Here is a 254,403-nt window from a genome sequence, read left to right as displayed (position 1 = left end):
TCATAAATCTGTTTGTCCAAGAAGCTGCTTGAGTCATGGGGAGCACAGCCAGACTTATTTGTGTTACCATCGCATTCAGCTGATTTCTGTCCACAGAGTAATTTCCAGGTTATTGTTTGTACTCAAGAGGAGATGCGTGTACTCTCTTACCTGTGTTCTCTTTTCTAAGGAAAATGGTTTTCTTTTCACTCTGTTCAGAATGGAAAGTTTCAAGCTCCCAATTTTTTAAACAAAGCAAAGCTCCTCAATTTTCCGGCCTGAGCCAAGTTAGATCTATGTAAATGGCTAAAGCCACAAGAATACCGCATTCTGCTGGTATACTGCTGCACCAGGCTGGACCTATCAAACCTGCATAGCCTAACTATCTTTTCTACAAATGTCCTTGAAGTGGGATTTCTATCTTTTTCATAATACTTAAGATATTTCACTTTTTGCTGCTCCTCGTTACTCACAGCAATTTTATGTACTGCTTTCCATTTCTCCTCTGGCCAGGATGAAAGTCGCTGATAATGAGAATGAGGACTCTGCGATCCTTTCTCACAGCTGATGCTCCCAGTTCCACATGTGGCCCTGGGACATGTGGCCAGAGAGATATCTTTTGCAAGCGCACACTCACAGGGATGCCCAGATATTGGCAGCACGTGTGAGAGAATGCATTTGAAAACAAGGTGCATAAACCCATTACTGGAAAAAAACTGCAGTATTGGGGACAAACACCTTCCAAGAGCTGATGAGTCCTTGGCTGGAGTGGCAATGATGTGTTTGGTTGATATGCTCTTACTTGTCTTAGCTAAGTCCTCTAAATCTATTAACTGACCCTTTGTCTTCAGTGTTGGCATTACCAGACTTAAGTATGGAATGAGGTAAAATGAGTTGCTGACACGTTCAGACACTGATCCATTATTGAAAAATGTGCCTCTCCCTGAGTCTGATTGGTAGTCATCATGCATTTCAGAGGTAAATAGCACCTGTGGTCAACATTGAATCCAGCCAGCAGGAGCAAAGAGTGTTTATTAAATCAGCAAATACGTTGAGGTAGTTCCGGCAAAACCAGATAAATGAGTTCAGTTGTCCTATGTGGGGCCTCTCTTGAGGTCCTCTCTTCAATGTGCTCCTAGAGCCCTGAATTATTATAATGACCCACATCATCTGTTGAATTTGAAAATTAATATTTATCTGTATTGACTTGTTGGTAGTTATGTCACAGGCAGATCCTCGATCCCATTTTGACAATGGGAACTGAAAACAAAAAAAGGATGGCTTAGATCCATTTGATAAGACTGTCATCTTCAACGGTACTTGTGTTTGCATTTTTAGAATGGGGAAAAAGTCTTGCCATACTGGAGTGGAAACCTCCATCCTCCATTTTAGAGATCTAGGATGAAGGATGCTAAAGCAAGAGCACGTCCCACTGTATCCTGGCTGTGAACATAAACCCTACCCCCTGTAGTAGGAAAAATCACAGTTCCGACCAGTTAGCAGATAGCAGTTTTCTATGTGTATTAACATGGAAGTAAAGTCTAAGGAGATACATGTCATACCTGCTTGTACATGCATGCATGCATCGCTAGAAGAATTGATTTCTGCCTTCTAAACACTGTATTTAAAATAAGCAAGCAGAACTATAGCATAGCTACCAAGTGGCTTAGTGAACAGCATATCAGAAGAGCAGAAGAGTATCACAGTTCTCAGTTCAATTCTCATTTGTCGTAGTAGACTTTGAGTGACTTTCATCAAATTGCTTCATCTTCCTGTGTCTCATATTCTCCACTTACAAAAAATCACGATAAAGAGATCTTTTACAGCATGTTTGAGGCAAAGATTTGCTGTCAGTCTGTACATAACTTCATTAGGAAATATGTTTTTTCAAAAATGAGCATTCAAAGCATGTAAAAACTGTAAGTTCCTGTCAAGAAACAGAAAAAGTGGTTTCAGAAATATTCAAGACTTTAATAGCACTGGAGTTCTTGTGAGGATGGGGTTAGGAGTAATTTTCAGGCCCAAGGTTTTTTGCAGTGCAGGACAAGTTACAGAAGCTCCCTTATTTCTTCATGACTATGATTTTTGCTTTGTTTTGAAGCTAAAGATGATGCCTGTGGTGGTAATCAAGTGTCAGAGTATGATGCGCTCAGGGATGAAGGTGGCTGTCCCAGGGTACTCAGAGATCAAATAGCATGGCTGATGGCCTTCATCAACCAGTACAATTTGACATCTCCAGTGAAAGCCCACCTATGGTCTAAAAATCAGCAGTTTAGCAAGATGTCATGATGGAGAAGAAACAGTGCTCTTTTCATGGTGTTGCTGTGTAACCCCTATGTCACTGCCCCTGTGGCATCGAGCACCCTTCTGGTCACCTTAAATCATGCAGAAGGGGTTCAGAGTGATGATGAGCATGCAAATGTGATGACCGGCAAAGGTTAGCATGGGCAGGAGGACAGGTCAAAGGGAAGTAAGTTAAGGAATGGCAGAGAGAAGGTGGAAAGGGGACAGGAAACCTATGTAAAGCAAAGAGTTCAGGTTGTTGTTCCCTTAATTAGGACGGGAGCTCACTGCCACAAGCACTCAGTGAGTCATGCACAAGATAATCGACCTGTTGTAAGTGGCAGATTTGGAAGAGACCAAGCTGCAGACCACAAGCCAATTCTGGATTACTGAGGGCCTACACCTAATATGGGTGCCGATCACTCCAGGATTACACAGTTCTAACACACCAAAACCATGCTGCCTCATCTACAACAAGACCCTAAATGAGAAAGATAGCTGGACTGATCCAGCCAGGTCACTCACGGAGGATGTAGCAATAGCATTTTAGGCAGCGAGGGTAAAATTTGGGTGAGTAACAGAATTGGCTTTTGTCATTACTTGCAATGAAACCCAGGTGACTCATCTACCCTCAACAATTTATTTCCATGGTACTCTCAGTGTCATTTTTGACTGTGAAAGGTTAAAGTGAATAATTTATGAACATATTCTAGCAGCTCAGCCAATGGATATTCTTCCAAGCCTGGTTTCTTGATGTGACAAAAATGGAAAATGAAAAACCACGTTCTGATCAAACTAGAGCTTTATTCAAAATTTAACCTAAGCCCAGGAAAATTCAGTTCAAAGTTCTCCTCTGGTCTGGAGCCAGTGATTCAAACTTAATGTCTCTGCCTGTCAGAAAGGATAACATATAATTACCTACCTCACTAGGGCATTGCAAAAATTAGTTACTATTTGCATAGAGTGGTTGAATAATTTAAAAGTCTCCATCTCTGCTTTTGTGAAAGACTGTCTTTCTATAGCAAAATAAAGTATTAGTAATTTCAAAGTGGTAGTAGGAGAGAAGGCAGTCTCCAGAGCACAGCTTGAGTAATTCAGTGATGCCAGAAAGAAACAGGCAGGTGCTGGAGAATAGCTGGGACATGTCATGCAGCAGGACCAGTCAGCCTGCTTCTGTAGCAGGCCTCCTCTTGCAGGATCTGGGACCACCTATTTGTCGTTCAGATGGAAAGTGTCTTCCATCCAGTGAAGGCATGCTACACAATATTTTGAGAAAACAGAACCGGTAATTAAAGAAAACATCAGGAAGTTGTTTGGTTTTTTCTCTTTTCAGTTCAACTGCCCTGCACTTCTGTCTCAGCTTTCCCTCATTTCTTAGATAACCATTCCTAATGGCACCCCTTTGCCCTCCCAGCTTTCAAGGGATGCCTGTGCCCCAACTGCAGTGAGAAGATGCACATCCTCTGCTCACCTCCCAGGATTTTGTGCTGCTTTCGCCTCACACAGCAGAACTGCAGTGACAGGGAAGCTGTAATTTGGCTTCGGGATTTAGGTTGCACTTATCAAAACAGTTCATTTGCATTCACAGTCTCACCCTTGATTACACCTGACATTTTAAGTCCATTATGTTTGAAAACGTCTTGTCTGTCGTTTGCAAGATAGGAGAAACAGGGTGTGCTGGGTTCCCAAAAATTGCAAGGCAAACATCTCTTCTGTCCACATGCTTCTTTAATTCACCGTTAGTTTGCACTTCCATCAGCTATAATGGGTGTAGCACATCAGGACTGTGCAGAGCTATGCAATAGAGACCTGCTCTAATTATTTTTTAAGTGCTATACTGCAGTGTCAGCAACTGTGATGGGGACCCCATGCACTATGCACCACACGCATACACGCCAAGGACGCTGTTTCTGCATTCGGTTCTTTGGGGTAGGGTCTTTCCTGTTGGGGTGTATCCTGGCTGTACAGTGTCAAGAAAGATTTACTACATTTTTTTTCTTGGATTGTCTGCTTTGAATGGAAGCACAAAGAATTCAAATTGTAAGGCACTTCTGCTATGAATTGAGTTATTTAAAACTCTGGTACTCAGGTTTCCTCCATCTTTAAAATAGGTGGCCCTTCATCCACATGGGTGTCACCACTTGTTTTGTCCAGGCGAGATATATTAAACAAGGTTGCAGATGCAGTGCCTTGGATAGCTTTGCAAGAAGAAACGGAATGATGGCCAAACCTGTAACAATCTCAGTGTAGAAAGATTTTTTAGTTATATTTTATTGCCTGAGGGTTCATTAGCTACCTAAACACCCTTAAATCCCTACATAAAGGGTGGAGGAAGGAAGGAGGAGATCAGAATGAGATTGCCCTGAAGTCAGGGTGTTGAGGAGTCTGCCTGAGGTCTGGGGACACCAGCTTGGTCTCCTAGGCTTGTACTGTCTGCTCAAGTGTGGCCCTTTGTGATTTCACCTGCAGAGCCGCTTGGGTCTGTAAAAGAGAAAAAACATAGTAAATACAGACATTTCCTTTTTAATTCCTGGGGAAGACTCACAGATATGGTTGGGGTTGATCATAGCACACATCTATCTGTATCAAAACATCCTTCTGGCTAGGAGTTTCCTGACCGAGATAGGCACGTATCATCATGTACCATGGCATAGTGAAGCATCCCCATACGAGCGTGAGGTTTACCTCATGCACACAGTCAATGTGCTTGAACAGTTGTATTTGTGCTTTGCTCTTCAGTCCAGGATTTCTGGAAGAAATGAGAAGATGAATAAAACAGGGAAGCGAAAAGGGTCATATGGAGGAGAAAAAGTGAGCTGTATGCTAACCCTGCCAATCATTGGGGAATGTTCTTTCCTATTTGCATAAGTATTAGTTTTATTATTTTAAGTCATTGCTTCTCTCTCTCTACTTACCTTTGTTTGGGGTTGGGATTAATTAGCATAAGATTTTACAGAATATGAATTGCAGCAGACTTCTGCTTTATTCCACAGCTGGGGTGACCAAGACACAAAAGAGCAACTTCTCATTGATATTTCTGGGAAAAGATTCAGAAAGGATTTTAACCTACATAGTTTTCATCTGTAACAGGAACTAAAAAAAAAAGGATTACATTAAAAGAAAAAGATGGCCTTCTCTACCCACCCAATCTTTCAACAGTTCATTTCAGTTATTTGTATAATGAAAGACAACAGTTCCAACAGAGAGGGCAATGTACTATGAATTTTCCACTTCTGCGTATATACCCCCTGTGGTAAAATTCGTAGCAATGACAAAGAAGATACTAAAAAAGAACAACTTTTGGTGTAGATTTTTTTTACATTCAAAATATAATTTATAACTAAAATCCCTTTGAACCTTATTAAGAAATTCCAGCAAACATTGTTGCTTCAGTTTCCCACTTACATCAGCCCAAAGGAATAAATTAGAAGCATATAAATGTCCATGTCTCCATTCACATGAGAGCCCTGGGTCTGCAGACATGTAACCAATGGACAATACAGTTGCAAAATATCTGTAAAAGCGCCTTTCCAAAAGCAACAGCAGCTTAATGTGTTCTCACTAATAAGTATTTGAAACTAGATTTCAGAACTAGAAGGTCTTTTCTTTTGAAACTGTGTTGGTTACACAGAGATCTGTGTGGCTGGTGGAAAAGGACATGGAAGCCCCAAATGCCCCATTCCATAAAAGGTCCCTTTATCTCTTCCCTTTCTGAAAGATGATGTTCCTTTTTTTTTTTTTCCCCAAAGCCATTTTCTCCCTCTTTTTTCTATCTACAAGTGAAAAGTGCACTCATTTAAAGCCATAACATCTACATCACTTCATTAAAAGTATATTAAAAAACACACACCAGAATTACATTGTGCATAATGCAGTCCCCATCACATTATAAAGTACCAGTAACAAGAAATATTGTCATCAGCGCTGTCTTATATTCATTAACCAAATACTGCTTGAGACAGTGCTCAGATTTTCTTCATTTTTCTATTACATGATCCATCGGAATTTATTTTCTTGTGATTATGGAAACAACTGAACATTACACCCATAAGTTCTAGTAGCTTGCTCCATCATTTTCTTTTAATAGGTTTCAACAGCAAGGAGAAAATTAAACCAGGGAAATCTTGTAACAGAAAATGAAGAATACCTGATTAGGTGCATACAGCAAGTACTGAGGGAGGGTAGCTGATTTTAAGCTATGCCTGTAGGGCACTTTCACCATTTTAGTTCCTAGGCACAGAGTTTACCACTTATTCATATTTTGTGGACACCTTTCACACAAAAGTCCGACTACTCGCAAGATAGTGCTTTGATGCACACTTATCCAAAAGGGAACAGGGACTGGGGTTGCATTTTATCCAACAGACGAAAATGGACATAGACTTCAGCACTCAAACTCCAGCTACAGCCAAAACTAGACCTCTGACACCTGGCTGTCACTGGCTTGAAGGTACCTGGGTCTACCCCGTCTGGCACTGGGCATTGCCCCATGCCACAGGGTGCTCCTCTCTTGGCTGGGCTAAGTGATCGTGCACTTTGTTTCTGCTGAAACCTAGTGAAATCTGGGAGCTGAGGGTGCTTCTGCCCATGGGAAGGGATGAGCTCCCTCCAGTCGTCATTCCCTGAGCCTGCTGGACGTGCACTTGGATGGGAGAGAGCGCAGCACAGAAACCAGCAACTGACACTGAAAGCAGTGGTGGCAGCTGTTGCACCGTCCCTTTCCATGCCCCTAGAACTTCCATAGTGGTTGCTTACGAGTGGGACAACTGCCCTTGGGGATTCAGCTTCCAACAACAGTGTCTTAATCAGGAGGCTGCAGCTCCCTGTGGAAGCTCTGCCACCTTGCTGGAAAAGAGTTTAAGATTAACCAAAATGTGGAGGATGCAAAAGTCTGTAGTGTCAATGGGGCATTCAGCTAAGAAGGTGCCTTTGATTCATGAGGACTCTCAGGACGGCTACTCTATTTTATGCAGTAACTGCAAAAATAAACAAACACACAAAACCAAACAAAACCCTACCAGTGAGCAACTCCTGCTCTGCTCTGGGTTTTTTTTTAATAAGGTACAGAGATAAGGTGCCTTCCCTCATGACAATGGTCTAGACGGCAGACGGAGCTTCTGCCCTGTAGCCCCTGGTCAGTGCCTAAGGCATTGGCCGACTCAACCGATGCAGCAGGATGCAAAATTGACTGATTGTAGGTGACTTGCTGCTCCCCAGTCAGGCTAGAATAGATGCTATTAACTCATCAGTGTAGGAAGGGTAGGTACACAAGTCTCTCCTCAAAGGCAGAGAGGTTCTTGTAAATTAGGTGCTGCAAAGGTCATATTTAGCTTTTGTCCTGTTGCTACTAATCTTTGGGGCCTCTCCGACAGCACAGAACTACCTTAAAAGTGGTTGCAAGTGAAATTTAAGTTCCCTGTGAGTAGTTGCAGCAACATAAAGAGGCCTGACACTAAAAGAGAGCTAGGCACAAGGAGAAGACATATATGCAAAAGCTCTGCAAGTAATGAAAGGTTTCTTTGTTTCCACCACAGCAGCTGGAGATGAACTACCACTGTTCAGTTGCTTCCAGGGCAAAGATAGCCTGGTTAATCTGAGCTGCCCTGAGTCCACATCCCAGATGGAGATATCGTGCTGTAAGAAATCGAGATGTTCTGTAGAGGAGAAAATAGTTCAGCTACAGTTTGACCTGTCTCCATAATAGCAACTATATGCTGATTTTTCCCTCTAAAATTGTCAGTATTTTAAGACCTACCCAGAATCATTAAATGAGCAATTTGGGCTTGTAGCTGGGAGGAACAGGATCCTACCTGCTTCATGCAGAAGGAGCACTAGGCTGTTTGTTGCTGGCAAATGTCTCGCAGAAGAGAAGGACATGATGTCAAAGTGACAGAGCTGAAGGTGGTCCCTGGTCCAGAAAAACATGCCATAATCTAACTCCGATCAGCTCTCCTCTTTAGGAGACAGTAAAGAGGAGTTTGTGCTAAAGCAGCTTGCTACTGTACTTCTCAGATTGTCAATCTCACTTTGAAGCCTCTATGAGAAAAGAAGCTGCATTTCAGTGCTGCTGACTAAGAGACAGAAAGAACAGCTCACGGATAAGCAACCTCATACTGAGAAGGTTTTTGGCCACTCCACTGGTCTAAGACAGATTGGTCTGAAGCCCCACAGAGACCTTGCTCATCAGCAAGGCTGTGACCAGAGTGACCTAGGCATCCAAATGCCGCCATATAGCCAGCTTTGGAGAAGCACAATGTCCTGAGATCAAGGGGGCACAGTGCATGTTTTTGTGAGATTTCCCACCCTGTCCTCAGATGCCGCAAGAACTCCCTCCCTCTGTCAGGCACGCGTCTCCAGGAGGTGTTCAAGGACCATCTATGCAGACGGTTTCCTCACAGAACTGCTTTGCAATCCGGGAGATCTTGCTCCTTTCTTTATTTTCCCCAGTAGGGAATTATTCATGCACATTACTGTGCCCATGTATGAAAAGGAAACATTCAGTTCAGAGCGTACATGCACCCTTTCCCCTGCCACTGGCATGCATGACCCACTGTTTCTTTTAATCACACGTGACCACAAGCTGTTTCCCAAATGCTGCTTTTAAAATCAGCTTGTGGATGTGGAGAAATACAGGGGAAGCAGCACAGGCAGATTTGCTGGGAGAGCTATGGCTGCCTAGAGGTGTCCCCCCTTATCGCTCCTTGGCAGAGATTGTCCTCCCTAGCACCTAATGGAGAAGAAACCAGACTTCAGCACAGTCCCCTCTCTTCTGCCTCCCTCCCCTGTTGCAGCTGTAGCAGTATCCTGCTCTCCACTCTGTTGCTATGCCAGCTTCAGTCAGAGGTTGTCTGTATGGTAATACACTGCCAGTTGTGGATAGCAGCACTACTTTTATAGCATAACACAGAATAAATGAGCAAAATAAACTGAGGATGAGCATATGTTGCTGGAGGACTGCAGGGTCCTTCCTGGAGCAGCGTAGCACTTGTTGCTTGGCCAGATGACCTGTGCCATGTCTGCTTGCTTTCCCTGGGCATGGGTTTACTGGCCAGAGTTCATTGGCCACACCAGCACATTCACTCAGCCTGCAAGGAGAACATGTGTGTGTGTCCATGTGTCCCTGCCCTGGGGCTTTTGGTTTCCAACCTAGTTACAATACCTCGGGATGTTCTTCTCATACCCTGTCCCCGCTGTTGGTACAAGTCGCTCCTACTGATCTCTGTGAGTCTCGAGCCAGCACCTGTGTTATATATGAGAATTAGGGCTCTCCCCTACAGTCTCAGGAGATTGTGGCCGCTGTGATTTAAGGGCTTATTGGCACCTATGCTGGTGCCTTTACCAGACGTTACTGTCCCAGTGGCAGAGGCAGTGCACCTTTCCCAGAGCCCCAGCAGTTCAAAACCCCAAACTGACATAAACCACTCCTGATTTCAGCTTGCTCACAGATTTTGAGCAACAAACTGCAGTGAGTGAGGAGCAGAGGCGCTGCCTGTTCTGCTGCCTTAGCCGGCATGCAGTAACTCTTGGCAGATGGCTGGGCATGATACCACCTTAAGCTCTGCTCCAGCATGAATCCTAGCCCCATGATAGCAGCAGATACACGGCAAAATCATGGAACTTGTTTTGTTAAAAACTGACAAAAAGTAACATGTGCAATACAAAGACCAGATACATCCAGTGCCTGATTTTAGACCTCAAGCTTTCACACCCACAAAGGTGCACTGGCTCAGGCCACAGAGGTGGCAGGACATTCTCTCTTCTGAACTCTGGAAGACCAGCAAATTCCTAGAAATTACTGCTGTACGTGTTTCGTCTTGTTCCTACGTGCCCCATCTTTCTGTTTTGCTTTTGCATGTCCATTTGCATTCCTTTATCCAGAATCTTTTTCCACAGTTGCTTACACATGCCAGTGTCCAGTACAGCATAATAGAGTTTGATTGGCCTACAATCAACTCTTCATAATAAAAATCACATAGTATTGTCTGATATGTTGTAAGTCATAGATAGCGGAGAATAATTTACTTCTTTTTCTCTCTCTCATACCAAGAAATTTGAGGGTAGTTTGGTACTCCTGCCATAACGCTGTGTGTCACTTCAGAGACCTTCAGAGGCCACTGAGTTACAAATAGCTGTCAATTTGTGTGACTCAAGAAAGCTTTATGTTGCAGTTTGGCATGTAGCATTACTGCAATCAGCATTAATTTAGCCTATAAACAGGTGCTACTTCCCATTCTTGAGGGATTTCTTTGGTGGGAGGAAATATATTAAAACCAGACACTCTTAGTTTTGCAATTATCTCAGAAATCAAGTTAAAAATACAGTTTTAAGGGTAACTCTTTACTGACAATGGATTTTGCATCAAACTGTCTCCTCTGTTCTGTGTATTCTCTTTTTTAATCAGTGGGGTATGGTATCACTTTCTGAGGTAACTGAGATTTTGGAATTAAACTCCTTCACAGTGCAACTTTCCAAATCCTCCTCTCCGTTTCCTTGTCCTTCCTACACTACAGGCTGGCTTTTCCAGCAGGTTGTGATCTTCAACAATCTGATGATACACTTCAGTGGCACAAAGCCTCAGCACCACAAAATTCAGATATAACCTTGATGGTGTGAAGATGTATCAATCTCCTTTTAAGAAAAAACGTTAAACTTTGCACCAAACAAAACATACTTAGCTTGGAAATTCATACTAAAATAAGAGAAACAAACCTCTGCCCCCCCAAGAGTGCTGTATTACTTCAAAGCTGCCATTACCTAGGGAAACAAAGGAATTATGTTTTTCTCCCTCATTGCACAAAGACTACAAAGGCATCTCAGTGTGAGATGCTCTCTCTACAACACTTCTGCATGGGGCATTGGTAGACCTTTTTCGACCAATTCCCTCTTGAATGGCACTCCTGCAGTTTCTAGGAAAGGTGTTGAATCAACCCTGGACTTTAAGAAGTAACCTTGCTAAGTGCAATGCAGTAAGGTGAGGTAGGAAGGAAACTTGTCTTCTGGACATTTAGTCAACAAGAGCAATACCGTGAGAGGAAAAAGCCAGACACCAGTCATTACAGCTTAGCATTATTCAAAGAGTGAAGTAAAGCTGGAGAGTTAGCCAAGAAGTGAAGTCATGCTGAACAGCACAAGGTCACCTTCTAAACCAAAGCCTTATATGACACCATTGCTAGAATGCCCCATCCAGGTGGGGTGGTTCTGCACCCCACCATCCTATCAGAGGTGGTTTTTCTCAAGTCCTATGCAGGTTAAGCTTTAAAAAGCCTTTTACCCACAATGAACAGGACTAAGCTGGTCCATGAGTACTAACACGACAGAGCTTTTCAGAGAAAAGTTTCCAGAATTTCTGTCTCACTTTTGGAAATGACTAGGCTGTGTCAGCTAAGACTGTGTCCCTCCTTTCTCCAAACAAGTAAATACAAACAAGTTAGCCTGAGGCATCCTTGCAGCATGGAAAAATCTCATCCCCATATTTACTGTCTGACAAGGCTAAAATAATTTTTTGTATCAACTCTAGCAAGAACCTAACCAGTAGGATATGCCTTTGATGACAAATACTAAATAAAAAGTCTATCAAGCAAGAATGATCTATTAACTTGTCTCCCCTGCAACTAGGGTGAACATTCAACATAGAAATGTCTCATACCCCATTTTTTTCTCAGTTTTCTCTGTGCTTAAGTCAGCTTGTGGTTTGGGTTGGGAGCAGCGTAGTCCCAATGTTAGAGGTACACTGGCCAAAGCTGTCCCTATAACTCAGGCAATACCATCTGGCCCTGCTGTTCATCTCCGTTAATGATTTGGGGGTTTTGCTGGTGGCTGAGCTGAAGGAGCATCACCTGAATGAACTCATCACTTCTGCTACTCTCTGCAGCACCAGGCAGGATCCTGCTAGATCTGGCACTCACTAACAGACTCAGCTCAGTGCTGACTTCCACCCCCAATCCATCCAAGATCACAGATCCTCACCGAAGACCAAAGTCAGCAGGAATCCAGGATTTTATTCCCTCTTACAATTAGTTAAGCTACTAAACCAATTCTGATTTTGCGTGTCTTCCTGATATCCCCCCAACATTACAAGCAAGAAAGCTTTTGAAAAAAGGATCTTTCCCATAGTTATCTTGCTCAGTGCCCACCAGCTGTCGGAGGCAAAGAAATCTGTATCTCTATAGCTTCAGGCCACATGGCTTAGCACAGCAGTCAGTTTTCCAAGCCACAATTATAACGATTACTAACTATTCATTACTATTATCTGTCACTAGACATTAATTTGGGGGCAGAGCTAGTACATTAGAGTGTTTTGGAGGATACTAATGGTGTAATAGTAGGGGAGGGGAACTGGTGCTACAGTAACTGAAGAGAGAGGAATGAAGCCAAAATGTTGTAAACCAATAATAAATCTAACAAACTGATACAATCAAGTGGAACAAAATTCAGTTTAACTGGCTTTGTATTTGCATTCATGATCAAGGTCTCATTTATGCAATTATTGTTTGTAATATTGTATTGATCCTTTTGCAAAGGAAAAACTGTACTGATTTTTTTAAGAACAAGAGAATAAAAAAATAAAAAAATGAACATTCTTGTAAACAGGGATGGGCTGGAAGTTTTCAAAAACATTTCACTATCCTGAAGGCTGGAGCTCAACTGTTTACCAGTAAAACTCACTCTGCTCATCCAAATCACTTATGAGAAGGAACTGGTTTACCGAAAATTCCTTTCCTTTGCCTTGGAGCTGTTTCCTGCATTCTATAGGCATTTGTAAATATGAGAAGTGGGCAAGATTTCTGGAAGCACTGGGTTCCTAAAGAAACTGATTATGCATCTGGGAGGGTTTTCTGAAGTACCTAAATAGCTTGTAATCTATTTCTATGGGTTTCAGCTCACTGATATGTATTTGAATCCCAAATGTTCTGGAAAATATACTGCAACCACCTCTCCCAGCTTGCAACATTGAGCATTTTATAATTTATCTTCATTTTAAAAATCCTTAGCATACTTTTAAAGAAAATTTATTTCCCCAAAACAGGCTCCAGGGATGAGATAAGTGCATTTCTGAGAAACCATAAGAGATCCTGGGCAGATTTGTCACAAACAGACTGTACTGGCTGCCTTTTCACAAGGGGAAATGGTACCAGTTTGTGGTTTCAGGCTCAGGGGGTCTTCTGAGGTACAGGGAATTTGTGTCCAGCCAGTATGCAGTGCTTACCACTGATTCCACAAAGTCAGCATATATTTTACAATTCTTAACATAGGTAAACTAGGCCTACATCAAACATTTATGCTATTCCATCAAGTCATAATGCCAGTCAGTCTGTCAATCATGCCCCCGCAAAGATTTATTATACCTTTTGATTGTCAGATACAAGTGAATTGAAAACAGAGGCTCCTAAAACAGTTTCATTGCTCTTCTTCTAAGTAATCAATTACTCCTAAATTACTTAATAAAGATATGATTTTATGATGTCTCTTTTACGGTCTCCCTCTCTGCTCTGTCCAAATGCTCAAAATATACAGCTTCCCTATAAATCCCCCTCCTCCTTGCAAGCAGCACAAAATGATCTTCAGCCAGCAGCTGAGGTATTGCTTCCAGCACAGAGCAATCCTGATCCAGCAGTGGGCTTTGATAGTCTGCTCTGATCCAGGCAGCCCTAGCAATCCCTCTGTGCATGGGAATTGCTGAATTTCAGATAGGGCTGTAATGAAGTCCATTAGTGTCAACATGCTCAGCAGCCCTTGACAGTAACAGGGACTGCAGTGCTCTGACGGCAATGAAATATTGGTACTTCGGTTAGGCATGAACAGAACATGCTTGATGGAAGATAATTGGTGAAATAGTCATAAACCAGCATGTTATCAGTAATGGACAGATGAAAAACTGAACTTCATATTGTTAGGATGTGACCTCCCTCTGCAAACAAGGTCATAGCTCAAATGGACCAATTCTGCCAAGTATCTGGGAATAACCTTGTATTGATGGAGGGTGTCATTTCTATGTTAGTTTAAGCTGAGCAAAGACTGTATTGCTGCTGAAAATGATGTCTTATTCCCTCTTCTGACTTGTGCTTTCAGGTCTCTGTGCCTGCCTTGCAGTAATGCAAGTAAAAGGGCAGGAAAACACAAGGGGGGGGGACACCCCTTCTGACAAGGGGTTGCTTGACGCAGAGCAGTAGCGAGACTGCCTGCTGAGGGGTCAGCCTGGAAGGACAGAAGTCCTCTGCTGTCTGTGGGCCGAAAAAGATCAAATACACAGAGAAGAATCTTACTGAAAGCTTTCAAATTGGTAATAGCACAAATTAGGGGATGCACTGCAGGAGCAGCGCAAATCTCCTTTAAGCAGTGAGCACTCCTGCATTTTCTAGGGGATGCTGGATAGGCAGAAGTTGTCTTAGCAAAGTAGCAGAGATGCAACAGCAGCATGTAGGCACCGAACTTGTCTGCTCTCAATAAATGGGAGCCAGTCAAGCTTGGTGTCTGAAACTCAACCATCTTGTGGTTTTGCCTGGGAAAGAACAACAGGTAAAATCCGAGCTACGCTTAGGAAGTGTGATGCTAAATTATTCTATAAAAAGGAAATTAAGCTATCTAACTCCTTCCCAAGTGCTGATCCAGGAACATGTCCAATTTCTGCCCTCCTTCTACTGTACAACTTCAGACCAGAGCCGTGTCTTTCCACTTCCTCGGTGCTCTGCTTTCTGGCTTCCTCGTGTTGTGCCTCTGCCCAGCATCCACACCCCCAGGGTGAAGCACTTGTGGGAGTTTAGTCCTGGCAAAGGGTCATGCAGAGCAAGCACGGGAACCATGAGCTACTGCCTCACAAGGGACCGAGTTAACACGTGCAAGCGGCCCCAGGAGAACTGCCTGCAGCACCTTTCTCTTCACCCGGAGCATCCCTGGGCAAGGTAATTTAGGAGCTGAACTACCTTTCTGTCAGCTCAGACCGAAGGCTGGTGCAGGGCAGTGTCATGGGATGATGTGACTCCGTGGGCTGAAGGCTGCCTGGGCTACCTGGGGTTTCATACAACCACAGGGACAGCCTGTGTCTGCCTAAGACTGGCTTTAGGACAAGTAAGTCCCACAGCAACAGCTTACAGGCCTCAGTGCCATTGGCACTAAGTTTGAACCTACTTAGCAGAACATGGCCTCTTTAGCCCTCTCCTCATCATGAAAAGATTGGGTGTTTAAGACACCGCCACAGGCATCTAGACTTCCTCCTTGACAAAAAAAGTTGACAGCAAATATCCATATTCTAGAAAGATCTCACAGTGGCTGAAACAGCAGCTCAGATGCTCACCGTACGTCAACACATGGAGCTCTTGTAGCAGTTGTTAAGCTTTCTGTTACCTGGCCTGCTTTGCTGTCGCTTGGACTTCAAGAGCTCGCTAAGCTTGCCTGTAATACATCTTCAACAAGAAACAAGGAGAAACAGGAAAGCAGCCGCAGTTGCATAGAAAGGTTGAAAGCCACAAGAGCAATGCACAGTCTCAGATGATGTTGCTCAATTCAAGGCATTCATTATCTTGTTCTGCACAACATTTTTCCTATTCCTACCTGCTGCTGCAACCACTGCCTCGTTCATCATTCAGTTACTGCACAGAATTTAGGAAAGGATGTTTATGAGGTAATCCATCTTTCTTCATATGCATAATAAAAAATAAATTAATAACTCCATTAATAAAGCAGCTACAGTATTTTAAGTTCTTTTCTTTATTGTTACTGTAAATCATGAATCCCCTCTGCCCAAATTATACCACTGAGCACAATTCTTACTCAGAACTCCGAACTTCCAATGATTATTTTTTCAATTTATAGCAACTTACCTTCTCTACCTACAGCTATTCTACTGACTGAAGACGCTAATTAGGAACAAAACATGCATTACGGCTTTTGGAAATCACATTGCTCCTTCAAAATTTAAGCAAAGGGTTTTTAAAGTTACACATATCAAGACAGTGGGTTAGCACTACATAGTTCTTCTCAAAAGATTGTGCAATTATTGCACGATCATCAACCTCCAGACTTCCATACCAACAGCTGGAATTGCTTTCACTATTACTTCCTGGCAAGTATTGTGAATGATGACTGCAGAAATCCTGCGACATTCAGAACTTTGGCATGATGAAAATTAATCTTCATTTTAGGAACACGGAAGCAAGCAAATGTGAATGTTAATGTAATTAAAAACTTGCCAGTTGGGGAATGTTGGGCATGAGGCTTGAACTTATGACTAACGTCACTTTTTCACAGCTGTGGTGCATGTGCGTATAGAGAAGAAAGATGCGCTGAATTCTAAAATATTTAACATTTGCAAATATGTATCAAGCTCCCTCTGTGTGGTTTGGTGTAATTCCAAATGAAGCTACCAAACCCACTTCTATCTTGTACTCAGGATATTTTACCTGCCTTTGCTTCTACATGGTGCATGACTGCCAGTCCCAATGCTAGAGCTGAGGGCAAACCAAAAATCTGGAAACATATTCAGTTTTTCCCATTGTTCTCTGTTTTGATTCTGGAATTCAGAAGGGGATTTCCCCTTTCTGATTTTCTTGACCTGTGGCCAGCAGGCAAACCTATTGCAGCAAAAGACAACATTTCACACATAATAACCTAATTTCAAGTACAAGAATTATATTTCTGGTAAAAACTCTATTGGTGTAAGACTGTAATGACTAATCTTATGCAACTGATCTAGGGAAATCCAAAGAACAACAAAATCGTTTCCATTTGTCCGTCAATATTCCTGATTTGGCACAAGAAGACAGTACATGACTGTGTCACAGGATGTGAGGTATTCAAACAGTGAAATACTTGGAAACACACAATGACCGGCACTAAATTTTTTTCCAGGTTAAGAGTTTCAGAGTCAATTGTTGCATACCCAACATACCGAACCCAGCCTTTGGATGGGCTTCTGCCTGGGAGAAGCTGCCATGTTAACTCCTTTTCATTTTACTTCAGGCATAAATGAATGGCAGCTGAAGCCACCCAACATTCAGTTCCCAACAGGGACAGGTCCATTACATTCAAAAGCAAACCATCTGCTATTAACTGTCGTTCAAGGTCAAAGGCATGCTGTCCCTGGGGTTAAATGTGTGGCTATACCAAATATTCCTTTCCTTTCCCCCAACCTGGTAAGACCATGAAGAGCAGGGTGGGTTAAAGGCCAAAGTGGCAATGCCACATCTAGGTGCTTTAGAGGGCCCCAGATTTTCAGTAGGTCAGGAATTTAGGTCATATTTCCTGATATACTTGCCTTATCGGCAGTGCCTCTCTAGTATTCCCTCCCAATCACAGCCTTTCCCCTCGAGCCATAGCAGAGAAGGAAAAGTGAATGAATCCTGCCCTTCGAGACTGTGAAATTGGGATGCAACTTCCCTCAACCACGAAAGAGCAAGGAGGTCTGCGAACCTCAGCCTCATTTTTTCTCTTCTCTTCTTTTCCCTTCTTTCCCTTTTAGGATGACGGTCAACAGGGAAATACCCACTGTCAGGTAGCCCAGGGCAACTGTAAGGCGCTCACGCCTTGTGGGGTCTTTTCTTCTCGGGAGGCTTCAGCACTTGCTCTGCCCCCCAAACCCCTTCGTCCACTTCTGTAAGGGAAGGGGGTACAAACTTCACTTCTTCAGAGAGGAGGCAGAGGGGAGAGGCAATAAGAGACTACTCCCACTGGTCCTTGAGGCCAGCCTTGAGGACAGGAGAGAGAGGACCGAGGACAGCCTAACCAGCCTTGCCGTCTGTTCAACTCACTCAACAGGCACCAACACATTGCAGTGGGATGTGTTAAAACGAAAACACCCGTCATCTGCTCTTCTAATGTGGTATGTTGTGGGATCCCTTATTCCGCCTCCACTCTTTCTTTCCCAGGAAAATGCACGAATGGGCTTCACCAACATGAAGGCCTTGTAAGACAGTTTACCCCTTGCTTAATGGATTTACCTCACCTTTAATGAGTTTCAGCACATCTTGCTTGATCTTTTTTTCTTCAGTTCATTAAACTGATAATGAAGATAAAGCTCAAGTACTAGGACTGTTAGAGAGCTGGTCATGGCTAAAGTGGAACACCCATTAAAACCTGAACTAACCACTGCAAGTAGGATTTCTAGTTGCACAACTATTAATTTAAGCATTTCACCATGCTACCGAGGTCCGTTTTTTTTCATGTACATAATAAAAACGAATCTATTAATCTTCAATGTGCATATCTCCAGAAATAAATGAACAGGAACGTTTTAATTTTCAATCAGCATTTCTGGTGGATGAACACAATTAAGTACCATCATATAAAATATCTGTGATAGCTTAAGGGTGCAGAGTGAAACTACATGAATAATAAAAAAGCCAGTGAATGAATCATAAAAACTTATATCTAAACCACATAATTCTTCTTTAAAAGAATAAATCAGGATTAACCTAAGCACATGCACATATTTGTATGTACGTACCTATGTGCTCAACCTACATTTCTAATCCCTTCAAAAACATCCATTTCTGTTTGAACCAGTGGGCACACATATAGTTGTGTGATGCTATTCCAAGCAGCAAAAAAATGCAGGTAATCAAAAAATCATGGTAAAATATTTATAGAAATTAATTTGTAAACATATAAATGCTGGTCCATTTCCTGTTACAAAAGCTGTTCCACAAGTCCCATTACAAAACCTTACTTTCCCTTATTTCCCACGTGCCTGCTCCAGGCAAGCTCCAAGGTCTCCTTGCATCCTAGGCACCCTTGGCCGAAGAAATTTCTGATTTAAGCGAAGATGGGACAAGGACTGGACTTGCAGAAGAAGTCAAGCAAGACACAGCGACTGCAGGGCTGCCTGGCCTGCCTAAGCCACAAGAGTGGGAGGAGAAGCTGAAACTGGTAGGGCAGGAAGATGAGGAGCCACTGGGTGGAGGGGAGAGGAAGGATTTTTACAAGAAAGAGGGATGCAAGGAGAAATAATCTGGAGGGATGAAAGCCCAGGACAGAAACAATGACATGGAGATGAGAGAGACATTACTGCTGGACAGAAGCATCAGGAGGTAGACAGGCACTAAAGACAGATTGCCCTGGGTGACAGGCAAGAGCGGGGCAGAGTATGGAGACCAGATGAAGATTGGATGGGATTCACCAAGCAAACATGTGGATCAAAGGCAAATGACAAGACCTGAAAAGATGTCTGTAGATAGGTCCCACAGAAAGAAGATGTGTTGTAAGGTGGTGGTGGTGGGGAAGGAAAAAAGAGATAAATCATATCTCTCAGTGCAAATTTATTTAGGTATCACAGCACATATTTAGAAAGGGTGGGATTAATTTGCCATTTCTGTTGAGCACTTGGATTAATTAATTTCTTTTTTTCTTTCTTTTTTTTTAAAGTATTTTGATGCATAGTATTTATTCTCTGCACACTCCCACGAACACATGTACCTATGGCACAAAGAAATGAACTGCTGAAAGATTATAAGTACTAGGTGAAAAAGTGTGAATGAAGGAGGGCTTTGAGAAGCAGTGAGTAACAACCAGCAAAACAAATACCATCTGCTGAAGAATATTTTTAAACCAATTTGTTGTGCTGGTTTTGGCTGGGATAGAGTTAATTTTCTTCCTAGGAGCTCATATAGTGCTGTGTTTTGGATTTAGGATGAGAATAATGTTAATAACACACTGATGTTTTAGTTGTTAGAATGTGCTGGTTTTGGCTGGGGTAGAGTTAATTTTCTTCACAGTAGCTAGTATGGGGCTAAGTCTTGGATTTCTGCTGGAAACAGCGTTGATAACACAGGGATGTTTTCGTTACTGCTGAGCAGTGCTTACACAGAGTCACGGCCATTTCTGCTTCTCACTCCACCCAACCAGCGAGGAGGCTGGGGGTGCACAAGAAATTGGGAGGCGACACAGCTGGGACAGCTGACCCCAACTGACCAATGGGATATTCCACACCATATGACATCATGCTCAGCCTATAAAGCTGGGGGAAGAAGAAGGAAGGGGGGAACGTTCGGAGTGATGGCGTTTGTCTTCCCAAGGAACCGTTACGTGTGATGGAGCCCTGCTTTCCTGGAGATGGCTGAACACCTGCCTGCCGATGGGAAGCAGTGAATGCATTCCTTGTTTTGCTTTGCTTGCATGTACGGCTTTTGCTTTCCCTATTAAACTGTCTTTATCTCAACCCACGAGTTTTCTCACTTTTGCCCTTCCGATTCTCTCCCCCATCCCACCGGGGGGGAGTGAGCGAGCGGCGGTGTGGGGCTTAGTTGCCGGCTGGAGTTAAACCATGACACTTGTTCACTGAAGACTTTTCCCAGTCATATTTATTATAAAATAGACTATGAAGTGATTTGTCTGGATTTTCGAAGGGAATGGCCTGGAAGCTAAATCATAACCAAAACTGTAATAAAAAAGATGAAAAATGTACAAATATACAGTATTAAAACTTGCTTATTACATTTTAGTATCCTCAGGAAGTTGTTTACTGCATAGTTCTTCTTTCCTGATGCTAGATCTACATTTTATTTTTCCTTTCTATCAAATCTATTTCACTCACAGTCTTTGTAGCTCAAACAGTTTCTCAGTGGCAGCAATTGTATTTCTCTACTGTCTCATCATCTGCTCCCTTTCAGGTATAGGTTTTACCTGAGACGATATAAAGCCAAATATGCTCGAAGATTGTTTCACAAGATCTATGGGAGCTGTAGACTTTCATTAAAGGTTTATTTATTCTACTGAATAGATGTGCTATTTCAACCATGTGAGAATAAAATTCACACATACAAAAATCAGTAAAAGGTCCACTAACTATTTTGCTCATTAGGAATGGATTTGTAATGGGCTGCTCAAAATAACTCTTTGCCTTCTTTTTAATAGTGTGAAGATGCTTAGATTGACAAGACTTTTGTAAGTCTTGTAAAAGACTAATGTCTTTTGTTGAATTAATTAAAGAATAATATTTCTATAAACAAACAAGATATTGATTCTCGAGTTGAACACCAAATCAAAAGTCCTTGTTCAAGTTGAAGTAGTGCAGGAAATGTTAATAAAGAAATTTTCCACTTTATGGCATACACAGCAAAGGAAGGCAAAATTTTCATTACTTAAAAAGGGAATCTATTAGTTCCTGGTTGGAACATACACACATACCTAATATTTGGCAGTGGCAAATGGCACAGTTTAATATTTAATGATCTTATGATCAAAATGTTTTTATGTCCTGTAAATGGTATTAATTATAATTCATTACTTTTTATATACTATTCTTTTTTTTTTACTTTCTAATGGATGATGATGTCTACCAGTCGACTGTATATATTTGCTTGGGTAAACCTTTGATGGCCAATAGAGATGAGCAGTGTGGTACAGGAGAGCTATTGATACTGAAAGTAGAAGCAAAGCTCCACCAGACTCTGCTCAAGTGGACAGAAAACTTCTTTAACACTCTCATCTGCTCATCCACTGTCAGAACAAATCATCTACATGTGGTGGGATATGATGGAAAAGGAAGAAAAACAAACCAAACATGGGAACAACTTATTTTCCTAGGTTTTGCTGCTGGTTATTCATCTGCAAACTTATCTCCCATCAAGTCCTTCTATGTGGAAGAGTCTTCCCTGGAGAAAGTTCTGCTGGAAGTGTTCCCCACTCCAGTGGAAAACATGTCCAGGAAAAGGAGTGTGCTGCCAGCCTACAGCTAGATTAAGAGTTCCCTAGATGAAGTATTCTTCTTAATATACTTCCAAGAGCTAAAATTTTTCTATAAGTGTTTGAAAGGAAAATATGAAAGCTACTTACCTTCTGCCAAAGTCAGTCACCTGTGGAGCTCTGCAGCTCTGACTTGCCAAACACTCACTTGTTCAACCTTGCAGAAATATCCCCTGACACAAAATCTGCCCGGAAAACATAATGGCTTTGGAATACAGTGCTACGCTCCTCCACAAATATCATTAAAGCCAACGGTCTATGCATCTCATCTCAGCAAATCCTCAACAGCAAACTGGGGGAGAAGTGTGGAAATGGTCTAACGATAAGCTCTCGGTTTGGTCTCCTCTCTACTGCTACTTCTTCTCTGACGAAGAAGTTATCTGTCTCACAGTTACCTTTGTTTTTTTTTCTCTAGCTGGCAAGATGCAATGTCCAGTGTGAGTGAGATGCTTGGACTGACCAGCTATTTGCAGATGGACTGCAGGAAAAGTAGGAGAATTGTCCCATACTGCCCCTTCACGCACAAGATGTGGCAAAATCACATCTGAAGCCACAACGACAGCACAGAAAAAACACAAAGCCCATGATGAAGAGTACTTGATATTTCCAGAAAGTTGAGGAGAAAACCCTAGCTCCCAATATCATGCACGTTATTGCTGAGCATACACACAGAAATGAGGCATCAGACAGAGAAGGGGGTTATGCGACACTCAGGACCCTGTGGTGCAAGATGCAGCTTGCACCGAATGCAGGTGTCTGAAACAAATTGCTCTAGAGGACTCGCATCCATCTCTCTCCAGATAAAATTTGATGGAGAAATTGCATTCCCCCCCCAGGGATGGCAGATGGGGGGGAAATATGGATGTACTTTTATAATTTTCACAAGGATCTGACAGTTATTAATAGTCAGTCTTTAGATTGCACTTTACATTTGCAAATTTCAGTACAAACTGTATTTAATTAATGATAAGTCCTTAAATACACTGGAGTTGAACTAATGCAGTTTAGAATGACTAAAGCATGCAGACAGAAGAATTATTAACCTTAATGAATCACATTTGGGACAGTGGATGGAATAAGTATTAGAAATATACTTGGACAGTGTGTGACAGGCTGGTAAGATAGAAATTTAGTCATCTGACACAAGCTGTTTTGTAGTCTTCCAGCTTTTGACTGTTTTCCTGGTAGATCAATAGCCATGAGGTAAGCTGAGATTGCAGTGTGCCGCGATAAGAAGAAACTCAGTGCTTGCTCGTGGTGCCACAGGCACTGGTTTTCCTTGTACAGTACCAGTACTGCCGGGGGAGTTACTCACTGATTCCTGGTGGTTTTAGCAGATGCAGAATCAAGCCTATAAGTAACCATCAAATCACAGTCCCTTTCTGGCTTCTGAAAAGGGGCATAGTGTAGTATTAGTAATTAATAAGTATAATTTTAATAGCGGTAATGTCAGCATAGCAGAGCCTTAATGAAAGACCTGAATGAAGACCATACCCTTTTCAAGCAGATCACTTTGATGATTTTGTGGTGTGAAATTACTTGGGGTGAAACAGTTACCGAGAGTGATTCTCTTCTGGGTAGAACAGCACTTCAAAAGCTTTGATCATCAGCATCCATTAGTTACAGGTACTGCATCCTCACAGAAACCCCACAACACACTGGCTCTGTGCCCTGCATTGCTTTTTGGGAAATACCAGACGCTATCTCAATACAATATATTTACAATTGCATTTTGAATATCTCTAGAGTGACTGGCACAGATCAGTTTTTTTGATAAAAGTGATTTTTCGATATTAAAAAAAATCTATCTAAGCAGTCTGCATTTAAATTTTCCTGTAATATATTGCTGTTAAACTTTCTGTGTCTGCTTCAGTGTTTATAAGTAACACGATTATTCCATGTCCAGATAAACACCATTCATTTTCCATTAAATTTTCTCATCCTTAACCCCTTGAATTGAGGGAAATGGCCCGCACAGCTCCTTCAGAGGTTGCTAGCAGAGGCTGCAGCAGAGGACCACGTCGTATGAACACTGATTACCCACCCTTGCACTCACCAGGTGCCTGAAGGGCTCCTCCCAGCCTTGCTGCTTAAGCTTGCTTATCTCCACTGAGGCAAAAGCTGGGTTTGACTGACGTGTTCCTGACTCCAGAATTCTTGCATCAGTGTGAAAGTCCCCAGAAGGTTGTAAAAAACACTTTCCCAACAGCACAGTTGTTACTTAACTGTACAAAAAGCAATGGCCTACACCAGGACAGCAGGGTGCAGGTATAATCATACTGAATACTGAGGTTAGGCATTCCTGTGTATCAAACATATATGCTATTACTAATAATATCCTAAAGTATTTTGATATTATTCTTATTTTTTAAAATGATCTGCCATATTAAAACAATGTTTATTCTTTCAGTCATGTAAGATATTGAGACTTTGCTCCTTTTTGGCCACAGCAATTAGCTTCCCCCTACAGAAGTAAATGAGACGAGGACACAGTCCTTGCTGTAAGTATAGGTAGCCTGGTAGCTATGGTAGCAAGCCTTTGCAAGAGTGAGCCCTGTTTTGGAAATAACGGTGCGCAGGTTACACAGAGCAAAATAAACACAGATTTGTTTACTAGTAACCTGCTGCGATAAACAGAAATGAAAAGGATTAGGTGTTCCTTTAGGAAACCTGTCTCTTCTTCATATTAATTACACTGTGAGTAGCTTATCAATCCTGTGTCAGGTTTCGTTTACAGTTTTCACAGAAAAAAAAAGAGAATTGATACAACAGAACATGAGTGTAAATACACTTATTTGTCTGCTCGGTACCTCTTTCAGTGAGTATTTAAATAAACAAATGAGGATACTCTCACCATTATGAGGCAAAGGAGAAGAACTAAGCTAAAATCACAACCGAAAGCTGTCAAACCCTCGCATTTTGCTGCTTGGGGAATGCATAATACATGTAGCATTTTCTTTGCGGCATCAGAAAGTCACGTTACACAGCTCACCTTCACTCACATTTTCCCCAGCGATGTTTGGGTTTAAGCTTTTGGGGGGACATGAAGAGTTCTAGACGTGTGAGCAGCCACACTCCTTGTTCTTTTGCTCAGCTGTAAAAAACATTAAAAAATAATCCGAATTGGTCCCCTATGAGACATTTGTGTTTCAGAGCCCCGGGGGAAACACACCTAACCCCATTCCCCAGCATGGCAGGAGAGGCCAGTACCAAGGTCGTGCTCATACACATACACTCGTACCACAGAGCGAGAAACGCGGGGGAAACTGCTTGGGTTTTATAAATAATGCAGCAGCGAACGGTTTTGTTTAAGGGAATGAAATGCCGAGGAAAGGCTAAAGAAATGGTTTGTGTTTGAAATAGAAAAGAAAGCTAATGCTTTATCAGACTTCTGTTCTAGTATATGTACAAAAACCTGGTCTTGCTCAATTTTGTGCATAGCTGTGAAAGCAGCCCCATTGGGATCCTTAAGACAGTAGTCGAAAAAGTCAGTGTGTAACACCGTAAAAAAACCTCCTTTCCTTCCTTTTTTTCTGTTTAGTCACTTAATTCTTCCCAAAGTCCCTCATCTTTCATTTTCTCCCTCAAGAGTTTATTGCTCTCTCCTCCTTACCCTGCCGCAGTCCAGATGGGAGTACCAGGGATCTCAGTGGCAGGTACTTCACTCACTAAATTAGGATCTTCAAACAGAAAACGCAATCTGTAATTTTATAGCAGTTGGCCCTGCTTGGGATATTAATCATGCATTGTTTGCGGGGGTTAGGACTTGGTGCTTCATCATAGATCAAACTCTAAAAATAAAAGTATCAGTAATAAAAACACCCTGGCCGGCCGGGATGTGCTGCTGAGGTTAGCTGTCGGAGGTACAGGGAGAAGCTGCTGGGGCCAAAATCCATCACCCTGAGGTGTCCCTGGCACGTTTCCCCCAACGCTCTCGACGTCACGGTGAGTCAGCCGCTGCTCCTCGACTGCCAAAACTACGTCAGCCGCCGGGGGTTAGTCAGAGAGAGACCAAGGGAGAAGGCAGTCCCTCCCCACATGCTATCATTACATAGGCTGTGGCCCTGAATACAGAGTGGTGCTGCGGTGGGAGTGCGGCCAGGCCCTCGGGAGGCTCTAGGAGCCCTGGGTGACCTACTTAGATGATGGTCCACAGCTTCACGTAGCCTGCTTGTTCCTAATTGCCACCCTCCTGCCACCTCTCTCCCGCCTGCGTCACAGGGTGCCCCAGCGGCTGGCCCCGCACCAGCCATCAGAGACACAACCCGAAAGCGGCATCCCGTGTCCGGGAATGGGCCGAGGTCCCGGGAGCTTCACGGCTTTGTGTTGTGCCGGCTGGCATGCCTGGGCGCACCGCCATCCCAGCAGGGCAGAGCATCCGTGCCCGCCACCCTAACGACTCACAGCCTCGCACCCCTGGTACCGAGGAGATGCAGGCTGATGCTTCGGAGACAAGACTAGGGAGGTGCACACCCAAAGCTCTGGAAATCCGATGGGCCTTAGCTTTCTACAGAAATGGCATTCCCCTAGGAACACCCGTATTATTATGGTGAATAACACAGCTCCCTTTTAGAAAGGCTGTGAAACGCAGCAGAGCAGGGTGTGTGTTTGCACACATACACTAATAATGTAAAACAGATGCTCAAAACCCAGGGTTTGATCTCATATAAACGTTTATAATGTTCCCTAGTTAGAAACAGGCAAGCTTTTCTGCTTCGGCAATTAAATGCATGTTTGGCTGCATTCCTATACATTGATAGCATCTATTGTTCATTACAATAAACAGCTGGGTTAAATAAATAAATAAAATAAAATGGGAAATGATTTCTCTGCAGCTCACTTTTTCTCCTATCACTTGTCACATGCAGCAAGGAGGCTTTCAAAAGTCCTGTACATGTTGCTGGTGTTATGTTTACAATTCTGAGAGCCTTGTTTAGTGCTTTGTTATTTTACGCATATACAGACATAAAATAGCAATATAGTGATAATGAATATTTATCACTTCTGTAGCTGGTTTCATTCACAAAAGTCCAGCTGCTTAATTTCTATTTTACTCATGTTTGAGGGGATGTTCTGGCACAGGTTAAAAAAACTGACCTGACCGTACCTTAAGCAGCTGGGTCCAGTTCTCCTAGATCTGGATCCAGTTCTCCTAGGTCTGGACTAACATTTATTATATATAGGAAATATAACATGGATTGCCAACAAAAGTTTTCTTGCCTTAAGTTGCCATATGTATCCACAACATATGGAATAAAGAAAACTTAAAGGGATGGTTAGAGAGCGCACACAGGAAAATGAAAAAATGTTAATCTAGCTAAAACCTCAGAAAAATCCAAATATTTCAAAGTAGAAAACTTGACAAGTCAGATCCTTTCAATGATAACACAATGTCATCAATGACAACTGCGTCCTGAGTAGACTCATTAAGGAGAATGCCCATAGAAGAATACTCATACCCTCTTTTTAGATGCAGAACAATCTGGTCATCAGGCAATAATCAGCCTGACAGTAATCACTCCAGCTAGCTGAGGGGACTTTTCATAGCACCATATGAAAGAAGCAGCCTTTTGATGCTCAGCATTTAGTCGTTGTCAGGGTGACTGGAAAAGAACTGCACATAGCGTGGGATAGAACAGAAAAAAATTTGTAAAACTTTTTTAATGGAAAAAAAATCAATTTTACAGACACAAAATATTATTTTTAAGTCATACCAATCTTGCCAAAAATTACTGTGAGCACTTGAAATAAAATGAAGTGTTTGGTTTTATCTGGCCATGAAAGAATACAAAATTTAGGGCAAAGCTGAAGTCTGACATGACAAAATGTTTACAAAATGGTTTTCTTTATTCCAGTCAGCTTTAAATGAGGGAGAAGAGGAAATGCCCTGAATGAAGGAAAAGGGGAAAAATAACAGATAATGATATTTTTGGGTGATTCATGAGCTGGGCCACTATTCAGATCTCATAGCTCCTAATCTGCAGGGATTTTACACTGTGAGCAGGATGGGCAGGTCCTGTGCGGCAAGTTTCACAGGTATCTAGCTGCAGATCAGGTGCTACCACGGTGCTGCCCCGCTGGCTGGGTGTCCGACCCCATTGCTGACCTAGTGCAAGATGACTCACATGTGAAGCTGTAATGACCCTATACCTTCCTAGAAAGGCATTTCCTTGACTTCAGGTACTAAATTAGAGCAAAGACATTGTGTTTAAGGCCCAGCACTGTAGTACATGGATTTGAATAAGTCATATATGTGAGTAGGACCTTGTTGTATCCCTGAACAGTGGTGAAGGGCCTTGCATTTTCCCATTCATATTTTAAAAACCTAAGACATGGTATAATATATCACCTAGAATTAGGTGATAAATAAAAGGGTAGAACTAATCTGTATTCTAATCTAAAACGTATCTCATTGATACACTGAAAAAATAAGCTTTCAAAGTGAAATGCTCATTTCCTCTCTGCCCTGGTCTGTCTCATGGCCGAGGTTGCTGCACGAAGTCCTCAAGGGCTGGTTTCTCTCCCTGCCTCTGCTGAAGAAGGCGGCAAGCCAAGCTCTTCTGCAATGGCCACGAACTGTGGAGTCACTACGGCCAGGGTGCTGAGCCGGAGCCCCCGACGTCGGCTTGCGCAGGCGCAGCAGGAGAGGCTGGAAGGCAGCCGTGCTCCTGCTGCGCTGGGGCCTCGCACAGAGAGGTGCCGGTGCCGTCAGTCAGTGGGACACCAGTAGTCGTGCAGGGTTCAGCTTCCATCTCTCTCTGCCACGCTTCTCCTGAGAGGAATGAGGGTGGCCCCTCTCTGACCCGAAGCAGCACGGCGAAAATCGTGTTTGTCAAGTGCCTAGAACTGTAGTCATAAATGTCACAGAAAGGCCCACAGAGCAAAGAATAACTCCTTTTTCAGAACGGAGCTTGTACAGCATTTGGTAAATAGCTCATTAAACAGTAAAAGAACACAAAAAATGGAGTGCCTGCTCATAAACCGGGTACCATCCGCTTTGTGTGCCAGTCAAAGCTTTGTGGGAATAAACTGTGCAGTCACGCAACAAAAGGTTGTCATTGTCCGCACAGGGGGATGACAACCCCCCACAATACCACTGTAGTTCTTTACTTGGCGAGTATTGTGACCCTTTAGCACTGCCTGCTGCATACAATTGCCTTATATATTGCCATTTTCTGACTCAGCACAGGACATGCAAACAATACGGCTCACTGAAGGAATAAACACTGCAAGAAGACATTTTTCACCAAAGTGAAAGGGAAATGGAAACAAGCACAGAGAAATGGTGCAAATTCGTAGGGTACCTACACGTGACGAGGGTCTTGCCAGGCGGCTGTCAATACTGTCCCCAGATAACATGTGCTTGCTGGGGGCTGAAGCCATGTCCAGTTCCTGGAGAATCGAAATGTCATAACGATTGATGAGGAGGACAGGGAAAGAGACTCAAGTTTGGTCAAAACAAACTCAGGTTACTTAAAGCACACGGTCTGTTTTCATTTTTTGGCTAAAACACCTCACTGAAAAATGTGTTATGTGATGACAGAAAGAGGGAAATTGCCATCTGCCAGTATCCAATACAGCCAACAATATTTTCCCATCCGAGCACCAAAACTGCTTTTGTGCCACGTACACTCCAGCAGTTGGCAATCGTAGCAGAGCAACAAGCTGCTTCAGTATTTTGACACACAGTTAAAGGAAAACAAACAGAAAAGAGGCAGTGAGAAGAAATTGGCAAGTGGTTAGAAACCGGGGAGTCGTTGAGCACTGATCTGGGTCTAGACCCCAGATCCTCCGTCGCTCTGGGATGAGAAGATCTGCTGGTTGGTTTGCTCCTTGCAGGAATGCAAAATTGAGCTTCCTTCCCATGTTCAAGGTATCCAGCTAACAGACACTGCAATCCCCCGCAACCCAACTGACCTAGCGTGTGTGGGGGGGTGCTCCTGAGTGACTGCAACAATTTGCTGCTTACCCCTGAGGAAGACCTCCTCAGTTGCAGGGCAGGAGAATTGCAGTTTGCTCTTCACAGGCAACTGTGGCATTCACTGGTCTCGCTGACATCAGTTACTGTGCATGATCAAGGGAGCCACAGAGGCCCCTGCAGTGTCATCTGTGTCTCTCCATCACTGGTGGTTGTGCAAGAAATGCAGGATGAGAGCAGGTGGAGACTCTGGAGAAGCAGCCTTTGCAAAGCCTATGGGTCAGGAAAAGCCACGTAGCTCCTATTGGCATAGATGATGGATCAATAGGTGCTATCTAGTATGTCATTCACATTTCAAAAACTTTTCTAATTTTGGGGCAATCTTTGTAAGACAAGCCTGCCTGGCCCTGCTGTTTCTGATAAATGCTTTAAGCAGCAGGTCTGGTTTTGTTTTGATTTTTTTCATGAGTGTCCCAGGGACATTTTTTCCAATGCTGGTGTTTTAATAGCAAATCTCTCTGAAGTTTCTTGTTTGCCTCTGCTGCTGACATCTCATCTCAGTAGATCAAGAACGTGTGTATGTGTCTGTGTCTGTGTACTGATATAGCCAAAGTGCCTTCAAGCATAGGGTGAACTTCCAAAGCTGCTTCTTTCTCCACTTTTTAGCTCTCTAATAATTTTTGTTTTCCTTTTATCTTTCTGTCTGTTCCTCTAGTGACTCAATGTGAACTTGAAATAATCTAAGCTAGTTTGGGCTGGGAAAAGACAAGTTACAAAAGACATAACCTGAAAAAAGAAAATATCACTTTTTTTTCTTAGATGTGAGAGAGGAAAATAGGGCCAGTTTTCACCTTCTTCAAAAGAAGATACCACTTGTTGCTTCTTTTATGCTTTTGCAGGTGTCAAAAATGTCTGAGGATTGCCTATCGCAGATCAAGGAGAAGGACGGGGTGTTAAGAAGGATGGTGGAGGTATTTTGGTTTCCCACAGCCTTTCTTTCTGTATATCCCATTTTTCAGCATCCTGCTGCAATGTGGCTTTTCCTGACAGATGATGAGAAACACTCATATGCACAGTTTCACTTTTCAGCCTAAATCCCTTCCTAGACATGAATACAAACTGCAGCTCTATCTGGGATTTCAAACACTATTGTGGAGAAACCTCCCATTGACACAGAAACCAAAGAGAAACTGTGTGTCTAGGAAAAAAAAGGTTTGCAGCTTACCTGAAGAGCCAGAATAATAGAAGCTTTAAAAATACTCCATTCTCTGTCATTTGTAAGCCTCATCTGGAGCTGTGTTTCAAACACTGTTGGTATATCTCCTTCTATTCCGTGCTTGCAAAGACTCCCAGAGCTGAGGCTAGCAAAGAAGGGGTAGTTTGCTGATAAAGCATGCTGTGGAGGGGATTCAATTACTTAAACATGGGCTTCTATTGCCTTTTGAGATGTTACAGAACATCTTGGATAGGGATGGGACTATTCTAGCAGGGACAGGAGTAGCAGGACACGAATGTCTCCTTCCCACAGGAGACCCCCACACTTCTGAGGGAACGGCTGAGTTTAGATAGTTTGTAGTACATAAAACAATGCAGGATGTCTGTCTGCGGAGAATGGGGCTGAGCCTTGTAGTCTGCACTATAGACAGCTGCTTTGAATTTTTTTCTTTCTTTCTAGAATTCATTTCCAACTGCAGTAGGCAATGTTTTCTGTGTTACCTCGAAGCATGTTTGTCTCCAGTAATTTTATGTCAGAAACCCTTAATTTTGGGCTAGGATTAATCCCACTTTGACTTACAAATGTCTGAAAAATAAGCACCTAACTCTAAGTTACTTGTCCTGATCCCTATAGTCCATATAGGTCCACGAACAAAGACAGGTACTCTCGACTGCTGAAGATGAGAAGGGAGAATCATTGTCTGAAACTACCTGCCATTCTTCACTAACTGCAGGAGAAACCCAGAGAATTTGCTTAGACTAGACCCTCACTTCAAGAAGTCTAAAATTAAATTAGAAGTATCCCCCACTTTGAATCAGGCAAAGACTACGAATAAAAACTTCTGTGCTCCACTTTTATGTTTAGTCCTAGTGTTTCTACATGTTGCAACAGAAGTCTCACTCTTCAAAGGCAATGTGAGCCCTCTGCTTATGCTTTGGGAAAGTCCACAGTTCTTTAATCCATTGTCTTGCTAACTTCATTATAACCACTAATAGCGAATTTAGATATATCAGTATAAAACCCTCCAGCCCATTAGTTAAGGGAGGTGCATTCACACCTCTACGAACACAAATAACACAATGCTGTCTCTGCAGCTGTTGATTAGACCTTGAATGAGGAAGAGAAAATTGGGTTTTAGATTCCTGGAATTATATGAAGAGCTTAATTTAAAAACCTAATCTATGAAGTGAACATCTACTTTCTATTTCTTGAGATGGAAATTACTTTTAGTGAGCAACATTAATGCCTGTTTATTTGAAGTGGTCATTCTGGCATGCTTCTTGTGATTTTAAGGTTTTCCAGACTATTAGAAGGCGACATAAGATACATGAAGGGTTGGGCAGCTTTTAAGCTTCCATGTTTTTCTTTATTTAACAGCACAGGGAGTGATTGTCAGAAGCTCCTGAACAACATAGGAACCCATGGGCTATCTTGAAAAGAGATACAGGACTGAAATTCACAGTTAAGCTATGATGATTTAATAAGTTTTGCTGCTGCTTGTCACAGGCCGGGGAGGCCCGTCCAGCCGGGCACGGCGGCTCGGCTGACACACAGGTGCCATCTGAACGCATCTCTGAAGCCTCAGCCTTCCTGGATCATGAGAAGCTGTGCAGATCAGCCAGACTCCTCGTTAGCTCTAAAAGTGGGACCTGGCATTCCGGTGTGGTGAGATACCAAATTCTACCCTTGACTGTTTAGGCATTTTAATTGAAAGGGAATTTGTGTTTTACACTTGTGAATAAATCTGGCATACAAGGAACTCTTCTGTCATAAAATTATGATCCTGCCACGGTGCTGCAATGCTCGTAGGAACCTCAGAAAGTCTTTTAGCCCATCTTTAAGCTCTGAGGAAAGATCATAGAGCACTGCTGATAAATGTCTGTCTGCTAGATGATTCTCAAAGTCAATAAATAAAAATGTCCCAAGTAATCAACCCAAATAATCATTGCTAAAATAGGGATAGGAATCAAGATGACATGATTATTCATAATACACCAGTTTTGAAAAGAAAGAATAAAAGTGTTTTGCCAAATATGTTCCATCTTGTGCAATGGCTGGAGTTCACATCCCTACAGTGATGTACCCACACCAAGTTACTTTGGCCCGTCAGCTTCATCAAGGCTTTGGGTCACCTCAATAAGTACATTTTAATTTACTCCCCACCCCCCTCTTTTTTTTTTTTCTCAAATGAGTCTACTGAGTGATCCAGATGCTTGCATTTGTGGTAGGTGGTGGGATGGAAGGCAGCACGTGTAACTAACAGACATTCACCTGTCTGTGATTTTACCTGTGCAAAAAGCCAGCACAGATCTTACGCTACACTTCTGTAGACTCCAGCTCTATGGCAGAGACTTTTAGCTACAGGGCACAGAAGTCTAATGCTAAACAAAGTGTTCCCAAACAGGAGCGGGAAAGACTCTGTGCTGGGTGAGACACCATCCACTTCAGTGACAGTTCAGTAGCTCCACAGATGTAGGTAGAGAAGAAAACGTTTACAACTCAGTCAGAGGTAGAAGCACTTCACAGTGCCAGATTATTCGTAAGAGGGGGTATTCTTATAGTATCTGCCAAGTGAATTTGGTAGGATACAATATTGAACATGGCTCAATTCACTTAGTTACCTGCCTAGTCTAACCATCTGGTCAGCTTTGTATTTTATTTGTCACTAACTTTTAGTCATGAATTGTTTATGCTCGGAAGCAAAGGAAGAGAGGAAATCACCTTGGTGCTCACACACTGACAGATGTGCCTCACCCCTTTTTGGATTTAGTAGATAGAAACTCAATATATAAACTCCCCTCTCTGTCTAATACCAAACTTAATCGTCCCTTGAGGTAAATATTGATCCAAGCTTTGTCCTGCTCCCTCTTCGCTTCCTGGATGAGTGCATCCTGATACCGCCCTCAACATGTCAAAAATTTGCCTGATACAGTCATTCATTTCTGATGAAAGTCGTCTTAAAAATGCACCATAAAAATAAATGCTGATGGTCAGTAGCTGGTTCTGGCAAGCAATTTCCACTCAAAGAGCAACTATCCGCTTAACTACAAACTTTTACAATAAACTCCCTGGCCATAGAAACTGGTTCCCAGTTTTCTCTGCAGCAGGAAGTCTGCAATGGTTGTCAAAGCAAATAAATGGGAGGAGATGCAAAGCAGCTAACAGCTTATACATGAAAACCTACTTCCAAATTTCCAGCAATAAACTCTTTCCAAAAAGGTCCTCTCAGGAAAATGGGTCTGTCATTTACTTAATATAATTATCTTGGAGCATGTCTTGATTTTCTATATTGATAAATGCTGTATTGGCAAGTGCACTTGAAAAACTAGTACAGAGAAACATGATACCTTACAGGAAACTATTACTAATAATGAAAACCTTTCAGAAAAAAAAAGAATAGCTGTAACATGTGCAAACACATTGTCATGTGGAATAAATGAACCCAAGAATACCATACATAAAATCTGGATAGGTCTGTAGGAAAATAATGTGTTGAATTGTAAAAATAATTTTTGGTGATACCAATTAGTTTTGATAGTAATACCAAGCAGATAAGCAGCTGAATCAAAATTATTCTCCTTCCCATACATTTTTTTTAAACATATGTAGGACGCCCTACTATAATAAGTATTTAGACACAAAATACGGCACTGTATTTTGTCAATAAGGCTTGACTGTACAGCCACTACACTACCAGTAAACAGGAACATGGACCTGAAGCCACCTGATAGCAGGCACTTGCTTTTGTGCCAGCCACACAGGGAACCTCTTCCCTAGCTGATATGTGTACCGTATCACTTTCTCTCCACCCCATTATGTTCCACGTGTCAGCTTTCGGCAGGTCCTACCTAAATCCCACCCTTTTCACAGGCAGACCAGATTATTCTTCCTCCCCATACAGTTCTGAGAAATCCAACTCCTCCTAGCTCAGAGGCAGCAGTGCTGAAAAACTGGCCATGGGACAAGAGTAAAGCATGAAGGACAATGTAGGGAGGCAACTGGTGTCAGATGTAGGACTGGAATGAGAAAGGACCCAGTAAATTAACTTCTTAGATATTCACTTGTGTTAACCTTGGCCAGCAGCCAGTTGCCCACCCAGCTGCTCTCTCACTCCCCCTCCTCAGCAGGGGGCAGGGGAACAAAATAGGATGAAAAGGCTTGTGGGTCGAGATAAAGACAAGGAGATTGCTTACCAGCTACCGTCACAGGCAAAGCAGACTTGACTTGGGGATAATTAACGTAATTTATTGCGAATTAAAATAGATTTGGGTAGTGAGAAACAAAGAAAAAAAATTAAAACAACTCTTTCTCCCCACCCCCGCTTTTTTCCCAGGCTCAACTTCGCTTCTTCACGCCCGACTCCTCTGTGTCCCACCCCAAGCAGCGCAAGGAGTTGCGCTGTCCCCAATGTGCCCACCCATGGCTGATGAGCTCAGCTGTGTCCTGCAGTGGGTCCATCGCAGAGATGGCTGGAACTGGCTGTGTCCGGTGCAGGGTAGCCCCTGGTCTCTTCTTACGGAGCTTTTAAGAAGACTTTCATCAGATAATAGTCCTCCCCCCCGCCTGCTGGCAACACCTTGCCACCTACACCCAATACAGACTGCAATTGGTTTTACTTAATGTTTTCAACCACTGAAGCTCAGTTTAACAAAGTGGTAAGGGGAAAAGAAGTAGGACATTGTACTGCATTGCTGTAACAAAGCAGCAATCTCTAAGACACACTGTATGGAAGATATCAGCTTATTCTTCCGTGCTGACCTTCATTTTCATTAATAGCCATAATGCAAAACAGCCGTTCAGCAGCCTTATACCACTATTTACACAACTTACCTTAAAAAGAGTTTAGGATCTCATCATCTGCTTTTTGATTAGCCTTACTGTGTCTTTGCAATCAGACCTGTCATCACCATTACTGTTCCCTGGCACAGAACCCAAAGTGCCATTTGCAAAGGCAGCTATGTCTCAATCAAGGCAGGGTGCAGCCAGAAAACAACAGAAAACAATACTACAAAGTGCTGAATTTGAGTTTATTATATGCAACATATGCAGAATCCCCTTGAGTCCTGCAAGATGGAGTCCTCCTAACTCCCTTCTGATTTAGTGCCTCCGCCTCCTAGAGCAAAAACAAATATCTATTACCTCTTAAATGAAGCAGATGAGAATTTCTTGGCTTTAGGGATCTTGAAAAATATACTCTAGCTTTCCCAGTGGAATATCTGCAACGGCTTATTTTTTCCTAAATGATCACTCGTGTACTGATGTATATTTACAGCACCTGGCTATGGAAATTTTTAACATAAACCTGTATCGAGTAGGAAACCAACACCTATCAGTATAAAGAGGTTTGCATGGATGCAAAGCTTTCCCTCCACGGATTTCAAGCATGTCTCATTTGCAGTTACTACAGCTTATCCCTAGGGACCTCCCCTCTCTATAACCCTGAAGGAGGTCAGAGGCTAGGCTGGATTAGCATTGAGACACATGGGCCAGTGTAGTCAGGACTATGCCTGAATGATTTTGATTTACAAAACTAGGTTGGAGATATCCATCTGCCTCCGGAGGAGTGAACAGCAACTGTTCAATAGCAGCTTGTCACTGCTTTTAACATTCCCCTTTCTGCGTAGGGGATAAATACATTATGTTGGACGTTGCAAGGTGAGTGCTTACAGTAGGGAAATACATTTTGTTTCTTTATAACATGTACAACTCTCTACTCTTGGGTGAGCTCTTGGGACAACATTACTTAATCCTAGTGAAATATGTTGCTGGATTTTTTTTCCTTTCAGCTACATCCTTCTCTCCAGCTCATGTTCACAAGCGCACCTATTTTCCTCCTTGTGTGTAGACTTTAGAAGTCAAACTCTATGTCCTTTGAGCTTCCTCTGCCCTTCTGGAATAGCTGTGCTTTCTGGTTCCTCTGGACACTTGCAAATTCCATCGTTTGACCAGAGGTAGGTTGTGTCCACCCTTACCTGGGTTTCCAATAACAGAAAAAGTATTCTGGAAAGAAAGCCTTCATTCCCACTGAAACATGCAATCCAACATCTGTTTAAAGAAAGAGAGGCTCCAGATGTTTGGTACAGGGTGCTATGGCTTTGAGTTGCAATCAAACAGTGCAACGTGGGAGAGAGGATCTCGCTTCCAGAGACAACTCCTCCTGATTCAGTCTAAATCCATCCTGTGCAGGCAATGCAGAGGAAGCACCACCTCCAGGCCTGACTGAAGATAATCACCCTCTGGCCTTCAGGCAATGGGCCTTGCAGAAGTAGGAGAAGACTATCTCCTGCCTGCAGGATTTGTACACTGTCTAACATTCGCACTGTGCTACCTCTCCTCTTCTTGCACATGCTCTCCAATGAAGATGGCTATAAAACAAAACACAGCTGCCCTTTGACTGAAATTTTACTAATTTGATGTCCTTCCCTGTTTTATTGCTGGTGCTAAAAATGAGCCATTTGTTGTGGCACTGATATTAGAGAGAGTTGTTCCTGAAGAGAAGGAACTGCTTATTTGAGACTTTTAAATTGTTCTGGCCAGGCTAAACCACCAAACTTGTTATAAAGCTTTTATGTAGACTATTACAACAACATTAGCATATTAATTATGCCTCTGTGAATTCCTAAAATGTTAATCCACCACATACTGCTAGTTAAAGAGGGCACAGCTATGAAGCTAGGCAGAGACTACAGTCCCATATCCAGCAGAGTTTTCCGTTACCTCACAAATAAATCAGCTTTCATTACTTTTTTGATACTGAGCTGAGAGGACTTCCTGCCTTGACTCACCAACACATAGTGGCTTGCCACACGTAGCTTGGCATCCTCAGAATTATTTCTGGTTTGCCCCAATAAATATGGACTCCTGGATATCACTGTATACTCTGATTCCACTCTTTCCAATAATGGTTTGATCTGGAATCAGAGGGCCAGGGAAAGCCTTCCACTTATCTTGTTTGGGCCCTGGATTAGGCCATTAGCAATTGCAGACAGGCTGATCTTGGATTTGACTTCTGTGTCATGTTGCATCCCAGTACAATGGTCTCCAACTCAAAAGTCAGTTTCAGTTTTAGGGTGCATTAGTGCTTAAGACTCCAATTTCATTTACAAATGCTTTATCAATGAACTTGTGAGAAGAACCACTACTGCCACAACCAGGTTGCAGTGAGCTGGTGTTGCTGAACCTCCTTTTTACTTTCCTGTTGAGGATGTGCCTCAGTGTCTGGTATGACCACGCAGAACTGCTGATGGCCTACAGGACTCCGTGCTCAGAAGAGGGAAATTTCCGCAGCCTGTAACTTGCATGTCCCTGAGGGATGTTTCCAGATCTGTGCTGGTGAGAAGGCTAATATTGCACCAGAAGGGAGGCCCAAGCTCAGGTCTGAGACTTGGCTTCAAGGTGCACATATAACATGGTGTTCAGGGACTATTGGTTCTTGCATTTATAACTGATAGGTGCAGAGAATTCACATCTGCTTCTGATTTGATTTTCTCATTTGGCTAATTATTGTGGCAGATTAGGGTGAATGCATGTCCCTAAGATTTGCTGGTTTACCATTCTGCGCATCCAGGTAATTTACCAAACCAGTAAACTTTGTGAAGAAAAACTCAAACTGCTGTGACTCCTTGCTGTAACATATATTGCAAGAGATATAGATAGAAAATCCAATTAGCAGCTCCATGTAACAGCAGCTTGGACTGCATAAGTTCTCACTCAAAATCTCAAAGCCTGATTAATCAGACTGCAGAGACAGGTGTATGTTAGAAGCTCTCCAGAACATACTTTGTCTCAATGTGCAAAAGATGGACTGACTAGATCGAAAAATACCACTAATGGGAGCCATGAAAGAAGAGAAAGTACTCATGAGAAGAGAGCGTCACTAACTATGTAGACTAGAACGGCTGAAGTCTGCAGAACAGAACTGAACGGGCTCTTTGACTTCCTGATCTTGGCCAGATACAATTTTTCATAGAATCATACAATCATTTACGTTGGAGAAGACCTTTAAGATCATTGAGCCCAACTGTAAACCTAAGACTGCCAAGTCCACCACTAAACCATGTCCCTAAGCACCACATCTACACGTCTTATAAATACCTCCAGGGATGGTGACTCAACCGCTTCCCTGGGCAGCCTGTTCCAAGGCTTGACAACCCTTTTGGTGAAGAAATTTTTCCAGTTTCTTCCATTGAAGAAATAATATCCAATCTAAACCTCTCCTGGTGCAACTTGAGGCCATTTCCTCTTGTGCTATCACTTGTTACTTGGGAGAAGAGACTGACACCCACCTCGCTACAACCTCCTTTCAGGTAGTTGTAGAGAGTGATAAGGTCTCCCCTCAGCCTCCTCTTCTCCAGACTAAACAACCCCAGTTCCCTCAGCTGCTCCTCATAAGACTTGTGCTCCAGCTTCTTTGGACACGCTCCAGCACCTCAATGTTTTTCTTGTAGTGAGGGGCCCAAAAGTGAACACAGGATTCGAGGTGCGGCCTCACCAGTGCCGAATACAGGGGCACGATCACCTCCCTACTCCTGCTGGCCACACTATTTCTGATACAGGCCAGGATGCCTTTGGCCTTCTTGGCCACCTGGGCACACTGCCGGCTCATGTTCAGCTGGCTGTCAACCAGCACCCCCAGGTCCTTTTCCTCTGGGCAGCTTTCCAGCCACTCTTCCCCAAGCATGGGGTTGTTGTGACCCAAGTGCAGGACCCAGCACTTGGCCTTGTTGAACCTCATACAATTGGCCTCGGGCCATTGATACAGCCTGTCCAGGTCCCTCTGCAGCCTTCCTACCCTTGGGCAGATCAACACACCTGCCAACTTGGTGTCGTCTCCAAAGTTACTGAGGGTCCACTTGATCCCCTCATCCAGATCGTTGATGAAGATATTAAACAGAACTGGCCCCAGTACTGAGCCCTGGGGAACACCAGTTGTGACCGGCCGCCAACTGGCTTGAACTCCATTCACCACAACTCTTTGGGCCTGGCCATCCAGCCAGATTTTTAACCAGCGAAGAGTACGTCCGTCAAGCCATGAGCAGTTTCTCCAGGAGAATACTGTGGGAAACGGTGTCAAAGGCTTTACTAAAGTCCAGGTGAACAACATTCACGGCCTTTTCTTCATCCACTAAGCGAGTCACCTTGTCATAGAAGGAGATCATGTTGGTCAAACAGGACCTGCCTTTCATAAACCCATGCTGACTGGGCCCGATCACCTGGTTGTCCTGTATGTGCTGTGTGATGGCACTCAAGATGATCTGCTCCGAGGTCAGACTGACAGGTCTGTAGTTCCCCGGATCCTCCTTCCAGCCCTTCTTGTAGATGGGCATCACGTTTGCTAACCTCCAGTCAACTGGGACCTCCCCGGTTAGTCAGGACTGCTGAAAATGATTGAAAGAGGCTTTGTGAGCACTTCCGCCAGCTCCCTCAGTACCCTCGGGTGGATCCCATCCAGCCCCATAGACTTGTGTGTCTAAGTGGTGTAGCAGTCGCTAACCATTTCCCCTTGGATTATGGGGGGGTCATTCTGCTCCCCACCCCTGTCTTCCAGCTCAGGGGGCTGGGTACTGAGAACAACTGGTCTTACTATTAAAGACAGAGGCAAAGAAGGTATGAAGTACCTCAGCCTTTTCCTCAGCCTTTGTCACTATGTTTCGCCCCCGCATCCAAATTTTTCTTACTTTCCCTTTCTTTACTCAAGGTAATGTGAAGTTGTATTTAGACTTGCTGGTAAAGAGCTCTGGGATCCTCCAATGAAGAGTGCTGTAAAAAATTCAAGGCGCTGTCAGACTGGGAATTATCTAAATCATGGGGAATTAACTAAAGAAGATAAAGCTATTAAACAGTCCATAACCCAGTTGTTTTAGAGGAAATGCTGAGAGATAAGTATTAATGGTTTTTTTTAGAAGATAGGAGAGTGAAGAAATGAAATACTGCTAATACACCTTTTGTCCCTTAAATAAGAAAAATGATGTGTCCAGAAAAAGCAGAATCCTTTTTCTTAGAAATAAAATTGCAACAATTGCTAGAAAAAAATCCCACATGCATGTTGTGCTCTCATAATTCCTAACAGGACTTGAAAGTATGGTTTGAGAATTCTGTATTTTTGGTAGAGATGCAATAATCTTTGCAAATTTGTGCCAATGTTACGTATTCGATTGCAAGATCCCCAGATTTAATATCGTGAGCATATTGCTTTAGGATATAGCTTTGCTTTGCCATAGAATGAGGAATATTGTTTCCATTGGTCAAACACAGCTGGTCTGATGAGAACAATGGAAAAACCAGACATGCACACATAGCTCCCATAAAATTTCAGTAGGTTGGCATACACAGCTCTACCCAAAGAACAGAGGAGGACTGAGTGAGCAGAATTATATCTGAGCTAATCTATCAAATAACAATAATTTTAAAAAATCACCACAACAATATTGTAGGTCCCAACTCCCTTATAAGCTCCTTCCCAGCAGATAAACTGCTTAGAAGAAATCAATCAAGCAGAACACCCCTGGCTTCATTACTGCTGCAACTGCTAAAGCAAATGCAGTCCTATTTTAAAAGCATGTCTACTATAGTACTTGCTCACTTTAAATCAACGTTCATTTCCAGATCTTCTTTTGGCTGCACTCAATATTGTACTAACACCATAGAGTTATACCATTTCTACATAAGCCTTACAGTTTGAAATGGTGTAGAGAATCCTTATTAACACCTTATGGGCAAGATAACCACAGTTCTTTGCTTAAGCCGTTTATCTGAGTACCACGTTCCACTTCTTATGATGGGATTTAGCCCCAAAGCTGGCTGAGTGCCTCTGTTTGTGAATTCCACAATACGTTTGGAAAAAAAAAAAAGAAAAAGTAATATATCTCTTCTCACTTATTCAACTGGTTTTAAGATCATAGCCAAAGGACATATTTTCAGTCAAAACTGTGTGCGATCCTGCTGAAAGTCATAAACCTCCTTAGCTTTAATAGTTCTGCCAGAGTACCCTTATTTAGCTGCTATGAAAGCATAACGTAAAGGCACTTATTGGGAAGCAAAGTTTATGTCTGGCTCTGTTCAGCTGAAGCAAGCCCTTGGCTCAGCACGGGTAAATTGCTCTCTCTGCATGTCAGCCCCTCTCTGCCTGCTGGCACTGACATTGCTCTGCTCCTTAGCGCTGCTGCGGTTTTGCTGCTGCTCCTCCTCCTCTCCCTACAGCACGTGGAAGACAGGAACATAGAGACTGTAACAGAGGAGACGTACAACCGTAAATGCCTCTAATCCAGGTTGTAAAAGACGCAGAGCAACCAAAATCCAATTTAAGCACAACACAGAATACAGGTCCTGGAGCACTTTGGAGCCCTCTTTCTTCGCTGCATATGAAGTCTCAACAGGCAAGCAGTTCCCACCAGTGTCAGGGGGAGCTTAGCTCGTAAACTGCCTGCTCAAGACAACAGAAAAGCTGAATGAATTGTGGTCACATGGTTGACACACTAATAACTAGCATTTGGTATAGCCTGACAGTACGTTTAGTCCCCCTGATTTCCCTCTGGAGGTACCATACAAGGCTGCCGACATCAAACTTGCTGGCTGCACCCTGGCTTGGTCATAACCCCTGAGCAAGCAGACTGTATATAAGGAACCGACTGTACCTCTAGGATGCATGGGGTGGTCCTGCTCCTTCTTTGTTCATATGTGATGTAATTTGCTTTTCTGCCTGCTCCCTGTGCTCCAGCTTGGGGGAAAAGCAGCTAGCAGAGTTTGCCTTCTCACCCTCCGAGATCTGAATGCAAGGTCTAAAGGCAAGCCATTTCTGCAACGCAGGGTAAGAGTGCTTCTTCCCGCAACCCTCAGTCCCAGAATGGGGATGTATCACTTGAAAGGTAGTCCAGCGCTTGGAGCATGTCTGTTCAGGAACTACAGACGGAGGGAGAATAGCCTCAGCATTTGCAGAATGAATTTTTTTTGACTACTAAATGAGAATATATTTAGAGTTCAGTTATGGAAAGGGTGGGGGAATCTGATGACGAAGAGACAAAACTGACACAAAGAAGGAGAAGGATACAGCTAATGTATTCATAATGCAAGCCTTAACTATCTCTCCTGGGACAAACTGAACATGAAGCTACCCAAAGCAAAAGAACGAAGCCAATTTGCATAGTAAGAATGGGAAGACCTAAGCATACAGTGGTGTTTCATCCACTTTCAGGGCTCGGGGTGAAGCTGTGGTGTGCTGTTTCCACTGGTGGTTGCCAGTTTCAAGTTTCTCGTGGAAGGAAAGACAGAAAGAGGGGGAAAATGAGAGATGTATCCAGGGAGAATTGTTTTTTTTTTCTTCCCCCTCTACAGTCCTCAGCTTGCAAATGAGCTTCCTTCAGCGACATGTGCCCGTTCCAGGCCTTGCTTTTGCTCCAGGCTGGGAGTTACTTGGCAGCAGATCAAGCAATCAAGCACACTTTCATTAACTCAGGGCTGAGCTGCCTTGCCATCACTTTTAACCTTGTGCCCTGACACAGAAGAGCTCCCCCCTCCCCATGTGCCCCAGTGGCACGAAGACCTGCTGCTTGGCACTGGGGAAGATTCATACAATTAGAGGCTGTGTTCAATAAACACGATGGAGTGGAAATGGCCTAGGTATATTAGTAACACTGCCAATATAGGACTCATGGAGAACAGCAGTTTTATCAACTTCGAAGCAAACAGCAAAAGCTGTCATTAACGGAAAGGTCATCACGCTGTCTGCATAGTGAGCGATGTGATAAGTCAAACAGTTTAGCATTTTGAGAATGGTGCCCAGGAGAAGACAACGTGTCTGGCAACCAGCGATGACCTTGTTACTGCCTGTGGCTTCCCACCATGGAGCTGGCATCACTGCTCCCCATTTTCTCAAGGCGAGGCCACAAGAAAGCCTTAGAGAAGATGGTCAGGACCAGGGTAACACACTGCTGGTGAGACACATCCAAGATGAGCTTGACAGCCAAGCACAACACATTGCAAAGCTGAGAGTGTGTTGCTGTGGTACTCCATAAGCACATCAGCAAGAGTTCCCCTCAATGCAGTGCCAAATTAAAGTGCGACCAAACCCAGGCTAAAAGTCTTTGCATGTCGTAAGAGTGCCTTATGCCTACAAGATACTATTTAGACCTACGCTAGATCAGTTCATTGCAAATTTCAATCCCAGCTTGGGCTGCAAGTATGGAAATTGCTGTGCATGGGTAATACATAGAGATTCTCCACAAGTCTATACCTTGTGGCATCTTTTGCACTTGTATAAAATGGACCGTTTCCGATCTGGCAGCATTTTACCCATCATTTGCATGAGTACCGAGGACTACAGCAGAGATCAAGTCAAAGAAGAATCACTTTCTCTCTCATGTGTGATTCAATTTCCCTCAGGTCTTTCTCGTTCTCATCAAATAGCCTTTAGAATTCTAATTTCTGTTCCACTTTAAGGAATCAAAATAAATACTTCATGGCTCATGATACTCTGTGGCTCATTTTCCAACTATTTGCTGTAATGAAATTAGAGTCTTTTTTTTTTTTTTTGGTAATTGTTGAAAGCTGATGCTTCTAAATAATGGATAGACCAAAACATAAGTCTTAAAATAATTACTGCCATAATAGCATTTGCAGTGTGCAGCAAACACCTCCCAGCTGTAGCCCATCCCTCCTGCTTGCCTGCATGGTTATTCTGACCAGCGCCAGAACCTTCTTCTTTTCAGCATGGAGGGCACCGAAACACCCTGACTTGTCGCCAGTCAGGTTTATTGATGAATTAGAGTATCGGAAAATACGTTATGGGGATCAATGAATGTGTCTATTTCACGTGGCCCGTTTCTTCTCTCCCAGCCAGTCCCATATAGACTATGTTATCTCTGGAAAGTATACTGCCAGTGAGGGCTAGTGTGCAATGCATCTGATGTCCTGATAGTGCATACTCTCATTAGGCAAATCCCAAGGATAACTCAGAAGCTAATGAGAATGGTTACAGATGCATTAAAAAGGTCACTGATAAGAATATAGTCACAAATCACCTAATTAGGAGGGGAAAAAAAAGTCCAGGCAAGCTCTTCTATATTTCTGTCTTGCAAATGACCCTTTGCAGCCAGCTGCCAGCAATTGCTTTTCTTTCCCCTACCTGTATGGACGGCTGCCAAAAAACCTCTCTCAGCCTTGGGACCTGAGAAGAGAGGAAGGAGCAGGAACACCTGCATTCTGGTATTTTGATCCAGTATGGACAATTCATTTGTGATTCTGGGCATATCTCTTCAGGCCTGCTTCTCCTCTACCCTGAAGGGTTGCTCACATCCATCTACTTCCCTTCCAAGTCCGTCTCATTCTGCATTCATTTTGTGTCGAAGGACATTGATGGGGGTGCTGCACTCACTACACTGGATGGAAAGAAAGGAAGAGAAACATTAATGGGGTTTTCAGCAAATCAAACCTCAATATATGAGAATTAGGGTCAGTGAAACTCACTTCTCACACCACTAAGAAATTCTGATTTCTCCAGGTTCTGATTGCTAGGTTAGAACCAGGACAGAAAAATAGATACACTTGTGTTCCCTATGGGACAGAATAAAGATTACGCTTCAATCTGATGAAGGGAATAGGGTGGAACCCAAAAGTACATGATTCTGTCATTCTATAGGAAATGTAAAGCTGACATAATCCATTCCAATTTCATCAAACCCTCTATATTTCCACCAGGTCAAAAAAAAATCCTTCAACTTTATGAAAACAAATTGTTTCAATTCAACCAAGAGTTTTCAGCTTAGCTGAATCAGCACTTTTTTGAGAAAAAAATGTGCCTTCAGAAAAGTTTTGACAAACTACAAAGAGAAGGAAAATAATGAAATATCCTGCAACTGCAGCTGTACTAAGTACCACCTTACTGTTAAATGGGCAGGAGATCTATTCTACTCTTAATAGTGAGAATTTACCTGTGAATATGAAACTACTACAACCTTATTCTATTATGAGTTTGTAATACAAATAATTTGCAAACTAGTAACGATGTAGCGTACACATAGGTACAATAATATGTATACACACATGCAGAATACTATAAATAGTGAGCACACATATTAATCACAGTCATACCAATATATGCCTAGATACAAAACTGTTATATCAGTCCTACTGAACGTGTTTATATAAAAGAACTATATATATGCTAACTATTTGTAGCAGAGGATGATGCCTTGAAAGCAGAGGTTCTGTACAACCAGGATATGGCCTTAAAATAGAGATTTATCCTCCTCTCCATTGATATTCACTAAATAATCTTCACTCTTGCTCAACACAGCAAATTTCCCTACCATCCCCCATCCAATGAGGCAACTTCATTCTCTCTTGGCACTTTCAAGGTTAGTCTCTGCCTGAACAAATGATACCCATGGTACCTTTTCCCAACTTCGACAGAAATCATCTTGTCCTTCATGATCAGTGTGCAAATGTGTGCGCACTAATAAATAACAACACTGCTCATTCGGACAGCGTCCTTCATAGAAGTGCTTTCCAATCCAATAGAATTAATAGCAACATCAAACAAAACCCCTGCCAGCTGGGATATAAAAGCTAAAACCTACACTGACTGTCTGAATATGAAAAGAAATCAAGGTAGGGAATAAACATGGAAAATTTACTCATACGTTTCTGAAAAATTTAAGTGGAGATCCTTTATGGCCTGGTAGCCAACTGCATGGGCAGCCGTGTTGAAACACAATCTTTTTTGGGTGTCCTGGTGTCAGGTACCCCCTACCCACACAGGCACAGGGCATCATCACATGTGCTGCGGACTTGCTGGTGGCAGGGAGTGCCCCTGAGAGACAGGCCTTATCTGGTCCTTCAGGTCGTCAGGGACACACAGATCCTGCCCCAGAGTATTAAGCTCTTAAGCCCTGCCTTGGAGGCAGGGATGGGAAAAAGCAGCAGGGACAATGCCCACGGGAGATGCATAACAAACCATTTGCTGAGGTCTGCTGAGGTCCAGAAGCGTGGATCCGCAAGACTTTCAACTCCTGCTGTAAAGTGACTGGGTGCTCGGTTTGATACCTGTACCCCCGAGGCTTTGGCAGACGATAGCCCTGAGGGTCTGCAAATGCACGCAGCAGCTGCCCCGAGGTTTAGGTCTGGCCCTGCTGCTGGCTGCAACGGAGCTTTAAAGCAATAGGAAAAGGAAGTTAACAGGTAGCGAGAAGCAATTCAATGTTAGCAGTGCTTCAGAGCCAAAGTCCCAATTGTAATTGAAATGAATCAGTAGTCTCAGAAGAAAAGTGGGTATTTTTTCCATTTTCAAAGATCTCCATGCGTCTTGGATGTACCGTGCATTTTAACTACCAAGTACACTATTTAGCTGGAAAAACTGCAGAACAGAAGATTACCTTTAGAAATATCATGTTTGTCTTGAATGCCAAGTGCCACAGTTAGTGCTGCTCAGAACTGCAGTGGCTTGTTGGAGTCACAGCCGCCAAAAATCTCCGCTGCAGTAAACAGCTTGATGATAAATGAGTAAACAAGGCGGCCAGCCCAAGACCCTGAGTGAAGCCCATCAAAAGGTACTAGAGAAAGGGAAACGCGATGGAACAGCAGCTTGAGAAAGCATAAAACATAAATAACAAACCACAGACAAGCTTGAGTATGTTTGGTTGCTAGTCTTGAATGCCCCTCTCCCCACCCCCACCGACATAAAAATATAATACAAGATTTTAAAGGTGTAAAAAACACACTCCCAACCTGTGGCCCAGCTTCTCCAGTCACCTCCCCAGCCTCAGCAGCAGCTGCTGGCCGAGGGCACACCGCCTTAGGGGGCAGGGGGGGCGGACAGGGTGATGGAGATGGCAGCTCCCAGGGACCTGCCGTTCGCAGGGAATATGTCAGCAGCAACTTGCTTGGCAGACTCTGAGACACCAGGCATACGCATAAATAGCTCTGCATATGCTTATTTCTTGTTCAAATTAAAAGATAAAATAAAGGAGGAAGTTCATTGGTGCAGAATAAGACAAAGAGTGAACGATCACGCCTGACAGCCACGGGTTTGTGGAAACTTCGTGAACTGTTGCTCTGAGTTACTTGCGGAGGCTTGCACCCACGTCCCTTCACCGTTACTGTGCAGCTCCCAGCTGAGTTAATTCCAAGATGCCCCATTTATTTTCTGTAGTTTTTAAGAAAACTGAGGCCTATTTAGGGGAAGAGGTTCCTACTGATTTTGTAAATAACAGAAAAGGCCAAACACTGTCTTCTGAGGTTTGGGAAAAACACCACTGTATATCGGAAAATTCAGACTGTGATCTAAGTGTTCTTTCCTCTCATTATCAAAGTCAGCATATGTGCCTTGGTCGTTTCTGTAAAGGCTGTGTAATCAAAGCTTTTTGCCTGGTTTTGGAATACAGATGTGTAAGCCAAACAAAAAATCTTCAGGGTGTTTTTTCATTCTTTTTTTTTTTTTAAGGATAGATGTTTTAAACAATATTACCAATAAGATTGGCATAAGTAAGATCTCTGTCTTGCAGCTGGCATGCCATAGGAATGATATATTCTGATTTAATCTGTTTGTCCAACTTGCATGATTCTAGCTAATCAAGTAGAAAATAAACAATAGTAATAAAAAATTGCAACTAGAACATCAATCCTTTCAACTTACTGCTTTCTCCCTTCCTAAAACAGTATAGGAGAGGTGAGACCACTTATTTATTTTAATGCATACCTTACAGTTTGAAGGAAAAGATATGATTTGCTTCTGGCTCCAAAGGAAAAAATATTTTACATTGATAAGACTCTTGCCAGCAGGAACAAATTCAGACTGCACATTAACCTTAGGCCTGCAAAACACTCGTTAAAAAAAAGGATGTCATGTTCATCATGTGTGAAGAACGCCCTATTCTTCAAACTGAATCACGCTTATTTTCACAGAGTGGTCAATATTTTATCTGGATTTGCCATATTTAGCGTTCCCAGAATGAAAATAGGTATAATAGAAAATCTTCTAATTGTCACAGATTCTGTGCAAAGCTACAATGGCTGCATGTCACCTTGATAAGCAGCTTATCCAGTACAAGAGACCTGCGTTCACAAATTAATGTAAATTATGTGAAAGCACCAAGGAGTGGAACATGGGGCTATTATTTGCTGAAAGGAGTGACTCACAGTGCTGCCGCTGGAGTAGAGCACAGAACCGTGCTCTTCAAAATCCATGCTTCGGTTTCATTTCACAAAATATTGTAATTCCATTTTCTAATGAAAGTAGCTCTGGCCTTCAATCCATTGGTCCCACCGTATAAAAAAATGTATCAAATACAATTTAAATTAATATTTTATTCCCTTTTGTTCCCCGTGGCCTTTCCTTTCTGGAGGTAGCTCCACTCGGGTGTGGCGTGCAGCAGCAGCCTTCTGTGGACACTGTCCCACGCGGGCTGCAGAAGCACCGTGCCATGTGAAGGCAGAGCTCCTGCCCGCCGCGCAGGCTGTGGAAAGGGCCCCACTCCCATTTTATTACTCCGTGGCAGGACACGCACAGGTTCATCCCAATGTCCTCTTGCCCAGGGGGTACAGTCGGTCGTGGGCTCCCCGCCCTGGGGAACGCGCAGCGGTCGCCAGTCCCCAGCCCACAAGGCATCTTACAGGCTTTTGGGCTAGCCCCTTTCACCCTAATGCATGACAAAAATGAGCCTGGGGGAGTTTTGTATCCAGAGAGGCTCAGCTTGGGGCTTCCCGTCGTTGCACAGGGCTTTGCCCATGGAGCACCGAGCTCAAATTTTGTCCAACACAAGCTGTATATTGGAAGAGCTCTTCCAAGCACCAGCCCTCCAGAGGTGGCCAGAGCCGTCATCCAGGGAGCTAAATTAACCAAGGCTACTTGGTACTTCTTTTTATTTTTTCAGATTCGCTTTGCTTTTTTTCCCTGGATTACAAAAACTGTTGGAAAACACTCTGATCACAGTAAAGTCATGCTTTACAGATGTTTTGTTTTTCTTGTTCCAGTTGTCACTTATTAAAATAGAAATGCCTTGGAGTTTCATAAATGCACTCGATGCTCAGAAGCTGCAAGCAGTTCTCTTCCCTCTTCTGTTTAGAAATTCGCTAACAGCTGGAAAGTCGCTGCCTTTGCTTTTAAATTGAAGGCAGAATTTAACTGCGAATGAGACAGTGTTTATTAAGCATGATTTGTCACGATCTTATAAGAAAAAGCAAGTTCTAAATCAGCATGTTCCAGCAAAACTTTAAAGTCTATCCATACTTGTATCTTCTGCCCTCAATAAGAAGCACCTTCACGTTGCTCTCAGTTTTAAATGCTTCTACCTTTATTTTAGGATTCAGCTCCAGACTGTCCACAGCCTCTTCATGGAGTGGCTACAGATCAGCCCCAGCTTTTATCTCATTTTTTTGCCCTCCAGACCGGACCTTGCCTCTGTTCCTGCACTTAGACATGTCAATTCTGGGTCAAGAGGCTTTTTCTGGTAAACTCTTGTCAACTGCACAGTGCTTTTGTGCCTCCTCAGCTCTCCCATCTGGCCCACCTTTTTAATTTCTGTGTTATCATATTTAATTTTAACTTTATATGATTCAGCCATGAAAAAGCATTTTATAGCACAGTCTATGAGACAGACATTTCACAAAATAAAAAGCTGAAGCGCATTTCTCGGGAAACAAAAAAAGATGGCATGGTCTCTATTTAAGTTATTTGCCATTTTTAAAATGCTTTTTCCTCTGCGGCAAAAACTTCACCCACTCTTGTATTCCAGCCCACGGCCACTGTGAATAGTTTGGAGCACCCACACGCACATTCAACTTCCACAGGTCTAATCACAGAGTCCTTTTCGCCGAGTGATTTTCAGATCAACCTAGATGGAAAAAAAAATAATAAAAAACACAGTCGATTCAAATTCCGGGAAATTTCCAGGTGGTTCTGCAGAAGTCGAGTCAGGCTCGACCGCGAGATGAGTACTGTCACAGAGACATGATGTTGTACCTACCTCCCTGGCATCAGCTGCCAGGGCTTTCCAGTCTTTGATCTTTGTGCACAAATTCCCTGTGATATTGCTGTGAACAGCTGGCACCAACGAATCCGGCTTGTTACTTCATTTTTATACCCTAAACTGTTTTATCTTTTTACCAATGAATGTAATTACTGACAAATCGGCTCAGAAAGTAACGGCAATCACTCTCTTGCACAGTGGGAGGAGAAATGAAAGATAAGATCGTTTTTCTCCTATCTGTCTTTTTAATGACCATGAAAAAAGCCTCTGAAATTAGTTGAATGAATCTTGGCACTTCTTTCTTGGCTGAGATCATCATTTCATGGTTAATTATTCTGTATCTAAATTGTCTTTGGTTGCAGCTTCCATGAACTTTTATTACTTTAGCAATATTCCTGTTATCAAAAGTCTCGTTTCTGTTTACCAGGGTAGTAATACCCACACTCAGGACAATGTCTTGGCTTGACTTTGGACTGTATAACTTCGGGGCTTCTTTTATGCGTATGAGATAGCAGGTCAGGTTACATATTTGTTCTAGCTGCATTATAGCTGTTAAGCAGCGTTAGTACAGGAACAAATGAACTTTCCTTTCTCTTAAGGGTACAGTTAACTTAAAATGAAAATCTGAGGAACGAGTTTGGGAAGCGGCTGTCTCTTCTTTTTGTCCATCGCGGTGCCAGCTGGGCTTTGCCATTCTTTAAAATACGTTTTTCTCCTCTACTGCGGGGAGACGCAAATTGGAAATTTTGTACAAAATATAATGAAATACTTAATCTGAAAAACTGAAAGTGCTTTTTTCTCTTTAATGTCTTTCAGTTAAATGTTATTTGCAGTAATAATTAAAAAAAAAAAGTCTAGTAAACCTGTGATTTTAAGCTGTGTGTCTCTAAAACATTGCATGCGGAAGCTTATACTTTCGTATGAGTACTAATGAATCGATGTCAAAACACGCTTCACACAACAGCTAATAATACAAACATTCTCTGCCCCAGAATCGTTTAGCTTTTGAATTCAAGTTGAATGAACACAAAATAAAAACTAAAAAGTCCAGTCATTCTCCCCTTCATTCAGAAGGGTTTATTTCCTTGGCGTTACAATTTGCTGTGGCATTTCAACGGGAAAAAAAATAATTGTCCGTGCGAAGACAGTAATATTGAGTAGCTGGGACAGGCTCTTGTTCTCGAGTGCTGCTCAGGAAGGGCTCTTACTGATTTCAGGTGGATTCATGGCTCATGAATGAACATGGATCTGGCCAAAGGCCTGTGTGACCATAGGCCCTCCTTGACCCTCAGACGGTTTTCCTGCAGCTGCTGTCCTGCAGCTTTTCTTGCATGTACAAAGAGGACCAATAAGTTGTCACGGGCTGGTGTCCCCCTACCAGGGAAGCACGAGGTGGCTGTCACTTATCCTTGACTGAATTCAGAGGAAGCTGAGGGCACTCCATGCGCTGTAGGTTCAGGCGTTTAATCAGCTTTCCTCATGACTTACAAGAGAAAATGTTTATCAACACCTGACACTTAACGTCCCTACCCTGCACACACTCCTGCACGCATTTGTCTAAGAGCTCCTTGGTCGCTTGTCAGACGCCAGCAGAGACTGTTTTGACAACATAGTTATTCATGATGATTCCTCCAAATGGAAACATTTTACAGTAAAGTTATTCACGCTTAGGGTGAGATTTCTGAGCACAACCAACGCGACCGATGGATGCTACTTGAACCACTAAGTAGCTATTCACTGAATGACAATAAATGGGTTTAAATCTGACACTGTAGCAGGGCGGAGTAGAGACTTGAACCTGGATATTTTCCCTTTAGATGAGTTTGCTAACCACTAGGTAGCTGGCTGTGCTGGGCTAAGAAATACTCTCAATTTTGGAGCTAAATCTGCAGGTTTCTAGATGGGTAGAACAGGAATATAACTTTTTTTCATGAGATGAGGTAGCCTTTGTCAACCCAATCTCTACAGCAGAAAACTGCTTCTCAGGTGATTCCTGTAAGGAAACAAATTGCATGGCTAATGTGACTGTGACGAAGATAGTACAAGAGTAGTATACCAGCTTAGGAGCGCTGCTCCTCTGAGTAGCACAAACATTAGGGTGTCCAGCAGACCAGACAGACCCGTGCTGAGATGCACCCATAGGCTACCCGAGGATGCGCCTTCTCACCATGTAACTCCTAACTGTTCTCTGAACAAGCTTTTTTTTTTCTCTATGTGAAAATAATAGCTTTTTAAAAATGTAATAAAGTAATGTAAAAATGCAAAATTTTTAAATGTAAAAAAGTAATAAAGACACTACTTTTTAATCCTGTGCATCTTCAGAGTGCAAATGGACATCAGCAGCTCAGTGCTCCACACTGAAAAGTAAACAGATTCCGAGAGGAGAGAGCCAGCTAAAAATACTGTTAAGATAAGAATAAAGTAGCCATACATGCACATGATGGCAATTAAAGGTTTCTAACTATCAAAAATGCAAAGTTCTGGAGCAGCTCTGCCGACAAGTCCAGACTGAAGAAAAATGAAGCAAACAAACAAAGAAAAAAACCCTACACAAACAAACTAATGTTAGGCTATTGAGCTTCATTAAGTTAACAAACTCTAGCCGTTAGTACACAGAGTTGGTCCTTTTGTTGGGTATATTGATATGTTTTGGCTCACCAGCTTTCCTGTCCTTAGAAACAAGCGAACTCCTAGTTATTTCTCAATATTATTCACTCTTCTTTTCATTCCTTTTCTTCTTTTTGCTATAGGCAATTAGAATGGGCAAATGAGTGTTACAGGTGTCAGGTACAGGGATAGTGCTAAAAGTCAAGGTAATACAGAGAATGTAGCTTTTAAAAAAAGCTGTCAAGAAAAAAATCATTCTTTGGAAAGGAAGGAGTATTTAAAAATAAAACTGAAACCTTTCGCTGTGCCAAAGTTATATATAAAAAAGCTTTTTTGGCCACTTTCTTCTCCCCCCAGATACACGTCGGGGGCCTAGCTGAAAATGCAATACTAGTATCATGAGAAGACTCGCCTGGGCTGTTTTGCCTCAGAGTGAAATGTTCCCACTGCTAGAAGGCATTTCCCCCAGGTAGGGCCCTGCAGGAGAGCTTGCCACGGCGGATGCGAGCGAGCAGTTTCAGGGTTCGCAATGTTTTCCTAACTGGAGAGCAACTTGGGAAATCCCCACGTGCCCTGCCTGCACAGCGAGGCAGGCAGATGCAAAAAAGCCTTGTTGTTGGTGCTATTCATGACCCTCGGGAGACAGAAAAGGATATGTAGCAGGGAGCAGTGGGCAATCTATAAATTGTCCTGTGTATAAAGCCCCTGTGTTCAGTGTTTAAGCACCACTAAGCTACATGGTGGGAACATAGCTGGATAGGAGTTTGTTTTCCATGCTGCAGAGTATCTGAGAGCGTGCTGGCTTGCCGAGTTGCCCTGCTAGTTCCTACAAATGGGAATTATTTTCCCACTTGTTCAAATTTCAGGGTCTTTTTTTTTCCTCATGGACACACAGATGTACATACCGTCATTGAAAGGCAACTGAGGAACGTGAGGTGAGAAAAACACAGCTCATGACTTTTGGGTCTCTTCCCTTATTCTGTCAAAGGAAAAACTCACTCAGCCAAGAAAGGGAACTGATAAACCTTTGAGCCTGCCTAATTCATTCAGCCCATCAAAAAGCGAGGAGATACACACACAGCCCCATTCATCCTGGTGTCCTTGCTGTACATTAATAAGAGATGTATTCACCCTTTCAGGGGCTCTCAGTACATCCTTTCATTTTGGACAGTGCCTCATTCACCTGCTCCTGAAGTGCATCATTCCAGTAATATCAATCTAGGAGGCCATCAGCCCTGCATACTGGATCATTTCCAATTAAAACAGCAACATCTGCGTTGTATGGGAAGTAAAAACGCTGGAAGGCTAAGGAGGCCAATATCTAACTTTAGCTATCAGAGGTGAACGTAACCTAATTTAAACGTGATGAAATTAGACCGTTTGCCCTACTTTTCATGCATTTAGCGTTATCTCAAGAATACTGATAAGGATGGAGCGAACACCTGAGAGCAGCTGGCAAGCAGCATGGTCACTGTGCTGCACCACATACAAAGTCTGCTTTCAAATGGAAAGCTCGATTTATAAAAATGAGAGATAAATGAGCTATCTGGCTCTCCAGCTTGTTCAGGTGGGAAAGGGAGAATGCCAGCATCCTGCCTTCTAAATCACATTCCTTCTTCTGCCTCCGCTAGCCTGCTCTGGCTGTATATTGAAATAAACTCAATACTGTTCATCATTTTAGGGGAGAGAGTTGCTCTTTGAGAGGTGTTGCTGGGAAAATTGGGATGCGAGGAATTATTTATTTGCATTTTGCTTTTTAATTAAATGAAGCTAGGAAGAGGAAAGCATTGCTCCTTTTGTCAGGCCATAAGTAACGAAGACATTGCTAGTTCCACCTATTGGTAGAAAAGTAAAAACGATTTTGCTTACTTTCTAAAGAAAGGAATTCCAAGAATTTCTAGTGCCATCTATGAGTGAATACAGAGAATTGCCAGTATTCCCACCCTTGTTTTACACACACACGAATATAATACAGAAGTGAATGTTGCTCATCTTGCCTTCTCTATGTCCACACAAGATCTTTGTGAATAGAATCCTCTTGCAGCTATTTAATACATGCACTTCAATAAATCCAACTGGATTTAGGAAAACTTTAAAACTAGTCCCCATAGTACAAGGCACCAGCCAAAGCTGCTGACATGCAGTGTGCCGTCACGATACCAAATTTTTAAAGGATAGCATGAAGGAGGTACCCAGGCTCAGGTCTCTAAACTTCCTTAATCACAGTGATCTAGGGTCAAAATCTGTATTTGACCCAGAGGACACTAAAGAGGAATATCTTCTTTGCTATAGTTCAGTTTTTTAGAAACACATCCTAACACAAAACCAGCTGAAAACGGCAAGAGCTGCTGCAAAATCCAGTTGCCGTCCTCCACTCACCCCTAAAAAGACAAGCACGATCTGCCTGGAATTCCCCCCTGGATCTTTCTGGGAAGCAATTTAAAACATCAGAATGATAATTATCTTTCTGTGATACACTATAGGTTGAATTTAAAATGCTATTGAAAACACCTCATTAGAGACTGTCAGAAGAAGGGATGTGGGAAATCACATACTTTAACATTTCCTTTTTGAAGGTTCCCAAACGTACCAATTTCAAAGTGCTCAACTTATCCCTGTGAGAGACTTTTCTTTTTTATTTCTCCTCACCCCTTTTTTCCTTTTTTCTCTCCAAAGAGGACAGAAGCAAAGGAGAAGTGTCAACCCAGAAAATAAAGACTGGTTATATTGGATTTCATTAGAGAAAAATATTAAGAAAAGGACTACAAAATATTTTGAAAAACATATTATTTTCCCCCAGGGAAAAAGTTAGGAGTTCACATTAAGGCAATATTCATTTACAGAACCTTCTCAGCACAAATTTGCAACAGAAAATGTTGTAAATGTTGTCATAAAAAGTGAAACACCAAGAAAATATCTCCTGGCTTTTTTTCCTACTATTGTTAAAAAAAAACCACCAAAAGTGCAAGCAGCTCTTTGGGGCAAAGTGTTCCAGGCAAACCCCCCGCACTAGGAGGTGTGAATTTGTAAGCTGCTTGGCGCAAGGGGGCTGCGGAGCCTCCACCTCTGGAGCTGCTGAGGGACAGGTCAGAGGATGATGTTCACCCCTGGTCTTTGCACAGCTCAGGGCTGGCCGCCCAGCAGCCTGTGGGTAGGATTGGGCTCCTAAGGTGTACTGGCCAAAAGTGGACCAAGCAAACTGGGAACGTGTCTCTGGGTGTCTAGCAGGGCGGGATGCGGAACCAGGTCAGATCCAGAAGTGTTTCCTAGGCTGACTGCAATGCCACGCAGGCACGTGTGTTGTTCTGGCTGTTAAAGATCTGGCTGGGAATAAAAGTGACCCTGCAGAACACAGATGTCATTGCTCCCAAGCAGCAGAGCCCCTTATTAAGCAGAGCATGTTAGATTAGCTCAGCTTTACAGTTTCCTTTCAGTTCTCTGCAGGGACGTTTTTGCAGCAGTACAAGCAATGTGTGTATTTTCATGTCAAGGTTTGATGTCCATATTGGCCTAAGTCAAATAAGTACAACTACCTGGGCCAGATGACGACCTGGGTTTTCATGTGTGAGTAGACAGCATCTCATTGTGCTCTGGGGAGAAGCACACAGGAGTAAGAATTGTAACTTCGGCTCTGACTACAAATTATTTTTAGTTTTAGGACAAGGTTCAAAGAAAAACCTCATGGATTATGACACAGTTTCTATGTTAAACAGTAAAGAAAGTGTATTATTTGTATTGTGCTGCTTTCAGTTGCTCTAGCAAGTAGAGGTTAAAGCGGGAGGTTTTCATTAGCTGGGGACTTGCATTCTCTTGACATAGGGTTCATGATAAAAATACAGCTAAACGTGGATTACCAAAGGAGCACTTAACCCAAAAATGACACCCAGAAACTGAGAATCGCAGCAAGCAACGTACATAATAGTGCGTTTCTCATCAGTGGGAGGCATCAATTGAAAATGTGAAGGGAATAGAGGGTGATGTTACAGCCATTGTATTTTCACTTAAATCTTTCCCTCTGAATAAGAATATTTTCTGCTAGTTTTAAGACAACATTTGGTTTATAGTAGGCTTGAATGAAGTCAGGAATGTTTTCCAGAATCAAGTGCAAAGGAGAGATAAAAATCTAACAGTGGCATTTTCAAGGTAATACATTTTACTTCAGAGAATATGGATGTATAAAAATATAGAGAGATATGCATTTGGTTTCCAGTAGCCAAATGTCAGCAAATGACTAAGAAGAGCATGGTGCAACAGAGTCCTGGACTGAGACCCTTGTTTCAAAGCAGGTGTAACACAGTGAGTAAGGGGCTGCATCTCGTAGGGGTTAGTGCTATGCCACGGTGTTGTAAAACACACCCTAAGAGGTATTGTCCTGTTCCAATCTTTCACTTGTCCCCAAGATCCTTCACATTTCTGTGATGTATATCCAGAGCACGTATTCCTAGATTTTATCTAAGGCCAATGGACACAATCCTTCTTCCATCTGGTGGAAGATCAGTTGGGAAAGTATGCAGGTACCTCCGAATTTGGGCCTTCTGCACATGCCCTGAGGCAAAAAGCTCTTCTAACAAATCCATGTGTGTCAGTAATTAAAATGTAACTGCAGATAAATATTCCCCATGCACACAGACACTATTGCATGCCTCATCTTTTTCTAAGTCATGTATTACCAGACAGCAAAAACTTCTTTACCCCCGATTTATCTATTTTTGCACATGTCAAGAATCTGTGTAGATACACAGTGAGAAGCAATGGCACAACTGCTTGAAAATTTATCACAGGATGTGTTACTGCAATTTCAGCACATTTCCAAGCAATAATGATAGGTAGGTTTTACCCAAAGTCCTCCATCTGACCTGGTTGCCTGAGGAATTACCTTTCTTTCTGTAAGATACCACCACGGGAAGGACAAGGTGTAGTCCCTCAAATGGAAAAGAATAGGAGGAGCTTCAATTTTCTAGACACACTTTTTTTTTAAATGTTGGTGAGTCTCTGGTGGTTTGGGAGGGTGTTTTTGCCCTTTTTTTTTTTTTTTTTTTTTTTTTTTTTTGCTTTAGAAGAAGCAGAAAGGATGCACTTCAGTACTAGGGGAAATTTGACTATGTGGTAATTTCATGTTTATAGTTTACATACTGCTATTTGTGTGTATGCTTAAATTACATAAATAAAACAAATGAGAAAAGAGTTGATTAAACAAAACAAAAAAATCACAACCATATTTGAAAAAAGCCAGGAGAGATCTTTAGGAAATACACTCCCAGGCAGTGACTACCACGCACATTCCTATGTGGGAACTGAGCCCAGAAGATGCCCTTTGGTTTTGCCCTTGAAAGTAGTGAGTCAAGGGAAGGAAATTTCAATTAACTAGAAAGCAGAAGGACAAGTTTCTAGAAAATTCTTTTGAGAGTTATGAAAATAGATCCTTATTTTTCTCTTCTTTATTACTAGACACTGGCTGCATTAATATGGACATATAATAAAATCAACCAGAAACACAAATCTCTACTAAAACAACCCAGAAATCCAGAGCAAATCAAATGAAAAATTTGATTGAAAAACAAGGGAGTTAGGGGAAGGATTTGAAAGAGTTAAACCAGTTTGTCTTGTCTTTCTCAATAAAACATTTTGGTTTAGTCCTTTCATATTTTCACCTGTGCATAGCATTTTTTAACATAAATTGTGAAAATACGTCCACAAAATTGTGTAATAACGCCAAAACTTCACAGAGCAGGTTTCATACAAAAGGCCTTCTTTGGACCCAACTGGTGGGTTTTTCCCCCCTTCATTTTAAAGTAAAAAAAAAATAAATAAAAAGAAGCTGCAAGAGAATTATTTTAATTAATTTCCTATATTTCCAGCTATCAATTCACCCCCCGGCAAGTTCCTTGCTCAGCTCCACTTACGAGCTTTCATTTTTTAAAAAAAGGTGAAATAAGATGAGAATTTGAAAATTCATAGAAAATAAGGCTGCCTATTTGACTAATGCAAACATTCACATTCAAAATCCTGGAATTGATCAGCATATCAATTTGTTCCTGACACTGAGGTTAGTACCTGAAACAATGGTACCTCCCCCACTTGCTCGCGATTCAAACGCAACGTGTGTCATACCTCTGCGCACGTTGTTCTCCTGCTCGGGCTGAAAAGGATGAGCAAAAGGAGTCTTATGAGTCAGTGCCTTCCCTGGAGAGCCTTCAACTGTAGCGTTATAAAGGTAGTAGTTTTGTTAATTCAATCTCATGAGTATTTGCCTTCAGCCACTGATGATGGTAGGACGAGTCATTCCTTTCATAGTTTAGGAAATCTACCTTTTGCATCAGCAACGGAGTCAGTTTTTGGGGGGGAGTTTGGCCAATCTGGTATTCACCAGGACCAATTTCCTCCTGGTTTCATATCCTTACCTACGTGGCTGGTTTGGCTCACTCTCCTCGCACAGCTGAGAGTAATTCAGCTGCCTGCCATTATTACCATGGGCTTGTGGTAGGTTTGTATTTATAACCTGGTAAATCACTGGTGCTGGGGCAAAGAACGTGCTATTTCTGCTGTTGCGAGTATTTCCACAGCACGATGCAGTTTGTGCGGCAACGGCTGAGATAGAGCGGTGGGGTGCTCATAAGAGTACAGCTTGCTGCCCAGGCTAAGCTACCCCTCTGGCAGCACTAACTGGGTTGCCTTCATGGCTTGTGCCATGCAAATCCTTAAAAGTTAAGGTCCCTACCCATATCTACGAACTAGCTCATCTGGTGGAAAAGGACAAAATAAGCGCCTGCTGGTATAAATCAGAATGATCTTGTTATTTTCACCGGTATTAAGGGAGTTAACATTAGTTTGTAACTAGTTGCAAAACTGGCCTTTAAGGTGTAATTGATGACACATAGCAGCTGCTGGGGAGGAACAATAGATATGCCCTCCCTTCTTCTTTATGAAGAAGCTCAGTTCTTTAAAATGCTCGACAGATAGAGATGACTCCAAAGAAGTCAGCGCGCATCATGTTTTAAGATCTCAGATATTCTAGGGGTAGGTGATAATTTTATTTTAGCTTCAGCTGTCAGCATTAGTTAATTCTAATGCTAAGTAACGTTGCTTCACTTGCATTCCTTGGGTATAAGGAATACGATGTTTCACACTGGTCTGTGCTACTTTTTGCTACCTGTGCTCTCAAGTAATTCTCAAGGTACGCTTTGTATTTAAAAGGCTTCTCTATACATCTAAGGGTGTATAGTGTGTGTTCCTCTTCAAAACAGGTTTGATTTATTCCCACGGCTCGTGCAGCTGAAAGAGCAGAACCAGCAGCAAATAGCTACATCCAGCTCAACTTGTTGTATAATATTAAAAGTTTGTTCGTCATTTACTCCCTGCAAACTTATTCCAAAAAGTTAGACAAAATTTTACAGAAAACAAGTATTTGTATTGCTAGCCAAGCACATAGAAGTTGGAGTTTGCTCTGTCTGCTGTAAATGTCATCTCCAAGGGCTATGAGAGCTGATTTTAAGAGATGTCTGACACTCCAACATCAGAAACTAATGCTGGGATGACTTTTTGGAGTCACCATCCTCAAATGTTTCCTTTCCACAACCCATTTACGGTGACAAAACAGACAGCAAATCCTTTCATTTCAACAGCTTCTGGCTTCAGCACTGCTATCTCAGCAGGATGTGAAGACAAGATAAAAAGGCCAGCAGTGACTTTGCCTGTAGATGGGTCAAAGAAATTTTTCATGAAAACAACTTTCATTTCATCCCTAAGACGAAGTTCAATGACTGCAGCACAGTCAGGTCCCAAGCTATTACACATGTAAGTAAACAGCTCAGAGGTTAATATACAGCTGAGAAAACCGTGTGTGTGTGTGTGTGTGTGTGTGTGTTCCTTCTTGTTTTTTTTTACCTTTTCCTTATTTTATACATGGTTTTCAGCTGAAAAAGGATTCAGAAGTGTGCCTCTACAGACACATGGCAGAAGCTGGACTTCTGCTCCAAATGTCTCTACTGTGGGTTCTCCCTGTGATTTAATCTTCAGGAGGGGAAGCCAAAGAAGATGCAAGATTTAGGTTTTGTAAGACCTGCCACCACCTTTTCCTGGCCCATCCAGAAAAAATAGAGTACGGCAACGAGCACTGCACTAAAGTAATGCAGAGCAACACAGGACTGACCCAGCCTTTCCCAAAGCAGTACAAAATAGTTCAAACAAGAGCCTAACATAAAAGCCATGTTTCAACAGAGGTAAGTTTCAGAAAACAAGCTTGAGATTAGATAAGTGAATACCCAGCTCTCGCTAGCTGAAAGTGAAAGACTCGGTTGAGCACTTGCTGAAACCACGGCACTGCTGGACACTGAAACCAGCAGAGGAAACGGCCGGCACCAGTCGGATTCCCTGCCTGTGAGTGGCTCCCATTGAACAGCCCAAAGAAGTGGGATCTTTTATGGGTGGAGTAACAGTGGTGCAGAGGGATGAGCAAGGTCTGCCTCCTGCCACCCTCCAGCAGGCAGCTCACTGATCCCCTGAGCCCCAAGGTCTGTGCAGCATCGAGGCAGTCATCGGGGGTTTTGCAGGGCACCTGCACTGCAAGTGCCCTGTGCCCAGGACTTCATATCCAAGGCATAGAAAGGGCAGGTGGCCCACCATTTTCTGTCCCTTTTTTCCCCTCTGAGTACAGCTAACTGCATCAGAAGGGAACACAGATCATTTCCACCAGGCCAAACATGAGCAACAATGTGTATTTGGAAAGGAATTTCAGATACACGCTGAAGTGAAGATGACCTTGCCTGATGTGCTGTCAAACATGCGGGAGCTATCTCTGAAGAGCCCATCTGTAAAAGTGGCAGCCTATGTCAACGTCTTCACTCCTCCGTTTCACAGCAGAACCACCATAAGGATGGCAATTAGTTCAGGACAACATGTGCATGCGTTGAGCATGCACGTACATTTTGCTTCAGTCAAGTAAGGATATTTGCTTTACACCAAACTACTTTGTAACAACAATTTGTTCAGGACCACATTGCACCACCAGCACTGCCCCACAAGCGATCTGGGGAGGTAAAGCTGAAGATCTCTTCTCAAAGACACAATGTCTGAAGAACGACAAAACCATTTTTCTGGATCACCAGAGTGGAGGTCTTAGACTGGAGCATTTTTCACCTGCAGAGACTTCTCTGCACCACCAAAGAGGAGCATTTTTATATATGTATCCAAACATAGACAACAGAGTTGGGGAATTCTGACCTGAATACACAGACATGTTGCCAGTGTTTTCCTCGCATTATTAAACAGCCAGGAAAACTGCTTTTTATCCATTTCTACATGTAGATAGGAAACGTGGTTCTGTCAGTGAACTCATTACCAAAAAAATTATTCCTTGTTTCAAACAGAATAGGTTATTACATGACTATATTGCGGATACCTCTGTTACAATCCTTTATCATGTTTGTTTGAGCATTCATAGCCAGTTCTCCATCTGAGAACTGTAGTAATTTGCACAGTTACTAATTAATCAACGTACACAAATTACTGTGTCTTGAGTCCCTTAAGAAGAACAGAAGAAAGGAGGTAGCAGCTATCTTTGCATCACAGTGGCTCAGGCGTATTTCTCTGCGTGCTGGGCAGTTTCCATTTACCAGAGAGCATTTTCCTTTCAAAGGTAGACTCCAGAAAAGTACTCTTTCAGTTGAGCTCACACTCTGCAAATTTTCAATGTAAGCTTCAGAGAGGATATCTGAGTCACACGCCTAAGATACGTGGCCTTGAATACTTTCAAAAGAGAGGTGTCTACATGTGTCAGATCACAAACTGTTCAGCCAGGAACTGTTGGCATCAAAACAAGAACTTAGGTTTTACTAATCTAGCACTTCCACCTGGAAAAAGAAACAGTGAAAGAAATTTGAAGACCACCAGCAATGTGGAAAAAACAGACGAGCCTGTGTGGTAGCTCAAGGGAAAGAGACACAAACTTGTTTGAAGTAAAGGCTCGACAGGGCAGGAAGAGAAAGAACCCTGCAATCACAGCAAGATGCTAGGTGCTTGTACAGCAGTGGAGCCTGTCACAGCCAATGGCATGTACCACCAACGTAAAGCTGATAGTGACAAAACCCATACCTAACGCACACAATAAGGCCCAAAGGAAATTTTGGCTCCTGCAAAAAAAATATACAGCTTTTGGTCCACAAAGAAAACATTATCCCATTATCCTCTTGTAACTATAAATCTTCATAGCTCAAGAGAAACTAACACCTGCATAAGAATGGGATTACAAAGTGTTCCTTATGCGGTCAGGAGAGTCCGTAGCTTTTTAATCAGCTCTTTGCTATTTGCAATATAGGTAAAGTTCTAGGCCACCGGCTTAAGAGTTAGAAAAATAACAGAAATATTTCTTAAGCTGGTGTTGAAATCTTTAAGAGTTTTGTGCAACAGGAAAACCAGGTCCCAGGAACAAGGGAGTCCCAGCAGCCTGTCCATCCGCACAGGAGGTGACCCCCACTCAAGAAACATTCGAGTCTTTTGGGTGGTACCAGGGTTCATGGCTACAGAGGATAACAGAGCTATGCAGGGCATGCGTTCATAGTTTGTCATTAGCACCTAAACATTGGCTTAAAACTGAAGCTCTATTGTTCTCAATTAACTATTGCATGAATGTTTAAAGAAAAAAGAAGGCTGGAGTACACCAAGGTCCATAAACAGTTCTCCATTAGCTGAAATCAAGTTTCGTTTCCAAGATTTGCTGATGACACTGAGCTATTCTGGGTGTACTCCAGAGAGAATTGAAGAAAGGTGGAAAACCAGATTAAATATACGCAATTTGAACTGTTTCCAAATGCTACTAGGTACTGAATTGAGTACATCAATTCAGAGGAGACACCAATGCATTTTAATAGACAACTTAGTGATGATCTCTGAACAATCTATCTGTAGCCAAAAACAAACGAAAAATCTAAAAGGAAACAAAATGTTACAGAATAAGGTAGAAGAGCATTCTACTAATATCTAGCTCATCATGCAAATTATGTTTACAGACATATAGCTGAGGCAGAATTTGAAGGTATCCCTGGAGAGCCTTTTGAGTCCCACAAAATTTTGTGATGATTTAGACCATCTTTTTAAAAGGTCCACTCCAGTAGCTATTACATGTGGCTTTAAGTGCTGACCATATAAAAGAATGGTCTTGTTTGGGAGGGGTAGCTGTCAGCACACAACACAAGATTTTTAAAGAAATCAAATTATATGAGTAGCTGCAGCATACTTTATGCCCTCGCTCTGCAAAGCACTTAAGTGCAGTCCTCTCTTTGTCTTCAGAGGAGTGTAAACAACCAATGCTACCTCAAAAGTTTCTGCTACCCTTTCAGCCTCAGGAGGGTTCAGAGGGCCTAGGATGCTGAAAGAAGAGATGTGGGAAAGGTACTTAGAGAAGAATTTACTTTGTCATATCTCACCCACAAAGGTAACGGCCATAGAGAAGGTTCAGCCATTTGCATGGTAAGTTTATAGTCCTTAGGTCAAGGGAGATACGACAAAGGTTTACAGGGAGGAATCCTCTTTAGGATGGGTCCCATTTAATATCTGCATGAGTGACCTGGAAAAGATGAATAACATGCTTATGACATTTGCAGATGCTGATTAATTAGAAAACGAGGCAAAGAGCTAATATGCAAGTGAAAGACAGTAAGAAAATTAAATAATGGTGTGGTGAGGCATAGGCATATAGTCAACACACACATATATATGTGTGTGCACGTCTGCCTCCAAACGTAGTGAAGGAAATTATTTTCTAAATGACTGTTTTTATTGACATTGGACTCATTCTGTTGAATGGCTAAATGAAAACACTTTTCCATCAAATGCAATCATCTAACATTTTTTAGTGCTGCGGGCAATGCTGTTGATCTAGTTCTTTATTTCCACAAAGGTGATTTCAGACCAGATTCCTGATAAATTTGTTTCCTCCTATCTTCTGTTTTAGCCTTTGTATATCTGTGTTGTGAAAGCAGCGTGTGAAAGCATTTCAGGTAAATTTCAAATAGAAAAGGGTAAAAGTACGAATGAGCATATTAAAAACTATTAATTTGTACCTGAGAAAACAAAATTTTGGTTTGAGACACATCCTGGAGATGACCTTGTGGCGAGAGGAGGGAGTGGAAGGGTGTGAGTTCTCCACATGAGCAGCACTTGCAGAGACAGTCAGGGAGCTGGCTCTCTTTGCCAGAAAAACACACCCAATGCTTTCGAGTCCTTTCCCTCTGACTGGCTTCCAGATGGGGCTGCCCGGCTGGATGAGATAGCAGGGGAACGGCAACTGAGGCATGAACACCTTCCCACCTGCCTGAGGCTGGCAGGAAAGCTCTTTTCTTTGCAATTACTCTGTGACCTGTGGAAAAAAAGTTTTTCATCTTTCATTTCTGAACACCGGGAGTCAGGGCCATTTGCAGTCAGAGCAGGGTCAAACCACTGAATTATTGCTCGCTTTCCATCGTTTCCTTCCTTTGGAAAAACAGCTCTGCTCCTTCTCACATACTGCTTGAAAAATCCTTCCCTGGCTCATGGGCCAGCCCATCCAGGACACCTGCAGCAGGGCCACGCTCGGTCATGGCGCAGAGGTGCCTGCCGTGCTGTGCCGTGCCGTGCCGTGCTGTGCCGTGCCGTGCGCCGGCCGGCCGGGGCATCCCTGCCCGGGGCCGGGGGTCCCCCAGGCAGGCGTAGGAGAGGGCTGGCAGCACCAGGCTGTCCCAACGGCACGTAGGAGGGTGGCACATGATCTCCTAATGCTACAGAGATGCAGCAGCATTCACGGGGTTTGGGCATCTCAGTAGGAGACCAAGAGATGGAAACCAAAGGACAAGCCGTGTGTTGAGTACATGAGACCTGAGACCTGACCGCCCCCTCAAACCCCTGCCTGCCGGCCTCGCCCTCACAGCCGTTTAACCGGACGCCCACCCCCAGCCTCCCCGCAGCCTCCCCGCGCTCGGATTAGCAGGTGTCAGGCATGTCTGCGCAGGCACAAGGACGAGGTGGGGCGACGGTGTCACCTGCAGACAGCAGGGAGAAGTATCAGGAACACTGAGCTACGCTGTGCACTCACTGCCCCACATTTTACACTCGGATACACTGTACCAGGCAGACCTTGGTAAGCTGAAAGTGTCTCACAGATTTGACTGGCGGCAGATTTTTGCCTCCTGAATATTAAAGCTAACTATGTTTAGGGTTTGGTTTTAGGGTTTTTTTCCTTTTTCAGATGCATCGGTCTGCAGAGAAGAGGCTCCATAGGGGAAACCAGCAACCCTCACACACACACATTAATTCAGAATGGGTTGGACAAGTTGCTTCAAAGGATTTATTTTCTTTAAATCTGTCTGCTTATAAACCCAGACATGTATTCTAGGTGTTAGCATTCCCCTGAGACAAGCCATTCCCCAGTTTATATGGGGCAAATGAATCTCTCAGCCCCCCGAGGACTGAGCCAGAAACTGCTGGTAGCAGTACGTGTGCTGCTGACCTCCTGCTTCTCCCCTGTTCCTCACCTGGGGGCTGCTCCTCCAGTGCCCTCTCTCCAATGCATCTCCCGTGTGTAGTAGGAAATGTAGGAGGAGAAGACGCAACTCTGCAATTAGCCGGGTGGCGAAGCCAGCTGACGTGGTACCCAGGGCAGCAGGTCAGACAGGCTGTGAAGAAAATTATATTGGTTTTGCTGCACTCCGATGTGCCCTGCCTGCAAGCCCAGGGTCATATAGCACACTGGGTGGCCTATAGCACATCCTATCCCACATCACAACTCTGCTGTGTTATAAATGTGAAGAAGAGCCTGCAATTCCCCTAGCATCATTGCCCCAGAAAAACATCTTGGCCTAACGAAGGTCATTCAGACTTTTATTAGATGGCATGTGCAGCTTTGCAAGAAAGGCTGCCGATTTGATTATAAGAAGCAGAATTAATGTGACCTTGTTAGCCTATTTTCAAGATATCACAGCTCCGAGGAACAGAAAGACATGTCAGCGTGGCACTCTCATAGCTCCTTGGGTGTCAAATAGCTTCAAGCTTCTTTCAGAAGCCAACAGAAAAGCACAAACCACCGTCCATTAGCAGAGAGACCTCTGATATCATCTGTGTCTCTCTAATAGTCTCAGACTGTGGCAGACAAAAGCCCCAACCTTTGCTCTGGCAACAGGAGTAACTGCAGGAAAGCCTTTGCGTGCACCTATATCCAAGGCTTGGCCTTCTAGGTGCCAGTGAGAGAACGGGCACGAGGTGAACGGGTGGACAGACACTCTGGGGAAACACCACCTCAGCCAACAGGAGTCACAGCTCTCCCCCCGCCGCTGCCGGGGGGTGCCTGCCCACCTGCCCGCCCCCGACACCCAGCCAGGCGCCCGCCCGTGAGGCTGCCCGTGCAGGCTTCAGGCATCGCTGCCTGCTGACCTTCCCCCTTTACCAGGGGGTCAGCAAGCACACCTGCAGCAGAGCGGGGCACGTCCCTCACCCCATCCACCGGCGTTCACAGCGTGGCATCTTATTGCAAGGTTACGTTCATCATCCCACTGGTGTGCTGGTGTGGCAGAAACGGAGCAGCTGCCTGCTGGAAGGGAAAGGAAGGTATTGTGTTTGAGTGAATAAATTTAAACCAAAGTGTTCGAGCCCAAGTCCAGTAGCTCATTTATGATACAATACCAAGATGTCTCACAGGGATTTGTGCTCCACTTTCCTGTGCCCGCAGCCCATGACGCAGTGCAGTCTCTGCCTCCCGGTGCAGCCAGACCCCGACTGCGGGAGCCGAGTCGTCGCGGTGCATCCCCAGGCACAAACGGATTGGCTTCGTCTCGCTACGTAAACAACAGCAATCCAGGAGCGGTATCTCCTACCACTGAAAAAGCAGCACTGATGTTTGTGAATGAAACCCCTGAAAGGGAAATGTTTCACGGTTGATTTGTGACACAGTCAAAGGTCTTCTCTGCTTTGAAAGTTATAGGTCTTAACCACTGTTTGAACTCTGTATGGTCCTGGGAGGTACCCCAGAAATGTGGTGATTCCCTACCTCTCATAGCTGTGGCACGCCACGTTTCCATCCTTCCTTCAGCAGGGATGCTTACGATCCATGCACCACATTTGCATTACCAGCCATCAGGCTATGGGGAGCTTACTTAGTCAACTAAATGTCACATTCAGTGCTTGCAAGTATGCCTAATTAAGACAAGTAGAGCTGAATGAATTGAGGAAAAAGTTATAAACTTAAGCTGTTCTGATACAAAACATCTGAAGTTGATCTGGGATCACACATCTGGATTATTATACTTGTTTTTAGAATATTGTGAATACTATATGTTGGGTGCTCCAGTAAAAACCCTTAACGGGAGAAGTTGTGACTCATGCTGGTTTTCAGCCGTGCAACATCCGAGGTCAGAAGTTCCCCCAGCACCACACCTCGGACATGTTCGGTTAACTCTGAGATCCCAGAGGCCAGATGCAACAATTCACACAAACAAGAGATAGAAAACAAAAGCATATATCATGTTTAGTACAGCGCATTCCAGGCAACAGCTGGCCAGATGCATAATTTTCCAGGAGAGCGTGAAAAAAGGATATTCTTTGGGAGGACTTGATAAGGCCTGTGCATACTGTTCATGATCCAGAGTCTTGCTCGAGCTTCTAGAGCAGGCCACAGAGTCAGGGTCCAGGTCATTTGCCTGACACTGCTGTTGGACTGGTCTGGGGCAAATCGACCAGCATCCATCCCTGCCGTTTCATTGTCCTACAAAACGGATAGTGACCTAGCATGTCCCACGGCATTAGGAAACCGAATGTTTTACCAGGTCTTTCTAGGACCAAAACTCAGATTTTTTAAAAAAAAATTTCAATTCTTTTTAAAGACTTACTAAGGGAAATTTTTTTCTAAGTAATGAAAAGTGACCGATCAAACATAATATTCCTCCACAACCAGGCAAAGTCGGAGCACAGAGCGAAACTGATGATTTCTTGAGATTCTGCCTTCTTGTGGAGCAAAAGACTCTGAAGACTGTTTAATTTCAGTTTCCCTGTAATTAAAAGCATGTTCAAATAAAGCCCAGGACACATGTACCTTTCCATTTGCAAATCTATACGAGTTACATGCGAATGTGAAACACGCAGGCCTATGCTATTGTCTGAGCTGAGAGTCATAGAAAAAGTGAATGTAATACCTGGCACAAGGAAAGTTGAATGAATTGTCATCAAGCCCTTCCTATATTAATGATGTGATAAACTGTCAGCAGCAAAGAGACAAGCTTTAGCCCCAAGATCCTTCAGAGAGGCAGGGTCCTCTGGCACAGCCCCGCCATGTCTCAGTGTAAGCGCTGGAAGCCCCTTGCTCATGCTAGATGAAGGCAGCTTGCATCTTCAGATGTACTTCTTCAGATGATCGCTGAAACCAAATTTGCTCCTTGGAAAACATGCACAGGTTCCCATGGTCCCAGGAAACAGTGGACTGCCAAAACGGATTGCCTCGGCTGACCTGACCCAGCTCTTTTCTAACAGAAAATACATATTAAAGCTCTGTTAGGCCAGTTTGCTAACTTCTGCAAAAGTTAAAACCTCATGGCCTACCCCATCTAACACATTGCATGGGCCCATAACTGCACCCCCACAAATGCTTGCAGGGTGAGCAGGCAAGATGATTTTACCCACAGGTATTCCTGCAAAAGGTGACCACAGTGTCCGGCTAAACCGCCTGTGGGCCGGTTCTGCAAAAAAAACAGTGAATCTGCACAATATTTTAACTCTCAAGGCTTTTGCTTGCTTCCTCAGGCATGAATGCTATCACGCTTACTGTTTTACGGAGATGAGGTGTACCTGGCTGTAGGGAAATAGATAGGAGAAATAAAGGGCTCTGCTTCAAGCTTAGCTAAATGCCAGGCTTTTTATGCAAAGGTGCAGCCTGCAGTACGCTAACTACACAGCCCTTAAAGGCACGTAGAAATCAGGCAGCAAAAAGCAATAAAGAAGTTACACGGCTTGCCAGATAGCCTTAAAAAAAAAAGCAAAAAAAGCTTAAAAGCAAATGGTTTTAGTCATAATTTTGCCTTGGAGCGAGATGGTAACTCTCCCTTGCAGAGAAGGTATTATCTTGGGCTTTGGAAGAGGTGGGATCTGGTGCAGGCTCTTTCACAACACCCAGGATTGGTTTCCTCTCTCTGGAAACAGCGTTAATCCGTCCAGACCAGGTGCCCCGGTTGTGCTAGGTGGTCTAAAAGCCCAGTTTCAGATGGGGACCCCACAGTGCCTGGAGACGTGGGCACCAGCGTGTCTTTCTCCGCTCCTCTTCTGCTGCATAGAGCAGAGTGGTGACTAGGCTGGGACCTGCCGCAGCCCTTGCTGTCCCTTGTCACCGGTGGTGTCACTAGGGGGCCCTGTTAGACTGCCCATTTCTTCTGAGCAAGTTTTTAATCTTCAAAGAAATATTGTAGTGTTAGAGATTGGGGCTTTTTTCTTTTTTTCCTTTTTTTTTTTTTTAATAAAGGAGTCTTACTTTGTGAGAAATTGTGTCATGAAGCTAGGAGTTTGCTCTGAGGTTTATTCCCTGTATTTAGAGAGAAAATCTGCAAAATCATACCTCTGGGCTCATAAGGGCTTTCTTTGAGAAGGGCTTTCTTTGTACACTGCTACAGATGATCTTTGCTCTAAAGCTAGTAAATGCATATAAATAAAAGAAGAGGGGCTTTGAGCAACTGATACTCCAGTTTGCTTTAGTAGAAAGCTGATCCGGAGGTTTGCTACGATTTGGCCCAGTGCCAGGAGGAAAAGGAGAAGTTTTTTTCAAGTGGAAAGGCTGGAACATTTACATGGACCCCCTACATTTACCTGGGCCTGCAGAAGGACAACATACCAGCTTTGCAATTCTGTCATGCGTTACCTTTCCTCTTCCTCCAAGAGGTTATTTGTGCTTCTGTGGAAGAAAGGTGTCCTGGTTTTGGCTGGGATAGAGTTAATTTTCTTTCTGGTAGCTGGTATAGTGCTGTGTTTTGGATTTAGGATGAGAATAATGTTGGTAACACACTGATGTTTTAGTTGTTGCTGAGCAGTGCTTACACAGAGTCAAGGACTTTTCTGCTTCTCACCCCACCCCACCAGCGAGGAGGCTGGGGGTGCACAAGAAGTTGGGAGGGGACACAGCCGGGACAGCTGACCCCAACTGACCAAAGGGATATTCGGGGGATGTGACGTCGTGCTCAGCGTATAAACTAGGGGAAAAGCTGGCTGGGGTCTGCTACTCAGGAACTGGCTGGGCATCACTCAGCAGGTGGTGAGCAATTGCATAGTGCATCACTTATTTTGTATATTCTTTTACCATTATTATTATTTTCCTTTTTTTTTCCTGTCCTATTAAATTGTCTTTATCTCAACCCATGAGTTTTACCTTTTGTTTTTCAATTCTCTCTCCCAGTGAGTGAACGGCTGTGTGGTGTTTAGCTGCCTGCCCAGTTAAACCACAAAAAAAGGCTATTGCAACATTAAAGTTTTTCATTGCAATCCTTTCCAAATCAAAAAATCAAGAGTGTTTATATAGCAAAGGTTGTAGTCACGTGTACAGCTGCAGCATGAAGGCATCTCGGGAGTGAAAGAGTTTGTAACTAAAAACCCCACACAATCACACCCCTCAGCACTGAGGAGCTGGACCGAGGCTCTGTGTTTCATTCTGCGTGCTTGACTATGCAGTGCTGTGAATTTACAGGTGAGCACAGAGCACCAGCACATTTTGCTGAACTGCTTTTGGGTCTGCTGGGAGAAGGAAAACCTAAAAAATCAGAAAAGGAGAAATCAGTAGTGCCTGGGAGAAATAGTGGGACAAGAGGAGATGCTGAGTGGAAGAGGGTGATGCAAGCACTCAGAAGTTACTGATGAGTTATTTCCTGCAAGCGGCCACCTCTGCTACCAAAGAGTGGTTGGTGCCGCATCAGTTAAGGAAAACCCAAAGACCGGTTAGGTTCTTCAGCAGTGGGCTGATCTTCTCACAGTCTAAACACTTGATAACTGCTGTAATTAAAGATTGTGCATGCTCCAGAAGACCAAGCCCCAACACAAGTCAAGAAAATGAGAAAAACAAATGGGCAAAGAAACAACTCTAGCCCACACCTCTCCACCTTATTCACAGAAATCGTAAACAGAGCAAGTCTTGGTCCCCAGCAATGTGCCACAAGGAAGGGGAGGGAACAGAGAGTATATTTGTCCAGCTGGCACAATACAGATGGAAAAATTATGCAGCCTAAAATGCTCACTGTCTCTGAAAGGAGAACAAGCCCCAAACAGCAGAGGTCTGTCATGGCACCAGTTCTTTTACAGGGGACAACTGAGCGAGGGGTAGGTTTCCTCCATTTGCGTCTGAACCAGCAAGCCCACCAGTGACATCTGCTAATGCTAATGGAGGGGAATCCATCCCGGGGACTGCAGAAATGCTGATGTGTGCTCTTCAGATAGCATAATAACATCAGTCCCTGTAAGAGAAAGAAGCCCAGCTTCTCAAATCAGATCATTTCAATTCTGAACATCTTGACTAACAAAAACATAAAGGGGCTGCCCAAGATCCACAACAAAACCCTACGCTTTTTCAAGCCATTTGACTTCCACAGTGCTGGGATTTCCCTGGGCACTTGCTGAGAGGCTGTCACAAAGGCTCAGGCAGGATGGTACTTTCAAGCTGACAAGTACAGGAGATTCCGGAGAGCAGTCTCGGATCCACAAATAAGCAAGGGCTACAAACAAGCATGTGAGGTGCCACATGTTAGACTAGGCAGCCTCTAGGATCCCTTCCTTTCCTGAGGACACAGCTTCCAGCCAAGCGAGAGCTTTAAGATGAGCCCATGACCACCTTTCTGATTAGAGCTGGCATTTGCAGGGCTTTCCAGGAGTTATTTTCTTGTCCTAGCCTTCCACTTGAATAAGTTACACCATCGCAGTAAGTGATAGAGCCTGCAGCAGAGCTGTAAAACCCGCTGTCTGAGAATCCCCATTGCTCCAAGAAAGGTCCTGCAATTACAAGTGACAAGGCAATTTGGTACCACAAGAGGGATGTACCACTTCTAGCAGTTCTCATGATTACAGGGGATCAAGCGGCACGTCCAGCTCCTATCCCGGTGACAACGTTCCCTCACAAGCATTACAGGAGCAACAGCAGTCACTAAAGTCAGCAGATATAGAATCATAGAACGGTTTGGGTTGGAAGGGACCTTTAAAGGTCATTTAGTCCAAGCCCCCTGCCATGGGCAGGGACATCTTCAACTAGATCAGGTTGCTCAGAGCCCCGGCCAACCTGACCTTGAATGTTTCCAGGGATGGGGCATCTACCACCTCTCTGGGCAACCCCTGCCAGTGTTTCACCACTCTCATTGTAAAAAATTTCTTCCTTATATCTAGTCTAAATCTACCCTCTTTTAGTTTAAAATCATTCCCCCTTGTCCTACTGCAACGGGACATGCTAAAAAGTCTGTCCCCATCTTTCTTATAAAGCCCCATTTAAGTACTGAAAGGCTGCAATAAGGTCTCCCTGAAGCCTTCTCTTCTGTGACTGGCTGTAAGCTGAGCTATAGGAAAATGTGTCACCTTTCAGCCACTCTTCTTAAAGCTGAGTGTATGTCCCCTGTTAAGAACCAAAATGATACACACAGCAGGAATAGAGATTAAAGAATACTTAATGCAAGAAAACCTCCCAGAGAGGATGTTTTCTCTGCCTGCATCCCTTTCTCCAGCAGTGGCACCTCTCATCCCAGGAATAAATCATCCACATATTTCTAAGCACTGAAGCAAACACAAGAGCTTTTTACACCTATCCCAGCGCTCCCTTCTCCATACAACAGTTGTTTCCAATTACAGCCAGCTTCCATCAGCATCTCTCACCCTCCTTGCTTGCAGGAATGGGTTTGGATTCTGACTTCATGTTTTCACCTTAGTTGTTCCCTGCGCGGTGGGGGAGGAAAGGGGAAGGAAGAGAAAGTGAATGTAAGTGAATGTCAAGAACCTGCTTTAGATAAAATATTCAAGTCTTACAGTGAATAATACATGGGAATGGAAAACATTTACCCAGCTACTTCCAAGCCCAGTGCACTGGAGCCGAGGACTGTACCAGCCTGGCTGGCAGCACCTTACGGAGGACCGAAGGAGGCAAAAAATTTTGCATTGCTTCTGTTGTTAACTAAATTCCCTTTCACCAATCCAACAGCAGACAAGGACACAGGCTATGCACGCAAAAAAAAAAATCCTTTATGCTTCTGCTCCACCAGCATAGGTGCCGTGCTCTCGTGCAGAAAAATGACAGGTGAACTTCTGCAGAGGTTTCAGGGCAGCCTCAGCTGGATGTTAGGCTGCTGCACGCTGCTGATCGGCAGGGAACGGCTCCCAAAATGATTAATAGAGATTTGCCTTGCAGCTGCCTTGTCGCCCACGTTCTGTGCTCCTATATGTCCCCCCTCCTTCTCCCGAGCTTCCGGGTGGCCATAGCAACATCCCCAATATCGCCCGGAGCGCCAGCTCTTCTCTCCTTTCAAGCAGCCTCCACTCTGGGAAACAATCCTCTCGAGTACCAAACCTGAGCACCTCACGCTTATAGCTATTTTATTCTCTGACCATTTCACAGCAGGCTGGTTTCTGACATTTACCAGGTGCAATTGGCCCAGCGCGTCCCCCTCTGCCTTCCCCTGCCTGTTGCCAGCGCCGATTGCTGCTGATGAGCTTCACAGGAGAGTAATGCTGCGACAGACCAGCCTCAGTGTGCCTGCTGGCAGCATTGCTTAGGCACCCTCTCGGTAGCCTCTTCTGCCACTCATCGAGGTGACGTCGCTGTCATTGCTGCAGGGCTCAGCTCTGCTTCTGGCACCCCGGAGGGTCAGGACTCTCCTCTCTTCGTTCTTCTCTAGCCAGAGGGTTGGCTGGACTAAAGCCCAGCAAGCCCCTTCGTTGAGAGCTGCTGAATCAACCTGGGCACCATCTGTAGCTGGGAAATGGGCATCCAGCTCCACCAGATGGGAAATGGCTCATCTAAGCACATATTGTAACCTGGGCAGTTTGAGCATCCCTTCGCATGGGTGTCACACTGCGGTGGGAGCCGCTCATCTCCCCGCTTTTACAAGTTACAGATGTTTCCTTTAGCGTTATTCTAGATTCAGGCACAAGCTGCACAGAGACTGAAAAATAAGGAGCTCTGAGGGATTTTGTGACCCCCCCCATTTGCTACCTCAGGATACACACGCACTCCTGTTGTCTCAAGACACCACGAACATCTCAAAACCTCTCCTCAGAAATCATGAGGAGGCCACCCCGGAGGGGAAAGGAAAGAGGGAAGGAGAGGGAACACAGAGGCCATCCCTTCCCTCGCACGGGCTCCAGGAACACGGACCCCTGCCCGCGCGCTGTTCGGCAGTTAATTCAGATAATGGCCGTGCCAGGCTGAAACTGCTGCTCTGGATCAGCTCTCTTCATTGCATTTCTCTTTCAAATTGCTGTTTGCAGAAGTGTTCCAACAGGCTTTGCTTCCAATGCACTTACTACTGTTTAAAAAAAAAAAAACCAAATCTGCCTCTAAGGCATCTACAAGCATCTATACAGCTTGAAGGAAAGATTTTGTTTAGTTTTTAAGCCCTTTGGTGCTTTCAGATCGAATTCATTTATGCAAGGAGATAAAAATGTTACTTATTGCGGACCAGCGTGTTTCCAGACAGATCTAATCATCATTAGCCTTTCTGATTACTAAGTAAACTAGCTTAAGTATTGATCATAAATCTATGATATGGCTTGGATTTATTTTAACTTTGCACATTAGCATCAGCTGCTGCGAGATGCAAATACAATAGATTCGCCTTTCTATTGCTTGTCAGAATATTGTACATGTGCTACTTCAGTATCCCAGGCTCAGATATTGCATTCCTCCCCTGGGGTCTAACAAACAAGAATTTCAAGAGGGCAGAAAATGAATTTCTAGCCCAAGGGAAAACATTTGATGAAAAAAGTTGCATTGTTAATATTTCTCATGGAAAATGAGATGAAAGTGGGGATGAAAAAAATAATGCTGGAGTGGTTTTAGCTCTAAGTGCCACTGAGGGCCTGATAAGAGCTGTGGCTTGCCAGTTTTGAGCCCAGTCTCTTCTGTGCCCTGGCGCTCCCAGTCGGGCTCACACAAGGCATGCCTCACTGGGCGTAGGGTAGGAGGAAGACTGCTGCTCCCCGTGGGCCATGTCAGGCAAGGAAGGCTGTCTGGTAAAACCTAAAATGTAATTCAGGAAGCATTATAACATCTGGATTAACTAAAAATCATTATTTTTATTGGATGTATTCTTTTCTATAATGAGAAGTTCTTTACTCCTGTGGATAGCAGGCACTATCCATGAGAACTGTGAAAGCCTGATTTGTCCAACAGAAATGTCAACGGAAGTCATTTAGGTCAGCTTTCATAATACCACCTTGTACTTTGAAAACAGCACGCAAAGTAACCTTCCTGTTTTATCCAGAAGGAATCAGTGGCAGACAGGCCAGGTGGATCTCAGGGTTGGACAGCAAGTCATTTTTAGTGCACAGATCTGCTGCGCTGCTGCTCACCGCTTCATCACAAGAAGAGGGAAAAGATGTATCAGTGCGTTAAAGAGTCCCTGCATGCACTACGGAATTCCCTCCTTGAGAAGGAGGGATAGGGGCTGCAGAAATCCATCTTTATGGTTCCTGGATTCATTAGGAGTAGCAAAATGATGTGCAAAAAAAATCACATGTAAAAGCCAAGCAGGCCCAAAGTGCCAAGAGATCTTTCTGGGGTTCCTGGCGAGGCAGCGTGCAGCTGAGACAACCAGCTTCTCCAGCTAATTACCTTAATGCATTTTCAAGGAAGGGGATAAAATGTCACGATGACATATTTTACTTTAGCTTTACTTTACGCAACTTTACTTGCTGCGTGCTGCAAAGCAAAAGAAAAATAACTCCCTGAATTCACAGTAACCTTCTTCAGAAACCTTTTGGTTTTTTATGCTCAGTTGCTGCAAAACCGAAGAGGTTAAATAATGAAAATGCAGGAGAACTGCCTGCTTCACTTCTCATCTCTGCTGGGTGGCCTTCAGAACAGGCACAGCTACGAGCTAAATGCTCTGTTACGGTCAAGACCAGACCCAGCAGCTCCCTTGTGCTCCTCCGCCAGCTGCGTTGCTAGTGCTCACATCAGCCAGCTGCTGGGCTTTTCCCTCTGTCCTCAGCAAGCAGCGGCAGAGGCGCTCCAAGGAGCAGGGGGCCTCCTCGGGTGTCACCCCCTGAGCTGATGCTACAGCAGCGTTAGGACTCAGGACGGCTGGCAGTCTCAGGTGGCAAGAAGGACGTCTCAAGCCATCTACTGTGCGCTTCTTCAAAGGGCTGGATGAATGAACCAAGTCCAAGCATTTTTTTCTTTTTTTTCTTTTTTTTTTTTTTTTGGTTAAATATGGGCAGAACTTGGGGGTATTCAAGGAGGATATCCTGTCCCTCCTCTTTCCCAAAACTGTCTGCTTACCACTGACACAAACATGCTTTCCCTGCCTCACTGGCACACACAGATGCTTCTCCCAACCCTTCGTATCAGACTCCCTCTGTGCTCCAGACTGTGTGTGCACTGAGAGCGGCAAGAAAGCGAACAACATTCCTACAATAAATTTGACCATAAGAATAAGTCTCCATGAAATGAGAAGGTTTTTAGCAAAACTTACTTTTTTAAAAATTTATTTTAAAAATAAAAATACTCCGTGGAAAACTTTCCTTTAAAAAACAAATAGACCAGTTGAAAAAGAACTGAAGTAATTAGGTAGAAAGTAATTAAAATATCAAAAGCTTGTTAGGTGACACTTTTGACTGGACTATTGTGAAAAAAGTTTATAGCTGTTTAGGAAGGGCCAACAAGAGAAAAATTAGTTTGGTGTACCAATGAATCCTTTTATTTATTTTTATGTCTGTATTCTGACAGGACACAAGGATAAACTTAGAAGTCTCTACTTAGTAATGAAAGAAGCAGCATGAAACACACGAGAGGTCTGCTACAGGTCATCTAACAAGGAACATTAGGTAGACAGTTTCAATTTATTTTCTTTCTTTTTTTAAATGCTTTTTTTTAAGCCGTTAGTTGGAGACTTTGGTAGCCTTTTCATTTCCCAACAGAAAGCTATAAAACAGGCAAGAGGCTCAAGGGCTTCTGGGGATACGATGGCAACGATTTTCTGGAAAGGTAAAGGGAAGAGGGAGTTTCAGAGGATGGGTAGCTCTCTAAAGAAAGAGTATTAAAAGCACACACACATGCTATGCCAGTGTGGAGGAAGCATAGCAGGAGAGCAACTTGGCTCTGCAACTGAAACTTGAGAAGAGTAAGAAAAATAGGAAATAGGGTAAGTTATTCAGGAGAAGCATGACAGAAGAGCATGAATTTATAAGGGTAAAATCAAAGGCCAAAGACAGAGAACAGACCCAGAGAACAGCAACATTAACAGGAAAGTATGTAAATTAATATATTAGCAAGACAATAATGATCACTTCTCAGTGGGAAGGGAGCAGCTGGCACTGAGGATCAGAGCAATTAATGCCGCTTTGCTTTAGTATTCACTGAAAAGGATCCAGCTAGGGCGCAGATGGGCAGAAGAATAACGCCCAGGGAAGGGGTGGAAGAGCTAAGATGATACCAGAAAAGGAGCACGCCAAAGAGTAGTCTGGTAAGGTAGAAAACACCTAAGCTTATTTAACTGGCTAGACCTGAGGCAATGCACCCAGGGTGCTCGTCAGCCTGCGGGGGAACACGTCAGAACCACTAGAAGTTTTTCTTTTGGAGAAAGAATGGCACTGGATAATGGGAAAAGAGACAAGCAAGATGTTCATCTTAAAAAAATGACTGAAATATCCAAGAATAATAGAGCAAGTGGCTTCAATTTCAATTCCTAGAAAAGCACTGGAACAAATTATCTAATTATATGTGAACATGCAGTAAGCAACCAAGATACAAGCAACCACCATCACCAACCCATTAAAAATGACCACATCAAATCAATCTAGTTTTTAACCCATTGCCTTGCCAGGATGTAAAATCTAGGAGAGGCCTGGGTTTTTTGGGTTTTTTTTGTGATTTTTTTCCCCCCTGTTGTTTTGGTTTTGAGGTGGGTTTTTTGTTCCACATTCAGCCAGGTTTGGAAAGGAGAAATAATCTGATGGTTGCCGTGTGAAATGAACCAACCTCAAGGGTCTTTGGGAATACAGGAGTTTAATAATATGCCATGAAATGAGATCTCTTTAAGGTTTATCTTTATTTATTTATTTTACACTTGCTGTTTTGTATCTTTGGATATCCAGACCACACGAGCTGGCTGCCCGCTGCGACACGAGGCCTACAAAGTATTTCTTTAAACCGCACGGTAAGAGTAAGATTTACACGGCACCCTGGGGTTCACAAATGCCACATGAATGTAAGTACACATTTCTGCGCGGCCATGAAAGTGCACTGCAGTGGCATCCAGAGCTGTTTTAAAAATAATTATCTGCATTAGTCATGGGGTTGAGCAAGGAACGCTTTTATAAAGGCAGAGTTGTCAGCCTCCACACGCACGCAGCAGAGCGTGGGGAGGTGCAGGCAGAGATCTAATCTATTAAACCAGTTGATAAATACCTTACACCACTCAGCATGAAAAATTAAGCTGTGAACTATACGACATATGTGAATTATCTTCTAATTTTATTAGACAGGAGCTCACAGTACAACGTTACTGAGAAGGCCGTAAAGCTTGGGTTGCAACTCCCAAGAAGTAGGACTCTGCTGCACAACTGAACAAGGGAATTCAGTGCCTACCGTCCGTACCACGGGTCTTCAGGGATATCTGCAATTTGTTTCGTACAAAAAAAAAATTGTTTGAGAGCTCTTGGACATGAATACTCTACCTCCTCCTCCAAGTTTTGCCAGGTCTTCCCTCATGTAGATTAAAATCTCCTTAGCTAAAAAACCATATCCACCACAAATGAAACACTGCAACAAAAAGTACTTTTATCAATATATTCATTATGACTGCAGAGGAAACTTGTTAAAAAACCTACACCCAACCAACCAATCTGTGATGCCCTTCCTAAAGGAAAACCACTAGCACAGATGAGTTGACTGGGATCTCATGGGACACATCCAAAATGCCCCAAAACCCAACACAGGGCCAGAAATCCAGGGGGCAGGACTGGCCCATTACAGGTCACCAACACCCTCGGGGTGATTTGCCCCCAATGGCTCCTCTGCACCTCCTTCAAATCGTCCCCTCATGGAGAGGGGGGGTCTCCTAGGACAGGGGCACAGCACGCCAGCCCTGGGGCAGGGACCAGGCGGTCGCTGTGCCAGGGGCCGGTGAAAGAGCCTCTGAGCACTGCAGCTGCCTGAGGAGGGACGTGTGGGCCTGGGGAAGTTCAGGTGAGAGGCAGGAGGCCGAGAGACTTTGGGGATCCATGTGAGGAGAAACCTGGTGAGTGGCTGGAGGCGTTTCGCTGCGAGGGAAAGGGGCCGGCTTGCGGGCTGCGGTACCAGCCTGGGCAGGCAAGGTATGAGTGGCAGGCGACCTGAGTGGGGGTCTTGGTTGCCGTAAGTGATGGGGACATAACAGAGGAAGGTAAGAACACCTGGAGGTTGTGGGCTGTGGTCCAGATATCTGGTTACTTCCAAGTTATCAAGAGACAGAAAATAATCAGTTAGATTCCTCTCCTCTTAACCATCCCCGTCATGTTACTTTGGCCCAATGCACCAAGTTCCCCTCATCTAAATAAACCAAACAACCGACGACCACCGGCCACTGAAAAAAACCAAAATGACCTCAGCTTTCTAATTGTTCCACCCCCGATAAATAAGAGAAAACTAACAACGCTTTTCAACAAAAACTCTAAATTATCCTCTTTTCCTTTAGCAACCACCTACAACACATGCAGATAACTGGTGGCTGCATTGCAGACACCATCTGTTCCAGCACAACAGCAACTCACCCACTTCTACCCACTCGGCATGACCAGAATTTAACACTGCATGCTGTGTGCGCAGGGGAGGCACATGTGTGGCGAGTGATGGAGGAGAGCAAACTAGGATAAGGAAGGGACAAGCACTGCTAGAGGGGGAGCAGGGTGCAGCTGAGATGAACCCTTCTCTTCAGGAGGACGCTGAGTTGGCTACACTCAAGAAGGGGGGGAAAATTCATCCTGGGAGAACCAAATGTTTCACTGTCCTGTAAACTCCTCAGTCCTGATGCAGCCACCCAACCCTATTGCTACCTTTCCACCAGTTACAGCCAGTAACACAATTTAGTGTGAAACTTCTCCGCTGCAGAACTCCTATTTTTCCACAAGTAGGGCATCCCATGGAACATGTGTAAATCATTCTGGGAGCTGGCATCAGCCCTGGCATCTTCCCTGGCATGGGCAGAGGACCACAACTTAGCCTGCAAGTTCAGTTCCCTGATCTGACAGTTTTGCTCTGTGGCTGTGAGCACTACACAGCCTCTGCACCTAACCTCACCCATTCGGAGAACAGATATAAATAACGGCATCTCACACGATTGTAAACCAAACTTTGCTTGGCAACAAGATACAAGATGTTCACAGTACCTTGTCCATTGGGGGCTATACAAAAAATGTATTCTCTTTGGCAAAATTTCAGCTATTGCTACCTTTTTTCCCCCATAAATAGGGAATACAAGAAAGCTAGCAAGATCCTTGCATTAGACAAGTAGATTTTCTTTTGGTATGAACTTCTTAAACAATCAGTGCAGTTCCATCAAGATCCTGTTTCCATGAAGCAATAGGATCACAGTGAGAACAAGTTTTTTGCCCACGGTTTTAATTCTCTTTCCAGAAAGGGCTCTGCACTATGTGGGCTTCCTCTCAAGGCACGTTGCCAATGCTTTACTTCCAGTTTCTATGACTTTCTTCTTTCTTGCTTGCTATACTTGGATAATCCAGGCTCCATGCAACACCGCTCCCTTTGCACTTGGATGCTTCAGAAACTCTTTCAGTTCACATGGCTCAACTTCTGCTCCTAAAATGTCTGCTGAAATTATTTGTGGCATCATTTCTATTATTGAGCAGTTATTAAAACAGAATACATTTACTTGTTTCCCTATTCAGCCTGGCTAGAAGGATGTCATACACCTGCTTCCTTATATACCATCGTTTGGTTGATTGTGCACGTATAAACAGTTTTCTCTCTTCTCTGAACTAGCTTGAAAGCCCTTTGGAAGTGGGATTGCATTTGGTAGTTATTTGCACAGCATCAAGCGCCCTAATTGTATCAGATGACAAACTTGAATAATAATTGGTTTGATTAAAGAAACAAGACATGATACGTAAATCAATCTGTTTAAATATATGCTGAATGCAATCACAGCTACATAAAATATTTTATTTTTCCTATTCTCTGCCATCTAAACTCCCTCAAGTACCAGGAAATCACTTTTCTAAGTCATTAGCCTTAAAAAAGTCCTCAATCTACATAAGCTTGTAATGACAAAAAAGCAAACAGTTTACGCAGATGGCAATAAAGCAAGCAACATTCAGTGTTAATTGAACAAGTAAATCTATGCATCTATTACAGTAATCCGCAAAAGCAAACACTATGCATATAAATAATAAAACCGGGTTATATACAGATTTTTTCAACAGTGTGAATCAAGTTTTTACTTTAGTACAAAGATTAATGTGGCATAGTAGAAAAACGCACTCCTTATTTATACATGATTTATATTACCTGTATTGCCATCTTCATTTTAGACTCCCCCCTTTTTAATTCTGTTTATGGTTGAGATACCAAACTGAATTTATGCTTTCTCTGCCCTTTTTGGAGCTACTTTTGTTATTCACTTATATGTTCTATTTTTTATATATATGTATATGCACACATACACATATCTCTCTCCCTCTACATATATACACATCCCCTTCCTATCCACTTGATAGAGAAAGAGGCAGTATTTGAAAGTGATGCCATTTAAGCAAATCTTTAAGACTCCTTCTGTAGTAGCAGTTGCTAAGATGGGGTTTCTTAGTTACACAGCTCAGGAGCTTTTAACTATTTTCCCCTTTTTTAACCAGGCCAGTTCTCAGTACTCACTGTTGTATCTGTCAAGTTGAGTAACAGAGGACAAACAGGAAAATAACAACACGACCCGCATCAGGCCATGGAAGAACAGATGGCTTTACAAGAGGGAGGAAACCTTCCCACTCCAAAGGGGGCTCAGGCTGGCTATCGCACCCCCCGCCACAGGGACTGCAGCCGAACTGCCTGTTTTCCTTAGTAAAAATCTAAGGGAATGGGGAGAAGGAAGAGGAGGAAGCAGCTCCTTTCAAATTGTCATCCTCCTGCTTCTGCAGAAGGGTCTAATCACACTTTGGTCCCATAGGCCTTCTGCATAGCATCTAGGCTCTGTTCGGTCCTCACTTTACTTGAGCTGGCAGTTCTGCTTCTCCTTAGTTCCTGCTTTACTCTTCAAAAGTAGGCACGTTATTCACTGTATAAGGAAGAGCTCCGACAGAGAGGTGGCATATTCCCAGCTGCGTGCCTGAGACAGCTAGAAACTCTTGCCCATGCTCTGACATCTCGTTTGATGCAGCAGGCAGAGCTACAGAAGCAGCAGAGGTGCAATGTCACAGTAGATGTACTGCGAGCAACTCTCACAGAGGGCAAAAATGATATTCTCTATTCAAAATGCAAGCGTCCTCGGCAATATGATTTCTGAGGAACACTTCAGCAAAGGGAGTAGATTTTCTTGTAATAGTATTTCTTAAACTAAAAAAAAAAGCCCAGCAGCACAGGTGAAAATAATACAGCCATGACTCTTCTGAACAAAAAAAAGACACTTGCAGCCTGTCTGGATACAGCAACAAGTATCTTCAAAGGCAAAAGGCACTTCAGTTTTCGGTGTGTAACCAGAAGGCTGGAATCACTGTATCCTTTTGGGCTAAGTATTGTATATAACCAAGTTGGCCCCTTTTGAAACCAGCACGCTTATGCTAACTTGGAATCTGTATAAATGAACGTGAAGCTCAGGAGCTACACTACCTTTAATAATTCGTATCAATTCTTCTGAACATGCGTGAGCAGAGCTATCCAGATTAGAGCTGAGGACCCACATACTCAAAAAGGACAACAAATCGCTTTGTAGTTTGCAAGCAGTAATGTTCAGTATTTAATTTTAAATGAGAATTTATCAGGTCTAAAAGCTCAGGTCATTTGTACTGACACAGAAAGCTCCAAAGGCCAAAGTTAAGCATAAGTAGGACCAAACCCATTAGCAATCAGTACTCCTATGGTATTCTGTGGGGTACATTGATGTATACAGTGCTGTTTTTCACACCCCCCTCCATCTCGGTATTACCACCAGCATTACTGACACCTTAGCCCACACCATTATGTGTGCCAATGCAACCTGAGTGCCCCGATACAACTACCCGCTATGCTTGAGACACAGAGCTAGCACTCAGGAAACTTTTTCTATCAGTGCCAAATAATTTGTTTTTTAAATTGTAATTGATGCATGGAAGAACTAAAGGCTCGCTTTATGGACAACGTTGCATCTTCTGTGGGTGGATGCTAAACTCAATGAAACAGGAAAAATAAATCAGAATACCTCTGCTGTAAAGTACAGGGTATTGCAGGTGTCCAAGCTCCCCAATAGCAGTGTCAGACTAACACATGAGAGTGCACGTGAGTTACACTGAGCCTGGCCTTTTAGCATGCTCCAGTGAAATACTGATGTCCCTCATCCCTAGAGATGGACCTGGGGAACTGAACTGGCTCTGAAGCCAGAGATCAGCAGCAGTGATCTCAGTCTCCCCAAACACCTTTCAGTTATTCCCACACGGTCCTTCTTTTTAACAAATGAAAAACTTCGAATTTTGTCATTCAAATGAAAAGACAAGCTTTCTTAGCAGATTAGCTTTTGCACATGCTACTATTGCGTATTTATTTTTTTAATACATGGAAATCAATTTAGTTACATCATACCAGGACTGACCAAAAAAAGAAATTTAATCCCAGATCAAGATGAAATTTGATGTTTTATAATTTTTATGCTATTTGTTAAAATATTTCACTTCGCGTCCCGTTAAGGAACATAAGCTAAATTGAGTCACTGCTTGAAAATTTTTATATTACTGAGATATGGCACAAAAAAGGTATACGTGGAAATAATACATATATTGGGAAATGCCCGTTTGACATACATATTTCCCAATTGTCTTTGCCTGACATGAGTTACATAAAGACACCTCTTCCATACTCTTGGCGGAGCACCCTGTTCCTTTGTGGGGTTGCTGGTACCGTAAGGATCTTAAAAGATTGCCTTGTGCGTAGGAATGGAATACCTTGGTGCTTTACATTGTCTGAAATCACCCTTAACACTAGGCACATTAAGGCCCTCTTCTCCCCACTAGCAATCAGCTGTGCAAGTCTTGACCATACAACCACAGGCTGGGAGTCTAATTCTGCCTTATCTCCCCCAAAAGGCGCTTCTGCACCCTGTCCTGCTAACAAGCTGTGAAGACACTGTAAGCTGTTTCATATGGATTTTCAGCAAAACCTTCATCTTTGTAGCTTTCTGTCCTGGTTTCAGCTGGGATAGAGTTAGTTTTCTTCCTAGTAGCTGGTATAGTGCTGTGTTTTGGATTTGGTATGAGAATAATGTTGATAACACACTGATGTTTTTGTGGTTGCTGAGTAGTGCTTATGCTAGTCAAGGACTTTTCAGCTTCCCATGCTCAGCCAGGTGCACAAGAAGCTGGGAGGGAGCATAGCCAGGACAGCTGACCCAACTGGCCAATAGGATATTCCATACCATATGACGTCATGCTCAGCATATAAAGCTGGGGGAAGAAGGAGGAAGGGGGCATGTTCAGAGAGATGGTGTTTGTCTTCACAAGTAACTGTTACGCGTGATGGAGCCCTGCTTTCCTGGAGATGGCTGAACCCCTGCCTGCTGATGGGAAGTGGTGAATGAATTCCTTGTTCTGCTTTGCCTGTGCACGCAGCTTTTGCTTTCCCTATTAGACTGTCTTTCTCTCAACCCATGAGTTTTCTTACTTTTACTCTTCCGATTCTTTCCCCCATTCCATCAGGGGGGAGTGAGCGAGCAGCTGCGTGGGGCTTAGTTGCTGGCTGGGGTTAAACCATGCTACTTTCTATTCACGTATAAGAGATTCCAACCCGCATGCACAGCCCATGTCTGAGCTGCCCAGATGGTTGTTTTTGGTCTTGTACATTCTTTCACCAAGATTTCATTGAATTCATAGCTTCATCATGAAGAATTATTGGCTTCAAGCTTAAAAAGACTAATCAGTAGGCAGAGCCATGTCTTGTAAACAGCAAAAAGTGCTTACTAACAACCATCCCAGCTCTTAACCGACTCTCAAACATATTTTAAGGTCAATGCTCTACCCATCCGGTAGCGTTGGATTAAATCTTCATTGTGTTTTCTATTTTGAAACTTATAAACTTGCATTTTACCTACACATGTAAATGGAAATAATTCAAGAACAGCATCCCTGGGCTCTGGTTTGTTGTGAAAACATGACAACCAGCCTGGAGCAATAGAGGGTATAGAAGATACGACTACTTGGACACCTCTGGGGAGTACCGTAAGGACATGGGAAATCCCAAAAGGTAATCTGCACATTTTATACATAGTAGCAAAAAAGAAAATCTATGCTCAGACAGTTGTTTATGCGGCCTTGTATCTCATGAGTGCAAAGGTTTATTGGTCTAACTAATCGAGACAATTGTCTTTTATAAAAATTGTTCCAAGTGAAATATTCCTAAGAATTTGTGGCTTACTTGGTGGCTTTACTTCTCCAGCAAGCTATTTATGAAAGAATTACACACTGTATCTATATGGAGCAGACACTTTCCATACGTGTTTGCTTGCTTAGATAAAACTCAAGCTGCAGCCATGTGTGATTTTTTTTTTTTTAAAGATTAAAAAGGTCAGTAACTTTTTTATGCAACTTTTATTTTCTTCTTGAATAAAGCCACAGTAAAACCATATAGCCAAAAATGCTTTATTTCACCATTAGCCATATAACCAATAAGCATAAAACGGTGGTTGTAATATTTTTGTTCAAAACACTTCCAAACCCCAAGAAAACTATACTGAAAACGTTAACCAATACTTTATTCCTATAAAAATAAAAAAGAAAAATGATACATTCATTTCAAGAAGTGTCTACATTTTTAAACAATAAATTAAGCTTTGTAATATCAACATCAATTTACATTTCAAATGATTTAAAAGAAAAGTACAGCTTAGGATACAAAATAAACTCTTTCCTTACCTTCCAAATACATCAAATACATTCTTTTATTCCTTTAATGCACTGGCACCTAAGATCTCAGAAGAAGAAACTACAGAATGCTACAGAAACAACCAATTAAAAAAAAAAAAAAAGTAGCCAGAGTCACGGAACGGGTATTATCTTCCAAGCTTTTTCTACATCTCTGATAAAACCGCTAACTGAACATATATGAAAATACAAACTTAGTGACTAGAATAGTGGAATCTTTTGCAAAGCTTTGCAAAATAAAAAAAAAACAAACAAACAAACTTTGGCTTTCCCAACTGTTATGTAATTTATTCCAGTACTATTAAGCACATTTCTGTATCAGTTGCAACGAAGGTCAGTTTTAACCAATCATCATTTGTTATTATGAACGTCTGGCAGATTTTCAAAGCCATGACAGGACTGTCCCCATTATTTATCTTGTATTTCTCTACTAAGGTTACACAATGAAGTGTGAAAACCTAAATAAATCATGTTTAGTACTCACTGCACAGGTCACTGGAATATAAACATTGATACTTGTAATTTATTTTGCAAAATCTGGATTTGAAATATATTTACATTTGGCGCATATACTAATTCCCCACCTAATTTCTACAGACAGTAATTTAATTTCTATTAAAAACTAGGAAAGCAACAGTTTTACCAGGTTTTCATTCATGTATGCGAAGCTCTGAATTAGAAGAACACTGATCAAGAATAACTCAACTGCTACCATGCTAACCTGCTGCTTAATTGAAGCAAATGAAGCCCACGGAAATCAACACTGCTGGTCTGAGCTTTTTTCTGGAATGAATGTGGGGCTTCAATGTTCTTGCAAACTTATATAGATATACCTGATCTTACTTTAAACTAGACTGCTCAGGTTAGATAATACAAGTACAACCCCGCTAAGGTCAATATAGACTGCTGATTTACTGAGCAGGCTTTCGGTCTCTTCCCTAAGGAAGGAAGCCCTTTCTCCTTCCATTCTGCAGCAAGGACTTCGGAACCACAACCGCAACCAACCCTTCACAAGAAAGTTGAGAAATTAATCAGGCTGTTAGGTGACTGTCGATTTTTCTGTGCTTTAGTGGCCATACTGCTTACTAGTTGAGAACTAGTTTGGTTTATGACTACATAAGATGCAGCCACAGCAAAGATGATACTCACTTCTAGCAGCTTGCTTTTTTTACAGAGAAACTATTTTTTCCCTTGTAAAAGGTATATAAGCATGTTTTGTACAGATTTTGGAAAATAGTCCTCCCTTACTTAAAGATTCAGATTTTGATTTTTTTTTTAAAGCATCAATTTTAGCTTAGTACAAGCAGCTCCAAAGACTTCCTATTTACAAAACAGTTATTCTGCAAAAGGCTGATAGAAATACGATGCTAGACTGGTTTCAGTTGGTAACTGATGTTAGGTAATGGATTTACTAGATCTAGCAAAGCATCTCTTTCCTCTTGGCATACGTGGCAACCTCACTAGTTATCCAGCCACATTCGAGTTCCATTTATGTCTCAGAAAAAGACACCAAAGGAAAACAGCCAAAATAATTTTCAGAAGGAGAAGATTTCAGTTTTGTTTAATGTTACTTAAAAGCACAAAGCAGTAAATGAGAAAAAAGTTCAGCTTAAAATTATTTTCTGGGTCAGTTTGACAAAAATTAAATCCCATGAACAGTGGGGCTCTTTAGTAAAGAAATTGCTCCAAGAGAAATGATGCATTTAAAACATAGAAAAGTGTTCTGCAAAGGGAAAAAAATCTTGCATTTCCTACCCCTACCTTACCTGTTAAAAACATTTTCATCTTCACAAAACTTTTTTTTTTTTTAAAATAAAACCCAGATCTTATCTGCCCTGAACAAAATATTCCTACATGCTTTTTCAAAATATCTTTATGATTTTTACCACTGTTAGCAGCACTGTTTAAATTCCTCAGAGAGGAGCTCAGTTCAGGCTGGTCTGAACACCACATTGCACCTTCAGCAGGTGTAATAACATCATACCTTAAGCAACAGCAACATCACTTAGCCTGTCTACGACAAAGCCAGTTAGAATCACAGAATCATTAAGGTTGGAAAAGACCTCTAGGATCATCGAGTGCAACCGTCAACTCAACACCACCATGCCCACTAAACCATGTCCCTAAGCGCCTCATCTACACGTCTTTTAAATACCTCCAGGGGATGGCGACTCAACCCCTTCCCTGGGCAGCCTGTTCCAAGGCCTGACCACTCTTTCAGTAAAGACATTTTTCCTAATGTCCAATCTAAACCGCCCTTAGCGCAGCTTGAGGCCGTTTCCTCTCATCCTATCCCCAGTTACTTGGGAGAAGAGACCAACACCCACCTCACTACAGCCTCCTTTCAGGTAGTGGTAGAGCATGATGAGGTCTCCCCTCAGCCTCCTCTTCTCCAGGCTAAACAACCCCAGTTCCCTCAGCCGCTCCCCTCAGACTTGTGCTCCAGGCCCTTCACCAGCTTCGTTGCCCTTCTCTGGACACGCTCCAGCACCTCCATGTCCTTCTTGTAGTGAGGGGCCCAAAAGTGAACACAGTATTAGAGGTGCGGCTTCACCAGTGCCGAGTACAGGGGCACGATCACCTCCCTGCTCCTGCTGGCCACACTATTTCTGATACAAGCCAGGATGCCGTTGGCCTTCTTGGCCACCTGGGCACACTGCCGGCTCATGTTCAGCCGGCTGTCAACCAGCACCCCCAGGTCCTTTTCCTCTGGGCAGCTTTCCAGCCACTCTTCCCCAAGCCTGTAGCGTTGCATGGGGTTGTTGTGGCCGAAGTGCAGGACCCGGCACTTGGCCTTGTTGAACCTCATACAACTGGCCTCAGCCCATCGATCCAGCCTGTCCAGGTCCCTCTGCAGAGCCTTCCTACCCTCGAGTTTTACAGTTGTGGGAAACCTCGAAGTGTTTTTATGAAGAAAAACAATGACAACTCAAGAAACGACATCATGAAAGCCAAAAAAACAGAAGTTCAGCAACTAATAGTAAACTGAAGTGTTTCATTAATTTCTATTAAAATCAATGCTTTAATATTTAAAATAAGAATTTCATTAAAGATTCAAAACCTGCAGCTAAGCTCTAAAAACCACACAATCTAAGACTCTTATCCAAGTAGCCTGCAACAAAATTAGGAGAGTCAATAAAGGCACATTCTAGTCCCCATTCCCACAGCCACCTCTTGAGATGAATTCGTCTTTTAAAAAAAAACAGAACAAAAACCCAATAGTTAATGGTCTTTTAACTACAGCCAAAACTAAACAAACAGTGTCAAAAGTCCACACAATTTGCTTTTTCCATTACATTCTTGGTCCTCAACAACTGCTCTTTGTATCAGTGGTCAAATGAGACCACTACTGTCACAGGGTTAGTCTGAGCTGAAAAATGGTTAAGTCTATCAATATCATGTTCTACTCCTTCCTTTTCATGCAGAGAAACTTACTTTTTTGTTGGTTTTTTTTTTTGTTTTTTTTTAAAAATGACAAGTTTTAGTGATTGTGGATACTATTGTTTGAAGTTTGTACAGCTACTGAACTGGAACATTAAATATGTTAAAGTACACTAAAACTAAATCATATTGCATTAGATTGCTATATTTAAACTGTTAATATAATACTATTGTTAAAACAGACAGTCATCTGAGATGGCTTAACACTATCAGTGTCAGAACTTAAATGCAAGAGAATCCATTTAATCAAAACATTATGTTTTATATAAAGAATTCATCATTCACTTGGCTTTCAACTGCCTTTGAACAAAGTATTTCATGACACAACTTTACCTTCTATATAGTTTCAGTTAATAAATGCTTTTAACCAAGTAGACTAATTGCAGGTTACCAATCGAAATACAAACATTTCCCAGCGCACGTTCTTTTTGGAAAGGCTTTATATGAAGGAGTAAAATAAACTTGCACTTAAATGCTACGTTGCAGGATAATAAAGCCATTATCAGTGAAATAACTATGTTTAAATTTTAATCGATTGAATATGAACCATGTGTGTCTATTTTCAACATTTTCAATCAGTGGACCATTTATGCATTTAGTCTGACACATAAGAACAACTATCTACAGGGAAGAACTTTTGTTGTAAAACAGGATCATATTTTGCTTGTAAAAAAGCAAATGCATAGTTCCTTAGATATTTCAGAACTACAGTTCTTTTGGAACATATATATTTATTTTTAACCAAGTATTGCATAGTAGAAAAAAGGAGGGGAAAAAAGAGAACCAACCGTTAAAAAAATGAGTGTATATGAAGAGCTATTGCTGAATCCTTAGGTACATTTTGATCGCATATAATTTAGTACCAACACCTAAAAGACAGGATTATTGAGAGCAAAATCCTGGATTACAAAATGATATTTTTTCTTTTTTTTTTTCTCTTTCTTTTTTTGCAAAACACCACCACTGTTCAAGGTTTGGTTGTATTTTAATGATTCATATTTCATACATCCTGCTACACAAAAGGCATTCCTGGTTTACGGCATCATTTTTCTTATTTTCAATACATGGTAAGATCTCTCCCTCCCACCTCCGTCTCAGAAGTGTTCCCCTGTGATAGTTCTGAAGAGACTCTGCATAGGCATTTTAGTTACTTCCATATCAAATATAAAGCCACTTAGTTAAAATTTATTTAATTCTAAAGAATAAATGTTACTGTATTTCACAGTGATGAAAACCTCGAATACTTATTACTCCCTCTTCATCCACTGCCATGCTAGAAATTTTGAATACTTATTGTCATGGTCACACAAGCACAGGCAAAATCAAGGTTAAACTGTTTATGAAGGTTATACAGAATCTTGACTTCACAGCATTTTCTGCTATTTGTCAATTGCTTGACAGTTAAAAATTTTGTGTTAGGAGTTTTAACTCCTACCAAAAAAAAAAAAAAATAAAATCAACTCTGTCTTTTTAATTTCCTAATTCTTGTGGAAACAAAAGCCAGCATTAAGAAGATGTTTTCATAATTATGCTTTCACTGCGAGATCAGATCTAAGGCATACGTTATTCAGTGCAAAGTCATCACACACTACAGAGAGAAGACAAAAACCCCTTCATTCTCCCCTATAGACCCTACAGGTACATGTGCAAAACCCAGCAAGACTGAAATAAAGATGGACACAATGTACAAGATACTTGCGTAGTTAATATTTGCTCGATGGTTTAAAAAAAAAATCAAATATTACAGAGATTATTACATTATATCTTTGAGTAGTCTCAGTGGCCAGCAATTTCAAACAAGTTATTAAAATCCAAATAAGAGTTCACGAATGGCATTACCGAAACCGTCTAAGTTTACCAGACCAAGAGCAGCATTTGTTGTCACAATATGACCATCATCATTTAAACACACACACACTAATGTAAGTCAAGCCTATACCATGTATCTTCCGACTGGAGTTATATACGGAATAAATTTACAGTGTTTTGGTAAATACATATTCAACATGAAGAAACATAAATAGGGATAGGAATATATCAATAACCTTGAACACAAATAAACTGTAAGCTTAATCAAGTACTTCCCTGAAAGAAACAGATGTCACAAAGAGATGCTCTAAATATTTTTCTTACTATTTATTTTCTTGGTTTTTTCCTCCTTGCCTTTTTCACTTCTTGCCAAACTATTAATTGCAAATCACGCCAACTGCAAGGGATGACTTTGAGATCTGGGCACAACAAAACTTAAAACAGATGTTTTACAGAAAGGCACACGCATCATAAGAAAAGGGAGCTTGTCTTAACCACCCACCCAGCAGGCACACATCCTTTAGTGCCACTACTCCTCACGTGGGAAAGAGCTACCAGGTTTTCTCACTGCTCAATATTCTCTCTAACAACAGCAGGCAGTCTGCACTTGTACAACACTTTTCCACAGGCATTTTTCAAAAAATCTTCCCAAGCAACATGTGCATGTCCAGTATCATTTTACATTTGGAGTCACAGACAGATTAAGTGACCTAATGCAGTTTAGCAAGTTAAGAGTGAACCAGAGTTACGGTCTCTTGCCTTCCATCTGTGCCCAATCAAGCAAGAGGATAATGATCCAAAACATTACAAAAACTTCAGCGAAAGTGAAATCTGGAATGCAGTATACAAGAATGAGCAGAAACCTATTCACCCTTCAACCTAACAAAGCCAAGAAGCTTTCCATGTTGCCAATTACCCTGGGTGTTCCAATTAAAACTCTTTTGATAATGAATAGTAACCAGGTATCTTCTTTACCTAAAACTAATAATATAATCTTGAAGGACCAAGCCTACAGAAGACAAGAGTCAGCAATTTAGCACATCCTATATTCACTTTTCAGCTACCTCCTGGGGAAAAAAACACAACCTTCTGGTAACATGAGAGATGCATATTGTACAGCTGTGGCAGTTTCTATAATGAAACTCCAGATATAAATGATAATATCCATAATACAAACCGTAATTCTAAAATATATCTGAATATGTGTGTGTATATATATATATCTAAAAAGAAAATGATCTAATTTTCTCTTTTATACACATATAAACATCTGGCTAATATGCCCCATAAAAATTTTTCCTTATTTAGGACTAATCTTTTAAATAACAGAGTTTTAAACAATCCCTTAGAATATTTTTCTTTAAACACTATTCAAAAATGAAGAACTATCTCAGGGTAATCAAAAAGCAAACACAAAATAAATTAACATCATACAAATGTGGTTATACTGTTCAGAAAGTCCAATTCTCCCATTTGAAATGAAATGGAGACCAGTGTACCATAGGGTGAATTATTCATCAATGTACAAAATCATTCTCTCTTTCCATGTAAATCTTCATGTGAATTTAGCTGCATTTCCATAAAGCAAGAAACACAGCAAATCCGCAGAACTCTTGCAAAAGGGAGTTGTGTTTCACTGGATAAGAGCAGTTTTTGCTGAAGGTCAGCAAGTCAACATTTTATCACCATCTGAACACTAGCAACACCTGTGCCCTAGTAAGCTTCATACCTTGAATTAGCAGCAATGTATTTGATGGGTTCAGTAGTAATTTTTCTTCCAGTATTGGATTAGACTACTTTGCATATACAGTAAGTCAAAAGTCTAGTACCTGTGTGCAACATTAATCCACATTTACATTTGAGAACTCATAAATACACATGGAAACAAAGGTGAAAGAATTAAACCTCATTTTAAGTTAAAATGTTTTCAGTCCACATGTAGAAACAGCAGTGAAAAACAAGTATAAAGGAGATGGACAGCAGAAACAGAAGAAAAGGAGTACAATAACCAAAACTGTAAGAAGCAGGTCACTGTTAAAAGGGCAAGTTGCAATTAAAATTGATCAACAGAAGATGTAGACTGTACCATCTGCATAAATCCTTAAATGCAGCATTATTTTGCACATCACATACAGTAGATGTGATTTCTAAGAAGCATATTATAACAGCTGGCTTACTTACTAATAGATTTATGGTAACCGAATACTTAATTTCTCCAGCTTTTAATGTACAGTAGGTTATGCATTAGCCTTTAAAGCTCTTTGTCAGCCTTTTAGAAGTCAAGGTTACATTTCCATGAATATTTAGCGTCCCAGTAAGAAAGTTACAAATATTCACCTTCAATGAACTTCATACAATACAGATATTAAATACCTTCTTAAGCTGAATCATTTCAATACTATTAGTTTTCTTTTTGCATTTTCAAAAGAAACACAAGGACCTTTGTAACTTCCAAAGTGAAGGGTGTTTTAAGGCAGTAAAAGATATGTATTAAGGTTTCCATGATTGTTTATGGTGTCTATGTTAATAAAGCATATTACACACAATTGCTCTCATATATTTATCTACATGACTTCATTATACTGTACATGATTTAGCAATCTTCTTGAGAAATTTAAAGTGCCACAGTTCAAATGTGCTCATCTGTCTTTTCATGGGCTTCTAGTCCATTCTAGTTGCTTTCAGAAACAAGCCCTTGCTTTACTTAAAGAGCAGTCTTTTTAGGGGAAAAAATAATTCATCCTTCACTGCTGTGCTAACTGGAATCCAGTGGTCGAACCAATCCTTCTTTGTAAACACGAAGAATAGCTTCACAAACAAATTTGTATTGACTCTGTATAAGAAAGAAAAAACAAAAACATTTATGGATGATTAGTTAAACTCCTGATTATACAGTAGTATTTAAGAGGACTAACAGTCCCACTGCTTCCTTTTCTCCTGGACAATGACAGGAGAGGAGATACAAAGATGGAAGGAAAAAATCCAACTCTCCTGGCTGTGTTCACAGTAAACAAAGGTAACATTTACTCTTCTTTGAAGGACAAGCATTAAAAATCTCACACCAAGGAAAACACAATCCCCAAATTTAAAAGAACACATGCTTAAATCTCAGGGAATAGGATGTATTTGTAAAAACTATGCAAATTTATATGATTCTTCTGACTTTAAGTTCAACTAGTTATTTATGTTCTTTATACATCTCTTTTTTTTTTTTGGTACTGTTATCTGATTATTACAAGTACTCTAACCTTGCCAATCCTGCATTTACATGTTACAGGACACATTTAAGTTTCATGACCAAAAACTCATTTAAAGTTACCATATAGAATATATAGCTCCAACTGCCTTGCTAGAAATTTTTTTTGCTTTAAACTACCTACACTATTGCAGAAGATGCGAGTTGCTTTATTTTCAATTAGTGCTCAGACCACACATTTCCTTTTGTAACAGAATGGGATCAAAACCTTTGGAATGAATATTTTTGAAGAGTAGCAGTCACATTAATTTTTCTGTCACACAACATTTCGAGCTCATTTAGTTCTTAAAGTTTTCACAAATTAGTGTTTCTTTTCTGAATTATGCTATTACGAAGAGTATGTCTTCCATGATCTTGTGATGCACCTATTTGTTAAAAACAATTAGCCTGTGAGCCTCTGTCTGAAAAGTGATACAAGGAAACAGTCCTAGCAATAGGACTAGTGCAGAACTAAAAATCCACGTAGCCTGAATAAATTTTTATGACTAACATAATCCCAAGAACACAAGATGATGGAAATTTAAAGGAACTTACAAAAATCAAAGCATACCTCTCCTCTGAAAGTACTTTTCACTATTGTCAAAGCCCCAAAATGAACAAAGCTTTCTCCAAAGCTCCATGTCATACATTCAGAGAAGCGCAGCTTCACATTTTCTACATCCTTTTTTACACCTTTGAAATGTTGTCCCAGCTGCCCTTGTATGTCAGCTCTCATCAACTCTCCAGGAGCATCTGGAAACATTCCCCCAATATCTCCCAAAGGACAGAGCTAAAAGATAACATTTGGACTGTGAAAGACCTTAGATTGCATTTAAATATCAGTAGTTAGGAACATTATTCTTGTCCATAACCTGCAATACATTTTCTTTTAAGTACAGAAAAACTTAAGGAAAACTGGGGGATGGAAATTAATTTTCTGCATCTCAATTTTCCTGCCTTTTCTTTCAACCCTTCAGTCAATTACTCCCACCTTCAATATCACTCTGTTCTTTTGTCTTTATTTCTTAATTACCTTGACTTTTCTCTTCATTGTTATTGTCATTTGCATATTTCTACTGCCTGAACAAGCCATGTGTGATATTTAGCTCTCTGTTCAATACTTCTGTTAACTCCTTTGTGTGATCAAGTTACTGAACAAATAAGAATGAGCACTTCAGCATTGCTTCCTCTGACTCAGACTCTGATTATTTGTTTTCTTTGCTCTTATCTGTTGCATGTATTCTTACTGCTCAGTCAGCTGATAACTAGTTCTATTATGTATGTCCTAAAGCACTGCTTTCTGTATTGTTTAGTATCTCTAATTTCTCTTTAATGGAACATAATGGTTAGTTTTTCTTTTTTTATTTTTTTTTTTAAGTGAAAGGCCATACAGTTACACAAATTTTGTTGTAGCTTTATTATTATGGTCGAAGCTTTTGTTTTGCTGTTCCTGATGACCAAATTGCAGGTCTTTGAGAAACTACAGCTTTCACATGATTAACAGCAGAAACTAAACAGACCAGTTCATAGCTCTGATGAGTCCATTCTTACTTACGCAGTATGCCCTGTCTGATATTAACTCACAACATGCATCTGGCTATGTGTATCATCTTAGAATTAGAGCACACACACAATCCCCACAGGGCAGCTGAACATGCTTCAGGCAAGGCTATTACAACTAAACAATCCCTAATGGCTTCTCCCAGAAGCCCTAAGCTGAATATCAAACGTGAGCATTGGGGCTAGCTGGAATGCAGGCATGGGAATGCGATAGAGCACCCAGGATAGACCAAAATGTTAACATGCAGCTCTTTGATATTCTGCTTTCTCACAGTTGAGTGCTTGCTTCTGCATCTCATTTACAGTACAGTATGCCAATTCTGCTCATTGGCTTTTCACAACAGTATCTGCATACTTCAGGAATAACAAGTGAATTTAGTTTCACAGTATTGCTGCTACAGATCATCCCTCTCCTGATTGTGCTGATGGTGAACTGTGGAACACAGCAAGCAAGGTAAAGAATCCTCTTTTAGATACTCAGTTTTCCACACTCGGGGTCTGATTGTCAGTGTATTTATCACTATTCCCCATATTCTTCAGTTACATCAAACTGTAGAGTGCAAGGACAATTCCTGCTGATTTCTGTTGTAACAGGAGGGACTCGGCCTTCTGGCAAGCTGAAGTTTACTTCAGGTTCTCATGTCTGATTCTCAAAAAGATGACCACCTCTAGAAAGTTTAAGCCTGAACTTGCTCGGTTCATTTTAGCAACTGAGGGGCGTAGACAGGTACAACTCCAGAAGTCAACATTCAGCTTCCTTAACCTTGAAGCTAGTGTTTCTCATCTCGTGACATCTTTTGTCATAAGCTCAGCTTCCATTTTTGCAAGGAACAGGCAGGGGACTATTCAGACAACTCCCTCCTCAACCATACAGTCGCGATGCACTTCCAGAGAGCGCACTCTTAGTGCAGTGAAGAGTTACGACAAGAGTCCAGCAGCATGCATGAGCAATCTCTGCTCACAGAGCACTCTAATGTTACACAAGCAACCATAATCCTGACACTTTCATACCCTTTGATAATGCAAGACTTTTTCCCCATCTAGTCAACCATAATGCTAGCTCCTGCAGTCATTAACCTGTTAATGAACAGAATTTGTTTTTCCAAGTTACCTTCTTCCTTCCCTTGATCAAGTGGAAACCAAGGCATTTTCTTTTGAAGATAAGAGACAGAAATGCCCAATTTAACTGTTGACTTTCTGGGTCTGAACCCTTTTACTTCCATTTGTCATAGGGCATTTGGCTCTCTGAGATAACCCACGCTTAATATTCTGTCATTCAGCCTCTACTCAGGAAAGTAGAGCCTCCCATCCTTCATCCTTGGTCTCTAACGTCAACATGTTCATTTCCAAAGCTGACACAAAATTGCCCTTATGATCTCAAACTGTCTTTGAACCAATTCTATCTTAAAATCACCTTCCACTTTCATACTTCAGTTATCGATACTACCCAACTTTTCCTGAATTTCATTCTTGCCCTTTGTTTTTCCAGACTGGACTAGTGGCACAATTTAAAAAAATACATATATTGTTGCTATTGAATTTCTACTCCTAAAGTGGCCTCTTGAAAAGCCACTTCCTCTCTTCAAATCATGCCACAAAACCTTTGATTTTACCTCCAGTTTAATAACTTCCTATAAGGCTCTGCACTAGAATGAAAAGCAAAAAATTATTCTAGCTTCTTGCAGAGAATTTAGACAAAGGACCATGAACAGATGATTTGGGCAAGTCTGACTGTGTGCATTCTAACTACTTGCAATGAATAGAAATTAATTATCTTTTAACAGCAACGTAAAAAATATTTACAAAAAAGTTGAATACACACCTCACAAGCAAAGCAGCCTTTGCCACCACGTTATGTTATACTAAATGTAGGAACCATGAAATATAATGGCAACTGAAGACTCATACAACTAGACAATTTAAAAAATTTTTGGATCTGTTTTAAAACCGGACAAGTGCAGTATATATACAGAAAATGAGGCTTCCTCTCCATCACTTACTGATGTTTGCACCATCATAGCTCGCTGGTCTCGCATTTTTCGTACAATATCCAGCGGATAAACAGGTTGGTTTCTTTCAATTAAGCACATGGCTGTTTCCATAGTGACCAATACACCAGTGCGACCAATTCCGGCGCTGTGAAATGTAACAGAAAAATAGTCTATAAAATTAGGTTTTCGCAGTGCACCAGATTCATATCACAGTCTTAATACTAGGATACTAAATAGACTTAGAAATTACAGGAAGACGTTAATAAAACTAGAACAGAGTGTAAAGCTTATCCTTAAAGCAACTTCAGTAGTATTTCCTGCCAATTATTAAAAAGAAAAGAATTTTTATATAAAACTAAAACCTCACTTAAAGTAAATGGATTTTTAACAATTATAACTGCTTACAAATCTAAATGTACTGGTTTGGTATTTTTGACTAAAAAAGGTAAGAGCTAACTGACTGCTTTTTGACAGGCACTTGAACAGCAGAAAAAAACTTTGCAATACCATTCAAAATGAGGTTACAACAGTGGTAGAGGATAAAAATGGAGAAGAACTTACATTGCAGATTATCAGCTCTGTGATAATTACATGACTAAGCCATTTCACCACAAGGTTGCAGGAGAAAGAGAGGGAAAAGAAACTCATCCTTTAGATACAACACCAGTGCTTCTGTCTTCAACAGTGAACGCTGGTGTTGCACAGTTTAACATTTTCATCTAATCCAAGGAATCTCCTGTCTTGCAGACAAACTTTTCAAAGCAAATGCTTATTCTAAGGCTGAAGCAAATCCATAATCAGAATTTTAAAACACAAGTACCTGCAGTGAACAAGGACTGGCTCATTCTCTACTCTCTTTGGCCTCATACAGGTCACAAACTCCAAGAAGTCCATGGAGTCATCAGGAACACCATGATCAGGCCAAGCAACGTACTGGAGATGGGTGACAGTGTGCTGTTGTTCTGTCTAAAATACAGTAAGGTTTTCAAAAAGTGTTCAGTGTTATGACTGCTGTATTGATGTTTACTAGAGACAAGTCATACTTTTCACAGTAAGCATATTCTGCAGATGCTATAAGATGCATATGGTTTAGAAAATGTTTGCCATTTTAAAATTCAGAGTAAAGCATGAACATGTAATTCTTAGAAAGCATGCAAAAGGCATATAACATTTTCTCAATAAATGAGGTATCAAGTTTAACTTCTGTGATCTAAACAGATTTTAATTTTTTGAATTTATTGATTGTTGACCTATTATACCTTGACATCAATGACTGATCTGAGGTAAAATGCTACAAGACTTATGTATAATAGTACTATACAACAGCTTAGAACAGGTTGGAAGAAACAGCTGAAACCAGTAGAAGAACTATTGAGAACAATATCACAATAACAGGGTCTTGGGGCTACACAATCTACTCTAAATATGTATGTCTGTGTGTAGTTACAGATTCAGTTATATTATAAAGTTGCCTGCAACATTTGCTAAATCTGGTTTCTGTTAAAAAAACAATGTATATATTGTTCATACATACATGTTCATTGTACATACATGAATCACTTCTGTATGACCCATAGAAAGATACTTTTCTGTATGGAAGCAATATAATTAGTTAAAAGATTTTGTTGTATGAAGAGCTCTTTTTTCATTGAATTACACCTAAAAAACTGGTTTTACAGAAGTTCTTTCAGTTTAGCTTTTTGTTAACTTTGATTATGAAATCACTCAGTCATCTTTGCATTCAGATTGGGCTCAACCGCTATGTTACAAATGTAACCAATGATTAGGGTGTGAAGGAAAAAACGTAAGATACTCCTGAGCTCTGCTGCATCATGCAATGAAGATCTCACTCCTTACAAACTGAGACAAGTCTTCATGTTCCTTTATTTCTTCCACACGTTTAGCAACTGCTAAACTGTTAGCTGCATTTATCAGTCCATTATTAGACTTAACGTTTGACACCCTACTGAAATAAAAATCTCCTTTATCACTGTATTAGTCTATAAAAGCTGGCCTCTCCTTAGTGGTCCACGCAAGAATGTTTTCATGATGCTAGTGACTTTAAGAGGTTTTTTTCCTTTTCTCTTAAGTGCACAACTACTGAAATATATGACCTGTTTTGTTTGCTTTCCTCTTCCACTGGAAGAAGTGGTTGCACTCCCAGGGAGCAGGCTAGTAAGATACAGAAGACAGAATAACTACTGCCTATGTACCAAGCAGAGTCTTAGGAAATGCATTTATTCCAGTCAAAGTAATTGTAGAAATTTACAATTGCCTCCAGGGACATGAAGATAACCAACACAGCTCATACTCTGCTTCTTAAAGGCAGAGCCTGAGCAATCACAATTAAAAGGTCTAGCATAAGGCCCAAGTGGACAATGTAATCTAACATTAAAGACCAAGCTCGCTGTAATACAAATTGCATTGGGATCTATCATCCAGGTCATCAAAAGACCCCCACCATGACCGGGATCCGTGCGAGAAAAAGCATGGCCTTTTTCTACTCAGCTTTGCTGCCTTTATGTAGTTGAACTTGATCAAATGATTACACCTTAAAGTTTTCTGACATGCCACAGATTGAAAAAATACAAAAACATGACAAGAAAATGTCATTAAAAAGTCCTCTTTTGCAAATCTGCGCATGCTTAATCAGAACCTCTTCAAAAGGGAAAGGAGGTAACACAGCAATTACATGTAACAGTTTCAACTGATTCTTTTTAATCAGAGACATTTGAATTACAGCATTCAGGTGAAACAAAGACTTGATTCATTCTAAAATTATCCAAGAGTGAGTATCCAGTCACCTTCCATATGCATCAAGAACTTCAAGCCATGCATCATGGATAAGTGCCAGTGGCACACCCGAGAACCACCGACAGTGATCTGTAGCATCAAAAGCCATTTTACAAGCTCAGAAAAGAGGAAAGAGCTAACTTAATTTTTACTTATCAGTAATTCAGGCTCAAATATAGCGAGTTGCATTTTTTTTAAATAGTTCATAGACATTAAGCACAACAAGCATGTTACATAAGACTTATTTGGAGGAAGAATACACTGTAAGAGCATGCTGTTAGTCCTCAGAGCTGCTTCTTTTGGTGTGACCATCTTCATTTTCTGTTATGTGCCCTATTCATCCCTAGAGACCAACATAGCCGTTTGTTAATTATTCCAGGTATGCCTCAAGCTTCAAGTATAGTTTTCTAGTTATTTGTGTTTTGATATAATCAGTTTTCATTCTTTTGGTTGAGCTCCCCTGAGATGATTCAAATTGCTAAAACTTGACCATTATATCACTTCGCTTTTCAAAATGCACATGTATTTTAAAATACTTCATTTTTTAATAGTAAGTTAAACCTATTGTAAACAGTAGTTATATTCATATATGTTAGAACTATTTTTTCTAATTCTAATACTTTTATGTCTCATGCAGAAAATGCCAAATCAGTTCTCTGATGAAGGCCATATTTTTTAAGCTATTTTTAGTGTGTTTTTTTTTTTAAATATAAAATCTTCAATTCTTTACACTTATAACGAAAGTCAGCTTTTAAATTCAGAAAATGTCAGCCAAATACCACCACACATGGAAACAACTTGCATTAAAAGACTAAAATCTAGCACTCATACATTTAAAAAAGTGCTATAATTATAGTTATTTGTCCCACAGTTAGTGCCACTGTACATGTCCTATTAACGATACTTATTTTTAAACACACTATTTCTGCCAGACCCTGCTTCTTTGTATAAACCTGTTCACGGAAAGTAAGAGGTAGCTTCTCATTATACTCAAGTTGCTGTCCAAAGAATTATTCTCTGCAAGTCAGTTTAAATCCTTTCCACAAATTTATTTTTTTTGCACTGAGGTTTTCAATGACAGTCATTATTGTAACATCCTAATGACTGATAAATGTAGAATTTATCTTTACAAAATTGGGCTTATAAGTCTATAAGTCTACTGGGCTTATAAGTCCTGGTTTATATGTCTAAACTTACAGAAAGTGAGACAGCAAAAGTTGCTCATGGCCCGGTTGCTATTTTTGCCTAACTTGACATTATACACCTTGTTGTTCCAAAAATATTTAATGTTTTTTGCACTCACATGGACTGATTTATGTATTTGGTATTTCCACAAATCAGCTTAAATATGGTGGATTCAAAAAAATGAGTCCAAACAACTCACAGGCTCCAGTGACACTTCTGGATTATGTAATTTGCCTATTTTATCATCAGCCATTTGGCCAACATTTAGCTGCTTCATGGCGTTGACCCACATTCACTTGGCAAGCAGCTACAGAGGTCTAAGGCATCATACGTGTCCCAAGGTATTTGTTACTGTCCTTCTGATAATGGTTACTGTTGCTGCAGCAAAGGTGTCAGCCAAAAAATAAAGATGTACTTGTACCTACCCCTCCTGTGCAAATTCAAGACATCTTACTGCAAAAGCAACTTCATTGTGGTTAAGCTAGGATCCTAGATTTTGCTCAGAAACACAGGGTAAAGACACATGATCTTTTCTAATAAGTCTGCCATTGGGATTGTAACTCCTGACAAAGTATAGGGCTATCAGAGGTAATGCTTCAAGTGGCTGCTGTGACACCTGCAAAACAATCTCATTGTCAAGACCTTCAGCCACAAAAATATCCATTCTTCATCTTTCTGCAGTTTGCAGCCTTGCTTATTATAATTACATCAAAAGGCAGGCTTCCTCGTTTCATTTTCCTAAAATGACTCTCCCTGGTTAGTAAAAGAATCAGGTGTTCTTCAGAAAAACAACACACACAGCTTAGAATGATAATATTCATATAGAAAGAAGGAAATTTATGCTTGAAAGGTCAACCTTAATTTTGACTTTTCTTAAAATCCAAACAATTGATTTTGATTTTGCATTTCACCTTTTCATTTGATGTCCTTTTTGGTCTAGGTTATAATATAATCTTCAATAAAAAAAAATGAAAAGAAATTTCACCATGTGGAACTACATTAACCTCAAAATGGTCCTATTATTTTCTATGCAGGAAAAGATATGCTCTTTGCTAGTAAGCATCACAAATATACCTTGAAAGCTGAGACTCAGTGATCAGGGTTAAAGCCTAGTTTCTGAAGAGTAGATACTTTGGCAGTGGCATTTGGCATTTCTTTGGACCACTGTTCCCACCTCATTATGCTTCTGTGCACCCTTACCATAACGCTTTTAATCTACTATTGAATAGTAAAGAGCTGAAGAACAAAGCCAACTTGTTTTCTTCTACCATTTGACAGAACAGAACATGTTCAGTGCAGGCACTTTTCAGAGAAGCCTTTAAAATACCTCTGCAGTGAGACAGGTTTGTTCAAGACATTTATAACATGGTCAAATTTATATAGATTTCTTTGGAAAGAGAAAATACAAGGTCGTCTTTAATGTGCAGAAGTAAAAGTTTCAGTGAACTAATCTAAGAATCTTTAACATGAGCAAACTCAACATTTCCCCCCACAAACTGTTGTGTGACATGTATCTGGCAAGTAAGACAAATGGCATGGAAAACCTCAGTCCAAACAATTAAGATGTGTAAAAATTGCAGAGATTCTATTTTCAGCTGTTTATAGCAGAAAGTGCTGGCAGTATACTCATTTACATTGCTACCTTTGTTTCATCTAATATCAATTTAACCCTGTCACTAGAAGGCCTACATGCTGGTCATTCATAAACAGAAAGATACCAGTCATTCTTCATCTTGCAATTTCACCTCCTCCCTTCAGCAAACAGCAATATCCTTCCTTAGCAAAATGAATTTATGCTTAATCTTCAATTTGTTTGAATTGCTGCATCAATTTATTTTCTTTGTTTTCAAACCATCCCCTCCATCATTGTGATGTCCATGGAAAGTGATAGCTTTTAAATTAAAAAGAAGCTTATCTCCCCAAATTCCTCTATTTGCATTGTCATTGTGTGCACAATTATGCTAAACAGTCCACATTATGACACAAGCAATTGTCTTAATTGCCTTGACCTGGGTTGTTTATAAGGTGTAAGTGCTCTCTCATGGTGCTCACTCCTCATTCATTATAGCAATGGTATAACTTGTCTTTAAAGGACGAAATTCATTTATTTTTTAAACATCTTTAATTTTTTTCCTTTTTGTTTGAATGATTTAGTTTAGTTAATAAAACTAATCAGGTGGGAGAATGACAGAGCACTTTGGAAACAACTAACAAGGTGTGGCAACAACTAACATAAGATGTGTCAGAATAAAAAAAAAAACAACTTTGCAAAATTACAGTTCTTCAAAGTTATGTGAGTAATATGCTTCAGCAAGTATCATCTCCGCAGCCTTGCTAAGTTCCATGGATGGGTTCTAGTCACACTTAACTGAAATTAAGAAAAATGCTTGTTTAAACAAGGGAAAGCAGCAAAAAAGTTTTTTCAAAACATAACTGGATGAAATTGGTTAGATTTAATGGGCAATGATACGTTGCAAGGCCATTATCTTAAAAGAAACTGAATGAAAGTTTGCTTCAGGCTTCCCATGCTATTTTTTCAATGATTAAAAAGAAATATTTATCCTGTTTTACAAACTGAGTGATGAATTTTGCCCTCTCACTACACAATTTCCTTCCTTTGGTCTGTTTGTTCTGAAGCTTTTTTTTATAAATAATAATTAAAAAACCCCTAAAAAACCAAACTTAGTGCTTTATTTGCTTTTCTTTCATTTTGCTACAGGATAGCTTTCAATCTTGGACTTGAAAAGAAAAGGCAGGAAATTAATCCTTATTTCATTTCATGAAGCCTGGAAAGGTTACAAATATTTCACACATTTGCAGTCATTTGCTGACCTTCAGTTACAGGAAAAGAAGCACCCAGTTAAACTGCGTCAGAAAAATCCTAAAAAGTTTCTTGTTCCTCAAGTCTTCTGAACATATATGAACAAAAGGCCAAGGGCATCATTTCGTAAACTTCTCTTTTGAACTATTTTCCCCTAAAGGCAGATTTGAAATCTGTGCAACTTAATTCACAGGAAACTCTTTCACAAATATGCCTTTCCAACAGAAATCAAATCTCTTGTGAGTTTGGAAGCTTTATCCATCTTACTATTAAAAGCTACTTGTCTTCATAAAGATCAGTCCAATGATGCTCACATTAGTTCAGGGAATAATAAAACCTTGGTTTGAATTCAGATGACTTTTTATGTATTCTTCAAAGAATACCACAACAATATCTGTGAGAGGTAGTACATATAAAGCTTTCCAAAGTCTACTCAAACACAAAATGCCTCCAAAAGAATACATTTGGTCAGCTTTAAGAAAGCAGCTCAAGTGACATATAAAACTAGGAGATACTTCAGTGTTTCAGAGAGTTCTTTTGCTATGTTTTAGCAAGCTACAAAGGTTTTTATTTCTGTCTGAAACACCAAATGCACACAGAGCTATCAATTATTAGGGTCATACTTTTACTGTATGGGACAGCTCAATGTTGAGTGTTCTTTTGAATGTAGCCACTTCATTTAAGTGTACAAATAAACTTGCCTTTAAGGAAAAAAAAAACCCCAAACCAAAAAAACCCACCCTCAAAACAACCTTCCTCTCACCACAACACACACACATCCACCTAGGACTAGCTTTAGCATGCTTTTGTCTAAGCTAGATGAAATCTATGCAAGCATACACCTTTGCATTAGAAACGATATTCTCAACTGAGAGTTATCATGAGACAACTTACACAGTTGAAGATCCCTGTAATTTTCACATCTGTTAACATGTTTACAACAGCACACTATATTCTCTTTATCTCAAAAAGAATTAACTTGTATTAAAAAAAATAAAATTGACTGCCCTGTTCTCATTAGGATTTTGACTTATCACACGCTAGTAAACAGACGCCTGAAGTGAAAACACATACTGAATACAGTCACCAGTGAATTTACGCAAAATTATCTACCAGTTTGATAAATACTAACCAAGAAAAAGAACAAGTATTTGAAAAGAGTAAACTGAAATTTACAAGAAGCTTCGCTAACCAAAGTTAATTGGCAATCAAATAATTTTAGTGACAGGGGCTAAAAGTTTGTCTACATATACTCTGCAGTACTGCTTTAATGAGGTTAATTTCTTCTGTGCTTACATCCAAGTTTATCACTTACAGATTAATTGGCTGAAAAACAGAACCAAAAATCATGCTGCTCCCTGACTGAATGGTTTCTCATAGCTAGAAACTGAAACACTGTACACCATCTTAACTGAAAGACCTTGAAGTACTGGCATCTTACGTTTATGAATACAAAGGAAATCTTAATCACATTAAAACAAATCTGGATGCACTGTCAAGTGATAGATTCAGTCACAAATTTACAAGACTAAAGGATTGGTCATCTTGCTGTAAGAACATCAACGAAATGTTACATTTTAAAACAGATATTTCCTTTTTTTACTACTAGCAATTCTAGTAACAATAAAATTTAGTTAACTATGCAGAAGTTTAAAAGATTGACTAGAAAGTCAATCAAAAGATTGGAACTGTAAATTAGCATTTGGTCAGTACACAGTGATTTCTTACACACGTCTCTTATGATAACAACAAACCCTTCATCTTTTTAGAAAATACTTGTGACCATAGAATTTTGGAAAAGAGATGAAGAGGGAAATGTTTAAGAAATGTAGGACAACTTACAAACAAAAGCCAAACTTCATTCCCTAGATGCAGGTTGTGAGAAGTTTAGATGTGATCTGAACACAGATTTCACAACACAAGCTGTTATGCAAGAAGTATTCTTCTTTCTCTTTGCTTTATAACCCTTCCATTAGCATAAAGTATTAACAGCTAAGGAATGTAAGTACTTTACATAAACTGAGCACATTTCAATTGAGATATATAAGGATTTTTTTCTTTTTTAGAATCTGACTAAAGACAATGAAAAGGAGCTGTTGAGGTTCTGCATCTTCTCTCAAAACAACACTATTACGATTTACTTCTTTGCTGGCTGTTCTAGCATGTATGTGCCATTAACAAAGTGACCCATATTTCATCCTGGAAAGAGCACAGTTACTTAGAAAAAACTCTCATTGAAAATTGAAATACTTGTGAAGACTCAGTGACTGCAAAATTGTTTCCAGAAAAGCACTAGACTTCTTTATGAAGCTTATTACAGTACCTGTACAGCATAATGTATTAATGTATTACAGAACTTCAAAAAGTATGTTTTTGAAGAAGCTCTAAAGAAATAATCATACTATGTTGACTCATATGATATATACATATTCTTTTTATAAAAATACGTATATTATATACACACACACGTATACATTCACACATAGAGATGTACATGCTCAGACACAGAGTCCATATCTACCTATCTATACATGTATTCATTTAGCTTACTTGGGGATAATTAAAGATAACAGGCATTTACCTCAACATTTGTAATCACCATTTCTCTAACAACATAAGCAATCGTGCAATCTTCAGAGTGGCATCGGACACGAAAGCTGCCGTATTCCATTACATCTGGTGGATCAGGCCAATACTGATGACATTTGGTCTGTAAAGAAAATTAAGCACACATCAAGACTTTATACAAGCATTTCTGTTTACAGCCTCCCCTGGAGGGAGGTTCAGAGAATTCAAGGAGCAGTATAAAATCTATTCGGTTTTGTTGGTGAGGTGTTTGCATCCAAATTGGAAAATAACATGACAAAACAGGCTAAATTCTCTATAAACTTGTGTTTTGATCATTTTAATAAAAAATCAGGTAAACTGGATGAAGATGCTTTCTATCTGGTACTGAACTGCAATCGTTAAAATTACTTCTCAAGGCATAATGTAGGAGGAGAAACGCATGGATTTGTTCCATCTTAAGAAAAGTGTAGGGGGGAAATTTGTAACTATCTTCAGCCACCTAACAGCAGGTTATAGGGAAGACAGAGCCACACTTTTCTTGAAAGTGAACAATGAAAGTAAAGAGGTGACTGAAAAAGAATGCAAAAAGGGAAATTCTGATTAGATATTGGCAAAAAACTATTTCAAGTAAGGATGGTCAAGCACAGAAACAAGCTACCCTCTGAGGCTGTGGAATCTCTATCCATGGAAATAATCAAAACTTAACTGACATGATGCTTTATAACCTGCATGAACTTCAAAGCTGCCCCTGCTTTGAGCTGAGAGGAGTGGACCAGATATCTCCACAGGTCCCTTCAAACACAAATTATTCTTAAGACTCTGAAGCAAGATCATGCTGGAATACAAAAAATAATGCAAACCAGCCTGTCCCCCCCTATTCCAACACTGCAGTCTCATGGCTGAGGGAAAGAGCAAGGCGGGCTCCGTTTCTGGAGGCCCTAAGAGATAACTCATTTTGCAGAGAGAGAGCGAGCGCACGCAGGAAAAAGGAACACCCAACAGCACTGTCACCCCTTAAGATGCACTCCCTAGAAGTTCAGCCTGCCTGGTACTTGTCTGGCTGCTTCCATAAGAACAGTTTCCCTTCTCTCCCTGAAAGCAAGTGGTGAAGGTAATGAAGCGACCCTAGCTGTCTTCTGAAGATTGCTTCCCTAACTCGGGTATTAGTTTTCAGGCCACTAAGAGCTATGCTTCAGTTTTTGACAGGAATTCACTGAATGAATTTCCACTTGATCGTAAAGATTTTTGTGTTTTAAGGCAAAAATATTTTTAAAAACACAGAATAAAGCTTATAAACGTTAGTAGCAAGGACACTATATAGAAAGTTATTGCAGGCACAATAATCCGCAGTAACTTGGTTATATAATGAAATTTTCTAGGGAAAACTGAGCTCAGAAACTGGAAGAATGGACAAACAACTTTAGTTCAAGTGCGTGTCATTTGTCAAAGAGATGCGTATTTCTTTTCTATGTCAGATGTAAGACTGAAGACAAAGATCTTCTCTTAAATGACTAATTGTATCTAAACGCTAAAGTTATAAGCAAAGGCCCAAAAACATATCTACTGATGCAGGAAAGTGTAATTTGCCCTCTGCCTCAGGTCTCATGCAAGGCCATAATGGATTAACCTTTAAGCCTACCAAGGTGTGACAAGCAAAGTCATATGTGCATACAAATGCACCTGATGTATTGCATATGCAGTTTGAGGTACACCAGAACACAAGTGAGAGCTGAAGTGGAATCCAATATTAAAATTACACCCATGAAATACTCTACCTTTTCTAAAAGAAAAGAGATTAATCAATTCCGCCTATAAGCATGAGGCACCATTTTCTCTCCTGTCTTCTGCTGCTGATAGTAAGAGCGTGATCTTGAGACCCCTACCACTCTACTGCTGAAATTATAGTCTTCCTTTTTCTGGTTCACCTTTTAAAGGCAGAGAGATAGGCATATCTAGTCAGTGTACGTGTAACTTTTGTAGAAACAATCCTAATGCCAATATCTATTCCTCATTTTAAAAGGTAAGCTTAGAGCAGCGCTGATGACAGAAGGTTTGCCACATCATTTCCCATCTAATCAAAGGCTGAAACATTGTAGAATAGACTGAACTTGAAAAAGTATTCCAGTGAGATACTAGTTCAGTGAAATCCTTGTCCGCTGAAGTCAGGCCAAGTTTGCTCATCAACATAAAGGTTCCAACGTTTCATCCCAGTAATTTAAATATTGTCATCTTCCACTTCAGCCACTCCAAATAATTGCCTTCATGTAACAAATATAAACCAAGTAGTTTCCAAGTGCAAGTCCAACGGACTTATGAAAAAGATGTACTAAAGAAAAAGTCCAGCTGAGTTATAAGAAAATCCAAGGCAGTCATAAAAAACCATCTTGACACAATTCCCCAGACACTGTACTTAAAACTTTATTTAATTGTGTGTGACCAAAACAGCTGAGCTATAATTGTCCTCTTCACTGCCTATACATTTTAAAAACAATTGTTACTAGCTCCAAAAGAAACCCAACAAATTGATATTCCCAACATGTTTGTATTTCAGTTTTAGTTAATTTGGATTCTTTATCAACTTATCAACATTGCTTGTGCCATCTATAACATTTTTCGTCTATAACTCCTTTTTTAAACTAATACAGAGTGGCAGGAGCTGGAAATTTTGAAATGTTAAAATTTCTTAATTCTGCCTTTCTTAGGGCTCAATTTTCAATGGCTTGAAATCCAAATTTTAACCATTATGCCTGAAATTTTTATTGTAGTAGTCTATCTGAAATACTTTCGCCTTTAAATTTAAGTCAAAATAATGCATCCATTTCTAAAAAATGAACACTACTGGGAGGGTGGGGAAAGCTTTTTATCCTATAATAGAGAGATATTGTAGAATGTAAAACCTCCAAGGCTTGGGAAGAGGTTTGGCATTTGGCAATGGGGATACTCTGGCGAGAACATACATCTTTTTCTATCCCTGAAAATTCACCTACAAACTGGGCAAATGTAAAACATCTCTGAAAGTAAACGAAACTCTGGTGTATAATGCATAAATGTACCAGCAGGATGGTTAGAAGTTAGCGACAAATCGCCTTGAAGGTTCCAACTCACTGGGCAAAGTACAGATCAGAAGTAACCTGTTTTTCTCCTCAATACAAGGAAAAGAAAGCAGGAAGCTATTTTGACTGCAATATAGTTGAAAGATGAAGGAAGCATTTTTGTGTCAGATGATGTTCAATAATGTCTGTCTCCATAAATAGCTACATAACGTGACCGTGGTTAAAATCTGTTGCTTTTCAGCATTCACACTTCTGTCATACATTTCAATGAAGAATTACATTGGTGCTTAACTGTGCCTACTTACGTCTCAATCATTATGCTGTTTAGGGCCTGAAATACTCGCAATCTTGTTTTCCAAAAACATTGTTTTTTGACTGGGATGCCAGATAAATTTGATAGCATAGATCACATAGGAAATACAGATAAAGGCTACAGTGAAGTCATGCAAAAGTCATCATCTTCTCCACCTCTTAAAAAAACTACTCGGTTTTCAGCTTCTAAAACTTCAAAAGCAATCCCTTTATGTACATTAATCATCTAAAAACTTCATCTTTAAAACTACAAAGGATACGTTAAATCAAAGTACAACAGAACACACCAGATATTTCTTTAATTTTCACCGTATAATTCTGAAATTAATGGAGTGCTAGAATTTATTTAATCAGAATTAAAAGAATTATCAGAGCAATTCTAGGAAAGAACCTACGATATAAATAAAAGTAAGCAGGCTAAATTCTGACCACCAGCATGTTAAAAATAGTAAGTACTACAATGGCAGACTCTTATTTGAAGCCAGACTGCAAGTTTTTGTCAACCTGCTCAACACTTCCAGACGTCTGCCGAATCATTAGGAGAACAATTGCAACATGGAGTCCAGTGTTCAGGGGCAAAAAAAGACAGCACATAGTACCTGGCTGATCAGCAAAATGGACTCATGCAGTGATTTCTGTCTATCAGACTGCTGGTTTGTTTTCAAAGATGCATTAAAAAAAAAAAACACAAAGTTGCAGAGTATCTCTTCCTCTAAGTAATTCAGAAAGCCTGGCCTTCAGAAAAACGATTCAACAGAATAAACTGGCCTATTTTAGGGTTATTTAATCATAACTGTGGGAAAAAAGTTTAAAGGCACAGTACATTTCTTCAGCGTACAAAGAACCTGAACACTTACCCGTCCTCGTTCAGTAAGAGTTGTTAACATGATAATCAGTGACAACTTGTGATCCCAGACTACTTGCCAGAAGTGTGCACATGTGTGTGGAAGAGGTCCCTGAGTAGCAATGTACCTGTTCACAATGCCCACAGAAGGAATTTCCATCTATAAAGAGAAAGAAAAATCCTATGTAAAGTTTGCTCTCACTACTCAACTACTAATTTTCTTTAATTCAGCATTTCATTCAAACAGACTCAAGGGAAGATTAAGGCAGCAAGCTGAGTAATAAGAAAATCAAGATCACAATTAGCTATGTGAAAAATCTTTAAATATTTCATTTAAACTAGGTGTATACTATAGATCCCATAGTCCTTCATGCTGAAGGAGGAAGAGATGATTAATAGTGAAAATGTATTTGAAAACTTGAAACTGCAAAACTTTCAAAATTTTCTGTAATATTAGTAAGGAATAATGGCAAGGTATATGAAAGGTACACTAGTAAAAACTGTTTATTGCCTGATACTAGGCACAGTAAGTTAATAGTCGATTCTGTGATTTAGGTGTTTAACTTAAGTATCTGACACAAACATATGTATATTTTACCCTCTTCTCCCTGTCTCCCACACTACACACATGATTAGGGCAATCAGGGCTCTGGTTTATCTTCTGGACCCTTCATAGCATAGTTGGTAGGCTATAAGTGATTGTAGAGAGGAAAAAGGCTTAGTTTTAAGCTATAGGAGACAACCTCAGCATTTGCAGTATAGGGAAAGGTAAAACAATTTTTACTGTTTAAAGACCCTGCACATATCACAGTATATACGACATGCTTGCATCTACTGTGTATCAGGATGGCCGTTTGTTTCACAAGAGACACTTCATCTTTTACATTATGAATCTTCACATCTTTTACATTTACAAATCCCCAAAATATAAAATGAAAAACCCTGATCCTTAAAAAAGCTAAATTCAGTCTGCTATTGTAATATAGAAAGTGGGCAAATGCAGGTCTCTGTAGGACTTACATTCACATAATTTGCATTAATGTAATCTTCATCTCCTTGCAATATTATCCTTGTGGCATCATCTGCACACAAAAAAAAAAGAAAAAAAAAGAGGGAATCAAATTAGCAATGCTTCTCTTCTATTAAGTCAAAATTGAGGAATTGCAGACACACAGACAGCAGAATACAAACCAAAATAGATAACCTTTTAGAAAATAAAATGAACAATTATACAACTTTGGTTATATAATGAAATCTTTAATCAAGAAGTTCAGTACAACAGTTTTATAAGCTATCATCTAGAGGATAAAGCAAAATAGGCAGGAAGTCTATACTTAACACTCACAAGGTAGAACATCTTTGTATCTATTCTTGTCCATATTCTGAGGTACCTTTGCACATGTAACAGCCAATCCTGGTTTCTTTCTATAAAGTTGCTGCAAGACAGAATGAAAAATGGTAGGATTTTGAGGGATGTGATTATGCTATACGCACACTAAATAGATTCACATGAAAATACAAAGACTGAAAAAAATATCATAAGTTATTTTCTTTACTCTTTTTCCTAACCATCTGCAAAATTCATCATACAAAAAATTTTTGTATTTTTTAACATGACAAGAATTTCTGTTATTGCTACCTCATTTCTAGAAAAAAAAAAAGAGGAAGCGTAAGAGTCATTGGTATAAACTGTTTCCCTGCAAGCTTGCCTTTTCATATAAAACTGTGTGCCAGAAGGAAAACAGAGGTTGAGGGTGGAAGAAGTGAGCAATAAAAGACATCAGAAGAAAAAAATAGCTGCAGACTGATATTTTTTGGAATCAGCTGTAATACAAAAAAATTCAAACAAACTTCTATTCACTGGACTAAAACCACCGCGTTCAATCCTGCAAAAACAAAGCTTCAGTGCATCACAGTCTCTTAATATGTAACTCCCCTTCTTTTGGGCCAACCCTATCTTGCAAACTTTGTATGGACTAAATGTAGGCATATAAGTGTATAACCAAAAATAAATTTTAAGGTCAAAATGCATTAAGTGCATCGTACAAGACAACAAAACGTACAGAGGGAGAAAAACAACAACAACAAAAAATGAAGAAATGCAATTATACAACTACAGTTTTTCTGTATTAAATCTACATGAAAGCAGTTCATAACTGAGTTATTAACCTGGCTGTGCCAGAGTTTTATATACTTCATTGAACGCTTACCAAACAGCTCATTATATCTTACATGTTTAATGAAGATTTAGAATATGGTTCCATACATAAAATGGAATGAAACGAATAGGATGCTAAAATCCCCTACTTTGGTTGAGAGAAAAAGAACAACACAAAAAGTTTATTCTACGTGAGATTTACTGAATCCTAAGACTCTCTATCACAGCTCACCACATTTTTCAACTTGAACAGCATAAACAAGCCATGTGAGAACTTGATAACATATGTAACCAAACAGCTTCTATCAGTTATAACTCAAGTTCCATTTTACTAGAGCCAAGTTGCAATTTCTGCTTTTTTTGGGAGATAGGGAAGAATAATTTAACGTTAAGTAACAATTCTGGAGCCTCATTATTTTTGCCTGGCAAAAAGTCATTTGCCATTCACAGACTTAAATTCTGCTTAAATGGAACAAGATATTCTGGAAAATTTGATTATTCATAGTCTACTGGCTAATTATTTAGTATTTTACTAATGTGAATGGAGAGTTTGAAAGCCAGCAAAGCTGATGAGGTGACACTGCAATTGTCTCTGCTTCTGAAGATCACTAAACAATGAAATCAAAGAAAGAAGGCCACTAAGCTGTCCCCTAGATTATTAGATTTCAAAAAGGTTTTGCGCTTTTTTGTAACATCAGTAATACCCTTTTATAAACACTGTCAGGAAAAAAGTCATAAAGGATCAAATATCCTATGAAGATTATTACAGGAAGTTTGTGCACAAATTTAGTCAACAACTTTGACAATTAACAAAGCATCTGTTGAGTTACTGTTTCGATGGCCAACACACTCATTGCTATTGCTGCATTGCAACCAGTGCTGTGGATTTTGGAAAGTAGCTATGAACCATACTCTACAATTCCTTAAAAAAAGGGGAATCTTAACTCTCAGAAATCTTGGAAACAAAGCAAACCTCATAAAAAGACTGGTTATGCAATAAGCAATACCACAACTCTTCAGCCACCACCATTAAATCTTATGGTATTTGAAAAAAATAGTGAGGGAAAAATATCAAAATGCGGAAAAATTAGAATTATATTGCTGTTCTACAAGTTTTCAGCAGAAAGGGTTACTCCAGAACTCAACAATGTGAAATTTATAAATAATCATAACCAGTGTTTCTCCAAAGTTACTATAAATGTTTGGGTCCAAAACAGCAAAACAAGCACAAATATACATACACAGTACTCCCTTGCCATTAGAGAAGCAGCCAAATTATCTTTTTGAATTTCTTATGCTAACACTGAAAGAAGTAATTTGATAAACTATAAAAACATTTTATTAGTCAGTTTTCTACGACATTCCTTGCCAACACGTTGAAGAACATGACAAACATTAATTCATTAATCTATACAGCAGTTCTTCAATGCCTCATCCTATATGCAGGGGAATCTCATCTATGAAGTAATCTGCCCAAGAAGCGACCATCAGTGTTTTAGATCACCAGTGAGAAACACCACAGAACTGGACATTACAAATGTCCTGCAAACAGAAAATAGCATTCTAACACTTTCATATCGACCTCTAAGAGAAGATGATGAGGAATGGTCACGTTGCTCCTGTTATTCCATGAAAGAAGGCAACACGTGAGAACTTGAAACTCTAACTTAAGGTATAAAAGATGTTTTAGAAATGTCACTGAGCGGCATGGAAAAAGAAAAAAAGTACAAGACTGACCTCTGTCAAAACCCCACTATTCTACTCAATAAAATAATTAAGAAAAAAATATTAATTAGTAAGCTTTGGGTACTTGAGCTAGAAACATGTTAATTAAAATACATTTTTCTCAGCAGATGATGTTTTATGCAAGACTGGTAACTCATTCTTCCCTAAGTAGTGAAGGGTGAAACTGATGGGCGAGTCACATTCTTGCTCTTTTGAAGTAAGACTGAACAGGAACAAAGAGATTTGCAATTAATTAAGCCCTTACATTACTTGCTGGTCACAGCTATTGGTCTATATTAATGGCATTTGAGAGTTGAGTATTACCTACCTCAAACTGAATAAGGACAGTCCCACTCTCCAGCCCTTTCCTTAGCTGCTCGATAGACTCCTCCAGTGTATCACCACCATATTCGGAACAGATAGGAAGAAGACATTCTGGGAGATTGTGGGAATCAGCTTCGTCTTCTGATTTAGGCTCCACAAACTGTTTAACTACTGAAAGATGTATTGAAAATTAAAATCAGTTACATACAGCATTAATGTGTTTGCAACACATATTAAAATTTACCAGCTTGCAAGAACAACAAACTTTGCAAAGACAAGGCCTCAGGAAAGCAAATAGCAACACATTTAACTGCATTTCTTTATGTATATATATTACTGTAGAAACCACTAAGAGTAAAATGTCCTTATGACCGTTCAGAAAATGAAAGTCCTCAAGGTGCCTATCTATGAAGGCAAAGAACTTTACTTCCAAGCACAAAAAGTTTTTTGCTGCAACCTTGTCTTACACAATTAACTGCTGAATAGGCTAATGAATCACAACATCCACCACGGTAAAAAAACAAATGAATTTTGCCTAAAAAAGTTTAGAGCATAATTAATGAAATATCTCTATGTAAGTTCGGACCCCCAACAGCAAAACGAACACAAACATACTTACATTGTACTTCCTTGCCATTAGAGAAGCAACTGAATTTTCTTTCACAATTTCTTACACTAACATTGAAGGAACTAACTTAATAAACTACAAAAAAATTTATTAGTCAGTTTTCTATGACATTCCTTGCTAATATGTTCAAGAACATGTCAAACTTTAATGAATTAATCTACACACAGTTCTGTCTCTATGCAAGCTATTGTATCACCTAATGTGTCCAGCTGTGGTTATTCTCTGCAACGATCAGAATTGGCTCCTACCTGCCAAACTTCAGAAAATGGGGAGCTGTTCATACTCATGCCTATACAAACGACTGGCATGGGGCCACAGGTTATCTTTAGCTAAGAGCAGACTTCTCTTATCTGCAAGTAGGAAGGGGACTAGAAAAGTTAAGGGAAGACTAAATACTGCGTAAAGCCAGTGGAAAGGCCTACAATAATAGGACTGTTCAGGGAAAACAAGACCAAGAGCCTGTCTTCCTAGAAGCACAAGACATTTTAAGTAAAGTAAATGCTACAGAAGCACATATCATTTAGGCAGTTTTATTCCCTCCTGTTTCCTAGTGATGCATAATCCCTTCAGATTTTTAAATCTTAATGTAATCAGAAACTCTGTGCAAAGCCCTTCCATAATCGTGTGTGTTAAGGTCTTACCATAGCTCTTAAGCAAAGTAAATAATAAACTAGAAGTTTCACATAATCTGAAAGCTCTTGGGATCTGCAGGTGTTTAAATATGGAGAAAGCAATACCAAGCCGGATGGGTTCCCCATATTTTAAAAATACAGGCTTAAGACGTGCATATTTCAGAGATCCTCCCCGGTTTGCTGGCAGCAGTTTAGCAAGTAGCCAGCACAGGTCAAGCTCAGTATTGTCACAAAATGCCTATTACAAGAATGAAAAGTAAGAAGAAAAAAAAAAAGAAGCAGCAAGCTTATTTGACTTGTTTCATTGTACAATTGTGTTGGGGAACAGCCCATGTGTATTTGCAAACCCACAGTTGGGGATTTGTGAAATTATGCTATATTTACATAAAAAAACCCCCAAACTTTTGCAAGGGACTATTTGTTCTCATAGATTTTTAGACTTAAAAAAATAAGAAGAAATTCTAACTTGATGGATTCTTTCTTGCAGTGGTAAGAACGTATACAGTTAAAACTATTTGTACTACTAATTTAAATGCAGGGGAATCTACTTTTTAGCACAGACCTATTCCCAGTGCACTGAAAACACATCTATGTAAACAGAAGAGGGTATAACACCAAGCATAAGAGCAACAGTCTCAAAAACATTAAAAGTGAATAAAATTAGCCCAGTTACCTTTCCGCCTGACCAAAAGTGCAAGCTCTCTTGTGTGAGATTCTCTGCTGGCTTTTATGAACATGACCACCTGGTCATGTGTGTGCTCTGAGATATCTCGGCCATTAATTAATACTATCTGATCACCTTCATTCAGTTTTGGAATGCATTTATCAGCCTGTTTCAAGACCAAAAAAACACATTAATGTCATTGTATCCAGTCACGTAAGCAGGAACACATCAGGATATTAAGTTCATCATGTAAGCAAAGTCTTTAGAGTTCTCCTGACAAGGTTTCATCTTCTGTAACAGAAGTTCTATCAAAGGATTCAGATCTAAAACTGTCTTTCTTGCTTCAAAGCCTCTCAATGAAGATGAGAAACAGCTCAAACAGCATATTGATAGCTATAAAAATAATTTGTATTTATCAAACAGCCATCATCAGATTGCTCTTAAAGATCTAAATTTCAGACTCCAAGCCTCTATAATCACTGGTTATAGCCATTTGCAAATGAATTTCTGGAAAAAGTGCTTTGGGCACATAAGATAACACACTTCAGTTTTTATGCAGTGAATACTGAGAAGTCCAAACATGATTTTGATGAACATAACATTTAAGTAACATGACATTCCCCAGGCATGCACTTTTTAAAATTTAAAGAAATCCATACACATTTCATATTTTTATTATTTATCAGATTCTTGTTTGGTGTATATCAAATGATATCTACAAATAGAAAACATTATTCCTCACTTCAATTCACTGAAAGTTTTAACAAGAAGATGCAGGTAAGTACTCAACCTATGATGCTCAAGTACCCTGGCATTTGTGACAAATTCTTTTGCTACCTGTGCTGCAGAGAACACTGAAACAAGGTTTTCCCCATCTCAAATGAAAACTTACGTTATGTCTTGTCTTAGATACAGCAATTTAGATTAACTGCTGAACTCTAGGGTTTGTTTGGCTTTTTTCTGCCACGCTTCTTAGTACGCTTAGCTCCAAGTCCAGTGAAAAGCAATTCAAGCTATGGCCAGAATATGATCATGATGCTACAAAGATGATTAAGGGACTAGAGCATCTCTCGTATGAGGAAAGGCTAAGAGAGCTGGGAGTGTTTAGCCTAGGGGAGAGAAGGTTCAGGGGAATCTCGTCAATATATATAAATACTTGAAGGGAAGGTGCAAAGAAGATGGAGCCAGGCTCTCTTCAGTGGCGCCCAGTGACAATACCAGAGGCAATGGGCACAAACTGAAACACAGGAGGCTCCATCTGAACGTCAGGAAACACTTTTTTATTGTGAGGGTGACTGAGCACTGGAGCAGGTTGCCCAGAGATATTGTGGAGTCTCCCACCTTGGAGTATTCGAAAGCCATCTGGACATGGTTCTGGGCAACTGGCTCTAGGCGACCCTTGAGCAGGGGGGTTTGGACAAGACGACCTTCAGGTCCCTTCCAACCTTCTGTGATTCTGTAATGTGAATGTGCAGGATTCTACAACCTTTGAGTGTCAAGTAGTGCAACAATTTTATTTTCATCGCTGTCCTAATTTTTATTTTGTCTAGGAAGCACCCAGCTACACAAGACTGATATACTTATATATACACTCCATTTCATTTGTTATATGAATGAGATATAGACCTTTACTGTTATTCTCTATTCATAGTTGTTCCCTGTATTTCCTCAATGCCAGCACAGATACCCTGAACTTTATTAATCCAATGTTATTAGCCCTATCAAAAAACCATCACCAACCCCCAAATGTGAACAAGATGTTCTAATAAGCCCAATCCTGGTTATGCCTTGCACTGATGGCTCCTAAAGTAAGTTTATCAGTGATGTACTACATTACCAAGTGAAAAATAGGAAGAGATGGAAAGGAGAAGTGATAATGACAGAACCAACAAAAAGAAAAATGCAGAATAAAAAAAAATAGAGGCAAGGATATGAGGAAGAAAATAAATTGGGAGCCACTTGTGTCAGAGAATAAAGTAAAAGGAAAGAAAACTTAAGACATGTATAAGTGCCACAAACAGACAAAGGAGAAGAGAAAGAAGAGAGAGAAAAGAAAGATGTATGCAAGAGGAAAAAATTCCAAGCAGAAAAGATGCTTAAAAATTAAAAAAAGGAATAGTTTCCCCCAACTTTTTCCAAAGAAATAAGGAAAGAAAGTAACGAAGGATAGGGAAGATTAACAATGATTAATAAAAAAGACAAATGTAAACAGAAGAAGAATGGGAATTAGGAACAGCCGTGGTGTTCTTCAACACTGATTTAACTAGGTATTCACAGCTCCCTAAAAGCTCCCTTGCCATATTTTGTACAATTTATAAAGGCAAGACTGAAGAATGCAACTATGAATGATTGATTGATTTAATCACTCTGAAATGTTATTGTTTGAGATATAAATTAGTCTCTAGTGATATAAAGACCATATCAGGTCAGTCTAGGAGAGCCAAGAAGTCAACAAGAACAAGGAGGGAATGGTTTCTGATCGCCTATATTTGCCTATAATTTAGATTTCTTGGCTGGTTGCTGGCTATTATTCTTTATTACAGATGGAGATTAATATCTTTGCTCAAAGAAACGTCATTAATCATGCGACAGGTTAATGCTTCAGCTCTCTTACTTGAATCATCTGACTACATAAAATATATCTTGAAGGAGAATTAATTCCTTCCATGTAAGCATAATTTGTAGATTTTTCAGATACTGAGCTTTTCCAGACAATTAATTATGTCAAAAGCTTCCTGTCCTATTGACACACCCAATGTTTCATTTTATGCTAATCACCTTGTTATTGCTCCAAGAAGCATGCATACTATTTTTTCAGTGAGAAGCTCTATTACATAAAACCATCATAACCTCTTTAGCACCTTAGGACATTAATACTGTTTGAAAAAAATCAGTATAGGACTTGAGTTAAAAAAAAAGTTGGTTGTTCTTTAGATTTAATGCTCTCGCACAACAATTTTGGCTACTCTATCCTACAAACTTCCCAGCATACTAGATTGCTGCTCTATTAGAGAAGGATTTTTAAAAGAACTTTAGGCTGTGAAAGCGAAAATAGTGCTTTATTTTGGTAAGTAGATTTGCTTCCCCTGCTCCACAAATACTACAGATTTTTGTAGCAAAGTGGGAAAAAGTGACCTACAAACCTGAGAAATAATGTTAGCAAATAATATTACCAAACATGCTGGTTCTGGCTGGGATGGAGTTAATTTTGTTTGTAGTAGCTAGTATGGGGCTATGTTTTGGATTTGTGCTGAAAACAGTGTTGATAATATAGAGATGTTTTTATTATTGCTGAGAAGTGCTTACACAGACTCACGGCCTTTTCATCTTCTCATGCTCTACTGACTGAGAAGGCTGGAGATACACAAGAAGCTGGGAGGGGGCACAGCCAGGACAACTGACCCAAACTGGCCAATGGGATATTCCATACCATATGACATAATGCTCAGTATATAAACTAGGGGAAAGCTGGCCAGGGGGCTGCTGCTTGGGGACCGGCTGAGCATCGGTTGGTTGGTGGTGAGCATTCATTTGCATCACTCGTCTTTCTTGGGTTTTATTTCTCTCTCTTTTTGTTATCTTCCTTTTCATTACATATTATTATTATTATTATATTATTTTATTTAAATTATTAAACTGTTCTTATCTCAACCCATAAGTGTTCTCATTTTTACTCTTCCGATTCTCTCCCCCATCCCACTGGGGGGGGAGCGAGCAAGTGGCTGTGTGGTGTTTAGCTGCCTGCCGGGTTAAACCACAATCTGAGAACAATTTACAGGGTAATGAGTGAATCTAACGCAAGTTAAAATAGTGCAAATACAATGAAGGAAAGGCATAATTGAGCTAAAATAACATAAAAATGCATTCCACAGACTGCTTAACTTGAACTTTCAAATATCAGCTACATTTCATTAAACAGTCAAGAACAGCTGAAATTTAGTTTATGGAAAACAATATAATCAATGTTAATACTGCTATGCTCTAAAAATAAGTATAATTGTTTTCCTCTTGCTGTAACAGGATGTGATTTCTATAACACTGCTGTTGAGTATATTGTATTGTATAACTCTTTCCAGTCTATTCCCTGACCCTGGATAACTTGCTTGCTTGATAACTTACTAGGCTAGAGAGCTTATTGGTCACTTACATCTATGCCTATGCCCCTAACTGGAGACACTTAAACGAAGCCTGTAAGTTAAAAGTCCAATCCTTTTCCAATCCAAGAGAAAAAACCAGATCAATACTTCCCAGAAGACAATCCGAATCTGCCAAAGGAAATCACTACCTCTGGAGAAGCATCTTTCATTCTTCGATTGTGGAATGAGCCTGTTTGCCCTGTATTAAGTTCAGTATCTCAAATCACCCTTAAGAAGTTTGCTAGGTTGACTGTGAATTGTTTTAAGGACTGTTTTATTTTCACTTCGTGGATTTAAGTTATAATGATAATTTCCTACTACTCTTTTATTCAAATAATTATTTAGTTCATAAAGGAGTGCTATGCACTGCATAAGTCAAGCCACAAATCATATATGTGACAAAAACAACTTCTCAAACAACCTGTTTTAGCTCGATTTACATCATGACATGTAGATATCAGTCCTGTGTCTGATTATCAAATTTCAAAAGTCTACAAGATACAGAGTACATTGGATTTTTAGGATTAAGCCAGCAATACTTCCTATCAAGTTTGCACTGAAATTATTTTATGAGAGTTGGAGAGTTGGGAAATACACTTTGGAAGAGGGTGAGTGAAAAAAATTTGAGATAAGATAGCATATGCCCTCACAAATTTATGTAGTAATTATTTAGAAAAAAGTTACCAAGATGTTATATTACTATTATTATTTCACAATTCAACAGAAGAATTCAATGGCTGTACTGATTCTGATGAGCGTTCCATCTAGTCCATAAATATTTCCACAAGCAAAAATCCAGGGCAAAATAAGAACAGAGCAAACACATTCTGCACCCCCTCTCCCCTGCCAAGTACTTTCCCATCCTATAAATAGTTTTAGCCCTAAGGATTTACTCAGCCTATTATGGTTTGTCTATTCAGTAACTGCTGGCAGGTTTTCCTCCCAACTATTTGTCCTCTCCTGACCACCCACAAAATTATTTTAACCACAGCAGCCTTTGTTAAGGAGTTTCACAGGTCTACTATATTATGCATGAAGAACTACTTTACTAAGCCTGAAGAACCTGACTTTCACTAACTTAATTTGGTAGCCTGTAGTTTTTCTACTGGAATCCCCAGCTCACAATGCTCCTAATCTTGCAGATCTCTACTACATCTCCCTTAAACTACTTCTTTTTTCTAGGCTGCAGGAGCCCAGACTACTCACTTCTTTAATGAACAGTGTTCCATATCTTCAGTCATCGCTCTCGCCCCTCATGAAACATTTTCCACTTCAAGATGCACTTTTTGAGATTACAGGAGGGAACAAACACGCTTTCTACTGGTATCTTGTTTGGCTAACACTTCCAGATCTTTTAATCTGTGGTTTAAGAAACCACTGGTCAAATCAATTTCTAAAGAGAACAGCTCAGCTGCTATCTCATACTGGTTATGGGTTTCCAAATTCCTACATGTACGAACCTGTGTGAGTGGTAGAGGGAGTAATAAAGGGAGGGATTAAAAGTCTTAATTTACTTACAGGTGATCCTGGAGTTATTCTTGATACCACTAATGGCATTTTTTGATCTACACCACCCTAGAGGAATGTCAAGTAAATAACAACCATAAATATATCATTATAATAAGCATAAGCAGCATTTAAAACAAGTAATCACTCATTTTTGTTTTTATATAAGCTTTATGCTCTGTCATTATAGACAGGGTGAGTAAGATTGAATTTTCATCAGTAAAGAGTGGGGAGGATGCAGTGTCTTTAAATCTACCAATTTCCAGTAAACTAGACCCAGTGTCTTCGCTTGGCCATATATTTTAATAGGCAATAAACAGATCAAATGCAGCATTTATTCTAACCCTACCCTTCAAGCAAGCCTAATTCAACAGTTTAATTTGCAAGATGGACAGTGTTCTGCCCCGATTTTGATATTATGGCTACTTTGCACTATCTGCCTAAATGGAATTTCAGTGAGGTAATGTCAAAAATTTACAACAGTCAATTATCAATAGTAATTTCCATTTTCTTCATAAATTAATTTTCACCTTTCCAATACGATTTTTAATGGATATATTCAATTGGATAGCACAAACTATTTAACTTGTTTTATAATACAGAGGTCAAATTTTCCAAAAGTTGATACCGTAAATTAGGCTTCCAAGTTCATATTTAAGCAGCCAAATAGGCAGTCTGCTTTGGAAATGTGCCATGCCCGTAGGATATGCAACTAAAAACCACAGAACTAGTAAAGGCTTATTTCTGTAAATGTTGCTTTAGCATATAAGAATTAGGCTGCCATTTCTAAAAATTCTCAGTCCATAAGAAATTCCTGTAGAATATACTGCTTTCTCCAGAGCTTTGCATTAAAAATGAAAAATAATCATAAAGTCAAAGCATAGTATCTCTATAAAGCATTTAAAAATAACTAAAAGATTGCTGGTTTACCTTTAGATTAAATCCAAACTTCCCGTCTTCATCTGGTATGATACGCACCAAAAGTAAATCTCCCTCAATTAGGTCATTCTGCAATACATAGAAAAAACAAACCAAAACTTTCCTAATTTTTAAAAGAAAATAGCAGCAAATTAGAAAATAGTGCATCCAAATTTAGATGTGCTGAACAACGATACTCTACGTAAATCCACGTTTAAAATAGGAAGAAGCTAAGGTTACAAAATGATTGTAACCTTCTAAATTGTAAAAAATAGCAACATACATAACAGCAAGTATGTTATCTGTTTGCTCTGTCCTAACACTGTTACTCTCATCATAGCTTTCTCAACTGATAGCTCCTATTAAAATTTTCAACGTGTTGTCTTTACTAAATGTGACTTAAAAGGAAAAAAATGTTAGGTGCAACACATTTGAATCGATTCTGCTCTAAGGACTATGAAGCAACTACTTTTTGCCCAACTTTTCTTCTGTAAATGGGTGCATTGGTATCTTCTGCAAGGGATCCACAAGCCAGAAGGATTAAAAGTTGGCAGCAGCTACTGGACAGGCAGGTTAGGAAGCTGTTCAGCACCCCTCTAGAACAGGCTGGAGAAAAGGGAGGAATCATCCACTACTGTAATGCTAGCAGGGAGCAGCTGCTCTCTAGCCAGTGTAGAATTCAACGGATGATGTTCAGCCATCCTAAAGAGGAGACGCCTGGGATAAAGCAGAGTTGTGCCTGCTATCAAGACATACAGCAGCTTGAGTTATCTGATCTTTCCTTGGAGAAATAAGATTTAATCACGTATTCAAGTATTCCCATTCTACTAGGAACTTCTCCTGGAGATGCTTCTGGAAACCTGGACGCTGTGGAAATCAATGTAATTGGCAGGGTTGCCTATCATACTGCGTACACAATCTTGGATAAGTTTGAGTAGTAAGACAAGATTTATTCTTATTACTCCATAAAATATGCTTATCCTGGAATATAACCACACTTTTTGTGGATTCTTAATCTACAGTTCAAAGCTACATTTAGTACTAGTTTTGACTTTAAAAGAAGGCAATTGAACATACCTTATCGCAATAGTACTGACTGGAATCTTCTGTTGAGCTACTTTTTGTAATGTTGTCATAGGTTTCTAAGAACTGTTTATGGACCCCTTCCAACGGGTAAGAGCCAGAAATGTTACCAACTCCATTTGGAGATGAAGCCAAGGCTTTAGGTGAGGTACAGGTCAGAGAACTCCGCGTTGGACTGTTTCCCAATACATTCCTTCATTTAAAAAGGATAAATAAATATTACAAAGGTATCATTATCCAGATTTTAAAATTAAATAGTAAAACATACAAATGTACTGCCCAGTTAAAAGAGCAAGCCAACTTTATACTTTAGATTTAACACCGCTTCTTGAGGTGCAGGGTAACAGGACTGGAGTGTGATCTAAGGCTATCATTTGATCAGTTGACATCCAGAAGAATGGACAAAACAAAACTGGAGTAGCAAAAACATTTTCAGCAAAATATTTGGATGTTAGCCATGAAAGGCACTGTTGCAGTGGTACAAGAAATCACAGCAACATGAAGAGAGCTGAGTCCCAGGGGAAAGGCACTTCAGTTGCCAATCCTACCCATGAAAACCTTTTGCCATGATTCCACTCTCATTCTTGCAAAACACTTGTTTTTCATTCCTCCCTCTTATGAGTGCCATCTCAACCTTATCCCTTGGGGAGAAGGTGCTTTGCAGAAAAGCCATGGTAAATTGTCAGAGAAATAGGACATGAAGTGACAATGAAAGGTTTAATGACAGTTAATATAATCTGTCGCTGAGGTAGCTATAACCATGAAGAAGGACTCAGAATTAAATGGGGGTGCAGACCTGGCCTAGTGAGTCAAGAACCTTAAAATTCAAGGAAAACAAAAAAGGGTAATTAAATGAACACCTCAAATCTTAGAATTGGCCCAATTGCCTGGTCGTGCTCCAGGACCATTCAAACATTCATTTAGCTACATGCCCTCTTCTGAAGAGGATGAAATCCAGACTTCTAATACAACTAAACCCCTTCTTTAATTGGATCAAAATCACAGATACCACACATACAAACCGCTCCGTCTTTATAAATACTACACAGTACTTTGTGAAAACCTCTGTCCTGGGGAAAGCTCAGCTATAGCTCAGACTATTTCATACCACTAACACACAGCCCTGCGTACGGCAAAAACCGAGTCCTACTACTTGTATTACCCCACTGCAGACAGACCTTTCACTTAAGGTGATAGATCATCACGCTCAGTGGCTGCACATCTTGCAGGAATACTCTGCACTGCTACTGACAACCCAGCACTGCAATGAAACATATTTGATCCTTGGAAGTACACAGGCTCTTAGTTGTTTATTGCAGTTTATCCCTAAAAGCAACATCAAATTCTCACAGGGTAAAAGTAACAGAAGTATATGCAAGTAAACCCTGGCATTGAAATTTGTAAATTCAAACACTCATCTCTGCTCTGGTACTAGGTCACTACGTATGTGAGCTTTTCTGAACCATTTCCAGCAGCTGCTGCTAGCTGTCGATAAAGAAGTAATACTACACTATAGAGGAATGTAGCTTACGCTTTTAACATATGGGACTTGCACTGCAGCAAACTTTAATAATGCAGACACTTATTTCTCGGCTTGTGGAAATCTGACTGCAACAAATGTAAACATTCTGAAAGGTGCCATCAAGCAAACTTATTCTTGCCGTAGTATAACTGAACATCAGAAATATTATGTGTACTTGCCAATGGGAATGAAGTGTTTTGTGCAACATTCGCAGAATTTTCAGTTATTACAGAAAATATTTTTTTCAGTGTTCGGGAGATATTATTCACTTGGCACTCTCAATAATTGGAAAATACTTTGAAGTAGTGAACTATAATAACACTTAAAAGAATTATACTGTCAAAATTTGGTTTTTATCTGATAGCTTCCAGGACTCTTCAGGATTCCTGTGAAGTCAATGGTAAGCAAGTAGGAACATCGTATATGTAAATATATCCTAATAAGTTTTTCAGAACATAGTAATTTAAAAAAACCCCAAACATTTCACTTACAAGTTGAGATTACAGATCACAATGATTTTTCAGTGTAGAAAAAAAAATTAACAATACCAGAAAAATAGTTATTTCAGTTAATGCCTTCTGGCACTATATAAAGAGTTACCAGATAAGATTACCAGTGGACTTTTGCATCATTAAACTTTTACAGCAGTTTTTAACCAACTTTTTTGCTAATAGTGATTAAGGGTGTATTAGGACTTAAGACTTTCCGCATCCCAATTTCACAAATCTTTACAATCTCCATTGGTTTATAGATTTATTTGTGTCTTCTAACCATACAAGACCAGTACTTTGAAAAATCAATTCAAATTACGTATTTTATTATATATCTTAAAGCTAGAGATTCTATAGTAGAAAGTTCAAAGAACACTCACTTTGGTGATTCTTGTTCAGATGACCTGTTTAAAAAAAAAAGTAAATGAACATAAGTTAAATCTTCAGGAAAACAAGAACTAAACTCTAATTAAAAAAAAAAAAATGCCTGTATAAAAGCCAAAAGGTGCGCTCACAGTACATTAAGGAATACTTAATCCTATGCTGAAAGTCTGAATCAGACAATTATGGAATTTATAAAATACTCAAGAAAAATCCCAGGGCAGTTCTAACTGCTCACTTCCACTTTTGGCAGAAGGCCAACTACAGACAACACACATCTGCTACCGCAACTTAAACTACGTAGGAGTTTACAGAGGCAATTATTTAGCAAGACACACTACGTCATATAAGAAAGTTTTAGATGTGGATCACAATGACTACAGATCTCACCGACTGTATTTTGTAAAAAGTCAAATGTGGCAAAATCTTTATGTATAGGTAACAAGAAATAAGCATAGGCTGCTTCAGAAGCATGAATTTTCTTACACATTCTCATAATGCAAGAGCAGAACAGATGTTGACAGAGAACTTTAAGACAAAACATAACTAAAGCAGAAGTGGTTACACAGATGAGGACAAACTAGCATGGAAAAGAAATAAAAATTTGCAGTACATAGCATTTTCCAAGGCATTCAATTAGCTTCATTGGTAATCACCTGAAACAGTGAGCTAAACCATATTACATTAATTAAAACAAGAGCTGTGATACTAAGATAAATTTGAAAGTGAAAGTTACTAAAAAGGTGCGTGCAAAGCAAAGTAAGTTTAAGGCAGATGGGATAGCTTTCCAAATTTAATTAAGTAGTGACCAAAAAACCTGGAGTGATGTAAGTCCATGCTGGAAAAATACAAACGAAGTAGTTTGGTTTGAATGTAGAGTTGTTGAATTGTCAAATTATAGGAGGGAATTCACAGTATACAGTTAAATTTTCAATTATTGTTCTCTAAAATAACCTCAATACTAAGAATTATGTACTATGTTTCATCAAAACTACAGTAAAAATAGCACAGCATCAGTCCAGTTAAGTTTCCTTTTATGTATTCTACGATATGAAGAAACTCTTCCTTGAAAAGCAGAGCTGGTGAAACTTGATTCCCTAAGAATTTGTGGAGGTTTGGGTTGAGTGTACTTTTAATTTCTTTCTAAAGCACTAAACTTTTTCCTTTTTCTACTACAGTCATGCCCCCCTTCTGATTCCATTGACATCCACCCCCACTCTCCCACAGATACCTCTGGTTCTCCTTGTTTGCAATCCTCATAGTATTTTTACCCCGCTAAGTGCCAGCAGTGCACAGCAGATCCTTTGGGAACGTGCACTCACTTGCTGCCTGATCAGCCCACATCTAAGCGGAACAGACAACCATTGAACTTGTACTGTAATTGCTCAGTTTAAGTTTTTTTCTTCTGCCTAGTCACTGACTTTCACTAGTCTTGTAGAAAACTTTGCATCTTTGAAAACTCAACTCCTACATTAGATTTGACTGCAATTGTCCAGATGCCCTAAAGTGGGAACAGAGGCAGACAGGTAGTGCAATGACCTAAGCCTTATTTCCTTAGGAAGTCATGCTAAAAATAAAGAAACATTGAATTTATTTTTGTTTAAGCTAATGGATTTCCTTGTGAGGCAAAGAACAATGAAACTGTACATCTTTTCCAACGTTTTGCCACAGTAGAGCTACAGCTCTATTACCAAATTCTATGTGGGATTCACATTGCCATAAGTTAACCCCTTTCAAAAGCCTTCACCAAAAATTTAGACCCCATAAAACTGTGATGCAAGCACACTCAATGTCCCTATTTTAATATAATATCTCCCCTCTTTCCTCCCCAACAGAGTGAGGTCATTTGAGACAGAAAGCAAGAACTTGGGTTTCCATTCATATACTGTGTATAAACATAAAGCAAGTTTTTCATCATCTCACCAACACATTTGGATATAAATTCTTAGTAATATTTGCTGAAGGTTTATCTGTTGAGTTATTGCACTTTAATTCAAACACATCAGCTCTGAAAGAGTTACTGAATCATTCTGTAACCTTTTAAAATGGAAAAAGGTCACCAAAAATTTGACCTAGAAAGCGACCAAATTCAATGCTTAAAAGAACTCATCAGGGACAATGCAGCTGTGTCTTCCTAAAGTCCTCAGTAGCTCAGCTATAGCTGCAGAACTTTGTTCTCCGCAACTTAAATAGTATTTCTAATATTTAATTACTCACTGATACGTTAACATGAATAACTAGATGATCTTTTCTGGCTATATGGTATTCCACATTTTACTAACATATCTTCCTCATTTCACAACATCAGACAAGGACCATATTTTAAGTCAATAAAAGAGAACACTCACCAGACCAGCCATTCAACTTTTTCATCAAGAAAGAGTGCCCTTCCTTGCAAGGAGATTAAGCTTTCCATTGGTGCAGCTAATAAACTAACACTTTAAAACTGCAGGTAATTTCTCTTTCTTACTTCACAATATATCTAAAGTGATGCCATTTCAAACTTTCACTCACTATGAAGTGAGTCTGTCAATCATAATCTTTATAATAAGATAAAGATTAGTCAGTCTGTCAGTCATAATCTTTATAATAAAACTCTCTGCCCTGAAAAGAAAAAAATAACCCTCCTCTTCTGTCAGGAGGACAGAAAGGAAAGGTCTTAAGGAAAGACCCCTCCTCCCTGTTTCAGTGTGCCCTACCAGGGAATTCTGCTATTCTGAGAACTGAGGAATAAACTACAGCAAAGTAAAACCCCGAGAGAAAAGGGACAACTGAAACAATAGAACTGTAGCAAAATTCCCCCTTTACAAACAACTGAAGGAAACATCTGTAGGTTTATGCCCTTGTGGTGTTCTTGAAGTTCTTAAAGCTTCTTTTATTGTAACACCTGCAGGGCTGGGGAGACTGAGCGTGCCAGCACTTCCATTATCACCTCTTTTCTGAGAGCTTACCATTAAACCTGGGATTAGTATTCATAAGCCAAATAAGTAAAAGATATTTACAGCAGCACTTTTTTGCTGCCTTTTAGAGAAATTTATATACAGAATGACTTTTACAGTTAATATTCAGCAAAATGACTGTGTAAGAAGGCCACATAGATTCTTTGTACTGCATACGTAAGAGTACCATTACAGAAAAAACTTGCGGACTTCATGGTATACACAATTTTTTCAGTGATTTTCTATACATTCCAAACATCCACATTTGTAAGCTGCTGCTACCACCCATAAAAGGATACTTTCAGTTACTCTGTGTTGCCTCTATGGACCATATTCCAGTTTACCGACTTTCCATAAAAGTTTCATGTATTCTGATACTCTGCAACCGCTTGGCTTGCTGCAAAATTTGTCTTATCACAGATTTGCAATTCAACTTTGAGACTTTCTTTTTGGATGCAAAATGATTGTTTTTTTGAACTGGCAAGGAAAGTGTAGTACATTTTAATAAGGATATATATTTAAAAAGAAAGGTTTACATGTAAGCAAAATATATACATGTACTATTTTAATATATATTTGAGTGGAAGAGCACAGTAAAACTCATAGAAGTCTATTAGTAGTAGTCTTAAAACCGTAATTTGAAACTAATTGAAATGTTCTGAGATCCATTGCCTAGTATTAGAAGGACACCTTCCTTGAGAAAGACTGAAGTACATGAACAAGTACAATGGACTCTTGCGAAATGCAGCAGATTTTGTAAGACAAAGAATTGAACACATCTGTATACGATTAAAAATTAAGGGTAAATAACTTCATTTAAATTTTTTTTTTTTTAAATTATATGCAATTTTCTACCAAGAAAATAGTTACTAGGACTTCGCTGGATACATCTGAAGGGTACTTTAATCAACTGTAGTGCTTTAAAAATTTTGTTCACAAAAGGAATTTTGTATTTTAGTTAAAATAGTGATGTGTTCCCAGAGTATATTCACCAAATCTCACTATGCAGCTACAGTTTATTGTCTATCAAAATAGTAAGCTGAAAGAATTGAACAAATACAGCATATGTTCAGGAAATCTATTTTCAGTGCAATACCTTCACCAGATGATGCATCACACTTACACCAGGAGCGTATATGCACTTCCAGAAATTCATAGCATAGTGCAAGTGAATTTCCTTTTTGTATAGTAGTTCATCATTTCATTTCCTTCCCCTCCAACTCTGGCACTGTACACATTATGCCATCCATATCACCAGCAAAAGATAGTTTTACAATCTAAGTTAAAGAGGTTTATAGCTTTGCAAGCAGGTTTAAGAGAAAAGCTTATCCAGGAATATATTGCATTTATAACAAGTAGAATTGTAGACTCAAAGTAATTTAGGTTGGAAGAGATCTTGAGAGATCACCTAAACTCTTGTTCAAAGAACAGCCAACATCAAAGTTAGATGAGGATGTTCAGGTCCTTGTCATGCTGTGTTTTGAGGTCCTCCAAGGATGGAAACACCTCCACCTTTCTGTCAATGTGTTCGAGGACTTAACTAATCTCATTGTGATTCCCCCCCCACCCCCCACTGTCTTTTGAGCATTTCCCTTGCTGTAACTTATGTCCATTCCCTCACATGTTTTTGCTGTGCAACTCAAAGACGACTTGGCTCCATATTCTTGATAATCCTCTTTTGGCAGAGTAAGGCAGCAATGCAACCGACCCCTCCTCAACCCCTCCAGCCTTCTGGTTCTCTGCAAACATCATACACTCACATCTATGAATAACTAGCCAGATTTATCTCACCAATCAACGTATGACTTCAAATATAAGATCTATAATGTCTCATCTGTAAGTTTCTCTTACTGACTGATACTATACCTCATCACTTAAAAATGTGTTTTACAATAATCTTCTTTCTGAAATACAGGTTAAACAGAAAATTTCACAGCTGATCTCTTCTGTTAGGCCACTGAGTCTACGCTAAAAAACTACTAAAACACTTGTTCCTATGCAGTCTGCCGTTCTAAACCAAACAGACATCTTTGGTTTAATTAGAGAATAAGAGAAACTGAACACAGTTCAAGTAGCAAGACCCTCCACACTGCTTTATCACCTTACTTTTCCAAGCCAATAATCCAGTTATTTTTCTCCCTTAAAATAACACCTTATGTACATAGTTAAATTTAAATATTCTTACTCACATGTACCCTTCCCACTCAGAAAAGTGTGTTCAAAAACATGAAAACCGGCATTAAGAGGGCAAGCAACAGCTATATCAACACTCCAAACTACTCCACCTATAGTATAAAAACATTTTAAAAAAGCACAAGCCATTAAACCTGAATCAAAAATAAGCTCTGCTCCTCACATAAAGGGAGAAATTGGTCCTGCATAGGTAACATGAATAAGATTATCCTGAACCACAAAGAAATCTGTTTGTGTCAGTAACCCTTTGCTTCTAACACCTTCTTGTCTGAAAGAAACACCAGATTACTTTAATGAGACAACATTCAATTAAAGGGCAAGTGTGGGTGTTGGTAACAACACATGGTCTTCCCACAAAGCCAGATTAAAACCTTAAATCCATGAACAGGGAAAGAGTGGAGGATACTCTTTCCTTTTCATAGGGACTGGCTGAAAACCCTGCAGCTTCCTGCAGCTGGTTTCTCAGAGGTAAAGAGCATTAAACAACACAGTGGTTTTCATTTCTCGACATTCATTTATTCACTTTCATTTTTCGACATTCATTTATTCACTTTCATTTCTCTTTCACTGTGAAGTGTGAACCTCTGTATCACACCTCAGGCACCAGAAGATGCTTGAGAAAAAGGGAAGGAACATACAGGGAAAATTAAAGTTCAAAGCTCCTTAAATACTACTCAGTTACATTTCTATGTTTTCATGGCAAACCTTAGACCTTGGTATTTTAAGTTCACAAAGTGTTTAAGGTGCATATTATTGAAACATTTAAATCTACAGATTTTTAATTTACAACAAATACTTGAACATAAGGAAACAAGCAAACTCATTTTAGTAATTTCAATTTTCACTTATTTACTTGAAGATAAAGGGTAAGCTAGTTTCTTTCAATTTTTTTTCTCTTCTTGTAACAGCTCATCAGGGAAGGATCCTACACATGAACTACAGAGTGTGATAAGCACTGTTACATTCCCTATATATTAGCTACATCTTAAATTTATTTTTAAAAAAAACAAATGTCAATACTGAGAACCAGAACTTGCGCTGGGGATGGACAGTGCAGTCTTTCACAACAAAAACTGCCATCTGATACAAGATCAAGCATGTCAGAGTACACAATTCCAAAATATAATCAGCCTATTGCCCCACTTAAAGCCAAATTAGATTTGAAGGTTGATGCTTAAATTGAAGAAATTTTGGAATTTCCCACCTTGGTCCTGAAACAGTGTCACATACTTCAATATGACTATTTCATTTTTACTGTTGCCTTTTGCCCTCAAATGACACGATAGCATACAGATTGCATTAGTGTCACAGAAAGGCGTATCAGTAACAATGATTTGTTCCTCTACACCAGTGAGGCTTTCCTCATTACAAATTTGGAAACTTTAGTGGTACCTTTATCAAGATAAACTGCAACTGTGGTAATCTTCAGGTACCATACCAGGCTAAAAAAAGGGAAAATTGTGATCAAAAAGAGTGCCCTGCACAAGTCCATTAGCCTGCCTTTAAAAATAATCAGCTGTTTTAAGCCTGTTACACTGAAAGGGAAATATTTTTCTCAAAGGCAAGCTCTTCCAGGAGCTCTATCCAGGCTACCTATTAGGATGGCAAATGGTCAGGATGGGTTGATGCCAGGTAACCTGTTGGTATGACACAACTTTGAAAAAAACCAACCAAATTAATGCAGCTTTTCAGCAGAGATAACTTTAGAAATAATAAAGCCTCATAATATAATTTAATTTATTTTCTATCTTAAAGAAAAGCTGTAAGACTTCGTATTCATAACTCTTCCCTAATGTATACCTCAGTGTTTAAGGACATCTGAAGGTAAGATATGTGACTTCACAGAACAGAGAGGTTTTCTACTTTGCTTAAAATAAGAAATGTAGTAAGTCAGTAGCAGCAGTGCTTCAATGAAGAAAATGCAAATCTCTCAAGAAAAACAGCTTGAAGAAGAAAGAAAAACAGGGAAGCTGAAGTCAAGATTAGGGAAAGCCAATTTTAACTGAAAAACAGTTATCAAACAAGTGCACTTACTGATTAGTATGTTTTATCTCAATATTATTCTTGAAATCATTTTAAAAACAAAATAATAGTAGTAGCAAGTGCATATGTATGTAGACAAGGGATAAATATAGTGACAGAGTGAGTACAACATACAATCAGAAGATAGACTAGATTACCTGTTCTGAACTGGTGAGGCACAGCCATAACAAAAAGTGTGGTATAACACAGAAAGCAACCTATGAGACTTCGGAAGGCTCAGTGTGGGCTCCATGTCTGTGTTAGTGTTAATTTTTCAGTGGCAGTAGCAGTCGGATGAGTTGGACAGCAGCAGGGCAACAAAAAGGAGAAAGAACTGACAGGGGAAGCTTTCTTCACAAAGGCTGGGGAGCCCTGGGCTAAACAAAAGTCCTCTTGAAGTCCTCTTCAGCACTGTCTTTGATGACAGGTTTTGTATGCAGCTGTGATTTGAGATGGTTGGCTTAGATAGGCAAACCTATTCATGCCCTGTGAATAAAGCTCTATTTAATATAAGTTAATTTGGGATTAGAGCAATTCTTTGTCTATAATACATATGTAATAGACAGCTCCAATCTTTTCTGCAGACACTAACTGAGAGAGAAAAATTGCTTCTTTTCACTATGTCTGAGCCTCAAATTGTACTTGAATGTGAAAGTACCTTAGATAATTTAGGTAGCAGAAGCAGTCTAGCTGCACCAACATGAGACACAAGCTTGCCCTCGTTTTCTGTAGTTCACTTATGAGCATGGTTTGCTCTATTTTCTAATTTTCTTTTTGCCAGTCACAGCCTGTGGGATATACTTCATAAATTTCAGTTAGAAAGCAGAACGTTCACACAAAGTACATTTTTAAAACAATCACTGTATTCTTCAGAGAAACAATATAATAAACGACAAAATATTCTTGACTCTCATCTCCAGCATGCTTATTTAGAAGTATTTAACAGTAAACATAGTTCTAGGTGTTGACATGTCGATACGGTACAACATATTTAAAGAAATGGAAGAAGAAATGTTAATAACTGAGGTGTTTTATGCCCTCTAAACTAAGAGCTGTTCCACATAATTTGTTTTCTAAATTGCGTACTGTTTTATAGAAAGAAAATAGAACTTGATTGATTCCCTTAAGTGAGTAAACACAGCAAGGAAGAAAATCAGTTATTAAGAAAACAATTATACTTAGTATTGTCAGGAGGTAAAAAAGGGTGTATAGGGAAATAAGTGCAGGTGTATGTATTCTGCCAGCAGTGGTGGCTTCTACAGTTCTGGTACCCACCAAAGTTCCAAACGTGCCTTGATAGGATTAGGTACACAGTAACTCTTGTTATACAATGTTACCTATATATTTGTCTCAAAAAGCACTATACCACAACAGATCAGTTTGAAGGTAGGTCTATTTTGGACCACTTGTTTTGACAAAAAGGACTTAAGACATTACCCAGGGGCTGAAGTGAAACAGTTGAAAACTATCCCCCCCACCCATGAAATGCTGATGGCAGCCAGAAAAATAGAGAAGAGCCATATCCTATGCTAACTGCAGCTTGCACAGTCTTGAGCTTCAGATACAGTAAATGAAATTGATGTAAACATATTTAGTTTACAAAAATCTGCATGATTATAATTACGATTTGATGTCCCAGACACAACAATTCAGCAATTACAAATCAGCATCTTCAGACATTTGCTAGGAGCTCTCCAAAAATTTTCAGATTTTTTTTCATATCAAAGCTATTCATTAGTTATAATTAGCATTAACTAACACCTTTTTTGATTGTCTCAGATGGCAGGCTAGGCAGTAAAAAAACCCCTCTAAAGACAACATACGTTAGCAGGACTATGGGAAGCTACTCTTGGCTCTCCTCTAAGGAAAAAGAAAACCAGATTTACAATTTCAGTATTTTTCCATAACATGTTTCAGTTGTGTCAATTCAAATCTATTAAAGACCAGCATGGCAAAAATGGGTAAGTTAGCTTTATCAGTATACTGCAAGGTGATTTATAGTTAATATCTAAATATTCCTGAAGTGTGGCAAAAGTCCAGGACAAGTGTTTGTCCATATTTAATACTGAAGATATGCAAGTTAAACTTTTTTTTTTATAAAACATATTTAGTTGATAGGGTAAGATTCCCTCTTTCAATAAAGCATTCAGGGAAAGAAAGATATGACTGCACATATACACTTAATTTTACTTTACATCTTTCAACAAGGGGAGTGAGGCAAGTAATGACTACTGTAAGAATATAAAAGAAGAAAAAACGGAATGTGGACTAACAAACTGTTGAAAACTTCAATGTAGAGAAGAAACATTTTTTTTTATTTGTATGGTTACTGTATGCTTTACCTCAATTGTTAAAAAGGAAAGTGTTAATGACCATTTTACTTCACGAAAGTAACAGTCAGTACAATGGATCATTCATTCCATGCGCTACATTATCCTTCCAAAACACACACTTCAAACTTAAATTCATCAGAGTTATGCAAGCATTTTTTCCAGTTACCTGCAGAGTATCAAATATTATAAACATACCCAAGAAACCAGGAATGCATTAAATGCATAGAAAATTTGGTTTATATGAGGTAATAACAGTAATCATCTCCACAGTGAATGATATTACTCAGATACAGCATAGTCATTTAGTGCTCAGAAAATAAATGAATGTGCTATTTTCAAATTTTGAACATCCTATTTTCACTATCTGAGAAACAGCATAAAAGCAGGTTTTCCCACTCCATTCTCAGTAGGCATAGGAAAGGTGAAACAGGAAGGAAAGGGAAAAAACTACAGGGGAAGAAAAGAAAAAGGAAAATAAAAGAAAAAACCCAACAACGTACTAACCAGCAGGACACAACCTGCCAGTCACAGAACACAGCATAGTAGCTTAGTTTTCTGTCTATAGCTTCTACCCTCATCACCTCCTCTTATGGTCTGCTTCTCATTATTTTTACTCAGAAAATACTTTTAAAAGTGTATAATCTGTAAATGTTAAAACACAGGAAAGACATGGCTTCCTATCGATGGCTATTCGCAACATCTAGAGGCATCACTTTTATATATTATCAAGCCTATTACTGACACTACTAGTACTAAGGTTCATCTGACTTCCAGTCAGAAAAATAGAAAAACAATTTACAACATCACAGTGACAAACTCCAAATATGCATACATGTTAATTTTTCCCGTCTTTCATAGAAACCTCTCTGCTGTAATGTAGTAACAATACATAAATAATAATAATAATAATAATCAACAACAATAAATTAAAATTTGAAGAAAACAGTTTAAATCCAGAGTTTAAAGCTACGATTAGTAGCTGCACATTATCACAGAGGTAGGCGAGTCCTATCAGCTTCCATTAATGCACTGCTTCTCAAAATACATCTTGTCTTAACGTGACTAGAAACCATTTTCCTTTTGTAACATTACAAAGGAACCTGCATTTTAATACATAGTATTCTCCCCAGCTGAAAGTTTTAAAGTAGCTCTGTTTTCTTTTTGAGACTGAACAATTCAATAACTTGGTACATTACTTCTTAAGTTAATATTGTGTTAATCTGAAGTTACTCATTCAGAAGTACCTCTGTAAGATAAGAGTGAAGCCACACATAAAATGTAATATATAAGCAAACAAATAATCAATACACGAAGATAGGTGCTTCAAGCCCTGGAAGCAAACCTAGCAGTGGTTAGACTGCTGCAGGGGAGAACAAAGTTAGTCCTCAAGAAATACAGCAAAAATGCCTCAAGGCAAAAAGCAGAGACTGCTTTTAGACACGCAATCTACAATTCCTCTGAGGGAGAAAAAGATGGATGACCTCTAGAATTACTATGTTCTTGTGTTTACTCAAATGCAGTAACTCTTTCAACTGATGATGCTGAGCTGATGATGTAGAACATAAGTGAACTCTCAAAAGAGTTCAATAAGTCTTCCCCCCTCAAAAAAAGGAAGAGTTTATAACAGGTAGGAAAGGGATGCAGAAGCTACTAGGAAACAGGATATAACAGATATGAACAGGCATGCCTTAATAGCTTCTCTAATTTTACTGAGAACTCAACTACTGAGAATTGTTTAGGGATGAAGGGCTGGTTTGTTTTTAACTTGTCATTTTGTATCATGGCATTTGCAGTTTAGCAATTTGTCAAAATAAAGCTTATGCAAACATAAAACTGTTTGAACTCATTTTAATATTATTACTGATGATGATTGTTTTATACTAAAGCTGTTTGGTTTTTTTGTTTAGTGTTTTTAAAAAAATCAAAACAGGCAATGAATTGTTTGCAGAAGTCCTTACCTCCTCTGTGGACTACGGTTTTGAGAGAACTCCGAATCACTGTCCTTTGACGTTGGAGAGCCCTTATATGTATAAAAAACGTCCTCCGTTTCAGTAATATAACTAATTTCATTTGTAAGGTTATCTACAGATGAGTGTCGTGGTTTACGAATTTCATGACGTAGTCTAGGACTCCGCCTTAAAAATAAGGAACACAAACACAAGTTGGAAGATCAGAATAATTCATAGAACTTTTACCAAAGTGAAATTGCAATCTATGTCCTGAAATCTTCATGACAGGCCTACAGGTCTCACTTTAAATAATCAATTTTTAAACATTTTGTATGGTATACTAGGCAATCATACACTGCTAGGTTCAGTACACTGAACTGATTTGATTTTCCCCCCGCCTTTAAAATGCTACCTGTATTGTTAAAGTTCTAATCATAGGATAATTCAGGTTGGAAGGGACCTATGGAGGTTATCTAGTCCAACCTACTCCTCAAAGCAGGGCCAACTGAGGTCAGAGGAGGCTGCTTAAGGCTTTATTGAGTCAGATCTCAAAAAACTTGAAGGATGGAGACTGCACAGCTTCTCTAAGCAACCATTGCTCAGATGTTCTTGTGATGAAGCAGTTTTTCATAATGTCCAGACAGAGCCTCTCTTGTTTCAACACATACCTGTTGCCTCATCCTTCCACCATGCAACAGTGAAGAACCTGGCCTCATCCTCTAGCTAACCGCCTCCTAAGCATTGCCAGGCTGTTATTAGACATCCAGAAACCCTTTCTTCCCCAGGCTGAACAAGTGCAGTTGTCTCAGCCTCTCCTCACAGGGTAAGTGCTCCAGCCTCCTGACTACCTTGGTGGCTGGCGGCCTTTGCTGAGCTCACTCCAGTTTATCAGCATCTTTCTTGTATTAGTGGACACAAAAGCGGCTGCAGCATTCTAATAAGGTCTAATGAATGCTGAGCAAAAGGGGGATAATCACCTCCCTTGATCTACTATCTATGCTTCTGTTAATACCGCCAGGTTGCTGTTGGACTTCTTTGCTGCCAGGGCACACCAGATAGCTCATGTACAGCTTGCTGCCTACAAAGACTACCATGTCCTTTTCCAGAGATTGTACCGCAGACAATACTGTTGCACTGGCTTCTTCCTTTCCAGGACTTTGCATTTGTCTTCACTGAATTTCATACATTTCCTATTGGCCCCTTTCTCCAGACTATCAAGGTCCCTTTGGATAGCAGCCCTGCCCCCAAACATATTGACTCATCCCCCCAGTTTGGTGTCGTCTGCAAACTTTATGAGCAAGCACTCCATTGCGTCCTGCAGGTCATAAAGACGTTAAGCAGGACAGGTCCCAAGACAGACCCCTGCAGTACTCCACTTGTTATCGGCCTCCAGGTAGAGTACGACCCATTAACAACTCCCGTCTGAATTGATGATGTCCCAATCATCCAACCTTTTTTTTTTTTTTAAACCATCTTGTTGTCCACCCTTTCAGAACATAATGTCTTAACTTGGGTATAATATTTTGGCAGACAGTATTAAAAGCCTTGCTAAAGTTGAGGTGACACCCACTCTTCTCCTATCATCATATATATTCTCAGAATAAAAATGTTTAAGTATATATGTACACACTACATAATTATTCTGCTAGAGTACATACAATTAGAAAAGGTAGGAGGCTGGAAGGTATGAGAAAGGCTGAAACTGGATTTACCAATTAGGGGTAACAGGAGGTGATCGAGATGGAAGGCTTTTGGTCTCTAGATGCTCAACAGATAAAGATCGTCTCATAGATGGGTTCCAAACCATCCCACCTATAACTTTTCTGCAGTACTGGCTGTTTACAGACCTGAAAAGAAATAAAAAAACTATACGTGAATTATTTTGCATAGGAAACTTAAATGAAATAAAATATGCTTATGAAAGTCAATTTTATAATTCATGTGTTTTAAAGAGTCCCCTGTGCTTACACTTCCTTATTTATGCATTTGCATTCTCACAGAGGCATTTGCTGCCCTTCACTTGTGGTAATAAACTGTTTGTTAATCCCTGCTACAATGCTAATCACAAGCCGGGGTAAAAGTAATTTTTTCTGAGAGTTATTTTTAACCCAATTGTGTTTAAGAAGATGGAGGGAAAAACAGGAAATTCGGTATGTCTTATCGGCACTGAACCAAGAGCCTGATAAAACATGGTTCAAATACAGGCAAAAGATTCTAGATGTTCCCTGTTAAAACTCATAAAGGGGTAATAATTCACTAATGGCTTCACTGAGCACAAGACTACTTTAACCATCTACCTGCTGCCTCAGCAAATAAGAGCTACACCAGACCATTCTCTATTTCCAGAAGGAAGCCACATTTGAATGATGTGTTCCTTATAGGAATAAATCATTAGAGAAAGATCTGACATGAAAAGGGGGATCTCCAAGTCTGGACTGCTTCTTGTGACAAGAACCTGACAAGATAAGGGTTGCATCAGAATCAGAACCAAAGCTAGGAAAGCAATAAAAATATCTTACTGGTGGAATTATACAGCATAATGAAATGTTTAAAGTAGATTGAAATTGAGATAAACTAACTTTTATGCATCTTTTCACACAGCATTCCACAAGACAAGCAGAGAGATAAGTTGCTCATCCTCAAGTTTACAGGCCTAGGATTTCTCATGGAAAAGAAGCAATTTATGAGTTACAGAGAAACCACCTTTGGCTCACTAAGTCCTGAGCTGTACATAAGGGGTGGCTGGGATAGCACAGTATGTGAGAACTTTACTATAGAGCAGAAATATCTCAATTTTACATAGCACTAAAAAAAAAAGTTCTTTATCCTGTGGATATTACTCATGCTAATATCAAATCTTAAGTATGCTTTGCATTGTACTGCTTTTTGTTTATACAAGTAAAAGAAAAAGCAATCCAAAATTTTTTTTATATTCTGAAGTATTTTACATATCTTGTTCATGATTTTAAAGCAAATTCATTCCTTCATCTTCTACATATGTACTTTTAAAGCTTCTCCCAGTTTAAAAAACAAAGAGGGAAAACTTAATATTAAGTGTCTACATGTCAAAATCAGTTATCCACATATGTTTTTAAGCTTAGTAAACACAAAGTCCATGAACTCAGGAGAAGCTTTTGCCTGTATTATCCATTTTATTTCTGTAAGTCTTACGAATACCAACGACAAGGCACCGACTTCTCTCGTCTTCTACAAAAACAAAGAGTTCTTTCAAAGAAGCCTTACATGGGTGGAGCAGAAACGGAGAGTGGAAAAAGAGGATGTATTACGAAAAATGCATCTTGAAGAATTCCACATATTTTGCATTAATCAGTTTTCCTTTTTTACAAGTGTCTGTTCATGCATTTTCCAATGCAGGTGACTTTTGAGGTGCAACGTAACTCGTGTGATGGAAGCCAGAGCCCTAACCCCTAATCCTAACCCCAAACCCCTAACCCTGACCGCAGAATCACACAATATATTCTCTAGATATTTCAGTTAAGGTACATAACAAACAATCTCCTGAACTCCAAGTAGCTGCTCTTCAGATGTCAAATATGAGGATATTTCTCAGCAAACATACTGAGAGGCTGCTAATGCCTTTCTGAAAATGCGGTGTAATATCTTGAGGTGACAGTTCCTTGCTCCTGTCTATTACTGAGGTTATCCTTTGTGAAAAAATAGGTACATTTTTAGCTTTTCAGCAAGGAATGAGAATGTGCCTAGGACAGGTTATTCAGCATTCAGTCCAGAACCATTGAATGAACTTACCTCTCAGAATCTGGGAGATGTGATTCAGCCTGCCCTTAGAATAAGGCTTACAGGCAATTTATACAACTCAGCCGCCTAATTTAAATGGAATTCCACTAGTACCTTAAGCTAAGAGAATCTAGAAGGGCACAGAGATGTGCAAATAAGAAATTGCATTAAAGGGTTGCAAGAGTTCAACTATTTGAACTAATGCAATAAATGCTAGGATATCTGCTTCCCATGGGCGTAAAATAACATAGTACAAGAAAGCCACAAATTCCAGAGGAAAACTTGTGATACTTGAGGTGGTAAAACCTGAACGTGACCCCCTTCAAAGCTGACACAAGTTGGATGAAAAGAATTATTGAAGACAAGCCAATCTTAAAACCTTCAGGGTTGCATGGTGTGGTTTGTGGGGTTTTTAGGCATGCTTTTGGTTTTATGGGGGTTTTTTGTTGGTGGTTTTGTTTGTTTGTTTGTTTCACTCAACGCAAATTGTTGCTCCTTTTCATAAGAGAGAATGCAGAATCCTTTTTTTGTTGTGTAGCTTCCACATGAGCTCAGAGCCATCCTTGAAAAGGAATGTGGAAGCTCATGTTGTCTCTTACAACATTCCACAATCACAAACAAGTAGGAAAGTAAAAATTTTCAATATGACAGATGACTTCAGAAGTGACTTGTTCACACCTTTTCTTAAATCTTTTGAGAAAATAGTTTGCTGAATGACAGTGACCAAGTTGATAGGAACTACTGAAAGTCTTCCAAAATTACTGTTGCTTCTTAGGTACTTTAGCAGTCTCTGATAGTAAAGGTTGCCGAGTCATTTCTGCCTCACATAGATTCTAAATTTCACACTTGTTGCTGGCATAAATATGGGCATAGAATGCATTAGTACAGAGGATATTATTAAGCTGATGGAAGATATCACAATGAATAGTTCTCCCTAGAGATTCCATAAGAGCCTAAATAAGCAATTCACCAGAGATAATGCCTCAGAACATGAAATTACTTGAAAAGGAGTCTTTCTTAGTAACTCAGTTCAACAATGAGAACTATCCTGCATGCTACAGGTTATTAAGAAATTGTAACAGTAAAATTTGTCAAAAATCAAATGTTTGGTAAAAATTGGAATGATACTAAACTGGTTCCCTTTGGAACTCGTACTGTTTTCTTTCTTAACATTACAAGGGCTGTGCAATGCCTGTGTGTGCATGTGTATATACAAGGATCAGAATTTTGAATCTGTTTGCAAATTTGACAGAAATAAAGAACTCCAGGACATGACAATCCTACAAGCTTTGAGAAAGTCACCTCCTCAAGATCTTCACTATAGGAAGAACAAGTTCATATCACTCCATAGAGGAGCTAATTCTCAAAATACAGATCTGCAAAATGTTGGAAAATTAGATTACTGTTCGTACAACTACTTGTTTTCACTTGCTTCAGCTATGATCTAGTACCAGGTGAAAATATGGAATTCCACTCCAGCAGAAAACATAACATTTTATCAGCCTTCTTACTGCTGGACAGCCCTCATGGGTTAACTGCTTCATTTACAAGCAATACTAGTCCACTTGGTATGAATTTCTGCAGTGTCTGAAGAGACAGCACAGCATGAAAAGCCAGCCAGCCACCAAAGTCTGGGAAGCTATTTGAAGTATGATGACATAATTCAGAAGTTGAAGCTTATCCAAATAGGAAAGAGAGAATCAGTCCGAAATTAAATGTAAAGTTAAACTGTTAAGGGAACACACCGCAAAAACCCCACAAACACACACCAGCCACAAACAAAAAGAAAACAAAATACTTCTTCAAAGATCATCAGAACAAGCAGGTTTCTAGAGAGTCTACAGATACCACAGATGATCAAACGACCAAAGAACCCTCCAAAATCTCACATACAGAGAAGATAATGACATAAGACTTTCTTTTTCACGACAGAATTTTTTTCGGGGTGGGGGGGGAGTGGAGCCAGGACACAGACGAGATGATGATGACACACAACATGACACATCTGTAGCTGAATTGCTGATAAATGAAACAACAGAACAAATCGACATAGTGAAAGAAATCACTGGGACTGATACTTATAAAAAAAATTTAAAAGCCTCTAAGGTGAAACAGCAGAACTACTTGAGTATAACTTTAAACTAGTGGTTTAATCTACTCAAGATTTCAAAAAGACATTTGACAAGGTCCATTAAACCCATAAAAAAACTAAGGAGTTAGGGAATAGGGTCCTCACTTGGAGGAATTACCTGTTCACTTGTGACATAAAAGAGAATAGGAAAAAATGTTTTAGATTTATAGTGAAAAAAGGTCAGCAGTGAAGTCTTAGAGGGGTATCTGTTGGGGGCTCTTTTGTTCAACATATTCACTAGTGATCTAGAGAAAAGAGTGAACAAAGTTTGCTGAAGATATTAGTGACACAGGATGGCAAAAATAAAGGTCAATTGTGAAGAAATGCAGAAGGACGTTATAACGTGAAGTGACTAGATGATAAACTGGCAGATGAAGTTTGATGATGATAGGGCTCAGTTGGTGCAGGGAAGGAACCATCCCAACTTCATATAGCAAAATGACAGGCTCTGAAGTATTTTTGGGGAACTAGATCTTAGACACCACTATGAAACTACCAGCTCCATGGCTAGCAGAACCCAACGAGGCAAATAAAAGGTTAGAAGTGTCACAAAACTGGTATCTTGAATACTTGGATGGAACAAAGTTTTTCATCTCGATGTCAGTAATAAGTGGTTGGTATGACGCACTCCAGAAATTACTCTAATATATTAAATAGAGTGTGTATATGACACTAAGGGGTAAACAGTTCAAAACAAATCTGTTCTGCAAATTCTCTTATTGGATCATTAGCTACATGACATTTTTACTTCTAGTGTTTTTATATCTCAAACTGAAACAACAAGTTGAAACAATACCAGTAAAACATACTTATATTCAAATACCTTTTTAGGAAATTATAAGAAAAGTTCTATTGTAATGACACCATGCTGCAGAAACTGAAACCACAGCTATATAACTTGTCAAATGGTTCACATACAGACTGGGACACATCTGCGGGCAGAACTGAACTCTGCCACTCCAACCTGAGCTATCACTGACACAAATCCTCCCATTCCCATCACAAAGCAAAATATGCTTTCACACAATACTTACTTTGCTGGATTTCTAGAACCCAGGGTCCAATAATGTGACAATATCTTTTTTTCATGAGGTAGTGACTTCTTTGCCTGAAAAAATGTGTGATGCTCTACACAAGATTTCCACAGATTTTTGCACGCTCTGTAATTTAACATGTTGAAGGCAACAATATGCTCTCTGGATTCATTCTGTAATGGTAGGAAATACCATGTTTCAATATATATAAGTAGATCAAACACAGTAAAAAAGCTCATAAAACAACAATAAAATGCATTTAGGAAAACAAAAAAATCAGCTATAGTAGATTTTGAGCTGGAGATGGCCAAAATAGCCCTGTGACTTTATGAAATTCTAAAATGGACACTTTAAAAGTTTAAGCAATACTGAAAAATTAAGTTTTTCAGCTCCTAATCCTTACAGTGTTAATGAAATATTTATGTCCAGAGTGGTAAAGATTTTGTATATACGAGCGTAATATTAAACAGCTAAATATAGTTTCAGGTTTCCAGTCAGATCTTGACCTCCTATGATAAAACTCTTTTAAACAGTCCATTAAGGGTGCAATGTAGAAAGGAAAAAAAACACTCAGTCTTTGAATTCCAACTCTTCACATAAGGCTTCAATTCAATAATGTTCTTTCAAGAGCTATAGTATGCAAAAAAGCACCTGCTTGATAGTCTTTTAGAAGATCTTAACAGTGATCCGTCTTGGGGGAAAGAAAGTAGCTATGATGGGACTGAAGCTGCTGCTACTGCTGTTCAAATCCAATCCTGCTTTCTGGAGAGTAACATGAGGCCACAACGAGGATAGCAAAAGGAAACAGAATACAAAGCTTGTGCATCTTGGTGCAAACTCTTACTTGTAACTTCAGTGCCAAAGTGCCAGTGAAACACAGGTGTAACACAATTGTGCCACCCTTGTTTATGCCCTCGCCAACTGTAGCACTTGTTGAGCTATTTCAGATCCCAAGAGAGTTTTGCACAAGATATAGCTTTGGTTAGTTAACATAGATATTGATGCAAAGAAAGTGCAACGAAGAGTACAGCAAAGAGGAGAAAGGAAGATAACATGAGACCTGAGTTAATTGCTGTCACAGCTCAGCACTTCAGTGAACAAAAGGAAGTTTTCGATTTCATCTCTCATCTTTTCCAGCTGCTCTGAATTACGACTGAATTTTGACACCTCAGCATACAATTAGGCAGGCAACCATCTCAGTAAAACTCTCTTTCTAGCTCATACTTTGGAGAAAGTCAGGATTTGGGTTGCAAAGCCTTTTTATTAAAGGACTCAAAGACCTAATAAAGCTCTTCCCTACACAGTCCAGCAAGAACGATCCTACTACACACCATAAGTAACTACACACCATTTTGGCTGGAATAATCAATCTGTTTTTCTTGTATTCTTTTTATTTCCAGGCAACATTTTACAAATGCCGTGTATCAGAGATCAACGCCACATTCTGCAAGTCACTTTATGACTACTTCAGAGAATCTGTGACTGAAGTCACCGTTTTAGAAAACCAATGGGAATCTCAAGAGAAAGATAAAAAGGATTTGCCCCTTGATTTTACATAGGCACTGCAAAACATTAACTGATTGCAATCTTTCAGGCATGTTTTCCCTATATCTATTATAACATTTAAAAAAAATATTTTTTTTTTTTCCTTAAGAAGTACGGTTTGTTATTTGAGCCTCATACACACTGGAACCAATTCATCTTTGTCAGTTCACCACAGTTGCTTCTAATTAGCTTATATAAAATAAAGTATGCAAGCATGGTGAAATTTTAACTCAGAATTTCTTGCAATATAAAAAGCATACATCACTTAAAGATTTAACGCCAAATGGCATTTCTTACATACCCTCTATTGGCTGAATACCACTTGGAGCATTTTACACTACTCCAGAAGACAAATAAAAGGAAGTGTATAGTTATTTTTGTCAGCCTAGAATACTGGTCTTTCAGTTGCCATAAAAATTAGATTATTCAAACATCTCAATTATACTGAAAAGCCGTAGTGTAAAGATAAGGAATTAAGTATATGTAATATTCTGTTTTTAAATTTATTTAAATTTAAGGTTTGAAAAGAGTAATGAATCTTGCTCTCTAAGCCACAAGTACGTTCTTCCTAACCATTGTCACAGAATCTTCTTAACAGCTTCTAAGTGGGCTAAAAGTTTAATTATAGGATACTTATACTAGGATAAATACTTCCAGAAGTTTCAGAAAAACAGAGTCAATATTTAAATTAACAAAATCTTTTGTGAACAAAACCATATGGCTCACTAATAGGCCACCTTGCAAGTCATGCTATTAAATCGATGCACCATTTTAAATATGCAGAGCGTTCTAGCGGGAACCAAAGGTCTAGTGCCTATCATACTTCTCAACTCAAGTTCCAAAAGAATGGTATTTTAATCGTTATCAAGAAATGAGGATTAGAGAAAATTGTGACCATTAAGCTAAAGGAAACAATTCTCAATAGCTAAAGTGAGTCTCTTGCTATTTCAGCATCAGGGAAGAACTTTGATCAGATATATGCCTATTCCATTCACAGAGATTTTAAAAGTATCTACAGCATAGCAAGTAAAAACATATTTTAATATGCAGAAAATGAAGTTGTTTTTAAGCACTAGACAAACACACTGAATATAAAGTTTAATTGCTGGAAGCTTTAAAATGTTGCATGTAAACCAGCATAGTTCCTATTCCTACCTTAAATATTGCACCCTTCATTAAGTCTACATATCATGAGCTTTTATAGCATCAGACATTCACTGATTCAGTCTTGCTCCTCAGTCCTTATGCAGCTCTTCAGTAGAAACAGAAATATTGCATACTTCTACCAAGTAGCTGATCAACCAACTGAAGCAGTGGGAGGGTAAAAGAGATGAGTAGCAGGGAGACAGTGAGATAAGGTAAGTTGAGTCTTCTGAACAGGGGCATAAGGAAAGAAAAAAGGAGTAAGATAAATAAGGAGAATAAATCAATGAAACACGGTACATTCCAGATGACTGCAAATTCATAGCCATTGAGAACTTTCCGTAGATTTTTGCAAAGAAATCTACATGACATACAAAACCCTGAAATGTTATAGCACCGTCACCATCTTTAGTAAAATCTTGCCTACTAATATGTAGAATCTGCTCTGCTTCCCCCACCTTCTTCCACCTTCCTTACTTTCAGCCTCATTTACCTACTCACTCCTGCGCTTCCAAGCAAAAATCTGATAAATCCAAAGACCGACGTGACTTCAGTCATCTGCCCTCACAAACCCCTCAAGCAAGCCACCATTCTGGAGAAAACCCCTGGTAGTCCAGCTGCCCCCTCACTCCCATCGCACTGCGACAGCAAGCTTTTTAAAGCAGTAACACTGAAGTCCTGCAGGCATGCAGACTTACTGCCCTAAATTTCAGGCACAGGGGGCTAACTGACAAGGATGGATATACTTGGAGATTTAATAGCACACCTGGTCTGCTTTTTCATATCTACTGAGAAAGAGTAAAAAGGTCATGCGGTTGGCCTTATTTTTCCTACAGTTCTGTTGCTCTTTAAGCACGATACAGTGTGCATTACTGTAATCTCAGTGGGTTATGAAATAAAGAACTATGATCACTTAAGAGGAGATTAGTTAAAAGAATCAAGGGCCTTGAATTGTCATCATTTAACAAAAGCTTAATTGAACAAATTTTAATAATGCTGCCCTCTTCAAAGGTGACACAGGACTCCAGAAAAAGGAATTCAACTTTTGAAAGCAGTAGAGTCTCTTTATGCAATAAACACACATATTTTACAAGATCTTTGAGTCCAGCGACTGTTACATATTGACATTTTATTTCTCCACATTCCAAAAAAACCTATAAGCACGCTCACTTTACTATCCACTATTATCCACTATCTATTTACTAACCACTCTCAGAGTTCTTGTTCCTATATTTATTCTCATGGACACATTTGGAAATTGCTGTCAATTGCCAATATTTGTATACTTGAAGATATTTCAAATTTAGTAAGATTCCTTACCAGTGAATTTTTAATCCTCAGACCTAGAAGAAGGTAATACTTGTGAGTGTCATACAATTACACCGAGTGTAATACAAATACAATTACACTCACAAGCTAGTAGAATGGTTTGCCAACCACTCATTTCTTCATACAGTGAAATACACTTGAACAGACTGAGCCAAGTTTACATATAAACAATATATTTAGAAACTTACAGCTTGCAGAAAACTTAAGACCCCTCTATGGTGGGTTAGGACAGACTCTCTCAAAAGAGAAAACAGTTTCATTTGTGCATCTATGTGTGTAAGCATTAGTGCAGTAACACTACCTCTAGATACTAACTTTGTTTACACAAAAGCCCTGAAAATTAAGAATGTGTACATACATGCACATTCCTCAGATTTGGGAGATACCCACCAAATTGGAGGAGGGGTGGGAGAAAAAAAAAAAAAAGATGAAAATACTTTCCTTTGAGGTAAAAAAAGCCTCCCTAGCAATTTGTGTTCAGCAGACCCCCCCTCGATGAGGGTCAAGAGGTCTTGTAATACAGCTCCTAGCAGTTTAAGAACTCACTTACTACAAGAGCCTTCATAAAGTTTAGGTATAAGTTAACACTTACCTTTTGCTATCCGAGTTCTGTCCTCAACTGAATTAAAATATCTATATATCTGCTGGTCACTAATTTCCATATTTTCTCCTGTCATATTAAATATTCTCTGCTCTTCCTCAAAAGGTAGCTTAATTTATCTGTTCATATTGTGGCAATACAATACTGTAACCAAGGGGTTTTTTTTCTATTAAATAGCCTAATATTACAACCGTTCTGCAAAAAGCACACAGCATTATGAAGACTACTCTTAAATTTTCTATTGTACAACAGTTTTGTCAACTCTCTTTACATATTTTGCTAATGTCTAAAGTGCTCCATGTTGTACACAGCAGGAAATGCACTATCCCCCTTTCCAACCTCATGTCCTTCAGCTGCAGACCTGTTCTTTTCTCCAGGTACCTTCCTTTCTTCCAGAACTCTGAGCCCCATAAGCAGCTGTTTAGTAGATTCACTGCAGTGAGGCACTCTACTGGGCAGGGAGAGCATCAAAGAAAAGAGCAGCAGATGCTGGCAAGAAAAGGGGAATATGCTAGGTTACAAAATACTGGAGAAAGGATGAGGATCTGCATTTCCCCCCAGTCTCCAGGGGAGAAGAAGCCTGCGCGAGTAAGATATAGTCCAACAGGCTGAATGTGAAAAGATTCCATGCTGGAAAGGAAACAAAAATGGGAAACAGAGCAAGCGTAAAAGGACCACAATAGCAAGGGCAAGTTAACAAAACAGAATTTCAAAGGCAAGTTAACAAAACAGAGCCTTTTGTTGTCTTAACATTTAAGGCAAAAAAAAAAAAATTGAACATGAACACTTGAGCAAAACAAAATGAAATGAGTACTTACATGTTTTTGCCGTTGTTGTATAAAAAACTTTTTCCTTTTAAAGGAAATTTTTAATATGTTCACCCTAAAAGAAAGAAACAGACTATGAAATGCTAAACAATGTTTAGAGGGGAAAAAAAACAATGAAAAATAATACTCTGTACAGCAGCCAAAAAGATTATAGCTGTTAAATATTCAATGAATAATATGCAGCCATCTCCTGTACTGAGTGGCAAATAGGTGTCAAGAAACGCAAAGCAAAAATTTTAGCTAAGGAAAGGTCTTTTAAAAATTGAGATTCTTCCTCATTTACTCTTTAAATAGCTCACATAGCAATTCCCTCCCACCAAATCTATTCTTGCAGCAAAAACTTGATGACATCCTTTACTAAGCCACACAAATGTTAAATGTGTCAAGTTTGTATAACTTAAGAATCACATGACAACTGTGACTAAAGGAAAAAAATTTAAGACTCTACTGACACAAGAAGATTGGTCATACATCATCTGAAATTTCCCAGAGACTTCACAGATCTGGCTTCATAATGTGAAAAATATCATGTACTTGTATGAATAACTAACAAACATTGTAGTTAAAATCATAATTGTAGAAGGATGAAATGTAAGAATGAGTGTTAATATATTTTTCACTTCAATTATTAACATTGCTGCATAATTTATGTGGTAATTTTACACAGAACTGAACACCTCTTTTCTATATATACATAGTATGAATAAAGATTTTCTAAGGTAAGGATTACAGTTGGAATTGGTGCTCAAGCAATTTTCATTTTAATAATATGCTTACCAGTTTTGCTAAATTAAACAAACTTCTAGGTACCCACGCACCTTCCTACAGCAAAACAAGACTTGTCTAAAATACCTAAATTTTCCTGCAATACTTCAATAACTGAAAACTTACACATTTCGGAAAAAGGAATCTATGATCAGCTAGAATCATATGGATGCCTTGGGAAAGCTATTTAAGGTCTGATTAAGTAATATCTGCCTGGAAAAACACCATCTACACGCCATGAAAGGGTTTTGGAAGGTTGCTGCTAAAAGTCTCAGAATATTCTCATCAACTGATAATGTTTCACAGCACCTTGGATCTCATCAGGTATTAGCTATATTGAAGATCATCTCAGTTCTTACCACAGTTTTTGCATCACTCCCAGCAAGTGGGATAATGGCATATCATTCATTCCCCACTGCCCATGAGAGAGACGTACTTTAATTAATAGAGCAACGTTCCTCATTCGTATATTTGCCACTTACAAACAAGAAAGGTAGCCGAAGGAATAAATCCCCCCTCCTGCACAAAAGAGGTGGAAAACTGAATGTGTGTCCATTTCTGAAAATGCTTTTCTCCATCAATTACAGAACCACAAAGAAACAGGAATTTCATTCACAACATTCTTTGGCGACCAGGCAAATTGTTGTGCAGGTTACTAGAAAGTTTAAATCATATCCACCTCTCCTGTCAGGCCAGCTCTTGAAATACTTGTGCCATTTGACTTGCTACCTCAAATGGTAATTATCTGTACGGTTGATCTAAAAGTTCTGGATTCTGAACTTCCTGGTAAGTCATATAAACTTTCAGTTGCGTTTACTGAGATGCAACTCATTTATATATAAATCCTTTCTTAATCCTAGTGCTACTCCGCCTGAACTAGTACCAAGTATCAATTTTTGCGCTTCTGGTTCTTTCCTAACACATTTCTTGACTTAGATTAAACTTCACCAAATAAGTTTTTTGAGTCATTCTCAGCTTACACAGTCACTGGCATGGTCTGTTTTTACCCTAATGTAGAGCCAGCAGAAATGCAGGACACAGAAAACTAACCTTGCAGACTAAGCAAAAACCCCTCCACCCGACAACAACAAAGTAGCCAACATCCAAAAATACCAAAACTCTCTCAATTCCTCCCTCTTTTTCCTGTTCCTTTTTTTTTTTTTTTAAAAAAAAAAACATGATTCACTGCATGACCACATAATCCCTTCAAGTAAAATCAGGGCTTTAAGTCTCTTTATTTTGACTCTCTTCTAAGTAGAGCATCCCTCTCAATTCCATTCATTCTTCTTAAAGTACAACTAAACCTATTTAATTCAGTGACAAAGAATACTTGCTAATCTGACAGTTTTATTTAACATTAACTAAAAATCATTTGCAATGTTACGCCTACAAGTTGAATGAATGTTCGCCTATAGCACAATCTACAAAAAAATCCAAGAGATTAAGGTATCAAAGGATTTAGATTTAACAAGTGCTTGAAGATGCCACATCTAAAACATGATCTGAATAGAATGCAGTTATTCTTATTCTACTGGTGACTCAGCTGCCCTTATCACTCACCAATAATCTGTCCAGTGACTATGCAACATTCACAAATGATTAAATTTCATGGTTTACTTGTAAAACGCCCAATACTTGTAGCATATTAATAATGATACATCTTTGGGGTCCTGCCTTCCTATCATTCACAAGGGTCAAAATATATTTGTCACCTAGTGGGCAACAGAATTATTCATTTCTGATCAAATTGGCAGTTCTGTCCTAGGATTTATTACTAACGTGTCCCGGTTTCGGCTGGGATAGGGTTAAATTTCTTCCTAGTGCTGTGTTTTGGATTTAGTATGAGGAGAATGTTGATAACACACTGATGTTTTCAGTTGTTGCTGAGTGCCCTCCTAGTCCAAGGACAGCTCCCGTGCCTACTCACTGAGCTAGGTACACAAGATGGGAGGGAACATAATCAGGACAGCCAGCCCAGCTGGCCAATGGGGTATTCCATACCATGTGACGTCATGCTCAGTATATGAACGGTAGGCGTGATCCAGGAAGGACCGATTGCTACTTGGTTATTAATCGCATTGTGCATCACTCATTTTGTATATTCTATCATTATTTATTATTATTATTTTCCCTTTTCTGTTCTGTTAAACTGTCTTTATCTCAACCCACGAGTTTTTCTCACTCTTACCCTTCCGATTCTCTCCCTGTCCCACTGGGGGGGCGAGGGGAGTGAGTGAGCGGCTGCGTGGTATTTGGCTGCCTGCCAGATTAAACCACGACATAACAGCTGGTATTTTTGACTTGAAGCAAAAATGTTTCTGTAGCTGAAAGTCTTATACTTTGCCATTGGAAGATTCAGCAGGAAAGGTTCTGTCAAATTTGCTATGTAAGACTCTGTCGAGTTGTTTTTTAAATTTTAACTAGCAACGCAGAATACATTCCTCTACAGTTCCTCTGAAGTTTTCAAAGCAAAGAAACTGCATACACTGAATAGCATGTAATACACAACCTTAATTGCTGCTGATGTAGAGAGTGCTTGTATGGTTTTGCCATTAAGATAATATTTTACTTGCAAAATGAATTTGGAAATAATCACAAAACAGTTGAGGACCTCCAAGAATAACTTTCCAAGAGCATATAAAATACTGCATTAAATCCAGAGTTATTTTTTAAACCTGCCTTGACTTGCATTGCCTCTGACTGATCAGTCAGCTTCTTAAGTAGGTTGCTTTGATTGAAAATCCTCCTTTTGCCAAGGCAGTACTCTCTCACTGCCTCTGTTCCTGAAAACTTTTGGTTCCCTTTGACTACTACCATATGGCATAGTTGTATTGTTGTCATCCACTAATGCTGCACAGTATTTTACTTAGTTTTGGAAAGAGTGCTTTGATGGTGTTTGCTGCCACCTTGAGTTCTATCATGTTTATGGTGAAGCTTGCTCAGCCGGTAGGAAAAACTACTTACTACAAATGATGTTACATAAAAAACCTAAATACTATTTCAATTATCTGAATTGAAATTATCTTGCATTCTCAGGCATATACTGTTCTGTAAGGAATGTCCTTACCTGCACACCTTCAGCCCAACCAAGATACATTAAAACTCCAGGCATTACAGAAATATATCCTGCTTTGAGGTATAAAAAGAAATTGAAAAAGTGTACACTACAAATACAGCACAGGCTAGTCTGCTCCAGTAACTTTCCTTGTTTGCTTGTTTTCAGAGGGCAGGGAATGGACACCATGCCTGCATGAAGAATTATGACTAACTCATTCAAGAAGCCAGAAATAAAATATCAAAAATTTATCCCCTATGTAGTGAGTTTTTGCTCTTTTCAAGGAGAAGATATTTTTAGAGAGAGAGTAGGAAAGCTTGGAACAATTGCATTAGCTGTCAGCGAAAATATTGCTGCCTAAACCTCGTATTTTAGGGTGGAAATTATTTGAACTGAAAAATCTGTGGGTTTTTTTCCCCTCCACTTCTTTTTATAAATGAGAATAGGTTTTTGTAAATTATGTTTTAGCATCTGTGTTTTATTCCTCTGTGCTCTCCAGGAGTAAAAGTAGCACAGGAAGTCGTGTCTTGTGTGCTATAAAGCTCTCTTTCCCTTCCCTAAAAATCATATAGTCCTGGCTTTTAAAATGCCATCACTATGGTTTCCAGGATTACTATTATCCATTCATACCTTAGGTCACTAAGTCGGCACAACAAGACTTGCAGAAGACAGAAAATGTGCCTCCAGCTGGCAGTTTTTAAAATCTGCAGCTGTTTAAAGAAGCTGAGAGATTGACAACATAAAAGGGCAGAGCTCAGGGCAAAAAGATGAAAGATAAAATTCTTTTATGCTTTAGTGTGCATTAGAGATGGAAAAATACAAGATGTCACTGTGCTGTATGAGAGCATTATTGACATACATTTAGGATGGTTACAGTACATCCAAGTGAGTTGAAAGACAACTCAATGCAAAGAAAAAAGAAAAATCCAGAGACTGTGCAGTATATTTTCCACTAAAAATGAACTGGAATGTATTTTATTGCTTTCCCATAAGAAATACCTCTTATGTTGGATTCATAATTAAAGGATGGAATGACTCGAGTATTTAAGGAATATTGCTAAGCAGCACCTTTTTGTATAATTAAGGATCAAAAACCAAGTACAACGCATTAGAATGCACTTTTCTGTCATGATTAAGAAAATGTTCTCCAGAAAAACTGTTACAAATTATATGAGGAAATTACACATAACATGATAAAGCTAGACTTCATCAAGTATACAAAACAAATTCGTACTTATTTTAAAAAAGAAAGACTGGGAAAAATTCTTTCTGATCCAATCCGAAAACCTTAAGGAAAGGCCCACCTCCATATAATTTTTAACTCATGTTATCGTTTTTAGTATGGTATAAATAACAAAGCCCATAAATACTATAAATTATTATCTCTTAACTAATTTCTAATGTCATTCATGTTAGACATCTTGTGCACATTGCTTCTTCGTAGAGATTATTTTCTACAGCACTATCATGCATTCTAATGTTTTCAGTATCACAGAATAATGCAAAGGTCTCTCCCCTGGAGACTCCAGAACTTGTTAACATTATATAGCTTTGTTTGATGACATTTAAAAATTTGTCTAAATTATATTATTCTAGTTCCAGTAAATCTGAAACTCCAAATAACTCATTTTATATTTCTCTTCTGAGAAGCAAATATCTTCTTGCTGAATGACAGGATAAAATGATCAAACCATTAGCAGTTGAGCTTTACTAGTAATACTGATTTTAAAAAAAAGACATATTATTGGGTATAAGAGCAGCAAATCTCTAAGACCACAGGGTCCTCCTAATCATGTACTAAGACCTGCATGTGAATTAACTTGATCAAGACTTCACACAGTGCAAGGAGTCCAACAGTCTTATAGAACTAAAAGGTTAGGCAACAGGTTTCATTTTTATCTCAATGCAAGGAAATATCATGATACCCCATAAAGAACAAATTTACGTATTTTAGGCTTCTTTGGAATAAATGTTAAAGCAAATGGAAATAATATTGAAAAGACCAGACGTATTTCTTTACTAGTAAAGGAATTTACCAGGGATAGAAGCTTGTGCAGATGAGTTTTCTATACACAGCAATTCCACCGGATGCAATCCCAATCATGAGATCTAGATTATGAAGATCCTGGAAAAGAAAAATACTGTAAGAACACAGATGCAGTTTGTGTCATTCCCATTTATCTACTTACAAATTCATTTTCAAGTTTTCTATACTTAAATTGCTACTCCTGAGGCAAAAATTCAATCATATATTTGGATGTTTTTTCTCATGCATCTCCCTCCTTCAATGTAATCTACTAGGTATTTTAAACTACCATTCATTAAAACAAGTTGTTATGTTCATCTTACTATACTAGGTATTCTTTAGGTCAGTATCAGACTAAAGTTGCAAGTCCAGCCTTATTAATTTAACCATGGGAAAGAAGTTGAAGTACTTCCCAAGATCAGTCAGGTAAATGTCACAGAATTTTGGGAACTGAACACAAGTGTCCTGATTCTAAGCTGTTTAAAAAGACAAAGGAAATAATTCCTTTTTTTTTTTCCAAAAAGGTCTCACCAACAAAGACTGGGCAGGAGGTGACCACAATTCTGCATATGAAAGAATGTGAATGTACATGTGTACCTGAACATTTGATACACTAAACTGAATCCATTGTTACCTAAAACAAAACCCGTGCATCAGCTTAACACACTCAACTGGAAAAATGCATCCATAGATTTACAATCCTTTATATGTATTGAGATACGCAAGAGGAAACACATGTTTATGTTTGAGTTAAAAGAAGCAAAAGGGGGAGGGGAGGATGCTGAATAGTCAATTTAAGTCTAAACCCAAACTGATGTTACAGAAGTTACAAATCTTGGCTTCCTACTTCTCTGTGATCAACACGTACTAATACGTTATTACACAAATGTCTAAACAGAGCTGAACACATGCATAAATCTACATATAAGTATAGAAACCATTGGTTAAAACATCAGGTTTGACTCAAAAGTAGTTGACTATTTTGTAAAGGATGGCCAAGGGTAATGGATTCTCTTAAAGCCTTCAGTAGCTTAGCTGCTCCTCTAGGTGGTACTCTGTGCTCAGTTAATATAGTTTTCTTGTACGTCCAATCCCAATTTCTTTATATTAGTAAGGTACAGAAGAACAGAACAGATAGCATGTGCTCTAACAACACTGTGGAAAGCCTACAATAAATCCTTTAAAAATAGTTGAATAGAAGTGTGATACAGGCATATGAATGAATGAAGCTGAACCTAATTTGCAACGTGATTTATAAACCTCCAGTGAAATACCACAGCAGTACATAGAGAATGAGCATAACCTATTTAATACATAGTGCATTAACACTGAATACTGACGAGAGGAATACCAGTCCTATCTCTGAGAGTATAATAAAAGAAAATCATTAAGTAGGTAGCAGTCCAAACACACAACATCAAGGTAGCCCAGAATCAGCTGAAATTATTAATAATCCTCAGCAATCTGCTGCCCCACTTTGCCAAGAACTGCTGCTAGAGGAGCTGATTGAATCTCCATCAGAAGAAGCCCCCGAGCTGCCAGTTTATGTCAGCATATTACAGGAATCCAGAACTGACACCCCTTTATTTTGATACTTGGGGAGAAAACTGAGGTATTTCAGGAGATGAATTGCATATAATTTAGCTGCCCCTGCCATGATACAGCCAACCTAAAGCAGGGCAGAAACCTATTTAGCACTAAATTATTAGCACTTGGAGCTTATTCCAGGTTCCTGCTTTTAAAAATCAATACTGTGAAGAAAAAACAGCTTTAGGAAAAAAAGCTAAAAACCTACATGATTTAGCAGAAATAAAGGATTAGCTAAACACTTGATAGGGATTAATTAGGCTAAACTACTTTATTTTCGCTGGGAGCTTTGTCAGAACAAAGTTCATTCCCCACTCCCCTCTGCCCCAGTCCAAAACCTCCCATGTTATTTGTTATAATGAATTCTCTTTTGTTAAACCTAAAAAATCTGAAAACAAGATTTTGGACTAGCATAAAGAAAGAGGGTCTCCCAAAAGAAAGATGATGTAGATGTGCAGTTATTTCCCTTTCAAAACATCTATGCTGTTAAACTGCACAACCAAGAAATAACATGCGTATACTTTGCTTTTTACCTGTTTCTTTATAGAGGTCATCATAAAAAAAAATTATAAAGATAAAAATGATCATGCCAGGCATCTAGCTAGTTAAATACTGATTCACATTTGATTTCATTTACAAGTACCATCTGTTTTTTTGTAGATATAGAAATAATATTGATTCTACAAATTTCCTATCTTCGTCTCTCTGAATAATAATGAAAGATGAGTTAACATCAGACTAATCATTTAGCAGATGAGATAATGGTCCAGAATCAAAAGTAGATTAGGAATTCAAGAAATCTCAATACAGTTTTAAAGTATTGAATTCACTCTCCTGCGTTTCTTAATACTACTCCATTTTTGAATCCTACAATTTTAGCAGTTCAGATTTATCCTCAGAGAAAGCAGAAGTGTTTGCAGATGAAAACTGAGCTCATAGAAGTTTCATGTTTAGCAAGTTGCTAAAAAGAAAGCTCACACTCAACTTCTGCAAAATATTTAACTTCGTAGCATCAAACATTAAAATTAAGAAAACTAGATATTCAACTGTTCTTCATGAAACATTATCCAAAAGTATCCCACTCTCAACCACCAGTACAGGAGCATCAGCTTCTTTTGGCCATGAGTATAAAAGCCAGGTGTTACCTGGTTCTTCTGCCATACACAATCTAAGAGGACTAAGACTATTTTAGCAGCAAAGAGCTGAACCATAATGATCCACAGAGATAAAGCCTTTCAAAAAGCCACAGTTTAACCAGTCCCCGCTAGATCTGTTCAAAGCGCTGGGATCTGACAAAACTGAAGGGGTGATTTAAGAGAAGTACTAAGTGGGGGGAGGATATCAGGAGGCATGGCAAACATCCCTGCCAAAGCTCGGGTATAACGTGGTAGCCTCTGTGAAGAAGCAGCGTATTGAGAGGGAGGTATCTAACCTTCACGACAAACTTCAGAAATAGACTGTTTCAAACTTCAGAAAAGTGTAATTTACAGCCAACATGGGCTACCAGATGAGACCAAATGTTGAGGAGTATTCTTCTGCAGGACTGCTGCAGCACAGGCAAAGCACTCAGCAAATGGAAGGCTATCTACCAGAAGACAATGCTGAGAACGTCCACTCTGATATAATCCAGTGCTGTCACTTTTCCTGTAGGCCTTCAGGAGCATAATCAATGATAATGTGTTGGTTGAAAGGTTTGCCGCATGGCATTCAATCCAAACGACAACCTGTAACCAATGTTTCGGAAGTACAAAACTCCAGCGACAACCCATCACTGGTTAGACAACCTCTACTAATAACCCCCCTTCTTAGCTTCCATTGATTTACAGTTAGAGGATTTCCTGGATCAGAAGCTTTTTGTATGTTTAATGGACTCCAGTGAATCATTCTTTCACTGAACCGTCTAACTTCTCTTGATACCTATTTCACCTTGGTCATCCATTAAAATAGCAGTAATCCCCACAGTTCAATTGCAGCCATATGGAAAAAGTTCCTTTCGCTTAAACCTCTTTCTAGGGAGACTGAAGCTCTTTAAATCTTTTACTACCAAAGCAAAAAAAAAAAAAAAAAATTTGTCTGTATTCACGTTCTCCATGCTATTCACCTGCCACAGAAGGCTTTTCCTTAAAATATTCATGATTCTTATCCTTCTCTGTACTTTTCTTATTCCATTACGCACTTCGAGATAAGGAAGGGAGAGGAAGAACAAAACTCAACATTCAAATTATATCAAAACGCAGGTTTAAAAGGTGGCATGACATTTTCTATTTTGCTTTCTGCTTCCTTCCTAGCAGCTTCTAATTGTCTAATGTTTAGTTCAAGTGCTAGAAAAACAAACCACTTCAAATATTTTCATCCTTCAAAAAAATTGAATTGTGATAAAAATATTAATTTGGATTGAAACAGTAGCAAGACAGTTTGCATCTTAGCAGCCTGAAACAGAGAAGGCTTTGATTCAAATCTGTACTCTATTTGATTCAGATCATACAGTTTGGTGTCAGGCAGAGTAGGGGATCATGGCTAATATTCTGACAACCCATGAGCCCCAGATCATTAAATATGAAACAATGCACTGGGGGAAAAAAAAAAAGCTACATTGTTTAAGCAGATATCTCCAGAAGGTATTTCTACTCAGACAGAGCAGTCCAGTACACTGCAATGAAATTTCATTTAGTTGAAAATGTCTGAATCCACTCTAAACTATCCTCACTATTTGGCACTGACTGTAGTTCGGTGGCCTACAACTCAGAAAGGATGTTAGATATTGAAGAACTTTCAGAAACAGCATCCCAATAATATTAAGAGAATAGCCTTATGGTGAAAGTCTTGGAACTTAAGTTGGCTTATCAAAACACTAGGCTACAACAGAAGTTAAAAGGCATAGACTGATCAAGTTAAGTGCATATAGGAAAACCTTGAGTGTGACAGTAAAGGGTTCTTCAATACAGCAGAAAGGTGACAGAAGACCCGATGGACAGACAATGAACCTAGACAAAGTCAGATTTAATAAGATGCCCATTTACCATCTACAGGTAATCACCGTATTAGAAATTGGGAAGACTTTTACATTGTCAGAAGACACAAGGTAAGAAATTTGTTCACATATGCTAGATTACTTACCCATAACCAATGCATGTGAACCAAGATATCTGATCACCTTTAACAGTTGTCACATAACAGTTGCCTCTCCTGATACTCATATTAGATGGTATGAGCATAGGCAGTTCATATTTTGATGACTTCAATTATTTCCTTTCCTTTGTACTTTTCCCTATCCTTAAAAAAAGCCTCTACTATTTGAGCATTTATTTCATTAATATGAATGTAATTACAGTGACTTTATACAGGAGCACTTTAGAAATTCGTAGAAATCTAATGCAACACTCACTCATTTGTGGTAGCATAAAGAAAAAACAGAAGAAAAAACATCATGCTGAAGGAAGAAAATGACCTTTTCTATCCTTTCCATCATTACAGAAATTGATGATTTTTTCATTAAAATTCTCAGTGTCAGGATTATTAACAAATGTCAGAAAAATGTTAGGAAAAACAGTAGTCGTCTTCATTTAGGAAATCAATCATCTGCACTACACTTCATTAAGTTTTTATACTACAAGCTTTACGCCAAAATAATTTGCTATTAAGTAAAAGCACAAATGGTAACTTGCACACTAGGATGCAATTAAAAAAACAAATGTATTTTGTGGATTCGTCTCAGACAGCTAGTGTAATCAAACAATTAAATCCCAGTAGTCAGTGAAATACTAGGATAAGTTTCTTATCAATGCACACCCTGTATCTGAAAGATTTCAAAAACATTTTTAGTGGTCATCTTCCACGCTGTTAAATACTGCTTATATTTAGACTGGAGTCAGGGAATACAGGAATTAGAAAAACCACCCCTCTATATTCTTAACACAGTGTTAGAAATTCAGAGAAAGTGAACTCTTAAAACACCGGCCAACTACATCATAGCATTAAACAGAGCATTCATTTTCTTTCACGACAAGACATTCATAAAGTTTAGTAAAATTATTAAGTAAAATATATTGCAGCATTGAAACAATTTATCTTAAAAATACATTGTTACTCTTTTGAGGAGATCTAGCTTGTTTAGTTGAAAATCCAGCACCTATGTTACACAGAAATTATTGAAAAATTACCCAGCTCTTTAATTAAAAATAACACATGATGAAGTCAATACTTACATGCTACTGTTTCTACTGCTATTAAGTTCATGTAAAAAAAGGCATATAATTTTTTTTTCCAAGTGAAAAAAATCACAATGTAAACATACTCTACCACTGTGCAATTCCACTCCATAGAATTCAAGTGTTCGTGCTATATTTATGTAGCAGGACTCTGCTTCAGATTGCTTGAGGCCACTAGAAGAGGGGTAAAAAAAAAAATATACGGACCATAGTCAAAAATAAAAGACATGATATTATACTTATTCCACATACAGAAAAAACAGAAGAATCCCACATCCCAGTGTCTGACAAATAAACGTCATTAACTAGTGCCACAAGTTTTTCACTGGTGAAGGCCCTCCTAAACGCCTATTAAAAATTGAGCAAATTATACACAATAGCCGCAATTCTGGACCAGTTCTTTTTAGAAAAATAATTTGTATCTGTTTTGTTTAAAGGGATGAGGAAACGATTCCCCTATAAAAGCTTCCTTTATAACAAGAAACTGTATCTGTAAATATTCTATTTTCTGTAAAATATCTGTAAATATTCTCTCAGAAGGAAGTAATTTAGAAGAAAAACTAGAAGCAGGAATGTACTAAAAAAATAAGGAGGAGAAAGAAAATTAAATAAGTTAAAGTTATGAAACTCACCGAGGAAAAGCCATCTGAGTTTATCTACAATCTGTAAGTCCTAAAGTACTTTTTTCTCCCGCTGCTAGATGTGAAATGTGCTGCAAGACTTACAAGGATTCTATCTTCTGGTCTTCCAGAAAGCTTCTATACTTCTGAGAGTTTTTTGCCAAAGACAAACTCAAAAATCCCCACACCTCAAATGAACAGATTATGTATCTTCATGTAAGGGCTACATGGAATCTACTAGGAGTTTTAAAAACCAAAGAATCCAACAGTAATCTCTACCTAGCTGGTTCTCCCATAGCAGCCTACTAATTATTCATCTGAGAGGAATACAACGTGGCCTAAACAAGATTCCTTTAGGCATGACAACGAAAGTAGACCCGTCCAATAAATCGCAGGGCCAAGACCAGTCAAGAACCGATGAGACAAGAGGCAGCTCTAACCTGGAATCTGCCACAGCCTATTGACATTGTGCTGTGCCCACAGCGATCCTGGTCTCACAGCACAGATCAGCAATTCAGGCACTACAGTGTGTTCGAGTAACTGCAAGAACAGAGGCTGAGGGATGCGTGTAATATCTACACACATTTAAGTAGAAAGGACATCCGGTATCATCCTATCATATCTGCAACTAAGTGCAGGTAAAAACAACTCTTTGCTAGGTGAGCTTCCAAAATGACATGCATAAAATTACGTTAATCAAATGCAATTTAAATACAACCTGTAAAAAGCTGACATAACATTGTGTTAAGAACTCCAGATACAAAGGCATTCCACATAAGGCAGTAATTCTTGTTTTTAAAAAGGGCTTTACCTCAAAAGGTGGACATCTATTACTTCCAGTTAATATCCATCCTTTCAAATTCCAGGCCTTCGACATACTATGCCCTGAAACAGCCACGCTAGGAAATATTACATCATGCTCCATGAAACTGAAAGTTACCCTGAACTGGAAAGCCATTGTCAGCAGTGTGGCTTGAGGATGTCACAATATTGGAAACAAGAGCAAAGACAAAAAGAGAGCTGTTTGTCACAATCCTGAGATAAACTGCTTATTCAGACCTACATCTACAGTGACTGCTGTCACCTTGATTTTGAAAACCATTAGTAGACCTTATCTCTTTCACTGTGTCAGAAAGGTAGAGAAAAAACCACAAAATTACCATTTTATTATACAACAGGATGCTGAATATGTTTGCAAGAGGACCTTATTTTAATTTTTAAAATTTTGATCAAGAGCTTTGTTCAGAAAGATGGGGAAAGTCTGTTGCATACCAACAAGATATGCCTGCAAATTTTAATTTTTAATTTGCATACACCATCTACACCAGACCAATCAAGCCTTGTGTCTTGAAGGGACAACAAGAAAAAGTATCTCAGCACAGACTTAGTTTTTTTTCTTATTGTTGTTATACCTCCCAAATCAATTAGAGATGAAATGAAACCTTGAGGTCCCTAAGCAGGTGGTGGTTACTCAGTGAGATAAACAGGCAAGAGGAAACCAGTCTCGGTGTCTCCTTCCAATTTTTATAGCTGTTGATACCCAAGGGCTAACAAACATCATCTGGAATATAAGCATCATATTAAGTTTCAAATGCATCCTTCTCCTCAAACTGATCGCTAGGTCTAGCAAGCACTATGGAAACATTACCAATTTGGAAAATATCCACATCCTAAGACCTCGGGCCGCTTATGTACTAAGCAAAAAACCAGTCGTAAAACCTTGTTAGAACAAACTACATACAGAAAAATCCCCCTATGGATTTAGGGATGAACACAGAAGGAGAATTTCTGAAGCTATACCAGTTCAATATGACAACAGTTGCTTTCTCAACAGCTACTTACTGTCTACTGAATAGTGTCTGATATGAACATGTTCATAGAACTACTTTCTCAGATTTTGCAAAACAACATAAAAACCAGCTAAAAAAACCTAGCATTGAGCTACAACATACAAGACATAGCATGGCTTCTCAAGTCTATATCGTGTTACAGGAATTTCAGCCTTTTAATTTTTCTTTGTGAAAGTTTCCCAAAGGATAGACACTGTGAAAAAGGACAGATGTTTATAGGGCTGGCTTTGCAATCCTGTAATCTAAGAATACCAATTTAAAAGAGATAATAATTTACAGATATCTCATATGGTCTACAGCAAACATTACTTATTCCAGATCAGCGGAAATCTCATTCCAAAACAACACTGTTCTCCTCAAAGTGTCAGAAGATAAATTCTCCCTTTCTGTCTTTCCTTCTCAGAAGGCCTGGTGAACACCAGAACCATTCTTGCCAAGTATGCTACTGGCACTGATCTAGTCAAAACCATGTCTCAGACGTAAGTATTCACTATGAATGCCAAAGGAGGATGCAAGAAATACTGCCAGGATATACAATAACTTGTCTGCCGCTCCCTGCACTCCAAAATAAATAGGCCTGAAGAGCAAGTTTCAAAAAAGGTGTTAAAACAATAACAAAACATTTTTCCCAGTCCAGTCTACTCAACTATTTTTATTCAGAACTTCAATTACCACCAGCTATGTGAATTCAAATACAGCAGTTAAACTACTTAGTCATCAAGGCTTCACTCTACCAAAAACACTCAATGAAAGCATCAATTTCACTGAAAGGACCCAGAAAAGACAGGAGTCTTTCCAACAGACCCCACCACACCTTTGTCTGGATCAATGGTAACTTCTAATCTTTCCTCTGCAGGACATAACCTGTTTTAGATCTCTGGCTATTATAGCACTAAATACATGAGTTCAGCCCAACCACTTCAAGACTCTTCAGAATCTTCCCTCAGTGGTCTCCAAGACAATTGCTTCCTAAAGACAAGCAGATTTATTCATGTCTGTCTACAAGTCCCCCTCTAAAAACTTCTGAGCCTACTGGAAACTGCAAATTAATTTGGAAGGAGTAGAGGCCTCAGCTGTTGTGTTCCTGAACGTGAACTGCTAGGAAAGCAGTCCAGATTAGCACCTACACAGTGGGAATGGTTGCAGTTAGAGTTCAGTGGTTTTCTCTCTTTAGCCGCACAAATGACAAAGCAACATGCATGTTCTGGAATGCTAGGCAGCACACATGAAGTTCAGAACTACTCACTATACCCACTAGCAGTAACGAAACAAGATGGAGAGGCGAGAGTACTGAAAGATGACAAAAAAGGTCGATGAATATCAGGGGGAGATGAAAATGGAGATATTTCAGGGTATAAATCAAAGAAACTAGGAGAGTGGGGAACTAGCTCTGCTGCAGTAGAGATACAGACAGAGAGAACAAGTCCATAGAGATTTGGATTTCATTTGCTCAAATGCTCACAGACAGTTTCGTAGGTTGGCATATTTGCATTCAGCTTACAAGTATCTGATCACTACTAATTCTAAAGCTGCGGTCTTACAAGGGACAAATCAGCAGGGTCAGAAAGAGTAATTAGCAGCGGACTGACTGGAATAATCTGTTGTAACCTTTATATTACACTCAGGCGAGTGGAGAGAAAGTACAATGTTAATTGAAGTGTTTCATGGGAGTTTTTTTCCCCGTAGATAGACAAAAAAATCTATAGGATTTGAAAAATGGTGAAATGTCCTTGATCCAAAAAACCCCTCAGACATCTAGTACAGCATTCTAGATAGTTGCCATTAATAACGTATAACGCTAACTGATCTACTGTTGTTACAGCTAGAAATTTATTTAAACGTTTTAACACATTGGCATCATACTCTGAATATGACTAGTCTAGCATCTACATGATAAAACCAAATATATCATTTAACAGAAGCTATATGAAATAAAATCATCCGTCGTACTGAAACTACTAAGAAATTGAGTCTTCCTTTTGGCATCTTTTTTTTCTTTAAAAACTCAGGAGGTGAGAGAGAACTAAACGTTAATGTTACCTGTGTTGCTCGTGTAGCGATTCTACTTTGGTAAGAAAATCTTTGTTCTGCTCTGGTATAAAGTTGTAATTTGACAGATACCCTGAATGATGTACTGAAGCCTTATAGTCTCCAAGTTGTGCTGTTAGGAAACAAGAAACACATAGACAAAGTTTTCATAGTTAATTGATTATTGTTTAGATGGAATTCCTTCTCCTCATTAAAACATGTACACATATGGGAAAATGCAGGAATTACGAATTATTTCCCAACAGACAATCAGTGCTGAACATAGGGAATTGTATGACATCAGTGAAGAAAGTTTTTTCAAAATACGCTTACCATAACTATAATTTCAGGCATTGAATGACTCAGTACTTTATTTAGTTACTTATATAGCCCCACTTTTGCATCACACACTGTAACACCACCAGACAGGCATTACATGCCACTTCGGCACAGATGTGCAGTACTGTAACGTTAGAGGAAACGAAAATGCTTCAGTAAGAGACAGCAAATGAAGTCAATTTGATATACATTTACTTGACTGTAACATATTACAGGTCTTCAACAAGATCTGTCACTTAGAAAGCATCTATTCTTCACACTGGCAGGTAAAAATTGTTCAAACTACCAAATGGGGATCTGTCCTAACAATTCAATTGTTAACCTTGCCTCAGGTGAACATGAGTTACTTAACAAAGCACAAGAAATAACTGCTGACTTACACGTAACATAACCAAGCCGCTACCAAAAGTAAATATATGTTTACAGCCAAATAAACTAAAAAGAAAAAAGTTCCCTAAAACTTTATCTTTTCAAAAATGATACTAATTAGTAGATATTTTTAAATAGTTACTAGATAAAAGCTAATTCTTATCCACAGTTGGTGGTATATCTGAAAAGAAATGAAAGTATAAATGACCATAAGTTTATAACCTCAGTCTATGCAAGTTTTATTTAAAAGCTAGGTCAGCGTAAGTTTATATCCTGGAAGATGTAAACAACTTTTACTTGTTATAAAGATGCAAGGTTTGGGGCAGCAGGGAGGTTGCTTCAAATAAAGTACTTGCCTATTTGCCACAAATTTACCTAGTTTCAATTAAGCAAGTAATTCAAACTCTGTATTTCATGAAATAGTTGAAGAGATTAAACCCCCAAAATGATGGTATGTTTAAGCAAATCACTAGAACCTGTACTAATCTGCTTTTTCCCTAAGGAGCATGAAAATAGTTATTATAAAGCATTAGGGCTTCCCAGAAGTTATTTGTATGACTTGTAAATTAACACAAAAGAAAGTACTTGTATAGACTGCAAATAATTCAGCATAGAAAGCCCCTCAACTAAATCAAAGTTAAAAAACATACTTTTAGGAACAATACTATTACCATTATTTTCCAGAAAACGCGAAGTATAAAAGAGTGATTAAAATGATTCAGGTTGATGGGGGGGAAGTTGTGGACTTCAGAAATAACTTAGAGCTATGACAACTATGACAGAGCTATGGAGCATCTGTAATGCAGGGGATAACGAATACTTGCCACTTACATATTCAAAAAGCATGATTTCTATGGCCTAGAAAACAGAACCAAGTTGATACAAAACAATTCCCTGGCAAATGTGGTCAGAAGCTAATATAGTTGCACACCTAATTGTCAGCATTAAGGGAAATATTTGAATAAAAAAGAAAGTGGAATGATAAACAGGAAGTAATTTATTTTGAATGCAGATGTCCCCGCAATGCTTCTTTTAAAGGTAGCCTGAATTTTAAATTAGTTAGCAAAATGGCTGGCAAAAGACTAAATATTTACCAACCAAAACACATATTTGAACACTTCTGTCAAATAATATATCTCTGAAAAAGAAAAGAAAACAAAAAAACACCAAGACAGAAGATCCAGAAGTATAACAAGAAACTGAAGTAATTTTTAGGGATATCTATATATTAACAAAAGTCCAAGTCTCTGCCAAGACGAAGGCTAAGGCAATAACAATAAAAACAAAACCAAAAACTTTTGGAACAAAGTAGGTATGTTAATAACAGTGTGAAAATAAAACACACGATTTCACAGATGACAGTAGTTGATTGAAGACTTTATCCTTTATTTGCCATTAACACAACCCATCTTTTCTATGCAACACAGGCTACATTTTTAAGGTTTGTTGCAGCTAGCTTGAATTACATTCATGTCAATGGGAAGGGACCAGATTGCCAGGAATAAGACAACGTAATTGTCCACTTCAATTTTATTTGCATTAGATAAAAATACTTTTTACTGTAGTTTTACCTTCTCTAAAGAGGGCAACTGCTGTTCCTTCATGTATTATGAGGTAGAATCTTCTTGCTTGTCTTCCAAATATGCAGGTTGCTCTGGTCTTTTTTCCTCTTCCTCCTAGCTACCGGAGATCATGTCAACAAGGGAAGCAGTTTAGAGTACTACTTGCTTCTCCAACTCCCCAGCCAACTGTCACAGTTGAAGAGAAACTATAAATGCTGATTAGTAGACAACTTGGAAGACTAATGATCTTGTGCAGAATTTAATTATCCAAGTAGGAAAAAAAAAGTTAGGGCACCTCAAGACCTCAGTAAGAAAAAAAACCATGAGGTTTCTACCTTTTTACTGGATTTCTCCAGAAGAGAGCAGAGAGGCAAGAAAGATTAAAGACCTATTTCTAATCTGAGTTTCTCCTAACATAGCTTCTGCTCTAATCACATGAGCCAGCAGATAGTGACTCAATGAGGATAAAGTTACAGTAAGAAAAAAGCATATTTTTACCTTTCTCCATTCTAGCCAACTGTTCCTCTTTAATTTGTTATAACTGGGAAAGAATATATAGTAAAATGAAAGAAAATGGAACCAAGGAAGAGTTGGGAGAAAAAAAAAAATCAGTTATTTGAATATAAGATTCTTGTATTTTAGAGTTCTATATCTAATATGAAAGGCTTTAAAGAAGGGAATGTGATGGACCATTCATTTACAAGGCCATATTCAATAAAAAGAGGACTTTTTTTTGTAACTCTTAGTAAAAGAATAGTGCAATAGCCAAGTAGCCACAGAATAATTTTCCGTGGATGAAGTACCATGTTGCCCTACGAAAACAGTAGTCGTACAAGCTCTCAATACAGTAAGAATTTACAAATGCTTGAAAAACAAAAATCTGGAGATCATACATGTTTACACAGGATATGAACTGCCTATGCCTTATTGAAGCCTAAACAAGCCATCTTTTCTTCAGACTTTGTAAAAAGAATTTTTCAGTTAGAACAATGTGGTGGGTATATATTTTTGTCTCTTTCTCCTGGCAGCAGAAAGACTCTTGTGCAGGAAGGCATCAAAGAAAAGGACTAATTAAAATGAAAAAAATTTACACGTTTTTATAAGATTCAGATACAGCGGAAGGGAATACCAGGAACAAGTGTATTTAAGTAGCGCTGATAGATTTCAATAGGAATTCTATGTGTACACATGCATCTTCCCTAGAAAGAGAAGCTCGAGTACCAGATATATTGCTGCATTGAGGGGAGGGGGGAAAAAAAAAAAGAAAAAAAGAAGAAAAAGAGAACTTTATAGAGGGAAGATGTGACACATATGGAAGCAAAAAAAGCCATTGATGCCAACAACTCTTACAGTAATTACTGATGCTTCATTTATTCAGTGGTTTCTTCCAAGAAACCATTGGTCAGCCAGATTATATATTAGAGTAAGGAGCACTGATCTCATTTCTGTCTTCTACTACCCCAAAGGGAGGGTGCAAGAAAGACAGAGTTTGAGTTGCAAACCAAAAGAGTGACAGACAACAGAAATTTCAGCATTGGAAATGCAAAACTGAACTGGAAAGGCCCTGAGCAATCTGATCTGACTTTGAAGAAGCCCCCTCCAAGGTAAATTTGCCTGTGGTTCTTACTTACATGAAGTTATTTTTGACATCCAAACTTTCTGCTACACAACAAAGATAATTATTTGTTTGGTTCCAGTTTCAGAAATTAATTTTGTTGTTGTTTTTGAATGCTAACAGTACTGAAATACCACCATTTCAATCTGGCCCAATTTCTACAGGCAGCCCCAGAAAACATAATAGTAGAAAAGATAAGCCTTTAGCTTTGTATAACTTAAAGGGTGACCGATTTCTACTTCCCATCTATGTGATATCCTTCAAGGTACAGAAGACAAGTTGGTTTCCAATTCTACAGAGTTTGCTTGTAAACAAGAATAAAAAAAATCGCATACAAAATAATAGCACCAGAACCTATTTCTACATACGGGCATTCCAAGTAACTACAGATGTCAGAAGGCAAATGTATGAATGGCTCGTTGGCTAAGCATGATGGAAAATCAGTTATAGATAATATGGAAAATTTGGTCCAAAGGAATGCCTACAAAAGCTAGCCCTTGAAAACAGGTTTAATATTGACTTTCTAAAGACCTGAGAAGTGTATCAGAAAAAAATCAAGCAGTTTCACATTGAATTCATAACTTTTTGCAGGGTTGAATATTTTAGGTGACACAAATAAAGCACAAAAGTGAACTGAGTTGCCTGGTTTTAAAAGAGGATAATTACATAAGCAGATGAGTTCCCAGTGGAACAGAAAATAACCAAACAATGGGACAAGTCGAGCATACAAGTGATATAACTAATTTAACTTTTATCAAGGAGTAAAAATCCTCAGGCATAAAATTGCAACCCAGGATTAAAATACAGTTAAGGTCACATGACTGGCCTCCAAATCAGGACAGCAATAATGACTGACGTGGTGAGATGAGAGTGATATATAATCTTAAAGGCTAACAATAAAATTATCTTCATATGAACACTGAGGTACAAAAAGAAAAGATACTTTCTAACCTGCACAGTTCAATCAGTTTAGACATTTTAAGTAATCGCTTCTTGGCACAAACAGAGAAAAGAAAGATGATGCATCGCATAGCATAAACTAAAGCAGTTACTGTTTCTCAACAGTAACTACAAAGTATTCAGGTATGAAAATGCTTCTGGAATCAGAAAATAATCCACTACAGCAGAATTCAGTTTCAAAGAACCAACATAAAAATGTAGACACTTAAAGAGAGACTAAAAAGGAGCACTGAAATGAGCAAAATCCATGTAGATGTAGCGATTAAAGACACCATGTTGAAAAGAGTTATCAGAGAGAGACTCCAAAAAGGACCAAAACCCTCATAAGTGGATGTTAAGAGAAGGAAAGGTGTTTCAACAAGTGGAACCTGTACCCAAATAAGGACCAGAGCATGAACTCTAACCCTCTCAACCACTGAGTAAGCAAGCATGATGTCCCACTGGACAAGTAGAACTAGCTATCATGTGGATAAAACTAACCTGCTTTGTAAAAGGAAATAATGCTTCACACTTAAAAATCCTTAAAAAAAAGGTTCAATCTAGAAATGACTGTAAATAGCTGCTTATGTCCACTTATGACAGCTGGTCACTTTGTGGTAAGACAGAATGAGAAATTAGGCATTAATAAAAACAAAGGAACATTTGTAGGAAAAAATGCCAACTATACATACACAATGGCAGTCTCCAAGTTATCTATTACCACTCCAGAATGAAAAATGAGTCAGTCATTGCAATACCTTTTATTAAAAAAAAAAATCAGCAGCTCAAAACCCAGCCACATTTAAACAAACAAAAAATAAATCACAAGGAAAAGGAAGAAACAAATTAGAAAATGAAGTTATACTGAGTTGCTATTTCTGCATCCCAAATACAACATGTACCTCAGAAACCATACAGTCACAATAAGAAAAAGTATTGAGAAAATCAAAGCATAATCCAAAGTACAAAAGTACCTGAAAAAGTATGGCGATAAAAGAATTAAAAGAATAGTTGTCAGTACTCCCAAAACATTAAGAGGTTTTGCAGAACTAATGCATCTTAAAATTACTCTGATCTTATGTCATGTATCTTGCCTCTCAGCATTCACCACTACTCATTATCATGAGTAATCAATATCATGAGTAGTACATGATAATGTACTACATGGACCTTGACCTTGGGTAATTGTTCTTTCCCCCTTTTTAGTTATGTTACACAAAAATATTTAATAGGTTCAACCGTAAAAATACAGAAGAATAGTACCAAGTCTACGAGGCACTGTAGGAAGTCAGCTCCTTCAACTACAGCACTGGCCAATATCCCAGTCTGGGGTTCTCTATTCCAGAGATTACAGCATTTACGTTGTTTTCAAGTGTTACGGATTCAAAAAATTGTTTGTGGCATAGTGGAAGAACACCAGATAAACCATACTTGAAGTGATGATCTCCTGAAGTGGCCTCTGTATTGCCTAGCACAACTGTAAAATATAATCAAAGAAAAGTATTCCAAAACATCTGGAGAGCTGCTGTATAAAAACTACCAGGACAGTCTTGGAAGAGCTGTAGCACAAAGAGATGCTAGCAAGCTCAAGAGCAGCAATCTAGACTACAGTGAACCATGTGGAAGAAAATGGGCGTGTATTTCAATTAATCTCTCCAAGCAGATTATTGTATTGGGAGTTTCATCACCACCACACAGATAACGCTCTGGTACTGCTGATGGCAGGTACTGTAAGACATGGTAAAAGGTACCTGTGACTGAACAGCATTGTTACAGGCTTCAGAAGAACAGATGGGACTTCACACAATCCTCAGACTACTCAACACATCTAGTAAATAACTTCAAACACTGGAAATTCAGGTCAAAGTTCTTTGTTCATCCAGCCTGATTTTTATTCTGAGACATAAGGGCTACAGGTGCCTTGGAGCGTAGCAGGAACTGACTGACCTCCGAGCAAATCTCTCAGCTTACATGATGTCCTTCTGAGCACTATTTCACTTCAAAAAAGTGTAGGCGGGGAGCACACACAGAGAAAAATCCCGAAATGCTAGCTATGAAAAGAGGCAGGTCTCCATAAACTAGGAAGTCTGAGGTTTTAGTGTAATCTCTCTAAAAAGAGAGAGGGGCAAAATGAAGGCAAGTTAGACGAGTCAGGCCAGAAGAAAGTTGATGGGGGAATTATGCAGTGCAACTCTCACTGTGGAGCTGCTGTTGATGCTCCTCTAAATCTTACAGCCCACCTCCTTCTCTGGGACCTCAACCTTCTGGCGTTCCTGAAATTCTAACAAACTCTTCTGCCTAGTTCCTGAGGGACCTGCACACTAAGCTCAGCTTTCCTCGAATCCTCACCCTCACCAGCCTTCCTTTTTTTTCTTAGAAGAGGTTAAAGCCCATTTGAATCCCAAGCAACCAGTCAACCCCTTCCTGAACAAAGACAGATAGCAGCGTGATAGAGAAACCTCCTTGTTCTTAAAGCAGAGCTGAGAGGGGAACAATATCACAGGAGATAAGAGAAAGACCCCAGTCATAATGAATCACTGAGCAACTGATGCTCAGGAAAAAGAAAGCTTAGAAGTATTCATAACATCTTTTGTTGGCTTTGTTGCTGTGCTTTAGATTCAAGTCCCAGCCCAGCAAATGATTTACGCACATAAGAGCACATTCCCACCAAACCCATGGGATTTCTCACATACCAATAGTTAGTCATTTAAATACTGTTCTGGAAATGGGAACTTACTACATGAAGTGATAGAAAACAAGTGGTGCTAAATCAGCTTTGTGACATTTTAAATAAAAAAGCGATACACACACTGCATATTTAATTTTATAGACTGTACAACATTCCGATTTTACACTAGTAAAAAATAAGATGTACAATTTATCATTAGATTGTTTTTTCAGTATGAGAGTATCCCTCAGACTTAACGATTCTGAAATTATTTGAAATGCACCTTAATAAGTTCTCCTTAAAAAAGGATTTCAAAATCCACTGATCATTTCTGTCATAAAGCACATTTACTGATAATAAACTAACAACTTATGCTTCAAGTGTCTGAACTGTATTCATAATCAAGTTTAGTCACATGCTATTTAGACACAGTATTCACACCCACTTGTATTCCTCCGTAACTTAGCACCACCAGACAACACAGGGTGTGCCACAAGGGTGCAGAGTAACATGTCAGAGCTTTATTTCAGAACCGCAGTGCTGAACCCAAACACCTGTGCAAAGGGCAATCTGGAGAAGCAGCGCTCCAGCAGCACAACAGACATCACCACCAACTGTTCCTCTGCAAAAATCAGACAAAGCCTGTGAAGGTCAACCATGCAACTGCCACGTGTGAAAACTAGAGTTTAAAAGCAGGAGCAGAAATATCAAACATCAGACTTCATGCACAATGAAAGACATCTGCCTCAGCTCTCCCGACAGTGACAACTGCTCTGTCTTTTAAATAAATAACCATAAGGTTGTCAGACGATTTCCCGTTCTGCATACAAGGGAAGTTACAGAAGGAGAGAGCAGCCTGAAAACCACCAGGAAGTGGCAGTAGTAAAAAACGGCTCAGGTAGAACTGATCCATGGCAACTTCAGACAATGGCTTTTTAATAAGCAGATATCTCATATCGAAGAACTTAAACGCTCTTTAGTAAGTATGATTAAAAACTAAAACACCAAAAGAAAACTCTTTAAACCAATTCAAGTTGACAAGAATCCTAGGAAACATGACTAGATAAGGAGGCCTACACACTCAGATTTCAGAAGGTCTTTCCTATGCCATCATCTTCAGGTAAATGGCAACAACCTGGTAGCAAAACAAAACCCTTTTTTTTTCTTTAAGGGAATATGTCTTTCTATTAAATATTCCATTCTTTGCCAATGCAGAGGATAAATATAGGTATCATACAAACAGCAACAGAAAGGGCATCAGCTAGCAAAAAAGAAAGTGTTTGGTTTTTTTTTATAAAAAACCCCAAAAAACCTGATAATAATAGCACTATCATGAGTTAGGAAAACCAGGCAAATAGCTGCATGGGAAATTCCAGAATCCACCAGGAAAGAGAAGGATTAAAAACACACTAGCACCCTTCCACAAACTTCACTGACCTTCTATCGTTCTCCTTTAGTACAAATAACTACATCAGTAGGTATCCAAAGCACTAAAAAGGGAACAGTCATAAAAGTGAAGGGGAAACAGGAATTACTTTGGGATTTGGTTACACTAGCTGTGGCATAATTAATTTTTAAAATCATGTTAAGCCTGACTTCGTGATAAAATATTTGCATTCTTCAGTGTACCTTTACATTTTTGTGCTTTAGCACAATCGGGTCAGCAACACTGCATTTAGCAATCCTAAAGATTCAGAGTGCTTCCGCTTTCAAGTGCCCTGCTGTGCCCCAGGGATCCAGAAGCAGGGACGCATTTCCTTTGGCAACAGAACTGGGACTCCCACCTACTACGGAAAACTTGTTCTGGTTTCAAACGTTCTTACTAAGCTTGAATGTGGTTAAAGTTCCATTTAATAAAAGGGCACACCATATGATATACTTAAATATAAAAGTGAATGTTTCATAGCCACTTGGGATTTTCACAGATACCAACACAGTTTATCACTTTCTCCTTTGAAAACCATATTTTAATTATTTAGCTTGGTCCTTATTTCAACCAAAAATTACCTCAATCATTTCTGCGGACCTTGCTAGCCTTTCCATAAAGAAATGGGATAAATATACATCAGCCAAATAATTACACAACTATTCTAATATGCTTTCCCCTGACAATCATTTCTACAAGTATACAAACTCCGCTAAACCCTCAACCTTTTTGTTTGTTTGTTTAATGAGAAAGGTCTTCCTCCAGCTGTTTTTCACTATCTGTTTAGGATGCCTGTAAGGCATAGGATCAGGCTCCATTTTGGTTTTCCTACAGAAGGTATTTTTCTAATATCACCCTTAGAATTTCTTTTTGCCAGTTGCAAGCAGATAAGAAGGATATAAGTTCTTGTACATAGAGTCACCTTAAATGTATTGCAAAATGCCAGACAGTTTTACATATCTAAAATTCCCTGAAAAAACATTACATAAGAACATTGGAGTGTCTTAATCATGAGCTTACCTTCCCGTTAACTGTACTTTACATGATCTCTTATCTCGCTGGAATGCTTTTCCGTAGCTATTGTAACACACAGTAAATTTCATTATTTTGTTTCCAATGACAATCAAAACCTGCCTTTTTTGTCAGCAGTACAAGCACACATAAATAAGAACAATGTTATTCTTGTACCAACTTTTTTTTTTTGACAGACCTAACAAGTACACTTTTTCTATTTAGACTGTCTGAAGGCTGCTTTAATAACCTGCACCTTCTTTACACAGCATCACCTGTAGCATTTTGAATATTCTGCACAATAGATAAGGAAAGAAATCCTTCCTTATTCTTCAGTGCTGAACAGCAGAGAAGGTAGTCAGTCAAATACATTTATTAACAAAATAATGATTGGTTATTACTTACATTGTACTGCATACGATGCCAGAACAACAGCAGAATTAATAGGGCATGACAACCTGCAAAGAGGAGAAAATATTTTTATTTAGATATAGACTGTATAAATGTATTATTAACAATGTCTCTGCAATTAGTTCAGTACATGAAGACTCATTTATCTTCAAGGAATATCTGATTTTTTCTTACAAAGTTTGATTGTTAAAGCACAGTAGGACTGGACATTAAAAGCTAGCTGCTGTGCAACAGCTGCTTAAGTGAATGGAAGTAACTAGTCCTAAGAGGACATGCTCGTATTCTTGCTGGATGCTTATTCGGGAAAGCAAAAGGAGAAGGGATTTTTATGGGGCTCTGGACATTATTTTAATAGCTGCAGTCTGGTGTATTTAAAAACTAGACACAAACACTAAAATTAGCCAAATGCCAAGCACGAAGACAGCTTTGATCTCATGACCAAAACTGACTCCATGGAAGAAAAAAGCCAACACTTAAAGGCAATTTACATTTGGCAACAAATACTCAGACCACCTTTTTCCTCTTTTTCTAAAATGTACAAACACGGAGGAATCACAGGCAAAGGAACCACTGGGTATATGCCCACGATATAGGGAATATAACCCTGAAATCATGAGAAACAATAGCATGAACTGCCCTTTTGCTACTCCCTCCTGATTATGGCACTAGACAGCGGGTCTCCACATTTGGAATACCATGCCTGGCACACCATGCTTTGCATAAAGATCTCTCAGGTTGACATTGTACTTGCAGACACACAGCATCTCCTACAGCTCATTCACAACAGAATTCTAAACTGTTCTTAATAAGTGAGCTATGTGAAAATTTGTGACGTTTCCTAGCAAGTTGATTTTTTTTTAATAGCAATATTTCACAAGTACATTTTTATAGCAACGATACCCTCAGAAAAAGGCTTTTTTTTTTTTTTTTAAATTTTATTTTTAAAAGAATTATAAAGAAATTGAAGATTCTTCTTATTACCTTCCTTCCACAATATCAGTCTTCAACTGCAGGAAGAATAAGTGCCTAGAAAAGATTTTTTGGAAAACAAACAATCAATACATTCATTTTCACATTTAAAAGGTATAGTTTAAATGGTTACATGTATTAGTTTTATTTTATTAGATTTCCTGGCAAACTATACAAACAGATGAATAAAGCTTAGTGGCATTTACAAATCTGCAATCATACACCCACTCACTCTCACAAGAGTTTTAAAGATCTTTGGCAGTCTGTACCACAACTCCAAGACCACAGTATTAATGTCACAACGAACATTACAAAAACCAAACCACTACGGAACTGGTCTCTCTTTCTCCCAGGAATATTCACTTTGGATGTAACTTTAAAAAACAAACACACACACACACACCAAAAAAAACCAACCCCAAACTGTAATAGTCTATCTTGGAACTAACTCAATGGAGGATAAGACACTTCTCAAGTAGCATGTGCTGACAAAAAGCTCTTAAACAATTCTCCAAGAGCAGTTCACTCTTGCTCTTATTAGTGTGTTTGACAATGTTACTTTACAGTGATACTGGAGAGTTGGGATGTGAAGAATCATAAAGAGCAGGTCTTTGAATAATTTCAGTTTAAAACTGCAGAACAGCTTACAACTGCATGATTAGCAAATACCAAACAGGTCAATAGCTAAGTTTTCTACAAGAAATATCATTTAACACGCGGTACTATTTATATTCTCAAGTCACTGAAATTAACAAACAATGAAAGTGTTACAAAAATGCTAGAAAAATGCCAGATTAATGGGTGCCTGTGAATTCTAAATTCCAAACCATGCGCATGGAACAAAACAAGTATTTAATTAAAGCCTTGTGACAAGTGAACTGAAAATTTCTCATAATTCATGTACCCCACCACCCCAAAAGCTCAGAGGTAGGTTTAAAAAAGAAAATTTTAAAGGTCTACTATAAACTGACGTGTTATAGATCCTTGCATGTTACAAGTAATGGGCAAACTAGAAAACAAGAACTGCTATTTGTTCTTCCTGAAGCAAAATAAATCCCACCCTCCCACGCCCTCAGCATTAAATCTACTACACATGTTCAAAACTGACTCAGTGTTGATACAAAACTTCTAACATAGACTTAGGGCATGCAGACAGCTTAATCACTGAACTTCCCTATTTTTTAATCACTGCATCTGATTAATTAAGGGATCAGAAAAGAAAAGAAGAAAAAATGCAATAGGCAAGTACTTCAAGCAATGAAGGGCTCAAAAAAAAAAAAAGGAATCCAGGGTGCAAATAAACCAACTGCCATCTTTGTACGAGCTTATACTCTGGCTGTATTTTGGAGTTGTAGGCTGTGTATAGCAGAAACCATTCATTATGAGCATCACATCAAGCTGTCAATTCCAAACACACTTAATACGAAGAGTTATATGAAGTATAACTCTACCTAATAAAGCATGGTTTGCCAAGCTGTGGAGATGGGAAAGGAGGGCTTTACACATTCTTAGTTCATGGAAGCAAACATCAAACAGAAGTTACCTGGTTTGTTCTTGCTGAAGTGTGTTAGGATCAGGTATAAAAAACCTTACACGAAAACGAAGGGTGCAGGGAAAGCCTCCTGCAATATTTTAGAAGAGCAAATCAATTTTTTGTTTAAAAAAGAAAGAGCCCAAGGTTTTTATTTCTATATTTATAGAAAAATTACATGAACAACCACATAGAAATCTCATGTGTTTTTCTCATGAAACTAAAAGAAACCACGAGAAGTCTCTTCTGATACCCCAACACCAACTATGAGAAAAAAATACTCTCAAATATTGTGATGCTTTCATTTAAAGTACTTTTTATATGCTACATATACATAAAAGGGATTATTTAGTTATCTTTGTCTCATAGGTATTAGAAGAGAAAAAAGCAGCAAATATATTTGAAGCGTCTCAATGGGGATAATGCTCAATTCTATCTCACATATAAATACAAGAAATTAATAGAAGTTCACCATGTTAACTTCATGTATTTTTATTTCAATTCATACACAATCTGCAGCATATGGTAGAAATAAGAGAGCTGAAAAACATAGCTCAAGTTTCGTAGCACAAATTGGGACAGTGTCACCCAGTCCTCCTAAGCTGCTATCTGGCAGGGTCATGCTGGCCCACCTGTCCTTCTTGGTAATCATTCTGTGTTACCCAAAGATGTTTATAAATGAGACATACTAGAACAATACATGCACTTGGAAGTGTATAGTATTGTTTATTTTGTTTGTTTGGTTTTTAATAAAAACAAGCATAAAATTATTTTTTTCTTGTTCTACTTGAGACAAGAAATTGCCAGAACCTACACATGAAACTGGCTCCATTTCCCTCAAACAAAACCCCTCTTCTTTATCTTCCCTGTCACGAGGAATTTACTGGCACCGTGATAAGACTACTGCTTTCATGGCCATGATGTCCAACACTGTTCAGAAGCCAGGTTTAGATGCTATTACAGCATCAAAGTTAGTGACCTACCAGGTCTTACTAGCACTCAGGTAACAGTAAGAGATGTAGAAAGCTCTGCTGAAAAGACTGGCAGAGGTAAAGGAAGTCTACCATCTGGATGCACTAACTTACAAGAACTGTATTTATTCTACTCATAGGAACACGGAAAAGCAGGACTACACAGGTACAATCAAGATATTAAAAACAAGTCTTACCTTTTAACTGTTTTCTAATAGGTTTGTTTGGTTCAAGCCATCGCTGTGAAATGAAAAACTATTAGATAGATTAAAAATATTTACAAATAAATACTGTTTATTTATGTGTATGTGTGTGCATGTATGTGTGTATACATACATGTGTATGCATATACGTGTGTATATATATGTATACACACATATACATGCACACACATTTATTATTTACTATACTTACAGGTGAATCTACTGAAGTTTCATTTTGCTGTAAACCAAAATATTCCTTCTCCGTCACACCCAACTGGTTATAAGTCATATCCAACAAAATCTGTCCAGTGTCTTGTTTCTGAAAACAAGGAAACTTTAGAAGTGAAACTCCGCAACACTTACACATTTTAAGATATAATTAATTGACATAAATTTGCTTTTTAAAAAAATGTAACTCATGAATAAAAATAGCTGCTAATTCATTAGTTCAAAGTTTCTCAGCGATAAGAACTTTATTCTGATAAAAGTATCTTTTTTTTTTTTTTTTTAAAAAGAGGCTTTCTTTCCAAAATACATTAGGCATGTGAAATCTCATAATATGAATTGACATGAACTCAAGCCATTGAGGTCGGTCCAGCAATTTAATTTTAAGCAGACAACCTCTCCCTTGACCACAGTCTTTAGGAGCAATGCCGTTGTCCAGGGCTGTAGCCTGCAAGGATGGCTTACAGCCACATGGGGCTGCTCTGGCCCCTGCCATCACCACCAAAGCAGCGCACTCTGTTCCCACGTCAGCTGTCAAAAGGCAAAATCAGTATACACTAGGATGGGGAAAAAAAGTAGGAGGATGCTGTGCTCCTGCCATAACATCCTGTTATGAATTCCCACCTGCCCCTCAGCCTCCACATGCTCAGCTGCCATTCAGCACCCCACTTTCTGCCTAGACGTCCCTCAAGACAGGTATCACAGAAGAACTGGTGCAACAGGGAATTACACAAGCAGCAGAGATCCAGAAGCGTAAGCATGGTATAATTTTCCCCAAACCAAATAAGTATCTCCATGCTATGGCATTGTGGAGAGCAGATCAACCGACTTCTGCCAAAGAACACTGTGAAGCAATTCTATGTAAAAAAAACCAACCACAAAAAGAAACAAACAAAAACCCCTCAACAAGATTGTAATCCTAAATATGCTAATATGTAATAAATAGCTTGCAAAGCTATATGGCATTTTAGGTCTAGATTTCTATATACGAAATTGCTGGACAGAACAAAAATCAGGCCAGTTTGCTTGGTATCTTGTCTATTCAAAAAACTACAGCAAACTAATTTTTCATATGATCTTCCAAATCTCACTCTGAAAAGCAGAAATAAACTTCACACATGCAAAAAAAAAAATTTACCAGAGGAAAATTATTTAGACTGCAAAAGACAAGCACCTTGTTCTGAAACAAATTTCTTGAAAATTAAGTTCTGATTTAATTAAGTTCTGATTTCTTAAACAAATTTCTTAATTTCTTAAACAATCTCTTGAAACAAAGGACTTAATGTATAAGCATGATAGTGACCACATTTTTGTGGATGGCCCCAGTCTTACTCAGTGCATAAGAGTGCTCACTTAACAAGCCAAGAACATAATATTGTATTCAATTCTCTTTGTCTAGACCTTGTTTATTATACAACACTCAAGTCCTGTTCAGAAGACAGATTTATCTTTTTTTTTTTTTAAAACAGGGTACCACACTGTTGTAATTGAGTGCTTTAAATAGTAACATATTCCATAGTCTTCCCTTATGTCATAAAAGCATTCTTCCTATTTAAAAGATGGGAAAAGATGAACAAAGATTCAAGCAGAAGACACCCACTTGGCTACCTTATTTTGGAGGATGGAATATTATCCAACACTTCCTACTGCTAAAGCAGAACTCCTAGTAGCTCATTTGTGATTTGAATGGTCAGTGTTTCTACATCAGATACAAGGTAAGGTAACAGCCATCCATTGGCTCCTGTGAAAAGCTGTGCCCATTTTTCTGGAGCAAAGTCACATATGAAGAAAACAATGTAGACAACACTCGACTGTCTTACGTATGAGACTACCCTTTTCCCTCCAACAGCCTCCCATCTTGTTTAACTTGCACAAAAAACAGTTGAGGTCTCGCAATAAATGCGAGCCCACTCAGGCATGTAAGTCTGTGCGGCCATCAAAAGCAGCAGCTCTGTCCCCTCCTTCTTCCCCAGCTGCATATTCCTACACTCTTCCTTTCGAACAGGCTACTGTCCCTTGGGATATTCAAACCATGGCACTGATCAAACTCAATTTTCTTCTGAAAGTGTAGACCTAGATCCAGCTTAGAAACTGAAATCTCAGTGACAGGTAAAGACCACACGACCAAGCATTCCTCGTCACACGCAGCTATGGTGCTGTGCATCTGTCAGGCAGTTCTGTCCAGCACCATCAATGAGGTGGGCTCCACTATAAAGAATGAGATTTGCGATCAGAGATTATCCATATATATACACAAGAGGGCCCTATGAAAACAGCAGATGCCACCTTAACCCTCTGAAATAATGGGCATTTCCTGATGTGAATACGTTCACCTTTAGCACTGCCTTACTATACATACCATATTCGTTTCCCCAGGGTTGTGTTTTTGTATGCAGAACATGAAAACACTTTCAAGTGACATCACATGACACCTGCACAACTCAGAAGCATGATTGCACATATATGGTGCATACTTCCGACACGAGCTAAATGAGCAACTGAAGTGATATTGTGATCAAAAGCAGTAATTACAGGGGATGAAACATACACTTTATTGAAAGAAAGTGTTCAGGCATCTCAGGTTTCATTACAAACGGGGCAGAAGACACAGAGGCCAGATTCTTCTGCTAATTTTCTCTCTGAATTTCAACACTTCTGACTCCCTTCAGTCTCCTTTCTTTGCAACAGCATTATCTCCTAATTCCCTTCTCGTTTTTCACGCTTCTGGACCTTCACCCCAATTCAGATGCCACCTTCTCTCTCCTCATCCTGTAACAATTGCATCCCCCTCCCCTCCCCCGGCACACATGAATTGCTAAGTCTTTTCACTGCTCCCCTGTAAAGACAAGCAAGCTCCCTGCTACAACATTCTTGCTCAGCAGTTGCAGTTCTCTCTCTGCAATGTTCCCATGGGTCTCCCAACTCTAAACCCAGCTGCTCAGCCAGGGCTAGTCTCCTCCACCTACGGAGCTACTATTTCCTTCTCTTCCTCCTCTCCACATTTCCTATCAAAAGCAATTTTCAACACTACTTTTCTGTGGCTCCAGTTCTTGCTCTCTGGTATTAAAAGCACGAAGTTTCTTCCACAGTGCCTAGATCAAGCACGCACTCCAGAAATTTAAGTTAAAGTACAAAATGTCATTTTAAACTGTTAAAGTCTTCTTCATTTGTTAAAATTCCTGAAGCTGAAAGTTTTTGTTGTTTTTTTCTGAAAAAAATCTGTATTTAAGAAACACCTGAATTATTTTTCAGCCTATACACCTAAAAATAAAGTCACCACACAGCTCACGCTGCACAGTGGGCACCAGTGATACAGCCAGGAGCAGTCTGAGGACTATCAAGAAGGATTACGGAGCCCTGGGAATGGCGGTAAGGGACTCTGGAACATAGGAAGATTTTTCATCAATCCTGCCAGTCAAAGGGAAGAGGTTTGAAAGCGCCAGTCAAATCTGGCGAGTCAACAAATGGTTCCAGGACTGGTGCCACAGCCAGGGGTTCGGTTACTTAGACCATGGGACTCGCTTTGTGAAACCTGGTCTACTTGGGGCTGATGAGGTCCATCTGTCAGTGAAGGGGAAGAGCATCTTCGGTCATAGGCTTGCCAAGCTGGTGAAGAGGGTTTTAAACTGAAGTTGCTGGGGGAGGGGAACCTCAATCCATCCCACTTCTACCAGTTTGAGGCCAGTGCCAGCAATAGATGCCCAAAGCCTGGAGAGAAGGATCACAGGTCAGCAGGAGAGTGCCTGAAGAGCAGCACAAAGGAGCCCCAGCCAGTAAGACAGCTTCATCGGGGGCCCAACTTAAATGCCTCTATGCAAACACATGTAGCATGGGGAATAAACAAGAGGAGTTAGAGACGTGCGCACGCCTCTGCAGGGCTACGATCTTACTGGCATCACAGAGACGTGGTGGGATGGCTCCTATGACTGGAGTGTTGGAATGGAAGGATACAGGCTCTTTGGGAAGGACAGGCAGGGGAGACGACGAGGGGGTGTCGCCCTCTATGTCAGTGACCAGCTGGAGTGCATGGAGCTCCGCCTGGGGATGGATGAGGAGCTGACTGAGAGCTTATGGGTCAGGATTAAAGGGAAGGCAGGGACAGGTGACATTACAGTGGGGGTCTGCTACAGGCCACCTGACCAGGAAGACCGAGAGGATGAGGCCCTCTATAGACAGATAGGAGCAGCCTCACGTTCACAAGCCCTGGTCCTCATGCGGGACTTCAACCACCCTGATATCTGTTGGAGGGACAACACGGCAGGGCATAAGCAATCCGAGAGGTTCCTGGAATGCGTCGATGGTAACTTCCTTCTCCAAGTGGTAGAGGAGCCAACAAGGAGAGGTGCTATGCTGGACCTTGTTCTCACCAACAAGGAGGGGCTGGTGGGGAATGGGAAGCTCAAGGGCAGCCTTGGCTGCAGTGACCATGAAATGGTGGAGTTCAAGATCCTTAGGGCACCAAGGAGGGCGCAAAGCAAGCTCACTACCCTGGACTTCAGGAGAGCAGACTTTGGCCCCTTCAGGGATCTGCTTGGTAGAGTGCCATGGGACAAAGGCCTGGAGGGAAGAGGGGCCCAAGAAAGCAGATTAATATTCAAGGATCACCTCCTCCAAGCTCAGGAGCAATGCATCCCAACAAAGAGGAAGTCAGGCAAAAACACGAGGAGGCCTGCATGGATGAACAAGGAGCTCCTGAACAAACTCAAACACCAAAAGAAAGCCTACAGAGGGTGGAAGCAAGGACAGGTAGCCTGGGAGGAATACAGAGAAATTGTCCGAGCAGCCAGGGATCAGGTTAGGCAAGCTAAAGTCCTGGTAGAATTAAATCTGGCCAGGGATGCCAAGGGCAACAAGAAAAGCTTCTATAGGTACATCGGGGATAAAAGGAAGCCTAGGGAAAATGTGGGCCCTCTCCAGAATAAAAAGGGAGACCCGGTTACCCAGGATATGGAGAAGGCGGAGGTACTCAATGACTCTTTTGCCTTGGTCTTCACCAGCAAGTGCTCAAGCCTCACCGCCCAAGCCGCAGAAGGCAAAAGCAGGGACTGGGAGAGTGAAGAGCTGTAGGGGAAGATCAGGTGCGAGACCATCTAAGGAACCTGAAGGTGCACAAGTCCATGGGACCTGATGAGATCCATCTGCGGGTCCTGAAGGAACTGGCTGATGAAGTTGCTAAGCCACTATCCATTATATTTGAGAAGTCGTGGCAGTCCGGTGAAGTTCCCACTGACTGGAAAAGGGGAAACATAACCCCCATTTTTAAAAAGGGAAAAAGGAAGACCCAGGGAACTACAGGCCAGTCAGTCTCACCTCGCCAATGTCAGGGGAGAAATCGGCAGCCCAGCTCAAGCGCATCTATACCAATGCATGCAGCATGGGCGGCAAACAGGAGGAGCTGGAAGCCATTGTGCAGCGGGGTAGCTATGATTTAGTCGCCATCACGGAAACATGGTGGGATGAGTCTCACGATTGGAGTGCTGCAATGGATGGCTACAAGCTCTTCAGAAGGGACAGGCAAGAAAGGAGAGGCGGTGGGGTAGCCCTGTATGTTAGGGAGTGCTTCGACTGTCTAGAGCTCAATGGTAGTGATGATGAGGTCGAGTGCTTGTGGGTAAGGATGAGGGGGAAGGCCAACAAGGCAGATATCCTGCTGGGAGTCTGTTATAGACCACCTAGCCAGGATGAGGAGGCAGACAAAATATTCTACAAGAGGCTGGCAGAAGTCTCCCAGTCGCTAGCCCTTGTTCTCGTGGGGGACTTCAACTTTCCGGATGTCTGCTGGAAATACCACACGGCAGAGAGGAAACAGTCGAGGAGGTTCCTGGAGTGTGTGGAGGATAACTTCCTGACGCAGCTGGTAAGCGAGCCCACTAGGGGAGGTGCCTCGCTTGACCTGCTGTTCACAAACAGAGAAGGACTGGTGGGAGATGTGGTGGTCGGAGGCCGGCTTAGACTCAGCGACCATGAAATGGTAGAATTCTTGATACTTGATGAAGTAAAGAGGGGGGCCAGCAAAACCGCTACCATGGACTTCCCGAGGGCGGACTTTGGCCTGCTCAGGACACTGGTCGAGAGGGTCCCTTGGGAGACAGTCCTGAAGGGCAAAGGGGTCCAAGAAGGCTGGACATTCTTCAAGAAGGAAGTCTTAATGGCGCAGGAGCAGGCTGTCCCCATGTGCCGTAAGAAGAACGGGCGGGGAAGGCGACCGGCCTGGCTGAACGGGGAGCTCTGGCTGGGACTCAGGAAAAAAAGGGGAGTTTATCACTTGTGGAAGACAGGGCAGGCAACTCAAGAAGAGTACAGGGATCTCGTTAGGTCGTACAGAGTGGAAATTAGAAAGACAAAAGCCCAGCTAGAACTCAACCTGGCCACTGTCGTGAGAGACAACAAAAAATGCTTTTACAAGTATATTAATGACAAAAGGAGAGCCAAGGAGAATCTCCATCCTCTATTGGATGCGGAGGGGAACGTTGCCACCAAGGACGAGGAGAAGGCTGAGGTACTCAATGCCTTCTTTGCCTCAGTCTTTAATAGTCAGAGCAGTTATCCTCAGGGTACTCAGCCCCCTGAGCTGGAAGACAAGGATGACGAGCAGGATAAACCCCCCATAATCCCAGAGGAAGCAGTTAATGACCTGCTACGCCACCTGGACGTTCACAGGTCTATGGGGTCGGATGGGATCCACCCAAGGGTACTGAGGGAGCTGGCGGAGGAGCTTGCCGAGCTGCTCTCCATCATTTACCAGCAGTCCTGGTTAACAGGGGAGGTCCCGGACAACTGGAGGCTCGCCAGTGTGACACCCATCTACAAGAAGGTCCGGAAGGAGGATCTGGGGAACTACAGGCTGGTCAGCCTGACCTCGGTGCCGGGGAAGATCATGGAGCGGTTCGTTTTGAGGGCGCTCACAAGCCATGTCCGGGACAACCAGGGGATGAGGCCCAGCCAGCAGGGGTTCATGGAAGGCAGGTCCTGCTTGACCAACCTGATCTCCTTCTATGACCAGGTGACCCACCTAGTGGATGAGGGGAGACCTCATCATGCTCTACCACTACCTGAAAGGAGGTTGTAGTGGGGTGGGTGTTGGTCTCTTCTCCCAAGTAACTAGCGATAGGACGAGAGGAAATGGCCTCAAGTTGTGCCAAGGGAGGTTTAGATTGGACATTAGGAGAAATTTCTTTGCTGAAAGAATGGTCAGGCCTTGGAACAGGCTGCCCAGGGAAGTGGTTGAATCACCGACCCTGGAAGTATTTAAAGGACGTGTAGATGAGGCACTTAGGGACATGGTGTAGTGGGCGTGGTGTGTTGGGTTGATGGTTGGACACGATGATCTTAGAGGTCTTTTCCAACCTTTATGATTCTATGATTCTATGATTCTGTGCCTGGGAAGATCATGGAACAGATTCTCCTGGAAGCTATGCTAAGGCACATGGAGGACAGGGATGTGATTCCAGACAGCCAGCATGGCTTCACAAAGGGCAAGTCCTGCCTGACCAGTCTAGTGGCCTTCTATGCTGGAGTGACTACATCAGTGGACATGGGAAGGGCTACAGATGTCGTCTATCTAGACCTCTGTAAGGCCTTCGACATGGTCCCCCACAACATACTTCTCTCTAAACTGGAGAGGTATGGATTTGATGGGTGGACTGGCCGGTGGGTGAGGAATTAGTTGGATGGTCGCATCCAGAGGGCAGTGGTCAACGGCTCAATGTCCAGATGGAGATCGGTGATGAGTGGTGTCCTGCAGGGGTCCCTATTGGGACCGATGCTGTTTAATGTCAATGACATAGACAGTGGGATCGAGTGCACCCTTGGCAAGTTTGCAGATGACACCAAGCTGAGTGGTGCAGTTGACATGCCTGAGGGACAGCGTGCCATCCAGAGGGACCTGGACAAGCTCGAGAAGTGGGCCCATGTGAAGCTCATGAGGTTCAACAAGGCCAAATGCAAGGTCCTGCACCTGGGTCGGGGCAACCCCTGGTATCAATACGGGCTGGGGGAGGAAGGGATTGAGAGCAGCCCTGCCGAGAAGGACTTGGGAGTACTGGTGGAAGAAAAGCTGGACATGAGCCGGCAATGTGCGCTCACAGCCCAGAAGGCCAACCGTATCCAAGAAGCGTGGCCAGCAGGACGAGGGAGGTGATTCTGCCCCTCTACTCTGCTCCGGTGAGAGCCCACCTGGAGTACTGCATCCAGCCCTGGAGCCTTCAGCACAGGAAAGACATGGACCTGTTGGAATGGGTCCAGAGGAGGGCCACAAAAACGATCATGGGGATGGAACGCCTCTCTTATGAAGAAAGCTGAGAGAGTTGGGGTTGTTCAGCCTGGAGAAGAGAAGGCTTCGGGGAGACCTTATTGCAGCCTTTTGGTACTTAAAGGGGGCTTATGAGAAAGATTGGGGACAAACTTTTTAGCAGGGCCTGTTGTGTCAGGACAAGGGGGAGTGGTTTTAAACTAAAAGAGGGTAGATTTAGACTAGATATAAGGAAGAAATTTTTTACAATGAGGGTGGTGAAACACTAGCAGGGGTTGCCCAGAGAGGTGGTAGATGCCCCATCCCTGGCAACATTCAAGGTCAGGTTGGACGGGGCTCTGAGCAACCTGATCTATTTGAAGATGTCCCTGCCCATGGCAGGGGGCTTGGACTAGATGACCTTTAAAGATCCCTTCCAACCCAAACTATTCTATGATTCTAATCTTCAATCTATTTTGCACATAAACAGTTTTGAGATCTAGGTGTAAAGTGAGGCAGACTACGCATGTCACATCACTGCTTTTGAATTTTGACATCCATTCCAACACAGTCTCAGTGTACTCTAATAGCCTCGATGCCAAGACTAACAGTCTTAATATTTCCTTGACATTGGCTGAAGATTCCTGCCTGGTGCATAATAGTGTTCACGTTTTTCAAAACGATAACACATGAGCAGCTCAGCCTGCAAACTACCAGTGCTCTCCTCCTCTATTGTTTGCAACTGAAAATTAAGCTTAAAAAAAACATTAACTCATCTTATGAAAGCTATTAGTTTACACTACTGATTTCCCTCACTGCAATTACTCCTTGTTCAAGATAACCTATCTGCTACGTCATATTCCTGTATATTTTTATTGTTAATAATGCCTCAAACCTTACATTTTTCATTTACTAAAAAAGATTCAATAGCAACATGTTAATGAAATTTGACAGTCAAGAACTCTATTAATGTCCTTGCACTGTTTAACCTCTCCTTTTCAGCAAGATCTACTGCCACCTCTTGAGGCAACTCCCTGCCCATCCCATAACTCTTCTAGATGCCATACACTCCAGCACAGTATTTTCCTATATAAAGGTCATACAAAATATTTATCCAAGCCCACAGAGTCTTCACCCACTGCATTTCCTCTGCCTCAAAAATGATTAAAACAAACATATACATGAGGTTAGTCATTCTAGTTCTAACTTCGGAAAAATCTCTCCTCCACTAATTCTTTCCTTCAGCATTTATTATAAAGTCAGGCCCCACAAAGGGCTAAGACTAACAAGCCTGCTGTAGGTCAGATCACTTTCTCACTGTCCTCAAAGGCATCATCAAATTTCATACTGTCTTACTGTTTTCCAGTCATACACTATACTTATCTGCCTCAATATAAAACTAAATATTTGTTGCCAGCTTGAAACTTCATACAGCAGTTCTTTCAACATGCAGGGACACAGACTAGCACTAAACTGTCTTGTATTATCAAACAATATCCAGTAGGAAAACTTCGTGACAAAGATCCAACAATTCTGCAGCACTGCATTTTACTATGAGCGGTTTAAAATTATAAAACTCACACCCACAATCAAAAAGAACCTTTAAGACTTGCCCATTACTTTAAACATACTAATAGTAATTGTTGGTGTTAACTGTAACAATCATGTTCCTCTCAAATACTGGAAGAAGGAGCTTAACTGAGATGGTGAGGAAGGAAAAACATTCCTTACGATTTGAATTTCAAGTCATGCAACTTCTCATTATTACTGCCTAATCATTTTATTTCTAGAGAGAAACCCTATTACTAAAAGCCAAGTAGTCTAAAAGTAAAAATCACAGGTACTAAGACATATGCGTCAACTCAGAAAGACAATGCAATAGAGAAGTGATCTGACACTGTAAATTTTATACCTTCATAAAAGTCAATTTACTGGAAGTTGAGAGGCATACTTCCCAAGGAGTCATTCCTGGTAAATGAGTCAAAGTAGAGCAATAATGGAAAATTCCTGCATGTTTATACCAAAAGTTACAAATAAATTTGCATTCTTGCTCTATAAACACCTATTAAACACACCCAAACATGGTACGTGAGCACATTGCGTATATATTAGAATGACAACTAACATTTTCCCCGTATGGAAAGCTCATGCATTATAGCCTTAGAACAAGACAGAGGTATCATCAGAGACAGAAGTGAATTAACCTCATCACAAAATTCAAACACCTGAAATTTATTGGGAGGCTTCAAGAAAACCTAGATATAATTAAAATCAAGTGCAACACTCAGTACCAAGTGCAGTCAAGTCTTCGTCTCAAATGTGTTTTTGAAAGAAGAACATTTCCAACTCTTAGCTTACATGCACCTTCTATTCTTTGCCTGGCCTTTGGACATGTTCCATCTAAATACTGAGACACATAATGGGGGAAAGGCAAGAAAGGCCATTTCAGCCTTGCAGAGTTAACGTACATTTCTATTTGGACTGTAAGCAATGTAGTGGAATGTGTATCTCTGTACTCCCATCTGTACTTTCTTGATAATGATGACCTAAGAACAGCAAGTTATATACTACAAGTTATACTGATTAACTCTTTGTGATACCATCAATACGAATTTCAGGTTCAACAAAACTGTAGTATAAACACCTTTAAATAAAAACAACGAACAAAAAAGCCTATCATTTCACTACCCTGCCAAAGCCAAAAATCCAGGAGAAAAATGGAACTGCTCTCTTGAAATTAAGTCTTTATTTACAGTTGGTCAGGCTACTGATATTCTTTGGGATAAGCGCTTAATAAGAACAAATTTGCAGGAATAAAATTATGCAGCTATCTTCAGGTTTCTCAGTAGATAGAAAGTCCCTCACGTTATTTCCATAAGCAAAATCCATCTTCCTTCTTTCTTTGCCCAGTTTTAGGATATTTGGTTTTCATTCACACTGCTGCAGACACAACCACTGGGAAAAGAAAGTACCATCTAGCAGAATGATAGAGACACCTATAGCTATAACTTTGACAGTTTCATAAGCCCATGCAGTTCGCTTACAAAGTTTGATGAAAATCAGCTGTGTTGGTTCTATAAAGATCCTGTTGCTACAGAATGAGAAGAAAGTCATATCTCTATTCTCCCTGTTCTCTAAAAGGTTCAGTAATTGGAGATACCATGAATGTTCTGCCATCATTTTAAAGATGTCACTTAGTACTAGTTCATAATTTCAAAATACGTAAGTTGTTCCTTTCAGTGTGTCAACAGGTTGTAAGTTTAGACTATTTAATCTATCATCTTTGTGTTAAATTCAAATCCACCTCAAATTTACTAGTCTTGAGCATCTGTGCAGTGCCAACAAGATATTAGAAATGACAGCTTAGGAATATCTATTTGCTTAAACCCAAAGCAAATTTCTCTCAAGTTTCTTCTTACCCTTGATATTTCTTTTCTTTGATGTTATTTTTCTATATAATCTCCCTATGCCTTTGAAAGAAAGAAATCCTCTTACAGTAAGAATTCTGTGTTCAGATAGCTGCTACATGACAAAGCAATGCTCAGTACTTTTCACTCTGTTGTCATTAGAATGGGAGGAGTCTTTGATTCCATTTATGGTATTAAATGGATGAAGGCCAAGCTTTGAGTATTCTGCTTTTCCCCATTCCCTTCACCAAGGTTAGATAATCAGGAAAGGCCATCCTGGCAGATAAGCACAGGCTCCCTCAGTACCAGTATGAAAGCTCAGTACTCGAAGAACATAAACCTTCTGGTAAACCTCTTCCTTGCGTTAGCCCATAACACAGTGGGGTAGCCACGCTCCCCACTTCTTTTCAATAAAGCAATAGCGGGTCCTGCATTACCCCTACGGCAGTTCAGCATTACAGCTGCAGTAAAGGAGGCCCTTCCGATTCCTGTACGAAGGAGGTAACAGCAGGGATACCCTGGGGGTACGCTGAAGGCAGGGACAGAAATCAGCTGGGTCCGGAGTTTTAAAATCGTTCCCACTTATCATATTGCACTCACTGCTTAAAAGATGAAATGAGAAGCACAAAATTCACTTGTACAGTGCTGGACTTCAGGTCAGGCGCTAAATCTAAAGCTGCATAAACACTTGTTTATAAGGAAGAATATACTACTATGCATGGATTTTAAAAAGTTTTAAATTCCTCATTTTTCAAAGGTCCTTGTGCAGGTAGGGAGGGCAATTATGCTAGCTCATTGACAGACAAGGCAATCCTATAGGGCGTGCTGGAGATGAACAATGGAAGTTGTATACTAATGTATTGCTCTTTCTCTTATATGCTTACTCTTCTTGTACCCCACACCCCAATGTTAGCTACTTCATATATATACACACATATAGATGTATATAAATATACATAAATACATAATATATAGAATATATACTAAAATATGGTATTAATTCTGTATATACTAGAATGAAAATAATTAGAATTAGAACAAAAATCATCTGTTTACCTATCAAATAACTTCTATTTCAATAAACATCCAACAGACAAAGTTCAAAAATAAAACTAGTTTGCAAAGAGAACTGTAATAATACTTAGGAAAATACAGTTTTCAGGTGAAGTTTTGAATCTCCTATAAGAAAGCATTGCATAATCCAAGATATCCAACAACACAGCTTCCTCAGCAAAACGCTTCTTCTCAAATAGGGTAAAACAAGTATGATATACACAAATTCAAATGATTATACTTAAATTCATCCACAGTTTTTCTGAATTCAACTGAAAATTGATTGAGGAGTGAAGGTATTTCTTTTGTTTTCATTTAAAAATAAACTAATACTTTTAATCAGTACTGAAGGTTATAAACCAAAATATTTACAGAATAAAATACAGCAAAAATGTAGAGTACAAATCTCCAATAATCCCCCTTTCCCTCACGCTCCCAGATAAAGAGACTACATTGAAGTACAAAAGACTGAACAGAACTGTCCTACAAAGCCATGATGTCTTCACTATTTACATCATCTTTGCATTTCAGAAAATATGTACTGACATCACTACAGGAATTTACAAGGCCTCCTCCTTCTAGCACTACCAGTCCTCTGATGGGAGAAAAGGAGGAGCACAAATTTGGGAGTCCCCTTTAAATACGAATTACTTATTCATAGCTGATAATGATCACTAGATCTGTTTCTTCATGGTTCCCATATCATACAGGAGACCTTTTTCCAGATACAATCTGCGTGCCATGTTTTTACGACATTTCAGTTGGTTGACTTTAAAGAAAATTAAAATAGCACTTTCATAAATCCATTTCATAACCAGTAATTCTGCAATTTGTAATGGCAAAGCTACATCTTCAACATCTTTTGGAAATCCTATGCCTCAGGGTCCCACATTTGATTTTCAGCTTTCAAACAAATTTCTATGTATTTAATAAAAAGTAGTTTTCCAAACTTACGTTGACTTTGAAGCTTTGTACTGAGCCATCCAAAAAGTGGACGTTACAGATTATCTCTGATCGGGTTTTCTCTTTTGGTAGTTCTGATGCTCGTATGTTATTTATCCTCCCACCTAAGGCTCGTAAACGGGAGTTCATAACTATTGCTGAATAACCTATAAAACAAAAATTATGTTTAATAACAGTTCTTATAATTCACTATGTTTCAGCTATGTTTTTTTCAGAGAAATCCACAACATCATGAAGGCCTCATTACATCCCATATACCTATAGTAACAAACGCTTCTTATATAAAAGAATAAGTTGTAAAATTAGCACATTATAAACCAGAACATAAATGTATAGATAGAGGGGCTTCCATGTCCTAAATGTACCCAGCTTAAGAGAATTACAGGTAACACCTGCAATGTATACTCAGGTTAGGCATGGACCATTGCCTTAGTTTAAATAAGTAAAAAACTCAACATCTACTATAAAGCAGGAAGGCAATGTCAAGGTAAGTTTTTGTCATCTGTAACTAGTAAATCCCTCACCCCCTTATAGATTTCCTACATATTTCTATATTTACGATACAAGTTTCACTACAATAAAACAATTCTGTTTATTCTCAACTGACAAAACAGTCTTGAGTTAATGCAGATCATGTTCTGTCAAATAGCATTTTGTTTCAGGAATATATATACAAACGCCATATATAAGGCAACCAGAATTAACATTAAAAGCATGTCAATATTTTATAGCCTAGCATACATAAATTCATGATGCCAGAAATTTATATCTGAGAAGAACATCCCCCCCCCAAAAAAAAAGTTGTTTTGTTAAGTTTGTTTTTTTCTTTTTTGGAAAAATCTTCATGAACACCAAAACTCTGAAAAAAGAGTTTTCACAAATGCAAAAAAGAAAACAAAAAAACCCCAAACCAACACCCCCCCCCCCCAAACAAAAAAAAACCAAACACTACCAAAGAGAAAAAAGCCATTCATTGAAATAAGAGATGAATTAAATACAGTCAAGCCTATAAACATTTCAAGCCTCTTTTCACTGGATCAGTTTACCAATTAACATCACAGCATATAAAGCCAGTTGGCAAGCGATGCAGAAGATAGTTTTCCAGGTTAATTACCATACCAATTACCAAATCATACCTCACTTACTACAGGCTAGCTACAAAAAGACTTGCATAATATGAGTGTTTCCCAGACAGCTGGCCAATGTCAGGACTATTTTGCAATCTCCCCTTATTTGTGTATCTGCCTTAAAACATAGACTGGCTTTTCTTTTAAGCAGCTAAAGAAACTGAACAATTTAGAATAAAATCACTTAAAATTCTGAAACATCATATCTACTCACACATGACTATAAAAAGCAAATGTGAAATGCATGAAGAGCCATGAGATGCAAAATTGTATGGACTACCAAAGGCAACAAAGCAGCGCAGTGATCCACCCTCGCGTAACGATGTGTAAGCTATACTTAGAAGCAGCAACAACAATTCCCTTTTCACAGAAAACTCAGAAGTGAGACACGCAAAAGCATTCCACAAGTACTCTCATGTACTTTTTTTTTTGTCAGCCAATTGATAGTTTGCTACTGTATATTTTCTGAAATCGACAGTGTATGTAAGTTGCCAAGACTCACTTATTTAGCCACCACATTGCGTTTTTTTCCTAGGAGATCAGCAGCGTTTTCCTTCCATTCTTTCCCAAAGGTGTGGTTTTGGGTGTTTGGCTTTTTGGGGTTTTTTGGTTTCTTTTTGTTTTCTTTTGTTCTTGAAGGAGGGGAAAAAAGGAAGAGCTGATCTTTAGGTGAATTCTGAACACTATTTCCATATAAAACACTATACACTCCCATTGCTTTGAAATTTTTCTTGATATACAGTCTGCAGATAATCATAGTGTGTTGATTTTTTTATCCAGAAAATGGGCTTTCTTATTCAGGAATGGTTATTGCTAAAGATGATATCCAGTTATCTAATTATCAAGGACATACAAAAAGGTGAAGTCAGATTACGACTGTATATGAAACCTTCATTCTCACATTCTTTAATTTTCTAGCAGCTGAGTTTTAAACTATCTATTCAGCTGCTAACTGTGTTATCTTTTACCAAAAAGCCAGGTGACTACATGAATTATACTGAGTCTTTTCTTCGCTTTCCACCCTCAGAGGTCAAAAAAAAAAACCACCCAACACTTTTCGCTTGCAGAAATAGCTCTTTACCCACTAGTCCACTGATGGGTAAAAGGAGAAAGTTATTCTTCGCTGTGGGACAGCCACTAGATGAGAAAAAGTTTTTGGTAGCCAGATTCAAAGCTTCATCAGCCTGTCACGCTCTGGCCTTCAAGGCTCAGTCTGCATTACAACACCTAACGCTCCTGGAGCTTACAGACTTCTCTGCTCTTGCGAAAATGCTATTTGACCCTTCTGCTCATATTCTCCAACCTTTCTCACCTGCCGTCCCCAATGCTTCCTATCTTACACTTCCTTTTACACATACTTTTTCTAAGTTTGTTCTACTTCTCTTCCACCTTAGCCAGGCTTCAGCAGAGAGAAACAATCACAGGAGTCTCCAGCGCTCAGCTCCTGATCTGCCTGGAGAAAGCAAAACTGCGTTCAGCCCCTGCACTGCTAGCGCACTGCGTGATGCAGGTCAAGCCATGCTTGGAAACCTTGCAGAAAGTTTGATATCTATCCTAATCACTCTCCAGCAGAGCATTATTTTTTCAAGTGTTACAATATAGCTAGATCTTGCTACTCGCTTGTTCAAGCTTCAAATATAGAAGCCGATAAAATAGCATCAATAACTTTTTTTTTTAACATATACATATATATACTTGCTATCCAGAAAAAAAAACCACCACCCAAAAAATCAAACTCTTCTAACCGTGAAAAAATAAACCTGAATAAACAAATCGATTATTTTTTTTTAACTGACTGTGCATAGCAGCACAAGTAATTAGAGGTCCATTTCACCATTTCATACCAAGATCTCTCTCTGTAGAAAGCCTAGCATGTCACCTGGATAACCTTGAGGTAGATTCAGTAAGCTAGGTTTAATTTTCAGATTATGGTCCCCTATGTTCTTCATAACTTAAACCCCTAGCATTTCTGCTCCACTTACGTATCAATTTCTACATGAAATTCAACCATTGCCCCCAGTAAACCATATTATACTGTCTAAACCCAAGCCCAGGTCTCCGTTGAATGCTGCCAACTAGACACAAGAGATGACAGGAATTTCACCCTAAAGCTGTCTGCGACAAGGATGAAATTCCATTTTGAAGTTTTTCACAAAATAACAAGAATTGTGAATGCTATCAAAGAGATCGTACAATATGCATTGTTATTGCTGCACTTCCACAGGTCCTCCAGCAAGTCAGACCTGCTCTTTTCTATACCATAAACTATTAACAGTCTGTCTCCCAGCATCCATAGAAGCTATACAAGAACTAAGAGTAACGCATACTTACACACTGCTGTTCATTATAGAATCAGAGAGGTACTTAGTCTTAGATTAAAGTCACAGTTGTTTTTTATGCTATTTCTTCACAGTTACATTTGTTTTAATACCTTTAGGTTATATACTGGATGCCCCAACTGAAACAGTAACTCAGAAATTCATCACAAGAAACTCAAACCTGCTAGTGTGACTGATTTGCATCGAGTTCACAATTGAAAAATTAGAGTTCCTTAATTTTTACAATTTTATGTAAAATCAAACCAGTAACACAGTCAGAGTTCACGGTTTGTGTTTACAGTGTGCAAAGAGCCCCAGCTGAGGCTATCCTTGACAGAGCCAGCTGACCATGGAAACTGTGCCAAGGCCGGGATAAAAGGCTGAGCATTTAGACGCCACAGCCATTAGTCAACTAGAGCTCAAATGGCCTAATCAAGCCCCAGAAAACTGCCACCAGCTGGGAGCCCCAAGCAGAGAAAGCCAGACTCTCTACTCCCCACCTACATGGCCTTCAACATTACTCTGCAGGCAGTCAGCTCCTGAAGGAGTAATTTACAGGTGTCACATCACAGGCACCAGCATCATTTTGCGTGTCCTAGCTTAACATGCCGAATGCTCAGTAAGTCCGTAAGGAAACAACTTAGCGAACCCCAAGTCTGAAGGGCAAGGGAAGGAGAAGAGAGGTGAGCAGCTGAGTTATCAGCACCTGCTCTACTACTTTTCCTCCATATATCACCTGTGCTTAAAGCTGTATTTTAAATAGGCCCAGCTTATCAACCCCAGTGCAATATAAAGGGGTGCACGGAAGCACATCAAGAAACCTGCAATGGCAACTGCTTCTGGGATAGGCGAGGGTCACTGAGATCTCAGGCAAGACCAGATGCTGGCTCTAAACACCAGCATCAGCCTCCTGCCCTGAGCAACCAGGACCAGCCATTACATGCAAATCCCAGCTCCCACTTTGTAGCCTTGGGCAGGAGGCTAATTCACAAAACAAATCAAAGAACTAAATAAGACAAATTTGAACATTATAAATAAATGAATACTTTAACAATTATTCCCCTTTCCCTAAAATAAGCATATTGAATCCAGAAAGTTGAGAGTTATATTTTAATTAAAAAAACCAAACAAAATCACCCCCCAAACACAGTTATTTTCACACTAAGGTATAAAACAAACATGTGGAATTCCATCCCATAATCAAACCATGCAACAGGCTTACAGGAGCAACAAATACAGCTACGAAAAGAAGTTAATGTTTTCCAAGTACATTAAACACATTTCTGGACAAGTTTGGTTATGCATGCCTTCTCCTACAATAACTCTGCAGTCAAGCAGAACAAAAATAACATGTTTTCCTCATCTTATGTATTGAAGACTGACTTTTAAAAATACCTTTATCATGCCACCATTTAGTTTCTTTCCAACTTGCATAGGAATTGTTGGTAAAGAAACTTATGACCTGATTCTCAGTATAATTACCATTAATGTGTTTGTTACCAAGAAATTAAATGAAGAGCAGATTTGCTGAATATATACTCAAGGACCTTCTACATATAATCACACCATATATAACTATGAATAGTCTTTAAAAAAATCCCAAACATTCATTACCACCATTTCATTGGGTAAATGGGGATATTTCTACTCCTGCAAGTGGGTGCCCTCATGTTTTTCTAGAAGGGGACTACCACACTCTAAGAGTTCTCAGAGTTTCTTTAGAGTCATGACTGAAAATATATAGTTCCATGTTGGGCTCTTGAAAATCGTAAATATTGCAGAGTCTGTGGGAATGTCATTTATGAAAGGATAGTGCTTCTAACCCACTTTCATCGTCTGAGTGAACACCCCAACAATGAAGGGAAAAACTGTAGTACTAAAGACATGGCCAAGTCTTGTATGTCCTTTCAATAACAGTTACATTTTATGGTTACCTATTGCTTTATTTAGAAGATATGAAATAAAGTAAATGGAAATACAAAGAGGTATAACAAATTAAAGGTGTCTTTGTATCAATGCATAGCCCTAAGACAACCAACACAAATGCTCTTCAGCATGCATCGGCTTTCCCTATTTGGTGGTTGAAATAATCTCCCAAATTATCAGCAGAAAAAAACAACCCTAGTGAACCTGAATTTTTGTAGTAATCTATATTCTGATTATTCTTCCCATGTATTTAAGAATTATTTACACACCTCAAAGCCGTACCTATTATCAATGCATCTTAATGAGGGTTAAATTATCCAGCCAGATTTTCCAAATAGAAGACTGAAGTTTAACTCAACACCTATGAAAACCAGCTTCTATTTTCACCTTCTGCAGAGGAAACACGTTATCTTTTCCACATTCCCAATGAGAAGCTAGATGTCTCCCCATTAATATAAAATTCAACTCTAATATTTCGCAGGAAAACCCCCAGAGGTGTTTAACTACAATACAATATTTGCAAGTTTCCATACAAATTATGGGGCATTACTAAAGCAACAACCAAAGGAAAAGATAAACTTCATTTTGAGCAATGCATGCAGGTTATCACTTGCTCATTATCTATAGTTATTTCCCACAAACTTTTCCTGACATATTGATCATAAATTATCCAGAAAGTGAATTTGGAAGGCAGAAGTATCACAACGTGATGAAACTTTGCATCACTTGAAAAAAATCAATTAAACTATAAATATAGAACAAGCATGAAAGCCTTAGATGATTAAATATTACAGCTTAGGGTGTAAAAATACCTCCAAATTGACATACAAAGAATAAAAGACTTCTTGCAGCATCTTCTTACTTAGAACTGGAATAAAGATTAATATCCACGTTGACAGTCTGTGTGTGTGTAGACACACATGCCATCTCCAAAGCAGTAGCTGCAAGTTTTCCAACCATCACTCTTAAGACAGACAGCAATATCATCCTATTAGAAGTTCTTCACCCCAAAATTAAAATCAACTTAAAAAAAATTAAAGATTCAGCTTTCTTATATTTGCTTCCAGTGACTAACATCTGTGATATATTCCAGCACAGCAAAATTATTTACCTGTCATATAAATAATGAATAGGTCTAGCAAAGCATTCTGAGAATGTATGTTATCAAAAATTGCATGAACAAGGTTTCAGTCATTCTAGTTATCATCTTAAGTTTTCCACAAAAACAGATCTTACAGGCAGGGATTCTTTACAGAAAATGAGTCCATTAAGTAAAAAAAAAATTAAAAAATATTAATAATAAAAAAAACCTTATAAGTATAGGCATTTTAAAGTTATACCTTAAATAGGTATGAAAATACCTATATTAACATATATTCTTGCACATATTGCCAGCCCAATATTTACCAGAACTAGTACAGAATAGAACAAAGAAAAAAATTCTGCCATAGTAAAATATAATGATACCTCTTCTTCATCTGACAGCTCTTTATGCTGGAGTTCATCCACTAATAAGCCTTCAGGGTAGACCATATATACGATGACATGTCTATTTGTTTATTTAGAATGTACTTGAAAGCATTTTAGCTTCAATGAAGGTAGTTACGAGGAAAAGCGCCTCGATTTAAAAACAGAAACCAAACCACAAGTAATTTTGAATACTCTTTCCTTTGCTAACCTCCACAAAATTAGATCCTGACTTTTTAATTTACTTTTAAAAGCCAATAAGTAAGTAGACTAACTGGATTGTTCCTAAGTCTAGAAATCAGGTACCTACGTACTGCTCAGTAGTCATTGCCTCTAAGAAGAAAATCCAATATATACAGTTGAATAAATTTTAAAAAATCCCTACACCACTACAAGAGGTTAGGTGCTTAATTAGCACATAAGATTAAGTGCTTTGCAAGCCTTCCCTGCACTTCATTTAGCTTTCCGTTATAACATATATCTGGTAAACTCGTATTGCAAAGTGTTTTCAAGAGAAATCCAGCTATTTTGAACTCTGGATTCAGCAAGACCACACATGAATGTCAAAGATGGACTGGAGGAGGTAGGCGGGAGAGGAAATCAGCCTGAGTTTTAGTTCTAGCATTATACTATATCTTGATTGACATGTCCCTAAGATCCCACTAAGCCAATAACATATTGATGGTAATGCAAGCACTGTGAGAAGCTGCAAATACCTGGTGCAGATAAGCCACGCAGCACAGTAAGCCACCCACTCTTAATTCAATTCTGCTGCCTGGTATGTACGTACACTCACGCAGCTGGATTGGGGACAACACTTCTGTTGGGGACCATCCAGTTTCTCGATGGATGGCAGAGAGGGACTTGATGACAGACTCAGTGCTCTCAAAATACTGTATAAGTGTAATAGAAAAGGCTTTACTCTCTTCAGACCATTAATTATACATTAATATTGGTTAAGTTACAGAAAGCAGAGCTGCACTTACAGTGACAAAGTAACAACACTAAGTAAATGAATTATCCTTAAAAAAAGGAATATTCATGTCAAATGTTTGTTCTGTATATATATAATATATATATTCATTCTGAGATAAGTTTTAGAGACAAAGACTCTACTTCAACTTTTCTGAGATCTTTCTTCCTCTTCCCCCTCCCCTTTTTTCAAAAGGTTTGCATTACCTGCATCCGACAGATTTTTTTGCCTGCAAAGTCTTAAAATGTGCACAGTTTCAGGCACACCAACAGTTCTTGCTGTTAAGGCTGAAGAGGACACAGACTGGCTAGCAATAAAGCAGGACAGGCTGCTATTGTAAGTTAATAGAGATTATTTGGCCAAAACAGTCATATTCTTTACATAGTCATAGTCTTCACACATGGGGAAAAAAAGAATTATCCCAGCCTCTCAGCAACACGTTCAACAGCAAGACTGGTTATCTGAAAACTTAATCTTGAAATCAGATAACCTAAAGGTAATTAAATTCTAGAAGAGCTTAGTGGTAGAAAAACAATACTGAACATCGATTTCAGTACCTGGGTTCTTAAATACGCTTTAATCCAACTTGAGGAAAATACTTTGGTCACATTTGCAAAGGATCAAACCAGACTGTATGAATGACCCTTCAGACTTCAAGGGTGTGAATCTGGTCATGCCAACTTCACTGATGCTACTTTACATACATAGAATTAAACCGTGCAGCTAAGTCATGGCAGGATCCAGTGTGTCATCTTACATAGTGTGAAGCACTACTGATAGACCTTAGATACTGGATTAGCACTAGTACAGAGATACCATCCACCGCATGCAGAATGAGTCAGAGAAGAAAAACAAATGGGAGGAAAAAGCAACTGAAGTAATAGCAGAGACCTGCTCCCTACACTGTTGGAGTACTATAAAATACAGATGAGAATGAAACACACTTGTAATGCTTTCACATTTTCAGTAGTTTTTAATAGTCATGTAAGAGATCTTTATGATGTTTGTTTTTAAAAACCCATTTATAAAATAACACCTTAAGCCAGAGTGTTCAGGGCAATAGCAGCTCGTTGCTCCATTTCCTGCACCGTGCCAATCGAAGAATTCAGGAACTCTACAGCTTCCTCTATCGCCTGCCTCAGCTTTAAACAGCACCGTGGCACAAAAGAAAACCGGCTCACCGAAAAATGCAAGAGCTATCACCAATTTATTTCCTAAATAATGCCTTTTTGGGGCTACAAACAGCATTGCATGAGCTCAAATTAGAAACTGCAGATTGAAAGTCAAAGTTTACCTTCCTCAGCTTGATAGTGTCTTACGTTAACAACACTGAACAGTGGATGAACATGAAAAACTGAGTCAAAGTGGAAGCTGAGCATTGTAGTGCCCAACTACCAATACTTCCCATAAATAGGTCAGGATAGACTGAAGTATATGATGGTAATTTTTTCTTTTTTTTTTTAAACCTAACTGCCATGTTGTAAAATCAAATAATCAATTATGAAGCTGTGTCCACATCTACAGTATTTGGGTAACCAAATAATGCCATTAGTTTATATATAATAAATAATTTATGCCCTCACATTTTCAAAACCAAATAAGGAAATATTCACCACTGAATTTTACAAAGACAAGCTACTAAAATATTCTGAAACCTCAGGTATCAAGTTGATTACCATAACAAAATTTAAATTCAAAACGACCTCATATTCTATTAGTAGGCAATCTGTATTTCATGAAACTATTGTATGACAGATGAGAACCATCATGTCAATTTTACTGCAAAGTAAGGTTGTGATAATTAAGCAGAATTTTAATCACCTCCATTACAGATTCAGGAAGGGATGTAGAAAAATAAATAACCGAAAGCTTTCTCTAAGGATTAAAACAGATATAGCCAAAACATACTTTTAAAGGGGAAATTCTATTGTTTTACTATATCCATAGTATGATACTAGTCGAACTGTCTAGAAACTACCTGTGCTACTTCTACTGATTTTAAAAACACAGAAAAAACCTTAAATAAAAGAGGGATTATCCACACAAATGTCACACTATCCACAAGGTTTGCAGGTTAATACCAATCTCTACCTCCTCTAGTGTAAAATAAATAAATAAATAGAAAATTCACTTTTGAGAAGTCACAGTGACAAAACTTTGCTGAGAATGTCAAAAAAGCATCAAGTCCCCATATCATGTTTCCTATGTGAGACACACTGTTTTCTGATAGAGGACAACAGTTCAAAATTACTACCTATGAGTTAAAAGATTACTGATCTACGTTGAAACGATGTTTCATTTGCTAATGCAACATGATGGCCTATAAATAAAAAAAAAAAAATCACAGCTTGCAGGTAATAATACCTCTTAGGAGTTGACTCTTACAGGTGTGTTAAAAAAAACAGGTTTCCAAAACAAGCCTCTCCTCTTATCTCAACTGCATGTCCAACGTAATTTTTCTTCCTATGTATTAATCAGTCCAATAAAAGACCTCTTTCTACAGTTTTTCCTTCTGATTAACACATTACATTTTTCACGTCAAAGCTACAGTTACCAAACATTTCATGCTTTTCAACAGGTCTGATGTTATTGTACCTCACATTTCATCACCTTTGTTTAGGGTAAAAAAAGTTTAAGCTGTTTTTTAAAGAGCGGGAAAGAAGTAGTCTGTAGACAGAACAACGGAATAGTGGATTCAACACAAGGCTGTGAATCTAAATGTCCATATTCTATTTCTGATATTGTCACTAAGGGCATTTTATGAACAGGTCACTTTTCTCCTCTCCAAATTGAACATGGATCATAACTCTAAAATAATTGCCAAAGAATACTTTTTAAAAACTTGAAAGAGCAGGCAGCATGTTGTAGGTAACTAGATTGTGAGTAAACAACTTAAGAGCTTGTTGTTACAGTGCTATCAACTTCCATTGCATGACCGGAAAGAGTTTCTATGAAGAACTTAACAGAGCTTGAACGTGCTATATCAGGATAGATGCTGCCGCAGGAGTGACTGCCATCCGTTACAACGGGGGGAGGAGGAGGAGAACAAACACCTTAATCATGGCAATGAGAGGATTAATGCCACAGAAAGCTAACTCCACCTTTAAAGAAAATGGAAATTCCACGTGAATTTCAGTGATGCATCGTTACAAGACCTGAGAAATAGCCTGAATTTACAGATGACCGAGGTTTCTTTCTTGCATGGGCACAGTTGAGTAGTGGATCGAGATCATGAAAGCTACCTGCCACTTAAAAACTGGATGAAAAGCAAATAGAAAATAAAGAGCAAGAGCAACAAATTTGGAACATCCCACACAGCAGTATGCAAAGCCTGCATTGGTGAAGTTCTCACCTTAGAATAATTCTGTGTTTTCAGTGAAAGTCTACCTCATCTACACATTTAATCAATAAACTTGTGAAAAGTTTGGAAGTGCTGGGATCTCCAGCTGCCTGAGGTTCATTTGAAGTACTCAGATATAAACCAAAGAAAGCTATTAGTAGTGATGTCTTCACAAGCTTACACGCATCCAACATCAGGTAGTCTCCCAATATCAAAAACAAAATGGCATATTTGCCCATCATTACTGTTAAAGATTTCTAATATTGCCCACACATTAGCCAAAACAGTTATTATTGCTTTCACAAACTGCAGAAGCAGGCAAGCAACAGCCACCAAGACCAATGACAAAAGTCTTCTCCTGCAAATGGTACTCAGCTGACAAACTCAAACAGGTTATTAAGTAATTTTCAATTATATGCTAGATTTTGATCAGAACTCTTGATCCCATACTAGACAAACCCAAATTAAAAGTTTTGCACTGCTACCCAGTGTTTTCCATTGATGGTCATTACTCAGTCTGGTTCTCAACACAATATAGGACTGTGTGCCATTCAAACTGGGAAGAAAAAGTTTCATCGCTGGCAGCAAAGAAACGCAGTCCATATTTTTTGCAAGAAAACATTCCTCTTGGAGAAACATCCAGATCTCAGAAGAAAGCCTACCTTGTAAATTGTATTAATGAACAAAAAACACTCTTTAGAAGTACTACGAATTATCTTTCTGCATACAGGCTTTTCTTTCAGACCTTAAAGCTTCAGACTTCATGGAACTGGTTTCTATACATTCATGCTTCATGTATTTTATAATCCATGTTCTGCCATGAACTTTTACAATATACTCCCTCAAGCATGACAGAGGACTTCCTCTGCTATAAAGCTTACAGCCACAAAAGGTCCCCAAAGGGATCTGGAACAAAGCACTGAAAATCGTGCAGTTAACCACAGAATACTATTGAAAAAGATAAGATGGTAGCATAACCTAACCACAGCAATTCTTCCTTTAAAAAAAGGAAGGACACAACAGCAATCAGAAAATTAAAAGTTGTTATGTTATGAAGGGAACTTAAAACTGGCAACCTAACTTCGAGCTATAAAGACAGAACAAAAATTTTCTTTTAGACACTATGGTTGTATTCAATTTATCCTCCAGGACTGTTCAAAACGACACGTTTCAAAAGATCCTAAAGTCTCACAAAACTAGTTTGTTTGAAGGAATTACACAAAGTTCTACCTCGCGACCTACAGGAAAGAGCTTGAAAATATGTCGCAAGAGCCTTGTAACTCAGAGCCAGAACCTAAACAACGTGATGAAATTAAAACACCTCCTGATACTTTGATCATAACTGTTACATATTCAGATTAGCAAAACTGAAGGTGTTTATGTATGAAGTTTATTTGCCATGTGAGGGGACTGGGGGAGAAAGACTTCTCCAGAAAGTTTACAAACATGATGCTTTGTAAGTCTTCAAGAAGAAGAAGCAAACAGAACTGTGAAAAGCCAGCCTACAAACATCTGCACATTGTAAACAACTGTCATGGAAGAACAGTTTTCTGCTATTCCTTCCTCTCTATCTTCATCTCATCTTCCTCCCCATTTATGACAAGCTGACAATTTCATATTTTAAGCTTACCAAAGCACACTTTTTTTTCTTTTTGGATTGTTGCAGAGACTTCAAAACATATAGGATCATATCAATTTGTTATCTTCTGTCTAACAAGATCAAACTGTTTGCCAGGACCTGCAGTGGCACTAACTGCATACAGCTTTTACACAAGTCCTATTCCTGCACGAAGAAAACAGGCAAACAAAACAAAAACAACAACAACGAAAAAAAAGAGTAACTGCCACTTAAAATGGCTAGCCATTTTTCCAATGCCTGCACATGCTAGGGTACCCTTATTTTAAAAGAGGAAAGCAATTCCTACACACAGTGAAGAAAAAATTAGAGTAAACATACGACAGGACACATCCTAACTTGCAAACAGTCTGTGCTTTCTGTTTTTCCATCAGCATTTAAACAGTTTATGCTTTAGACCAGCGAAATCTAAACATTTACATCTTTACATCCCTGTTAGGCAATTTTTTCATCACCCCTACAAGATTAACATGCACCTAGCGACCACAGCGTTCCGTACCACAAGGAAACCGCTCGGAAAAGCATTCATTTAAAATAGATGCTCCTGTGTCTTCCCTCCACCGCAAACGCAGTGGCAGCTATCTTTTGTCAGTTCCTTCCTTTCAACAAATTAATTCACTTAAGCCCCCAAATAGTCAAAAAGCAGCCGCTCGGTCAGCATGCCATGCAGCTTTGGTGCCAAGCTTAGCCACAGGCTTCTGGCTGGCTGGACAGCTGGGTCCCTGGACCTCCCTAGGCCAGGGCAGGCAGAGCACTCTTCTGCCATCACAGGGTGGGTGAGAATATTGGGCCAACTTTTAGGCAAACACATGCTAAACCTTCTGCCATGAAGCTACTAAAGTGATACACTTATTTTTCTCAGTTGTGTGAGCTTTTAATTCACATTGCTGGCAAAGAGGTAAGTCTGCTTATTCCAGTGGCTACAAATGACGTGAACAGACAGAGGCGCTGTTCCGACAGTGTCCAACCCCAAATCGAGGGGAACATACCTGGGAAGCTGGAAACCTGAGGCAAGTGAAGGGGATACCCATCAGGAGGCCGAAGGAAGGTGGCCTGCATTCACAGTGAGCAGGAGCCATGCAAGCCACGACTGGAGTTTGGGGGGAGTAAAACGGAGTGGGGTAGAGTGTAATTTTGGAAGGGTGACTTGGTAAAGAGCTGCTTGCTCTTGAGTGGAGTACCCCTTTGGGTTTGTTTTTTTGTTTTGATTTAGGTTTTTTGGCGTTTTGTTGGGTTTATTGTTTTTCCTTCAACTCTCCTACTGACATATAGTGCCTTCACAATTCGAGCCCACTTACGTGTTTTTTGCCATTTTTAACACAGCTCTCCAACAAATAAGCGTTTATAACAAAGCTTCCTGTTGCTATCTGAAGTAATGCAAGTCTCTTGAACCTTGTACTTACAAGCTTGTTAAAGGTCCCATGCACAGCCAGGCTCACATAATTTACAGAATTAAACCACCTCCTTGTTTGAGAATGCACCTCTCTTATCCACTATATATCAACTGCTGCTATTTGTCAGAGTTTTAAACTTGGAGGCTAGTTTGGTTTTTAAGTTTCAAATCACTTAATACATGAGACAATGCCAGGCATTTTTAAACACACACACACCCCCCAAAATTTTGCCAAGTAGTTCTGACATTCTCTAATCCTTCCTATTTCAGCTTTTGTATTCCTGGCTGGCAGGTAGAATATTTATCTACTTCCCTCAAAGCAATCTTAGCATGCTGTGGCAACCGATTACAGAGGAATGCAGGAACTGGGCCAGCGTTGCTGGTTTATACTGAAACAGGAGCAAAAAAGGGACAGCTTTGCTTACAGTGCTGAGATCCGGTATCTCTCTCCTGTTTCCCTCACCATTAGGCGCTTTTACATGGTAGTGATAACAAGTAATGCCTCCCAACAGGCAAATTCCTCAAAACTTAACGTGGAAGGGCTGGGAGAGGCGAAGAGGGAGTTGACTGCAGCACCTTATCAGATTAGAGCTATGATCACAGTACAGCTGGACTGAGAAATAGGACAGAAGTCCAGAACTGCTAATGTTTTCTTTCTTTAGCATTTCTTTCACAACCCTGCAATACGCCAGAAGTATATTTTAAAGGAAAGGCATCAAAACAAGGACTACTTGAAAACACAGTACTGTGTTTCTGGTTTTGCTTAAGACCAGTCAATTGGCCAAAAGCAAGTGATACAGCACATCAATGACAAAACAGCCCATTTCCCTGGAAAGAACTGATTGTCATGACAGCTTTAAAGGAGAAATTAATTTGAAATCAATTCTTCAAACAACATTGTCAAGCTTATTTTACCTCAGTAACTGAATAGATTAACAACTTGATTTTAAAAGCTATTAACTAAACCTTTATATAGATTTCTAATACTTAAGCTTATGCTGTGATCAGTAACAAAGGTAATGACCCCTATTCCAGATTGCCTACCCTAAATTACACCTCTATAAAAAAAATACTCAGCTTAGTTTATTTAATCTTAATTGCTTTCCTAGTGCAAAATGTACCTTGTCGTAACCAGGTAAGTGGTCTGCTTGCCCACAAGAGCTTTCTGAATATGACACCAATATTTACACACGCTGAATGCACTCAATCCCCACCTGATTTTTGGAATCAAAGTACAAATTCTGGCCTATGCCATATAGGCTTTCCTGCTATTAATAAAACCTAGAATTTCACCTAAGCAAGTTTGTCCCTTGCAAAAATGGGGTGAGGATTCAACTTCCACATGTAATGGGAATTAACTGCCAAATCTAGCCAAAACTTCACCAAAATTGATAAGCAAGGTATCTAACATTCAACCAGGGTAAATTCGTGCAGCAGCATACAATCCCCCTTTTGAAGCAGTATGACAAGAACAGGAATCCTTTCAAAGTAAAGACAATTTGCGAGACTAGACAGAATTAAGTGATAGAAGAGTTCTGTTGGGGACTGAATGCAATGACAGTCTGGCTGCCTACCCTGAGCCAGCAAACGCAAAGCAGCCAAAGAGAATCACAGCAGCATGCTTGAAAGGGAAGTCTAAGAGAACTTCATAGCAGAGTTCTGGCTAGGAAGCAGCTGAAAACCTTGAGGAAAAAAAAATCACAAAGGGAACACCTCCTGGTTTGATTCTTATTGCATTCATGAAGAAAGGGCTCCCTTTCCGTAAGTTTCAAAAGCATTATATCAGATAATGTTCAAATGAAAAAATAAATCAGAACTGATAAGGCTAATTGAATCAACAATTAGTGCAGGCTCTGAAGAGGGTTTCGAGTAGAATAAGCAGAAGACCAGACACGAAAACAAGTCCTGGATGAATAAAAGCATAATAGGATGGGTTGGAACAAAGCAAACAGTAACAAGAGTATGACAGCAACACAAAGAGTGGAAGAAGAAGAAATTAGATAAGATAGTGGAGGGGAGTTATCTGGAATATTTAAAACAATGAATAAAGTTTGGTTCCCAAGGAACTAGATCAGTGCCAGGCAAAAAAAAAAAGCGTTAGGATGGGTGCTGTTCTCATTTGTACAAATTCCTACTAGCACCATTAAAAAAAAAAAAGGGTTTAGACCATCAATTACTGTGAAATACAAGATGGGGGTTTGGGGTGGTGTTTTTTGTTAGGGATATGGGGTTTGTTCGTCATTTTAAATGCCCTTTGAAGTTTCAGCATCTTTTGTGGGTTTCCCTCATAGATATTAAATAGTATGATTTCATGCTGAGCCTGAAATGCTTCCTTGACAGTGCTGCTTTTTAGTCCTAGTCAATCTCAAACAATGTTATCGGCACAGTTGGGCAAGGAGCCGGATGCATCTCATTCAACTATTTGGCGTTCTCTTACTGCTGAATTTGTCATCTTTTTCTCCAACATTACTCAAATACGTAGTGTACAGACAGCTGACTAACAGTGACAACATATGCACATTACCTTCTGTGCCATATATGCACTACTACACTTAAATACAGATCTTAACTTCTTGTTTTCCAAACAGATAAAGGTTTGACCTGCTGAAGTATAAAATATTTTGCCAGCATTCACTTTTTACACTTCCATACCAACTCCTCAGTTCCACACTATTACCATCTCCAGAAAGAGAAGGAAATTAAAACCTCAGAAGAACAAAGATGACAACTCTATCCAGCAGCATTATTACAACCATCATCATAGACCATACTAATTACTTTCTTCCACCCCAAGCTTCCAAACGTATTTCAGCATATGACAGTTTATCAGACTATCTTCTTCCTACCTCCAAGAATTTCATGCTCAATGACCAATAGTAAACTATTAAGGAAAAAACTGTCAATATTGTCAAAGATGTACAAAATTAAACTAGTACACTGTAGTGTACTAAGCTTGTAAGAAATGTCTAGATACACGTGGACTATGTGCATTCTTACTTGAATAGGTTGAATCAGAAGAATCATACTGTAATTTGCTCCATAAGAAAAACAATGTTAATATAACTGTTTTGATTAATTAATCAAACATTTGGAAGGCAAAGAGAACAGGATATCAAAACAGTTGAAGTTAAGTCCTTATGAGGCTGTAGTACCTCTTCCTAAATTTATGAGTCCAGCTACTAGTGAATAAGTTTATTCCAGTTCCCTCTTCATCAACTTTACTGTTACCAAGTCTAAGAAATTCAGTATCAAAACACAACTCTCATTACAAATGCAGTAAAGAAAGGATTAAAAATATTTATGAGCAAAGGAGTCGTATCTTTTAGAATAATACTGAAAGCCAAAATAAAGGAAATTAAAGAAAAAAAAGGTAAAAATTAATTTTGATTTATTACAGCCAACTAACACTTTCTCTGAAGCATTACTTACGGGCAAAAAAAAAAACCCCATCAAAAAAATCTGCCTCTTTTTCTGGGTAAAACACACCTTTTTCAAAAATTCAAAACGCGAGCTTCAGATGGCCACTTTCCTCTGGTTTCCAGCCATGCAAACCTCCAAAACTGGACCACAAACTAGGCTCTAAACCCGAGTTTGGACGCAAGCTCCGGCTGTGCTGGGCCCCCCCAGGGCCCCGAGCCCCCGCACACCCCTGCCCACGCTGCAGCAGCAGCAGCCCCATGTCATCAAACTGCGCTGTGCTGCTGCCGCTAAAACCAAAGGCGGAGGTTCAAGCACAGCCATAATTAACCACACGGCCGTAATTCCTTGCCAGGGCACGAGAAGCAGGTTCACAAACAACGCCAAGAGATGGTGTTTTCAGAGCACCTGCGAGGTGTGCTGATGCAGGAAGTTCACGGCCTCATCACTGATAACAAACCCCAGGGGAACCCTGTGCCCTGCCTGCCTGGAGAAAATGGACTCATTGCCAGTAGCGGGCATTTAAAACCCCCAACTTCTTTGTTTTAGGGCTAGTCCATTTGAGGATCTTTTCTCCTTTTCTTCCCCACCCCACCAAGGAAAGCTGTCACCTACATCGTTATATTTGTAATTGTGCAAACAATAGTTAATTATACATCTAGCTATCAGTACAGAAAGGTGACAGCGCGCCAGTGCCTGAAGCGGCGCTATCTGTTTGAACACGGTCTGTGATAGCTGCAATTACGCTAAGGAGTCAGGAAAGAGTAAGAAACATCTGCATCGAACATCTCTTCTCACAGGCAAGCACAATGGAAACATCTTGCTCCCTACTTCAAGAACAGGTCGTGTAGTGGCTAGGTGCCGGGGGAGGGGGAAAAAAGGTACGGTTGATCTAAATGCAAAGGAAAAGAAAGATATCAAACAATAAAAGAAAAAAAAAATCAACAGCAACAACACAGGAGATAAAAAAATAGAAAGCTTTTACTTAAGAAAAACGCTGACCTTGTAACTGTTTTCCCTGCTGAAATGCTTTTACAAGCTAACATAACTTTTCCCCTTAATGAAAAAAGAAAGGAAAAAAAAAGGAGAGAGCCTGTGAGTAACAGCCAAATTCAGAGGCAAGGAAGAAGTAGTCATTATAAAACAGGATTATGAAGTATACCCATATATATGTACACGGCTTTGATTGTAAAGTTAAGCATTTGAAACCGTATCCAAAAGTTGCTAAATAAAGTCAACCCAAATCATAACTAAGGCAAGTAGTCCCTACACTTAATTTTACATGCAAGTCAGTCACAGGTTAACACACAAGATTTTGAATATTTAAGCATATTTTCCCATGAAGTAGCTTACAGGACTTTGTTATCTCCAGCAAGAGACACTGAAGTTCCATTCTGAAAGTCAGGTCTAAATTTTTAGTTTTTCTGCTGCATTGTACACATTTCATGTATTATATACACAGACATCACCATGCTAACACAGATCTTAGGATTACTTCCTGAGCCAGTACACAGCAGAATTTCATTGGCACAATTGGAAAGGCTAGTTAGCATGCTCTTTTAGGGAATGTCAAAAGAGTACATCAACTTTTGAATGATTTCTACAATTAACTGCTGGGACAAAACCAAAAAGACTTGCTGCAGGAAGCCCAACCACTGCAGTTGGCCATTTTGGAAAAAGCAAAAAAAAAAAAAAAGAAAAAAAAGAAAAAAAACAGGATTTGTCTACCTCAAAGTGTCTTGAAACATATGTATCTGCACTATTTATAAGTTTGTCTTAACACGCTCCATTTGTTCTGCAACAAGTATATCAATGTATATTATATGTCTATACATATACACACACACACGGCCATAAAATCTTCATTTAGGTATTCATCATTTATATATAACCAATAATAAAGCAAAAAAAAGGTATTTGGTACTACTAGTCAAATACTTTCTGATTATATTTGAAACTATGTTTTTAAACACTACTCTAGCAGCATGATATACATCAAGCAAAATCCTATAGGAGGCAACCTGACTGAGAGGTCTTTTCTCATTTTAGATTCTGCTCTCATATAAATAAAAATAACTGAATATCAGTATTATAGCTCTTTCTCTAATACTAAAGGAGTTGACACTGTTGTCCTATAAGGGTATCATTGTGTGGTGGTAAAGTTTTGCATTGGTGGACTAACTTATTTCCCACATTTATTTTCAGCAGAAAAAAAACCCTATTATTTTAACAAGATTAATGTTATTTTCATTAAGCTATCACCAATATTTTAGAAAAACACGGCTATATATGACCTAGATCACAGAATCATAGAAAAATCTAGACTGGAAGGGGTCTCTCGAGATCATCTGGTCTAACTGTTCTTGAAAGCAGGGCTTTAAAATAGATTTTCAAAGGTCCCATCAGGTCAAACCTTGAATATTTCTAGCAAGGAAGACTCCACCACTTCTGTAGGCAATCTATTCCAGGCTTTAGTAGTTCTCAAGGTAAAGATTTTTTTTCCAGGCATTTAATTAAAAAAACAAAAACAAAAAACCCACAAACAAACACAACACCACAAAAACCATTCAAACAATTTCATCCTCAAATTTCAACACGCTAACCTAATGTATCACATTGTCCGATAATATAGTTTAAGTATGAAGTGAAGACTGAAATCTGTATTGCAGAAGTTATCCAACACTGGACCACCAGTGTCATGTCTTAACACTAGCAATGCAGCAGGAACCGACAGGCATTAAAAGTTAATGTCTGCAGAATATTTATTTCAAGTAACTACAGTTTGTGATATATATAACTGCTCAAGTTATTTATTTATTATTGAATAATTTGTTAATATATCAGTGATCTCTTTTGGTGCTACCTCTGGCACCGTTCACTGTCCTACTGAGTCACATAGGCATGCCAGGATGCCGCTGATCATGTACGTACGACTACTCTCATCCCTTAGGATCCTAGGCTGCCACCTCTCCAAGCCTGAGCTCTTTCTCTCTTCTGCTCCCAGACCCCAAGCCTTTGAGTCCCACATATGCTCCCGTACCACCAGTCCCCTCTCTTGTCTTGCCCAGCCATTAGTTAGAAGATGTAGTGTGAGGTAGTAGTTGAACCCCAGTCAAGCACCTGCTCGCTCATTACCCTTTGGGCAAAACAATATATACACCTGCTGAGGCTCACATGAAGCCCTATCCTTAGGGCAGGCGCTAACCTTTTTATATAGTTCACAGCTTGATGTCTTTAAGACATCTCTATTTCTTTTTTTATAAAATGTCTTGAAACAAACCAACAGAGTGGGACATTACTGGAGTAGGGATGGACCACCAGTACGCTCTTTAGACAACAAAGCACACTCAGGAGTGGAACGTTCATTTGATCCAATATTGTTTTAGGTCACCTGACAGGACATCAAAGTTAAAAGTACCGAAGAAACAAAAACTTTCACCTTGCTTACTCATCACACATCAACTGCCAAAAGGGATCTCAACGGATGGAAAGGAAGGAGACTAATAAAGCCAGGCTTGTCACACTGTCTGAGCTTTTCTGCTGGCGAGAGGCACATTCGCCGATTGCCTTGAAGCTGCCATGTAATCAATCCAGTAAAACAGGTTTTTTTTATTACCCATGTTAAGAGTTCAACTTTACTTTATAACGTACAGCAAATGGTTGTAAAGCCAGTTTTTCTCCTCACTGCCAGAAAGAAAAGCAAACGAGCTTCAACGAACGATGCAAGCCATCTCTAACCAAGAAAGGCCATTACACAATTCTGGGTACCTGCGCCTGGCAGCTGAGGAACATGGATATGCACAGGACTGACACAGTGCTGCGACCATCCACACAACAGAGGTGACACCTACGGGAACACTTTCTTCAAAGCATCTCTAACATTTGGCCTACAATCTACTTTTGTAGAGAAAGTCATAAGGATAAGCACGTTATCTTGGGCTTATAAGTAATTTTACTTAATTAAGTAGTGGAGGGTATGAAACCAAGTTTGGCCTTTCAGTTAATGTTTTCTGTTTACAAATGTTTGAGGGATGGAAGGCAGAGGGAAAAACAGGGGACCAAAAAAAAAAGCTACTTCTGCCTTTGGTAAATGAGGTGATAAAAAAAGCTACAGTGTTGGGCGCTTAGCAGACTAAGCGACATGCAGATTTATTTTCTTCATACCAGCTTAACACAGCTTGTATTTGTATTTGGCTGCTTGCTTTGACACCCAAAAGAGAAATTTTAAACCAGTTCTCTTATATTGGGAAAGATTTACTTCCTGGGTAATTAGAAAAACACAAACACAGATGCCCCTAGCTCACAACATGACACTACTCCAAGTCAGTCAAACACAGCACGCACTGGTTAACAAGTAACAGAGTTTGTAACTGATAATAGTAACAAAACCTCTTGCTGTTGAGAGTACCCGATGACAGAGCTAACTTTAGACCCCAGTACATCAGATTCTAGAGGATCGCTTTTTAAGAACGCAGTTCAATTCATTAATTAATCTCAGCAGATCCTATTGGAAAAGTATGTTATCCATCAAAACTCCTTTTAATAAAGGGTCAGAGTCCTCCTTCACAATCTAAGGGAAATGGGTAATACATTATGAGTAAGCTTGGTTTCCTGTATAAAAAGATCACAACTCCTCTACAATCATTTTGCTCCAAGACGATGGGGTTTTTTTTGAAGAAACATTATTTATATCATGTTTTCAGAATCAATAATTCAACAAATAATAGCAAGTTATTCTAGCGATGAATTACCTTTATTACTAGGTCTATTCTGAATATATCCAGCTTCATATTCCACTGAATCACGCTGTTTGATTACCACAAAACCTTTGATTGCTCACAAGTCAGATATACCTGTTTAGAAACCAAGTATAGTTAGATAAGTGACACTGTAAAACCAAACGTACTACTATCTCAGGACCTGAAGCCAATACACTCAGCTCAATATAAATTAACATGTAATAAACAGGGTTTACCAATTTACCACAGATTTTAAACAACTCTGTAATTGTGCTCTTCCGTTCATATTGATAAGGAGAAGAAACTAATTTTACATTAGAGAACAGAGTTAAATGTAGTACTTCCAACACATCAAAATGCAAGAATTTCAAAATTAACAAAATAAAAACAAACAAGAAAAAAAAAGCCCCAATATGAGGCTGCAGTGTTTCAGCAGCCAGGCCACAGTGAAAACCTGGAGCAGGGCTTCCAGCAGTTTTGCTTTACACTTGGGTAACAAAACAAGTAATCCTAGGAAAGAGGCAACAAACTTCTTCCTAGAATGCTCAGTGAAACACTTGGATAGAAAAGAAAAAACAAGGAGTCTCCCATCTTTACCTAAGGAGTTAGAAATTAAGTGTGTAAATTCAGCTTCATGTTATGTAATATATTGATAAGGAATTAAATCTCTATGGAAATGGGGAAAAAGCATATTCAAAGCACTGTATTTGTGCTTGAACGTTTACCGAGTATGTGAAGCTTGCGTCAAAAAGGTAGTATCACAACACATAGCCCTCCCTTACTATTAAGCGCATAGATAGTTTCACTACAACAAGACATCAAAGGTCCCATACCAAATGCAACTACATATTTGTAAATAGCCAGTTGGGGGTGGGGGGGGGTAGAGTGTAGTGGTGGTGAATTATTGTATAATAATGTACCAGAAAAACACATGCTATTAATAAAAGTTGTCTGTTAGCATTATGCTGGCAGATAGGTGTTTGTTTCACACTTTGAAGAAACATGATGTTGCAAGCCTATGCATTCAGCTACAACAGAAGTATGACGCTCCCCATTCATTCCAGGGAGGTACTACCTGATATACACAGTGCACTGGCTAGAAGCAGAATGCTGTTAGTCAATTAAGTGCTTCTTAATTGAATAGTAACAGCATGCTCACATGCTCCATCAGTTATTTGGTACCTTTGGTCAAAGGTACCACATATCAGGACAGAATGAATAAAAAGTTCAAATATTTATCTGAAAAATAATAAAGTCTTATCTGCCTAGAAAAGATGTAAAAGAAAACACAACCTTTCTCATTATTAAACACTGAATCACTTCCTAGTTACCACAAAAACACTGTGTTCCCCTTAATCCTGGAGCCTTATCAGCTCCCAGGTGCCAAACCACCAGTTTCCTTCAGATAGGTATCTTTCTCCAGGTGTGCATTTTCAATATGAATGGGGAACATATATAACCAAAGCTGGAGAATAAACTTAAAATCCACTGAATTTAATGAACAGAAAGCTACAATTAAGACAGCTGCTTCACTGCCGGGGAGTTCTCAAATCTGTCAGGGATTTTTGGTCTCTTGCCACATCAGTAGCGCGCCCTGACTGGCGTGGTCCCACAGACTTTCCTTCAGCTTATGAAATTTTCTGGCAACTACTTCAAAGAACAACTGTGTTGCTAAAGTCAAACAAATCTGAAAGCAAGAAGAATCAGTTGCTGAAGGTTTTTTTGTTTTTAATAAAATAAGTTCCACCATGGCTGCAAATATAAAAAAACCACTTGTGTGCAGTCTTATTAAAAGCTACTGTTAATTTAATATACATGGGGTACAGTATCACAGATGAAGAGTTGCCCAACATTTACAAATCTGAATTTTCTCAATGACACCTCAAATTGCTTATTACTTTTGGAGTAAAATGGAAGTATTGATCCCCTCCCCAAAATTGTTCCCCACATTTATATATTGTAAAAAAATATTTGTAATTCTATCATTGGCTTTCAAAATTGTAGCAGTCATCAAATGCTGCATACCTCAATGACCAACCTAAGCTGTGTTGTTCTACTATTTTTTTTTAACTGTTTTATTAAATACATGGACAGTTTAAGTTCTTAACTAGGTATTCAAACTCACAGATGACTAAATTCTTAGCAACTTTTTCAGAAGTCACGCAAAACAAATCGTATTTACAGAAACATGTTTTAAAGAGGAAAAAGGTTTATGATCCTTAATAAAATAGGATCTTTCTGTAAAAAGATACCCAAAAGACATGATCTCTTTTCAAACTAATCCTGAATAATGTACAAGATGATTTTGAGAGTGGGTTATGCTCTACCCAAACTAAAGTTCACCCGTGAGTTTCCATCAGGCGAAATCTGTGACACTATTTTTACCAGGCATCCGAGAAAGCCATAGTTGGAGGTGGCAATGGGCAGAACAGAGACTGAAATTGCAACTGGGCTTTTCATATCATTCAAGTTAACAGAAGGACGGTTCTAATAAACAATTACATCAATTGATAAATTAATTGAGAGAATCAAGATTTAAAATTGAATTAGGCATATGCAGGGGTGAAAGTCTTAATCAAACAACAGTAGTCTAAAGAGCACTGAGTGAAAGAGCGAACTATCAGAGCTCAAGAACTTGATCTCCTGAAAGCCTTCTGGTAATTATCAAAAGCAATTGACATATTGGACCCAAAAATAAGAAGCCAGGGACATGATAAAAGTTTAAACTATACCATATCTATAGAGTTAATCCACACTGTAGGTCAGGATGTTAGCCGAAATCTTCTAAATTAGTTTCCAAGATGCTTTAATCAATCTTTACTCATATATAAATATATACATGGCTAGAAGTATGTGCAAAAACTAGAAACTGTCCCATTCTATAACAACCACTGAAAGCCAATCAGAACAACTTGTGCTCACTAGGTTGCTCAAAGACGCCTTTCTTTCCTATAGTAAACATGGACTAACACATTCTGAAATAAAAACATGAAGATAAGGCAAGCTGTACTTTAGCATGTGCTAGCCGATCTTCAACTTGACCAAAGTACAATCTACTTTATCTACAGATTAGAGATTTTTAATGTGTTTTTTAGAACATTAGCAACGCATTCAAGAAGTTACCCTCTTCCAGACAAGCCAGTAGCATTGAAGCAACCACAGCAATCAAAAAATCCTTGCATGCACTTAACGTCAGGTACATGTCCACATTTGCCCACAACCAAAAGCTGTGCCTCTGCCTGTACCATTATAGTTCAAGAACTGCAGTCCTTTCCCATCTATGTAAGAATATGAAAAAAAAAAAAAAAGAAAATTACCAAAATTACAAAAAGCATTTTATACTGATATAGATGTAGAAATAGAAGCCAACTGCACATACATCCAATACTTGGAATAAAAATATTAAGCTTTAAAAGAAACCACCAAAACTCAGTGAAAGAGCAGAGATCAGACCTCTGCATAGTTGGGGCCAATCCCTGGGAGGTGCCCCTGTTGAACAACAGGATCCATATTCACACAACTGTAGGCAAAACAACACAAGAACAACGCTACAGTACAAAAACCCACGCATATACAAGTCACAGCTCAGGCTCCCAGCTTTGATTCATAGAATGCGTCATTCCACAGAGCGTAACTATATCACATTACTTGCTAGGGAAATAGCCATGGTTACTCATCACAGTTTGGTGTTATGAACCGCTTGCTTTCCGTAACACTACACACACCAGATCAGAATCCGTCTGGGGGTGGAGGGAGAGGACAGTAGGAAATCAATGAACAAGATGTCAAATTGTAACTACTTTGGTACTTAAAAGTGCAAACAAAACAGCATTTGACTTAGTACTGAAATACTTTACTGTTGATTTCAGTTGCTTACAACTGCTCTTTTTCCAAAGCTATTTTTCAAAGTCTTGTTTAGGTTAAAAAAATCTGGTTAATAGTATAAATAATAAATTACTTAAAAAGAAAATTAAAAAGAAAAGGAGCTTTTTGTTTCTTGATATACAAAAAATGAAAAGGAAGCTTTACTTTGTACACATTATGTTTTACTTGATATTTAAAAAATCACTGTGGCATCCAGCCTTGGTTAGTACTACCAGCATCTGTCAGAATCACTAAAATTAAAGCTGCTACCAAACCATTGGAACTGCATTTGCCAGCTACAAAGGTTGAAGCATTTTATGATTTCACACCAATTTTACCATTTCTTTTCTTTCAGAAAATAAAAAATAAAAATGAAGCACAGTTCAGTATTGTCCATCTTACCATTTCAGAAATGAAACCCGTTAGCTTGTTTGAAAGGTTATGTGATCTTAAAGGAAGAGTACGTAATTAGTTTCGTATTACATTACAATAGAAGAACAAAGTAGAGTTAGAATCACTTTCTGTAGAGCCAGTTTTCTTCTTGTTGCGCAGAACTTAAATATATTGATTTTCTTTTCACCTCGAATGATGAAAAACCTCTCGAATCCCTTGTAAAACTTTATTGCCCCGCTATGATAACACACATGTACAGGTTTGAATTAAGGACTGGCTTTTGCTCCCATTTTTCATGAATTTCTGTGAGCAACATCACTAAATCTTAGTGGGGAAGTTCTAAAAAGCAAAATGAGATTCCTATGACTGGTAAGTTACTACCTTAATACTGCACAGTATTGATTAAAAGTAATTATCTAACCAGCTTCAGAACGCACAGACAACTAGGTTGAATTAGGAAGATAAAAGCTGTTGATAAAGATGATGGAAAGTAGGTGGCTGTGACAAGGGTTGCTACATTACCTCTTGAAACATACTGAATTGGTCAATAGAAGCAAGCATGTGACATACTACTTTGGCTGTGTTTCTACTCCGTGACACAAGGAAAAGTATCTGTTCCGCTTTTGGAAAGCAACACCTTTTAAAAAGCCCCAAACTCCTTCTGCTAGAAAAGGGATTATGATCCGTTATCTTGAAGAGCTCCTCTGAATTCCAGATTCTGAAAAAACAGTTTCCTCAGCAGGGCTTTTAATCATACTTCAAAGTTTGGGACGCGCTCTCTCTGCCCAACATACGCTGCCGTAAGCACTTGTATGAAACCTAAACTTGCCAAGAGAGGGAACTGAGGGAATTACAGTCAACATGGCAGATTAATGTATGACTGTACCATGGGCAAGCTTCACTGCTTCTTGTGATTTCCCTTTTGTCTGTAAAACTGCATTACTTCTCTACCGTTCTTTAACCTTCATATCGAAGAGTGATTTGCAGAAGTTTAACGGGGGAACATAGTCGCAGAAATCAATCAGATTAGCCCAATCCTAATGATCTTCATTTCAAACAGAGGCAATTAGAATAATGTGCTGGCTTTAGACTAAGGGCCTACAGCCTGCAGAGATCCACTGCATCCCTCATGCAGTGATACGCTCTCCTGTTGAATTAGGGGTGAGGATTCTCGGACAGAAGAACTGTGTTTAATAAAAGGAGAGGTGCTGTTATTGGACAAAGACACATGCCAAGACAAGACAGCAAGGCCAAGTGAGAAGAGAAGGCCCCTGAACCATGGAAGTGGGCCAGCCAAAGCTGGAGGAACTCTCAGAACGGTGAAAACCTTTCTGCTTGTACCTTTTCCAACTTTTTTTCTGGAAACTCATTTAAAAATACCTCATGTCTTATTGAGGAGGGCCAGATGGAGAATCTGTATTCCAAATGTATGCCCAGAACCCAGATTTTGCTTAGACTTCTCAAACTTGCAAGCCAAGAGCACGTGGGACTCGCCAGATGAACGACAATGCAGCAGGGTTTCAAGGACCTACAAGGTTTTGAAGTTTCTCTTGAATCCTCCTGGCCCAGCAGACAGGAACCCTTTGTTGCCATTACTCATTTGCAATGTTTAGAAATCTAAAACATAAGATCTAGCAGATAGGCATGACCAGACTTCAGAAATCACGGTGATTTCGGCACAGCTCAAGTGACTGAATTACATCAGGAAGCATCAGCGTCTTCCTTAGGGGGAAGGCTCTTCAAGATTTTGAATGCAGTTCGCCAACAAGAGTAATATAAAAATTAAGACCAAAAAAGCTTTATAAAGCAAGTTATTGGAGAATGTTTTCTGTATTATTTGATATCCTAGCATTTCATGAAGTATTTTCTGTGCAAGAATATGAAAGGAATAAAGAAAAGGAATACGAAGTCCTATACAGGACACGTGACTAAGTTTCATATTACAATGCTAATAATAGAAATAAGAACTCACGGTAAGGTTCAGTACACGCTGATATGAAGGCAATGGTATCTTAGGATATGGGGAGATTAGAATAAATTATCTCAAGATAAGTCAGGATGGAACTTGCAGCACATCTGTTACTCTACTCCATCGGCCTCTGTGCCTGCTCTTTCCCCTCAGTAAACACTCCGACAGAAGAATAACTTAGCTCCCATTAATTCACACTTGTCATGAGGTAAGACTGTACACACCTTCTGATTTTTAGGCCTTGATAACAAGAAAAAACTATAGCTCATGAAAAGCATCCAACTCCAAAACAAAACTGCAGGCAGAGTGTTTCTTGCTGATACTGACACTTCCAAGTAGCCTGGACTAAGTTGCCTAAATCTTGCCTTTCCTGCGGGCTTAAGATACAGAATTACCTGTTGATTGATTTGGGTAGCTTCCTACTCAAGTGAGAGCCGTCCCATGTTCTAGCCCAAGGTATCTGATGCTCCCATCAGGGGGATTCTGACCACAAGCCAGACACCTGCAAGTTGGATGCAATAGTGCTCATCAACATTGTGCCAAATCCCCCTTGTTGACTGTGCACTTAACACCGTAGAACAAAATATACATTGCACTGCTACACGTAGATAGCCAGAAGATAAGAGAAACCAATGCTACAAACTAACATCAACTAATACGAGGAGGAATTAAAAAAAAAAATTTTGCTTAGTATACTCAAAGCTGTAGTTCTGGGAAAACTACTGAAAAACGTTGTTCTCTCGCTTTTCTACTTCAGTGCAAACTTTTCAGTAGATGACCACACACTGTTGCCTCTGCCAGCAACCGGTTCTCAACTTCATGGATATAAAGCTTATGGAATTGTTTCGCATTCAAAAAAACACACCACAAGGTTCCTACAAAACTTACAATGCACATTTACCATATTTAAAATAATATGATTGGTAACAATGGTCCTCATCACCAAGCTTCAGTTTACTTTTAACTGCTCAATTTGTAATGAACAAATAGCCCTATGCATAGATGCTAGCATGGTAAATATTATTTGTGAACACACAAAGTGACAAAATAGAAGAACTGCTCACTGTACCTGCATTTAGTCCACCTTGGAGAATTTAACATTAATGGCTTCTGTACGCGCCACTTTTAGTGTTGTGCCTATGTAAGATTACTCTCTTAGCGTCTATGTAAAGCTATTATTTACCCATCAGTACAAAAAGTAGGTCACAGCTTAGAAATGTATAAAATCATAGAATCATTTAGGTTGGAAAAGACTCTTAAGATCATCAAGTCCAACCATTAACCTAACACTGCCAAGTCCACCACTAAACCATGTCCCTAAGCACCACATCTACACGTCTTTTAAATACCTCCAGGGATAGTGACTCAACCACTTCCCTGGGCAGCCTGTTCCAAGGCTTGACAACCCTTTCTGTGAAGAAATTTTTCTTAATATCCAACCTAAACCTCCCCTGGCACAACTTGAGGCCATTCCCTCTTGTCCTATCACTTGTTATTTGGGAAAAGAGACCAACACCCACCTCACTACAACCTCTTTTCAGGTAGTTGTAGAGAGCGATAAGTTCTCCCCTAGGACAACTGTCTCTATTATAATACTGACTACTAAAAAAACCCCACCCAAGATCTTTAGAAATTAGTTGCTATTTTAGACCCCTGGAGTGGATGAAAACAAGATTTATCATGTGACAAGTCATGAACATATGCAAGAAGGTGATGTTGCTACCACACTAGCTTTTTCATTATCATCTTCTGCATTAAGCATATTACACCAATAATACAAATTGATAAATTAAGAAGCAATTATGGAGCCTTCTAGATATGCTATTAAATTACAAAGTTCCCTTAACTATAGTCTTATTACAGTCTTAGTTTGTACTAAAAGTATTTTGGAGGTGTAGGGGTAAAAAGTTAAGTATGGTTCAGAACAACATGTCACTGTGATATAACCCAAATTTCTGTCCTGAAATCATGAACTAACTGTCCCATTCTTCGAACGTGCAAAAAAGGTGATAATGGACACATAAGAAATGCTTATTAAATAACAGAGAGAGATGACAAGTGTTAAGAGTTTTTCCAGGAATCTACTGCCAGCAATATTAGAGTGTTTAATGAAACAAAATCAATCTTATCAACACAAGTTGGTTCTTCAAATGAGCTGTTCCATAAAGTGTACTTAGAAATATGTGGAATATTACATTTTCCTTATGAACTAAAAAACAAAGATGTATTAGACATTTGCCACCAACCCATCAAGACATTTTTGCCACAAGACAGTGCCAGAGAATGTCAGCATCATAAAAATTTAGTATTTGTATTTCATTAGCAAGTTTTTCCAGATATGGTAATTAAGCAGACTTTTCTTCCCCACATTCCTGTTTGGTAACGGTTTCCTTTATGATCAAAAACCTCCCAGGTAATAGGGACAATTTGTTTCTTCTACAGATTAGTTTCAGATAAATTAAAAAAGAAAAAAGTGAAAGTGCAACTCCACTCCGAAGCTACACATCTAAATTCACTTTCTATAAATAATTTTTCTATGCAATACTGTGTAAAATTAGTACTTCAGTAATATATATATTTCTACCAAAAAGACGTGTTTGGATGATCAAAGTAGCAGTACCAGTATTTAATATTATCAAAGCACTAATCTGTTCTGATTGCTATTACACAGGTATTAGAGCAGGAGCAGTTTGTATGACAAGCTGTACAGCCACAAGGGAAGCAACCATCCTAGCAGGGAAAACCAAAAAAAACCCCACATATCTTCGAAAGAGAGAAAAGTGAGGAGCAACAGGAGGAGAGGCTAATTACTTTAGATAATCTCAGTAAAGAGAGGAAATGAGAAATGCCGTAAGATTAATGGGAATTATATATTAAAAGAAATATCACCTTTTACTGTCGTTGCATGTTTCACAACGCCAATAAGGTAACTTGTTTTCACACTTCATATACATTTAAATATCATATATGTTACATATCTTATAGATATGGATATATTATGTATTGGAGATTATTGTATCTCCACACTAAGAGTCTGCACCCAAAACGCTGAAAGTAACTACTACGGAGACCCGGCAGCCTTTGAGGTGAGGCAGCTCCCGATGCAGCACCACAACCTACTTATCTCAGGGCTTTGAGTTTTGATCCCTTGGCAGCCGAGCAGCCGTCCGTCCGTCCGTCCGTCCGTGCCGGCAGGGGCAAGGGACGGGCCGGCAGCGCCCTGCCTAAGGCACTCGGTGCTCGGACGGGCTCGAAAAAACTCTTACGCGAGGTGCTCCGCCAACGAGTTGGGGGAAGAAAAGGTCGGATGAGGGAAGGAGCCATACCAGCCCTGTGAGAAGAGTCAGCAAAGGCAAGCGCTGGAGCGAACGGCGACGGGACGGGACGGGACCGGACCTTCCCCGGCTGCCCCCGGAGACCCGAGGGTGCCCACCTGCCTAGCCGCCGGGCCCCAGCGCCCTCACACCCCGCTGAAAACACCAGGCGCGGAGGGGAACACAAACCGGAGGGGCCCCGCGGAGCAGCGCCGCGCCGCGGGGCGCCCCGAGCCGCCGGCTCCCCGCCGCCACCGCACGGCACGGCACGACGGGCCACAGGCTGACAGCCAGCCCGGCACCGCCGCTCACCTTCCCGCTCGCTTCCGCCCTCGCCCTCACCCCCGCTCCAGCCCCGCCAGCCGCCGGGAGCAGCCCTCGCCCCCGCCGCCACTCTCCCGCGGGGCCAGCGGCCAGCCCGGCACCGGCGCGGGGCCAGCTGCCCGCCCGGGCACTCCGCCGGCCGCCCGAGCAGGAGGAGGGAGGCGTGGGGGCGGCTCCGGCGGCACCACCGCCCCCGCCTCCCGGAGGCGCCCCGGCGGCGCCAACTTTCCCCCGCAGCCCGCCTTCCGCGCCCCGCGCCGCTCCCGCCGCCCCGCCCGGTACCTGCCGCGCCGCCACCGCCCCGCTCCCCCAGGGGGCGCGGAAGGCCGTTACGGCCGTTGCGGCCGCCGCCACCGCGCAGACCGAGGCGAGCAGGTGCGGAGCGCAAGACCACGGAGCCGTCCCCACTCCCGCCGCCGCCGCCGGCTCCTGCGCCTGGGCTGGGCGGGCGGGGCGGGGAGGGGAGGGGAGGGGAGGGGCGGCGAGGAGCGCGCCCGCCCGCCCGCGCCCGCCCCCTAGCGGAGCGCCGGGCCAGGACCGGCCACCCCCGCCACTGTCCTCAACTCCCCGCTTCGGCTCCACTCGGATTCCTTCGGCGCTTTCCGCCGCTTCCGGAAGGGGGAACGGGAGAGGCGGGGCGGGGGGGGGGGGGGAATGGGAGCGGAGTCACCCCGGAGGCGGGGGCTGTTCCCTCACCCCCCCCACCGCCCCGCGGCGGGCGCGCATGCGCCCTGGCGGGGGCTGCCTCGCGGGCACCTGTCCCCGCACGTTGGGGCTGCGTGGGCGCCGGCCGTGGCGGTCGCGGTCAGGCCCCCCCCCGGGTCCGCTCCCGGCGCTGCCCTGCCTGCGGCGTGCGGGCCGTACCTCCGGGCTGCGGGCCGTACCTCCGGGCTGCGGGCCGCGTAGCGCGCCGCTTCAGAGGTTGGCACGAGAGCGGCGAGGCCCGCCTCAGCCGCGTGAGGCCCCGGCCAGCTGGCGGGCGGTGCGAGGAAGCGAGGAACCTGGCGTCTGCTTGCCTTACCGCCTGCGCTAGTAACGAGGCAAACGCAGAGGGATGCGAAGTACCATCAAAGTAAGCGGTTTATAGCACACGCCACCCGCTCGCTTCTCCTGGTAGGAGGTGGACAGGTCTGGCTGCCGGCGAGGCCGGTGGCCGAGGTCCCCAGAAGGCATGGGGTGGCGTGCCGGGCCTCCTGCGTTCCTCTCGCTTTCCTACTTCTTGGAGGGCACGCTGCAGCACCGTGCGGAGGGATTAGCTCAGGTCTTGCAAGCGGTATAACTGTGTCAGAGCAACTCTACACCCATGCTAATTAACTGAGCCTTTCAGCAGAGCTAATTAACTGAAGCAGAATACCTCAATGGCCAAGCAATCCGGTGGTATGTTTTCTCCAGTGGCAAAACCAGTTAAAGAAATTTCCAGATGCTTGTTCCTGCCATTGTGGCACCGTTGTGCTAATGCAACTGTAAATGAGATCAATGAAACAGTCCAGGTTAAAGCATACATAAAAACTCTCCAAAAACGTGTGAAACTCGGATGTTATTTTCCTGATCTGTTTTGGACTCTCTCCTCAGACATCTCTGTTAACACAAATGCAGGGGTGGGAGCAGAGAGAGAGTGAACTGTGCCAGAAGCTCTATGCAAGAGACACAGATCCAGAGAACACTAGAGCCATGCCAGAGAAAAGCGTATCAGACTATTCCTTGATGTGGCTATATTGTTTCAAATTCCAAAATTACCCTTTCCAAATCCAATTTAGAGACCTCTGTGCTGCATTGCATAGTATAAATATGCCTGCAGTGGAGATGTGGCTCTCCAAAATGCAACTTGGCTGTTGCAGGCTGCCTGCTCTGTACTGCTCATCTAGTCCACCATTCTTCCGTACACCGCTTTGCTGGCTAGTTTGGGTGAAGTAACTTGAAGGTAGCAACTCCAGATGCAGTGAAGGCGGGAGAATGGGAGCCAGTTTGTGCATGTCTGCACAGTACTGCCTATCTACATTTGAGTACTGGGAGGAGCATAGCTATATCACACATTTTCCCACCAGGGACAATGCACACTGCTGCTCTGCATGGCTGATTTCCTGCAGGTTCCTCTGGAAGTTCTGTCTTACTCATAAACGTGCTCATTAACACCTACCCTGAAGAGAGATCTATCCAAAAGACTTGATTGAGGAAGCCGTCTAATAATCTAATCCCTCTTCACTTGTAAAAGGTGCATAAACTTAATCTTCCACACATTCAAATCCTAATGAAATATTCAAAGTCAACAGGCTTCATTCTAGCTAACTGGTTCTGAGACTTAAAGTGGGAATAAGTTCATTTGTTAACTCTGTACCATTCCTCCGGAGTGTGATAATATTTAACTCTGGAATGATAGAGTTTGTAAAAAAAGCACTGGCATTGCCATCCCGGATCAGCCCATTAGGTCAGTGTGTTTCTAGCAGAACCTCTCCTTCTTAATAAGTGAGAATCAGACCCTTCTAACACTTTGTGTGCTGTGGATGGAAGTTAAACTTCCTTTAAACTAATACTCTGCATTTTCCAAACAAAGTACTTTGTAAGCAATAGTCATCACCTTTTCCGTTAGAAGGAATGCAGTAAAATGTGCTACATAACAGGTACATGAAGTTAACTCATGGCCAAGGGCCAAGCTGTTGCTCCCCGTATTAAAGGTTACTGTATCTTGCACTCCACATAGTTCCATGTAAGTCTATAGGAGCATTAGCTCCTATAGTGATAGCCTATACACTCCAATTAATCATTGTCAGGGCCTGATGACTTTTAGAGATGAAATATGAGTGTATTAGGCGTTTGATCTAGTTGTACAATTCCTGTGTTTCCAGTAGGACTAAAGCCGTGCAGCCAGACAACTCTTTCATTGCAATATCAGAAATTATACTGTTGGACCCTGAATCAAATACATAATCCCAGTCTTCCTGTATGTTAAAACTATTACCTGTTGTATCAAGCGCTCTCAGTCTTGCCAGTGAAGAAGAGTATCCCCCTGCTCTGTTGACTGGGAGTTGCAGATTTAATGGGAACAAACAGCTTTCTATTACATGCAATTACTTACAGCTCTGAAATTCATAGAATCATAGAATACCAGATTGGAAGGGACCTCAAGGATTATCCGGTCCAACCGTTCTTGGCAAAAGCACGGTCTAGACAAGATGGCCCAGCACCCTGCCCAGCCGAATCTTAAAAGTGTCCGATGTTGGGGAATCCACCACTTCCCTGGGGAGATTATTCCAATGGCTGATTGTTCTCATTGCGAAAAATTTTCCTCTTGTGTCCAGTCGGAATCTCCTCAGGAGTAACTTGTACCCATTACCCCTTGTCTTTTCCATGTGACTCCTTGTACAAAGGGAGTCTCCATTTTCTTTATAGCCACCCTTAAATACTGGAACATGGTGATAAGGTCTCCCCTAAGCCTTCTTTTCTCAAGGCTGAACAAACCCAGTTCTCTCAGCCTTTCCTCATATGGCAGGCTTCCCAGTCCTTTGATCATCTTTGTGGCCCTTCTCTGGGCCAGCCTGTCCACATCTTTTTTGTATAGCGGGGACCAAAACCGAACACAGAATTCCAGGTGTGGCCTCATAAGCGCTGAGTGGAGTGGGATAATGACTTCTTTATCTCTGCTGGTGATGCCCTTGTTAATCCAAACCGGCATGCTGTTGGCTTTCTTTGCCGCAGCAGCACACTGTTTGCTTATATTGAGCTTGTGGTCCACCAGGACCCCCAGGTCCCTTTCCACAGAGCTGCTCCCCAGCTGGGTAGATCCCAGCCTGTGCTGCACTCCTGGATTATGTTTTCAATATTCATTTCAAATATTCAAATATTCATTTCAAATTCATTTGAAATATTCATTTCAAATAAAAATTTCAAATTCTGTTCTTGGACAGCACTTTCCCAAATTTCTTGGTTGTATGGAAAGGCAGAGAATTCTATACTAATTAAGAGCAGGGAAGAGAAGAAGGAATATAATAGCTGTGACTGCCGTACACAGGATAGCACCAGTGAATTTCTCCCACTGATAGATGATCTCTCCCAGCAAATGTGATATCAGCTAGTAACAAAATAGCTCTGTTTCAAAAACACTTTTGTATGTGAATGTTCCTACACATGATCTATTTGCTAAAAATGTGCTAAATTAGATAAATATTAATTCATTACCTATCCATCATTTTCCTGTCACACAATCAAGAATGTGGACAAAATACTAATTCCATTAAAATAATAGCCTGAAATTTAAACACCCCCCCCCCCAAAAAAAAAAAAAACCAAACAGGATAAAGGTTGTCTCTGCTAATTTCACATTTGTGGCAGAGTCATTATTATTTTCTCTAATTACATAAACACACTATTTTTTGCAGGATTGTCTCTCATTCACTGCATGTCTAGACAGGTGCCTTCACTGCACGTTAACACCTACAACCAGGATGGCTACTTTCATGCTGTTGAGTATCCAGCTGAAGACATCTAGGACAGAGTTTTTCAAATCACAGTTCCTGCGTGTGTTTATTCACATCTCTAAGCACTTCTTTAAATAAAAAAAAAATCACAACCTAAAACCTCTGTTCACTCAGGCAAGGAAAGCACTCAGTTAGGGATCAGAGGGAAAAAGTCCTGCTGGAGTGACTTCCTCAGCATCACCCAGAAGTGCTGTGGCAGTAGCAAAGATCTCTGATAGCAGTTTGTGCAGCTACCTAGCCAGGGATCAGGTACTGATTAAAACTAGGTAAGGAAAAGAATTGTGGGTAGTGTTACTTTTAATACAGGTAAGTTCTCCAGTTAGGTTCACTTGCAGTGATATGAGGAAAAGTACAGCACTGTAAAAAGTTGAAGGAGAAAAGAAGGCTGCTTATTTGAGCAACATAGCCGGCTTCTGCTACCCCTTAGCGAGTTCGTGAAACCACAGCCTGATTTCACGGCTTAGACTGGCTTTCTTTTCTCAATGTTAGTAGCTAGGGAAAGATTAGCAGGAAAATGTCCTGATCACTGCTGGGCTGTGACTTAGATACAGGTAAAGCACAGAGCGTGTTTTGAGAGAGGTGTAAAGTGATTCTGTTACACTTAGTATCCAGTTTTGGACAACCTAGAGGAAAGAAGTATGAATAACTGATTTAGCAAACAAGTCTAATAAGGGAAAGTTAAGGATTTGGACAGGATAGGGATGGACACAAGACAAGAAGACAACTGTCTTCAGTCATGTACAGTGTCCCCTGTGGCTGGGATGAAGTGCAAACAGCTTCATTCAAAGCAAAGATTACAATTACATGTTAGAACAAATCTTTCTAGATATAAACCAAGCTACCTAGGCAAATGGCAGAACTTCTTTCACTGCATGTTTTAAGTGCAGCTTAAGTAAATATCCTGTACCTAGGGATTGATCGCTTATTAGAGACTAGAGAAAAAGACTTCCTGAGGCTTCTATCAACCCATGTCCGTAGTCTCTATCACCTGTGGAGGGAAAATGCTTTAGGCTTGTGTTGTCAAGCCCAGCAAGCCTCTTCTGAGTAAATATATGTATGTGTGTATATATATGTGCACACACACAGGTTTTCAGAGGTTAATCAGCCAAATTTAAGAGGATTTCCTTCAGGTCGGCAAAAGACTCCTTGCTGTCAGAATCATGGACATGCTAAAACTCCTCAATAGATAGTTACAAAGAGGGGTTTTGTGTGTTTGCTTTTAGTTAGCAATTCTTTATCCTAACTCTTCTTCTTGAAAAGGCTAAATTATGCTTGAACTCAGTTCAGCCTGAGGCAGAAGCTCATGATGGGAAACTTCATCCCAAATAATTAAATTCTGGCACAGTTGTAACTGAAACTGGGTCTTTATAAGGAAAATGTTTAGCAGTCTGAGCTGTAGACTTTGTGGTCACTCTGCCTTATAGATAGATCCACATATGCATGCACAGAATAAGCTTCACTCCACTTCCAGAGACACTAAAGTTGTAACGACCTTCCTTATCTCAAGTTCATGAGATATATTTTGAAGTCTCAGTCTTTTAAAAACATAAACCAACAGTGAACTTTCCAAAAAAACCCTAAGTGACTTAAGGTATGTTTGCACTATCACAAAATGCTGGTTTAAGTGAATACAGGCTGGGAGTATATACACCGGCAGTGAACATTGCTCCGCAGTTAGACAGTAACTTGTCTGGCCAAAGTAATTTATGCGCTTGCACAGTCTTCATGGATGTTACCCTCCTCCCACACTTCGGCTGAGATTGTGAAAAGTGCCTACATTTACTTACAGGCGTGTATGAAGCAAGTCATGTTATATGCTGACTCGTGAAATATGCATCACGAAATATTGGTTAAATAGAGTGGAAGGCTACGTGAAAAAATTGACACTGGGGGCGTACCTACAATGTTACACTTTGTCGTAAACAGTGATAATGTACCAGACTGTAAAAATGTATATCTAAGGGAAAGAGTGAAAGTACAATCAACTCAACCATTTAAACTTAGGCAGAACATTGTAGATTAAATATGTTGCTGGGAAATTGTACTCTGTGCGTACATGTATAGAAAATTAAGTAATCATTTTTATCTCTACTTTGATTATCTGATCAGTAGTATGGTGAATATGTATTTAATGAATGTTGGCCTTTCTGTCACTGACAAGCATATATCTCAAATAATCTTTTTGGCTTGGTCTTCCTTTACTCCTCCTTATGGCCACTCAATGATTTCCTCTTATCAGCAATATATAATTATTCTAAATTATGGGAGAGGAAAACATATTGTTATAACTCACATATATTTCTTGCATTCACCTATAACAGTATTTCCCTACTTCAGGATATATCTTTTTGAATCTAAAAAAATACGATTCATAGGAAAGAAGTGTCAAACAATTTTTGCTTTGTCTAAAATTTGCAAATGTTTTACATTTAGCAATTAACCATGAAAAGCATATTTAAATGGATCTTACTTAAATGAACCCAGTATATATACTTAATAGAGCTGCACAAGAGAAACAGCGTGGCACTATGCTAATTTTCTGTAAAACGCATTTTGTTTCTTTCAAAATTACCACTCCCTAAAGTATAACAGGAGCCCATTTTAAGTTCTGTGGCATTTGAATTTGAGATGGAACATTGAAGAAAGCTGCTTTAATTGAAGCTTGAAAGATATGGAATTGAGCCTTCAGGGAGTGTTGGGCACTTTTCTTGTCATTCTGGTTGATTGATTTGCATGATGTGGGTGGGGAATGTTGTTGATCAGGCTGTCCATTTTAATTTCGTACTGGTTGTGTCAGCTTTAAAGTGAAGTACGAGCTCAGCTTTAAAGCGAGGGGCAAGCATACAAGCTTTAGAATAGACACTGCGCTGCGGGCTAAAATAAGTAAAATAGCACCATTTACACTCTTTTGAAAATTGCAATATTTAAGTGAATTCAGAATATTGTATGCTGCAATACATTATCATTAGTTTCTTGTATTGAATAAGTGCCTTCTCTTTTTTGGTTTCCTGATTCACATGTATATAAACAAGCTGGAAGAAAAGTCTTTAAACTTAACACATCACTTTCCTGGTTCCTTGAGAAATACTGCTCTGAATTTAGCAGACAACCAACAAGCCTTAATTATGAGACTTGATGTGTCTCCTAAAGGAAAAAAAACCCACAAAGCTTATTTTACTGCTCTGATTTACATTGCAATATATGCCAAACCTAACATGGCTGCCATCAGATCACCGTGCCTTGCCGCTGCTTGATTTCCTATCAAATCATTCTATTTAAGAGGGCTTGAATCAGTCTCCTAATTTGTTCTACACACACATCTATTGCAATCAGACTTTCTTTTAAAAAACAAAAGCCAAACAACTCCACACTTGCTAGTTTTCTGTGAACCATTTCTGCCTAGAGTGTTTAAGTGGGTAACTGTTCTTGCTACATTGCTGGCAATATTGTTGTGACCATCGTGAAAACCAAAAGCACCTTCCAACAGATGGCATATAGGCCAATTAATGACATTAGTGCTTCTGTGTTATTTGGCGTCCTACATAAGTGGAACAAATAGCCTTCCCTTTTGCCTATGTTATCATATAGCAATGTTCATTAACGGTCTCAAAAATGGGGAAAAAAAAAATCAGGTCCCTCTTCCCACCCACTCCCCACCCCCTGACAAGGGAAACCATATGTTTCAGGAGATTAGTAATAGGGCAGCTTCTTTCTGAAGGTCACAATTAATGCAAAAAATAAAACCTTAACTATACTTCTTTTAAGAGGTTGTTAATGAAATGTGCAAATGCCTCAGCATTTTCGTATTCAGCACAATTCAGTCCAGTAGCACACAGAGTTATAATGTACCTAAGGGGAGAAGACATAAAGAATTAGGTCTGGAGTCTGGGGATCGGAAGGCAACAGCTTGACTAGACTAATTGATTTCCAGACTGATGTTTTAAAAATCTATACAGTGAAAATACTAATGAGTGCCTGTTTTGGAGGGAGGAGAAGTTGTTCTAAATTTAACTGCAAACTTTCTGTAACTATGAGGTCTTGTGCTCCAGGTATTTAGGATGTAAAGCAGCTGGAGAGGTTTTCTTCCTATGAGCCCTCCAAACATAGCTTGTATATGTCTGGCCCTATTTGTTATGACATGCACAAAAAGCAGTATATGTCAGAGGCCTTAAAAGCTGGATGTTGTAGCATTGAACTTACAGATGCCCAGCTCTGGAGTAAAATCAGGACTCCTACATGCAGCTCTTGGGCTGCTTCAGAGTATGGAGGAAAAATTTCCAGCTCATGTTTTGTTGGAGAACTGCCAACACACTGAATCGGGAGTGCTTGGTCAACATCTTCAGCAGAGAGATGCCGGTGTTAGTGGTGGGAAGTGCTCCCTACACGGGTACCCGTTAAGTCTCCCATGTCTGCCTCAGGTGCTCCAGAGGGGCACCTCTGTTCACTTGGGATCTATTTCCTGGAAGTGTGCTCTTGAACATAGGTAGGATTTATGTCCCTTATTTCTGGATTCAAATCAGGACCAGGTATTACCTGAGCCGTGATTTCACAGCCCTGTTGGTGCAAATGTGAGTGTCTGCAGGAATGCAACTCAAGGGACATAGACTGTGCGTTATCAAAATCAGGTGCCCCCAAATTCTCTGATTTGCTGCCTTGTAAACACTAAGGGTTATAATGTGAGTCCAAGTCCTGCTCTAGGCTTTCTGAACACCCACGTTTTATCTGGCCTTTCATGCTGTTTGTACTTATCCTGACTCTTGTGAGAAATGGTCTGAAGCTCTGAAAGGGCTGTCATCATTCTGTGGATTACACACATAGAGAAGAATTAAAAGAGAGCATTAAGCCTGCAGAGTCATGCACCCCCAAATTAGGAAATAACGGTGTTAAAATCATTCACAGATTTATAATTGTGCCCTCCTAGCAAAGTTCTCGATTACAGGGTCCCATTTAATATTGGAATGGTACGTATTCCTTGTCACAAAGCTATCTTTTGGCGGGGGTTATTGAACCCTTTTAAAATATTGGCCAGTTTTGAGAAGAAACATAACCTACTGATTTTTTCCTCTTTGTTGCAAAACCATTTCTCAAGTTCAACATGATTTTTCAAAAGTTAGAATTTGGGGCAGTACAAAGCTACCCAGACAACGGTGATTAGTTTTCCTCTCCCTGAATCACCTTGTGATGGGGTTTGCGGTGACCCTGGTGTCCTTGCAAGGCGAAAATAGGAAAGCATGTCCAGAGCGAAAGAAAAGATGGTTTTGTCACAGCCTGGCCTTAGGTTTACTTAGGCTGCCCTGGTTCTGTGCAGAGTAAATGCTTGTGGATAGTAGAAGTCTGTTGGGTAATGAGAGGCAGTGGGAGGGCAAGGAGAGGAAACAGGAGGAAGGGATAACAGCCTTTAAAATTTCTGGTATTAAATAGTTTGGGATGGGGATGTTTTCGGTGTTATTTATCACTGGCTATTTCTTTTGTTCGTGCTTAAGAGAGGCTTGGTTGTCTTTAGTCTGCTATGAGTGTTTCTATTGCTTTTCTGTACAGAGCGGGCCAAGGGATGTAAGCACTTTACTGCTATTTTGGACTCTGTACTTTAGATCCTTAGGTTGACTCGTTCCTTTCCAGAGTAATGAGGAACAAGATTTGTTATCCAGATCCTGGCACTGCAGTCAAGTGCTCTCATTCCTAATTACTCCAAGCAGAGTGAGACACATTCCCCAGAGTGACCAGGTGCATAAGAAACCTTTTCAATTTGCTTTAGTTAGAGAAAGAAGTCAAATCATTATTTCCTACTTTCCTAGTAAAGGATCAAAGCCAGCATTTCTGGATTAAACATGTGGTAAGAGTGGCATCTAATGGCTCTGAAATCCTCAGGATGGTGGGGGAGGGCATGCTGATTTTTGAAAGATCACGTATAGATGTTTTGTCATTTTTATTAGGAAGCGTAGGAACTAAACAAGGATTTTGGATGCCACCGGGTGTCTAGTTCCACTGGGTACTGCAGTTTTCGATGTTCAGATGCATGTGGATCTTGTGTGGAGCTAGTTTGCCAATATGAACAGTTTGGGTACTTTTGGTTAACTGCTATTTCTATAAATAAACAAGTGTATAGTGCCATCACATGTTCTTCCTTTCCTGCCTTCCACTCCATATGGGACTTTTATAATTCTAGAATTACGAATGTTATATAAGCACCAACTCTTCCGCTGGTAACATTACTATCTCTGTAAAGCCTGATAGCTAACAAAAACTGTTTTCAAAGCAGAGCTGATCTCATTGCTGATGCTTGAGCATAAAGATCTTTTGGCATGATAAGATTCTGTGTAAACTGATGTGTTTGTTATTGAAACATATCTTAAGTTTTCATATCTACTCAAAAGGGAAAAGAGAAAAAGAAAAAAAAAGATAGTAACTTCTTTTCTGGATGGAAATGGCATAGCAAAAGGATTTTTGAAATCTTCCAACTGCTGGAAGACTATTTTAAGTACGGAAAGAAACAAATTAAGCTGATAAGTGTAGGCTATTTGGCCTTTATGCGAACAAAAATTCAGTTGTTTCACTACAACTGTTTCCTGATGCTTCTCCTCCAAACCTTTCTTTATGAGTCAATAGCTCCAAATAACTAACACCAAACATTGCTGTAACCTGGTATGCTACTATCCGGAAATTTCAGATTAGACTCTGTCAAAAAACTGTCAAAGAACGGAGCACAAAATAAAGAGGGAAATTGCTTACAGTGGGTTAGAGACTGCTGTTCTATTAAGAGAATTAATTGGAGCAAAATAACTACAATTATAAGTAGGAACTATAATGGGAACATGAATGAAATATATATAGTTATATGACCCACTAATGACTTCAAAAAAAGGCGTAAGATGAATGAGTCACTGAGTTTTAAATATAGTTCCCTGCTGCAATAGTTTTATCATCAAAAAAGGCTCTGCTTGAATTAAAGGGGAGCAAGGGCTATATGATGAGGTCCTATAGTCATGCCTCGGCAATTCGTACACTAACAACAAAGGCAGAGGCTACACAAGTAGTTTCTATTATAAGTGATGTAAGAGAGAAGCGTTTGCAAAGGAATGACTCACTGATCAGAGGGCTTTCAGTTTGACTGTGATACAGTGGTTCAGATAAAGGCATTCATTATTTTCTATAGCCTGTGACCTTTCCTGCTTCATAAATAGTAACATTTATTTTTCTGCACAATATTTATTTTAACATCGTCACTATTGATTTCACTGTATTTCATCAGTTGTTCCAATTGTAAAGTTAGGCTCACTTGCTAATATAAGATCAGCAGCTTTCTAAAGGCAAAGAAAATAGCGAAGTCGTGCTACAATTTTAACAGCTGGGAACAGAAATAGCCTTTGACACAATGCTTTTAAAGTAATTTTTTTACTACATGACACAATTTGTTTTTAAAGAACTGTGATGTGTCTTACAGGCCCATGTCTGGCAAAGCAAAGTCATGAGAGGGGTAAAACAAACAAAATGACCTCTGCTCTGCTGGCCACCAAAACAGCACAGGCAAGGAAGTGAAGAATTTTACAAGGTCCTTCGGAAACATAAACCCAGAGACTATATTGCAAATGTTCTTACCATCATTTGCAGTGCTGTCTCTGAAGGTCATTTCTAATTTCAGCCACAATTTGCACGAAGTGAAGAAGTAATTCAGATAGCCTGCTAAAACGTTAGTGGGTTTGGGGGACCGTATATTGCTCCAAGGAGCTTCTGAGAGCTTATATGCAAAAGTATTTCTCACCACTTCAAGAGATTTTCTTTGCACGTTTGAAAAAGTGAAAGGAAACTTTAAAATAATGATAAAAAATGGTAACCCATTTCTTCTTTTTCCCGTTTCCCCTCTCCTACCACTACATATGCATACTTCTAAAGAGATAAGAGGAACGAACTTCATTGCCACTGTGCTGCAGAATTCCGTAGAGACAAACTTAAACAATGATTTATTTCTCAAAATAAATAAAACTGAGAGCAACCTTCTTTCCCTGGAAAAATTTGGCATCATTTACTGATATGAAACCACAGAAAGCATCTGGTATTTAAAAGCTATTAAGAACTGAGCCCAGCCAGCCTTTCTCATGTCTGTAGTTCCAATAAATTACTCTTCGGAGTGAACATGGGATGAGAGCACAGGGCTTGCCTTTCGGCGTGGGTGACTGCTGCACACCATTGCCCGAGCTCATCCTGTCAAAGCAATAGAGCTCAGAGTTTAAGCTGCCATTCAATCCCTAGTTTAGCAAAAGCTGTTTATAAGCTTTCTGGTAGCTTGCTAACACTCTTCATTGTTTATAATGACACCAAAGGAGTAATTAAGAGAGAATACTTTGACTGTACCTGAATTTAACTTGTCCTTTGTTACTATTCAGATCATCTGGTGTGTATATAATCTCATCTTGAAAACATGTATGTAAAAATAGGATGTTCATAGATGAAAGTAGTCCAGAAATATAACAGTATTATGCATGAGAGTGTGCAGGTCTGGCTAGTTTGTTCCTGTCAATATCAAGACAACTGTTACATGCACAGTTTCTTTCAGTTAGCATGTTCAATAAATTCATCCCTGGCAAGGGTGCTGATGTCCAGCGTTAGGGCTACAGCCCATACGTCCATAACAATCTTTTCTCCCATCTCTTGCGAAATTCTGGTGGTGCAGCTCAGAGAAATGGAAGAGATATGGCAGGCCTGAAGCAAATGATGAAGAGCTTGCGATCTCCCCGTGCTTATTTATGTGACGAGTCCCAACAAGAAGTCGGCGTTTCTGGCAAGTCACGTGTGTCTGGGAGCCTTTGGAGATTTGTGGCAGCGAGGGTGATGCACCCTTTCCTTTGTCAGCTGTGCATGCCTTTTAGGGGTTTCATTGGCCTCGCAGTTAAATTTCTTCTTGTCTCTTCCGCACACTGAGGCAAGTGCCACAACGGAAGATGTGTGTGTTATAGTTTAGACATATATTCATGAAAAGTCTAGTATTTTTAAAACCATGCATTTTCAGATAACCTGCTTTCATACTGTTCATTTAAATAAAATCTGTAGTGTATGCTAGAAGTATTTAGAATGTGAACTCTTTTGTGGGATATTAACTGTAGACTGCTACTGCCATTATCTTTGCCAGATCAAACTTGATGGAAAAGTTTGTTTGATACACTCAGTATCAAACACTGAAATATTAATGGTAGTAGCACAGATTGTCACATGAAAAGCATGTAAATGTTCAGAACTATTTATTTACTTTTTTATAGTTAAGGCCTCGGAAAAAGTCTTAAGTAAAATATTATAAGTGCAAAAATTTTGATGGGCTTATTATGAGGAGCTTGGTAAAGTTTTTTAAAGAATTATTTGAAGAAATTGACAGCAGTAATTTCTTTAAACATTGGAGCAATACTTAAGCCATTTTCATATAAAAGTACATCCCTTAGAAATGTCTATTTTGTGTGCCAAAGAGAACTTGTTTCAATGCAATACTTTACTGCTGAAAATAATATTCTGCCAAGGATGTAAAACATAGTATGACATGAAGATTGATTTTAATGAAATTTTTCAGCCAGGCAGACTTTGGTATATACCAGAAATCAATAACCATTTTAGTCTCTTTTAAATCTTGTTATTTATTTCTGTTCTAATAGAGGGAGGGAATAAGAAGCCCCCTGGTGACAAAACTAATATCTTTGTATTGAAATGGATATTAAAAAAGCACGGTATGTACTTAGGGACTCTAAACTGCACATGCTCGTGTCCTTTGTTCTGTGCTTATAAAGAGTCCCATGGAAGCTGAAGAGGACTGTTCGTATCCATAAAGTTAAAGCATGTTCCTAAGCACTTGTAAGCTGAAGGGCTAGTTTAACGAATGCATTAATGATCCATCATCTTTTTCTCTTTATGCTTATATTCCAGTGAAAAGAGCATTCAGTGTCTTAAATCTTTTTCATCGGACAAAACTGCACTGTAACTCCATGCATCCCAGGATGAAAAATGAAATGCAGGAAATAAAAATCACTGCCAAACCAGTTGTATAAGAAGTTTACTCTGGGACATGTTCTTTCAATATCTTAAAGCGACTCCTCCAGATTGGATTTCAGGAGACAATGTGAGAGTATGAGCTTAGAAAGTGACACCAGGGCTCTGAGCACTGGAAAGCATTGGCTGTCAGTCACTTCTGAGGACAACTTGAAAAGGATTAATGCAACGAAATGAATTAGGCATGAATTCAAATGACTTGGTCAAGCTGAATCAGAGCAAAAATTTCTATGATGCTGACTGCCTGGGAAACCAGGCCTTAGTGTTTTGTAATGGTACAATCTACTTCTTTTAAAAAGCCAACTGCATGTGTTGCTGTTTTCTGGTAATGCCAAAAATCTTTTACACAGAAGGCTGAAATTTTGTGATTTGATAGCCTACTTGAAAATGCAGGTGGAAAATAAAACTGCCCACAAACTGTATTTCTGATTTATTTTATCATTTGCAGAAGTACACCATTACAGTAGAAAATAGCTTGAATGGAAAAAGGCAGTTGGGCCCATAAATGAGTGGGGCTCCAGACTTAGTTCCAGGGTTTTTAGCTGAAAGGAATTGACCTTATAATTAATATAAGATGGTGTGATCAACCAAATAAAACTTTCCATTCTGAAACTGAAGCATGTTTGTTTGGAGTGTACAGAAGAAGGGAAAACATTTTTTATACAGTCATACATTTAGCTGAGAATGAGAAAATAGATTATATTTAAAGAATGCTTTTTTCTGGTGGCTGGGAGTGAGGTTCAGAAACAAATTCCTGAAACTGCTATTATTAGCCATCTCAGAGGAGAGAGATATTTTATCTGACTTTGCCCCAGTTTGAAGACCTCTCAGTAATACAAAGAAATTGAAGTAAAACTATATGAAAGTCATTTGTCCTAATTTCTAGCACCTACTAAAGTGATCCGTATTGAAAGTTTAATCTAAGGAATGATGCTTTAAAGGACTAGTTCCCTGCTCCCAAACATAAAGCATTCTTCCCATCAGCTCTTCTCCTTCACCATAGAGAGGCTGTTGTGATTCTGTTTTATAGTTCCAATATAAATGTAATTCTATAATCTTAGTAGGAGCTGGGAATGTGTAAAATTCAAGATACAGTTCCTATGCATAATGGCAGAATTATATTGGGTCACAATCTACAAGCATCACTATATTTCTTGTTATGTTAATTCATTTGGTGGCACGTTAAGTGTGGTCTTCTAGTTCAATTTATATTCAGTCAAATGGCTAAAGAAAAAGCCTAGCAATTAATCTGGTGAGGTGATAAACCTTCAGAAAATCCTCCCCTTCAGAAAACTGCCTCCTATATTCTCATTACTCTGGAAAACAGATGGAAAATACTGTAAGGAGTGAAAATTATGGGAGATGTGTGGTAACTAAAAAAAAAAGGAAAATTAGGAAGCATGCATGAAACTGTAGTATAACATTTCCTATGATAGCACCAAAACCGCATGAAGATTTAAGAAAAAAACTAGAAAGAAACAAATCCCAGGGTGTCCTGAATGATGTTGAAGGAGTTTGAACCAGGAAAGCCACTAGTCATTTACAGCCAAAAATACTGTGGATTTCTGCCAGCCTTGTCTTTCTAGGTTTGTGTCCGTCCATATTTTCCTTGTCTTTCTGTTGGCTACTTGCCTTTTCAGTACTTTAACTAAAGGGTAAGAAATAAAGCTGTATTTGGCCAGCAGACCATACTGATAAGTCAATACACTGCTTCCTTGGAGGCCAAAAATACCTTTCATGTGATGTAATTGTGGACTTTTATTTTAATTGACAACTAGTACTTATAGCCAGTATCTATGCTAAAAACTAATGATGATCTGGATACTTGAGGCACAGAGGGGCGGAGGAGAGAGAGGAACTCATAGTCATTACTCACCAGTGACATCCAGTCAAGTGGATACACTGTACAAGATTACAGGTTTCTATTGGTTTCTGAAGGGTAAAATTCAAGAAGGCAGCATTTGTAGAGAGAAGTAATATTTTGTTAGATAACCTGATAGAGGTCAAACCGTGCCGTGCTTGGTCATGGAATCTCACGGCTATAGCATATACCAGCACAGTCTACAGTGTCTTTCTAAACAGAAAAAAATATTGCTTCCATTTCTGCCTGCATTATGAGGCTTTTAAGCCTGTATTTACAAGTAATTGACAGTGCTTGATGATTAACAAGAGCAGGATAAAGCTCTTGCTCAGCCCTGCTCTCTTTCTAGCACTAGCAGAAATAAAGAACAGTGCAATCTCATTTTGGACACAAAAGGAAAGATCTGCGGGGTAAAGTCAACACTTGAACTGAAGAGAGGGTGTGAACAACAGTAGATGGATATTTGTGAGTGACTTTGTGTATGAATGTCCTGGCTGTGAGAGAGGAGTGCTTTGTTGCAGGTGGGTAACTCATGGGTGAGTCAGGAGCAACTCTGGTGACAAACCTGCAGGAAGTGTAATTCACATAAACCCTTCACATTAAAACTGCCTTTAAAGGTATATACATCTACGACATCAAATACTCTGAATATCCACAGCAAAAAAAAAAATCTTCGCAAATCAGAGAGCTGAGATCAGTCAGACCACAAGAGTCAAGCCGGTAGAAATGGCCTGAAGTTACCAAAAGCACCTAAGAAAGTCACGAACAAAATGGTCATTCTTAAAAAGAGCTGGAGAAAGGGAAACTTTCAGAGCCCTGGCAAGATTACGGAAAAGCTGCTGCAGTTTTTGCGTCTTTTTTTTTTTTCCCCCTGTAAAAAGGGAACGAGAGCATGAAATAAAAATAAAATTAGCTTTTAACCTGAAAAAACCTAATTCCCTGGTACCGGGCTCTGACAGACTGGGGCACGCACCTCCCGCGTCCCAGCGGCGGGTTCTGACGGCGCCCCCCCCCCCGCCGCCGCTCTCCGCCGGCCCTTTGGCGCCCCCTGGTGGCCGCAGCCCGCCCCGCGCGCCGGCCCGGCCGCTCCCGCGGCGGGGGGGGGGGACACAAAACCAGAGCGGGACCGGGGAGAGCGCCCATCCCGCCCGCGCTGCTCCGTTCGCGCTGGGTGCTACTTACAAAGACTTGTGCCTCCTGAGAAACGCATTCCTTCGCTTGCTGTGGCTGTGCCCTTTACATGGAAACGGAGCTGGGTATCCCCGGTAGTCCCTCAGCTCCCTCTTTCCTGAACAAAGTAGTTTCCATAAAGCTCCAAATTTGCAGCCCTCGAGCTTTCCGTTTCCTGTAGAAATGCCCTGGTCTTGAAGCTCTCAATCAAACAAGAAGCTGGAAACTGGATGCCCGGGACTCCAAGCCCAGCAGAGCCTTTCCTGCATCTAACGCCTTTGGAAGACATCCACGATGCTGTTTGCATTGCAGGACAGCCTACCAGCCTTAGTCATGGGCCAGGAACCTGTTTACACTAGGTTACAGCATGGTAATAATAATTTACGACTTCTGGAAATGAAGGGGTTTTGATTTGGGTGGTTTTTTGTTTTTGTTTTTGGTTTTTTTTTAAACCGTGTGACATTAGCTGTAAAGAAAACAGTGGAACTCCCAGCTGTATTAGCCCTGGTAAACTGAGCTGACAGTATGTTGTTGCTTATGCTCCTGTGGTTTCTGGTGTGTTGACACTGAAAGCATGTGCAGTAATAACCAAAATAGTTAAACACAAAATACAAATCCCATATCTAAGGATCTCATTCCATAGCTCCATTTTTCCTCTCTCCCCAAATCTCTTTCTAATGCGCATTGCAACCCTTCCACTGCACAGTTCGTTCTTTCGAGGTTATCTTCAAGAGTTTTGCCTTTGTCCACTGAAAGCAGCTTAGCGTTTCCCAAGGATGCTCCCAAACGCTCTGCATCTCTTTTGCTACTTATCTTTGTTATGATGATGCACTTTTATAAATGTGTTTGAGCTTTACAATGTAGATCAAATTAGATTCCCTGCGGAGAGGAAGTAATGTAAATTAAGATGAGGGCAAACGGAAGAAAGGGCGTGTGATACATGTTGTGTACTGGACTGCTGGAGGTAGTCGGCTGCTCAGCAGCAAGCAGAGCTCAAAACCGAGACTGAACAGAGGAGAGGAGTGAATAGCAGAGAGGGGAGCTAATAGCACAGAGAGGAAGAGGAGGAATAAGAGTGTGACCACGCCATCATGTGGCCTGTTCCTGTCTGTGGCTGGCATCATGGGAGGGGGTATGTTATTGAGCAAGCCATACTTTTTCTCATTGCCTATAATTACAGATACACCCATAACTGCACACGCAAGCTTATCACAAAGAGGATTTCACCTCCCTTCGGACATGAGCAATGCTACTATAGTTTCTGTTACAGGCAGGATCTTTGTGCAGGTGCAGTTTGGTGGAATTCTCCAGAAAGCTGTAAAGTCTTAATTTTAGTTTTCAAGCCACTGCGGTAAGCTGGTCTAAATTATTCAGCGCTGCAGCCCAGATACCAGTTCTGGGTCACCTCATGTGATGGCGACGTTCTCCGCTCTCAGGATGATGATAGTGGTATATTTGGACACGTACGGGCATAATTGGAGGTTATACGCACGATAGCCATGTCTCTATCTCCCTACTGTTTACACACATGCAGAGTCTAAGGAAGAAGAGCAGCTCACCAGTCACGTATAGATCACCTGTGTTTGGGCAATGCCACACAGTTCAGCTTCTGCCACATGCAGAGCTATTGCTCCATCTAGATATTGCTCCATCTAGCTATTGCTCCATCTACCATGTTGGTAGGACCAAGGAGTTGCCTCCCCTGCAACCCTGAGGAGATTCAAATCCTAGCTCCAAATAAGGCATATTGGAGAAAAAAACCCCAAACATCAGTCTCCTGTATTAGCTGAGAGCAGAAACTCTAAGACCTGCAAGTTATAACTGCTTATGCCTTACTTTTGGTAAAGACTTGACCTGACTTACATGCCTGTATCCAGGACAGTGTCCATGGCTGTAATTCTTCCAGCCAAGAGCTAGATTACTAGCTTTCTGCCAACTGACGACTCAGTCCTTGAGCCTCTCCTTGACATTTCCTACTGTGATAACCATTTGGCTCCTTGGTCAGTAATACAGCTGTCAATGTGCATAAGGGTTGCTGGACTGGGGGCTTGGGGTTGGATCCATCTCCATCCAGAAGGCAATAGCAAGCTTCTTCCTGAAAACGCTAGAAGTGCAAAGGGGCTACTTAGATCTAGCTAAAGCAGAATGAGGGAGAATACATCCCACGTGTTCTTTCATGGCATTTTCCCTCCCCAACATTGGATAAAGAAGGAGTTGTCCTTTACCACGGAGCATTAAAATCATCACAGCTAGATAAAATTAATATTCTGTTGTGACATTTAAGGAAACACACCTGGATCAGCAAAACATAACAACAACAGGCTTGACCAAGTATTTATGACACTCACTGTTATTTTCTAGTTATATTTTCACCCTTCCCTAAGATAGTTAAAGTGAATTGGAATGTGGTCAATACAAGCACAAATTTTCAACCTCCTATTTATTCAAAACAAGGGGTACTGCATTAATTTAATATGGGTTTTAAACATGCATTTATCTCTATCATCTTTGATGAAATTATCTTTCAATTGTAAATCTCACAAAGTCAAACATTCCTGTTGAATTTTGTCTGTGGCTTCAATGAAGCTATAATTTTGGTTCTTACTTAACCATTGAAATAAAGAAACACGAGCAACTGGGGTAGTGCATGGGTGCTTTATGTAGCCCCATATCAAAGATACTTCTGTTTTCTTTCAACAGAAGTCATTCAAGATCCCCTGAGCCTGAAGGTTCCCTCCCATTTCTTCTTAATCCTTCTCCTACGCACTTGTTTTCATCCATGCCCAAATATCAAGGCATACAAAGTCTGTTTATATGGGATGAGATTAATTGCCAAGACATGAGCAGTTTGAAGGTTGCTACCCTGCTGACTTCTGGATTTTAGACCCAAGTTCAATTTTAAGCTCTTCCAGTTGTTGATTCTGAGATAACGGTCATTTCTGCTATTTTTAGCCATGAACAGCTTTGAAATTAACATTTATTTGGTGCTGAATCTTGCATTTGTTTCCAGCATAGGAATAAGATTTTCCCCACATGCATTTGGCTGTGTTGAACCTTAATTAGAGAAAGGAAAGAACAGATACGCATCTTTGAGAATTCAGTCAACATTTGTTTGCACTTCATTAACTAATGCCAAATGCAGGAAGGAAGTAAACATTCCGTTATTTAAGAAAATTAATGAATGAAAGTGCGTTATAATGTGGAAAAAATAACATAGGAAACATTATCACAGGCAGAAAGTGTATTATTCCAGTTCTGACGCTGGAGAAGGAGAGAGAAAGCAAAGTATATCTAGCTTCGGTTTCGGTCAGCTCGTACCATTACCAGTGTTGTTTTACAGTAACATTTGAAATGTGGTTGTTTCCATAGAAAGAAATTCTGGGTCTGGGTTTACCCTCGCTTTCCCTGGACGTACTCTGCACTGCCCGTGGTAGCAGTGACTTGACCTCTGCCTGCTCCCACTGCTTGCAGACCTAGAGGACCTGCCGGTACAGCGCCGGTTGGCCGGGCTGCATTGTCATTGCTGCAGCTGCTGCTGCAGGTGAGCTTTGAGTGACCTGCGTGGACGCAGCCAGCCGTGGCTTCCCGGAGCTGTGAGGTTTTTATCCATGGCGTCGTCTAGAAAGTCATGCTGCAGATAACCTAGTGCTGTGATGGGGTGCCACCGTCTAAGCAGCAGTAATCTCCAAAGATAAAACCGAGCAACCTTCCTCTGCTCCCAGTCATCCCTATCAACCAGTAACTGACGGGGACCCTTGTTGGCAACAGCCATGTTGAAATCCGATGTTAAGCGCCGCTGTGACGGCCGTGCTTCCATGATGATCCCTGCCTCCCCACTGGGCTTGTGGCTGGTGACTGGGCGGTGAACTGCCCTACACGCATGTGGAACAACAATAAGCCTGGATATCTCATCATCTGCATACAGCTGTTTATAAAACTAAAAGACTAATAGTGACACTATCCAAAACAGGGCTGAAGTAAGTATCAAATGCATAATGCCTCTTGGGATAAATAAATTGTGTGAGTCACAGGGAGCTCCAACAGCAGAGGCTGTTGAAGTTCAAAAAGGAACAGGGGTGTAAATGTCATGGCCTTTTAGGGACTGTGTGCTTGAAGGAAAATGCCATCACAACATGCTGTCCTTTGCCTCTTCTTTTTCTTATAGTTTTGCTGAACCTCAATGATTTTGTGCTCAGTTGAAAGGGAGAGCCACAAGAGCATCGTGCACTTGGGTTCTCCAAACGCATAAGGCTGTAAGCTGTCTGCTTTTGTTTGGGGGATCAAAAGACAGGGTCCGGTATCTCCTCACCACAATATATGGCCTGATGAGAGTAAGGCACAACTTTGTTTCAAGGGCTTTACCTTTTTCCAGTTCTTTATGGTGCTAAATGTCTTCGGCTTTCAATCACAACAATGCAAAGATTAGTAGTAATAGAGTGCCCAGCACCTTGCGATAACGAATCCCAAACCGACTGCCGTGGAAGCTGGAGCTCCAAAATTAATCAGGGCAGGATTTCATTTATAATTTTATTTTCCACGCGCAACTTTCAGTAGTCTGCTGATATTTGTAACAGTACAAAAGAACTGGTAAAGAAATATTCACAGTGTGCAGTCACTCAGCTGGATTTCTACATCATGTTAAGAAAAGTAAACAAAACCACCTTTCTGGAGGCAATTAGTATCTATAAGTATCTGAAATACCATCCTGGGAAAGGGTGGTCACTGTAGAAATGCTTAGCTGTCTGGCTAATTTGTAGCTTGCCCACTGGAAATACTTGCACTCAGTAAGGTAAAGCATCGCTGAATGCCGGGCTGCTACTTCATATACAGGCTTGTGGAAACTCCTGATGATGGCTGGAAGCTATGGCTTGGCGTGGACTTGCCCGATCCTCTGTATTAGGGACACATTCTCCTCAGGCTTGGGTCTCCTCAAGATTTACACCCATTGCTAATCAGTAAACAATATGTGAATTTGAGGAGTGGGTTTGGAGGACAATGATGATTTAGGTGCTGCACAGAGATAGCGTAACCCCGTGGCTTCTGCATCCCTAAGACAACTGGAAAATGCAAAGTGATGGTGCAAGCAGCAGGAAACTGGGATTTAGCCCTGTACCAGATCCTATCCTTCTGGAAATGAAAGGACATTCCTAAAGGTATGAGCCTTTGCAGGGCTGGGTAGCAAGGAAGCCTGCCTCCTGCCTCCTGCCCTGCACCAGCTGGGGCCCCGACGCTGGAGGGAGCAAGTGGGACAGGATGCACGAAGTGCACTCCAGGGAATTACAGCACTGAAGCCTCCAGCATTTCTCCAGGAAACAGGGAAGGGAGGGTGCAGAACACACCTCACCTTTTACCTTGTCTATATGACTTGATCCTCGGGATGAACTGATGTGAAATAGTAGGGTAGCCTTGAGAGAACGGCTACTTTTTCTTTCTAAAAGGGATTTATTTATTTACACAGTGAATCCAACACTGGTTCAGTGACGACCACAATATCGCCAATCTTCCCAAAGGTAAAACCACAGCTGGGATTAGATGTACAGCTAACATAATTCACGGAAGCTTTGTTGAAGCCCATGCCAATTTACACGGCTTCATCTTGTGTGACGTGGGAAGACAACCTCAGAATGGCAAAGCCACTAGGGAAGGAAGGAAAAAGAAAGTTAGGAACCTTCACTTTGAGGTTTTTTTTTTTTACTTTTGCAGGTTTCTGCCTCAAATTAACATTGGCTAATGAAGTTCTTTGCTGTGAGCAGTAGGTCGATTACTGTAAGGATTACATTTGTCTTTAATGAAGTGAATCTTACCGTTATTGCTCCTGCTCAAGGATATTCTAATAAATGAAGTCTTGCATCCTAATGAGTTTCAGCCATATTAGAAAATTATGAATAAATAAAAAATCCAAAAATAATTTTTAATTATGCAGGGATTGTTCCCAAAGTGAATCCATCTCAGACAGGAAGGTGGCTTTAAATACCTAGTGGCTTAAGAAGAACCATTACCAAAGGGATCATTAGAAAATTCATCTTTTACAGATGCAACACTCATGGCACCAATTAATTAATGAAGCTGGAAATTAGCATAACTTTAGTACAAAAATAGATACAAAGCAGCTGTTAGAACACAAGCATCTAAAATAGAAAGTCTGATTTTTTTTCTTCGTGGTTATACCAGTAAAGCAGAAGTTAGACTTTGGGCTATAAGCACTTCCTTAAAAATAACCTTTCCTATCTGCGAAAATAAAACTATGAGATGAAACATGCCTTAAACAAAAATACCTTAATTATGGTGAATAATTATGGTGAAGTATCACCATAACTTCACTGAACCATCACCATCACCAAAACATCACTGAAATAACTGATAAATCCCGGCAAAGCGCCTGAGCCATCCGGGTTTCTGTGCAGAAGAGAACTGCAGTTTGATACCTGCCTATTCTATGGATATTTCAAACTCCACGTGGCTCCTCCTGATACTAAAATGAGCCTAGTCTGAATCCATCAGGCATTTTCCTTGTTAATCTGCCAGTCTCCGCTATCCTGTTCTCTGCTTCGATTTTAAGTCTGATTTTTGCATTTAATAACAAGTCTGATTGTCTTGGCTGAGTTAAATAGCTCAGTTTTTTCATACAGTAGCTAATCCATCTTCGTGCAGCCATGCAAAAGTAACACTGGTAACTACCGCAGTACTTATACTTCAGCGACAAGGCAACTAAAGCCGTGAGAGTGGATAAAGTGCCTCTGAACTCATGTCCATAGGGTATAAATCCAAGCTGGAAAATCCAACCAGACTTCCACCTGAGTGGGAGGAGGCCTGGTTAATTTGATTAGAAAGTGGCTAAGGTGCCCATTCCTGCTACCACTGCTAAAATAATACTAGATGAGGGCAAAAAAATGGAGATGACACATTTGCAAACAACCTAAAAAGAAGCAGTCTCCAAATTTACCTGTTCCACAACCTTCCAATGCCTTTACAACAGGGGATGTGGGTTTTCTTAAGAGTGTTTTTCCAACAATAGAAAATGACTTGATGTCAACTTCTGTTTTCGAATGGCACGGACCGAGTTGGGCGTAGGAGGAAGGAGCCAGCCAAGAGGAAATTTGAGGCTTTTTAGTTTCCCACTGTAAGCAGGTATGCATTGACTGTACTGCTTCCAAAGG

The 254,403-nt window shown here is 39.9% G+C and overlaps 1 protein-coding gene across 2 annotated transcripts; it reads right to left on the bottom strand.

Annotated features, from left to right (window-relative positions):
- Positions 1-95,890: 95,890 nt before the first annotated feature.
- PTPN3 (protein tyrosine phosphatase non-receptor type 3) lies at positions 95,891-197,646 on the bottom strand. 2 transcript variants are annotated; one of them, XM_075142347.1, is made up of 25 exons: positions 197,509-197,646; positions 183,851-183,958; positions 183,634-183,676; positions 182,478-182,556; positions 180,947-180,991; positions 179,960-180,012; positions 169,638-169,758; positions 165,214-165,301; positions 159,343-159,431; positions 153,478-153,541; positions 148,042-148,214; positions 142,833-142,967; positions 141,130-141,306; positions 127,285-127,483; positions 126,220-126,297; positions 125,302-125,358; positions 119,657-119,813; positions 117,728-117,894; positions 114,862-114,952; positions 114,537-114,598; positions 113,530-113,676; positions 109,321-109,449; positions 100,761-100,906; positions 99,950-100,085; positions 95,891-95,987 (listed from the first exon to the last, which is right to left on the bottom strand). In XM_075142347.1, exons 1-25 carry the CDS (start codon positions 197,644-197,646, stop codon positions 95,910-95,912), a joined length of 2,760 nt encoding a protein of 919 aa, XP_074998448.1. In that variant the 3' UTR covers positions 95,891-95,909. The 2 variants fall into 2 exon arrangements, with proteins under 2 accessions (XP_074998448.1, XP_074998449.1); XM_075142348.1 differs by lacking the exon at positions 142,833-142,967.
- Positions 197,647-254,403: the final 56,757 nt, after the last annotated feature.

This window comes from Calonectris borealis, chromosome 2 (assembly GCF_964195595.1).
Source record: "Calonectris borealis chromosome 2, bCalBor7.hap1.2, whole genome shotgun sequence".
In the NCBI taxonomy this organism is placed as follows: domain Eukaryota; kingdom Metazoa; phylum Chordata; class Aves; order Procellariiformes; family Procellariidae; genus Calonectris; species Calonectris borealis.
This window is presented reverse-complemented; position numbering and strand designations above follow the sequence as displayed.

Excerpts from the sequence above, each read along its gene's own strand:
- PTPN3 (XM_075142347.1), bottom strand. The coding sequence starts at position 197,646 with ATGAACTCCCGTTTACGAGCCTTAGGTGGGAGGATAAATAACATACGA. Across the intron at positions 117,895-119,656 it reads ACTTTTGGTCAGGCGGAAAG|TAGTTAAACAGTTTGTGGAG; the intron begins GTAACTGGGCTA and ends TACATCTTTCAG. Across the intron at positions 113,677-114,536 it reads TTAATGCAAATTATGTGAAT|ATGGAAATTCCTTCTGTGGG; the intron begins GTAAGTCCTACA and ends TTCTCTTTATAG.